The sequence below is a fragment of the Staurois parvus genome, unplaced genomic scaffold (assembly GCF_062004578.1).
Source record: "Staurois parvus isolate SC_StPar_1 unplaced genomic scaffold, SC_StPar_1.0 ptg000051l, whole genome shotgun sequence".
Classification (NCBI taxonomy): domain Eukaryota; kingdom Metazoa; phylum Chordata; class Amphibia; order Anura; family Ranidae; genus Staurois; species Staurois parvus.
This window is the reverse complement of record NW_028317847.1, coordinates 3360772-3602500: the sequence shown is the minus strand read 5'-3', so window position 1 is coordinate 3602500 and position 241729 is coordinate 3360772. Positions and strand designations below refer to the sequence as shown.

Genomic DNA, 241729 nt, shown 5'->3' with positions numbered 1-241729 from the left:
TTTTAATATCCCTGCTATGTACTCTTCTAGTGTACAAGCTCGGAGCGATGACAGGTCCTCACACGATTTATGAACTGAGGTTTCCAGTGTGGGCCAGATCATATTTAAATAAGATGTCCTCGTCCTCGTGCAGGTAATAAAGGGTGGCATGGAGTTATTCTGAGCAGTTGGCCCCTGTCAATACCGGCGATAGTGATATATGGGCAGCAATTTTCGCCTCTCCTCCTGGTCAGGAGATCGGTAATAATTTCCAGAGTTATTACATGTGCAGCCGCCTGATGAGATATTTATTACCGGCAGGTTGAGTTAAGTAGATGGGCCTTGGCATAGGATCTCAGGGAGATAAATGATAGATGCATTTATAGTGGGGGCATTAATCATAGGATATTTACAGTTGGTCTCTAGCTGGAGAGGGCAGCTGTCAATCACCAGGAGGAGGGATGCCACAGCTGGGCTCTCCTTTTGCTGCGGAGATTTATGAAAACCCAGGCTTGTTTTCGGAGCGGCATTGTCAGTCACTGTGATAAATATTTTTTCCAGTACCTACCCATGTACCAGACAGGGCTATGAATGTGTGATCCCTAGTGTGAAAGGTCAAAGATTCCCAACATTGATATTCTACTTATAGGTGGAGTTGTCCTCTAGCACTTTATGGTCGTATGGAAATTTTCACAGGAGGACCAATCGTCCGATAATCTGATCGTTATCACACAGCTTTCAAGAGCCGATCACGAAAATTCATGAGACAATCTCTAAAGGGATAAGTGCAAAAATGTTTCTCGTACGATACCAGCTTGTACGATTTTCGTTTAACCACCTCCCGCCCGCCATATAGTCCAATGACAGGCACAAGGTGGTTCTCTCATTCTGGGAGGACGTCATATGACATCCTACCATTCTCACCGCGCATGCGCAGCTTAGGGAGCGTGCAGCGCGGCGATCGGCGGTATACTGTGTCCCTCGGACACAGTGGATCACCGATCTATGGAAAGAGCCGAAGATGTCGGCTCGGTCATGTGATCAGCTGTGTCCAATCACAGCTGATCACATGTAAACAGGGAAATGCCGGTTATAGGCATTTCTCTCCTCACGAGCTGTCATGCTGACAGCTCGAGAGGAGAGCCGGTAATCGGCATTCCGCGGAGGGGACATGTACACAGATCAACAAGGCACTGATCATCAGTGTGCCCTGATGATCAGTGTGGCCCCAGAAGTGCCACCTGTCAGTGTCCATCAGTGCCAGCTGTCAGTGCTGAACAGTGCCACATGCCAGTGCCCATAAGTGCCACATCAATGCCACATATCAGTGCCCATCTGAGCTGCCTTTCAGTGTCACCCATCAGTGCCAGCTCTCAGTGCTGCCAATCAGGGCCACCTATCAGTGCCAGTCAGTGCGCATCAGTGCCGCCTAACAGTGCCAGTCAGTGCTGCCTAACAGTGCCAGTCAGTGCCACCTAACAGTGCCATATATCAGTGCCATATATGAGTGCTGCTTTTCAGTGCCCATCAGTGATGCCTGTCAATGCCCATCAGTGCCTCCTCATCAGTGCAACCTATCAGTGTTCATCAGTGCAGCCTATCAGTGCCCATCACTGCAGCCTCATTAGCGCACATCAGTGAAGAAGAAAAATCACTTATTTACAAATTTTACAACAAAAACTAAGAAAAAACTTTTTTTTCAATATTTTCAGTGGTTTTTGGTTTGTTTAAGAAAAAATAAAAAACCCAGAGGTGATTAAATACCACCAAAAGAAAGATCTGTCACAAAAAAATGATAAAAATTTCATATGAGTACAGTGTTGCATGACCGCGCAATTGTCATTCAAAGTGTGACAGCGCTGAAAGCTGGAAATTGGCCTGGGCAGGAAGGGGGTAGAAGTGCCCTGTAGGCAAGGGGTTAAACAGTACGGTAGTTGTCCAAAAATACAAAGCAAATACAATACATTACTTCACTTTGGAAATTTTTTTTCTTTTGTATGAAAATTTTCAAAAGTTAAGTACGGTTTCATTTTCAATATGGTGACCAACATAAAAAAAAAGGAATATTTTGGTCAACATTCTTATCGCGTGTATGGGGCATTCGTCTTTTCGGATTGAAATATTGCAGCTTACATTGCCAACTCTGGATCAGTCATCCCTACCGTCACCATTGAGGGGGTCTCTGGCGCACTAAAGACCTGGTGCACAACCTGTGGCCCGAGGGCTGCATGTGGCCCTTTGGTATATAATGTGTGGCCCTTGACCTCCGCAGTCTGTAGTGGGAACATTGATTAGGGTAATAGTATTGATCTTTACTAGCCTCATGTTCCCAGTTTCAAATTGTCTTCTGCAGCTATCCCCAATCACAAATATATCCTGTCCACACTCTCTGACCCGCATTTCCTCAGTTTCTGGCAGTTCTTTCAAGCATTACATATATTGAACATTATGTGCAGGCTGTGGTGATGTCAGGGGTGTATTTGAAGTCCCCTTTAGCTCATTAGCAGACAACCATTGCATTAAAGCGGTAGTAAAACTTCTAAAGAAAAAAAAATAAAAATTCCCCCCTGCAAGGTAATAACATAACGTTCTAGCATGCATCGCATACTAGCACATCATCAAATACTTACCTCAAAATGAAGCCTTCCGGCGGCACGCTCTCACCGCTCACAGGGCTTCCATCTTTATCTTTCTTCCGAGTTCGCAGGCTCTGGCCACCTGACTGGCCAAGCCGCAATGGCATCACTCCTGTTCACGTGCGCAGGAAGTGCCGGGCACAGCACTGAAGGAACGTCACTGGTTGCTTCTAGGTGGAATAGCTCCTAAACCAGGGGTCTCCAAACTGCAGCCCGAGGGCCGGATGTGGCCCTTTACTACCCTTTATCCGGCTTTTGGGGCACTATTCCTCCCACTGAGACCAACAATGGGGCAGTACTTCTTCCATTGAAACCAATGATGGGGCACTATTCTTCCTACTATTACCAATGATGGGGCGCTATTCTTCCCACTATTACCAATGATGGGGCGCTATTCTTCCCACTATTACCAATGATAGGGAACTATTCTTCCCACTATTACCAATGATGGGGCGTTATTCTTCTCACTATCACCAATGATGGGGCGCTATTCTTCTCACTATTACCAATGATGGGGCGCTATTCTTCTATTACCAATGATGGGGCACTATTCTTCTATTACCAATGATGGGGCACTATTCTTCTATTACCAATGATGGGGCACTATTCTTCTATTACCAATGATGGGGCGCTATTCTTCCCACTATTACCAATGATGGGGCGCTATTCTTCCCACTATTACCAATGATGGGGCGCTATTCTTCTCACTATTACCAATGACGGGGCGCTATTCTTCCCACTATTACCAATGATGGGGCGCTATTCTTCTCACTATTACCAATGACGGGGCACTATTCTTCCCACTATTACCAATGATGGGGAGCTATTCTTCCCACTATTACCAACGATGGGGCGCTATTCTTACCACTATTACCAACGATGGGGAACTATACTTCCCATTATTACCAATGATGGGGCACTATTCTTCCCACTATTACCAATGATGGGGCGCTATTCTTCCCATTATTACCAATGATGGGGCGCTATTCTTCCCACTATTACCAATGATGGGGCGCTATTCTTCCCACTATTACCAATGATGGGGCGCTATTCTTCCCACTATTACCAATGATGGGGCACTATTCTTCCCACTATTACCAATGATGGGGCACTATTCTTCTCACTATTACCAATGATGGGGCACTATTCTTCCCACTATTACCAATGATGGGGCACTATTCTTCTCACTATTACCAATGATGGGGCACTATTCTTCCCACTATTACCAATGATGGGGAACTATTCTTCCCACTATTACCAATGATGGGGAACTATTCTTCCCACTATTACCAATGATGGGGTGCTATTCTTCCCACTATTACCAATGATGGGGCACTATTCTTCCCACTATTACCAATGATGGGGTGCTATTCTTCCCACTATTACCAATGATGGGGAACTATTCTTCCCACTATTACCAATGATGGGGTGCTATTCTTCCCACTATTACCAATGATGGGGAACTATTCTTCCCACTATTACCAATGATGCGGTGCTATTCTTCCCACTATTACCAATGATGGGGCACTATTCTTCCCACTATTACCAATGATGGGGCGCTACTCCTCCTACTGACCATCAACCCTGCGGCCATGTTTATTCTCACTGATGCTGGGGCCAGGACATTTTCTATCCTCGCTGGCCCTAATCCAGCCCTTCTGAAATCTAAAGGACAGTATACTGGCCCTTTGTTTGAAAAGTTTGGAGACCCCTGTCCTAAATGGCTATTAGGAGATACTCATTTTAGCTACAGGCAAGCTTTATTGTATTTATCCTAGAGGTGAAAATCAAGGAAGAGGGTTTCCTACCACTTGACAGGCATAGAGGCAGTGACATATCAGGACACCATAAGGACATGGATGTTAGCACTGGGGGTTATTTCAAGTATATGTAATACCAGTTAGGTCTCACTCATCTCATTTGTTAAAGCTAAACTCCAAGCAAATAAAAAAGACACAGATTAATGCAGCTCTATATTTTGTAATACATCACCACATTCATATTTTTAAATGAAGTGTAAGTATCTACATTTGACCTGGTATCAGCCTCTTGCAGACCCTGTACAGCAGAGCTCAGGCTGACAGAAGGAAAAGCAGCACAAGAAGTTAATCAATTGTGCTGCTGTGCAAGTTATAATATGACAGGAGGAGAGAGCAGAGTAGCAAAGAGAAGAACTCATCACTGTGCTGCTCCTCCTTTTGCCGTCCAGTCACAGGTGGGGGGGGGGGCAGAGGCGTTTTTATGAAACCAGTGGACACGTGTGCAAGACCATATGTTGTGCCTCTTTGTTTCCTAAGAAAAAAAAAAAAGAAGTGGTGTGCTTGGTATACCATAGTGAAGAGTGGGCATGGTCTTCACTGTGCCAGGGGTTTTGCTAGGATTGCAAAAGACCTGGGGGTACCCTTGTGCACACTAATTAGAGGGGTACCAATTGCTCACTGTGTTCATCTAGGAAGGGGTTGATAAACATGACATGCTTACCAGCCCTCCCCGTTCTCTATCCTGACACCAATCTCCATCCCCATCCGATCTGTGTTCGGATCAATCTTCGGAGAGCATTTGACAGGCCTCCTCACCGCCTGTTTTGACCCCCTGGACCCCGCACCTTTGCAGCGTAACCACATGCAATACACACAGTTGGATGAATGGTGTATTTAGGTTTCGTGTTGCCGTATGCAACACAAAAATTGCCCCCCCCCCACGGAGAGACCCTGACATCGACCAACACCCCCTCTCCCCCACGAAGAGAGCCGAACATTGACCAACAACACCCCAGGCCCCCCCATCTGAGAGAGGAGGCTTTTACTACCACCGCCCCCCATACACTGGCAAATGCCCTCCCACTCCGGCAAAAGATAAGACACTCACCTGCAAAGCTCCAGAAATCCCCTGGAACAAGAGTCAGGCTTTGCCAACACCATTAACAGCCCGCAGCCTCTCTCAGATCCCTGTGCTGCGTGTGTCCCTTCTTCCTTTCCTTCTTTCAAGGGATGGTACTGCCTGCTGAAAAAAGCAGCTGCCCCCCTGAATAATGCCGCCCTAGGCAAATGCCTTGTGGTAAATACACCCCTGGGGATACCACTCCTGCAGCACTGGGGACACAACTGTTGTAACCCCCTGCCACTGCATCTTCAGCTAAAGGGGGGGGGGGGAGTTGGGAGGGTGGAAAAAAACATGGCTCAACTGCAGAGTATTACCGCCTCAACTGCTACGGTGCACAAGCCCTTTGTGTAATAAATGCAAAAGGTTCCCAAACAGAATTAAGCTAGCCAGCAAAAAAAAAAGCCTAAAATGTCTCAATTACTCACGCTAAACACAGAAGATTTTTTAGTATGCATTTGCAATTGCAGATTGAAGCAATGCAACCATGCCAAGGGCCCCTGATAATTGTGGTCCCTAACACAAACTGAGTCCCTAACAATGAAGCAGGCTCCCCTGGAGTCAGCTCCATCCTAAAAGCTACAGCAACACACCAGAAGCCCAGATATCACCTCTACAAAGGCGGCTGAAGACTTCCAGTGAGTGTCTACACTGCATACAAGAAAGCAACAATGGCAGCTACTCTGGTCAGTTTGAAACTGGAAAAAAGGAGCGAAACATACAAAACAATACAAAGGCACCAGCACACTTGGTGTATTTCTATATATTCTCCATAGTTGGGGACTTCAGCCATATACACGATGGACATTTTTCATGCTGCTCTTAGGGGGGGGCATCTGGTGTTTTTTTCTGCCTCTAAACGCCCCTGTTTTCTAGCCTATGTGTCTATGTATGCACAGACAGGGGAAAAAAAAAAAAAACGTTTGGCGCATGGAGTGGCAGTGTTTGGCAGAAAAAATGCTTGACACGTGTAAATGCACATTACCAATAGGCATGTTTAGCACTTGAGCGTTAATTCATTTAAATGGCCAAAATAAATTATTATTCTGGCCAAATAAATTAACACCCAAGCGTTTGATGCACCTAAATGCATTACACACGTTTACAAGTGTCAAGCGGTTTTTCTTCCAAAATACCGCTGCCACGAGGAAAGGCATCTAGGAGAGACAGCAAAAACATTTTGTGCGCATGAGACCAAAGACTGATTGAGCTAGGAGACAACTCTTTGCTGTGGCTTCAACATGGATTTGCAAATGTATACAAAAAATTATATTTTTAACCAGATTAATTCTGATTTGGGTAGCCTGAAGGTGTGCTGGGGACCACTCTGTATCTTATATTTCCCTGTTAATGTGCACCTTTTATTATCCCCTTGGAAGATGACTTGATCTATAGTAATTAGGCTCCTCTTCTACATCCAGCAATCATTTTAAAATTCAAGATATGTGTTTTAATTCACTTTGGATATTCTTAATGTAGTGATATTCTTTCAACACAAGATGGCGAGGTGGAGACTTTTTGGTATGCAATTAGTGCACCATATAAGGCAAAGGATTGAAGTCCCCTCCCAGTTCTGACGAAGTCTGCGGTGATTGGCGGACGAAACGCGTCAACGTATTGACGTCACTACGCTCGGCGTCTTCACTGGGTGCGGCGGCCACGAGGCGGGAAGGAACGGCGGTGTCACAGCTCCCTGTTAGGTAGGCCCAAGACCCTCTGAGAACTACCAGTGGGCTATTATCACAGCGGTTCGCAAACGGCAATCCCTCAGGGAAACATACCTTCCACCGGTGGCAAGTTATTTAAAGCTTACGGCTGTTGAGATTTACAGAGCCTACATGGTTTTAATAGGGCATGCTTTATGGGCCTAATTTACCCTGTATACTCGGGGAATTTTTTGGAAATCCTCTTTGGAGGAGAATCTACACATATATATATATATATATATATACGCTATCCTATTCAGGTATTTTTTGCTGTGACATAGCCACATCCTTATAAAACCGCAAATAACCTTCTCTAATTGAGCAATTTTTGGAAACCCTTCATTGGGTATATTAAACTCAGGTATCTACGGCCTGCTATATGCTACATACACATTATATGTGTTTGAAATCCAGGCATCGTGTATACCTGGTTCCTCACCTCCATATGCATCTTTGAAAAAGCATCAAGGACCTGATCTTATTTCAAGTCGACAGGAGTCTTCTTGATCCTTATTGATGGTAATATATCCACATTTTGTGTGTGTTTTGTTTTCGGGGTCACCTGATGCCCATGATCTATACATTTATTATCTTTTTCTATATATATCCTCAGAATCATTTGGTACTGTGGACCTTGTTTCATTTGGGGTGGCTATCCAGGAAGTCCCTACACTTGAGAAGCGGGTATGATAGTCTCACTATTGAGAAGGTAACAGCAGTATCCATTGACTATTGTAGAGGGAGGCCTGGTGAATTTTGGATGTGATTTGGTTTCCATATTTCTATACATATACTATGTATTTTTGTGTTCCAGCTTTTACATTCCAGGAGGTCCCTGACATATATTGGGAACACACCTACTGAATACATGGTTCACTCAAATTTAAAGCGGGAAACCTACGGAAACCCAGGATAACTATTTCATCATTACACAACTCTGCCTTATATTGTGCTCTGTTGGCTAAGATGACCCTAAATTGAAGACGCTAAGTGTTTTTTAACATGATTTTATTTTTTTCATATGTACACTGTGCTCATGTTTAACCTCCCTATGATCTATGTGATCAAATAAAGTATTGTTAAAATTCTTTTGAATCCATATTACTCCGCGTGGATCATCTAGAAACCTTCTTTTTCAGATAGGGGTGTTCTTGTCACACTATCATATTGCTTAGTATGTTGTTCTTTGGGTTTATGTATCCACACTTATACAAGTGAGTCGGAGATATGCTAATGACATCAGTAATTCGTGTCATTTTTGGTGGCCTGCTTTTGCTTTTTTCACAGATTCAAGTAACTGCCATTGTTGCTTTTTTTGTTTAAAAAAAAAACTATTTAGTAATCCAAAAAGGACAAACATTAGTCAGGCACTCAATACCCGACTCTTGGAAGTACAAAGACTGATTGTCACAAGGGGGAGCTCTGCTCACACATATAGGAATCCAGCCAAAAAACAGACATAAGTAAAGTTGGCTATACACTTGTAGATTTTCAAACAAATCTTCTTACGGAAATTCTCAGTATGTTTGATAGAATTGACAAATGTCAATTGAAAGTACTTACAATGTTTTGTTTTGCCTTTAACATGTAATTAATTAATCTTTCAGAAGGAATGCCACGTACATTGTGAGAAATTTGCTTGATCAAGAAAAAAAAAAATTTTCATCCTGCCACCTTCAAATTTTCTTGAAAATCCACATCAATCTAACCCCACTAACCATCAGAAAATTGAACGAATGTTCTTCAAATTGAACATTTTGAATGAAAAATTCTACTAGTGTATGGCCAGTTTAACCGCTTTGCCTCTCACACCTATTCACCCCCTATGGACCAGAGCAATTTTTACAATTCTGCTATAGACAGGTCTGTTCAGTGAGAACTTTGTCATTACTTAAGATACCAAAGTAACACATATTGGGGTTTTTTTTGAACAAGGCTTTCAGTGATGCAGATTCAGTCTTGCAGGAATGATTTTTTTTCAATAAAACACAACTAAACACAAGACACTTTTCCTCTTTTTTTGAGCAGCGTTTAAACATAAATAGTGTTACTGCAGATAAAGTTCCGGTTCACATATATGCAGATTGGATGCAGTTTGAACCACATCTAATCTGCATGAAATGTGAAATAACATTGCTTCCTATGGTGCCTATTCACATATGTCCGGTGCACTGGTGGTACAGATTTAGTTTGGATTGAAAGAGTCCTGCCCAGTTTCTGAGCAGTATGGTCCGGTTCAGGTGCGGACTACAGGCTATTGACTTCTATGGGATAAATATCTAAAAAACCAGCACATTGGTTCCCCATCACATGATTTGATAAAGTGCATGGGTTGCAAAAGCAAGTCCCCACTACCCATGGCGTATGACCTTCTGGTCGTATCCTGGTTCACCTTGTTTGGCATCCTTAGAGATGGTAACGGCCCTCTTCCGGCACATCACATTTAGTGTATGCGGCCCCAATCCGCAAACTGTGACACTTCCTACTGTGTCTAGCTGCCACACTACAGATCACCACGAAACAGCTTGGTTGCCAGCCACATTGTCAGCATCATCATTAGGCCATATAAGTGGAGACCTTGATTCTGCTTTTCCAAATAATTACCGATTTGTGCCATTTTATCTTTTCAAGCCGTCAAGGCTTTATTGATCCCTAATAAAACAGCAACTTCATTGGTTTTCTGATGGCGTCCGCTGTCTCCTTAAAGTCCACTGACTTTAATAGGAAGAATATGATAGTTCCAGGAGTCCTAAGTGCTTGTGGATAATTGTTGTTTTTATGTTGTGTTTTTTTTTTTTACTTTTATGGGAACTGTGTTTAAACCACACAGGTCAGCAGTTGGTCAGCAATCCTAACCTGAACCTGATCTAAACCTGACCTGAACAATTACTGTATCAATTATCTGTGAAACATGAGCTTAAATCCACATCGCACATGTGTGAATCAGCACAAAGTGCACATTTAATTCTGTAATTTGTCCTTTTTAAAATTACACTTAAATTTATGATGCTAGTACAAAGCATTGCAAAGGTATTTTTTACAAATGAATAAAAGTGTTTTTTTTTTTCCAATGTTGCACTTTTTTAAATGTGAAACGTATAAATATACATTAAAGGGGTAACAATATTAATGAATAAAAAAAAAAAATTTCAATGTTAATGGTTAATAAAATATAAAAAAAATAAAAAAATCAGCAGGAAAAAAATAAATGAATATAGAAGAATATGTTAATTAGGACTGATTTGAGTAAACTAAGGTTTAATAAGGGGTTAAACAGAGGAACAGTTTATTTGAAAAAAGAAAATAAAAAAAAAAAACACCCAGGATTTTATTGTTGAGGAGACATGCACTGTCTCTTCTGCATTAAATATGCCCCTACCTGCCTTCCCGCTGTCTTCTCTGGGCACTGTACCGGTCCGGTCTCTGAGTGCAGGGATGACTAGCTCTTGTGCATGCGCAGAAGTGAAGTCATCCCCCACCAGCCAATGAAGAGGCCAGGAGACCGGCACTAAAAAGAAGTTAGCATCTTACCTATCTCTGCATTTTGTTTTTCTAAGTAAAATCTGATGGAAAAACAAAGGCGTCACTTATAATATCTGGCTAAATTTGGTCACAAAACTCCCAATCGAAATGTAAACTCTCCTTCATATTTACCAAAACCATTAAGAGCCAACCTACATCCAATCTATTACCCAACAGGCTGGTGATTTTACTGCACAATTGTTGGTAGATCTATAGCAGATTGTACAGTAAGGTGTATGGTCAGCATTAGAGAGCCTCAAAGTCTTGCTTGTAATTTGATGGCATTCCCAGTAGTCTTCTTATTTTTCAGCATGGCCCCTGGCAAAATCTAGGTGGGCTTTTCTGTGCATGGGCTTTAGCAGAGGCTTCTTTTGTGTTGACACCCATGCATACCATTCCTCTGCAGTGTATGCCGTATTGTATCACGGGAAACAATCATCCCAGTTTGGATTTCTACTTCTTTAGCCAACTGCAGTGAAGTTGCATGGCGATTTTCTTCAACCCTTCTCATCAGGAGACACTCCTGTCGAGGTGTTAATTTCCATGGACAGCCTGGACATCTCTGTGAGATGGCTGCGGGTCCATCTTTGTTAAATTTTTGCTACAGTATTCTGACTGATAAGTAAAGCTTTGCTGATCTTCTTGTAGCCTTCACCTTTCTTGTGTAAAGAAATTATTTTCTTTCTCAGGCCTTGTGACATTTCTCTTCCATGTGGTGCCATTGCTGACAGCAAGAAATGGGAAGGAGTTCTCTTTGTTAAGCAACGCCCCTTTATAATCAACTGTCTGCTTTACACCTGTTTAATGAATCATTAGACTCACTTGTAATTGGATTCTTGTTAATTAGGATTTCGTTGTCTAAAATTTAGCTTTGCTCCTAAGACTTTCATTTGCAATCAATGGCCCACATTTGTGGGAATATTTTGTAGTATAGTGCCCCATAGAAAATGTTAATTCTGAAAGGAAAGGAAGGTTTTTGACAAATGTCTTGGGGTGTACTTACTTATGCTGTATAGTGTGTATATATATATATATATATATATATATATATATATATATATATATATATATATATATATATATATATATATATATATACACACACACACACACACATAGATACACATACATGTATACATACACACACACACACACACACACAACACGTACAGGAAAGGAAAACTACTTTTTTTAGTAAAGTTATTGTCAAGCCAAAGCACTTTCACAGTTTAAGGGTTACTGAGTCTCTAATTCTCTGCAATTCTTTAAGAGTCTTGCCACCCACCCACCCTTACCATGCAAGCTTCCATAGCCCCGAAGAAGGGGGTTATTTGTGATACCTGAAATGCATTGTCTGTTAACATCTTTTGTCATCTCAGTTAGTAACTAATACATTCAGACTTTTTGATGGAGGTTGTGGTGCTCACTTTGTGTTTCTTAATCATCTCAATTCTCCCCAGGGTGCTCTATGTGGTCTGCTGATCTATGTGACCAGCCTCAGTCAGCGCATTAGGGCTTGGTCATACCAACTGTGTTGAGCTATGTTCGTCTGCACTGATCAACGCTGGCCAAACGCCAGGGCTCACAGGAAACTATTTTTGTTTATGTACCCTATTCACACCATGTGCAGTGATGTGCGATGCATAAAAAGGAATGAAGTGCATTCCTCCCGCCATTGCTTGACTTGGGGAAAATGTTCTCAGCTCATATTATGAATCAACCATCTGCTTCAAAATGGTTGTTAGATCGACCATGGCAAGAGGAGAGGAGAGCAAATCTGTACTCATAACTAGGGTTATAAAGCACTTGAAACACAGGACAAAGTACTATATATACACACATAATCCCATAGGGGACAGAACTGTAAAATAAAAATCATAATGATAGATCTTCAAGAATCGTGATTCAAGCCCCTTAGATCCAGCTTTTCTTCTCACTTGAATAACTGGTGAGAGTTTCACCTGGACAGTAAGGGGAAACTCCAGCAGGCATTCTAGTGCTCTGTCAATCTATCCAAAAATGTTTTGTTTTTGTCTGAACAGCAGAGATGGGTAGGTTACTTTAGAACTGTTTAGCAAATACACAGTTTATATATGAGTGTTCAGTTGCTTGTTAAGCAGTTGGGGTGGAGCTGCCCTTTCAACAGTGCAATAGGTAGGTCAAAAACATGATACTTTCACTTACCTGCGGCTGCTCCATGCTGAAGTGGTAACTTGCCATCAGTTGCAAGGCTTCGGGGCTGTCTGGACTGTACTCTAGAGCTTTTTCAATGGCTTCTTTACATTTATCACCTGCTCCTTCTTTCATGCTGTCCAGAGAGACCATGAAAAGGTTTAGCTTTTTTGGAGAGATTACTTATAGGTCAGTCCTCACCAGAAACATATATAGGTAAAGGGTGGATTCTGATGGACTGAGGTACTCACTGAGTCAATATAAAAGAGACTGCATAAAAAAAAAAAAATTTAAATATATATACACACATATACATATATATATATACACACATACACACACACACACACACACACACACACATATATATATACACACACACACACACACACACACATATATATATATACACACACACACACACACACACACACATATATACACACACTAGCTCTCAACTATTTTCCTCAGACGTCCCCTCTTTCTGTTGATGTATAGATCTCTAGGAGAAAATGTATTATTTTGAGGGTAAAAACAAAGCCAGTTAAAAAGATAAAATAACAAAACCAGCTTTGCAGTTTTACACTCAAAATCAAACATTTATTATATTGCAGCTCACCAATTTTTAGATGTGATGACTGCATCAGTTTGCTTTTTTAGGCATTCTTCCTTCTATTTGCATCTGGTCATCCAGCCAGTAAGTCTGTTGTTCAAAAGAACAAGCTCTCCAGCAGAATGTATCAGTTTACAGGGATGAGACAAACCATTTACAACTGGCGGGGGGTTACAATGACCAGCTTCTTTAATTTAAGTAAAACCTTTAATTTATGTAAAACGGTTTCTGTAACTGCTTATAAAGTGTGAGCTGGAGTTTGGCATCAATGCCTTAGTGTATTTAAATCTGCTAGTACTTCTAACACTCCGCTCCCCCTAGACTGACAATGCTTCTGTCCAAAAGGTGCCTCCTGTGCTCTTTAATCCAGAGTGGGGGCACTGTAATAAAGGAGGTATGTTACTGTCCAGATCACCCAATAAAAATAAAGGGGTAAAAAAGCCTAAAAAATAAAACCAATGCAGACGCCATATTTAATGATTGGCAAGCTGCATTATATTACATTATTGCTTTTGGGTATAATACTGTTTTTAATGAATAGTTTTTTTGCAGTACTTTATTTCTGCTTCTGCCTTCTCGCCCGCAGAATAGGTAAGTATTCAGATCTTTCCTTTAAAGGGTAGTTAGAATAGTCTTACAATGGGTGTGAGAGTAGATTTAGGTATAATTAGCATTTGACTGAAATGTTACTTTAACGTTACACATGCGCATACAAAAATGACAATTGTACCACATATATTAGGTATTGCCATTAGAGATGAGCGAATTTCTCAAAAATTCGATTCGGCTGATTCGGCGAATTCCAGTGTGAAATTCGATTCGATGCGAATTTCTTCGCTACGAAGATGACATATAAAAAGGGTTTCTAGGCTTCAGAGAGCCTTTAAATTAGTGCAGAACACTGTACCTTTAATTTAAATGCCCTTGGAGATGAGGAAAGAGAAGGAGAAGGAGAAGGAGAAGGATGAGAAGAAGGAGAAGGAGAAGGATGAGAAGAAGGAGAAGGAGAAGGATGAGAAGAAGGAGAAGGAGAAGGATGAGAAGAAGGAGAAGGAGAAGGATGAGAAGAAGGAGAAGGAGAAGGATGAGAAGAAGGAGAAGGATGAGAAGAAGGAGAAGGATGAGAAGAAGGAGAAGGAGAAGGATGAGAAGAAGGAGAAGGATGAGAAGAAGGAGAAGGAGAAGGATGAGAAGATGGAGAAGGAGAAGGATGAGAAGAAGGAGAAGGAGAAGGATGAGAAGAAGGAGAAGGAGAAGGATGAGAAGAAGGAGAAGGATGAGAAGAAGGAGAAGGATGAGAAGAAGGAGAAGGATGAGAAGAAGGAGAAGGAGAAGGATGAGAAGAAGGAGAAGGATGAGAAGAAGGAGAAGGATGAGAAGAAGGAGAAGGAGAAGGAGAAGCAGAAGGAGAAGGATGAGAAGAAGGAAAAGGAGAAGGATGAGAAGATGGAGAAGGAGAAGGATGAGAAGAAGGAGAAGGAGAAGGATGAGAAGAAGGAGAAGGAGAAGGATGAGAAGATGGAGAAGGAGAAGGATGAGAAGAAGGAGAAGGAGAAGGATGAGAAGAAGGAGAAGGAGAAGGATGAGAAGAAGGAGAAGGAGAAGGATGAGAAGAAGGAGAAGGAGAAGGATGAGAAGAAGGAGAAGGAGAAGGATGAGAAGGATGAGAAGAAGGAGAAGGATGAGAAGAAGGAGAAGGAGAAGGATGAGAAGAAGGAGAAGGAGAAGGATGAGAAGAAGGAGAAGGATGAGAAGAAGGAGAAGGATGAGAAGAAGGAGAAGGATGAGAAGAAGGATGAGAAGAAGGAGAAGGATGAGAAGAAGGACAGTTCTGTGACAGTTTCTGTCTATTTCTGACAGTTCTGGGACATTCACTCCATACAGCTGTTTCAACCGCTGTATGGAGGGAATGTCATGGAACTGTCAGAAATAGTCTATTTCTGACAGTTCTGGGACATTCACTCCATACAGCTGTTTCAACCGCTGTATGGAGGGAATGTCATGGAACTGTCAGAAATAGACTATTAATGACAGTTCTGGGACTCTGACAGTTCCATGACATTCCCTTCATACAGCGGTTGAAACAGCTGTATGGAGTGAATGTCCCAGAACTGTCATTAATAGTCTATTTCTGACAGTTCCATGACATTCCCTCCATACAGCGGTTGAAACAGCTGTATGGAGTGATTGTCCCAGAACTGTCAGAAATAGTCTATTTCTGACAGTTCTGGGACATTCACTCCATACAGCTGTTTCAACCGCTGTATGGAGGGAATGTCATGGAACTGTCAGAGTCCCAGAACTGTCATTAATAGTCTATTTCTGACAGTTCCATGACATTCCCTCCATACAGCGGTTGAAACAGCTGTATGGAGTGAATGTCCCAGAACTGTCAGAAATAGACTATTTATGACAGTTCTGGGACATTCACTCCATACAGCGGTTGAAACATTGTATCTATTTTTTTCCATAAATGACATTCTGCAGATACACTTAGAGGAGCGCTGCAGATACACTTTTTGCCGGCTTGGAATTATTCTTATTTTCATCCTACTTCTTCTTTTTCTTCTTATGAGGATGAGGATGAGGATGAAGAAGAAGAAGTAGGATGAAAATAAGATTAATTCCAAGCCGGCAAAAAGTGTATCTGCAGCGCTCCTCTAAGTGTATTTGCAGAATGTCATTTATGGAAAAAAATAGATACAATGTTTCAACCGCTGTATGGAGTGAATGTCCCAGAACTGCCATAAATAGTCTATTTCTGACAGTTCTGGGACATTCACTCCATACAGCTGTTTCAACCGCTGTATGGAGGGAATGTCATAGAACTGTCAGAAATAGACTATTAATGACAGTTCTGGGACTGTCCTTCCATACAGCGGTTGAAACATTGTATCTATTTGTTTCCATAAATGGATCCATTTATGGAAACAAATAGATACAATGTTTCAACCGCTGTATGGAAGGACAGTCCCAGAACTGTCATTAATAGTCTATTTCTGACAGTTCTATGACATTCCCTCCATACAGCGGTTGAAACAGCTGTATGGAGTGAATGTCCCAGAACTGTCAGAAATAGACTATTTATGACAGTTCTGGGACTGTCCTTCCATACAGCGGTTGAAACATTGTATCTATTTTTTTCCATAAATGACATTCTGCAAATACACTTAGAGGAGCGCTGCAGATACACTTTTTGCCGGCTTGGAATTAATCTTATTTTCATCCTACTTCTTCTTCTTCATCCTCATCCTCATAAGAAGAAAAAGAAGAAGTAGGATGAAAATAAGAATAATTCCAAGCCGGCAAAAAGTGTATCTGCAGCGCTCCTCTAAGTGTATCTGCAGAATGTCATTTATGGAAAAAAATAGATACAATGTTTCAACCGCTGTATGGAGTGAATGTCCCAGAACTGTCATAAATAGTCTATTTCTGACAGTTCTGGGACATTCACTCCATACAGCTGTTTCAACCGCTGTATGGAGGGAATGTCATAGAACTGTCAGAAATAGACTATTAATGACAGTTCTGGGACTGTCCTTCCATACAGCGGTTGAAACATTGTATCTATTTGTTTCCATAAATGGATCCATTTATGGAAACAAATACATACAATGTTTCAACCGCTGTATGGAAGGACAGTCCCAGAACTGTCATTAATAGTCTATTTCTGACAGTTCTATGACATTCCCTCCATACAGCGGTTGAAACAGCTGTATGGAGTGAATGTCCCAGAACTGTCAGAAATAGACTATTTATGACAGTTCTGGGACTGTCCTTCCATACAGCGGTTGAAACATTGTATCTATTTTTTTCCATAAATGACATTCTGCAAATACACTTAGAGGAGCGCTGCAGATACACTTTTTGCCGGCTTGGAATTAATCTTATTTTCATCCTACTTCTTCTTCTTCATCCTCATAAGAAGAAAAAGAAGAAGTAGGATGAAAATAAGAATAATTCCAAGCCGGCAAAAAGTGTATCTGCAGCGCTCCTCTAAGTGTATCTGCAGAATGTCATTTATGGAAAAAAATAGATACAATGTTTCAACCGCTGTATGGAGTGAATGTCCCAGAACTGTCATAAATAGTCTATTTCTGACAGTTCTGGGACATTCACTCCATACAGCTGTTTCAACCGCTGTATGGAGGGAATGTCATAGAACTGTCAGAAATAGACTATTAATGACAGTTCTGGGACTGTCCTTCCATACAGCGGTTGAAACATTGTATCTATTTGTTTCCATAAATGGATCCATTTATGGAAACAAATAGATACAATGTTTCAACCGCTGTATGGAAGGACAGTCCCAGAACTGTCATTAATAGTCTATTTCTGACATTTCTATGACATTCCCTCCATACATCGGTTGAAACAGCTGTATGGAGTGAATGTCCCAGAACTGTCAGAAATAGACTATTTATGACAGTTCTGGGACTGTCCTTCCATACAGCGGTTGAAACATTGTATCTATTTTTTTCCATAAATGACATTCTGCAAATACACTTAGAGGAGCGCTGCAGATACACTTTTTGCCGGCTTGGAATTAATCTTATTTTCATCCTACTTCTTCTTCTTCATCCTCATCCTCATAAGAAGAAAAAGAAGAAGTAGGATGAAAATAAGAATAATTCCAAGCCGGCAAAAAGTGTATCTGCAGCGCTCCTCTAAGTGTATCTGCAGAATGTCATTTATGGAAAAAAATAGATACAATGTTTCAACCGCTGTATGGAGTGAATGTCCCAGAACTGTCATAAATAGTCTATTTCTGACAGTTCTGGGACATTCACTCCATACAGCTGTTTCAACCGCTGTATGGAGGGAATGTCATAGAACTGTCAGAAATAGAATGTTTCAACCGCTGTATGGAAGGACAGTCCCAGAACTGTCATTAATAGTCTATTTCTGACAGTTCTATGACATTCCCTCCATACAGCGGTTGAAACAGCTGTATGGAGTGAATGTCCCAGAACTGTCAGAAATAGACTATTTCTGACAGTTCTGGGACATTCCCTCCATACAGCGGTTTCCGGCAAAAAGTGTATGTGCAGAGTTCCTCTATTCTGCAGATACACTTAGAGGAGCTCTGCAGATACACTTAGAGGAGCTCTGCACATACACTTTTTGCCGGCTTGGAATTATTCTTATTTTCATCCTTCTTCTTCTTCTTCTTCTTCTTCATCCTCATCCTCTTCTTCTTCTTCTGAGGATGAGGATGAGGATGAAGAAGAAGAAGAAGAAGAAGTAGGATGAAAATAAGATTAATTCCAAGCCGGCAAAAAGTGTATGTGCAGAGCTCCTCTAAGTGTATCTGCAGAATAGAGGAACTCTGCACATACACTTTTTGCCGGCTTGCAATTATTCTTATTTTCATCCTACTTCTTCTTCTTCTTCTTCTTCTTCTTCTTCTTCTTCTTCATCCTCTTCTTCTTCTTCTGAGGATGAGGATAAAGAAGAAGAAGAAGAAGAAGAAGTAGGATGAAAATAAGATTAATTCCAAACAGGCAAAAAGTGTATGTGCAGAGCTCCTCTAAGTGTATCTGCAGAATAGAGGAACTCTGCACATACACTTTTTGCCGGCTTGGAATTATTCTTATTTTCATCCTACTGCTTCTTCTTCTTCTTCATCCTCATCCTCATCCTCAGAAGAAGAGGATGAGGATGAGGATGAAGAAGAAGAAGAAGAAGAAGAAGAAGTAGGATGAAAAGAAGAATAATTCCAAGCCGGCAAAAAGTGTATGTGCAGAGTTCCTCTATTTCTGACAGTTCTCTCACAGCTTCTTCACATGAACAGTGGTTGAAACATCTGTATCCTAAATGTAAACTAATAGATACAATGTTTCAACTGCTAAACATGTGTTCCTTCTGTCAGAGAACTGTCAGAAATAGCGGAGCTCACTGCAGGGACACTTTTGCCGGCTGATCGGGAAATGTTCGATTCGCGCACCCGAAGTAGGCAAAATTTCGGTTTCGCCGCGAATCGAATATTTCCTGAAATTCGACTCGAATTCCGGTTCGCCTGGTTCGATTCGCTCATCTCTAATTGCCATACATGCCAAAGAGAAAGAAAAAGAAAAAGTTCTAGGACCATTGTTCACAGTTACCTCTATATTGATGAGCTGTAAAGCTTTTAAAAGTATTGCCTATGAATAATTTGCGCACATAATTTTAAGGCTTGACCTAATTGGTATCAATTTACTCTAAACAACCTTACCTTTTATATTACGCCAAAAAATTGAGGATTGGATTTGTGTGCATTATTGTATTGTGTTTGAAAACTTAATCTGAGTGTATTTATCAAAAATATTTATTGGATTAGCAGTCCTTAATTTTAAAATAGCATCTACCAAAATGTTATTCTAAACAGTCTCCTCTTTCAGAAAATAGATAATTTTTGTGGGGTTTAAAATGAATTTTCATTTACAAATGCGTATGTTGGATCTGTGCACAAAATGAAAAATTGGTTTTGGCAGCGAAAGGTGTAAACCCCAAGTCAGCTGAAGGACCCCGCCAAGCAGCAGACTATTTTCCTGATATCATTTCAGCTTTACCGACGGTACCACGGAAAAGGTCATGCTTCCTCTGCCCAGGATCTGCTTTGAGCTTTCGGCTGAGGTCTAATTCAAACACTACTGCTTTACCAAAAGCGAGGATAACAAAGAACTTACAGGTGAAATCTCTGATTTTCACATCTGACACTTAAGCGGTAACAAAAAAAAAAAAAGGGAAAATTCACAGACATGCCATTTACCAGAGATCAGTGAGATAGATCTCTGCGATGGAGCAGAACGCTGTGGAGATGTCCTTTGTAGTGACTTCATTCTCCTCCGGCCAGCTCGCTGCCCCCGACTGCAAAGAAGAGAAAGTACGGTAATTACTTTGTTGGAGAATTAAGACTGTTAGCGGTGCCATTATATAAAACAATGTGTGATATCTACAGAAGTTTTTCCCAACTTTACTGAACTTTTAACCTGCTTTTAAAGGGAAACTTTATCAAGCTGTTTGTGCATCATATTACTTCTGACAAATTCTTTATTTAAAAAAGAACATCTTGTCTATCAAAAGTTCAGCTTCAAGTTCCTACTAAAGGTTAGCCAAAGATGGCTCAAAACTCAGCCAGTTCAGCAGAGACTGGGCAAACTTCGATCCATGTATGACCACTGTGGTTGAACAGAAGATCAACTTCTGTTCAACCGCCCTTTTGGAAAATAGCTGCTTAATCAGCACTGCAGGCTATAGCCAGCAGCACTGATCTGTGTATTCTCACGGTGAGGAAGTCTCCCCGTTGTCAGAATACAATGACACGGCCGGGAGGATTCCCCCTTCCACCTGGAATGGATTGGGTAATCAGGTCAGTCACGTACCTTGTAGGTCACTGGATTTCGAGTGGTTGTACTGAGATGATGCCCGCAGCTGCAGACATCATCCCAGTATTGTTCTTTTAGAGCCAACGGTCAGTTCACTTGTAAAATCAGTGGAAGGCAGGTGCGGACTGACCATTTGGAAACCCGGGCACTGCCCGAGGGCCCGGGGTCAGTAGGGGGCCCCATGAGATGCCCCTGGTACCTATTTCATAGGCTTTTTTGAGTTTGGGCAAGGACACAGGGGCCCCATGAGTTATCAGTCCGCCCCTGGTGGGAGGGGACCCCCCACCACCTTCCATGGCTTTAACAGGATCTCCCGTCCCACCGGGAGTCCTGATTGACCAGTCAGCGCTTCTGCAGGCTGAACACAGAGCCAAACATCCCTCCCAGTTTGCTCAGAAATAAACAGCATCATTTTTTAATAAAAAGAAGCATTTAATCACATAGATCTTGGTGTGATTAATTGCTTTTAAGGGCAGAGGGGGGATTGGGGTCTTAATGACTCCAGATCCCTCCATAAAGAGTGCCTGTCACATGCCTATTGCTGTCACAAGGGAGGTTTACATTCCTTGTGACAGCAATAAAAGTGATTACAAAAAATACACTTAAAGCATGACATGTTTGGTATCTATTATGTAACATCATCTTTTATATTTTACCAAAAATTGGGTTATGTATTTTTTTTTTTTATGCAAAAAAAACACATTAAAAAAGTGTAAAAAAATACATTTGAAAAACGGCTGCACAAATACCTTGATTGTTGCCATTGAGGTTTCAATAATACTATTTATCTTTAATTGTGCTACATATCTCAAATTGATGTCATTCTTTACAGATATCCATATGTGCATCTACTCCTGAGAAACGAACTGAGATTCGTAAAACGCGTCGAGTTCTTAAGATGCAATTTTCAACTTCATTATGTGCTGATATTTTGAACCATTTAATTGTGTATGAAATGTATTATGGAATCATCACGAATCAGCTTGACAATTATTTATCAATTTTCCACATCATGTAATGAGAATTGTATTTACTCAATAATAAAGCTGTAGATTATGTACCTAATGGTTGTGTGTGTTGCAACTCACTCAAGGCGTCCCAGGGCAAACTTATGCTTTTTTGATCTTATACAAAAAAAATTAAAGCAGTATTAAACCCAAAAGCAAACATTTATTATATTGCAGCTTACCAAATCTTAGAGATGATGGCTGCCTTGGTTTCTTTTTTTAGGATTTATTTCTTCTATTGTTAACTGGTGATCCAGCCCGCAAGTCTGTTTTTTACAAGCGCAAGCTCTCCAGCAGAATGTATCAGTTTACATGGATGAGATAAACCATTTAAAGTGGTAGTAAACTGCCAGAAAATAAAAAAAAACAAACAACAACAACGGGCCCCTGCAGATTTAGGTCATAACGTACTAGTATACACAGCATACTAGTACATTATGACATACTTACCTTTACACGAAGCACTGTCATGGCTCCCCGGCGTTGCCATCTTCTCCCAGTCTTCCTTTCATGTTCGCGAACTCCAGCCGTATGTATGGCTTGAGCCACAATGACGTCACTCCCACACATGTACCCGGGAGCCCTCGGCTGCAACACAGGCTCTAAAAATCCGACGCAACTAGGCCGTTCCTTCAAAGCACATGCACCAGTGACGTCACCGGCTTCATGCTCTGTGAATATCTCCCAAACAGTGGAAATTTAGGAGATATTCACTGTACCTACAGATATGCCTTATTATAGGCTTACCTGTAGGTACACCTTAAACAAAAGACTTTACTACCACCTTAACACTGGCAGGGATGATTAAAATGATCAGCTTTTATTTATTCATGGAAAAACTTTATCCCAAAAAGGAAAAAAAAACTGTTTGTTGATACTGATTATAAAGCGTGAACTGGAGTTTGATTTCAGGGTGTTAGTCATTAAATCTGTTAATACATTTAACATTCCCCCCCCAGACTGACAATACTGCTGTCTGCTGTGTCTCCTCTGCTCAATTCTCCAGAGTTGTGACTCACTAATACAGGACTTGTGTTATTGGCCAGATCTATATATAACCTCTGTATGCTCAAACCCTACAAAAAAAAAAAAATCACTAATTGTGAAACAACCGTGAAAACATATATTGTGCCAAAAAATAAAAATATAATAAAATTATACACGATTGCATAATTTTATATTTTTATTTTTTGGGAGATATGTTTTCACGGTTGTTTCACAATTAGTGATTTTTTTTGTAGGGTTTGAGCATATTGAGGTTATATATAGATTATTATACTTTCAAGGGTGAAAGTTAGACTTTTATGCTATAGGGTGTTAGTTGTTCATTTGTACGTTTAGGTGGATACCGTATTTATATAGATTATTGGCCAGATCACCAGGTGAAAACAGAGGGGAAAAGCCAAAGAAAAGAAAACAAATGCAGCCATCACATCCAATGATTGGTAAGCTGCACTAGATTACATTTTTGGCTTTGGGTTTAATAGTGCTTTAAAGAAGTTCTACTACTACTCTAATAAAACCATACACTTTAAAGAACCAAAAAAAAAAAAAAAAATCACAAAAAGTATTACAAAGTATTAAAAAAAAGGGAATTGCTATGTTATACTTATGCTGTCCACACTCCAGCTTTGTCCCCGACTTCCTCCTCCATCCAGCGCCAACAGTCCTCTTCGGGCAGAGCCATAGTCATGTAATTCTGCATATTTACTGTGAACCTCGCTTGTCATTTACACTTCCCATAGGGTACATCACCACTAGGGCTGAGCTCACAGTACAGCTGAGGGGCGCTCACACATCATTACATGAGCACCACTCAGCCCTAGAAGAATAATCACCACAGGAAGAAGAGGAAGCTGTCCTGGTGTCACTGGACCAGCTAGAGGACTCAGAAAAAAAGGTATGCGTAGGTTTTAAAAAGACCGGGTTGGGGGGAGCAAAAGGCTGGAGTTGCACAAAAGGTACCTATACACATGAGATGAGAGTCATCCAATCCAGCCACACCTATGGAGGCCACCTGGCGGGCTTATCGGGTAAGAAGTAGTCAAGCTGGTCATACACTAGACTTTCAAACAAATGTTTGTACGAAAATTCCCAGTACATTTGTCACTCGAAAGTAGCCCAATAGCTTTTAGCATTTCATTTTGAAATGGACCTTACCAAACTAAATCAGCATTCATTGTTTGTTCAAGAAAAAAATTCCACCCTGTTCCATTGAAATTCTCGTCACTGTGGTTAAAAACGAACATTTGATCCCACTAACGATTTTAATATCAAACGAATGTTGGTAAAATGAAATATTTTACTAGTGTATTGGCCTTCTTCCCACTGATAAGCCAGCACCAGAAGTGCCATCACCCCCACATTCACAAATAACTTGAAGGTCATGAAATTCAACCATTTGTATTTATGAATGGTTGGCAAATTACAGAAAACATGACATCATAACTTACCACTTGTGGCTGCCTCTGATAAGAGTGGATCATGATTTCCAGCCCTTTATGGAAATACTGTAAGGCTTCCTCCTTGCAATGAATCTGTCCGAGATACATGTATTTGGCGTGCCCTTTGTCCGGACTAAGCTCAACGGCTCTCAGAAAGACGTGATGAAGAGTTAAGGAAGCAAAATGAGGTGGTCTAAATACATTTATATCAAGTGAACCTATCAATTAAAACTCAAGTCCAGTGTAAAACCATGAGTGGCTAGCATTGGCTATTGGCTGCAATACTTGCCCTATATCTGGTACTGCACCAATCAGACTCAATCTGGTGCTGCTCCTCTTCTAGGTTAAATGACCTTCTGGCCATTCAACCCATTTCCTGCTTGAGGTGATTGTAGCCGTACTAGTGCACTTGCGACAGAAACTATTGAATACTATCTGTGATACCTTTTTAATTTGTAGTAACATACAATTTTTTCAGGACAAGCTTTCGAGGTGTACCCCCTACCTCAAGGTTCAAGCTGTACTAATGCACAAAGTTTTGTATGCAAACAAAAAAACGTAACAAAGAACCTTATGTTGGTGAAACAGGACAGAAGTTACAAACAAGGATGAACATGCACAGGCACACTGTCATGTTTCACATGACTGTCATATGCCTTTAAGTGTTCTTTGTATTTTGTCTCTGCTCCTCCCTTTCCTTTGGTTTAGTTCATGCTGTATAGATAGCCCACCCTTTTTCCCAGTAATACATTTCAGCTTCAAGCCTCATGTCTTATGGAAGCAGATCACATTATGATCTTTTGACGTATCCAATGTTCATTGTTGTAAGATTCTCTCAGTTTATGGAATAAACTTCACAAGATCTACAAGGTGCCGTCTGGATCGAGTCACTGCCTGTGTTATTCAACTAAGATCGGAGTTATCGCTATCTCATCACAACTGTAAGTTACAGAGATCACACTTTCAATGCTTAGATTGGAGAGACAGAACACACACCATCAAGGAACATAAGGAAGATCTCTGCACACCTGTGGCACATCATTTCTCACAACCAGACCACACTATGGAAGATCTTGAGGTCTTAGTTCTTAAAGCGGAGTTCCACCCAAAAGTGAAAGCTCCACTTTTCTGCCTCTTACACATTTGGCACCTTTTGGTGGGGGGTGCGGGTACCTGGTTTGACAGGTACCTGCTCCCACTTCCGGCTCAGTTCACCTCGGCAAACTGAGCCAGATATTACAACACTGCAGCCCTCTGGGACACTTCCAAGGTCCCAGAGGACTTCCACCCATTCACAAAGTGCAGCGCGCTCTGCGCATGTACAGTAGGAAACTGGCGGTAAGGAAGCTGCAAGGCTTCACTGCTGGTTTCCCTTAGTCAAGATGGTCGCATCAGCACCTGACAGCGGATTTAAGAATCAGCTCAGGGTGAAGACACTCCTGGATCCATGGACAGGTAAGTGCCCTAATATTAATTGTAATTGTAGCTGCTGACTTAATTTTTTCACTTTAATTAAAATTGCAAAACTATTCAGGGAAGGAAAAAACTTTTGAACTAAGAATGATAGATTTATTTGACACAAAATGGTTTGTTTCTCTCTGCTGCATTAAGGATTTTCCCATCACCAGAGGATGAAGAGGGTGGAAAGACCCTGTTCCTGAAATCCAAGCCGAAAGCAAATATCTCTGGACTGACTACCATAAGCATCTTAAGGATTTCATGTTATTGGAGCCTCCAGTCTAAAATGTAGAAAGGATATCTGTTTGGCTTTGTCAGCATTGCCCAGCTCCATACAGATGTTCCCCATCATGTCCAGTATCTCCAGGTTGGCTGGCTCTATGTCCAGGGCTCGTTGACAAAACAGCTGGGCCATCTCATAGTTAAAATTGCCCAAATATTCTTCAGCCTTTCAGAAAATAAAAAGGAACAACAATATTAAAATTAAAAGATTTGAATTAAATGTTTGTTCTATGGCATTTAAAGTGACCATCAATATTAAAAAAAAAAAAAAAAACACTAATGCAGAGAACATCCTTAAAGTAGTATTAAGCCCCCTGTGATGATTAGTTTAACACATTAAAGTATCATTAGACCCACATCATTAAAAAAGAAACAAAAAAACTTATCAGTAAATGCTGTATTACATGCTGTTCATGCTCTTCTCACTCAGTCACTATGGGATTTGTTTTCTGCAAAAAACCTGGTTGATCCTGCTGTTCGCTATCTCCCCCTTCTGTCCATGTCCCCCAATGCAGTTGGGAATTTTTAAAATCAGTGTTGGCAACTACTGCACATGCTCAGTTTTTTTTTTCCAGTGAGATTCTAAGCATTTCCCATCTATGCATCCCAAGTGACTATAGTCACACAAGTGGGCGTATACATAGTAAATGACAGCCCACTCCCTCCCTCCTCCTTCATGCCCACTGACCAGCTAAACACAATGGGGTGGGATATTACATCTTGACAACAAAACACTATTATTCTAAGACATGGGTTGGAAGGAAGTGACACAGCCTGTGACTGTCAGAAATCCGCCACACCAAGTTATTGCCATAAAATAATAAATATTTGGTATAAATTATATATTTGGTTTCACTCTGTATCCCAAAGGCTGTTTCCTTTTCTCTCAATATGTAAGCAGCAACCAAGGACTAGAAGCTCCCCATTATGTTTCCATGCAGACAGGCTGGGAAAGAGCTGGGTCATGTCAAAGATGAATATCAATTAGTAAAAAGGCACTTGGATTTTTTTTAATTAAAATAATTGCAGTGCCATCATCCATATACAGAAAGAGAAGGGATAATTTAAATTAAACAGTGTAAGTTTAGTATCCTGTAACTGTTATAAATCTTTCGCACTTGCAATTTAAAAAACTTTTAATTGGCTCCTGCTCTCTCAGTACTGCTTCCCTTAACGTCTGGTCTTCACAAGAAAAAGAGTTAACAGTGGACACTGCAGTCTGGAGCCAGTATGTTAGTTTGGAGAAAGGGGGGGAGCAGGGGCGTGCCTTGCCATTCTAGGCTATGGGGTTGTGTGTTTCTATTGATGTACACAGTGTAGGGAGGCACAATTCTAGTTCCTGTATGAAAGGGTGACTCCATAGGATGCTACAAGAGAAAGGAGCTACCCTGAAACCGGTGCTGAGGTCATTGCACCAGCTTGAACTGGAACACAGTCAAGGATTGAAATATAAAGAAGCTGCATACTCAGTAAGTGATTAGATCAGCTGCTGAAAATTCTTAAATAACTGAGAGTTTAATATTACTTTAATACTTACCTGTCCAGCAGCCATGGACACTGAACTCTGACATGCATCTGACCTTTTTGGGAGTATAGGATGTCTGCATGCCCTGTGCTCTGGGCTTTCATCTGCTTACCCCTATGGCACTACAGGATCGAGTTCAATATTCCCAAGGTACACGTTCCTGAAGCTGGCTGTAAATGTAAATGGGTGCTGCAGCAACCACCCGGCTGGAAATTGAAGACATTCAAGTCAAGAGGTTTGTCACCAGCACACCAAGGATCTACAGGATTACCAAGGATCTACAGGATTGGTCCAAAGCTTTATGTTGCCATAATATCATAATTACAATAGCGACATTTCAGAGCCTCGCAAGACCCCTTCATCAGGTATGTGACATGTGACATGCCACATGCCTGATGATGGGATCCTGCGTGGCTCTGAAACATTGCTATTGTAACCACTATGACACTACAGGATACAGTAATGATATAGGGACCAGTGGATGGGACCAGCAGCAGGAGGACCATGCACTTGACATGCATAGAAATGTATTGGATGCTGAAGGTTCTACAAGAGAAGATTTGTGGCATGAGCGGCAGGACTGGTAAGTGTGAACCCTTTTTTCTGTTTTTATTTAAAATAATGACAGTGTCACTTTAAAGTGCATCTAGTAATATCAGAAATTGCTCTGTCCCTGGAATTCTGAATTAAGGGATTCAGGGACTGAAATTATGATAATTATATAAAATGGTCTGATTTTGGCACAGTTGGGATGTGCCGGAATGCTCTAGTAGTTCACTTGTAGCCTTAACCCGTTGACGCCAACGTAACACAAATATGCGGCCTTACAGAACTGGGTTCTTTTCCGTGGGGCCGTATATTTGTGTACCTGTCTTTCTGCTGGGAGCGCACCGCACGGCACGCTCCCAGCACAGAGACCGCGGTGTCACTGAGAGGCCCATGTCCAGTTCTAATGATCGGGACCTGGGACTCCCGATTCCAGGTCACATGATCGCTGTGATAGCCTCTGATTGGCTATCACAGTAATCAGTCAATGTACAGCCCGGCCTCCTTGTTTTTTTTTTCTCTCTATTAATGAAGGAGAGAGATACATTGTATCTCTATAACTCCTGGCATAGAGGGGGAAAAATGTTTGTTAAAAACTAAAGAAATAAATATTAAAAAATAAAGAAAAAATACCTAGATAAAAGGTTTGATCTAGTTCAGTGTCAGGGCAAGTGTTTGGGTCAAGGTCAGGGTCAAAGTTCAAAGGTCAGGATTAAAAACCAATTGGTGTCAGTGTGTTTTAGGTAAAAAAAAAAAAGACAAAAACTAAATGTGCACGATTGTTTCTGGGCTGTACTACGGGTACAAACAACAAATAACATACACATACAGTTGCAAGAAAAAGTATGTAAACCCCTTGGGATTACGTGGAGTTTTGCATGAATTGGGCATAAAATGTGCTCTGAACGTCATCTAAGTCACAACAATAGAAGAACACAGTCTGCTGAACATAATACTACACAAACATTAGATGTTGCCATGGTTTAATTGCACATAACATGTAAACATTCACAGTGCAGGGAGGAAAAAGTATGTGAGGCCCTAGCTTAATGACTTCTCCCAGAGCTAATTGGAGCCAGGAGTGAGCCAACCTTGACTCCAATCAGTGTGATGATATTGGATGTGTTGCTGACAGCTGTCCTGCCCTTAAAAAACACACACCTGTTTTTGGGTTTACTGGTTTCAAGAAGCACTGTCTGATGTGAACCATGCCTCACAGAAAAGAGCTCTCAGAAGACCTACGATCAAGAATTGTTGACTTGCATGAAGCTGGAAAGGGTTACAAAAGTATCTCCAAAAGCCTTGATGTTCATGTGTCCACAGTAAGACAGACTGTCTACAAATGGAGAAAGTTTAGCACTGTTGCTACTCTCCCTAGGCGCGGTCGTCCTGTAAAAATGACTGCAAGAGCACAGCGCAGAATGCTGCATGAGGTAAAGAAGAATCCCAGAGTGTCAGCTAAAGACCTACAGAAGTCTCTGGCACATGCTAACATTTTTGTTGACACATCTACAATAAGGAAAACATTAAACAAGAATGGAGTACATGGGAAGACACCACGGAGGAAGCCATTGCTGTCCAAAAAGAATATTGCAGCACGTTTGAAGTTTGCAAAAGAGCACCTGGATGTTCCACAGCACTACTGGCAAAATATACTGTGGACAGATGAAACCAAGATTGAGTTGTTTGGGAAGAACACACAACACTATGTGTGGAGAAAAAAAGGCACAGCACACCAACATCAAAACCTCATCCCCACTGTAAAACATGGTGGAGGGAGCATCATGGTTTGGGGCTGCTTTGCTGCCTCAGGGCCTGGACGGATTGTTGTCATTGATGGGAAAATGAATTCCAGAGTTTATCAAGACATTTTGCAGGAAAACGAACGACCATCTGTCCGCCAACTGAAGCTCCGCAGAGGATGGGTGATGCAACAGGACAATGACCCAAAGCATACAAGTAATTCAACAAAACAATGGCTGCAACAGCACAGAATATGCCTTCTGGAGTGGCACAGTCACAGTCCTGACCTCAACCCGATTGAAATGCTGTGGCATGACCTTAAGAGAGCGATTCACACCAGACATCCCAAGAATATTGCTACACTGAAACAGTTTTCTGAAGAGGAGTGGTCCAAAATTACTCCAGATCGTTGTGCAGGTCTGATCTGCAACTACAGGAAACGTTTGGTTGAGGTTATTGCTGCCAAAGGAGGGTCAACCAGTTATTAAGTCCAAAGGTTCACATACTTTTTCCTCCCTACACTGTGAATGTTTACATGTTATGTGCAATTAAACCATGGCAACATCTAATGTTTGTGTAGTATTATGTTCAGCAGACTGTGTTCTTCTATTGTTGTGACTTAGATGACGTTCAGAGCACATTTTATGTCCAATTAATGCAAAACTCCACGTAATCCCAAGGGGTTCACATACTTTTTCTTGCAACTGTATATGGTATTGCTGCAATCATCATGAGCTGGAGAATTTATTTTATGTTGTTCTTTTGTGGCAGGTTATGGTAGTAACAAGAAACACACAGCTAAATAAAACAAAATTATTATTTTTTTTTACTATTTTGGGTCAGTTTTCCTTTGATAATAAAAAAAAAATCAGGAGATATCCATTACCATTCCCCACCAAATGAAAGTCCACTTTGTCCTAAAATAAACAAGGTATAATTCACCTGACTTTACAAAGTAGTTGTGATATGTACGGTTTTACTAACACATGTCAATGTTGCAAAATTGTGCTTAGGCATTTAGATTTGTTTTACCCTTAGGCGTGAAGGGGTTAATTTGGCCATTAAAACATAGTAACAGCATATATAAAAAAGACATTCCTATTGATAACCTACTGAGCTTTATTCTCCATGGTCACGTCCACGCAACAGGGTGTCTTCAGAGGTTGCAGGAGGTTCCCTGAGCAGTGAACAGTGGTGGATCTAGCTTCTGTATGATGGAACCTGCATAGTTACATCGCCAACATTACACTGGGCCAGATGGGGGATCATTGGGCCATCTCCCCTCAAGTCTCTCAGGTAAATCACCCCTCTCTGTAAGGGGAACCTTCTAGTTAATTTTTTAATCGACTGTCTTCTGTAGACAATCTGGACATAGGAGTCACAGTTGCTGCATCAAAACTGTACAATCAATAGCTAACAGTATACACATATTTCCATATCACCTTCTCCAAGAGTTGATGTACGGAGTATTTCTGAGCGGTTTTCTTTTTTGCTTTATTTTGCATCCTGACTTTCATGCGATCTTGTGCTGAAAAGCCAGTTACATCATGTCCTAAAGAGAAAAAAAAACAAGATACAGTTATATGTTACCTAGAAGAAATCCCTAATGAAAAAGTGGGACATTATTTCAAAATGAGTAAAAATGTTGTAAAAATAAAAATAACCATCTTTGTCTTTTACTGGAATTGCAGCTAATTGACAGCTGTAGGAAGGGCCGGGACAAGGGGGGGCAGGAGGGTCAGCTGCCATGGGCACAGTGGAGCAAGGAGGCAGAGAAAGGGCACAGGGCAGTAAATCCATTCTACGACATGCATTAACAGTGTGGGAGGGGGTGCAGTTCCAAATTCTTGTCCTGGTCAACAGATGAACTTGTCCCAGTACTGGCTGTAGGTCCTCAAAAGTTCAGCACCAAGAAAAGAGGGGAGCATGGACATCGCAACACTGGAGGGGTAAATGTGCCATGATGTGAAAATATGTGTATACTTATACATTATGGCAAAAAGCTCCTGGGGGCCTAAAATTGTTTATTTAATCTGGCAGTTTAGTTCTGCTTTATACACATCTTTGGGTCCCCAAGGTAGTATTTTGTGCATTTTTAATACTTCCCATATGGCCATATGTAGTACAGAGACCACTTCTGATCTTCTGTAGCAGGGAGTCATCCTCTGCATTATTGGGGTCTCGCTAGAGGAAGCGCGGGATTGCGCATCACTAGAGGAAGCGCGGGATCGCGCATCGCTAGAGGAAGCGCGGGATCGCGCATCGCTAGAGTAAGTAAGATGTCGTGTCTCGGCAGAGGAAGTAAGGGATCGGGTCTCGGCAGAGGAAGTAAGGGATCGGGTCTCGGCAGAGGAAGTAAGGGATCGGGTCTCGGCAGAGGAAGTAAGGGATCGCGTCTCGGCAGAGGAAGTAAGGGATCGCGTCTCGGCAGAGGAAGTAAGGGATCGCGTCTAGGCAGAGGAAGTAAGGGATCGCGTCTCGGCAGAGGAAGTAAGGGATCGGGACTGGGCAGAGAAGTAAGGGATCGGGTCTCGGCAGAGAAGTAAGGGATCGGGTCTCGGCAGAGAAGTAAGGGATCGGGTCTCGGCAGAGAAGTAAGGGATCGGGTCTCGGCAGAGAAGTAAGGGATCGGGACTGGGCAGAGAAGTAAGGGATCGGGTCCCGGCAGAGATGTAAGGGATCGGGACTGGGTAGAGAAGTAAGGGACTGGGTAGAGAAGTAAGGGATCGGGTCTCGGCAGAGATGTAAGGGATCGGGACTGGGCAGAGAAGTAAGGGATCGGGTCCCGGCAGAGATGTAAGGGATCGGGACTGGGTAGAGAAGTAAGGGATCGGGACTGGGTAGAGAAGTAAGGGATCGGGTCTCGGCAGAGATGTAAGGGATCGGGACTGGGTAGAGAAGTAAGGGATCGGGTCTCGGCAGAGATGTAAGGGATCGGGACTGGGTAGAGAAGTAAGGGATCGGGTCTCGGCAGAGATGTAAGGGATCGGGACTGGGTAGAGAAGTAAGGGATCGGGTCTGGGTAGAGAAGTAAGGGATCGGGTCTCGGCAGAGATGTAAGGGATCGCGTCTCGGCAGAGGAAGTAAGGGATCGCGTCTCGGCAGAGGAAGTAAGGGATCGCGTCTCGGCAGAGGAAGTAAGGGATCGCGTCTCGGCAGAGGAAGTAAGGGATCGCGTCTCGGCAGAGGAAGTAAGGGATCGCGTCTCGGCAGAGGAAGTAAGGGATCGCGTCTCGGCAGAGGAAGTAAGGGATCGAGTCTCGGCAGAGGAAGTAAGGGATCGAGTCTCGGCAGAGGAAGTAAGGGATCGAGTCTCGGCAGAGGAAGTAAGGGATCGCGTCTCGGCAGAGAAGTAAGGGATCGGGTCTCGGCAGAGAAGTAAGGGATCGGGACTGGGCAGAGAAGTAAGGGATCGGGACTGGGTAGAGAAGGGACTGGGTAGAGAAGTAAGGGACTGGGTAGAGAAGTAAGGGACTGGGTAGAGAAGTAAGGGATCGGGTCTCGGCAGAGATGTAAGGGATCGGGACTGGGCAGAGAAGTAAGGGATCGGGTCCCGGCAGAGATGTAAGGGATCGGGACTGGGTAGAGAAGTAAGGGATCGGGTCTCGGCAGAGATGTAAGGGATCGAGACTGGGTAGAGAAGTAAGGGATCGGGTCTCGGCAGAGATGTAAGGGATCGGGTCTCGGCAGAGAAGTCGCGCTAACAAGTATGAGATGTGATGGATGTGCTCACCTCCCCTCCTCTGCCTCCTCTTGTTGCTCTTCTGTCCTCCCATAGCTGACAGCCCCGACCACACACAGCCAGCTCTCAGCTCACTTCCTGCAGCACCATGTGCAGTATACAGCGATGTGTGGATCTCAGCTGGGACGGCGGCCGCCTGCGGACAAACCTCCTCCACATGCGATCCTGACATGTCTGATCTGGTTACCTTGTATCCTTCATTAACAAGGAGGCTGTAATGACACTATATAACTGATCGGTGCAGTCAAGGAACAAGTGTCAGAAAGCTGGAAATAGAGGGGGCACATCACGTGGAGGAGATCTCTGACAACGAACAATGTCTTGTTCTCCCTGAGTAATAAATATGACACATGGGGAGCAAGACAGAGAAGACCCGGATGGAGCAGAGAGAGGAAAGATCAAACTGAATGTTGGGATCTGTTCATTTATTTATATGTTGTCTGCTTAAAACACTTCTCCATGTGTTGTTATTATTATTAGCATTATTACTATTAATATTATTCACCATGTATTATTTTTTATTATTATTATGATTATTATTATTGTTTACTATATATTATTATTCCTTTATTATTATTAATAATAATAATAATATTTACCATGTATTACTATTATTCATATATTGTTATTAATATTTTTTTACACTATATTTGTGTTAATATTATTAACAACCATATATTATTATTATTATAAAATTTTGTTATTATTGTTATTGCAATTATAATTCTTAACATTATTATTTGCCAAGTATTATTATTGTTATTATTTACCATTCATTGTTGTATTTCTGATGTACTATTATGACATTACATGTTTTTGGTTTCTGTGTGACAACATATACCAGTCATTAGGGGGTTGATTTACTAAAACTGGAGAGTGCAAACTCTGGAGCAGCTCTTCATAGAAACTAATCAGCTTTCAGGTTTTTTTTTTTTTTGGTTTTTTTTCTTGTCAAACAAGGTGAAGTTGGAAGCTGATTGTCTATCATGCACACCTGCACCAGATTTTGCACTCTCAAGTTTTAGTAAATCAAACCCACTATGTCAAAGTCGTATGTACTTCCTTACTGCCTTCTTTAGATATACAGGTGAAACTCAAAAAATTAGAATATCGTACAAAAGTTCATTTATTTCTGTAATGCAACTTAAAAGGTGAAACTAATATATGAGATAGACTCATTGCATGCAAAGCAAGATAGCTCAAGCCGTGATTTGTCATAATTGTGATGATTATGGATTACAGCTCATAAAAACCCCAAATCCACAATCTCAGAAAATGAGAATATTGTGAAAAGGTGCAATATTGTCGGCTCAAAGTGTCCCACTCTAATCAGCTAATTAAGCCATAACACCTGCAAAGGGTTCCTGAGCCTTTAAATGGTCTCTCAGTCTGGTTCAGTAGGAATCACAATCATGGGAAAGACTGCTGACCTGACAGTTGTGCAGAAAACCATCATTGACACCCTCCATAAGGAGGGAAAGCCTCAAAAGCTAATTGCAAAAGAAATTGGATGTCCCCAAAGTGCTGTATCAAAGCACATTAATAGAAAGTTATGTGGAAGGGAAAAGTGTGGAAGAAAAAGGTGCACAAGCAGCAGGGATGACTGCAGCCTGGAGAGGATTGTCAGGAAAAGGCCATTCAAAAGTGTTGGGGACTTTCACAAGGAGTGGACTGAGGCTGGAGTCAGTGCATCAAGAGCCACCACACACAGACGGATCCTGGACATGGGCTTCAAATGTCATATTCATCTTGTCAAACAACTCCTGAACAACAAACAACGTCAGAAGCGTCTTACCTGGGCTAAAGAAAAACAGACCTGGTCTGTTGCTCAGTGGTCCAAAGTCCTCAACTTTTGCATCTCATTTGGAAACCAAGGACCCAGAGTATGGAGGAAGAATGGAGAGGCACACACTGCAAGATGCTTGAAGTCCAGTGTGAAGTTTCCACAGTCTGTGTTGATTTGGGGAGCCATGTCATCTGCTGGTGTTGGTCCACTGTGCTTCAAGTCCAGGGTCAACGCAGCCTTCTACCAGGAGATTTTGGAGCACTTCATGCTTCCTTCCGCAGATGAGCTTTATGGGGATGCTGACTTCATTTTCCAGCAGGATTTGGCACCTGCCCACACTGCCAAAAGCACCAAAACATGGTTCAATGACCGTGGAATTACTGTGCTTGATTGGCCAGCAAACTCGCCTGACCTGAACCCCATAGAAAATCTATGGGGCATTGCCAAGAGAAAGATGAGAGACATGAGACCAAACAATGCAGAAGAGCTGAAGGCCGCTATTGAAGCATCCTGGTCTTCCATAACACCTCAGCAGTGCCACAGGCTGATAGCTTCCATGCCACGCCACATTGAGGCAGTAATTGCTGCAAAAGGGGCCCAAACCAAGTACTGAGTACATATGCATGCTTATACTTTTCAGAGGTCCGATATTGTTCTATGTACAATCCTTGTTTTATTGACTGCATGTAATATTCTAATTTTCTGAGATTGTGGATTTGGGGTTTTCATGAGCTGTAAGCCATAATCATCACAATTATGACAAATCACGGCTTGAACTATCTTGCTTTGCATGTAATGAGTCTATCTCATATATTAGTTTCACCTTTTAAGTTGCATTACTGAAATAAATGAACTTTTGCACGATATTCTAATTTTTCGAATTTCACGTGTAGAAAACCTTTTTTAAAAAATGAAGAATTGCTCTGTTATAAAGAAAATTTGAATGTGGGGGGAGGGCTGAGTTAACAGCACTGTTGCTATCCACCAATACAGGGGAGAATGGGCTGGGCTGAAGTGCCAAAATAATTTTTTTTGTTTTTGTTGATTTTTTGTTAAATAAAAAGAGGTTTACTATGTGTTATTATGGTAATGTAACATTGTACTACTCTGATGAAAGTATTTAACAAAAAAAATGTTTAAAAAAAATTATTGAGAAATTTTTTTTGAACTTTTTTTTTTGACTACTTGCTGCCCGCCCGCCCGCCCGCCCACCAACAATGTGCAGGCAAGCGGCGGCTGTGGGCAAAGCGAAATAATCTTATGTCGCTTTCTATTTACAGGTAAGCGTGCGCCCCCCCGCTGCCCCCTATGCCATCCAGGGAGAGAAGAACAAACACGGAACTGAGTAAAAGCTCACGGTTGATTAGCACATTTAACTCTTTGATCGCCCCTATTAACCCCTTGATCACCCCATCACCCTTCCAGTGCCATTAGTATGGTGTCAGTATATTTTTTCACTGATCACCATATTACTGCTGCTAGCGACATCAGATAGCGTCAGGGTCAGTTAGCGCCCCTCCCAGCCAGGGATTGCCCGCAGAGTGATCGCACTCATGCTATAGGTCGTTGATCACCGCCATTACTAGTATAGTGTTTGTATGGATCAAGATATTGATCATGAACAGAATTATACTAGTGCCTCCTTTGTATAGTGTCCCCAAAAACACAGTGTTAGCAGGATCTGATCCGTTTGCTGCCAGCACTAGAGTTTAGCCCAGGGGTGGGCAAACTTTTTGACTTGAGGGCCGCAATGGGTTCATATATTGGACCCGGGGGACGGACTAGCTGCTGGCCGGCCCAGCCACTACCATGCCATCCATAGTAAGTATAGTAATATTCCCCCATAGTAAGCATAGTAATTTATCCCCCATATAGTAATTCATCCCCCATAGTAAGTCATCCCCCATATAGTAATTCATCCCCCATAGTAATTAATCCCCCATATACTAATTCATCCCCCACAGTAATTCATCCCTCATATAGTAATTCATCCCCCATATAGTAATTCATCCCCCATAGTAATTCATCCCCCCTATAGTAATTCATCCCCCCTATAGTAATTCATCCCCCATATAGTAATTCATCCCCCATAGTAATTCATCCCCCATATAGTAATTCATCCCCCATAGTAATTCATCCCCCATAGTAATTCATCCCCCATATAGTAATTCATCCCCCATAGTAATTCATCCCCCATAGTAATAGTAATTCATCCCCTATAGTAATTCATCCCCCATATAGTAATTCATCCCCCATAGTAATTCATCCCCCCTATAGTAATTAATCCCCCATATGGTAATTCATCCCCCATAGTAATTCATCCCCCATATAGTAATTCATCCCCCATAGTAATTAATCCCCCATATAGTAATTCATTCCCCCCTATAGTAATTCATCCCCCCTATAGTAATTCATCCCCCATATAGTAATTCATCCCCCATAGTAATTCATCCCCCCTATAGTAATTCATCCCCCCTATAGTAATTCATTCCCCATATTGTGTCAATTCACTTACCTTTGCTCCGCGCGTTCCTCTCGCCGTGTTCCCGCGCCATTCCGGTCTTCAGGGTGGACTGTGAGAGGAGAGGAGTTCGTCACGCTGCCCCACCTACATCCTGACAGCCAATGTTTGCCACGCTCTGCGGGCCGGATTAAAAGGTCCGCCGGGCCGTAGTTTGCCCATTGCTGGTTTAGCCCCTCCGCTGTTTTTCATGGAAGATTTGTACCAATTGATTGTGGGCCAAAGCAATTTATACGCACAACAATACATTGCCCCCACCTAAATTCAGCTCTTGCCAGACAATTTGCATGGAAACCTATCACAGTTTCTGAATTTAAAACTTTTTTGGGCTTAACCTTCAATATGGGCATTACAAAAAAGAATGAATTGCGGTCATATTGGTCCACAGACCCGATTCTTCATATGCCCGTGTTCTCTGCTGTTACATATAAGCCCAACGTGGACCAGCAATGTACTGGTACTTTGTTGGATTTTGAGTGGTTGTACCAGGATGATGCCTGCAGCTACAGGCATCAGTATAGTTTTTTTCAGCTGGCGGTAAGCTTTCATGTAAAAACAATCCTAGCCACTAATTAGTCACTGGATCGCTTCTACAAGCAGCATTAAGGGATTCCCCAACCCCTCCCGCTACCTTCCAAGATTTTCTTAGGCTCTCCTGTCCCACCAAGGAATCCAAAAATGCAGCTGGCAGTTCCACTGACTGACAATAGAGCTGACTGGAGACTGTAATGCCTCCAGTCATCTCTATGGTCTAAGAGACCAGAGGCTACGAGCATTTCATCATTTAATTTTTTCTGTATATAAACAGCACAATTTTAAAATTGGAAAGCATCTGATCACGCCGATCTTGGTGTGATCAGATGCTTTAATGGCAGAGAAGAAATCTAGACTCTAATAGACCCCAGACTTCTCAGAAAAAAGTACCTGTCACTGCCTATTGGGATTACAGGGGATGTTAAATTAACAATAAAAGTGATCGATAAAGAAAAATGAAAGGGACAGAGTAAAAATAGTTTAAAAAGCAAAATAACTCATTAAAAAAAATTCACCTCCACCCCCATGCTTGTGCACAAAGGCAAACACAAACGACAGTCCCATGGTGGTATGTACACAAAGTTTGTACCATGCATGTGTGGTATCACCACAAATGTCACATCGAAGGCAGTAATTCTAGCACCACTAAACCTCCAGTGTAAATCTAAAGTGGTGACCTGTAAAGGCTTTTAAAGCGTTACCTAAAAATATTACACATTTACATAATTTGACACCGTTCCACGGGCGTGTGCAGTTTTAAAGCATGTTATGTTTGGTATCCATTTACTCGGCGTAACATCATCTTTTATATTGTATCAAACAATTGGGCAATATATTGTGTTTTTATGCATTTAAATTCGAAAAAGTGTATTATTTCCAAAAAAATTTCTTTTGAAAAACCACTGCTCAAATACTGTGTGACATAAAAAATTTCCAAACCCACCATTTTATTCTCTAGGACCTCTGTGTTAAAAAAATATATATAGTGTTTTGGGGTTCAAAATCATTTTCTAGCAAAAAACTGTTTTTTCTTGTAAACAAAAAGTGTCAGAAAAGGCTTGGTAAGAAAAGTGGGTGATGTGTGGCATAGGCTTTTATGTTGGCCCTGAAATTCCAGGATAGTAGAACCCCAACAAATGACCCCTTTTTTTGAAAATAGACACTCCAAGGTATTTGCTAAGAGGCACGGTGAGTATTTTGCAGATCTCATTTGTTGCCACAAATTTTTGGAAAACAAAGAAAGAAAACGAAAATGTCTTTTTTCTTTTCTTTTATTCTTTTTCAAAACCCTGTAACAAAAATTATATCTGCAAAATACTCACCAAGCCTCTTATCAAATTCCTTGGGGTGTTATCTTTCCAAAAAGGGGTCATTTGAGGGGGTGTTTGTACTATCCCTCATTTTAGGGCCTCCAAAACTGTGATAGGTAGTGAGGAAGTGATATGAGGAAATATGCCTTTTGAAAGCCTGGAGGTGATCATTGGATTTTGGGGGCAAGTATGTGGCATGTATGTGGCTAGGGTGCCAAAAAGTCTCTTACATGTGGTATCCCCATATTCGGGAGAAGTAGCAGAATGTGTTTTGGTATGTTATTCCACATATACCCATGGCATTCATGAGCAATACATACATCATTTAACTGAGAACTTTGTATAAAAAGTAAAACTTTTTTTATTTGCCAAAAAATTTGTGACAAAATAATAAAATCTTGCATGGACTCGACATGCCTCTCAGCAAATTCCTTGGGATGTCTACTTTCCAAAATAGGGTCATTGTACTGGCCTGGCAGTTTACCCCCTCAAGACATGTGACAGGCATTCAGAAAGAAAAGGCTGCGAAAATCCCATCTCACAAAAGTGAGTACACCCCTCACATTTTTGTAAACATTTTATTCTATCTTTTCATGTGACAACACTGAAGAAATGACACTTGCTACAATGTGACTTAGTCAGTGTACAGCTTGTATAACAGTGTAAATTTGCTGTCCCCTCAAAATAACTCAACACACAGCCATTAATGTCTAAACCGCTGGCAACAAAAGTGAGGACACAGCTAATTGAAAATGTCCAAATTGGGCCCAAAGGGGTTTATTTACTAAAGCTGGAGAGTCCAAAATCAGACTCCCTTCTGCCTAGAAACCAATCAGCTTCTAACCTCAGCTTGTTCAATGAAGCTTTGGCAATGAAACCTGGAAGCTGATTGGTTTCTATGCAGAAGGGAGTCTGATTTTGGACTCTCCAGCTTTAGTAAATAAACCCCAAAGTGTCAATATTTTATGTGGCCGCCATTATTTTCCAGCAATGCCTTAACCCTCTTGGGCATGGATATAATAGAAGTCTATGGCTAAGCGCAGCAAACTTGCAGGAAAGCTGCAGGTACCCTACACTGCACCCGCCATGTGGGCAAACCACATTTCTGCTTTCTGTGTGAAAGCAGCCCCTTACTATTTTGCCTTACTATTATCTATACCCAGTGAAGTGACTGGCCTGGGGTTATACACAGAGATGAAACAAATCCTCCTACATGGGATGTACCTGTTTAGCCATTTGTCTTGTACATTCATGTCCTTAGTCTGATTGTCTTCTGCAAACGGTTTGCGGGCTTTCTTGTGCATCATCTTTAGAAGAGGCCTCCTTCTGTGATGACAGCCTTGCAGACCAATTTGATGCAGTGTGTGGCGTATGGTCTGAGCACTGACAGGATGACCCCCCACCCCTTCAACCTCTGCAGCAATGTTAACAGCACTCATATGTCTATTTCCCAAAGACAACCTCTGGATATGACGCTGAGCACGTGCACTCAACTTCTTTGGTCGACCATGGCGAGGCCTGTTCTGAGTGGAACCTGTCCTATTAAACTGCTGTATGGTCTTGGCCACCGTGCTGCAGCTCAGTTTTAGGGTCTTGGCAATCTTCTTATAGCCTAGGCCATCTTTATGTAGAACAACAATTCTTTTTTTCAGATCCTCAGAGAGTTATTTGCCATGAGGTGCCATGTTGACCTTCCAGTGACCAGTATGAGAGAATGAGAGTGATAACACCAAATTTGACACACCTGCTCCCCATTCACACCTGAAACCTTGTAACACTAACGAGCCATATGACATCAGGGAGGGAAAATGGCTAATTTGGACATTTTCACTTAGGGGTGGACTCACTTTTGTTGCCAGAGGTTTAGACATTAATGGCTGTGTGTTGAGTTATTTTGAGGGGACAGCAAATTTACATGTTATACAAGCTGTACACTCACTACGTCACATTGTAGCAAAGTGTCATTTCTTCAGTGTTGTCACATGAAAAGATAGAATAAAATATTTACAAAAATGAGAGGGGTGGACTCACTTCTGGGAGATACTGTATATACTGTATGTGTATCTATAAAATCTCTGATGCAAAGTGTAATAAATATATAACTTTACAATACACACAGGAAACAAATACCACCATTGCAACTCACTCACAACAGTGGCCCAAATATTTGGAAATGTAAAAAAATAAAAGAAAAAACCCACAATGTATTTCAAGGTGAGCTCAGTGATGATATAATTCTCATACACCTTCTTCTATACTGTATTAGGTTTTGTAAAGCCACATTCCTAGGCTTCATTCAAGACCTCAGAAAGGTGTTGCACCTTGTGACCGATAACATTTGAAAAAGCTTTCTATATTTCTATTGTGGTCAATCAGTTTCCCCTTTTTGTTGTCTACTCATTCTAAAAGGAGAAGTAGATTGGCTGTTGGCGTTATATACATCCCGTATGATAATAATAACAATATATTATCTGACAATGCGATCTGAAAATGCTAAAACTTAGCAACCAACCTAACTACATGGTGATAGCCAGGGGCGGACTGACAACTCATGGGGCCCCAGGGCAATAGGGGATCATGGGGCCCCTGTGTCCTTGCCCAAACTCAAAAAAGCCTATGAAAATGGTACCAGGGGTATCTCATGGGGCCCCCTACTGACCCCGGGCCCTCGGGCAGTGCCCGAGTTTCCAAATGGTCAGTCCGCCCCTGGTGATAGCAAATCTAACCTGGATTGTACAATTAGGTCCTAATGTTTGGTCAGCTTAAGCTCTGCCAAAGCAACCATTTTAAAGATGGTCAGACCTTCCCCTGAGGAAATTTTATGGCCCATTTACATCTAGCAAGTCCATTGTGGACCCATATGGAAGAAATATATATTTGAAATATATTTTAAAAATATTCTTCACAATTCAATATATTTCAAAATATATTTCAATAAATATATATATATACACACTGCATGTTGAAATGCATTTTTATTACAAAATATATGAAAAATATTTTTTAAAAATACCTTTCAAATATACTGTATGTCTTTAAAAATACAAATCTACATTTGTACACCAGACAGGCCGGCTTCTGTTGAACGGGCATGCTGGAAAACCAGCATTTGACCAGTGCTGGCAGCCAATGGCTGTGAGCGCTGCCCAGTGTGTTCTGGTGATGTAGCATTCCCACTGTTAGAACACAATAGCTCAGTGGGGAGATTGCTGTATCAACATCAGTTAGTTAGTACAGCGAGCTCCTCCCAAACTCTTCAGTTTTTTTTTTTTTTGTTTCGTTTTTTGTGGGTTGAACAAAAAAAAAAAAAACTGATTGTGTATATCCAGCACTAGGGCTACCTAAAACTTGTAGATGGTCCACTTTTAGGACTCACACTACTTTTGTTTATGAATAATATAGATATAATTTTCCTTCAAGTGGAAATGCACCCCACATGGAAGAAAAATATATTTGAAATATATTTTTAAAATATTCTTCCCAAATATATTGACATATATTTGAAATGCTACAATTTTGGCCATATTCAATATATTTCAAAATATATTTCAATAAATATATATGTATATTGCATGTTGAAATGTGTTTTTATTACAAAATATATGAAAAATATTTTTAAAAATACATTTCAAATATACTGTAGGTCTTTAAAAATACAAATCTACATTTTTGGAATGCATTTACAAATATATGTAAAAATATATGTTAAAATTACTTTTTTATATGTTAAAAAAATCTAAAGAATATATTTAAAAATATATATGTTTAAAACTATATATTTTTTAAATATACTCTTCACATTTTTACATATATTTGTAAAGGCATTCCAAAAATGTAGATTTGCATTTTTAAAGACATACAGTATATTTAAAATGTATTTTCAAAAATATTTTTCATATATTTTGTAATAAAAATGCATTTCATCATGCAGTGTGTGCATATATATATATATATATATATATATATATATATATAAATATATTTTGAAATATACTGAATATGGCCAAAATTGTAGCATTTCAAATATATGTCAATATATTTGGGAAGAATATTTTTAAAATATATTTCAAATATATTTTTCTTCAATGTGGGGAGTGTTTAATGCTCTTGTATATACATGCTTTGAGGCAGCCCATTTATTTGGGAATAAACCAAACTGGACAGAAAATTGGATATGCACTATTTTTGGTATCGCAGCACAATAGCACATTGACATGCACTACAAATCAGGTCTGTTGCCACTTTCTGCTATATATTTTGCTCACTTCACGCTGTTTCATCATGTCATAATATGAGTAATTGAATTTATAATCATGTGAGTTACTTTGACAGCCATCTTCCTCAAGACAAAGAGGAAAAAGAGCTGAGTACAATGTAAGCCATGAGAAATTATTTTATACAGTGATAAATAATTAAGAGTAATAAAAAAGGATAATGTGATAAAATAAAAAGTAACGTCAAAACAATACTTTTGGAGCACGCCAATTCTTAAAGACTTTGTAGCACCAAGGTAGATATTTATATAGTCTAGCTAGAAAAGGGCTGTCAATGCTCTGAAAGACTGCACTGAAGTTTTAGGGCAGGCATAACCCTCAGATAAATGTTTTTAGGGTTCAGTTATCGCATGCTAAGTAATGAACAGGTGTGACAGCTTCTTAACAAAACCAGAGTATTCTACCTGACAAGACCAGAGATTATTACTTGGGGATCCCCACTCAAGCTGTTGGTGTCCTGTAAGATGGATGCCATTGAAACAGTGAGAGTGCAGGCTGAGGAAGGGTTTTGTCCAGATCCAGAACATGCAACAAAATGGGAGGAGGTTTCCTGACTGCCACACACCTCACCCGGCCATGTAGTATACAGGTAAAAGCAGCCTCAGCTCAGTCCATTAAGGCCACGTCCCCAAAATTAGATTTTTTATAATTTTTAGTGGATAAGTATTATAACAAAAATTATTCTTTTTTTCCATTTATAGCGCAAAAAATAAAAACCACACAAGTGATTTAATACCACCAAAAGAAAGCTCTACTTGTGGGAAAAAAAATGACATAAATTTCATTTGTGTACAGCGCTGCATTACTGTACAATTGTCTGTTAGGCCCCATTCACACCTTAGCGTTTGTAGCTTGAAGCTCCAAAACGCTTGAGGAGAAAAAAATCAATTATTCTCAGTGAAGATGGTTCACATCTCCACCCCAAGTTGCCCGAAGCCAATACCTGAAGCTCAAAAAAGTTCTGGAGCTTTTTTTGTTGCTCAAATTGGGCAGATTTGGGCGTTTTTATTTCCATAAAAATTAATAGAAATAAACGATTTGTGAGATTTTATGCTCAAATGAAAAAATGTAAAAAAAAAATGAGTAATAATATATGAATAAATTAATGTAAACTAAATACAAAAATAAATTTAAAAAATCATGGTAAATCAATTAAAAAAATATTAACCCCTAACCTTAACCTTCTAACCCATAAAAAACATTTCTTGTGTGTGAGAAGAGGAAGGAGGAGGAGGGGGAGAGTAGACAGCCAAGAGCCAACATCAATCAAACACAAGAGAAGGAAAGGAGGTGGATCCAGACAAGAATATCGGCATAAGAATCAGGAGAAGACTGAAGCCCCTCCCACAGGTATTTAGCTTAATTTTAACAGAAAGGGTGCACTTCTAAGAGGGCTGGGAGGATTTATATGTAATAGCAGCTCACATGGAATAGGATAAACCTTAAATAAAAGAAAAAAAAAAGAAAAACCATGCTTCTTTTTTATATAATGCATATGAATAATATGTAGCCCATTATCTGGTCCGCAGGTGAAGCTCTCAGCTCCATTAGAAGTGCTTTCCAATTTCTCCTTACCATGGTATTGTAAAAAGCCTTTTGTTTATAGAAATCAATAACTCAAGCTGAAATGTATAAGAGAATGAATCATAGAAGTGACTTGACACTTGTTGGACAGCAAGCTGAATGGGGCATACTCTTGCTATGCTGTCTAGTTAGCCAAGCCATAACGCTCTGGGAATCCTTTGTATATGTAAATTTTTAGGAATATATATGCAGTATGTAAAGAAACCCATAGAAAACGCCAGTTTTAAAACATATGAGAAAATTAGGATACAATTTGTATATGTTAATTTTTAGGAAAATATATGCAGTATGTAAAGCAAACCATAGAAAATGCCACTTTTAAAACATATGAGAAAATTAGGATAAAATTGACACAAAACCATCATAAACATATGACCCTTTAAAAAGCATTTCAAAGGAAATCTAAAAGTTCTGTCTTTTACTAATTCATCAAGAAGTCCACTCCACTCCGCTCAGAAAAGATTAGCCTCGGTTAGGCTGCCATCTCCTGCAATAATGCACAGATTAGCGATACCACATTGGACCAGGTTACAAGCTGCCTTCACACGCTCTTCTTTGCAGATGCTTTGCAGCGGGCACTGCCAATGACTGTACCACCCTGTAAGAGAAACAAATGCTAGTTATTATTAAGGAAAAACATTTTAAGACACAGGCACAGGGTGTAGCTGGGGGTTTACAGCGGGCATGGGGTAACACTGCTTATGCTAAGACTGCACAAATCTCAAGAAAACCATCCACCACCATTGGGGCTTGCGTAGATGTGTATTAAATGTAGTGTGGATCAGGGGTGCACTGACAACTCATGGGGCCCCCGGGCAATAGGGGATCATGGGGCCCCTGTGTCCTTTCCCACACTCAAAGCACACCCAAAAAAGCCTATAAAAAAGGTATCAGGGGCAGGGGCGGACTGATAACTCATGGGGCCCCCAGGCAATAGGGGATTATGGGGCCCTGTGTCCTTGCCAAACTCAAAAAAGCCTATGAAAAAGGTACCAGGGGCATCTCATGGGGCCCCCTACTGACCCCGGGCCCTCGGGTAGTGCCCGAATTTCCAAATGGTCATTTCGGCCCTTGACCAGGGGCATTTCATAGGGCCCCCTACTGACCCCGGGCCCTCAGGCAGTGCCCGAGTGTTCGAATGGTCAGTCCGCCCATTGTGTGGATGACAGTTCTGAGGCCGCGTTTGACCTGCTGTGCTTTGTGTTGTATTTCTTTAGATATAGCATGTCCTACTAACATCCATTTGCACTGCAGGCAAAGCAATAATTGATAAAAATACATACATTAAAGCCAAATGCCATGTAAATCTTTCATAGTTTTGGATTGGAATAAGGCTTAGAACTCCTTTTAGATCTTAAATTATATCTTTGTCCCTTTCAGGAAGATTTCACTTCATTTCTTGTTCTGTATAAGAACCATCAAATAGAAAGTGAGGGGAAACTTCCAAACAGGAACAAAGGAAGTGAAAGTAAACAACAAATTGTCTGCAGATTTTAATTTTCCTTAGCACTTAATACTTGCAAGATGCTTCACAAACTCTCCCATGATACCCCAATAACATTGTTTCCACCATCCACCCTACCCTGATAACCCTGAAAGGTGAATAAAACAATATTAGTTATACTAATAGTTATACAGTGCCTTGAAAAAGTATTCATACCCCTTAAAATTTTCCACATTTTGTCATGTTTCAACCAAAAATCATGTGTATATGTATGTGATTTTTTTCAGCCCTGCCGCCCTGTAGCAGTACTTGTGCTATAGAGCAGAGGGAAAGTGGTTAAATTAGCCAGCAGCAATTTGTAAAACATTCACTCAGCGTCCAATCATGCTCCTGCCATTTTCAAACTTTCCCTTTGCACTATCACTGTTGTTTGGATACATTATATAAATTGTTTTGCAATAGATTTAGGTTAATACAGTGTTGCAAAGGCGTTGCCACCTTCAGCATCATGTTTTGTCATTTTCCTCCTTTCCAGTGGATGTATTGTTCAATCTTTTATGCTCAGATTTGAGCCGAGGTTTATGAAGGTCAGGACATAGAATTGCTGATGGTCAGACATTGCTCCTAAGTCATTTATCAGTCCAGACTCCTTGATTTTAAACTGACAACATTGTCACATTTTAAGGGTAATGGATGGAGACATCTTTGTACGGTGAATTTTTCACATTTTGTATATTACTTTATGATTCTTTAATAAAATTTGTTATATCAGTCATACTACTTGGATCACATAAGTTACCTTCTTTCATTAGGGTTCTTTCCCTCAAATTAATTTATGCAATCCCCCCCAATGCCAAGGCCTCTTTAAATACAAAGTTTAGAAAGGCACTGGTCAGTCACATGACCACTGCTCCAAAGTGTCATAGAATTTCAAGGACTCTAGGTCACAGGTACATTTTTCTAAAGGAATAATAACGTCAGGGTGTAGGTCTATTCTCTCCAAAGCAATTGGATAACTTGTTTTTTTATTCACTAAGCCACCACAGTTTTGTATTTCTGCTTTTCCTGTTGTGTATTCCTCACATTGATCTGTATAGGTGCACAGCATAGGGCATACAGAATGCAAACATACCTGTTAGCAGCAACTGTCATCAGTGTGCAAACGTATTTACATGCAGACCACTAATGCAGCCACTGTCTGCTCTAAATGACTTGATGACGAATAGAAAGACTTGGGTGATAAATACAGGAAGACACATGATCAATGGATTAAAAGTAATGCTGTACAGATAATACTGTCTGCAGGGGCCATAGGAGAGACGTGCCTGGTATTCCATAAAGATTACTATATACAATTATATATTAATAAAAATAACCCTGTTTGCAGCTGTGAACAGAATGCCATATCCAGTTATATTTTGGTTTATTTCAATAGCATTTATCACTTCTGACCCATCAGTAGAAAATTGTCTACTTAGCCACCAAAGAATTCCAAAACCTAGGCTTTCAAATATATAAGTACTGTCTTCTAGCTCTTACGGTGGAATTCTTGGCACCCCTTTACTGGTTTGTTAGACTTCTTGTATTGCTTTTAGGAATTGGCATTGGGGTGTTCTAGAGCTCAGACAATGAAGATAGGAGATGCCAATTGAATATTGAATCACCTCCAAGTTCTGGAGACTCTTGAGCACTCATAAAAATAAAAAGAGAGGTCAAGCTTTCCCTGTTGGAGTCACCAGTCACCCCCGAGGAGTCCAGCAAGGGCAGAACAACTACTTAAGTAAGCCTAACAGAATTACCAAAAGAGAACTTACTGTTGACAACCCTGGAAGAAGTATGTTCCAATAATCACCTGCTCAATGGTTTAACCATCTGCTAGGCTAAAATCCATAATAGATGGACTAAACCAAAGGCTCCAGTTGCTTGTCTCAAAAACAGTTAATTTTAACCCCAAATTATAGACGTTGGTACCTTCCATTTTCATATGATCCTTCCAGTTATCATAGGAGTTTTCTTATGTCCAATACGCAATATAGAGTTCAATAAGTGCCCTCAGATTTGTGCATGTGTGTTGATATTTAGGCTACTATATTAAGGATATTAAGGATATTTAGTACAGACAGCACAGTCTTCCAATAAAGGCAACTGTTGGCCTTTATTTAATGGCATAAATTCTTTACTCGTGTTTCACAAAGCCAACTATTCCCAACTATACCTCATATATAAATGATCACTAATACAGATAACGTACCTATCTATATATAAAACTACCTATATATAAAACTTACCTATATATAAATATGTACCTACCAATATATAAAACTTCATTTTTTTAAATATTGTTTATTATAAAAGTAAAAGATGGCAACATAAAACTAGTGCGATATTTGTTTTTGATAAACTAATGCATCACCAAAGAAATGTAGAATACATTTTGATCTAAATTTATGAAGAAAGGTTATTTATTTGCAAAATGTTATAACAGAAATGAAGAAAAACGCATTTTCTTTCAAACGTTTTAAGTTTTTTTTGTTTAGCAAAAAATAAAAAAAACTTGGTGGTGATTAAATGCCACCTAAATAAAGTTCTATCTGTGTGAAAAAAATAATAAAAATTTTTTATGGGTACAGTGTTGCATGATCACGCAATTGTCATTCAAAGTGCAACAATGCTGAAAGTTGGTCAGTGCAGAAAGCGGGTAAAAGTGCTTGGTATTGAAGTGGTTACATAACAGTGGCCATAGTCTTCACTCAGATTCCAGATGACTTGTTTTCGTATAGGATAATAATATCATGCATCAAATTGGTTTCCATAGGCAACAACTATATATGCTGTTCAAAAAATTTAAAGGAACACTTTGAAAACACATCAGATCTCAATGGGGAACAATATGCTGGATATCTGCAGTATACTGATATGGACTGGGTAATGTGGTAGGAACAGAAAGATGCCCCATCATGTGATGGAAATGAAAACTTTTAACCTACAGAGGACCGAATTCAAAGACACCCCAAAAATCAAAGTGAAAAAATGATGCAGCAGTCTAGTCCATTTTGCTGAAATCTCATTACAGCAACTCAAAATGGTACTCAGTAGTTTGTATGGCCCCACATGCTTGTATGCGTGCCTGACAACGTCGGGGCATGCTCCTAATGAGACGACAGATGGTGTCCTGAGGTATTTCCTACCAGATCTGGATCATCTGGGCATCATTGAGCTCCAGGACAGTCTGAGGTGCAACCTGGTGGCATCGGATGGACCAAAACATGATATCCCAGAGGTGTTCTACTGGATATAGGACAGGCGAGTGTGGGGGCCATTCAATAGTATCAATTCCTTCTACAGGAACTGCCTGCATACACCCGCAACATGAGGGTGAGCATTGTCGTGCACCAGGAGGAACCCAGGACCCACTGCACCAATGTAGGGTCTGACAATGGGTTCAAGGATTTCATCCCCATACCTAATGGCAGTCAGGGTGCCATTGTCTAGCCTGTAGAGGTCTGTGCGTCCCTCCATGGATATGCCTCCCCAGACCATCATTGACCCACCACCAAAACAGTCATGCTGAACGATGTTACAGGCAGCATAACCTTTTCCACAGCTTCTCCGGACCCTTTCATGTCTGTCACATGTGCTCAGGGTGAACCTGCTCTCATCTGTGAAAAGCACAGAGGGCCAGTGGCGGACCTGCCAATTTTGGTGTTCAATGGCAAATGCCAAGCGAGCTCTATGATACCGGGCAGTGAGCACAGGGTCCGCTAGAGGATGTCGGGCCCTCAGGCCACCCTCATCAAGTCTGTTTCTCATTGTTTGGTCAGAGACATTCACACCAGTGGCTTGCTGGAAGTCATTTTGTAGGGCTCTGGCAGTGCTCATCTGCTCCTCCTTGCATAAAGGAGCAGATACTGGTGCTGCTGATGGGTTAAGGATCTTCTGCGGCCCTGTCCAGCTCTCCTAGAGTAACTTCCTGTCTCCTGGAATCTCCTCCATGCTCTTGAGATTGTGCTGGGAGACACAGCAAACCTTCTGGCATGTACTGATGTGCCATCCTTGTCAGGGATCCAGGTATGACCAGAGATGTGTGGACTGACACAGGGAAACAGCAGGCTTCAAGTATGGTGAAATAATAATAAGATTTATTATTAGCTGCACAAAATAAACAAACGCAGTGCAAATAAAACCAAACCTTAACTAATACTAATAGGTACAAGGCAGCAGGCAAAGGGTAGTCAGGTCACTCGCTGGGTTCGGTAATGGGGGTTCAGATCAGAATAGGGATGTCCAGAAGAGTAGTCAAACAAGCCAGGGGTCAGAGCAGGAGAAGTCAGCAGAGGTCAGGATCAGGCAGGGTCGGCAACAAATCAGATAGGCAGAAAAATAGGAACAGGAACACAGGATACAAGGTACAGGGGCTCATGGGAAACAACACCAAGGCACTGACTGCAGGCCTGGCCATTGCTTAAATACACCTCCTGCAATCAGCCTCAGGTGATGGCTTGATTGCAGGAGTGAGATTCTGGCTGCTAAGAGCACCCGCTGGCCAGCACTGGTACTGCAGCCCATAAGGCAAGTGAGCCCTAGCACCACCTGTGGTGAGTCCATTCCTGACAATCCTGGAGGAGTTGGACTGCCTGTACAACCTCTGTAGAGTTCAAGTATGGCCTCATGCTACCAGTAGTGACACTGACCCTAGCTAAATGCAAAACTAGTGAAAAACAGTCAGAAAAGATGAGTAGGGAAAAAATGTCAGTGGCCTCCACCTGTAAAACCAATCCTGCCTTGGGGATCATCTCATTGTTGCCCATCTAGTGCACCTGTTGTTAAGTTCATTAACACCAAACTGATTAACAACCCCCTCTGCTACTTAACTGACCAGATCAATACTCCAGGAGTTTAATTGACTTGATGCTATGCTTTGATTAAAAACTGTTTCTTTAAAGTTTTGAGCAGTGTATATAGGCACTTGAGTCTTGGACTAAGTATAGGTACTTTGATGAGGAAACCCATATAGTAAAAAAGTATGTGTATAAAAACCAACTAGGTTACATGAAATATGTAAATAAATGCATATCACACACAAAGTGGCACATAATTGTGAAGTGGAAGGAAAATAATAAATGGATTTCAAAATTTTTTACAAATAAATCTGTGAAAAGTGCATTGTGCATTTGTATTTAGCCCCCCCTGATACTTTGTAGAACCACCTTTTGCTGTATTACAGCTACATGTCTTTTTGGGGATGTCTCTACCAGCTTTGCACATCTAGAGAGGGACATTTTTGCCCATTCTTCTTTGCAAAATAACTCAAGCTCTGTCAGATTGGATGGAGAATGTCTGTGAACAGCAATTTTCAAGTCTTGCCACAGATTCTCAATTGGATTTAGGTCTGGACTTTGTTTAGGTTCGTTTTCCTGCTGGAAGGTGAACCTCCGCCCCAGTCTCAAGTCTTTTGCAGACTCTAACAGACTTCTAAGATTGCCCTGTATTTGTCTCCATCCATCTTCCCATCAACTCTGACCAGCTTCCCTGTTCCTGCTGAGGAAAAGCATCCGCACATGATGCTGCCACCACGTTTCACAGTGGGGATGGTGTGTTCAGGGTGTTGTGCAGTGTTACTTATTGGAAAATAACATGTGTGCAGATGTCCCTGAGATGTAACGCACATGGGAGCTCCACCGTTCAAGATAGATATATCCCAGCGCGGATACTTTGGAGGCTTGTATGACCATTCCTTAACCGGTTGTCATACTATTTGGTAAGGGTGAATCTGCATGCACTGCGGTGGATTGGTTGTGTCTTTCACATTTCTTTTGGTTCATATGGATTTTGAAGGACTTACAGTTGCAAGAAAAAGTATGTGAACCCCTTGGGATTATGTGGAGTTTTGCATAAATTGGGCATAAAATGTGCTCTGAACGTCATCTAAGTCACAACAATAGAAGAACACAGTCTGCTGAACATAATACTACACAAACATTAGATGTTGCCATGGTTTAATTGCACATAACATGTAAACATTCACAGTGTAGGGAGGAAAAAGTATGTGAACCTTTGGACTTAAAAACTGGTTGACCCTCCTTTGGCAGCAATAACCTCAACCAAACGTTTCCTGTAGTTGCAGATCAGACCTGCACAACGATCTGGAGTAATTTTGGACCACTCCTCTTCACAAAACTGTTTCAGTGTAGCAATATTCTTGGGATGTCTGGTGTGAATCGCTCTCTTAAGGTCATGCCACAGCATTTCAATCGTGTTGAGGTCAGGACTCTGACTGGGCCACTCCAGAAGGCGTATTCTGTGCTGTTGCAGCCATTGTTTTGTTGAATTACTTGTATGCTTTGGGTCATTGTCCTGTTGCATCACCCATCCTCTGCGGAGCTTCAGTTGGCGGACAGATGGTCATACGTTTCCCTGCAAAATGTCTTGATAAACTCTGGAATTCATTTTCCCATCAATGACAACAATCCGTCCAGGCCATGAGGCAGCAAAGCAGCCCCAAACCATGATGCTCCCTCCGCCATGTTTTACAGTGGGGATGAGGTTTTGATGTTGGTGTGCTGTGCCTTTTTTTCTCCACACATAGTGTTGTGTGTTCTTCCCAAACAACTCAATCTTGGTTTCATCTGTCCACAGTATATTTTGCCAGTAGTGCTGTGGAACATCCAGGTGCTCTTTTGCAAACTTCAAACGTGCTGCAATATTCTTTTTGGACAGCAATGGCTTCCTCCGTGGTGTCCTCCCATGTACTCCATTCTTGTTTAATGTTTTCCTTATTGTAGATGTGTCAACAAAAATGTTAGCATGTGCCAGAGATTTCTGTAGGTCTTTAGCTGACACTCTGGGATTCTTCTTTACCTCGTGCAGCATTCTGCGCTGTGCTCTTGCAGTCATTTTTACAGGACGACCGCGCCTAGGGAGAGTAGCAACAGTGCTAAACTTTCTCCATTTGTAGACAGTCTGTCTTACCGTGGACACATGAACATCAAGGCTTTTGGAGATACTTTTGTAACCCTTTCCAGCTTCATGCAAGTCAACAATTCTTGATCGTAAGTCTTCTGAGAGCTCTTTTCTGCGAGGCATGGTTCACATCAGACAGTGCTTCTTGAAACCAGTAAACCCAAAAACAGGTGTGTGTTTTTTAAGGGCAGGACAGCTGACAGCAACACATCCAATATCATAACACTGATTGGAGTCAAGGTTGGATCACTCCTGGCTCCAATTAGCTCTGGGAGAAGTCATTAAGCTAGGGCCTCACATACTTTTTCCTCCCTGCACTGTGAATGTTTACATGTTATGTGCAATTAAACCATGGCAACATCTAATGTTTGTGTAGTATTATGTTCAGCAGACTGTGTTCTTCTATTGTTGTGACTTAGATGACGTTCAAAGCACATTTTATGCCCAATTCATGCAAAACTCCACGTAATCCCAAGGGGTTCACATACTTTTTCTTGTACTGTACATTATTATTCCTCTGGGAACGGCACTGCAATTGCACTTTACATGGTGGACTTGTTTTGGGGGACTTTGGTTAATGTATATATAATATTACACAGATTTGCACATTTGATATATTAATTATTTATAAGCGCTACAAATTTCACTAATGCCAGCCATACGTCCATCACTTTTTCATGCAACTGACACTTCAATCCAATAGTTTTAATTGTACAAATGTCTAAAGGTGGCACAAAAAGTATGTTTACTGACATTGATTCAACTGCTTTCATATCAATAGTTTATTGAAAAAAAAAATCAAAAGTGTTTCCAGATCAATTAGTTGTAACATACAGAACAGATCACATTTGTACAACCCTCCTGGGATTGCTTTCATTGATTCATTCAGTAAAATCAGTGGAAGACTATTGAAATCAGATAAAATAAGAAAAGATCACTATTTTCTAGATTAGATCAGAATATTGATGGGATGGATAGATGTATAGCCAGAATAGGACAGTTTTGTGTTCTTCCTAACCCGCACCATAGAGCCAGGAGGGCTGTCACCACCCTGGTCAAACGACAGAGTAGCAATGGTGCCACAGAAGCATCCTGCCAAGTAGGCACAGGTGGAGAGCAGGCACCCGGCCAATCAGCTCTGCATTACTGGGGGAAATTTATCAAAACTGGAGGAGGCAGAACCCAGAGCAGCTTGGCTTGGCAACCAATCAGCTTCTATTTCCAAAGCTGGAACTGAACAAGCTGAAACTAGAAGCTGATTAGTCGCCAAGCAGATCTGCTCCAGATTCTGTCTGCTCCAGTTATAGTAAATTTATCTCACTGTACTTTAAACCTGGCAACACGCTATAGAACCAAAGTGTACAATCTGCTATAGATCTTCCATGGAGGACAGACCTAAATGATGTATCCAATCAGGCATGCCTTTGCACTACAAAACTGGTCAGATCTAAGGCTCCATTCCCATCTACGTGTTGCAATGACACTTTCTTGACACGTTTTTCTGTGTGACAGCATAGGGCAGTCCCTTTATTTGAAAGGGCTGCCCTTTGTGTGACAAATGTACCAAAAGAAGCCCTCACACCTTTTCCGGCAGTGAACTTTCTGTACTTTTTTTTACCATACGTTTGGGGTGCCAGTACCAGTAGCTTAGTTTGGGGTGCTTTTAATTATTGCACCGTAAGTGTGACACATGTTCTGGGAATGAATACAAAAATGGGTGTTTCTGTGCGTGTTCCTGGAACATGCAGGTGTGAATGGGGCCTAAAGAACATTGTACAATCAGATTGTATAGTGTATGACCCCCGTTTATACAGAGGATGGTAGGAATGTGGTATGGAAGAAGTGGGGAATATCCAGGACTGTCCTTGGCATAGGTGGCAGAACACATGGGCAGGATGATGGGCATGAGATGTCATTGCCCCCCTGGAGATGGAGGTCTATAGCAATGCAGAGCACAGGGAGCAGGGGGTGAAAGGTCACAGGTCAGTATTGGGAGTGCAGCAGGAAGACAGTCCAGTATGGGGGGTGCAGGGTCACAGTTCAGTATTTGGGGTGCAAGGAGAGAGGCCAGTATGGGGGGTGCAGGGTCACAGTTCAGTATTGGGGGTGCAAGGAGAGAGGCCAGTATGGGGGGTGCAGGGTCACAGTTCAGTATTGGGGGTGTAAGGAGAGAGGCCAGTATGGGGGTGCAGAGGAGAGAGGCCAGTATGGGGGTGATAGGGGCAGGCAATATGGGGTTGTAGGCGGGCAGGCTAGTATGGGGGGTAAAGGGGCAAGTCAGTATTGGGGGTGCAGGGGGTCAGGCCAGTAAGGGGGTTGCAGGGGGGCAAGCCAGTATTGGGGTGTAGGGGGAAAGCCAGTATGGGGGGTTGCAGGATCAAAGGTCAGTATTGGGGGGTGCAGGGGGACTGGCCAGTATGGCGGTTGCAGGGTAACAGGTAAGTATTGTGGTTGCAGGGGGGAAGGCCAGTGGGTGTGTGTGTGTGTGGGGGGGGGGTTGAAGAGTCATAGGTCAGTATGGGGGTTGCAGTGTCAAAGGTCAGTAATGGGATGCAGGGGGGCAGACCAGTGTGTGTGTGTGTGTGGGGGGGGGGTGTAAGAGTCATAGGTCAGTATTGAGGGGTGCTTGGTGACAGATCAGTATGGGGGTTGCAGGGTCAAAGGTCAGTATTGGGATGCAGGTAAGTATTGGAGGTGCGGGGGAGGGACAAGCCAGTATGGGAGTGCAGGGTCACAGGGCAGTATTGAGGGTGGGGGGACAGACCAGTACGGGAGTTGCAGGCGGACAAGTCAGGTAGTACAGCGACACTCCAACTATGGGGGCGTCATGTAGAACCCAACATCCCATGCATCCTCCCCTGGCAATCGGCTTGCTGCGGTTAGCGCATGCGCAGTTGCCGCAGGGGAATACCGATTTTCATAGGATACCTATTTTGCTGTTACGCCGGAAATCCCGTCCACACCCAGAGATACAATGTATCACATTGACAGCTGGGCACCATAGCAACAGCTCCGCCCCTCCGCTCTGCAGACACTTCCGCTTCCGCTTCCCTCTCCACCTGAGTCAGTGCAGTGTATGGGGGATGAATGATCGCTGGAGCGAGGATCGGGGTATGTGTACGGAGATCGGTACAGAGGAGAGACCTTCCCGATCATCACTGACTGCACATATATATCATCTGTCCTGTATACAGAGATATATAGATATACACACACCCTCCTTCCTGTATATACTAAAATACCATCCCCCCCATTCCTCCATATACATATATGTACATATATCCCCCCCCATTCCTTCTTCCTCTATATACACCTATCCCCTCCATTCCTCCATATACACCTGCCCCCCCCCCCCCATTCCTCTGTCCACACCTACCCCCCCCCCCATTCCTCTGTCCACACCTACCCCCCCATTCCTCCATCCTCTATATACACCTGCCCCCCCCATTCCTCCATCCTCTATATACACCTGCCCCCCCCCCCATTATTCCATCCTCTATATACACCTATCCCCCCCCCATTCCTTCATCCTCCATTTTCCCCATGTCCCCCCACCCATTCCTCCATCCTCTATATACACCTGTCCCCCCCATTCCTCCATCCTCTATATACACCTGTCCCCCCCATTCCTCCATGCTCTATATACACCTGTCCCCCCCATTATTCCATCCTCTATATACACCTGTCCCCCCCATTATTCCATCCTCTATATACACCTGTCCCCCCCATTCTTTCATCCTCTATATACACCTACCCCCCCCCATTCCTCCATCCTCTATATACACCTACCCCCCCATTCCTCCATCTTCTATATACACCTATCTCCCCCATCCTCTATATACACCTATCCCCTCCATTCCCCCATCCTCCTATGTACACCTATCCCCCCCCCCATTCCTCCATCCTCCTATATAAACCTATCCCCTCCATTCCTCCATCCTCTATATACACCTATCCCCCCCCATTGCCCCATCCTCTATATACACATATCCCCTCCATTCTCTATATACACCTATCCCCTCCATTCCTCCATTCTCTATATACACCTATCCCTTCCATTCCTCCATCCTCTATATACACCTATCCCCTCCATTCCTCCATCCTCTATATACACTTATCCCCCCCCATTGCCCCATCCTCTATATACACTTATCCCCCCCCATTGCCCCATCCTCTATATACACCTATCCCCTCCATTCCTCAATCCTCCTATGTACACCTATCCCCCCCATCCCTCCATCCTCTATATAAATCTATCCCCCCCCCATTGCCCCATCCTCTATATACACCTATCCCCTCCATTCTCTATATACACTTATCCCCCCCATTGCCCCATCCTCTATATACACCTATCCCCTCCATTCCTCCATCCTCCTATGCACACCTATCCAACCCCCATTCCTCCATCCTCTGTATAAACCTATCCCCCCCCATTGCCCCATCCTCTATATACACCTATCCCCTCCATTCCTCCATCCTCCTATGTACACTTACCCCCCCCCCCATTCCTCCATCCTCTATATGCACCTATCCCCCCCATTCCTCCATCCTCTTTATACACCTATCCCCTCCATTCCTCCATCCTCTATATACACCTACCCCCCCCCATTCCTCCATCCTCTATATACACCTATCCCCCCCCATTCCTCCATCCTCTATATACACCTACCCCCCCCCCAATTCCTCCATCTTCTGTATACACCTCTTCCCCCCAATTCCTCCATCCTCTGTATGCACCTATTCCCCCCCCATTCCTCCAGCCTCTGTATGCACCTATCCCCCCAATTCCTCCATCCTCTGTATGCACCTATCCCCCCAATTCCTCCATCCTCTGTATGCACCTATCCCCCCAATTCCTCCATCCTCTGTATGCACCTATTCCCTCCCCCCCAATTCCTCCATCCTCTGTATACACCTATCCCCCCCAATTCTTCCATCTTTTGTATACAAGTCTTCCCCCCAATTCCTCCATCTTCTGTATACACGTCTTCCCCCCAATTCCTCCATCCTCTGTATACACCTCTTCCCCCCAGTTCCTCCATCCTCTGTATACACCTCTTCCCCCCCAGTTCCTCCATCCTCTGTATACACCTCTTCCCCCCCCCAATTCCTCCATCCTCTGTATACACCTCTTCCCCCCAATTCCTCCATCCTCTGTATACACCTCTTCCCCCCAATTCCTCCATCCTCTGTATACACCTTTCCCCCCCATTCCTCCATCCTCTGTATGAACCTATCCCATCCATTCCTCTATATACACATATCCCCTCCATTCCTCGATCCTCTGTATACACCTATCCCCTCCATCCTCTGTATACACCTATCCCCTCCATCCTCTGTATACACCTATCCCCTCCATCCTCTGTATACACCTATCCCCTCCATCCTCTGTATACACCTATCCCCTCCATCCTCTGTATACACCTATCCCCTCCATCCTCTAGATGCACCTATCCCCTCCATCCTCTAGATGCACCTATCCCCTCCATCCTCTAGATGCACCTATCCCCTCCATCCTCTAGATCAGTGGTTCTCAACCTTTCTAATGCCGCGACCCCTTAATACAGTTCCTCATGTTGTGGTGACCCCCAACCATAAAATTATTTTCGTTGCTACTTCATAACTGTAATTTTGCAGTGGGAGGAATAGTGCCTCATCATTGGTGTCAGTGGGAGGAATAGTGCCCCATCATTGGTATCAGTGGGAGGAATAGTGCCACGTCATTGGTGTCAGTGGGAGGAATAGTGTCCCATCATTGATATCAGTGGGAGGAATAGTGCCCCATCATTGGTGTCAGTGGGAGGAATAGTGTCCCATCATTGATATCAGTGGGAGGAATAGTGCCCCATCACTGATGTCAATGGGAGGAATAGTGCCCCATCATTGGTATCAGTGGTAGGAATAGTGCCCCATCATTGGTGTCAGTGGTAGGAATAGTGCCCCATCATTGGTGTCAGTGGGAGGAATAGTGCCCCATCGTTGGTGTCAGTGGGAAGAATAGTGCCCCATCGTTGGTGTCAGTGGGGGGAGGAATAGTGCCCCATCGTTGGTGTCAATGGGAGGAATAGTGCCCCATCATAGGTGTCAGTGGGGGGAATAGTGCCCCATCATTGGTGTCAGTGGGGGGAATAGTGCCCCATCATTGGTGTCAGTGGGGGGAATAGTGCCCCATCATTGGTGTCAGTGGGGGGAATAGTGCCCCATCATTGGTGTCAGTGGGGGGAATAGTGCCCCATCATTGGTGTCAGTGGGGGGAATAGTGCCCCATCATTGGTGTCAGTGGGGGGAATAGTGCCCCATCATTGGTGTCAGTGGGGGGAATAGTGCCCCATCATTGGTGTCAGTGGGAGGAATAGTGCCCCATCACTGGTGTCAGTGGGAGGAATAGTGCCCCATCACTGGTGTCAGTGGGAGGAATAGTGTCCCATCACTGGTGTCAGTGGGAGGAATAGTGCCCCATCACTGGTGTCAGTGGGAGGAATAGTGCCCCATCACTGGTGTCAGTGGGAGGAATAGTGCCCCATCACTGGTGTCAGTGGGAGGAATAGTGCCCCATCACTGTTGTCAGTGGGAGGAATAGTGCCCCATCACTGGTGTCAGTGGGAGGAATAGTGCCCCATCACTGGTGTCAGTGGGAGGAATAGTGCCCCATCACTGGTGTCAGTGGGAGGAATAGTGCCCCATCACTGGTGTCAGTGGGAGGAATAGTGCCCCATCACTGGTGTCAGTGGGAGGAATAGTGCCCCATCACTGGTGTCAGTGGGAGGAATAGTGCCCCATCATTGGTGTCAGTGGGGGGAATACGGCCCCATTATTGGTGTCAGTGGGAGGAATAGTGCCCCATCATTGGTGTCAGGGGGAGGAATAGTGCCCCATCATTGGTATCAGTGGGAGGAATAGTGCCCCCATCATTGGTGTCAGTGGGAGGAATAGTGCCCCATCGTTAGCATCAGGGGGAGCAATAGTGCCCCAACATTGGTGTCAGTGGGAGGAATAGTGCCCCATCGTTGGTATCAGAGGGAGGAATAGTGCCCCATCGTTGGTGTCAGTGGGAGGAATAGTGCCCCATCGTTGGTGTCAGTGGGAGGAATAGTGCCCCATCGTTGGTGTCAGTGGGGGGAGGAATAGTGCCCCATCGTTGGTGTCAGTGGGGGGAGGAATAGTGCCCCATCGTTGGTGTCAGTGGGGGGAGGAATAGTGCCCCATCGTTGGTGTCAGTGGGGGGAGGAATAGTGCCCCATCGTTGGTGTCAGTGGGGGGAGGAATAGTGCCCCATCGTTGGTGTCAATGGGAGGAATAGTGCCCCATCGTTGGTGTCAGTGGGGGGAATAGTGCCCCATCATTGGTGTCAGTGGGCGGAATAGTGCCCCATCATTGGTGTCAGTGGGAGGAATAGTGCCCCATCACTGGTGTCAGTGGGAGGAATAGTGTCCCATCACTGGTGTCAGTGGGAGGAAAAGTGCCCCATCATTGGTGTCAGTGGGAGGAATAGTGCCCCATCACTGGTGTCAGTGGGAGGAATAGTGCCCCATCATTGGTGTCAGTGGGGGGAATACGGCCCCATTATTGGTGTCAGTGGGAGGAATAGTGCCCCATCATTGGTGTCAGTGGGAGGAATAGTGCCCCATCGTTGGTGTCAGTGGGAGGAATAGTGCCCCATCGTTGGTGTCAGTGGGAGGAATAGTGCCCCATCGTTGGTGTCAGTGGGGGGAGGAATAGTGCCCCATCATTGGTAATAGTGACACCAATGATTGGGCACTATTCCTCCCACTGACACCAATGATACTTACCTTGCTGACCCCTGCTCCAGCCTGGGCTCGCTCGCTCCCTCACTCTCCCAAGGTACAAACACTTACCGGTCAGATGGCTTCCTTCTCCGGCCGCTTTCCTCCTCTTCACTCTCTCGTGCTTCGCGGTGCCGCTCGGCTCCTCCTTTCCAAGCTCCACCTCCTCGCCGGTGATTGGCCGCCTGTGTGCTTCTCTTGAGCTACAGTTCCGGCGGCCAATCACCGACGAGGAAGGATTGATCCCGGGGGTGTGTCCAGATGACAGGGACGGCATGTCATCCCGCCCACACCTGCAGACGGATCAAGGAGCGGTGTCTCGGTTCCTAAGGCCATCGGAAATATGTGTTTTCCGATGGTCTTAGGCGACCCCTGGGAAAGTGTCGTTCGACCCCCAAAGGGGTCGCGACCCCCAGGTTGAGAACCGCTGCTCTAGATGCACCTATCCCCTCCATCCTCTAGATGCACCTATCCCCTCCATCCTCTAGATGCACCTATCCCCTCCATCCTCTAGATGCACCTATCCCCTCCATCCTCTATATAGACCTATTCCATTCATTCTGTATATTCAAACTTACCCATCATTCATTCTAGCATCTGTTACTTTGCTGCTTTCAACTAATAAAGAACTAATACATCTTTGTATGAAACATTCCATGTGTTTGTCTGCAGGCACTGTATATAGACATGTATACAAAGGAGATCAGGTCACACATATCTATTCAGCTGCCTTCACTGGGTTTTGTGATTTAGTATTTCTGGGTCTTTGTGTTCTATCTGTTTATTGTTATACAGAACTAAACATTTTCATCAAAGCGTTCAGCTATCTGTCAGTAAAGCAGAATCTGGTTACAATGTACGATGTGTACTTTGCACACTATTGTTGCCTGTTCCAGGTATTGAAGAGTCAGCCTCCGATTCTCCATTTGAATCCCATGCTTAGTGACCTCAGTCAGCTCTGCAGTCATGCGACTTTGTAGTTTGTGAAGAATTTGCTGATAAAGTATAATGGGCAATAATAGCTTGGAGTATTCAGTGTTCTGTATATTTTATAAGACGCTGAGCACTCTGGACGCCCTGGCAGTCAGTAAATGCATGTGTCTTTGTGTGATGCCAGATAAATGCTTTTTCACATCATTATTATTTAATACAATATTATTACATGGACCTATACATAAATGTTAACGCTTAACTCCATACTTACCTTTTGTTTTTCATATTTGTACAGTCTCCTGTTAAAGAAATGTTTATGCTGTTCTCACTGCACACTGTGAGCTCTTCACTGTGTGCATTAAGTACCAGTTCACACTGATGCAGTGCGGGTTCCCAGCAAACTCTGTGCATTTCCCACACTGCATCAGAATCATACTCCGTTCATGTGAACCGCTGGGGGTGTGAAAGTGGAGTTCCACCCGATTTTTAAAGTTTGGCCCCATGTTTGCTTCCTGCTGTCCCATCAATGTTTGGCACATTTTTTTTTTCTCCTAAAATTTTCATACCCTTTAGGCTACTTGAAGCACTGCACTTCCGATGTACCTCACCGCAGCGAATATGTCACATCCTCCTGCCTGTTGGTTCCTGGGATGTATGTGTCTTCAATCCCAGAAGTCAATGGGCATCCCCCACTCTGCAATGAGTGCGCCGTGCTTTCCTCTTACTGTGCAGGCACAAGATCAGGATGTGCATGCTGGGTAGCCAGCTGCACCGTATCCCAGAAGAACGTGCGCCTGGGCTTCAGATGCCCACAGTGAAGATGGAAGAACACAGGATCATGAGGGGCCCGTGAGTATCTTTAAAAAACAAGGAAGACAAACAATTACATCTGCAGCGTGTGCCAATTTTTCATGGCATAAGCTGCGGCTGTCACAGAGGAACTTTAGGGCTCGTTCACACATGACTGTTTTTCCAACTCTTGCCAAACGCCCCTATAGCGTTTGACAAGCGTTGGTCTGGCGTTTGCAGAGCGTTTTTAACTCTTTGCAAACACCGCATGCGTGCTTTAGCGGTGGTTGCTAGGCGTTTGCCAAGCGTTAAAAACGCCCAACAAACACCTATAATGAAGTTTGAATGGTGTTACCGCTCCGCAAACGCCGGCCGTGCGTTTGCGGAGCGGCACCATAGACTTGAATAGGAGGCATCAGCTCCTCCTGACTCGACCAGAGGCGTCTGTTTTGCCGCGATGCTAACACTTGAACCGTTTGAACAGCAATGTGCAGAATTTTCCCAGGCATTTGGGAAACGGTAAAAACGCCTGTCTGATGCTTGCTAACAAGGCTAGTGTGAGCGTAGCCTTAAAAAAAAAAAAAAAAGGAAAAAATGTCTGGAACGCCGCTTTAAGTTAACGACACCCAAAAAGTTTGCAGAATGCAGTGCGATTAGGTGAATCAAATCACATGGGTGTGAACACTCATATGATCCGATTCCAGTGTGAAAAAGAAAAATTGCATGCACCTTTCCTGCGGATGTGGTGCAGTTTGAGCAATACAAAATGAATGGCTTAAATCGCACTGCAAAGATTCACATCTGATTTGAACAGGAGTGCAGTTCCTGTCCGAACCACATGCAGTTTCCCACACTGCCATAGTGTGGACCAGCACTAAAAGCTGTAGCAGGTTAGAAAAAGCCTGCTTCATTTCTTGCCTGGAGGACGTCCAGCATCATTTAGGCCCTCCCTCATCAGCCTTGCTGTCCTTGTCCTGCTTCTTTTAGTCATCGGATTCCAGTCTTGGTCATATAGGTTCAGCATCACACGTGGGCATGATCTACGGCTGTCTGCATCAGTCTGTCTAGGATTACCACTTCTTCAGACTAACATCCATCTATATATTTGTTTTTTTTCACATCTCCTTCCTACAGTCAACCCACTGCTAGTATCAGGCCTTAGGGCCCTTGAAAGAAGTACTGTGATGTTGTCAGGAAGCTATGTGCAGCACCCTGCTGGCTCCTCCCACCAACCATGATCTGCCTTTATTGCACAGAGAAACGTAGAGTCCCATTGATGACATTAGGTGCTGGGACTGGGCAAGGCCTGCGATCTACAAGTGTTTTCTGTCTGGGACATCAGGAATTCTGCTACTTGGAAAAGTTAATTGTTAGGATTCATATAGCCTTTAATTCTGCTTTCTGATGCTTCCCCCAGTATTGTACAATGTATCTCCGATTCTTGCACTGCCTTATTGAATTACCTTGTTTCAGCAGCCGTGATGGTGTGGCCAGCTTGCCTTATACTTAACGTCATCTTTTCTTACCTTTTACAGAATTTATTGTTCAATTTCGACTCCTATTTGGGGTAAAGACGAGGTGATTTCATGTTGAGCGGAGAGAGACGTTTGGAACATATTTACTCGAAAAGGGAAGAGACACGGACAGGCTGACCATGTCGGACTCTAATAAAGAACTGGTGGATCTGGTGTGGGGGGAGAAGAATGGTAAAGGCTTGGTGGACTCTATATTCAGCCGCTGGACACAAGGTAAGCATGGCTGTCAGACAGCTCTTGGAGTGTTCAGGACCACTGCCCTTTGGTCCACAACCAGGCTTGGAGAAATTCACATAGAAAGCTCTTGAAGAAAAATGATGTATGAGGGGTGTTCAAGTCAAACCAGAACTTTTGAGTTTATATAATAAAAGAACACATTTTAAGGAGTGGAAACTGTATTTTTTTTTTCTTAACATACTCCCCTGCTACATTTATACACTTACCCCAGCATTTAATTAATGCTTGGAAAGCTTTGGCATAAAAAGATTTGTCAGTACCATCCCAAGACAGCCGGCTTCACTTCGTCATCATTGTGTTCACCGTTCCCACAGAAAGATTCCTCTCTTGTACAGTTTCATGACAGGTTCTGCATTGATTATCCAGGATCAGGTGTTCCACATTCTGAATGTTCACAGGAATGACTGCTGCGGACTGGGAACCACCATGGCCGGGATCATCACTGACGGATGTACGGCCATATTGGAAACGTTTTACACCATCCATATGTCTTGCTGAGCGTCTCATCACCGTACTGTGCTTGAAGTCTTCTGTAGATATCCGCAGGTTTTACGCCTTCGCTCACAAGAAACTTCATCACCACACGCTGTTCCATGCACGCACCAACACTGCTGTCTGCCATCTTGATTAGCGGTCTCTGGACTGGCCCACAAAATGTGCACCACCTTTCTGTAATAGGACACACTGACCACTTACTACTGCGCGTAGTACCGCCGCTCTAGCATCCCTTTTTGTTCTTAAAAGTCCTGGTTTGACCCTCGTGTATTACTAACTATGAATGTGCATCATTAGAGCTTAGTAGCATTTTAGGAGATTGAAAAAATTCTTGATCCATTGCTGACCATTTTTAATAATACTAATTGCCTAGCTTCAGTAAATTTTGAGTCATGTACACAGGACAAGCAGGCTGATAGGAAGTCATTGAGGTAAAAATTCCTGATGAACCCACTTGTTCCCATCAGTGCTGCGCACGCTAAACCACTGCGGTTTAATATGCGGCAGCTGTCCAGGACAGTGTAAATGAGCCCTTAATCCTGGTTTCACATATATGCGGTGCCACACCGCATTCCTGTGCAAATCACATGCGAGTTGTGTGTGGTGCGATTGGAGCCATACATTTTGTATGGCTCTAATCGCACCACACCCGCACCAAAAAGGTGCAGGACCCTTTTTTTGGTCTCCACTAGAATCGGATTGCATGGGTATTCACACCTATGTGATCTGATTCTGGACATCGCTCCGCGTTTTTCGGACTGCTTTTGGGGTGTTGTTTACATACATATCCGCAGCGGTTCGAATGAACGGGGTGCGAATCTGGTGCGGAATTTGCACAGAAAATGCTGTGAATTCCGCACCGCATCAGTGTGAACCAGGGCTAAAGTTTGTGGTTTAAAAAAAAAAAAAGCCACATCATGAGTAAAAAAATTCTTCCACCTGCCAGCATACTGTAAAAAAGACCAATGCTCTGTGTGGAAGCAGTGGTCTCTGTACAGAGGTCTAACACACCATCTATTGCCCCTACAGGACCAGAGCTCTCCAATCAGCAGAATGCATGAGCTTTGCTGATTGCAGTTATAGGTCTGATGTAATATAGCGTGTCGGCCTGTGCAGAGGGACCATTGCTTCCACACAGAGAGCAGGGTTCCTTCTCTGCTGCATGATGGCATGCTAAACACTCCTAAATGCCTGAACAAAAACTCTCTATGCACTTTCTTTCTGCCAAAAGAACTGGCTTTTTTTTTTAAGCCCAGTGTGCATGGACCCTAAGACTATGCACACATTTTGTTTTGGTGCACCTTGGAAGTGTCTTGCTGTGCAGAGAACAAAGTAGAGCTTACACTGTGGGAAGGTTGTTGCTGGACAACTGATCTTCCTCTTGGATCAGTTGTCTCTCTTGTAAAAGCAATCCAAGCAGCTAAGTAGCTGCTGAATAGCTTTTACAAGAAACACCCCCCCCCCCCCCCCCGCCTTCCAATACAGATTTACTCACCTCACTCCCGGAGGTGGGTAGGTGATAAAACCGCACAATGTTGAAAACATTCAAAGTTCCATAAAGCCCCTTTCTTTTTTAAAATCCCCAGACATTACTACAAGCACCTCTGCTTAATAAAAAAAACATCAACCCTTCATAGTTTCCATCCTGGGAAAAAAATGCTGTTTTATAACAGGACAAGTAGATTACCATGAGGGATAAGTAGACTGGGACCCTGATTTAGTCCCTGGACTACTAGTAGTGTTTTTTTTTTTTTTTTTGTTTTTTTTTTTTTATACTCCACACCCCTGCTAAGTCTTAGCATCTGATAGTTAAGATACAAAATGCATACATTTCTGGAAGTTTCTCCTTTATCTTCCATAGAGATAAAAGTTTAGAAATAGGCTTCATTGTGTATGCATGTGTGTATAATATATACAGTGTGTGTATGTATGTATGTGTAATAAATAAATATATATATATATATATATATATATATATATATATATATATATATATAAAATTTCCAGCCTGTAATGAAGACAGACAGTGTTTGAGTAAATACAGCTGGATAACTTATAACATCCAAATGCAAGATATAACACCAACATGTCAGAAAAAATGCAAAAACAGAATCACTGAGTTGGAAAAAGGATCATCCCCTTGTGTCAGTATTTTGTTGAACCCCCTTTTGCTCTAATTATTATTATTATTATACAGTATTTATAAAGCGCCAATAGTTCGCTCAGCGCTGTACATTACAAAGGGGGACAGAACATGTGACAGAACAATACCAATACAATGCAAAACATGAGGGGATCGAGGGCCCTGCTCTTTCGAGCTTACAATCTAGGAGGGAGGGGGTGGTGGCACAGGAGGAGATAGCTGTGGGGGATGGAGTGGTAGGAAGAGTGGAGGAGGTCGGCAAGTTAGCAGGGGGTGGGGTAGGCTTCCCTGAAGAGATGGGTTTTCAGGGTGCGCCTAAAGGAGAGGAGAGTAGGTGATAATCTGATGGGTTGGGGCAGGGAGTTCCAGAGGATGGGTGACACCCTGGAGAAGTCCTGGAGGCGGGCATGGGAGGAGGAGACCAGGGAACTAGAGAGAAGGAGGTCTTGTGAGGAGCGGAGTGTGCGTGTTGGGCGGTACTTGGATATTAGGTCAGAGATGTAGTACGGGGCAGTATGGTGGACGGCTTTGTACGTCAGCGTTAGGATTTTGAATTTGATCCGTTGCGCAATCGGAAGCCAGTGGAGGGATTGGCAGAGGGGGGTGGCGGAGACAGAGCGGTTGGAAAGGTGAATGAGTCTGGCAGCCGTGTTCAGGATGGACTGAAGAGGGGATAGCCAGCGGCGAGGCAGGCCAGTGAGGAGGGAGTTGCAGTAGTCGAGTCGTGATATGATGAGGGAGTGGATGAGCTGTTTAGTGGTTTCTGGGGTTAGGAACGTGCGGATTTTGGCGATGTTGCGGAGGTGGAGTCTGCACGAGTTTGTTAAAGATTGGACTTGGGGCTGGAAGGATAGGTTGGAGTCCAGAATGACACCCAGTACTCTGGCCTGCGGGGCGGGTTTGATGGTAGCGTTGTTGGATGTGATGGAGAAATCAATGGGGGGTGGTGTCCGGGCTGGGGGGAAGACAAGAAACTCGGTTTTGGAGAGGTTCAATTTAAGGAAGTGGAGCGACATCCAGTCTGATATGTCGCTCAGTAGGTGTGTGATTCGGGCTGAGACCAAGGGGGTGAGGTGGGGGGTTGAGAGATAGATTTGTGTGTCGTCGGCATAGAGGTGGTAGTTGAAGCCGTGAGAGTGTATGAGTTGGCCAAGGGAGGAGGTATAGATGGAGAAGAGAAGGGGCCCGAGGACAGAGCCTTGAGGGACCCCAACAGAGAGGGGGAGTGAGGGGGAGGTGGTAGCATTATAGGTAACGCTGAAGGAGCGTTGTGACAGGTAGGATGAGAGCCAGGAGAGAGCAGAATCTCTGAGGCCGAGGGAGTGTAGTTTTTTGAGGAGGAGGGGGTGGTCGACTGTGTCGAAGGCCGCAGAGAGGTCAAGGAGTAGGAGCACTGAATAGTGGCCATTAGCTTTGGCGGTTAGCAGGTCGTTGGAGAGTTTGAGTAAGGCAGTTTCGGTGGAGTGTAGGGGACGGAAGCCGGACTGTAGGGGATCGAGGAGGTTGTTGTCGTTGAGGTGAGAGCATAGGCGGGTGTAGACGAGGCGCTCGAGGAGTTTAGATGTAAATGGGAGCAGGGAGATGGGTCTGAGGTTGTTCGGGTCATTGGGGTCCAGGGAGGGCTTTTTAAGTATGGGGGTGATGTGTGCATGTTTCAGAGGGGAGGGGAAAGTGCCTGAGGAGAGGGAGAGATTGAAGATGTGGGTGAGGGAGCGTAGGATGGAGGAGGAGGAAGGTCGTAGGAGTTGTGAGGGGATAGGGTCGAGGGGGCAGGTGGTGAGGCGGGCATCAGAGAGGATCTTGGAGACTTCCTCGATGGTAGTAAGGTCAAAGGTGCGGAGTGTTGGGGGAGCTTCAGTATGAGGAATGTAGGGTGGGGTGGAAGAGGAGGTCAGAGCAGTGGTGGGGCCGTGGGAGAGGGGTGATGAGGGGGTAGCTGAGTGAGGGTGAAGGGGGTTGGAGAGAGTTTGAGCAGCGACGAAATCCCTGCGTTTAGTCTGTTAGGATATGTCTCTACTAACTTTGCACATCTAGACTTTGCATTATTTGCCCGCTCTTCTTTGCAGAACTGCTCAAGTTCATTTAAATTTGATGGTGACATTTTGTGGACTGAAGTCTTCAAGTCATTCCACAGATTTTCAATGGGGTTTAAGTCTGGGCTCTGACTAGGCCATGGAAGAACATTCACCTTTTTCTCCTTCAAAAACTGTGTGCTCATTTTTGCTGTGTGCTTTGGGTCATGTTGGAAGTTAAATTTTCTTCTCATAGACCACTTTCTGACAGAGGGCAGCAGATTTTCATCCAGAATTTGACAGTATTTGGCCCATCCATTTTTCCTTCTATTCTGACAAGTGCTCAAGTCCTTGCTGCAAAGACCGCCCCCCCCCCCCCCATAACAAGATATTACCACCTCCATGCTTTACTGTAGAAATGGTGTTATTTGGATGATGAGCTGTATTGGATTTCTGATATATTGCTTAGTGTTGAGGCCAAATGATTACATTTTAGTCTCATCTGACCATAACACCTTTTTCCATGTGGCCTCAAAATCTTCAAGGTGCTTTTCAGTTGTGACTTGAGTGGCTCTTCTTTTGTAACCCTTCTATACAAGAATTTTTAATATTATTGTCCTTCAGAGTTGCTGTAGGTCTCTTGGTAGCCTCTCTGACCAGTTTCCTCCAGTTTGGAGCGACGTCCTGATCCAGGGAGGGTCTGTGTTGTACCAAATACCACCCACTTCTTAATAGACTTTTTTTGTATCCATCCCCTGACTTGTGCCTGTCCACAACTTTATCCTGGAGATCTTTTGACAGGGTTGTCCTGCCACCCATAGTCGATTGTTTGCTCCAGGAAAGCTCTTTTCATGCTTGGTTAATCAAAATGATCACAGATGAAAGTCAAATGGATTTGTCTGCCATTGAGAAGGTGCTTAGCTACACCTGATTTGAGTTTACAAGTTATTTTTAGGAGGGGAGAGGGGTGATCCTTCTTCCAACTCAGTTATTCTGTTTTTTGATTTTTTTTTTTTTCTGAAACATGTTGATGTTACATCTTTCACTTGGATGTTATACGTTGCATTGAGTTACAGCTGGATAAAACAAAAACTGTGTCTGTCTTAATTTCAGCCTGCAAAGGAACAAAATGTGAATATTTCAGAGGAGGGGGCTTCTTTTCTATAGCCACCGGTGTGTATGTATGTGTGTGTGTGTGTATGTATATGTATGTGTATGTATGTATATATGTGTATATGTATGTGTGTATATATATACACACACACCTCCTTGCAGTAGGCGAAGTCTGACCTCTGATACAGTTTATACATGAAGTATAATTGATTTATGATTTCCTGTAGGGTATCATGTCTTCAGGTACACGAAGACATGTTCCTTGTGACATGATACCCTATTCCATTGCATGAAGCCGCTTGTTTGATAGTTAAACCACACGCAATCCTGGCGTTTTCATGCCTACAGGAGGCACAGGTTCAGTATCAAGCCCTTCTGCCTGCAGTCTGTCAAACTCAAGCTGAAATACACTGCTGTAACAAGTTGTACTCGTGTTTAGGGCCCTATGCATTCAGGGTCGCATACCTGGAACGTAGAATACCTGTGCCATCGGAATTCACAAAATTACCAGGATGGGACGCACAGGGACTAGATACCCAGTGTGCATGGGGCCTTATTTTGTTAGATTAAAACATGTTCTTCTCTTGTTTAATTCTGCAATATAAAAAAATCTTGCCAGTCTGCTGAGACTTTTTTATTTTCCGGACAGGGTTTGTGTTCAGTGACTCGGAACCTACAGCTCTGGAACAGTTTGAAGGAGGCCCGTGTGCTGTGATTGCACCTGTACAGGTAGAACCCAACTGCTTGAAGATTAAGTAGATGCAATGTTTCCTCCATCATACAAAACCGGGAGCCAAAACTGTTTTCAGTCCTTCTGTTAAAGGAAACCTTTGCAGAGAAAATACAGGGATTCCATTGCATGACACTGCCTTTTAAAATGCTGGTTACCTGGTTCTTATTCAAAGGCTTTCTATATTTCTTCCGTCACAGACCTGGAACATGTATGCAGAGTCTTGGCTTTCCTCTGCTATCTTTGAAATGTTTTGGGAATGGCATTTAGATGGTACATAGGTCATAGTCGGGTTTAGTTTGGCAATGATAGCCTCCTTTATTTCACTCAGTATAGGTGGAAGTTGAAATTTTATAGAATTTTTTTTTTTTTTTTAAACCACAGCACCAGGGACAATACTTATCATGATTGAAGCGTGTCCCTTGTGCTGGTGCTGCTGTGTTTGGTTGAAACACGAAGTCCTCTGCCTCTGAATACTTCTGAAGGTTTGGTGTTCTGGTGCTCTAAGGGTGTAATATGGTAATTTGCCCCGTTTACCATCACTTACTGACTATGCCCCCGTCTCCATTCATAGAATATGTCCTATCAGTTCTTACAATGAAAAAGCATTCCATAATTGGAGGTTGTGGGCCTTTCATTCATACGCCCGTCCTCCATAGAGTGCCTTTCATTGTGGACATTGATAGTATGGCACCTATGAATGGAGCGTGGGGGTGGAAAGGGCGGTACCTGTTACAGGTGCTTCTGCTCATATTAACGTCCGCAGCACTGGAAGACCACCGCTGTGGGGGTATCTGGAGTCGGAGGATTTCTGATTTTAACCAAAGCAGCTATCAGCACACGGGACACAGTTCATTCGTGATGAGTTCTGTCCCTTGTGTTGATTTAAAAAAAAAAATTACAAGCTTCAGTGTTGTTCAGTTTTCAATCCTGCTTCTTTTTTTTTCTATCATTTTAATTTCAGTTGCAGCTGCAGTTAATATAACTACACAAGTAACATAGTAAAACAGTATAACAATGTAAGGGTTCATTAATACGGGTGGCTGAGGAATGGTAGAAGCAGGGGATTGAGCCGCTCTTTTACTGGCCACCTGCACTAAGGCATGCAGTACAGATGCTGCAGCAAAAATGAAACAGCCTGCTTACGGCAGGCAATACTGCCACTGGATTCAAACAATGACAGTGAAAAGGGCCTCGCCACAAGATTTGCAGGCACTTGCGGCATTGTGGATCAGCATTTTGAGAGCTAAAACTGGTGGTGAAGAGGCAAATCGTTTTCTCACCTCCTGTCAAATGCCCTAATTTCTTAGCCTTTTTTGTTAAGATCAAATGTAGTATCTGTTCTTATCAGTTTTCAGGAGGAAGAAAGCTGTTGTCCTTGCATGGGGGAAGTGTGTGTGGGGAGGGGACTGGTCAGTATTTTTCTGACTTTTCCTCCTGTGTTGAATCTGGCCTGGTTTTATCAGGTTTGTGCCTGGTTGAAGGCAGGGCTCTCCCTAATTACTAATGCATTTTGGATTTCAATGGGGCTGCATTTGTCTGGCCTGGGGCTGGGAGGTGCAAGTAGCTCCCGGTGACGTGGTCCCTTGGGATGATGTCCCAGAGGTGCCTGGAAAAACACTCCTGGGTTCTGTGGCCTTTGGGATTTTTGACTCCCCCCCCCCCCCAACCTGAAGGGGTCTTTGTTCGGGAGATCTCCTCACCATACTTTTGGTGGACTAGCTTCGACTGGTCTTTAAAGAGTGGGGTCCACTGGGCTTCAGCTTAGCTATATCATTGGCATACCCACGCTCCTGTCAGGAGCCTTGCACCAGGGAAGGGGGGGGGGTGTCCGGGTTAGAGGGCCTTCCTCTTCCAAGGTTTGTCCATTTCAATACCCTTTGTGCATTTTTTGGTGTGCTGAGATTTCACAGCTGACTTTTTTGTTCGACAAAGCACTGCACCACAGAGCTCCGTAAAAAGATAAACCTGTCAAATAACCATGAAAAGCAATCTGAATTGCTTTCAGAGGAACGGCTATATAATTTAATGTGTAAATTTAGCTCTAAGGGGAACCCAGTGGGTCCTTCAAAAGAATGAGTCTTTGGGGTTCAAAGGCTGAGTCAACAGGGCAGTGACCTTAGGGGTTTTCACAGGTGTGTGAGGGTTATGGGTTAGCTGAAAGGGAGTAGCTGGGGGAAATAAAAGCAAGAGGCGAGGAAAGATTATCAATCCTTTGTTCTCCTGTTACTTAACTGGTCATTGCAGAAAACTAAATTGATTGCTAAATGATAAGGGATCCCTCCTTGTTTCCTCTGCCTCCCATTGTTGAAGCCAAAAACATAGAAATGGTTTGAATAACACCTCTTTTATTGTAGTGATGTGCCTCAGATGTCTTGCATGTTGTCTTTTCTAATTATGCCTCTGCTTTTCAGGCTTTTTTATTAAAGAATCAACTATTTGCTTCTGAGAAGCCTAACTGGAGAAACTGCCAAGGTAAGTCATCTTCGCATTTATTTTTTTGATTGTAGTTCTGAAACCTTTTTTGATCTTTAATTGTGAGGAGCTGTGTTTTGCATCTGGACAGTCCCCTGCCGCTCCCCATGCTTTACTGTTGGCCAGAGAAGCAGACAATCTAATTTGCTGACCAGCTGGAACCTATAGTGGGGGGAGCGGGTTTTTTTACACTGACTGACACTTTGTGGGAACCAATGACACTAATACAGTGATCAGTGCTAAAAGTATACACTGATCACTGTACTAATGAAACTGGTTGGGAAGGGGTTCGCATCTAGGGTAATCAAAGGGTTAACTGTGTACCTAGCTATGTGCTTGGTGTACACTAGGTGGTACTGGTACAAGGGGAAGTGATGATTGTGTTCCCAGCTATGCAGAGACACACGATTGATCACTCCTCCCTGTCAGAACATAGCTCTGCCTATGTAAACATAGGCAGAGCTCTGTTGTTCCTCCCTGCCCAACGATCGGCAGATATCTGCGAACATCTGTTTTCTGGGATTTGCAGGTAGGCTTCTGCTGTGACAGTTGACAGCAGAAGCGATCTGCTGGCAGCATGTGTGCGCCCTTTGAGGTGGAAGAGCATGATCATGTGTATATATATATATATATATATATATATATATATACGTAATTTTGCACAAGAGGGCCGCCCTGTAGCAGTAAAACTGCTATAGGGTGGTCCATAAGTGGCTAGGGCACAACAGTTTGGTCTCTACATTGTTTTTTGGGAATTCTGGGGTGCTATGAAAATAATCCTAAGATGTGAGCAGACACCTGCTCTGTGTACCTGGGGCACTCTACGTTTTCTTTAAATGTAGCCAACTCATGTAAGCTGCTGTTACAGTAGAATCCCAACCTAAACTTAACTATGCTTAGAAATGTCCTCTTCCATCTCTTGACACCTATGCTGACTAGCCTGTGTTAGAAAGATGTATACTTACCAATTTTCAGGTGCTTCAGTCCAATCACATAAAAAATGAATAATTATCAATCTTTGACCAACCTTATCTATGAATGAGCTTGCACACGGTGGCTTCTTCTGCTTCCTCCACCCAAATGAAGTGGCATGCGAATGACGTAACAGTCAGTTTGTGCTGTGGAGGGGAATAAAATGGAACTAAGCCCTCCTATTCTTTACAGCCAAGGAAGCTGCCATCTTAATATCTCTTTGATCTACATTTGCCATAGTGATGTGATCAGTTATGACACCGGCTTTTTGATGGCTTTACAGTTCTGTTGAGAACACAAGCAACTGTGATAGTTCTCATTCATGGCACGCCTTGAATGTAATTGTTTTGGGAAACCATTAAATCACTGGGTTTATTTCTGCTTTAAAGCAAGCCAGTTGCTTTTCTTTGCATGGGTAAGCCCTTTGCCAATAACAGTGCACCACTGCTTAGTTTCTGGAATGGATCCCGTTCTTGTGTTTGTTTGTTTTTTTTTGTAAATGGTGATGGCTACATTAGTGATTTTAATCTTCTTCCTACCCACCTTCTCTTATGTCCATGTGTAGAAGATGAGCAGAAAGGCATCTTATGTCAGACGCTGTGTGACATTCTGGAAATGGCCAGCACAATCAATTCCAACTCCTACTGCCTGGCCTCATGGCAGAAAGGAAAAGTCGCCCCGGAGCCTGAGAGGGAGCTTTCTGCAGAAACGAGCCAACCTGAAGAGACACCAAGTAAGAACTGAATTGTGAATGTGGTTTCCTTTCCATTCATAGACCCAAAAGGACTTTCTTCATTATTGATCATATGTCAGGAACATTCTCCTGCAGATACAAGAGGCAGCCTCATTGTATAACACAAGTCAATCCTTCCCAACTGTGAACTGCTAATGCTACCCAGGGTACCTGTGTTGAAACACACAGTTCATCTTTTTTTTCTTGTAGTCTGCACTTGTTCAAGACATTCATGACAGGTATATGTGGCTTTTTACAATGCAGTTGTGTGGTAGATCACACACTGGTGCCATGTCGTTGAACAAAACCTCTTCTACACTTGCGAATGGCAGAGATGTTTAGGTCCCCATGTATAATCATGTGCCAACATTGTTGGCTGCTGAAGCTAGGAAGGCTTCCAATATTAAAAGGTGTATGCCATGCCAAAGCATTTTCTTTCCTAGTATTGTAAAGAATGAGGAAGGTTTAGAACCTCTGTTAGGTTTCTACTGCAATGCATTGTTGGTGGGCCCTGTGTTGGAGAGTTCCCCTTGCTGTCTGGTAAAACTTTATCAGTAGAACTAGATGTGCTCAGAAATATCTCTAACATCCAAAGCCACTGGTATACGCACCCCTTGTATATGTGATGCTGCTAGCACAATTGGGAGTCAGAGTTCAGGAAGAACTGCACTCACATGGAGCTTCCTTTTCGGCTTGCTGCACACCGGAGCTGTGCCACTTATGGCAAAGAGCAGTTTGTGTGAGTGACTGCTAGGGGGCACTGTGCAAAGTAGGATAGTTGGGCAGCAGAAGAAAAATCAGCTAGATCCCCTGAAGAAGAAAATAAACTGCAGCCGCTGCAGTTCTTTTTTTTTTTTTTTTTTTTTTTTTTTTTCTTTCTTTCTCTCCCTAGTGCCCAACGTGTCAGGCTCTGCTAATGCTTCAGGCAGCCAGCACAGCCAATGATGCTGCATGCCGCACACTTATTGCTGGTGGACGGTGGGCTGGCCACCAGAGTTGAAATGCCTCATTGCAAATGGGCCCTCTTAGAAATAGGAACCTGTTCCGGATTCAACAATTCAGGTTTTTGGTTTTGGAATTTAATTTCCTGTGTTAGCACTCCACCTCCAACCCCTCCCACTGGACAGAATCCTCATCATTGCAAATCCTTTAGAGCAATGGTCTCCAAACTGTGGCCCGAGGGCCAGATGTGGCCCTTTCCTACCCTCTATCTGGTCTTTGGGGCACTATTCCTCCCAATGACATGAGGCACTAGTGCTGTCCTCCCACTGACACCAGTAGTATGGCATAAGTCCTGCCAGTGACACTAATGATGGAGAACTATTCTTCTAACTAGTATCAATGCTGTGGCACTATTCCTCCCACTGACACCATCAGTGGGGCACTATTTCCTTAATTGACACAAGTGGTGGGGTAATATACCTCCCACTGTTACCAACGATGGGGTACTATCCCTTCCACTGATACCAGTAATGGGGAACTACTCCTCTGCCTACTGACCACCAACCCTGAGGCAATGTTTATTCTCACTGGGCCCAGGACATTTTCTATCCCCACTGGCCACAATCTGGCCCCCCTAAAGTCTAAAGTACAAGTAAAGTTTGAAAATATTGGAGACCCCTGCTTTAGAGCCTCATGCACACTGGGCATTTAGCCCCAGTGCATGAAACTTTGGCATTTAGGTGCGAGCAGAAGGTACAGGTGCACCGCCCAGCCCCACTGCCTGCAGCCTGTAAAATGCTATGAGAGGCTTACAGCTACTGGGGCTGGATGGTACACTAAGCAGTACTTACAATTGTAGGGTAGTATATGCCCAGAGGCGAAACCGGTGACCACCAGACAATACTGGCAGCCATATACAAGCAAATTTCTACCCTTCAGCTGCAGCACAGATGCCCTCTACAACCAGGCCTGATTACAGTAAGCTGGTATTTATCTGCCACCTACATGGTCATGCGCTATACTGAAAAACACCAATAGGTGAATCCAACAATTGACACATTATTCTGATCTTTTATAGATTTTAACGATAATCACTAAAACTGTTTTTGACATGGCATACTGATTGTTGATCAAGGTATCCATCTATTGGTTACATTAGCATCTCTCTGTGACCTGTTATCATTAGTGCTCTATTTTCAGTCTGCATTTCATATGCCTAGAAAGCATTTTCGAGCCTTCATCCCTGGGTGCATACTGCCCCAGTGTGTTAGTAGCACTTGGTGCACCTTCCAGCCCCATTCAGCTGCAACCATTTTCTGCCTCTCATAGAGGTTGGTCCAGGGGCGGACTGACCATTTGGAAACTCGGGCACTGCTCGAGGGCTCGGGGTCAGTAGGGGGCCCCATGAGATGTCCCTGGTACCTTTTTCATAGGCTTTTTTGAGTTTGGGCAAGGACACAGGGACCCCATGATCCCCTATTGCCCGGGGGCCCCATGAGTTGTCAGTCCACCCCTGGGTTGGTCCACTAAAAAGCAAATGGACTGTGCACATGCAAGTGCAGTTTCTCTAGAGCTTAGTAAACTAGGTGAAGCTTCACATTGCAAAGAATACCCAATCACATGCAAGGACAAAAAAACAGCATATTTGCCTGTTAATGACTGGATGATAGAAGTCAGTAGAGCTGCCCCTCATTTACTAATCTCTCGAACAACTGCACTTGCAAAGTCTAATTGTCTTAAACCTGGGTTTACATATATGCGATGTGGTACATTGCATGTGATTTGCACAGGAACCGCACTGCATTCCTGTGCAAATCACATAAGATTTGTGTGTGGTGGGATTGGAGCCATACATTTTGTATGGCTCAAATCACACCACACTCACACAAAAAAAGGTGTAGGACCCTTTTTTTGGTCCGCACTAGAATCTGATCGCATGGGTATTCACACCTATGCGATCCGATTCTGTACATCGCACCGCGTTTTGCAGACCGCTTTTGGGGTGTTGTTAACTTAACATACACACAGCAGCGGTTCTCATGAACAGAGTGCGGAATTCGCACAGAAAACGCTGCAAATTCTGCACCGCATCAGTATGAACAAGGGCTTAGGAAATCAATTGCATAGAATTTTATAGGCAGCTAACAGAAGATTTCCCCATCCTGACAGCAGATTGATAAAAGATGATTGGTAACACAAAGCAGCTGACAGTTCTCAAACAGCAGTAAAGGCCGACCTTATAAGAATAATTGCGGCTTTGCTAATTGATCTTCACACAAAAGGAAACACTATGGAGGCTGATTTTAATTGCATGCTTTGTTAACCTGATAGAGAGAAATAAGTCATATGGAAGAATCATTGAGGAGCAGTAATTGCATTAGTAAAAAATGAATTCTCAACTTTCAAAAAGCAGCTTATACAATGTAAAGAGTTTCTAACAATATTTCTTTGGTCTGTTTTTTCACCACATCTATTAATCTCATTCCGCCTGCAGTCTATTAGTTGCAATGCATCCCCATTCTAGTGAATAGGTAATCTTCAGTGGTGTTACTGGGGATCCTTTTTGCTGTGCTGCAAAGTATTGTGGCCATAGCATGTGCATCACTTTGTCTGGCTGCCTTTGCAGCTTAAGTATAGCCAAAGCTCTTTTGGTCCTACTTCTCCTATGGGTCACAGGAGAACACTTTGTTCTGCACTCCTGTGACCTGTTTTCAGCTGACATTAGGCGAAAGCTGACAGTTGGCTGATGTCACAGAATCGGTCCAGGCTCTGCAGGCATCTGGACAATAATGTCACGATCTGCCTAGAAGCCTGACCATCAGCTGGCTCAGCCTCTCTGTGTGCTGCTGAGAAAGCCGCTTCTATCCCCCTGCACAGCCTGGCGCTCCAGTGAATGCTGTAGTGGCAGAGCAAAGAGCCAGAGAGTGACAGTCACCGTCTCTCTGCTCTCTAAAAACCAAGAACTGAGTGATAAGCAGTCTTTGATCACTCAGTTCTTGGTGTAGAGCTGGCAGCGGACAGCTGCAGCTGGGATCAGTGCTGCAATTATCTAGGTGAGTATTATTGTTTTCTGTTTTTAAGGGGGCCTATTGGGGACAGAATAAAAACCTGGCTCATTCACCTATTTTTACCATCCTCCAACCACAAGTGTAAACCATACCTTATAATGATATCCTGCACAGTGGCAATATTTTACACAGGATTATATTGCAGCTCTCTAGGAAATACACAAAGCACACGAAGACTCAAGATTACACTACTCTTGAATTCAGACAATATCTGCTTATCCCGGAGTTCAGCTTTAATGTCCACAATCTGTGCACGTGTGCACTTTTAGATAAATTGAGCAAGCTTCCAACTTCAGCACAGATACCATGTTTGCTGGATGGCATTAGCAGCTAGCTGAGTGTTTTATTTGTTCCCTGGATCTTTATCTAAATTAATGAAACCTGATTGGTTACTTTGGGTGATGACTCCATTATTTATGTAGTTTTTTTTTTTTTTAAAAGAGCTTTATTGAATCCTGGTTCCTCTAACTGTAGGACAATGTGCTGCTTATGTATCTATAAACTGAAACTGAAAAAGTGAACTTGTCACCGATTTGGTAAAAGTATCATCCACACTAAAATATAAGTACTGCAAGGTATAGTTGATACTGTTATATATTCCAATCTTTTCCATGTGTAGTCCCCTATTTCAGTTTATGTCCAATTAGGAGGCACCCCATTGGATAGTGGGAGCAGAGTGGGTGTTCCCTAGGTTCCAGGAACTCTGGGAGGTCTCGGGTCTGCTTGCAAAAGTTGGCTGGGTATGGGAGCTTCTATCCCCAGAAAAATCTAAAAGTAAACACTGAGCCCATGTGGTCACTGCCAATGCTACTTTGATACTTTTAAACCTGTGACAGGTTCACTTGATGGAGGAAGCATGATACATTGTTGTTTACTTGCCCTTTTTGTACCTTACACATGTCATTCACACTTGGATGATTCCTCCAGAGATACGGCTATAATAGTAGACCTCCCTCTTTCTTGACCCCTGTATTGAAGATGTCATAGTATCAGCCCAGTTACAGTTTTGTGCAAATTTTTGCTTTGTGACTTGATGCAAATATTTAATGGCAACATTTCTTGTATTGACTTGTATATTTTTTGAGATTTTTAAAGATGAAAAAGACTGCTGCTTCTGACCTCTTCTGTTAGGAACAAATGACGGGGGCCCTGTTGCTGCAATATAGCAATCCATTTTTACTATTGTTAAAGTTTATATCAAACCTAAAAATTAAAGAGTTACTTCAGTTTCCCCACTATAATTCTTTACCTTCTTAGGCTGGGTATACACGGTTAGTTTTGTTTTCATTCAGTTGGCAGAACGAACGAAAAAAAAAAAGCGGTTTCTCCTGTCCACACAAGCAAGGTGGATGGCAGAATCCTTTCTGTTGCAACAGCAATCTGACAGCAGGGACTCTCCGCTGTCCGGATACACTGATAAATGGCTGCAGCTGCTGATTGATAAAAGTCTTCCAACGTGGCCATTCAAAAAAAAAATTGAACGATCGACTTTAAACGGAAAGGTCTACACACAGATTGAAATTCATCTGGGCCCTGCTGAACAACCCAAATTTGGATCCATGTGTACCTACCTCACTTTTCTTTTTTCTTAAATAAACATGCTTCTTAGTCCAGCAAAGCCAACTGTATTCTGTAGGGATCTGCTGCTCCGGTGCTGCACACCTGGTCCTGCACCACCATCTTTTTCTTTGACATCATTGGGAGCTGGCTGTCTCTTTGTGGTTCTTGCAGTTGGCTGCCTGATGAAGTGCATGTGCTGCAGAACATCATCAAGGGACTGGCTGCAATAACAAGGAAGTGACAGCTGTCCCCCCTGTGACATGCTCCAGCGCATGTGTTGTAGAGTACTCAGAGGTCTGCTGGGATGTGTGACATGGATATCCCAGGAGGCTCTGGGCATCTGAATACGTCATTGTCTGATTGCAATCAGGATGCTTTTGTGTCCATGCATCTACCCCTGCATGCCTGTTAGATTTGAATGCACAGTCACCATATCCTCATTCGGCAATACAAGCTGCCTTCATGCAGCTCCAGACACTTAATAAAAAAAAAAAAAAAATAAAATCTCCACCCTGTTCATCACATAGAGACATCAGCACCTGTATGAATGAGGCCTAAAAATTAAAACTGGAGTTGTCGTATGCAAGCCTGGATTCATCCAAACCCGCCGTCACTCAAGGCAGTGACACCACCGCTGACCAACCTTTTCAACTTGGAAAAGTTGGACACCATCACTCAAAATTTCAAGTCTACACATCAATTCATTGCAAGATGGAGGCGCTTCATGGAATAGTCTTTCTCACCAGCTGAACTCCCCTCCCACATAGAGCCGTTTTGCTACACGGATTGGTATCTCAAAGCTCAACTGAGCAACTCACTATGTATACTCCAAGTGACCAATCCTGTTACCAACCCAGCCCTCCAATCACCCTCCTCCCTGCCTTCGAGGGGCACCCATGATATGTACCAAGTCTCACCCAGGTTACAAATCTATGCCTATGCAGTATGACATTGGACAGACCGGGTTACGATCCTTACTATAGTCTCCAAGCTTTCACTCCTAGGGAATATGTATATTGTTCTTGTCATATTTGCTGCTGTACCATGCCGTACAGTACATCCCTATGCTTTTACATTTTTCTTGTGCACTTTATATGTTGTACAGGCTTATTTGCCTTTTCTTAATTGACAAACCTTCAATAAACATTGAAATAAAAAAAAAAACTGGAGCAGTAATTAACTGGCAAAATGATGACATGAGAAAGAGAAAGGGATGCATTTGTGTTTAGACACAGAGGACAGAAGCAGCTGTCAGATTTTAAATGAGTGAATTATGGGTGCTGTGATTTGTGATCTCACATCTTGAAAATAGGTTACCTGGTTGTCGCACTGTTCTTTGTCAGTGACTTATAAAGTATGATGTAAACCCTAACAATGAACTTCACTTGTGAGCATGGATGGAGCTTGGAGCGTGCTCTAAGCAATCGGAAAATCCAATTCCCCTGATCCTCAAAAATAGGGATGCCGGCATGTAAACTCGCTTATCCAACAGGGACAGAATCCTTGAGCTTGAAGGATGCCACACTCCCAACCCAACTGGAGTGTATGTACGAGAGCAGAATGGCCTCCGTCAACTCACCTCCACAAACCACGCCCCTCTGGCATGTTTCACCCCACCCACCGGAACTTAGCGTCTATGACTAAGCCCTGGTGGGTGGGGTGAAACACGTGGTTTGTGGAGTGAGTTGGCTGAGGCCGTCCAACACTTGTACATACACTCCGGTTGCACCAGGAGTGTGGCATTCATCAAGAACAATGAACTTACAAAAAAATACCTGTTGGTCTCTCCAGTAATCCAGCACTGTTCTTTGTCCTAGAAACCTAGAAAAGTGATAGCCGAAAAAGACCAAGTGGTCTACTAAGTCCTTTTTATTTTATTTTTTTTTAAATATATATGTTTTTGGATTTTTGTTATATTTCTTGTCTGAGTATAGATCTATGTTGCTCCCAGGCTTGAATCTACTTACTGTTGACTGAATGGATTCAGACATGTTTGGGACAAACTTAGATCAATACTCTGCCAAAAAAGTGAACCAAATTGAAAATACAAAAACGTGTATAAATTAATTAAAAAAAAAAAAAAAGAGGCAGACTCAATGGGGTTTATTTACTAAAGCTGGAGAGTCCAAAATCAGACTCCCTTCTGCATAGAAACCAATCAGCTTCCAGGTTTCATTGCCAAAGCTTCATTGAACAAGCTGAGGTTAGAAGCTGATTGGTTTCTAGGCAGAAGGGAGTCTGATTTTGGACTCTCCAGCTTTAGTAAATAAACCCCAATGAATCACTTGTTTTTTTGTCATCACTTTTCTGTGTTTCTAGGACAAATGCTCTTCAGTATTATCTCAAACATGATCAGCCCCACCCAGTTCTGTTTTCTGGACTACAGAATACCTCCATATATTACATTTTTGTTTTTAGGTTTTGATGTACTTTAATGTAAGGGATGGCTAGACAACCAGCATTTTCAGAATGTGGTCAGAAACGGCAGCCTCTCCATGTTTCTAATTGCAGGTTTCCTCTTTATTCAGCCTCCAATGGGACATGTGCTATCTCCTAATTCTATTTCTCGGTTTTGCTTTAGAATTTTCAATACAAGTAATGTCTCTTAAATGTTTCATGTTTTTATTTATAGGACTCTGCTAAATAGCTTTTAGTATGTTCTTGTGTCTATTTTCTCGCTGTGTAGTGCTGAAAAGTGTCTTTTATGTGTAGCTGCGTTGGCTGCAGAGGAGCTTGGCTTTGAAAGATTTCATGCGTTAATTCAGTAAGTAACCTGATACCATTAAAGTGGATTCAACAAAACCATGTTTTCAAACACCTTTTTATGTGAACCTTTTATGTGAGTCATCTGTGGTTGGTGAACTACAAATCCCAGCATGCCTTAAACCTTTGAGATTTGTTGTTTCCCAAACCGCTGTGAATGATCTTTTTAACCCCTTTACCACCTCCCAACGAATGTGTGGAGACAAAAGAGTGAGCTTTGATGCTCACACACTGCACGTATGCAATGCTAGGTGGCCGTTGTTTATGTGCTGAGAGCGTGCTGACTGCAAAGACCAAGCTGTCAAAGACTTCTCCTGGTCAAGACTACAGATCAGGAGCTGGTGAGACTGTATACATGGTTAGTCAGGTTGGAAAGAGACACAAGTTAATGCAACCATTGTTTTCAATTGGTTGAACTAGATCGACTTGTCTTTTTTCAACCTGATTACCTATATTGGTATATATTACTATTATATACACTCACCGGCCACTTTATTAGGTACACCTGTTCAATTGCTTAGTAACACAAATTGCTAATTTGCCAATCACATGGCAGCAACTCAATACATTTAGGCATCTAGACGTGGTGAAGACAACATGCTGAAGTTCAAACTGAGCATCAGAAAGGGGATTTAAATGAATTTGAACGTGGCATGGTTGTTGGTGCCAGTCTGGCAGGTCTGAGTATTTCAAAAACTGCTGATCTACTGGGATTTTGCACACACAACCATCTCTGCGGTTTACAGAGAATGGTCTGAAAAAGAGAAATATTAAGTGAGCGGCAGTTGTGTGGACAAAAATGCCTTGTTGATGTCAGAGGAGAATGGGCAGACTGGTTGCTGCGACATTCAGATGGTAGGGTCAGAATTTGGTGTAAACAACATGGAAGCATGGATCCATCCTGCCTTGTATCAATGGTTCAGGCTGGTGATGGTGGTGTAATGGTGTAGGGGATATTTTCTTGGTACTAGCAAGGTGTACCTAATAAAGTGGCCAGTGTGTGTGTATGTATATATATGTGTGTGTGTGTGTGTGTGTGTATATATATGTATAATATATATATATATATATATATATATATATGTATAATATATATATGTGTGTATGTGTATATATATGTGTGTGTATATGTATTTATATATATATATATATATATGTGTATGTATGTTTGTGTGTGAATGTATATGTATGTATGTATGTATATATATGTATGTGTGTGTATGTATGTGTGTATATATATATATATAATGTATGTGTATATCATTCTTCCTAGGTGCTCTGTAATGCTGTCTGAAGTGTCAGACAGGGTGTCCATCCTTGGTGCATGACTGCCCAACATCCCAAACAGGAAGGAGATGGCTGCTTTAATAACAGCGCCAGTCTTTGACTGAGGCAGGCATCGGCAAAGAGCAAGCACCAGCAAGGAGAATGCAGGGGAAGGTGGACATGTCAGCCTCAGGCAAATGCTGGGAGCTAGAAACAGGCGCTCACTTACAAATCAGCCATGTCCTTGCTAGCCGCAGTGTCGTGCCAGTGTGGGTACCCTATCTGATGTTGCAGCTAGTGTTACTGGGTATCTAGGAAAATGGGACAAAGTACTACATATACTGTATTTTGTCCCATTGAGAACGGAGTGCTGGAAAAAAGTGATACTTATTCTCTAAATGCAGTTGACTGAACCTTTTATATGATGTTGAATTATGTTATGATTACTTTCCCTTTTTGTGCTTTATATATATTTTAATCATCAAAGCACTTCCTTTTGCAACCTAACAAGCTTTATTAATTGATGAATGTTTGTTTACGAACATATAAATATTTGTAACAGTCAGTTATAGTTCAAAGATGACTTCTAATTTGGCTAAATGTTTTATTTATGATTGTTTGAAGGATAACTATATTTTTAAAAAAGAAGTCCTTGACTGACCCCCGCCGACTTCCATATCAAAGCCATTCACCGTACACAGACCTCAGATCAGACAGCCGACTGGTTTGAGAGGCTCTTCTGTACTCCTGAGTGCAGCTGACGTCCTGGGAGCTGGGCCAAACTCTACTTCACATTTTTGTTTTTTGCATTAAAAAAAAAAAAATATGTACATTCTAAATCATTCTAAAAGTGTAACTAAAGGCAAAACTTTTTTTTTTTTAATTTTTGATAGAGTAAGGGAGGGTTATAACCCCTGACAATTTTTTGGGGCCATGTGAGTCCCATTGAGGAGATTTCCCTTCTCTTTCTATCCTATAGTCAAAACAGGAAATGAGGGAAAAACCCTCCAAAGTGATGGAATCCGGTGTGTCACCAGAACTAGTGTCCCTATTGGAAGATTTCCATTCTGTTACTGTTCTGGAGACAACCCAAAATATGGAATTTTCTTCTATTTTCGATAACGGTAAACAAGACAAAAAGAGCGAGTGAATCTTCCTAACGGGGGGTTACAGACAGCAATAAAAACTTGAGCTCTAATCCGTCCATACTCAAATAGAAGAAAAATATATTTTAAAAATATTCTTCCTAAATATTTTGACATACTGTATATTTGAAATTCTACAATTTTGGCCATATTCAATATATTTCAATAAATATATATACTGTATGTTGGAATGCGTATTTTTAAAAATATATATATTTTTTAAATATATTCTTCAGATTTTTTTTAACAAAAGTAATTTTAACATATATTTGTAAATGCATTCCAAAAATGTAGATTTGTATTTTTAAAGACATACAGTATATTTGAAATGTACTTTTAAAAATATTTTTCATATATTTCAACATACAATATATATATATTTATTGAAACATATTTTGAAACATATTGAATATGGCCAAAATTGTAGCATTTCAAATATATGTCAATATATTTGGGAAGAATATTTTTAAAATACATTTCAAATATAGACTCTCGGTCCCTGTTGCACTTACCTCTGTGGATGATTACCTTTCACTGCCCACACAGCTGGTGCAGGGGTCTGAGGATTTGAAAGCTGCACTCATCTTTGGGAAAGGATCAGCGCGATTCTGATCGGTTACATGCTGGCATGTGAATGCTTTCACCAATCAAAATCACTCGGATGTGTCTCAGCATAGCTAAGGAAAGGAGGGATGAAGATTATGACTTTCGAGTCCACCAGACCCCTGCACTGGCTGCATGGGCAGTTAAAGTTAATAATCCATAGAGGGAATCACAGTGGGAACTGGTAGGTGGGTAACGGTGTACAGTGTTCCTTTACTTTGATCTTACACTTTAAAGTGTGTTTCTACCTTTTAATGTCCAAGTCTGATATACCAAACCCAAACTATATGATTTGTATTCTTGTTGGTTTGGAGCAGGTTTATACATAGTACTCTATAGGCAGCTTATAGTTTTCAGAATAACTTGCAGTTAGGGGACAGACTGAGAGACTATTTAAAGGAAGTTGACAACTATGTGGGTGCACAGCCCTGAACTCAACCAGTGTGCGTTTGGGGCCATGGACCCTCACGAATGTCATATTGGGAACATCATCTGTCTGTGCAGCCTCGGTGTCTCAGTTGACATCAGTGGGAAAGTCTACACAGGGATGCACAGAACACCCACATCCCCATGTGGGTAAACACAGCCCTCGCATGGGGCATGCATTGTTACACCCATGTGAACAAGGCCTAAGATACTGACACTGCAGAGACCTGTTCTGGTTTTATATAGATGGGTGAAGCTTGACAACTGAGAGATCTTAAAATTATATTTGAGTTTCGTGCATTTATTGGCAAATGTAACACATGCTGGCCTCTTGGGCAATGTTCACATGGGGCGATTTAACTCCTTTCCCTATACAGGGCCATTTTTTCCCAGCATGGGGATGCACAGGTGTTGTCCCATTGTTTTCTGTTGGGACTTTTGGCTGCATGGAGAGAACCACTGTGTCCCGAAAGGACGTATAGGTGGGTGGGGGTCCCAAACTCAACATGTGTGCTTTTGGGAACCCACATCTACATGTCATGTTGGGACAACACTTGTGCATCCCTTTGCTGAAAAAAGACAGCCCTGCACAGCACACAGAGATAATTACCCCGTGTGAACAAAGCCTTATGCACAACCCATTCCCTTTCCTGTTCTTGACTCCCTTCACCCCCCTTGCTTAAAGGATATCCTAAAAAAAAATCCTAAAAACAAAAATGTAAATTATTGCAACTTTCCAGTACTTGGATATAGTGAATGCGTTTGTTTTCAGGTAAATTTTCTGAAAGTACAGAAAGGTATCTGTTGATCATGCCAGAATTCTGGTGTCTGATATAGTAAACAATCTTATCAGTTCTCCCAGCCAACTCCTGTGAATGAGTAAAGAATGCCTCCCTATGTAGTGGAGACGAGGAGTAAAAGGGGGAGTAGTAGTCCAAACCAGGAGGAAAGCCTAGTGACAGTCATGGCTCTCTTCATACTGTAGATACAGCGGAGTGTATAAGTGTAGCTAGCCAGGCACGTGAAGTGTGTCATTTGCTGGATTACTGTAAGGGACCGCCCGGCGACACCACTAGCACTCCACTGATCAGGCGTCCACAGCGCACGGAGTCTAAGCACCAGAGTACTTGTTCACCAGGGCCCCTGATGGTGGGGATGGACTTGGAGCACCCCGGGACCAGGTCGTGACTACTGAGGATACCCGTCAGTGGTAGGGGTATTCGCCAGGGGCTCCCACGGGAGAGAGCCTGATATGAGGAGGTCTGGAGACCCCGTTGAGAGGGATGGATGGATGGCTGAGCAAGTGCAGAGTCAGGCAGGCTGGGTTGGTAACTATGGGGACGGTGCGGTACAAAGCAGCGGGCAGAGAATAGTCGGGTCACACGCCAGGTCAGCAACAGCAGGTCAGGTCCAATAGGGGGCATCCAGGAGAGAGGACAGGCAAAGCAAGGATCTGGGCAGGAGAATACAGCAGGGTCAGGCACAATCTGGGTCAGCAACTTACAAGAAACAGGTTCGCGATACAGGATAAGACCAGAAGGCACTGAATGACAGCTTAGGGCCATTTAAATATCCCGCCCTGCGCTGTCATTGGTGCCAGGCGCGCGCCCGCGGCCTCTACTGCGCATGCGCGAGCTCGATCGCCGCGGTCAGCCCGGCCCTAGTGCCCGTGTCCCTGCACAGGGCGGTGCACTGCACCTGCGCCAAGACCAGCGCCGCGGCGATCCCCGACAATTACTAAGTAAAAAAGAAATGAAATGTTTGAAAAATAAAATGATCTATGTTGCCTCCACCGCATTTGCAGGAAATGTGGGGATAAAGCTCTTTTGACCCTACTTCTTCTGCGGGTCACAGGAGTGCATTTCATTCCGCACTCCTGTGACCCATTTTCTGCTGATAGCGGGCTAAAGCCGCTGATGTCACATAACTGGTCCAGGCTCTGGAAAGATCCCGACTTCACTGTCAGGATCCACCCAGATGCCTGGACTGGCAGCTGGCTCAGCCTCTGTGTGCCACTGAGAGCCTGAGCCAGCCTTTCCTGCCCCCTCCACACAGTGGTGCTCCAGTGAGCACTAGAAGGACAGAGCAGAGAGCCGGATACTGACAGTCACCAGCTCTCTGCTTACTGAAGACCAAGAACTGAGTGATCCGCAGTGTTTGATTGCTCAGTCTTAAAAGCGTCGGGGGCAAATGCAGCATCCACCTAGGTGAGTATGGATTTTTTTTCCCCTATTCCCAAACTTCTTTTTTTAAGAACTGTCAAGCTGCAACAAATACATTTTAGTTTTTAGGTATACTTTAAATTTGCCACCACTGCTCTGTAAAAGTTCCAGTACTTCAGAGAAGCACATGAACATTCTGCCTCCTCACATTTCAATGCTTAGGGCCTTGAATGGTCAATCACGAGGTCCCAGTGTCATCACATAGGTCTGGGGCACACGCCGATGAGTGTGCAGTTGTCAGCTATACTCTGTTGATGTTGCTGGTGACTTTTTCAGAGCTGTGGCAGTGAAGGAGCAGTAAAGCTAATTATATGACCAGAGGGTCCCTCCATCCTAGACAGGTTCATTTAAAGCATAAATCCAGCAAAAATAATAATTCCAGGATTTTGCTTTCTGGAGTTATGCATTAAACCCTTTGCTAAGCATGTCCCTAAGCTTTATGCCAATGTACTGCGGGTCTAAAAAATGTTTTCTATTATTATAGTCATAGCAGTGCTTTGCATGCTTCATTTGGAGTTTGTTTAATGGTCAGCTGCATGAAATGTAATAATTCACATGTGCACATCATTATGCCCTATAAATTAACTTTGTCAATAATTACTTGTTTTCCCATCTAGGAGATTCAATTGCAATATTTATTTTCTCCTAAATGAGCCATTCATGGCATTCTTGGTTCGGGATGATTAGGAAGGAATGTGTACACATTTTACTTTATAGACCTCCATAGCTGAGACTTTTCACAGCAAGATTGATATTTATAGTGAGAATGAGAAGTCAGAAATGGCAGAAGATGTGTAGATAAATAATAGACAAATTGCCTTGTGGTTCTACTGGGCTTTGAGCTTCGAAATTTCCTTAATTTTTCTTAGAATTTTTAAAATGTTAACCAGTTAAGTGCTCACCCCTTTATATTCCCTATGGGCCAGAGCAATTTTTATCTTTTTTTTTTTTTTTCTTCAACGTTAAAATAACAAAGAAATACATAAATCATTTTTTTAGGACATAAAAGGCTTTCTTTGGGTTATACTGTCTGGCAAAAATGATTTTATTATACAATCCTTAAACAAAAAAAAAATCTAAAAAAAGGATAAATTGTATTCTATTGTCCTGTTCAAAATTACATTAAAATTATGATTTTGGTGCAAAGCATTGCAAAGATATTTACAAATAAAAGGCTTTTTTTTATTTTCCACTATTTTTAATGCAAAAAAGAACAAAAAACATTCAAATAATATTAGTTGGAAAAGAAAAATCAACAGGTATAATTTGCAAAACCTAAAGATAGAAGAAGGAGGTAATTGGGACTGATTAGTAAACCAAAAGTTAAAAAAATGCAAACACACTTTAATTTTTTTTGTTTTCTTTTTTTAATTTTTTTTAATTATCAGGCTGCTATAACTGATGCTATAGCCTTTTATCAGCAGATGACGCAAACTAAATACGAAAGTAACAATGCCACTTTGTATATGTCTTGCCTTTGAACGGTGTTTATACACACTGTGCCAGACTATCTGTTTTGACAGCAGCAGCTGTAACAGTTGCTGCATGTACACGTCAACTCGTCATTTATTACTCATCACTTGTCATGTCATTTGTCTGACAGCTGGGAATTGCTGGTAAGTGCAATGGGGTAGTGAAATCTAGAAATAATCTGTTAAAAAGGCAAGTAGGAACCTATATAAGGCTAGGTTCACATTGATGCAGTTCTGTGTGCTGCGTTTTGCATGGGCATGACACCCTATTCATTTGACTGAGCTGCCATGCTTCCTGAAATGCAGGGAAAAGGTCACTGCAACATTTCTGGAATGACAATCTGCACATGACCTGCAGAAGCAGTGCGGTTCCCAGTGCAGCAGTGATTTCCAGTGCGTGCGGTGTGCCATTAGGCTTAATGGCTATCTATATACTATATCTATAGTCCAAGATCTCCTGCGCATCAGTGTGTAGATACTCAAAACACAACCCGAGGGATCTGGGTGGTCTTGCTGTCCTCCACTTGCTGGGGAATTTCCAGAAGTTGACTGTAGAGAAACACAAGAAAAAAGGGCACACTGGCTTACTGCATTATCCCAAGGGAATTTATTTCAAATGAATAAACACATAAATGTACTCACAAGCCAAGCTTTGGAAACCACTAAATGAAATGGTATATCCACACAATGATGGGTAGGACCTGAATGGATGAACACGCCAGGCGAACGCTGTCCAGGGATCCTACCCATCATTGTGTCTGTTGATATATTTTCCATTTAGCTGTTTTCAAAGCTTGGCTTGTGAGTACATTTATGTGTTTATTCATTTGAAATAAACTCTCTTGGGATAATGCACTAGGCCAGTGTGTCCTCTTTTCTTGTGTTTCTCAAGATTAGGATTAATGGCACCTGTGTGCTTCCAGCGCGTTTTTTCTGTGCTGCTGGTTGCAGCTGCGGGAACAAGTGCAGACCCACAGCGGGAACCACCCGCACAGATTTGACCCTGGCATAGAATATCTGTAGGAGGACAGTAGAAACCTATATACAGGGTTGGTAGGAGGGCAGTAGGAACCTATATATAGGATCAGGTAAAGATGGCCATACAAAAAAGATCTTTAGTTAGACCTCATTTAGAATACTGTGTCCAGTTCTGGAGACCTCACTTACAAAAAGATATTGATAAGATAGAACGAGTCCAGAGATGGGTAACAAAAATGGTGAAAGATCTGGGGGATAAAACATATCAGGAGCGACTTTAGGAACTTCTCATGTACAGTCTGGAGGAAAGAAGGGAAAGGGGAAACCTTTAAATACTTCAAGGGGGTGAAGGTTCAGGAAGGCAGGATTTTCAACATGAAACCAAAATCAAGAACACGAGGACAAGACCTTCAACTAACTGGAGGAAACTTCAAAACTAATCTCAGCAAGTACTATTTTACTGAAAGACTAGTTGATGCTTAAAATAAACTTTCATAGGTAGTGAGCCAGTCAACAGTAAATAGCTTCAAACATGCTCGGGACAAGCATAGATCTATACTCAGACAAAGAAAGTTAACAACCCCCCCCCCCCCCCAAAAAAATCTCTCACTTTCTTTGTTTTGCTTTTAACATTTGATTTTGAAGTGGATGGACTTTTCTGAATGAACACCACATACACTGTTAGAAATTCATTTGTTCGAAAATTTTCTGTCTTGCTCCTTCAAACTTTCTTGTCACCGCGGATGAAAAGGAACCACAATGTGACCTCCAGTGGCATCCCTAAGGGGGTGTGGGCCGCACCGGGTGACACCATCACAGTGGGTGCAGGATGCCAACAGAACTTCTGGGCTCTGTGAAGGTCCTTGCCAGTTGTTGGGGTGATTTCGAATTCCTGGCACAGTGACAGCTGCCCCTGGTGTAGCGGTAAAATGAGTATCCCGTGAAGCTGATCCTGCGGATCACTATGGGTTGCAAGATCAGTTAACCCCATATAGGTTACCTGATCTTGCAACCCATAGTGATCCGCAGGATCAGCTTCAGCGGTTTGTAGCCTGTAAGGGGTTAACTGTGGCAGCTCTGTGCTAAAGTCAGAGATCGGATTCTTCGGCCTGAAACCGGCACATGCGCAGTTGCTTCAGGGGATTCATATCTCCATGGGATACTCATTTTACCGCTACACCACAACCGCTCCTTCCTCTCTGGAGGGGTGACACCACGTGTTACCGCACCAGGTGACACCAACCCTAGGGACACCTCTGGTGACCCCACTAACAATTACAAAATTGGATAAATGTTCTTAAAACAAAACATTTTGGACAAAATTCTACTAGTGTATGGCCAGCTTAAGGTTTAATTTTTAGTTCTGACTAAAGTGTGCCTGTAAAAAGTAAATAGTATCTATATTATGTCAAAAGCAAGCAATGCCTGTTTGAACAACATGTCTTTTTGTTACATTTCTCCAGAAAAAGAACTTTTCGAAATTTTAGTGAGCTGAAGGGAGCTTTATGGGATGAATACTTAACTTGGCAGAACAAGTTTGGTGTGCTGCTGTTCTTGTACTCTGTCATCCTCACCAAGGTATGTTTAGAGGTTTGCTGCTATCCTACGTGTATGCAGGTTTCTCAAAGTAAAGATTCTATGTTGTGTATAATAGTCAATTATTTTCTTCTTTTATTTACTATTTTGCACTTGAAGTATTTAATTGATATAGGTGATAATGCCACTTTTTATGTGTGCACACATACCTGTCCTGGTCGTTAACATAATCATTTACCAGTAACACCTGGTTCACATATATGAGGACGTGCGGGCTGCATTTTGTATGGGCACGAGAGCCCATTCATTTGAATGGACTTCCGTGCCCCGTGACATGCAGGGAAGAAGTCCCTGCACTTCTTCTGAAAACGCAGCCCGCACGGGTTCCCAGTACTGTTGCATTTTCAAGTGTGGGCGGAGTTTCATTAGAACTAATGGCACCCGCCCGCGGGTCTGCATTCCTCTGTGCGGGTGGTGCGGCTGCACGGATTTTTTGCGGATCCGCAGCGGCACCACCCGCACAGATGTGAACCTAGCCTTAGTGGTGTCAAAGACTATAGACCTGTCCTTGTCTTATTAAATGATCTAAGGCCGGCCATACATTGGTCGAAATTCGACCGATTTTTCGTCCAAAAATCAGACCTAAGAATAATCAGCCAATTTTCACTCTGTTAGTGGGTCAATGGAACCGGCCAATTTTTGTGGTTCCTCCTCTTTTCGGTGATCAAGCATGTTGGAAAATTCGTGAGAAACGACTGATTTTCGACTCAATGATGGTCAAATCATACGATCATTTTTCCGAAACGAATATGCGCATGAACCGTGACCTGGCAGGAACAGACGTGTCGCCTGTTATATGGGGTGAACTTTATGACTTGGTCAGCCGATTTTCTAAATCATTGATGAGACCATCGGATTACTGAGTGAACGACTGTTTCGATTTTTTGACGAAAAATCGTTTGGTATTCGAACCATGTATGTCCTGCATAACCCTGTTTCATACTCCAGTCTGGGGTGGGGGTTTCCTTATAACAATAGAGAAAAATATGAGCAGTAAATGGGAAAATGAAGAAATTTTGTTGCCAACTACAATACAGAAGGTAGTTTTAATCCCAAGCACCCATAGATCTCTACTATGTACTAGTGAAACACTAGTTCATTTCTTTGGGATCAGGCTAAGCATATCTGGGGAAAAAAAGGCAGGGTTCAGGATTTATTTCAAGATCTAAAACCTGTATTTAGCCTATTCTGGACAATGTAATAGATTATGTTTAGAGGATGCAGTGGCAGCAGCCTTCCATTCATTCTCTTTCTTTCCTGACCTGCCAATGTAGCCAGACTAAATGCATGGTACTCAGGGAAAATGCAAAGCTTTCCTGCGCTAAAATAATGAAGCGTTTACCTGGCCTGTATGTTATCATGGTGGAGTAGAGGAAGCCTACATATACCATGTAACACAGACTGACACTGCTACTGCATTGGAGACCTAGGATCAGGCTATTCCTTGCAGCAGGGGCAATCTGCACAAACTTACAAATCCTTTTCCTGGTAAAACAGTTCCCATTTATTATTATTATAATACAGGATTTATATAGCGCCAACAGTTTGCTCAGCACTGTACATTATAATGGGAGACAGTACACAAGACAGTACAGTAACAATACGATTCAATACACGAGGGATTCGAGGGCCCTGCTCCTTGGAGCTTACAATCTAGGAGGGAGGGGATAGTGGTACAGGAGGAAATAGCTGTGGGGGATGGAGTGGTAGGAAGAGCGGAGGAGATTGGCAATTAGCTGAGGGTGGGGTAGGCTTCCCTGAAGAGATGGGTTTTCAGAGTGTGCCTAAAGGTGAGCAGAGTAGGTGACAGTCTGATGGATTGGGGTAGGGAGTTCCAGAGGATGGGGGAAGCCCTGGAGACGAGCATGGGAGGAGGCGACCAGGGAGCTAGAGAGTAGGAGGTCTTGTGAGGAGCGGAGAGTGCGTTTTGGGTGGTATTTGGAGACAAGATTGGTGATGTAGTTTGGGGCAGTATTATGAACAGCTTTATACGTCAATGTTAGCGTTTTAAATTTTATCTGTTGGGCAATTGGGAGCCAGTGGAGGGATTGGCAGAGGGGGGTGGCAGACACAGAGCGGTTAGTAAGGTGGATGAGTCTGGCCGCAGCATTCAAGATAGACTGAAGCGGGGATAGCCTGTGGTGAGGTAAGCCGATGAGGAGGGAGTTACAGTAGTCGAGGCGTGATATAATAAGGGAGTGAATGAGTTGCTTAGTGGTTTCCGAGGTTAGGAACGGTCGTATTTTGCAGATGTTGCGGAGGTGGAGTCTACATGAGTTTGTCAGTGATTGGGGCTGGAAGGACAGATTGGAGTCTAGGATGACACCTAGTACTCTGGCTTGAGGGGTGGGACTGATGGTAGTGGTGTTGGTCGTGATGGAGAAGTCAGGGGAGGGGGCGTGGGCTGGGGGGAAAACTAGGAGCTCAGTTTTGGAAAGATTTAGTTTGAGGAAGTGGAGTGACATCCAATCCGATATGTCGCTCAGTAGGCTTGTAATACGGCCAGAGACTGAAGGGGTGAGGTGAGGGGTAGAGATATTTTAAAGCATAAAATCCCTGTTTCAATAAGGCTGCATGCACACTGGGCATTATGATAATGCTGGTAATGTTAGCTGTGTAAAGTCACATTAAAAACGTGAGGTTTTCAGCTTTTTTTTAGTGTTTTTGCATTAGTGTTTAGTGGCATTTTGCCACGATTAGCAGCGTTTTCCTGCGTTTTTCTGTGTTAGTGGTTTTAAAAATTATGGGTAGTCCCGATGCACCCTTTAAAATTATGGACAGTCTTGAGGCTCCCCATTCTAAAATTGGGTGCCTCAAGACTGTCCATAACTTTAAAAAGGCACCCCATTCTACAATATGAGAAACTATTCTAATAGTTTTTATAATGTAGCAACATCCACACTTGTAGGACACAACACATTAGAGGTGATTTATTAACTAATAGCCAGGCCTGTCCACCCGCTGGCTTGTATACACGTTTTGGGCAATTTTTAGACATTTTGCCAAGGCACCCCTGAAGAAACCTCAAGGCACCCCAGGGTGCCTGGGCACCCTGGTTGAGAAAGGCTGATCTACAGGTACTGTGCCTTATTATAGGCTTCTCTGTAGGCAAAACATAACAAAAATCCTTTACTACCACTTTAAAGGATAGGTTCACCTTTCTGAATATGTGGCAGCCCTGTAATTGCTGGCAAACTTCAAAGCAAGCGCAGCTATGTGGGGCTCCACCCACACAAACCTGTCATTGATTCATAGATCCCTGTGAATCAATGAACTAAAAATACCAACAGCCTTTGCAGCTGTCGGCTTGTCATTCTCGGTGAACTACCAAAGCACTGTGGTAGTTCATTTGATTCTTTTGGTCAATGTGAATCTGCCTACTTGTAGGATGTACGGGCAGACAGCTCTCACCGACAGTCTGAAGGAGACCTGCATGGCACCAATGATCTGCTGATCGTTGATGCATTGCTTTCCAGGCACCTAAAAAAAATAGTAAATGCACATTTTTTTTTTTTACCTTTTAAAAAAAAAAATGTGCATTTATTTTTATTTTTTTTTACAGGTGAACGTCTCCTTTAAAATCATTTAATTCTTCTGGTCAGTGTGAATCTGCCTACTTGTAGGATGTATGGGCAGACAGCTCTCACCGACAGTCTGAAGGAGACCTGCATGGCACCAACGATCTGCTGATCACTCATGCATTGCTTTCCAGGCACCTAAAAAAAAAAAAAAAAAAAAATAAATGCATTTTTTTACATTTAAAAAAAATGTGCATTTATTTTTATTTTTTAAAGGCGAATTTATCCCTTAAAATCACTTGATTCTTTTGGTCAATGTGAATCTGCCTACTTGTAGGATGTACGGGCAAACAGCACCCACCGAGAGTCTGAAGATGTGCATGGCACCAGCGAAAAAAATAGTAAATGCACTTTTTTTTTTTTTTTAACCTTTAAAAAAAAATGCATTTTTTTAAAGGTGAATTTATCCTTTAAAATAAGAAAAAACTCATTTAGCCTCCACATCTGTGGCTTGTATGATGACGTCTACAGTATTACATTTTTGTTCTTGGGTTTAGATACACAAACTTAGGTTTCAGAAAGGAGATGTTAAACACAGGTCTTAATAGGAGTGCTGAGTGTCACTTTAAACAAGCTGCTAGTAGTCTTCAGCAGGCTTTCAACGAGCTTCAAGAAGTGCTGAAGTATTCTAAATCCCGCTAAAGCTTGTTGGAAATGACATTCACAGCTCCGATTAACATCAGTGTTTAACATCTCCAGACTGGAGCTTAATGGTGTTTTTAAAAGGCTTCAACAAAGCTGCTTGAAACTGGGTGAAAGCTTTGCAAATGCTTTGTGAAAGCTTTGCAGTCCACATTGATATTATACAAGCTGAAGCTCATGTATATAAGGCCTTATGAAGCTGTCAGGAATATTAATGACTTCTTTACACCCACCAGGGTATTGAAAATGTGAAGAATGAAATAGAAGATGCAGATGAGCCATTGATAGACCCAGTATATGGGCATGGCAGGTAAGACTTTGGCATGATTAAACTCAGTCTTTAGAATCAAATGGTTGAAGAGAGCTCGTCATTACTGCCCTTAGTCAAGAATTTGAATATTTAGTTATTTTATTAGTCCGGATTAATTTATGAAAGATTTAAGTACAACCACCTTGTTTAGCTTTACTGGCTTTGTGTGAGGTTAGCTTGAGTTTTGATATTAAAATAACTCCCACAATATTTATCTCCGGAATAATCAGTTCACTAATAAAAGTGCATTAAATGCTTTGTGCCTTTTTAAATTTTAATTTTTTTGTGCGGTATTTAACACATTTTTTTCACACATTTTACTGCAGACCGGGTCTCCAGCTGTAGTGGTAAAAGAAACATTTAGCAGTGGTATTCCTGCCACTGCTAAATGTGACCGTTCCAGCCCAGAAATTCTGGTTGCCAGGGAGCTGGAAGCTGCCAGTGTCCTAACAACCAGTGACTCATCCTTGCCCTGCTTATTTAGCTATCTGCCAGGGAATGGGTGCTAGCGACTTGACAACCAGCACCCCTGAGATGAAATTGTCATATGTAGCACTTCTCAATACTTCAACTCTTAAAGCGGAGTTCCACTCACTCTGTAAAAAAAATAAGTCAGCAGCTACAAAAACTGTAGCTGCTGACTTTTAAAAAACAGCCACTCACCTGTCCCATGATGCCGCGGTGCCCCCGCCGCAGCTCGTTTCACCAGCCATCCTGTATTCCAGGCGCCGGCATCTTCAGTGTGGGCACCCGGCTGTGACAGCTTGCGGCTTCACAGCCGGGTGCCCATTGAGCATGCGCTAGTAGTGCTGCGCTTCCTGAATGGCCCCATGGGCTTCTGGGACCTGTCACGTGTCCCACAAGACTACAGGGAGGGAGGGTAGAAGGGCAACTTCCGCTTCCGATCGATCGCAGCTGAAGTGGGAGCGGGTACCTGTCAATTTCGAGTACCCGCTCCCCTAAGGTGCCAATCCTTAATGGGGAGCAGGGGACCAATCTTTAAAGCGGAACTTCCCCTTTTGGGTGGAACTCCGCTTTAATTTATACATTTGTTAAATAGCGAGTGGCTAGACCGTGAGATAATTAACAAATTAGGTGATGAATTGGACTTTGTTGGATAACACATCAGTGTGCTTTTAAATTTTTGTGGTATTTTTTTCATAGGAACATAAAATGAATTGAGCTTTTGTTTATCGCGTGTGATATTTAGAACAAAATAGGTCACTTGATATAAATATTGTATGCAATATTGCATTGAGCCCTGTGTCTCGTAACATAATACTTAGTAGTCTTTCACTTAAAGCTGGATTTCGGGCAAATTATTTCTTCCTATATAGTGGGGCTGTGCCTGCACTGTACGGATTAACTACTGGATTTTTTTTCTAGGGGAGAGGAGAGTGGAGATATACTTACCTAATCCTCTGATCCTCCTGGCACCCCCATGCTCCAGTGGTCTTGAATAGTGGACAGTTCCTGACGTCATCACGCACAAAGCAGACTCCATAGACCAGGAACAGTCCACTGCTGGACTGTGGGGGAGCACCGTTTTTCCTGAGGATCGAAGGAGTGGGTCAGTATAAGCTTTCTGCTCACCCTTAGACAAAACGAGCTGTTGATCCGTGCATTGCCCCACTGCATGGGAAAAACAATTTGCCCGGAATTCAGCTTTAAGTCTAGAGATCTGTCAACTGATTTGTTATACATGCTCTGAAGCTGAGAGATTGTTTGTTTGTTGACTGCTCAGCACTTGAAAATAACCGCTTGCCCCAACAGGAAGAGTCAGATACACAAAAGTACACAAGCAAGTATTTATAAGGAAAAAAATAAAATTATATATATATATATATATATATATATATAGAGAGAGAGAGAGAGAGAGAGAGAGAGAGAGAGAGAGAGAGAGAGAGAGAGAGAGAGAGAGAGAGAGAGAGAGAGAGAGAGAGAGAGAGAGAGAGAGAGAGAGAGAGAGAGAGAGAGAGAGATTCCAGAACTCCGGAACCCAGCACGGCCGCGCTGCTGTCACAGGAAAGGGGGGGATTGCGCAGCGGCAGCAGCATTGGCAACATGTTACATATTCCCCCCTAAAAACACATGGAACATATTCCCAAATGTATGTATAAGATGTGCAGCACTAATAATATAATAAGATGAATGGTAAATCAAGTTCATAAAATTCATAAAAATGCATAGGATCCTTCCTTGTGATAAAAATCTGTGTCTGGAAACAGTGGTATAACTGCGCACTCACCAGAAGCGCATAGGCAATGCATATATATATATATATATATATATATCCACTGTGGACCTCTCAGGCAGTCAGGGTTGTGGCAGGTAACTGGTGAGCTTCCTTCTAGGAATAGGTCAGCGCAGCAGCAGGTCTTGGGTTAAAGATGGAGATCTGCCGATCCAGAGGTCCCCTTTAGGTTGGAAGGGTGCTCAGCTGGTTACAGGGCTCCCTTCCTCTGGATGTTAGTAGGTGAGGGTCATCTGTAGGCTTAATAGCCCATAAAAGAGGTCTCTTGATTTACCATTTCATCTTATTCTATTATTAGCGCTGCACTTCCTATACATGCAGTTTTACTAAGGTTTTTTTTTTTTTTGGTTCCCTTTAGTGCTACAGCCGCTTTACCAAGAGCGCTCACTTTACCCTACCTTTTACATATTCCCAAATGTGAAAGGTGAATTCTTTAAGCATTCCTGAAGTTTTTTTTTTTTTTTTGTACCTACTGTATGTACATTGAATATCTCCTAATAGTATCCTGTTTAGGAGATATTCACAGCTGCTGCAGCCAGTGATATCCCCGGCGCATGCACAGTGTGAGGTTAACTGGGGATGGAGTATATGTCAGGTAAGTGTATGCACATAAAAATCCACTGGGTTTTTTTTTTCAGCTGAAACTCCATGCTGATGAATGGCAAATGTTATACTGTGTGGCAAGGCCTGTATACTGTATAACAAATGCATCTGATTATTGTAGGCTTATCTAATTCTCCTTGTTTCTTCTTTCTTAGCCAAAGTTTGATTAATCTTCTGCTGACAGGACACGCCGTTTCCAATGTGTGGGATGGAGATCGAGAGTGTTCAGGGATGAGTAAGTTTCCTTTTTGTATGCATTTCACTGACATGTCTGTAAATCCTGAAGGTGCCCATTAGATGATTGTTCCCCTGTCAATGCTAACCCGGTCAGATGACAATTGCAAGGCTAAGGTGCACCACAGCGCACTTATTTCAGAAAAAGTTTCATCATCCAAGCTGAATGCAGGTTTAGATTCCTCGTGTCCAGGGGCAGACTGACAACTCATGGGGCCCCCGGGCAATAGGGGATCATGGGGCCCCTGTGTCCTTGCCCAAACTGAAAAAAGCCTATAAAAAAGGTACCAGGGGCATCTCATGGGGCCCCCTACTGACCCCGGGCCCTCGGGCAGTGCCCGAATTTCCAAATGGTCAGTCCGCCCCTGCTCGTGTCTTTAAAGAGGAGCTCCAGTCTCCGGTGTAAAAATTAAAGGTCAGCAGCTTCAAAAACTGTAGCTGCTGACTTTTAATAAACAGCGACTCATCCAGCGATGTGCTCACCCCAGCCGTTTTCTTCTGTCCCCAGGGCTGCCATGTTAACTGTGGGCACCAGGCTGAGAGCTGCACTGCGCCTTGTGAATGGTCCCACAGTCCTGTCACTTGTCCCAGAAGATTGCAGGGAGGTAGCGGGGAGGAGAACTTCTTCTGATCACCTAGGCCAGTGGTGGACAAACTGCGGCTCTCCAGCTGTTGCAGGACTACAAGTTCCATCATGCCTCTGCAAGTCATAGCTGTAACTGCAATGCCTCATGGGAAATGTAGTTCCACAACAGCTGGAGAGCCGCAGTTTGCCCACCCCTGACCTAGGCGGACAGAGTGGAAGTTCGATTGGGTTCCTGTCAAAATCAGGTACCTCCTCCCCGATCCCCAAAAGTGCCATTTCTTTACTAGGAGCGGAGGAGGTCTTAAAGCAGAACTTCCCCTTTTGGTTGGAGCTCCGCTTTAGGGAGCCAGTCCAAAAACATTTCTCCATGACTTGGTCATACTGAGCAAAGTTTTCTTTGTACTGGTACCTATACTTAAAGTGGTTGTACACCCTTACTGGCCTCAGATGATACACAGAGATGAAAGAAATACTCCTTTCTAAGTTGTACCTGCTTATCTGCAGTTCTGTTAAGTACAGCCATTTAAAGTGCAGAATTTATAACGCTTGTCTGAGAAAATGGGGAGGGGGGCTGAAGTTGCACACTGCAGAACTCAGTGAGGAGAGCTCTGAGAGCTGGTTGGAGGAAGGAACACACCCTCCTTAACACAGCACGCAGGAACAGAGCTGAGGCTGTCAATCACAGACTGTGTGCTGGAGGTCCCTCCCCTGTCACCTTTTTTCTCTTGGTTCAGGAAAACGTTTCAGAACCGACTCAGAAATGACACTTTGTGCTCTGCATTGAGACAAGTACACACTTTAGAAGGATATGCTTTGCAAAGTTTGCATGGACAGAACTGGGGTGTACGTGATTGTTGAAGTTTGCAGAATTGGAAAAATTCACAGTGGCAGCTGGCTGTGGCTCAGGTGTAGCAAAGATCTCTCCTTTTCTGCACCATATTCAAAACGCGCTGCAGTTGCATTCTGCGGTTGGTGTCAGTTGCAAGTTAGCAACGCCCCAATTGCAGGTCACAATCACAGTGTGTCAAAGTACTATGTGATCCAGTTGCAGTGCGTTTTTTAGTGCATGTACTACTTTTGTGCTGTGCAATGCAATTTCAGCCCGCTCAAAATAAATGATCTCCTATCACACCGCACTGAACGGAATGTGAATTGCAAGAGAGTGCGCAGTTCCTTTGTGATTGCTAGTGTGACCTAGCCCTAAAAGTAACATGTAAACCTCAGGCTTGAAATATGAGCAAAGCATATCCCTCTATATTGTGTACTTGTCTCACTTAAGAGCACTAAGTGTCATTTCTAGCTGCTTCCTCCTTCCTCTGCTATAGGCGTGAATTGCTTCTAACAAGTTTTCCTGACACCAAGAGAAAAATAGTGATGGAGAGGGAATTCCAGCAGATTGACAGCCTCAGCTTTGTGGAGGGGGGTGTTTCTCTTCCCCCCCATTCAGCTCTCAGAACTCTCCTCACTGAGCTCTGCAGTGTGTAATTTCAGCTCTCTGCCCCCTGCTTTCTGAAAGCTCAGGCAAGCTTTATAAATTTATGAAATCTGAACAGATGTAGAGAAGGGAAGATTGCAGATAAACAAGTACAACATATGTTAGAGGATTTGTTTCATCTCTGTGTATCACATGAGGCCAGTCACTTCACTGGGTATATGTAATGATTTACAATCACTTTTACTGAAGTATAGTACAGCAAGACTTGCGAACCCTTTGTTTTTAATTTTATTGTAACAGTACTATCCTACTTTATTTTGTAAAGTGCTGCTCAAACTGTTGGCACTATATAAAGCCAATAATAATAATAAAAATAATACTCAACAAAAAAAAAGAAAAACCTTTCCTATGCCATGTATTAATGTGACCAGTAGGTGTCAGTCACGTCTTGTTCTTCCTCATTCTGTGACTTGTATTGGAGATGAAGAAACTTGTCTGGTTGTGCCAGGGCTGGCTGACCTCTCCGAGCCCTTTTATAGGTCTGCAAAACAAGAAAAAACCTTTTCTTCCTTTAGGCCATTTTTCACCGCTTGTATTTACAATTATTAAAAGGTTTCTTCCTTTTATGTACTAATGAGGTTTGTGTGTAATATTCCAGGGAAGATGAAGGAGATAAGAGATTTGTGTACATTGTATCTCTTTCATCCTTTTAGAAGTCAGTTGGATTATTGTGGGCCCTGTGATTAGTTGACTCAGTACAGAGCTAGGGGGCATTTTCAGGGCTCAGTCCTGAAATCTTCACAGGCTGCATTCTTAATAACAGAAACACGGGGCTTTAAAAGTACCTTTTCCGGTGTGGTGTTCATCTATCAGATTAAAATTAGGAAATATACTTTAATAAAAAGTTTCTTGTCACATCTGGCCTGAGTCTCGGGTGAGAACCAGACCTATTCTGCCAAGTTTTGGACATCTTGCTTACATACCTGTGTTGTAGGTTGGTCTACCTTCACTCCTCCATCTTTCCTTGCAATGTCATCTCTTGCCATTTTGAAGTGCATTGCCAGGTAAATTAGATGCATTTACTGTTCGGCTGACAATTTTTCTGTCCAGCTTCTTCGATTCATTTGAAGGATATTGGGTACAGTGGTGCCGACAATCACTGGTCAAATTTAGGCCGGTTCAATAGGAAATTCAGCTTGAAGTGTATATGAAAATCCTCAGCTTGTAAAACAATTAATACAGTTTAAAATAGAAATGAAAAGTAAAATATTTGTGTACAGATATAAAAAAAATTAACACTTTTTTTCCATCTTTTTTAAAAAGTGATCACATTCCTTCTCAGGGAGCTGAGGGAGGAAAAACAACATAATACTGGTCTTCTCAGTGAATGGCTGTGGGGGGGGGGGAGGAGTTGACGGGACAAGGCTGAGCTTACAGCACAGATAGAGAACTGACCACACTGTGCTCTCATGTTTTGTGTCCAGTCTTTAATAGGGAAGCAGAGGGACTGGTGGGAACACCAGGGATTTCACAGAAGGGAAGCAATATAAAGAGAACAGGATACCTTTTTTCATTATGGTGCAACGAAATGAAAATTGTGGTGCCAAAATCAAAATTCAAAATGAGCAGTTTTTAAAAATGAATATATATTTTTTGAAAAAAAATACTTTGATTAAAAAAAAAAAAAAAAAAAAAAAATACAATATATACCCCAATTTTTCTAAAATGTGAAAGAGGATGTTACAGCAAGTAAATAGATACCCAACATGTCACGCTTTAAAATTGTGCATGCTCGTGGTATGGCGTGAAACTGCGGTACTTAAAAACCTCCATGGGTAATGCTTTAAAAATGTCTGCAGGTTAGTAGTGTAAAGTTACAGAGGAGGTCTAGTGCGAGAATTATTGTTTTTGTTCTGACATTTGTGGTGATACCTCACATGTGTGCGTGGTTTGAACACCATTTACATATGTGGGCATGGCCTATGTATGCGTTCACCACTACCTGCAAGCATGGGGGGGTGGGGGTACTTTAACTTTTTTTTTATTTTTTGCACTGTCCCTTTAAAAAATGTTTTAATCACTTTTATTCTTATCGCAAGAAATGCATGCATCCCTTGTGTTAGAAATAATTAGTGACAGGTCCTCTTTATGGACAATAAGACCCCCACATCTCTCCTTTGCAATGTAAAGCATTGGATCAAATAAAAGCATTGATCTAGTGCTTTTCAAAAAACAAAACAAAAACAAATGGCCAAAACTGCAAGTGACACCACTCTGGTCCTCCAAGGGCATAGAGATGAGTGGAGGCCATCTTTCCTTCACTAATCTCTATGCCCAGCGCCGGGATCATTTGATGGTTTCTCAGGTGAGGCTATGAACTACCGAGCAGCGGCCGGTGGAGGCTGCGCCGAGGGGCGGGTTTTCGGCACCTGTATCGGTGCTTTTTTTCATATCCGCCGAAGGCCGAAACGTTTAGGCCACCAAAAGTTCGGTGTATCCCTACTTTTCATACACGTACATGGTACAGCAGGCACATATCAGGAATAGGACATGTTGGGTTTACATATTCTTTACATTTACTCAGTGTGTGCCTAATGTAAAAGTGCCCTATGAGGCAATTGCATTGCACAACTCTTGTCAATCTAAAATGTTTTCAGGCACTGGGGGCTTAGAGGTGCCTAGGCAGGTCATGCACACTGGACATTTGGCCTTCTCTCCTTGATGCCTTTCCTCCTGGCAGCAGCATTTTGACAAAAAAAAAACTGTTGACACATTTAGGCACGACAAGTGTTTGTGCGTTAATTTATCTCATTGGCCGTAATAGTAATTTATTCTGCCCACTGAAATGAATGAATGCTAAAGTGCTAAATGAGCTTAGTGTTCACGCTTGTTTAGATGCATCTATCATTTTTTCTGCCAAAATACTGCTGCTCCTGGATGCGCTGGTAGTGTTTTTTTTTTTTTTTTTCTGCCCCTAAACACCTAGGTGTGCATGGACATATAGGGTGGGGCAGCACAGTGGCTAAATGGTTAGCACGTCTGCCTGGCAGTACTAGGGTTGTTGGTTCGAATCCCAACTACGGCACCACCTGCCTGGAGTTTGCATGTTCTCCCTGTGCCTGCGTGGGTTTCCTCCGGGTACTCCGGTTTCCTCCAACACTCCAAAGACATGCTGGTAGGTGAATTGGCTCCTGTCTAAATTGGCCCTAGTATGTGTATGTATGAATGTGAGTTAGGGACCTTAGATTGTACTCCCCTTGAGGGTTAGGGACTGATGTGAATGTACAATATATATGTAAAGCGCTGCGTAAATTGATGGCGCTATATAAGTCCCTGAAATAAATAAATAATAAACATGCAGGGATGTTTAGAGGCAGGAAAAAAAAAAAAAGCCAGATGTTAAAATCATACAGTGTGCATGAGGCCTAAGAATGGAGTGTAGATGGGGCCTCACTACTTTGTATTCAGAGTATGAAAATCAGGAAGGTGCTGAGTTAGGAAATGGTGGTATCACTATCACTACCATACGGATCTTCAGTTGTATAGCTGCGGCTACCGCTCATCCTCCCCTCTCTGACATTACTTAAAATTTATGGGAACCAAGTCACTAAAACCTCATTTAACCTTTGACATCATATCATTTCAGAAGTCTTTTTTTTTTTCTATTTTTATTTATTTATTTATTTTTTAAATCTGCAGCTTTCATTAAAATAACATCTGGTCATCCTGCCATGAAGTCGGTTGTTCAGTCAGTTCCCGTTAAAGCTGACAATGCTTTTGTCTTTGTCTCCCAAATATGTTGCTGCACTGCCATCCTCGGATTTGCAAAGGAGACTATGAATGGTCATTTCAACACACATGACGCAGGCATGATCTGCTACTGTCACAATCAGAAACCCCGCTCTGTGACATGCCATGTAGCCACCACTGGAGTACTTGTAGATAGGAAGAGGACACAGGGTTTATAAGGATAACAACTACTCCCTTACCTGCAACAACACTGGCATTTTTTTTTAAAGTTTTTTCTTCCATGGTTTTTCCCTCCTCCAGTATGCGCCCTATTCCTGATGTTCTACTATTGTTCCAGTTTATGGGACCAGGCACCACTGTTTCTTCCCCATGGCAAAATGGCTGCCAGTCGCATAACCTCCTCTGTGTGGTTTGTTAAAGGGTGCAGTGATGTGCTGATGTCGCCACTCTAACAAGAGCTGTTTGGGATAGACAAGTGATATAACTTGAAGCCACGCTGCCACGGCACCACAACACTGCGATCCCTAACACTAAACTAGATGAGCAACCACACTACTGCAAGACTATCTGCTTGTCCTGTGTGCTCATCTCAGTTATACTATTACTACAATAGTGATCACTAATAGCACAGAGGCCTAATGTGAGAAAGGTGGCGTTGCCTATAGCATCCAATCGGAAAGGAGGTGTTGACTGCATCATCTAATTAGAAAGGAGGTGTTGACTGCATCATCTAATTGGAAAGGAGGTGTTGACTGTAGCATCCAATCAGAAGGAAGATGTTGACTGCAGCATCCACTTGGAAAGAAGGTGTTGACTGTAGCATCCAATCAGAGAGGAGGTGTTGACTATAGCATCCAATCGGAGAGGAGGTGTTGACTGTAGCATCCAATCGGAGAGGAGGTGTTGACTATAGCATCCAATCAGAGAGGAGAGGTGTTGACTGTAGCATCCAATCGGAGAGGAGAGGCGCTGACTAGCATCCAATCAGAGAGGAGAGGCGCTGACTAGCATCCAATCAGAGAGGAGGTGTTGACTGTAGCATCCAATCAGAGAGGAGAGGTGTTGACTGTAACATCCAATCGGAGAGGTGGTATTGACTGTAGCATCCAATCGGAGAGGTGGTTTTGACTGTAGCATCCAATCGGAGAGGAGGTGTTGACTATAGCATCCAATCAGAGAGGAGATGTGTTGACTGTAGCATCCAATCGGAGAGGAGAGGCGTTGACTAGCATCCAATCAGAGAGGAGGTGTTGACTCTAGCATCCAATCAGAGAGGAGAGGTGTTGACTGTAACATCCAATCGGAGAGGTGGTATTGACTGTAGCATCCAATCGGAGAGGTGGTATTGACTGTAGCATCCAATCGGAGAGGTGTTGACTGTAGCATCTGTCAGAAAGGAGATGTTGCCTGTAGCATCCAATCGGAGAGGAGGTGTTGACTGTAGCATCCAATCTGAGAGGAGGTGTTGACTCTAGCATCCAGTCGGAAAGAAGGTGTTGACTGTAGCATCTGTCAGAAGGGAGATGTTGCCTGTAGCATCCAATCGGAAAGGAGGTGTTGACTGAAGCATCCAATCACAATGGAGGTGTTGACTGAAGCATCCAATCACAATGGAGGTGTTGACTGAAGCATCCAATCAGAATGGAGGTGTTGACTGAGGCATCCAATCGGAATAGAGGTGTTGACTGAGGCATCCAATCGGAATGGAGGTGTTGACTGTGGCATCCATTCGGAATGGAGGTGTTGACTGTGGCATCCATTCGGAAATGTGGTGTTTCCTGTAGCATCCAATCAGAATGGAGGTGTTGACTGAAGCATCCAATCAGAATGGAGGTGTTGACTGAAGCATCCAATCAGAATGGAGGTGTTGACTGAGGCATCCAATCGGAATGGAGGTGTTGACTGTGGCATCCATTCGGAAAGGTGGTGTTTCCTGTAGCATCCAATTGGAAAGGTGGTGTTGCCTATATTATCTAGTTGGAAAGAAAGCATTGCCTGTAGTGCCTGATTGGAAAGGAGGTGTTGCCTGCAGATCCGATATACCCAGCATGTGATTTTTATTATAAAGAGTCTGACTGACTGCTATGATCAGACACCTCCTGTGAAAAATCCCATAAAACATAAAAAATGTGCTTTGTGTGTTCTTTTCAGTTTTTGTTGTACAAAAGACATCGTTCTAAGGCAGGCCATTCATAATTCATTTTTTTTGTTCAACCAGCAGATTAAGGTGGATGGGGAAATCCATCCCCTGGAGATTTTGTAGCCTCAGCCTATCATAGAAAATGTATTTGTGTATTTTATCTCTCATCCTTACATTGCCGGGGCTACTTACAGACAGGCCATGGTCTGAAAGATCTTAAATTGATTTATATTACAAAAAAAAAATCAGTCTTCTTGCCATTGTAAGGCAGTTGGCAAAGTGACGCCCCTGACCCAAGGTGATATCTTGCTTGTGCTACCCTGCTGCCCCTTACTTCTCAGCAGCTGGCACCCCCAATGTCAGATGATAGGGGAAGCCGTGACATCAGCCCTTCTGTCGTCTGACTGCTAGTCCCGTAATAGTGGTCCTATGCTCCCCCGAACCTGGACGTACCTGACATTGTTGCTGCCTGCAGTGGAGGAAGGCTTGGCACCAGTTTTCTCGTAAGGTAAGTATCCGTTGGTTTTGGGAGGAGGGGAGTAGGCATGGTTGGGATTTTCAAAGACATGGTCACTTTGTCATGAATGATATGAGTCACACTACCTTCTTAAAGCCCAAATCAAACAACAACTTTTTCACTTTTGGATAGCATAGGGAGGAAAATAAATAATAAAAAAAAAATGTATTGCGGTTTCCTTATTGGGGCGATCTCCCCTCCCCCTGTGATGTCTTCATGAAGCTATATACAGCACCCTGCTGACCGACCCCTTCCACCAGCGATGCATAGAGAAGCGCAGAAACCCAGTGATGATGTCACTGGTTCTAAAATGTGGTATGTGTGGCAAACAGGCTTTATTAAAAATGTTATTAACATGTTGATGAAGGGGGAAGGAGAAGCCAGGGAAGGCAGAGTAAAACCAGATTAAACTTTAAGGTTACATTTTCCATTTTCACCAGAGTGTAAATGTAATATGCTGATCCCTTATTGATGGTATTGAGTGGTTTTAGGTGAAATTCTCCATCCCTGAAGCATACTGTTTGGTTTATTCAGACACTTTGTCATGTTTACAGTAATCCTTCTCTTATTTTACTTTTTTTTTTTTTCATCAGAGCTGCTCGGTATCCACAGTCAGGCACATGTTGGTTTTCTCACACTGATGGAGTCTCTCCGATACTGCAAGGTAAGGGCCCTCCTACATCACAATGGACCCTACAAACAAACTGATGTTAAAGATTCCTATAGATGATGAAATTACTAACCTGATGACACAAATATTCATGTAATGGCCTCTATTGGGTGCAGCAATGGTAAAGCTGGCCATACATGGATTGAAATTCAGCCTATTCAGCAACGACTGGATAAATTTCGATCTGCTTGACAAGTCAACGTAATGCTCGACTTCGGTTGAATGGGATTGTTGGAAAGTTTTTCCTGATTGGCTGCAGCCGCTGATCAGTGTATTCTGACAGTAGGGGAGTCCCGCTGTCAGAATATAATGGCACATCTGATAAAAAAAAAAGTGAGGCATCTATGGCCAGCCTTAGAAATGCAGTAATGCGTTGGTCACTGGTAATAGGCTCTTGTTTTCAGCACTAGTTTAAATTGTCACAGGAAATTTTGGCGCGCGGAGACAATTTCAGCAGGCTAGGTAACCAGTTTCCCCCCCCATAACTTTTTGAACTTTTTGAGTATTTAGAGATTGTAGTCACACCCTCTCTTCCCATTCCAGTTTGCTTAGTGTCTTGTCTTAATTTGTAATTAAGTCATCAGCTACAAATACTGTAGCTGCTGACTTTACTAAAGAGAAACCCACCTGCCCAGAGGTCCACTGCTGTCCTCACCTGTCCGGTTTCTTCACCTGTCTTCGGGTCCCCGGCACCACCATGTTAACTGTGGGTAGCCGGCTGTGAGTTCTTGCGACTTCACAGCCAGTGCTCACTATGCATGCATGAGTGGCACTCTGCTCTGTGAATGGTTTCGCAGCCTCCTGGTACCTGTGACATGTCCCAGAAGGTTGCTGGTGACGGGTCTGGGGGGTGGAGAACTTTTACCCGGATCACCTAGTAGGAGCAGGTACCTGTCAAAACTAGGTATCCAGTAAGTAACTATCAAGTAATAAAAGAGTGCTATAACCTGATAACTGGGCAGCACAGTGGCTAAATGGTTAGCACTTTCGCCTGGCAGTACAAGGGTCGTTGGTTCAAAACCCAGCCACGGCACCTCCTGCCTGGAGTTTGCATGTTCCCCCTGTGCCTGCGTGGGTTTCCTCCGGGTACTCCGGTTTCCTCTCACACTCCAAAGACATGATGGTAGGTTAATTGGATCCTGTCTAAATTGGTCCTTGTATGTGTATGTATAAATGTGAGATAGTGACCTTAGATTGTATGTCCCTTGAGGGTTCAGGACTGATGTGATGTACAACATATATGTACAGCACTGTGTAAATTGATGGCGTTATATAAGTACCTGAAATAAATAAATAACTAATGAGGTTAGTACGTCTGGTAGGTTCACTTTACATTTGCAGCTCCTGTGCAAAACCGTTCCAGCATCTGATGGTTTTGCATAACTTGTCCCTTGTCTAACATGCTGGCATCTGAACATCATGCTATTGCTTAGCACAGCTCAGGAATGTTGTCTTGGTCCTTCTTCAGGAGTCATCCAGTGCAAAGGCTATATGTTGGCTTGCAGGTAAAATAAAAGAAAGCTCATTTTAACTGTGAAAACTGTTGTGATTACATCATTTCATGGCAATATAATGCTGGACCAGAGTGCAATCCACAGAGATCAGGTCCACTTGTTAGACTTTTTTGGATTATAGCAGCACATTGTGTTCTCAGGTGGCAAATTCCTGCCTTGGACTTCATTGCACGCAGCTCAATTCTCAGATGTTCTTTAGTGCGGATATTATATTCCATAGACAAAGGCTATGCTGTTCTGTGCTGCACCAGCGTAGGTGTTAATAAGTTTCCTTGTAATGCTATCGGACTTATGTTAGTGTTGTGGTTAAGCCATTTTGCTGCACTTCCTTTCTGCTTCTAAATCCGAATATATGAATCCTTAACTCCAGCTGGAATAAAGACTAAACTCCAGAATGCACAAATAGGATTACACAATTAGTCTGACCTATGTAAAGCACCTTGGTTCTGTACTAGTGCTCTGTAGGGGAATCCCTGTGGAGACTTCATCACGCAGTAAAAATGAATAGCAAATATTCTGTCAGGACCTGCTGCCGTGTACACTTAAAGGTGTAATCCACCTGTACATATTTTTTGTTTAAAGTGTTACTAAACCCAGGACCCTGCATTCACTATATCTGGTCTCCCCGGACCCTGCATTCACTATATCTGGTTTCCCCGGACCCCGCATTCACTATATCTGGCCTCCCCGGACCCCGCATTCACTATATCTGGCCTCCCCGGACCCCGCATTCACTATATCTGGCCTCCCCGGACCCCGCATTCACTATATCTGGTCTCCCCGGACCCTGCATTCACTATATCTGGCCTCCCCGGACCCCGCATTCACTATATCTGGCCTCCCCGGACCCCGCATTCACTATATCTGGCCTCCCCGGACCCCGCATTCACTATATCTGGTCTCCCCGGACCCTGCATTCACTATATCTGGTCTCCCCGGACCCTGCATTCACTATATCTGGTCTCCCCGGACCCTGCATTCACTATATCTGGTCTCCCCGGACCCCGCATTCCCTATATCTGGTCTCCCAGGACCCTGCATTCACTATATCTGGTCTCCCAGGACCCTGCATTCACTATATCTGGTCTCCCAGGACCCTGCATTCACTATATCTGGTCTCCCAGGACCCTGCATTCACTATATCTGGTCTCCCAGGACCCTGCATTCACTATATCTGGTCTCCCAGGACCCTGCATTTACTATATCTGGTCTCCCAGGACCCTGCATTTACTATATCTGGTCTCCCCGGACCCTGCATTCACTATATCTGGTCTCCCAGGACCCTGCATTCACTATATCTGGTCTCCCACAGTACACAGAACATGGAAATGCAATTATTTAAGTAAATATAAACTGCTAAATACCTTTTCTCATCAGCATTTAGAGCAATCTTGTGACTTCTATCATTGTCCAGCCGAGAACTGGTTAAAGCTTGTAGGAGGAATTTTCATGTTGCTCCTGAAGGATGCAGAACCTCTGACCTCTGTCTGCTGATTGGCCCTGTGCTGATCACATGCACCCTCCCAAGAAAAAAAAAACCTCTCTAGCAAAGCACACCAAACTGAGCATGTGCATTGTAACTCCACACGATATGTCTTATCAGAATATAAGAGGGTGCCACTGGAAGAAGGGGAGGATCAGAGCAGACCGGAATAAACAGCGTTTTTACACAGTGCAGTGGATTAACCCCTTAGGTTCCACAGTGAATATAACAAGTATGCTTTTCTGCATATACAGACTGATTTTACTGTTGTGGGTTTAGTAACACTTTAAATTCAGAGCCATTAGATAAAACCTGTCCATTACTTTACATTTCAAACACATAGTAGAGAATTACCAAACAGCGGTCCAAACATAATGTTTGCACCACTACTGAACGTCGTGGAGCAGATGGTGCTCATAATTAAATGGTGCACAGCCTCTTTGTTAATTAGGACTGATCTGCTGTCTGTTCTATGCTATGTCTGTAACAGACACGGCACTGAACAGTACAACTGGAGCTGCATGCTCCGATCCCTCTTTCCTTCTGTCCCCCCCCCCCCCCCCTTCTCAGCTCAAGGCAAGAGGGAGGCTGTGCAGGCTCAGAGTGATGTGAGCTGTCTTCTGACCAGATCTGACCCGGTAGAGATTCGTTCCAGTTTTTGCTATACTGAAAACTGCCTCAATCTCTTTAATTAAAGTGGTTCTAAAGGTTCATTTTTTTTTTTAAATAACAAACATGTCTATATTTACCTGCTGTTTGCAGTGGTTTTGCACAGAGCAGCCCGGATCCTCCTCTTCTCGGGTTCCCCACAGGCTCTCCTGGCCCCTTCTTTCTGTCAGGTGCCCCCACAGCAAGCAGCTTCCTATGGGGGCACCTGCTGCTCCATGTGTCCATTGACACACGGCACTGCAGCTTGGCCTCTCCCCCCTCTGTCTCCTCATTGGCTGACTGGCTGTGATTGACAGCAGTGGGAGCCAATGGCTCCTGCTTGCTTTCTCAGCCAAGGAGGAGACAGAGACCCGTGACAGCCAAAGCTGTCATTCACATCGCTGGATCGCAGTGCGGCTCAGGTAAGTGCATAGAATGCATGAAGGTAAAAAACCTTCAGCCTTTACAACCACTTTAATCGTATGTTTTTCTCTGAAATAGAAACTAGCGTGGGTGGTGCAGAAAGACCTAAAATAGTTCTGTTTAGTTAATGCAGTGCAAGTCACTCCAGAGAGTTTCCTCCACCAGAAGCAAACTAATTCCCTGGATAGACTGAAAAAAGAAGCCCCCTTTAGGTGCCTACATATACCTTCCCTTGCTTCTCTTCTCTCCTCCCAAAAAAAAAGGAAAGCATAAAATAAGGAGTTCAGGTCAGCTTTGAGGTTTATTTACTTTTATAGTGAAAATCTCCTGTAAATGAGTCATAACCACAAGCTAAGTACATCCTCCCTTTAATTGCCCACCCACCCATTCTTATTTTTTTTTATTGTGACAGATTGCTGTATGTAAAGTACAGTAATCTGTCAGACTATACATTCTCTTGAATCCGTACAAAGGACATTCTGGGGCCATTGCAGACACATCCTATTAGAAAACCTGCGCTCTGACTATTGGCTGCCCTGGGAACATACAATTTGGGTAGAAATACAGTCACACATGCACATTGATTATTTTGAGTGCACTATCCAAAACGTGTAGGCTTTATTCACACTGTTGTATGTGAATGGCTAAAATCATTTTCCTTTCACATTAAACTGCATCGCATACAGGGAAGGAAGTATTTGATCCTGTGCTGATTTTGAATGTTTGCCCACTCACAAAGAAATGATCAGTCTAAAAATTGAATGGTAGGTGTATTGTAACACTGAGAGACAGAATTGACTGCGCTATATAAGTACCTGTAATAAATAAATAATAATTGTGTACACAGCTATATCTTTGGCAGTGTTGATCCTTTGTAATATACCTAACGGTACCAATGGCCAATTGGTTGAAGTGTGACTGTTGTTCTATTGCTAGACCATGAATGTTACATTGTACTGTATTTATGTCAATACAGGGTCATGACTGCTTGGCTTAGAAAGGTGGTTTGAATGATCCTGGCTGTCATTCAGCCTGGAAGACTGAGGCCATCTAGTGGCAGAATGGAATTACTGCAGGGGATAACATTGCTTTTATGTTACTATTACCATTTGATGATATTATTTTTTTTTTGTAGCTAAATTCAGCCTTTAATATATGAGTCACATTTTTATTTGCTCATGATAAGTTAAAAATTAAGCAATGGAATAATTTTATAAGTCTTCCTTCCAGGTTATGTAACCTTTGATGTGTAAGGAATATGTGTGTACATACTACTTCATGCAGAAACCGATGTCTGTCAATATTTTCCATGTACATCTATAAAAGGAGAGGAAATTTCTTGTTTTAAATCATATATATATATATATATATATATATATATATATATATATATATATATATATATATATATATATATATATCTATATATATATTCAGGACCTTCCAGGAACTTCCAAACCGTTTAATCTGTTCCCTAACGAAAACCACTCCAGATATTTTTACTCGTTGTTTATGCTTTTATCTCTCAGATGGTGTTTTGAAGTTTAAAGTGTAATAAAAATACTTATCTGATGTTGTTCCTTGAATGGGAAAATGTGAGTGTAAAAAAAAAAAAGCACTGCTGTTGTTAATTTAGATGGAAAAGGTAGAAATCCAAGAGAACCTGTTGGTACCTCTTGAGAGTAGCATGTGGAAGAGTCTTAATCCCGCTGTTAAAATACTGCAGGTTTACTTTTCTGGGATAGGTAGGTTATGTTTTTGACTTGTATTCTCTCCCTGTTAAAGCAGAATGCCATCCCACTGTCGAATTTAAAGTGGTTTTAAACCACAGTCATGAAATATAAACAAAGCATATCCCTCAACAGTGTGTACTTGTCTCAGTTAAGAGCACTAAATGTCATTTCTGTCCAATGCTTCATTTCTCTGCTATCAGCATGAATCGTTCTGACAAGTTTTCCTGACACCAAGAGAAAAAAGGTAACTGGAAAGCTCCAGCAGATTGACAGTCTCAGTTCTGTTACTGTGAGCTGTGTGGAGGGGGTGTGTCTCTGCCCTCCAATCAGCTCTCAGAGCTTTCTTCACTGAACTCTTCAGTGTGTAATTTCAGCTCTCCATCCCCCTACTGAACTATCAGACAAGCTTTATAGATTCCACACTTTGAATGGATGTAGAGAAGAGAAGCTACAGATAGACAGGTACAACTTTTGTAGAAGGATTTGTTTATCGCCTGATGCAAGTCACTTTACTGGGTACATGTAAGGGTTTACAACCACTTTAAGGCCGACACGCAAGGATATTTTTTTCTGTTGGTGGCAGCAGTGTGGCTTTAAAGTGTATGTAAACCCTAGCAGCGACTTTCTTTTTTTTTTTTTCTTCTTTCTTTTTTTGTTTGCTCTGTTAAATGACCATTGAAAGTATATTGAGATATCTTTTTTGATATGTGTAAAATAGTGCCAGTTGATCCTGCCAGAAATCTTGTGAGCTGATAACGTCCTCTCCTCTTCTGACCTCTGTCAGCCGGCATTGATCTCAGCCCTCTCTGTAGGCTCCAGATCCCTCCTCCCCTTGTTATGACGTCGTAGAGAGGGGTTCCTAGGGTGACAATGAAGCTCCTCCGTAGGTTCAGTGTGCAATGGTTGTGATCCTGACTTGGGGATTTGTTGCTGGTAGGATCACACGGTGAAAATAAAGGGGGAGACTGCGGAGAAAAAAAAAAGAATGCAGCCACCATATCTACTGCCTGCTGTATTTAGATATGATGTGTTGTTCTGTTTTACTGGATAGTCATATGCTTTCCCTTGTTGCCTCGAATACCTTTTTAAATGGTCTTTCATTTCCCAGGTAGGCGGTTTCCTGAAGTCTCCAAAGTACCCGATCTGGGTGATTGGTAGCGAAACGCATCTTACAGTGTTCTTCACCAAGGTGAGATATTTTATATCTGTCATTGGGAATATCTGTTTTCATGAACTTGTATAAATGTTTAATGTGACATACCAACATTTAATCATACTACTCAACCATAGCTCCCTACTGTCTGCCATTTGGAGCCAAATCCCTCTGTCCCTCGTTCCTCCCCACTTGTTCCTCCTTTTGGTTTGTTGTTTAGACCTCCATCAATATGTTTAATGAATGTGTTATACTACAATATACCTTTCCTCCAAATATTGCATTTGTCATTTTGATATTCCAGTGTAATGATTGTAAATGAAGAGGAAAAAAGCAATTGTGAATTTAACCAATCATTTGTTTCATGTTAAAGCAGAACAAAATCATTTAGGAATGTAGGTCCCTCCCAGAAGCTTTCCATACTATGATATATGGCACTGCCCAAGGTCATAAGGGGGCCCCATGAGATGCCCCTGGTACCTTTCAAAGGCTTTTTTGGGTGTGGTTTGAGTGTGGGCAAGGACACAGGGGCCCCATGATCCCCTATTGCCAGGGTTTAATGTCTGTATGTATGTGCATGTTTACATATACAGGCGTACCTCGGTTTACGAACGCCTCGGTTAACGTAATTTTCGGTTTACGAATAAAAATCCATTAAAAAAAAATGGCTCGGTTTACAAATTTGTTTTGCAGTACGAACGGATTAATTGGTTTTCAATGCCTTTACATTTTTTTTTTTTTAATCATGTTCCTGTACAGTACTATGCCTTTAAAGTGCACTTTATAAAGCGTTTTGAACAGATAAGACTTTTTTTTTACTTTTTTCTGACCTCCGGATTAATTGCATTAATTTAATTAATTTACAAATTCATTTTTAATCAGGTCCCTGTACAGTATTTAAAAGATAAAATATTCCTGCGCCAATCAAGATTAGATAAATAAATAAATCACTCTTCTAAATTGCTTCTGTGCAAAAATTGTGAATACACAAACAAGTGAAATGTGAAAAATAAACAGCGCAAAATAGATATTATTAAATAACAAAATATCAAAACCCCATATCACTTAGTACATATTTGTGTCAAAAAACTCATTAAAAGTCCCTTGTAGTGCAAAATAAAGACCTCCAAATGAAATTCTTAGCCTTCCACCTTTCACCCGTGCACACCAACATCGAATGCACTCACCAGATTTAGGTGAATGTAGAGCCTTTGGGATTTTAATAGGGGATTCCACGCCCTCTTTCCATCCACTCAAAATTAGCCTCCCAAAGATAAGATCCTCTTTCAGGTCCTCACCGTGATCTCCTCGCTTCCTCCACCGTGTTCTCAGAGAAAAAAAACTTACATAGTGTAATATTGCCCAGATCATTCTGATCCTATATTGAACAAACTCCAGGCCACTCACATTTCAATGAACAATAAAAGCACATTTATTGGGCCCAAGACAGCCAAATGATCACAGCCAGCAAATCCTCCAGGGTTCCCACATCAATGCAGCCAGATGAGGCAGAGACTTAACCAATATCCAACCTGAATCCCACAAAATGGCCGCTGGAACGCACCGCTCGGCGTGCGCTCCACTCACCGGAAGTGACGTCAGACGTACAGCAAATGGACCGGAAATGCGTCAACGCGTTTCGCCCCTCCCATGGGGCGTTCTCAAGACCCTGTACAGTATTTGTCTTTTAAAGTGCACTTTATAAAGCGTTTTGAACAGATAAGAGACTTTTTTTTTTTTTGTTTACTTTTTTCTGACCTCCTGAACAGATTAATTGGTTTTCAATGCATTCCTATGGGAAACCACGTTTCAGTTTACAAATTTTTCTCAATACGAAAAGTCCCACAGAACGCATTAAATCGAGGTATCCTGCACCTGTTTTAGCATATACTGGCGTACAGCAGTGTAAAGCCATTGATTTCTATGGGTGGCGTTTGTGCGCATTTCACTGTCTGGGAGCCACAAGTGATGCTAAATTTTAACATTACACAGCTCTGGGTGGCAATGAACATGAAGCCTAATCCTTTATGGTAACTGTGGGCATGGCAGGTGTGTGTCTTTTGCCTGCATACTTTTTGCTACAAGGTATTATCCCTCTTTTATTTTCTGATCTCAAAAAGTTAGATGTATGCTAAACAATATGTGAGCATTCAAGTATTACTGTGAGTGTATATTTATACATATATGCACACACATTACTTTCTTTGCACTTCGTATTCTTTATTCTTACTTGTGCATGCATCCTGACCAAAAAGTCAAGTCAAGAGGTACCTGGTTTTGTTTTGGTTTTTTTGTTGTTTTTTTTTTTCTATTTTAATTTGAACGTAAATAGGAATTTCAGCCAGGGGACAGTTTACTAGAGGGAGCTTGCTTATTCCTGTGCAAGCATTTACTTTCCAAAAGGATAAGTGCACGTTAAAGGAGAAGTATAGCCAAAGCTCCTTTGGCTCTACTTCTCCTGGGGATCACAAGAGTGCACTTTGTTCTGCAATCCTGTGACCTGTTTTCAGCCGACAGCAGGCTAAAGCCCTCTCTCAGCTGACATCACAGAGCTGATCCAGGCTTTGAAAAGATCCTGACCATATGGCTGGGATCCATCCAGAAGCCTGGATCAACACCTAGCTCAGCTTCTCAGTGGTCTGCTGAGATCTTGCCAGAGCCAGCCCCTCCTGCCCCCTCCACAGCCTAGCACTCCAGGGAGCGCTGGAAGGGCAGGTCAGAGAGCCAGAGACTGACAGTCCCCAGCTCTCTGCTCGCTGAACATTGAGAACTGAGTGATCTACTTCTCTTTCAAAACACACAGAATAACCTTCAAACAGAACAGATACACTATATTGCCAAAAGTATTAGGACGCTCCTCCAAATCATTGGATTCAGGTGTTCCAATCACCTCCATGGCCACAGGTGTATAAAATCAAGCACCTAGGCATGCAGACTGCTTCTACAAACATTTGTGAAAGAATGGGTCACTCTCAGGAGCTCAGTGTATTCAAGCGTGGTACCGTGATAGGTTGTCACCTGTGCAATAAGTCCATCAGTTACATGTCCTTGCCTCTAAATATTCCACGGTCAACTGTTAGTGGTATTATAACAAAGTGGAAGCAACTGGGAACAACAACAACTCAGCCACCAAGTGGTAGGCCACGTAAAATGACAGAGCGGGATCAGCGCATGCTGAAGTGCACAGTGCTCAGTAGTCGTCAACTGTCTGCAGAGTCAATAGCTAAAGACCTCCGAAACTTTGTGTGGCCTTCAGTTTAGCACAACAACAGTGTGTAGAGAGCTTCATGGAATGGGTTTCCATGACCGAGCAGCTGCATCTAAGCCTTACATCACCCAAGTGCAATGCAAAGCGTTGGATGCAGTGGTGTAAAGCACGCTGCCACTGGACTCTAGAGCGGTGGAGACGTGTTCTTTGGAGTGCTGAATCATGCTTTTCTGTCTGGCAATTCGATGGACGTGTTTGGCAGTTGCCAGGAGAATGGTGCTTGCCTGACTGCATTGTGCCAAGTGTAAAGTTTGGTGGAAGGGGGATTATGGTGTGGGGTTGTTTTTCAGGGATTGGGTTTGGCTTGTTAGTTCCAGTGAAGGGGACTCTTAAGGCGTCGGCATACCAAGACATTTTGGACAATTGCATGCTCCACCCTCCTGTCCCAACATGACTGCGCACCAGTGCACAAAGAAGGGACTTGACTGGCCTGCACAGAGTCCTGACCTCAACCTGATAGAACACCTTTGGGATGAATTTGAGTGGAGACTGTGAGCCAGGCCTTCTCATCCGATATCAGTGCCTGACCTCACAAATGCACTTCTGGAAGAATGGTCAAACATTCCCATAGACACCCTCCTAAACCTTGTGGATGGCCTTCCCAGGAGAGCTGAAGCTGTTATAGCTGCAAAGGGCGGGGCCAACTCAATATTGAACCCTACGAACTAAGACTGGGACGCCATTAAAGTTCATGTGCATGTAGAGGCAGGGGTCCCAATACTTTTCGCAATCTAGTGTATAATTACAAATGTGTCTCAAGGAAATGCTAAATTCTTAACTGACATTAGAGGACTCATTTACACTACAATCCCCGTGTTCAGTGTTAATTTCTGCTTGTACATTTACATGCATTTGTAATGTGTCTGAAGAGTGTGCAATGCATTTACATTTATGTACAAACAAATGCAGCATGCTTGCTTTTTTTTTTTTTTTTAATGCACCTGAAAGCACTGTGATAGTGTAAACTAGGCTCATTGAAATACATTCCTTGCATTTGTGCTGCGTTTTTAAAACACCTTCGACTGCAACTGGTTTAAATCAGCCACACACCTCTGGGTTGTACAATCCCAAATTCTGCTATCCATATAACCTTTTTGTACTTAAACTACAATTCTCTGTTACTACCTCGATGAAGTTTGGGTATTTGATCATGAATCTGAGATGTGAAATGGAATGTTTGTGTTGAGCAAAATGTTTGACATCAGGGAGTTGAGGTTGACAGGAATAGAGGATTTATGTTGTGATAATCTGTCTTTCCTCTTTTGTGTTCTTTCTCTGATGTAATACCAACCACAGGGCTATACATACATATGGGAGTGAAAGGTAAAACTCCCGAACTGCATGTACTCAATTAGGACTGCACTGATGGCCAGTACCCCCTGCATGTTGTATAATACATTGTGTGTGTCTGGATGTGTATATAAAGCATATATGCACCCACACACACAGCCAGGTATACATTTACACACATGCACATAACGTGTGAAAACATATTTGTATCGTAAAGCACTCCTATCAGCTTAAAAAAAATCCATATAAATTTGTCTGCAAGAGAAGCGGTAGTATACTCCCATGTGAGGTGTCTCATGTCCCCTACCTTCTGTCCATTCCAGTGCTGCAATCTTCATCATTGTCTTTGGCATTCAACACATCTGGGAGCGTGAGATACCTGTGCCCCCCCCCCACCCCCACCCCCACCCCAATGCCACGTGCCCTGATTCCATCTTCTGACCTCTACAAGACTATGAGATCGGCAGTGACTTTCAGATTAGAGGATAGAAACAGGGCTTTGTGTGTTCCCAGAATTCGTCCCTGGGTGAATACTACCCTAAATGTTTGGTACCGCTGGGTGCCCCCTCCAGATGCTGCCTGTCAAAATTTATGAGAGTCAGGCAGCTGGCAGTGGGGCTGGACAGAGCACCTGTGTCCTTCGCCTACAGCTAAATTCCAGAACCCCATGCATCAGGGCTAAACACCCTAAAGTGAACAGGAATTCAAATAACTTGCATTGGGTGGAATTAAAGTGATTGTAAAGGATCAAATATTATTTTTTTTAAATAACAAACATGTTTTATGTACCTGCTCTGTGCAATGGTATTGCACAGAGCAGCCTGGATCCTCTTATTCTGAAGTCCCCCACCAGTGCTCTTGGCTCCTCCTCCCTGCTAAGTGCCCCCATAGCAAGCCACTTGATATAATGCTTTAAGGTAAAAAACCTTCAGCCTATAGAACCACTTTAACCCATCTATGACCCTATTCTGGTGATATGGCCCCCTTAAAATGGTCTGTGCCTAATTCAGGAAAGCCTTGTGACCTTTTCATTCTGAGCTCCAATACATGTACCAGATTTAGGCAGTTCTAGTTTGTGCCACAGTTGCTATGGCAGGCAACATACTCTTAAAGATTTACCACCATTTTGGGAAACTGGTGGTAATTGACCTCCCTGACGGTATTCCCGAGTGTAGCTCGGGGAAAAGTTTCAGTACCAAAAGCGGTAACTCCGAGCTACACTCAGGCTTACCATGCGGCGCTGCTCCGGCATCTGTTCTTCTTACCTTGTCCTGCGCTCCCGCGATGTCCCTCCTGCAGTGTCCCCGGCAATGTCCTCCCGCGGATGCCGGCATCTGTCATCTGGGTTCCGTCCCCTGCGAGCGTCGGGACATACAGGGGACGGAACGGCGGGAAATTTGAAAATGACAAAAAGTGACATTCACTAAATACACTAAAATCACATAGTAAAACATTCCTGTATCAAACCATTTCACATACATTTTGTCCCGAGTGCTTTGTCCGGCGCCCTGCCTGCATTTTTACTGTTCTTTCTGCCTGGAAACTGAGAAACGTCCATGGCGTCCAAAAAGCGTCCCTTTAGGTCAAAATCGGTTTTAGACCAGCTAGAGAACAGCGATAGTAAGTTAGAACCACTTGCAGAACTGAGTGATAATGATTTGTGGGGAAATTCATCATCAGTCACTGAAAACAATTTTGCGACTTTGCTCAGTGATGTGTGAACTTGGCACTATATTTCAAATTTCAGTGTTTTTAGTTTGATTATATTATTGAATTAAATTTATTATTATTATATTATTTTTTATGATTATTAAATTATAATTTATGATTTCGTGTTTCAAATTTTTTCATACCCGGAATGTTTGCTAGACTCTTGTTTGGACAGATTTCAGTGAGTTATTCCTAAAAATTACAGGCCTACAATAAAAAAAATACATATTTCCATGCAAAAAAAATGTACCGCTTTGAGCATAGAAATATGGACATAATCAGACCGCTAGGGAGGTTAAGACATATATTTGAAATTTTGGCCATATTCAATATATTCAAAATATATTTCAATAAAAAAAAAATATAGAGAGAGAGTTTTTTTATTTTTAAATATATTCAGATTTTTTTTTAACATATAAAAAAAGTCATTTTAGCATATATTTTACATATATTTTGTAAATGCATTCGAAAAAAATGTTTTCATATATTTTGTAATCACGCATTTCAACATACAGTGTCTGTATATATAATTTTTTTTTTTTTTTTTTAAATATGTTGAATATGGCCAAAATTGTAGCATTTCAACTATATGTCACTATATTTGGGAAGAATATTTTTAAAATATATTTCAAATATATTTTTCTTCCATATGGGTAGTATTCAGAATGTCTCATTTTGTTTTGAGAAGCTGTCATAAATATGACTGCTTCCTTTACAGGGCTCTTGGTTACTACTCCACCAGTAGCCGCTAGCTTCATAGCAACCAATGACTTATCTCCATCTCCATCCCCATCCATCTGTCAGTCATTAGATTCCCCGGTCCACAACTGAATGTAAACAAAGGGGCGAGGATGCTAGCTTGACACCACAATACGACTAAGCAATTTCTGTATTTGAGTAGTGATATGAATCTTCTGGCTGGCCACTGAATGGAGCTGCAGATTCATCATTGGTTACTATGACACTGTCAGCTACACAGCCAAGAGCATATAGGCAACCAATGACTCTGTGCTCCCAGAGCTGAATGTGCACTGAGGATAGGAATGTCCACGGTATAAACCTCTGTGCAGCACCCTACCATGCCTCTGATAAATTCATGTACCTATCCTCATCTGGTATAGGGATTTTTCATGGGCATTGGCATTTATTGCGTGAAGATGCAACAGAATACTAAAGAGTGTTCTAGACTCTTTATGAATTCCCCAGCCTGTGTTCCATGTACATAGCATCTGAATAATAGAACTGGTTTCAAAAGGCAAAATACACGGCACAGAAATGTCTGCATAATGAATACACACTGCATACGGCTTCTATTACAGTAAAAGGTTGTAATTACCCAGCAATACCTACACTATTCATTGTATCATTTTTACTGCCCCATCTACAATTATGCGGCATATTGCACATCTGTATAATAATCTCAACGCTTGCTTGACATTGAGTGTATCTGTCAAGTCTACGCTTCCATGCGTAATTATCGCATACCTCCAGGAGGGATCTTGTGTAATATAATGGATACCTATGCGGGGTCCACTTTCGGAATACTTGGATCTGAAGTCTTGTGGTTAAACTCTCAGTGTTATATTACTGACTCTGTGATTTGCAGTAATCTCCGACATTTGATTGACTAAGGGACTGGTTGCCTGCATCATATCAGATAATCTGCCACCTAAACCCTACAGGAGGGGTCTTTCCTCTTCCTGCTCTTTTGTAAGATCTTGAACTGATAGCCCACAAGACCCTTCACCTCCTAACCCTGGCATGAGTGTGCCTTGGCTGACCCATGTCATCTGTCTTGTGTGTTTTGCTTGGGCTGTGGGAACTATAATTAGACACAATACAGATGTGACCTCACAGTGTTCTGCACAAGATAAATGGATAGTGAAGCTCTCCTTGTGATGCTCTGATCCTGGAGTCTGGGGGAGGATCTCCTGGCATATTAAGCACACTTCTGACTTGCTAAAAACAGCTGGCCCACACTACGGCCCAAATCCTGGTGTGTTACTTTAACCTTTTTACAAGTTATGTTTATAGGAGATTCCTTTCAAGGTTTTTTTTCTCGTCCATTTACAGCAGAAACTGTTTATTGTTGGAATTGGGGTGCAAAGAATGCAGTTTTGCTATACTGTGTTTGCGATTTCATGACCCCATGGGAGCAGAGCTCAGGATGGGTAGTGCAACCCTTCTATAGCCTAGTATGGGATCTGAACCCAACTCCAACCAAGCTTTTTTTTTTCTGTTTTTTTTTTTTTTTTTTTTTATTGGTGGATAGAGTGGGGAAAGGCAAAAATATATGTGCCTATTTACAAAATTTCATCCCACTTTCTCTTTGTTTGAGCAGGGGTAACACAGAACAAATAGTAATGGAAAATCTGCCCAGTTTTTATGTGTCAAAAAGATTCAGATGGCAAGGAAAATCCCCCCCCCCCCCTTTTCCTGTCTAATGGGTTGCATACAGAACAAATTATGGAGGAAAATCTCCCCATTTCCTGTCTAATGGGTTGCATACAGAAGAAATAGAGGAAAATATCCCAATTTCTTGTCTAATGGGTGTCATATAGAACATGTAGTAAAGGAACCCACCCCCTGCCCCCTAATTCCTGTATGTTTGGTAGGTGTCATACAAAACACGTGATGAAACAAAGCATCCCCATTTCCTGTCCTGATTGGTGTCATACAGAAGAATTAGTGAAGAAAAATTTCATCCTTTCCTGTCTGTTGGTGGGTGTCATACAGAGCGACGTAATGAAGGAAAGTCCATTTCCCATCTGTCGGGTGTCCTATAGAACAAGTAGTGAAGGGAAATCTCCCTATCTCCCCCTTTCCTTTTTGTTTGGTGGGTATCATACAGAAAGAAATAGGGGATGAAAGTTTCTTCATTTCTTGTCTGTTGGGTGTCATACAGAACAAGTAGCGAATGAAAATCTCCCTATTACCTGTCTGATTGGCGTCATATAGAACCAAGTACTGGAGGAAAATCTCATTTTCTGTCTATTGTTGGTTGTCATACAGAACATGCAGTGAAGGGATATCTCCCCATTTCCTGTCTGTTTTAAGCTTGCCATTCAGAACAATTAAAGAAGGAGAATCTCCCCATTCCCTCTCTGATGGGTGTCATATAGAACAAGTACTGAAAGCGGAACTTCACTCTCTCAATTACGTTGACTATTTTTAATCCTTATTCTTCTAGCACCAGTAAATGGATAGGAAAGTATATCACATTTACTCATTTTAAACTTTTTTCTACATTTCTTCAGTTGCTTCCTGGTTTCCATGCCTAGGCAAATGATGTTCTCAGCTTGGCTAATGCCTGAGCTAAGGGCGGATGGATTACCGGAAGTAATATCTACATGAATCATCTGCCTTTACTCAAGATGGCCATGGCCACAAATGTCAGGGGGTGGTCTTAAAAATTATTTCTTAGTAAAATACAGCATGGAGACATGGATAGATGGGAGAGTTTGCTTTGAATATTAACAGTGAACTAAATAGCATTTTTGGTTTGTGGTGCTCAGATGCAGTCCCATATGGAAGAAAAATATATTTGAAATATATTTTTAAAATATTCTTCCCAAATATATTGACATATAAATGAAGTGCTACAATTTTGGCCATATTCAATATATTTCAAAATATATTTCAATAAATATATATATGTATATTGCATGTTGAAATAGGTTCTTATTGCAAAATATATGAAAAATATTTTTACAAATCTGAAGAATATATTTAAAAAAAAAAATTAAAAATATATATTTTTTTAAATATATTCAGATTTTTTTTAACATATAAAAAAGTAATTTTAATATATATTTTTACATATATTTGTAAATGCATTCCAAAAATGTAGTATTTTTAAAGACCTACAGTATATTTGAAATGTATTTAAATTTCAAATATACTGTAGGTCTTTAAAAATACTAATTTTTGGAATGCATTTACAAATATATGTAAAATATATGTTAAAATTACTTTTTTATATATTAAAAAAAATCTGAAGAATATATTTAAAAAAATATATTTTTTTAATTTTTTTTTTAAATATATTCTTCAGATTTTTAAAAATATTTTTCATTTATTTTGTAATAAAAATGCATTTCAACATGCAGTATAAATATATATTTATTGAAATATATTTTGAAATATATTGAATATGGCCAAAATTGTAGCATTTCAAATATATGTCCATGTATTTGGGAAGAATATTTTTAAAATATATTTCAAATATATTTTTCTTCCATGTGGGGTGCATTTCCACTTGAAGGAAAATTATATTTATATTATTCATAAACAAAAGTAGTGTGAGTCCTAAACGTGGACTATCAACAAGTTTTAGGTAGCCCTAGTGCTGCATATACACAATCAGGTTTTTTTTTTTCTTCAACCCACAAGAAACAAAACAAACGAAAAAAAAAAAACTGAAGAGTTTGGGAGGAGCTCGCTGTACTAACTGATGTTGATACAGCGATCTCCCCACTGAGCTATTGTGTTCTAACAGTGGGAATGCTACATCAGCAGAACACACTGGGCAGCGCTCACAGCCATTGGCTGCCAGCACTGGTCAAATGCTGGTTTTCCAGCATGCCCATCCGACAGAAGCCGGCCTGTCTGGTGTACACATGGGCCAAATGTCGACTGTGTTCTGTTGACCTAGGGCTTAAAGCCTAATGAACGTCGGCTAAAACTTAATTAGCAGCTTGCATTAAGTGACAAACAACTTCAATGTATGATCTATTTTCTGTGATTGGACAGTGAAAGAGGAATCCGAACACTGATGAACGCATCTCTGTCGCTCTGCTCTCTCCTCCTACCAGCATGCTTTTTTTTATTAGTGCATAAGTACTGCAGCACAACTTATTGTCTCCTTGTGCTACGTCTTCCTTCCCTACCGTGACCTCTGCTGATATCAAGTTGAGTTCAGGTACTTAGACTGCTTATTTAAAAAAAATAATTTAATGTCTAAATAAATGCAGAACAGTGTTACTTTGTGTAGCTTTTAAGTCTTTGTTTTGCAAAAAAGAAAAAAAGGACAGAGATAGATAGACAAACAACATGAAAAACATAAAATACAATTAACCCAAGCCCACTGTAGTTTACTGGAATAAAAGTGACATAAATTAGATTATCTGTGTTTTTTGTTTCATGCTAAGTTTATTAAGTTACAAGTTTGCATCAATTTCTACTTAGAATAATGTTATTACCCCTCAGCTTGTTGCCTTTTAAGTGATGACCTGAGCAGGCTCCTTCTAATTCTCTTTATTGGCTGTTGGGGTAGGGGTCATGTAAATAGATGTGATTTGGCAGCAGTTGTCCCGGCCATGGGAATTTAGATTTGTATACTAATTTCAAAAATATGTTGAGCCCTTTCAAATTTATTTTTTAATCTGTTTTGGGGTATTTATATCCATACAAATAAAACACCGTAAAGCGCATTGTACAACGTAAGTGATGACTTTGTTCATTCCTATCTACCTATCTTAAAATGCTTTCAGAAGTTTAGAATGGAAATCCACGTGACTTGGCACTTAACCTCCCAGAGTTTTGACATTTTAGACCCACTTTTGGTCAGCGTTATGGATGAGGTTTGGGTTCAGCCATGAGTTTGAGCTAGCAGACTATTAGCATGCATTAAAAGGGTATTTATTTGCCAGGGTGCTAGGTGTCATCCTAGACTCCCATCTGTCTTTTCAGCCCCAAATCCAATCGCTGTCCAAATCATGTAGACTTCACCTCCGCAACATTTCCAAGATATACCCATTCTTAACCTCTGAACCTACTAAGAAACTTATTCACTCCCTGGTTATCTCTCACCTTGACTATTATAACTCCCTCCTCATTGGCCTACCTAATCGCAGGCTATCCCCTCTTCAGTCTATCATGAATGCTGCCAGACTCATCCACCTTACTAACCTTTCTATATCTGCCATCCCTCTCTGCCAATCCCTCCACTGGCTTCCCATTGCCCAATGGATAAAATTCAAAACAGTAACAATAACATATAAAGCCATTATAACTCTGCCCCAAATTACATTACCAATCTTGTCTCCAAATATCACCCAAACCGTACTCTGCGCTCCTCGCACAACCTCCTGCTCTCTAGCTCCCTTGTCTCCTCCTCCCATGCTAGTCTCCAGGACTTCTCCAGAGCTTCCCCCATCCTCTGGAACTCTCTGCCCCAATTTATCAGACTATCGCCTACTCTGCTCACTTTTAGGCGATCTCTGAAAACATATCTTTTCAGGGAAGCCTATCCTGCCCTCATCTAATAATGGAATCTTCTATTCCTCCTACCAGTCCATCCCCCACAGTTTTTACCTTTTGTACCACTAGCCCCTCCCTCTTAGATTGTAAGCTCTGAGGAGCAGGGCCCTCCTAGCCCTCTTGTATTGAACTGTATTGTGGCGGTATTGTCTCCCATTATATTGCAAAGCGCTGAGCAAACTGTTGGTGCTATATAAAGGCTGTATAATAATAATAATATTTATTCAAAAGCTAAAACTATCATTCTACCTTTTTTATGGTTTAGCCACAATATGCTGTCTAGTTCTGATCACCAATCCTCGGAAAAGATGTGCTTGGAGAGAATCCAGAAAAGGGCAACAAAGCTAATGGACCTCAGTTATTACACAGAATTTATATAGCGACAACGCTTTGTGCAGAGCTTTACAACATGAGAGTAGACAGTACAGTTACAATACAATTCAATACAAGAGGAATCAGAGGGCCCTGCTTGCAATCTAAAAGGGATGGTCAAGTGATACAAAACGTAATGACTGTGGGGAATGAGCTGATGGAGAGAATAAAAAAATGGACAGAGTAGGAGATAAACCGATCAGGATACGGAGTTCCAGAGGATGGGAAGCGCTCTGGTGAAGTTCTGGAGATGGGCATTGAAGGAGGTGACAAGGGATTTGGAGAGCAGGAGGTCGTGGCAACAATGAAAATAATGATTTGGTTGGTATTTTGAGACTAGGTTAGTGATACAGCTGGGAGCCGAGCTGAGTTGTGGATGGCTTTGTAAGTTGTTAGCATTTTGAATTTTATTAGTTGGGAGAGAGAAAAAGCCAATGAAGGGATTGCCGGAGAAGGATAGCAAACATTGAACTGTTGGTAAGTTGGATGAGTCTAGTAGCAGCATTTATGATGGACTGAAGGGGTGATAGACTATGTAAAGATAATCCAATGAGGAGGGAGTTGCAGTAGTCAAGGCGAGAGATAACCGGGGAGTGAATCAGAAGCTTTGTAGTGTCATTGGTTAAGAAGGGGTGTATTTTGGAGATGTTGGGGATTTTCAGGCAGCAAGCTTTGGACAGTGATTGGATTTGGGGTCGAAAGGAGTTCAGAGTCCAGGATTACACCTAGCATCCTGGCATGTGGAGACAGACTGATGGTTGTGCCATTGATCATAACAGAGAAGTCAAGGGAAGGGGCATGTGGGGGAAGAAATATTACAGGCTTGGTTTTGGATAGATCGAGCTTGAGGAAGTGATGTGACATCCTGATTGATGTGTCTGTCAGTATATTCATAATACGTGAGGAGGCTGATTTGGGTGCCATCAGCTGAAGAAGAGATGCCTAGGAAGGGATATGATCACAATATACAAATCTTTAAATGGTGACTCTTGAATTGAAAGGAAACTACTTAACCTAAGGTCTCTGAAGAAGACCACGCAATGAAGTTGGATGAGAAGGGGTTCAGTCTTAACCCCTTGACTCCAACCGTACACAAAATAGCGACCTCACAGAACTAGTCTTTTTTTCCATGGGACCGCTAATTTGTGTACCTGTCTTTGTGCTGGGTGCGCACCACATGGCGTGCTCCCAGCACAAAGACCAGGTTGTCACTGAGAGCCTCAGGTGCCGCATGAGAGTTTGAGTGAACCAGCTTTAGTAATTAAACCCCATTGTTTCTCTCTCTGACCTTTCAGAGAGAAAAAAAAACAAGTATGTGTTTTTTTTTTGTTTTTGGTCAGGATTTTTTTTTTTATTTTTAAATTGGTATCAGTGTCCATTAGCGGCAGCATAAAAATAATTGTTTCTCGGCCGTACTACAGGTACAAACAGCAACTAACATACACACATGTGGTATTGCTTCTATCGTCAGAAGCAGGAGAAATTCTTTTGGGTTATTCTTTGGTGGTAGGTTATGATAGTAGCAAGAAATATACAGCTAAATTTTAAAAAATGGGCCAGATTTCCCTTGGTAATAAAGAAAAAAAAATCAGGAGATATCCATTATCATTTACCACCAAATGAAAGCCCAATTTGTCCTGAAAAAAACATGGTTTAATCCACTCGGATGCACAAAGTAGTTGTGATGATATGTTTGGTTTTGCTAATACATGTCAAAGTTGCAAAATTGTGCTTAGGCGTTATGATTTGTTAGACAGCATAATGGGTTCTTTACTGTAAGAGCTGTAAGGATGTGGAACTCACTTCCACAGTTGGTGTTAGTGGGGAGTGTGGATAAACTTGGGGAACTTTTGTATGTGTTTCTTCGTGAACATATTGTACAGGGATATGGAAAATGGTGGTACGCTTGGGTTGAACTGGATGGACCTTGTCAACTATGCATGCACAGTAACTGTGTAACCCAAGTTTTTCACTAAACAGGCAAACTAAATGGCTGTGTTTGGTTGCTCAAACCTTTGGCTGCTGCTGCTAGAAGTCATTAATTTAGCTATGGTATTGCTTCCACCATTTAATGACCGCTTCCGGCTGCCCAGTGGCTTGCTTCAAGTTTTGAACAAGTCAATTGGCTTTTTGGGTGACGATGTTAACCGAATATGCTCATGTTTGCTCGGTTCCCTAATCACAAGCATTTGACAGGTGTCTCATACATACAGTTTGGTCCATATACTGTATATTTGGACACAGGCACAATTTTCTTACTTTTGGCTCTTTATGACACCAGAATTCATTTAAAATGAAACAATCCAAATGGATTTGAAGCGCAGACTTTCAGCTTTAATTCAAGGGGTTGAACATAAATATCAAGTACAAATTTTAGGAATTGCAACCATTTTTATACACAATCCCTCCATTTTCAAGGGCTCAAATGTAATTGGACAAATAAATATCATAAATAAAATGTTCATTTTTAATATTTTGCTGATAATCCTTTACTGGCAATGACTGCCTGAAGCCTGGAACCCATGGACATTACCAAAGACTGGGTTTCCTCCTTCTTGATGCTTTGCCAGGATCTAACTGCAGCTGTCTTCAGTTGATCTTTGTGGATCTTTCTGCCTTTAGTTTTGCTGTCAGCAACTGAAATGCATCCTCAATTGGGTTGAGATCAGGTGATTGACTTGGCCATTGCACTTCTTCTTCAAAAGCTCCTGGGTTGCTTTTGCAGTGTGTTTTGGATCATTGTCCATCTGTACTGTGAAGCACCATCCAATCAACTTTGCTGCATTTGGCTGAATCTGGGCTGACTGTATATCTCTAAACACTGCAGAATTCATCCGGCTGCTTCTGTCTTCTGTCACATCAATAAACACCAGTGACCCAGTGCCACTGGAAGACATGCATGCCCATGCCATCACACTGCTTCCACCATGTTTTACAGATGGCTTGTGCTTTTGGATCATGAGCTGTTCCTAGCCTTCTCCCCACTTTTTTCTTCCTGTCATTCTGGTACAGATTAGTCTTAGTTTCAGCCATCCAAAGAATGCTTTTCCAGAACTGGTCTGACTTTTTTAGATGTTTTTTGGCAAAGTCTAATCTAGTTTTTCTATTCTTCAAGTTTATGAATGGTTTGCACCTTGTGGTGAACCCTCTGTATTTGCTCTTGTAAAGTCTTCTCTTGATTGTAGACTTTGACAATGATACGCCCACCTCCTGGAGAGTGTCCTTCACTTGTCCGGATGTTGTGAATGGGTTTTTCTTTGCCATAGAGAGGATCCTGCGATCATCCACCACTGTTGTTCTCCGTGGACAACCATGTCTTTTTATGTTGCTGAGCTCACCAGTGCGTTCTTCTTTCCTCAGAATGTACCAAACTGTTGATTTGGCCACTCCTAATGTTGCTGCTATCTTTCTGATGGATTTGTTTCGTTTTTGAAGTCTTACAATGGTCTGTTTCACTTGCATGGACAGCTCCTTTGAACGCATGATGTAGGTTTAGAGCAATAGATTCCAAATGCAAATACCACACTTGCAATAAACTCCAGAATTTTATCTGCTTAACTGATGAAGAAATAACAAAGGAGTAGGCCACACCTGGCCATGAAATAGCTTTTAATTTAATTGTCCAATTACTTTTGGTCCCTTGAAAAAGGAGGGATGGCTACTCTTTAGAGCTGTAATTCATAAACCCTTCCTCCAATTTGGATGTACATACCCTCAAATTAAACCTGAGAGTGTGCACTTTCAGCCCATATCCATTATATAACTACAGCTTGAATATGTTTTGGTAAATACCTGAAAAAAAACTGAAATTGTGCCTGTGTCCAAATATGTATGGACCTAACTGTATATATTAGAGGATAGATTTTCTTTCATAAAACCTCAATGATTCCCCTGACTGTGTGGGGCCATCTACTGTTTCTTTATGCCTCGCTTCATTTTTAGGTTCTCTTAGGCAAGCCATAGATGACTCGATTTTCTTTCCTTCCTCCACGGGTGGAATTTAATTTTTATGTTGAACAACGTTTTTAGTAGATTTAAGCATTTAGCTTTCTTAGACGGCTGATTTTCTAGTAAATAGCAGGCTATGGAGATGCCCTGGAGATACTGAGAGAAGGAGCCTTTCATCCTTTCATTCGGGTTCGGTATAATTCAGTGTCTGCAGGCATCTCCCATGTAAGAGGGAAATTTGATGTGCAGAACAAATGCACATTAAGGAGTCATCTTTCTGAAAAATGATTTTGTTTAATTACGGCAGGGCGGGGGGCTCTTATATTTTTCTCTGGGAGAATGCATCAGGAGATGTAAGACCCCCAGTGGGGAGTGGTAATGTCTGGAACCCTAGCATGAAGATTTTGCTCTTGAAATGTCATTAAATATTGTGTTTTATACCACCCATAACGGAAACCTCAAAGTGGAGTGGACGTATTCCAATAAAGAGCAATTTTAGGGAGCCAGTAAGGCCAGTTCACACCTGTGTGTTTTTTTTTATGCATTTTGCAGGAACGCAGTGCATGCCATTTATCATAATTTTCTATGGATCACGTTCACATCTATGCGTTTTTTGCGGGCACGTTTTTTGGAAAGGGTTAGGGACTTTTCCTGTAGCAGTTTGCATTTTTAGTCCAATAGACTTTAATGGAACTGCATATAAAACGCAAGTGCTGTGTTTTTCATTTGTTTTGCGTTTTTAATGCCCAGCAGCAAGTTGGCCAAAAATAAATAACGCAAAATGCGTCAAAAGCATAAAATGCACCACAAAAAGCACTGCAGAAACGGATAAACTGCATAGGTGTGAACCTAGCCTAAAACCTATCCATGAGCTAGCTACTATCGCTATCCTGGCAAGGTCTGAAATTCCAATAAATGTAGCTTATTCTCTAAAACGGTATATCCTTGAGTGGAAAATGTATACATGCAGTGCTGGTAGATATGTATAGTCCACTCTCTGAACATAAACTGCGCTCCTAATAGTGTAAAAAAATATATAATAAAATAATCATACATGAATAACGTGATATAAAGCTGCTGTTTTCTTCTGTAAATAATTGTGACCAAATAAATATTTTGAAAATCCCAAAATATATGAGCACTGTATATTTTGGGATTTTCAAAATGTATATTTGGTCACAAATGTAGCTTATTATTTATTTATTTATTTATTACAAGCGGTTAGGCGCGTTTACAGGCGTCAAGCGAATGGGCATTAATTCTTTTAATTGGACAGAATAATAATTTATTCTGGCCATTGAAGTGAATTAATGCCCAAGCGCACAACTGCCTAGCATTTATTTATTTATTATTTATTTCAGGTGCTTATATAGCATTGTCAATTTACACAGCACTTTACATATATATTGTACATTCACATCAGTCCCTAACCCTCAAGGGGCATACAATCTAAGGTCCCTAACTCACATTCATACATACACATACCAGGGCCAGTTTTAGAAGGAGCCAATTAACCTACCAGCATGTCTTTGTAGTGTAGGAGGAAACCAGGTGATGTGGTTGGGATGTGGTTGTGGTGAGCAGGTGGTGATGTGGTTGGGATTCAAACCAACGTCCCTAGTACTGCCAGGGGGAAGAGCTAACCAGTGCTGCCCAATTTACAGCACACACTAATTTTGGTAGCATAATTAACGTGGGATGTTTGTTCCTTACTAAAGAACATCATTTTTTTTAATCAAGTTGTTACGGGTAAAGTTCTGCTTTATTTTTATTTTTTATTTATTTCAGGTACTTATATAGCACCATCAATTTACGCATCACTTTACATATATGTTATACATTCACATCAGTCCCTAACCCTCAAGGGGTGTACAATCTAAGGTCCCTAACTCACATTCATACATATACTTACTAGGGCCAATTTAGACTGGAGCCAATTCACCTACCAGCATGTCTTTGGAGTGTGGAAGGAAACTGGAGTACTCGGAGGAAACCCACACAGGCACAGGGAGAACATGCAAACTCCAGGCAGGTGGTGCCATGGTTGGGATTCGAACCAACGACCCTAGAACTGCCAGGCGGAAGTGCTAACCATTTAGCCACTGTGCTGCCCAATGCTTTAAGAACAGAAACCGGTAAGGACTCTGCTATAAAGTCCTGCAACATCTTCCAACAGGGGATTTGTTTTTCTTCTCAACAAATGTGGAGTTCCTCTTTAAGTTCCTCTTTAATGTTTCAGTCTAGCAGTGTCCTGTAATGTCCTTGCTTTTAGTGTGACCGGTCAGCTCTTTGTATTTTGTCTCGTGCTCAAGTCGGCATTCGTTTGATAAATTCAGACGGACATTTGAAAGGCTCATCTGTTAAGCGGGTTTTGCATGCAATGGACTTATTACATCTACTCTTAAAATGTGTAATTTGTGACGTGCCAGCAGAGGAATTCATATGACACAGTCCCATGAATTGCTTCTTAATTCCAAAGCCTATACAGTAGCTTCATAGTTTTCTGATTACTGGCGTGGATGTGTACAAACTGATTTTACTCTGTGTATAATTGTCATTCTGTACATATGACCATGTGGAAAGAGAAATAATTAGGAAATTTCACATCTGTGTTGGTATTACACTACTTTCGTATTTTGTTGTAAAAGGATCTTAAAATGAAATAGATCCTCCAGATTTCTACAGGGCCTATATGGTGGTAAGGGGGCAACTGGGCTTTAAAGCCCAGCTCCAGGTAGCTGTAAAAGACACACATTTATGCAGCTTGTGAGTAGAGTAGGTACTTGAATTTGACTTGGTATCAAACTTGGAAGTTCCAGTACAACAGATCTCAGACTGGGAAAGGAAGGGGCCGCACTTGAAGCCAGTTAGTTGTGCTGTACTGCTCATTTGTTGACCAGGAGCTTGCTGGAAGAAGAAAACAGCAGAGCGACGGAGTTGAGCTCATCGGCCTGTAGATCCCCCCTTTTATTTTCCAGTCACAGGGCGGGGTGAGACAAGACCTGTAAGTATTATTGTACTGCAGCAGGGCCTTGCTTGACAGAGCTGTGCTATGTGGCAGAACTGTGTAAATCACAGGACTGGATGGACAGAGCTACAGATTGTTTGGCAGGTAAAACAGTTCACTTGTATGCATGCCAACTGTGTACTTAGCTGTTTGCCTGGAGTTCAGCTTTAAGGGCTCATCTACACGGGGCGTTTGGAAAACTCTTCTGAACGATGGAAACTGACTGCTGGAAAACGTAGGTTAATAAACGTCAGTTTAGCCGCGTTTGCATACCGCGTTTATGTGTTTGCATTTAAAAGCGTTTTTAAAAGATAACCTCAGGAGACCTTCCAAAATGCCCAGAATGCACTGAAAAACAGTAAAAAATTTACTATTTCAGACATTTTGAGAGGAATAGAGAGAGCAGAAGCAGAGAGAGCAGTATGTGTTGAGATGGCCTGTCTTTTCTGGTTGTATTCACTATGGATCCCATCATGAGCATAATGCGGCACTTTCTACCATTTTTTCCTTTGCGTGAAACCTGGAACTGACTGCGCTGGTGTACCGGGTCCATTTGAGTAACTGGAAAATGCTTTGCATGCATTTCTAATGATGAACAGATATCACCTGGACATGGAACAGTTAAAAAAGTTAACCGCATTTACATGCGTTTTCAAGCGTTTTGCGTTTGAAATGCCGGTAAAATCTACTCCTGAACGCAAGTTTGATGCGTTCAAAAAAATGACTGTAAACTCAACTGCCTGTAAATGAAGATGTGTACATGGACACATAGGAAAACATTAGGGAGAGTTCAGGGGCTGCTGAAAAAAAACGCAAAAAAGCTCCTGAACGTGAATTTATCAGCTGCAGTGTACGAGTCCTCAAGCTGAGTTTTAAGATAAGCAAATATTGTCTAAATACAAGAGCTACGTGTATTCTTCATTGAATCTTGGTGTGGTTTGTGTATTTTTTCCAGTTCTGTGTGGTAATACAGTGTGAGACTTTACCTCTGTGCAGGAGCTTCCTCTAATAAAGACCAGTCTGTGCTGTTCTCTCTCCTTGTGCAGGGTGACTGGTCTTGTCTCCGCCCTTCCTGTAGTTTTCTGCAGGCAGCCTGTACTAGGCGGAGCCTGCTGGGCTCCTCCCACAGCTCTAGTCTATTCAGGCTATGTACAGCACAGTGTTGAAGCCACTGCTACTTTTCCAACAGCAATATCAGGCTCTGCAGTGCAAGTTTACCTATTATTTTCTTCTGAAATGGTGTAATAACCCTTTACAGCAAGACTTCTGATTGCTTACTGTGATATACTAAAGCAGCGTTTTTCAACCACTGTGCCGCGGCACACTAGTGTGCCGTGAGATATTGTCTGGTGTGCCGTGGGAAAAATTGCAATTTCATCCGTAACATAGACCTTTTAATCCGGCCCGCGGAGCGTGATACTGTCAGGATGATCTGTCCCCCTCGACGTATCTGCGCATGTGCCGGAGATCGCCGATCGGCTGCTAATGCCTGAAACTGGCACATGCGCAGATACGTTGAGGGGGACAGATCCTCATAGGAGACAGATTTTCATGCTACACCGGAACGGCGAGAGGAACGCGCGGAGCAAAGGTAAGTGAATTGACACAGCGGGGGCTTGGGGACTTAATATGGGGGATGAATTAATATGGGGGATGAATTACTATGGGGGATGAATTACTATGGGGGATGAATTACTATATGGGGGACGAATTACTATGGGGATGAATTACTATGGGGTGATGAATTACTATGGGGGATGAATTACTATATGGGGGATGAATTACTATGGGGGATGAATTACTATATGGGGGATTAATTACTATAGGGGGGATGAATTACTATGGGGGATGAATTACTATAGGGGGGATGAATTACTATATGGGAGGTGAATTACTATGGGGGATGAATTACTATAGGGGGGATGAATTACTATATGGGGGGTGAATTACTATGGGGGATGAATTACTATATGGGGGATTAATTACTATGGGGGATGAATTACTATGGGGGGATGAATTACTATATGGGGGATTAATTACTATGGGGGATGAATTACTATGGGGGATGAATTACTATATGGGGGATGAATTACTATGGGGGATGAATTACTATATGGGGGATTAATTACTATGGGGGATGAATTACTATAGGGGGGATGAATTACTATATGGGGGATGAATTACTATGGGGGATGAATTACTATATGGGGGATTAATTACTATGGGGGATGAATTACTATAGGGGGGATGAATTACTATATGGGGGATGAATTACTATATGGGGGATGAATTACTATATGGGGGATGAATTACTATGGGGGATGAATTACTATGGGGGATGAATTACTATATGGGGGATGAATTACTATGGGGGATGAATTACTATATGGGGGATTAATTACTATGCTTTCTATGGGGGAATATTACTATACTTACTATGGATGACACATACACATCATTCATCTACTCTTGGTCCGGCCCCCGGGTCCAATTATAAAATACTTTATTATTTCATAATAAAGTAATTATAAAATAATTTCTTTGTGTTTGATTCCTATTTAAGAGAATTACTTTATATATAGTCAATATAGGCACAGAGGTAAATTTTTTTAACATTTTCTAATGGTGGTGTGCCTCGTGATTTTTTTCATGAAAAAAGTGTGCCTTTGTACAAAAAAGGTTGAAAAACACTGTACTAAAGAACTGAGAAGGAGTCTACTAGGCAATCTCTGCTTGTTCCAGAGGTTTTACTGGTACCACATCCTCTAATTCAAGACACTGAAAAATGAAACAATCCCTCACAGAACAGAACTACTAGGACTTTCAAGGTACCTCACCATAAAGCTATAACAAAACTTATTTTTTTTTTGATTACACAAACATTAACCGCTTTCCCACCGCCCTATAGCAGAAATACTGCTACAGGGCGACAAGGGTGCGCAAAATCACGTATACATACCCAATTTGCATTTCCCGGTAGGGGGTGCGCCCTACTGACACCGCCATTTTCGACCTCACCTGTCAATTACTGGGTCCCAGCCGGTGAGTACCCGATGATCGCCGTGTATCACCAATGGGGGAGAGACCTGTATGTAAACAATACAGATCTCTCCCCTGTCAGCTCACTGTGCACTGCTTTGTATTGCTCTGCATAGTAGAGCAATACAAAGCAATGTGCTTACATGGTAAAGCACACAGTAAAACAAAGCAAAGCACACAGTTAACCCTTTGATCATCCCAGATGTTAACCTTTTCCTGCCCAGTGTCATTAGTACAGTGTCAGTGCTCTTTATTAGCACTGATCACTGTATTGGTGTCACTGGGGATGTCAGTGACAATTAGTCAGTCCCCCCCCCCCCCCAGTGTCAGAATGCCCACCGCAGTCCTGCAATCCCGCTATAAGGCGCTAATCGCCACCAGTACTAGTATATAAATAAAAAAAATGCCAGTATTTATACTGCCAGTTGTAGACACTATCACTTTCATGTAATCCAATTAATTTACACGTATTGGGATTTTGTTTTTATTTAGCCATGTAACAGAATACATTTTGGCCTACATTTATGATGACATTTGATTTTTTTCATTTTTTTACTGGACATGTTTAATAGCAAAAAGTCAAAAATTGTTTTTTTTTCCCTCAAAATGGTTGGTCGTCTTTTTTTTTTTTATTGCGCAAAAAATAGAAAACGCACAGGCGATCAAATACCTCCAAAAAAAGCTCTATTTGTGGGTAAAAGGGACATACATTTAATTTAAGTGCAGCGCTGCATGACCGCGCAATTGTCATCTAAAATAATGCAGTGTCATTAGGAAGGGGGTAAATCCTCTAGAGCAGGGGTGTGCAACTCTATTTCATGGTGGGCTGTATCAGCATTATGGTTGCCCTCAAAGGGCCGGTTGTATCTGTAAGACTAGAGCACCCCACCCCCTATACATCCGATGTGAAGAATCCCCACCGTCCCCTACATCACTGTGCACCCCCTTTGGGGGCACAGCTGGGAAGCAGAAAGTGCAGGGTCTGGAGGAGGAGTGGAGTCCGTTACCAGAATCAGCTGAATTCTGAGACCAGGGGAGGCGGAGATGAGGGGTGCTGCAGCTGCACTGAGAGGTGAAGGAGTTCTGTCCTCCTCTCTGCTGCCGACTGCTGAGACAAGGTGGAGGCAGAGACAAGGGGGGTGCCGTAGCTGCAGGAGAGGTGCAAGGGCCAAATTAAATGGCCTGGAGGGCCAGATTCGGCCCGTGGGCCTTATGTTTGACACCTGTGCTCTAGAGGGCAAATGTTTTAAAAATACAAGACCAAACATGTACGTACTTTTTACAACAGTTGCAGTTACATATTATGTCATTAGTTGATAGCCATATCCCAAGCTGGTCATTGGGAATATTTCATAGATATCTCACCATGTTTCACAGGGCAAAGCCCGCTTCCTCAGGGAGAGCTGTGTCATTAGCTCTGCTAAAAGCTCAAATTAAATGTAGCTTGCTTACTACATTGTATACAACCATTGCTCCATGCAATTATTGCATTATTGAACACGTCTGTCAGTGCAGTCATAGAGCAGTTGATGCAGACCATAAAATGTAATAGTATGTGCCTAAGGGTTGGCTGTCAATTCATTTCCTTTCTGGGGAAAAGCGATCTCTCTGTTGCTCATCTGCTTTGCGTTTTCCTTGTTAAACGTGGAAGCAAACTTTGCTTTAGAGGAGTCGTCACCCAGCTTCTATACAGATGTGATTTTACATTTCAGCAGTGGCAGTAAGTGGGAGATGACCTCACCCTCAAGAAGCCCTTTTATCTGCTGTAGTTCTGCTTTGTGCTGTAATATTTTAATATATGCCTGCGGTGGAGCAGAAAGCCGGAACGCATCCTGACAGTCACTAGTAATGGCCTCTGTAAGCAGTACTGACTGAATCTGCTTTTACCAAATAACCATTGTAAACGACCCCCTGCTTTTTCTTGAAAGTAGTGTCTAAACCCAAAAACAAACATTTATGATATCCCTGCTTAACTACTTGCCTACTGGGCCAATTCTGATATTTCTATCCTACATGCAAAAATGATCATTTTTGTGCTAGAAAATTACTTAGAACCCCCAAACATATGTTTTTATGAGAATATGAATATGCTAATACCAATATTCCCAAAAGTATATATCACACAAATATATTAAAAAAAAAAATTTTTTTAAAATTGAACAGTCCAAAAATAGATAAGAAATAAAATTAAATAAATTAAATGTTATAAAAAGTCACCCTGTGCCAACTTCAATCATCAATGTTCATATTCAGCCTGTCAATGGCTCACAAAGAAACCTCAACATAAAAAGAAAAATCACATGCATTATCCATTATACACTTTATTCATTATACACTTTAATGCATTTTAGTGAACACAATAATAATACCAATTTGTTTATAAAATATAAAAGATGATGTTACACCAAGTAAATAGATACCAAACATGTCATGCGTTAAAATTGTGCATGTTCATGGAATGGCAACAAACTACAATATTTTAAATTATCCATAGGCAATGCTTAAAAGCATTTACAGGTTACCAGTTTAGAGTTACACAGGAGGTCTGGTGCTAGAATTATTGCTCTTGCTGTGACGTTCATGGTGACCTCACATGTGTGGTGCAATTACTGTTTACATGTGCATGTCGGACAGATACATGCATTTTTTTTTTCTTATTTTTACACTTTTTTATTTTTGATTACTTACTCCTGTCACAAGGAATGCAAACATTCCTTGAGACAGCAATAGGCAGTGACATGTACTCTTTATGGAGAGATCGGGGGTCTCTTAGACCCCCCAATCTGTCCTTTGGCCTCTAGTGCACCGATCAGACACAGATCGGTCTGATCGGCCACTTCAACTGGCCAGTAAACAAAGAGCCAAAACTGACAAGACCATTGTTGCTTCCAGTTTTTGACTTCACACAGTCAAAGGAACAAATTCAGTTTCTGTGACTGTGTGCTGGTCGCATCCTTACTGGGCTCTCTGATGTGGCTAAACAATGCTACCGGGGTCATAGTTGTAGCCTCAACCAAGATCATGGTATTACCACTTCCTCGTGAGGCTCTATATATATATATATATGTATGTATGTGTGTGTGTGTGTGTGTGTGTGTGTGTGTGTGTGTGTGTGTGTATATATGTATGTATGTATGTATATATATATATATATATATATGTATGTGTATATATCTATATATATATGTGTATATATATGTATGGCTGTAGGGGAGCGGTTAAAGATGAATTCCGGGTTTCGATATTTTATGCATAGTTACATTTTTCCAGCTTGGATCAATATAACTATATATACACCATACCTGGCTGACGCCCCTGGAAGCCGGAAATCACTGACATAGACACTGATACTCCAGTGGTCAATACCTCCTTCCGGGTCCTATGCTGAGCATTGTCCTGCATTCTGAACACAGCAGATCGGCCGCTCAGCACAGGTTAGTCAGAGAATATTTTGCATGCAGCAGGGCAGCCATGGGAGTAGCAGTGTCTTCTTCAGTTTTTTCCATCTTCCAGGGTCATTGACCATTGAGAATAAAAATGCTGCTGTTTTGACCACCTCCTCTGCAAGAATCATGAGTGCCTCAATACTAGTTTTGGATTTATCTCAGATATACATTATGTAGTTCCAACAAACTCCTGCAGATATTTTGCACCTGTCTATAAATTTTATTTTGGCAGAATGATTTAAATTCCTTAAAGTAAAGATTTTTAGGTTTACTGCCCCTTTAACAAATTGCACTGATAATTACTGAAGAAGTCCAATGTATCTCCCATTTCTGTTGGTTGGTTAGCACCATTGTGTTCACATGCTCTTTATTTTAAATGAACCCGTTTCCATCTGATTGACGTCAAACTACTTAGATGTTTTATTTTGGGTGCTATAATTTGGGTGTCATTTCAATGTAGTTTTATTGCCTGGCACATTTTTTCTTAGAACGTCTACAAAGGCTGAATTGTTGAGCTTCTGTGATATTAAATGTCCTTTATGCCGTGATATGTGGATACTTTGTTCTGCTCTAGATACTTTGAAGAACTGCTACAAAAAATTGTTAAGCTCATTTTACTGTACTGTATATCCATTTTTATTTTATTGCTATAATTTTGTGTTACGTAAGCTTTGCGTAAGACCATTATAACCTTCTGCAATGTTGGTGCACCATGACTACTGCCCTAGTACCACAGTACTGCTATTCCTGCACTAGCTGTTGTCATAAGGAAGTCATCAAGAAGCTCCCCCCTTCAGTCATCTCCTTGCTCCTGTTTCTATCAAAAATTCTAGCTTGCCTTGGTTACAACAGTTTGAGCCACCTCATTTAACCTTCTGTATTTGTCACGTACATGATAGAGTAGGACAGGAGAAACACAAGTGCCTGTGGATATTGATTGCAGAACTTGCGGCTGGAGGTGTCAGGAACAGAGGAGATGCGGGAACGGCCAGCTGAGGTTAAGGAAGCACTCCACTGGAACTGCAAGATCTGCATATGTGGCTTGCCAGAACTTCTCATAAGCGTGAGGCCGGAACACGCCATGACAACCGGAGCTGATTATAATAGATAGCCAGGACAAGCACTCGGCAGGATTGTAGAGCCAAACTGGAGCTGAAAGCATAGTCAGAGTAATAGCCAGGGTCAGCAATGAGCAGGCGATGAGGTACCAGAACATCAGACAGGGACGAGGTCAGGAGGAAGCCAGGATCACAAACCGATGAGCAGAAGCATAAACAGAATCCATGAGCAGGTCCATGGCAAGCCAGGTCGGTAACGGATACACACAGGATACAGCAGGACACAGGGAATTATCTGAATACCATTCAGCACTGACAGAAAGTAAGAGCCTCCTTTTAAATAGTCTGTCTGGTGCCAGAAACCTTTGCTCATTTCTATGCGCTATGTTGCACGCATGTGCATTTCTATGTGCCAGTTGCCAGTATTCCTTATTTGGTCTGCAACACTTCTAAAAAGTACCCTCCTAAAACTCACCTATGACTTACTAACTGCTAAAACCAATGGCCACTACTACATACCCATTCTTTTAGGCTGGCCATACACATATAGATTTCCTTTGCTGAACCTGCAGGCTCCGATTCCCTCTTGCCAGGCCATTGATTGGATTAGATGACGGCGCTGTTCAGCTGCTGATTTTGTGACCGGCTTCTTCAAATTCTGTCCAAAAGAGCAATCAGCTTTTGTTGAACAAAGCAATGCTGGCTTTGCCATACACTGGTCGAGATTCAACTGAGCCATCAGGAATTGGTCAAAATTCTTGTGGACAGCTTTAGACCTTTGTTTGCTGCTTTAGATACAGTTGATCGGCACCTCCTCCTCATCCTCCTGGGCATCCAAGATGTTTTCTTTCCTGTTCTCCTCCTACCTACAGTGAGGAACAGAAGTATTTGAACACCCTGCGATTTTGCAAGTTCTCCCACTTAGAAATCATGGAGGGGTCTGAAATTCACATTGTAGGTGCATTCCCACTCTGAGAGACAGAATAAAAAAAAAAATTCAGGAAATCACATTGTATGATTTTTAAAGAATTTATTTGTCTTGCACTGCTGAATATAAGTATTTGAACACCTGAGAAAATCAGTGTTAATATTTGGTACAGAAGCCTTTGTTTGCAATTACAGAGGTCAAACGTTTCCTGTAGTTCTTGACCAGGTTTGCACTGCAACAGGGATTTTGGCCCACTCCTCCACACAGATCTCCTCTAGATCTGTCAGGTTTCGGGGCTGTCGCTGAGCAACACGGAGTTTCAGCTCCCTCCAAAGATGTTCTATTGGATTTAGGTCTGGAGACTGGCTAGGCCACTCCAGAACCTTGATATGCTTCTTACGGAGCCACTCCTTGGTTATCCTGGCTGTGTGCTTCGGGTCGTTGTCATGTTGGAAGACCCAGCCACGACCCATCTTCAATGCTCTGACTGAGGGAAGGAGGTTGTTGCTCAAAATCTCACAATAAATGGCCCCATTCATCCTCTCCTTAATACAGTGCAGTCATCCTGTCCCCTTTGCAGAAAAGCACCCCCAAAGCATGGTGTTGCCACCCCCATGCTTCACAGTAGGGATGGTGTTCTTGGGATGCAACTCATCCTTTTTCCTCCAAACACAACGAGTGAAATTTATCTGACCACATGACTTTCTCTCATGCCTCCTCTGGATCATCCAGATGGTCATTGGCAAACTTCAGACGGGCCTGGACATGTGATGACTTGAGCAGGGGAACCTTCCGTGCAATGCATGATTTGAAACCATGACGGCATAGTGTTCTACCAACAGTGACCTTTGAAACTGTGGTCCCAGCTCTCTTCATGTCATTGACCAGCTCCTCCCTTGTAGTTCTGGGCTGATTCCTCACCTTTCTTTTCAGTGATACCCCACGAGGTGAGATCTTGCATGGAGCCCCAGTCCGAGGGAGACTGACAGTCGTCTTTAGCCTCTTCCATTTTCTAACAATTGCTCCAACAGTTGATCTATTTTCACCAAGGTGCTTGGCAATTGCCCGGTAGCCCTTTCCAGCCTTGTGGAGGTCAACAATTATGTCTCTGGTGTCTTTTGACAGCTCTTTGGTCTTGCCCATGGTAGTCGTTGGCGTCTGACTGACTGTGGGGTGGACACGTGTCTATAAAGAGCTCAGACACGTGCTACTAAGTTAGATTAATGAGTGGAGTAGAGGTGGACTTTTTAAATGCACAGTAACAGGTCTTTGAGAGCCAGAATTCTTGCTGTTTCTTAGGTGTTCAAATACTTATGTTCAGCAGTGGAAGACAAATACATTCTTTAAAAATCATACAATGTGATTTCCTGAATTTTTTTAAAAAAATCTGTCTGAGTGGGAATGCACCTACAATGTGAATTTGAGACCCCTCCATGATTTCTAAGTGGGAGACCTTGCAAAATCGCAGGGGGTTCAAATACTTCTGTTCCTCACTGTATCTCAGTGCACCTTCAGTGTCACCTGCAGCTCAGTCTCCTCTTTCTCTTTCTGTTGGTGTTCTCCAAGGCTTTGTCCTCAGGCCCCTGCTATTCTCTATAACATAAAGACTGCCCATAATCTTAAAAGGGCACCCCATTCTAAAATGTGAAAAACTATTCTAATAGTTTTATATAACGCAGCAACATCCACACATGTAGGACACCCAACATGAGAGGTGATTTATTCCAAAGCAAATACACTTTTTTGCAAACTGGTACTGAGTAGTATTCCAATGTTTCTCTTCTCTCTCAGTTTAGATCCATCACCAAGCTAATGTGAACCCAGCGCTGATGGAGAGGAGCAGAGAAGGGTCAAACTATTATGCTGTGCAGGCAACTGACATCCTCCTTATCAACTGATGATGTGATTGGTTGTCAGGATGCCGGCGGCTAGAAGGTTGTAATGGTGCAAAATGAAAACCTGTGGCTTTGTGTAACTAAAAGGCAGGCTTGTTCCACCCGCTGGCTTGTATAAAAGTTCTGGACAATTTTTAGACATTTTTGCCAAGGCACCCCTAAAGAAACCTCAAGGCACCCTAGGGTGCCTGGGTACCCTGGCTGAGAAAGGCTGCTCTATATACACCTTCCCCCTGAGTCAATTGATAACCTCCCTCCGTTTCCAATACCATCTTTGTTAAAGCGGATCTCCACCCAAAAGGGGAAGTTCCACTTTAAGGACTGCTCCCCATTAAGGATTGGCACAGGGGTTGGGGGGGGGGAGCGGGTACTCGAATTTGACAGGTACCCACTCCCACTTCAGGTCTGATCGCCTAGGCGATCGGAAGCAGAAGGTGTCCTCCCTCCTTGTAGTCTTTTGGGACACGTGACAGGTCCCAGAAGACTACAGGACAATTCATGAAGTGCAGTGCTATTCACGCATGCGCAGTGGGTACTCGGCTGTGAAGCCGCAAGCTGCCACAGCCGGGTGCCCACACTCAAGATGCCGGCCTCCTGGAATACAGGACACCCGGTGAAACGGGCTGCGGGGGACACACCACGGGACCGAGGGACAGGTGAGTGGCTGTTTTTTAAAAGTCAACAGCTACTGCTGACTTTTATTTTTTGATAGGTTGAGTAGAACTCCACTTTAAGGATCTATATCTACTCCTCAGCTCACACCTTCTCTCCTCATGCATCACTAACTTACTCATCAACATGTGGAGCCCACACTGCTTCCTCAAACTTTCCAAATCTAAACTCATAATGTTTGCACCACCCTGTGTTCCCTTCCCCAACTTCTCCATTGAGATCAATAGCACAGCTATCACTCCTTCATCTCAGGCAAGGTGTAATCCTGGACTCTGACTTCTCCTTTTGGGCCCACATCCAATCACTGTCTAAATCTTAACAGCTTAACACCTGTAATATCTCCAAAATGTTCCTAACAAATGACACAACAACACTTCTAGATTACTCCATTATCTGCCGCCTCGACTATTGTAACTTTATTGCAGCAAGCTGGCCTGAGGAACTGGATGAAATTGGTTCAGTATTGGCCATGCTGGCCCAGTTCCATTTGATGAAAATTGGTTGATCATTTTTTTCAAAGCAGCCAGATGGAAATATTTTGGACATGTGGCTGTATTTATTTAAGATGCAGCCACTTTAAGGGTAATTTGACAGCCAGCAGGGTGGCTAAATACATTCTAGTTACATTAAAACAAAAGGTGGGAACATTTTTAGAGTTAATTTTCTTTAGAAGGCAGCTACAACCTGAGCAGAAAAGTCTGTCCCCTGCCAGCATGCTGCAGAGGAGGGGTCTTGCTCAAAGAAGCTGCATAGAAGCTGTGGACTCTTGACATGTCGTTGAGTCAGAGCTAGAGCTCCTACATCAGCAAAGAACTAGAGGTTTGCTGAGCAGCCTTCTGACAACCCTCCCTGCCAAATCAGAGTTAGAACAGGGGGTGTCAGACCTCTGCAGAGAGACAACTGCTTCCACACAGAGAACAAGGATCATATTTTTTCTTAGAAATAAGTTCAAGTGAGCAGAGGATGATAAATGTTTGATTCAAGAATAGTGTCAAAGAAACACTTAAAAATTCTTAGGTTTATAAGCGCAGCCTTCAGGTTACTCCGCGCAAATTCCACAAACTCCTGGTCACTGTAATAACTTCTTACCACTGATTTGATCTTGGACCTGTGACATGTCCCAGAAAACTGGGGGGGGGGGGGGGGGAACGTCCCTGAGCAGAAGTGGGAGAGGATACCTGGCAAAAGTAGGTAACCGCTCCCCTCCAAAAAAAAAAAAATGATATACCAAATATAAAAGAGGAAGAGGTGGGACTTAAAACGGAACTTCCCCTTTTGGGTGACGTTCTGCTTTAAGGTGTGCTTGACAGGCAAATATGTAAGTTACAGTAGACTATTGTCCCACCATTCCAAACTCATGAAAGCCGAAATCTGCTTTCTGTGGCTTCCTCCACTTTGCACGTTATCTTTCTGGCTTGCACTGCCAGTCCTCTAATACCCTCACTTTAAAATGTAAGTCATCTCATATTTTATTTTTGCATTTTTGTTTTTTTTTAGCGAAGTCTTATCACTATATCTTTATCTTTACAAACAGATGTTTTAATTTGTTTAGTAAAATGCCCATGTGAACGTGAGTGTATTTGGACATTATGAAGTGTGGGGCTCTTGGCGTGCAAAAAGAAAAAAAAATCACTGTACTGTTCTTTTTATGATTGTATGCCAAATATGTGGTTTCCCAATCACAAAGTAACTTTCAGTGTACATTCTTCTTTGTTCTGAGACAATGTCACCCATCCTGCTAGCACTTAGTAAATTTGATTTTAATTGTCTTTTCCAATGATAAGCTGTCATGTCACTTTTTACTACCATGAGACTTTAATTTTTTGCCTTGCTGTATTGAGCATAAAATGTGGAACTAATCTCCTGTAGTAGAACCGTGAATTTTGCCTCTTTCAGTATTAGGAGGATCACGTTTTTCTGCCGCATGATATAGCTACTGATCTCGAAAGACATTTTGGTAATTAAATTAAGTTTTAATTTTTGAAAGAATGGCGAAGAATCATCAGTCATGTTGCGTGTTTACTGCCGTCTTTGTCCTTGCTGGGAAAATTATTTTTTTCTATTTGTCCTGGTGACCTGGTGTCAGTGAGAGTAAGGGATATTCCAAAACTCTGAATTGTCACCAACACTGGAACAGGAATAGATGGGGAGGTGGGGTAGGATTGGGGAGGTGGGGATTAAAAGGAATATTGTCAGTGACTTCTTGGCTTTCCATCTTGGCATGACATGACACTCTCTGTTGTGTCCTCTCTCTACACTGAAAAGAGTGCAGCCCATATTTAAATTTTATCATTTTAAAACCTTAAATAGTTCTTTTTTTTTTTTTTTTTTTTTTTTTTAACCTTAAGGCAGCTTTCACCCTGATCTGATTTTTCTTCCGCTTTTGCGTTAATAAATGGAATAAAAATGCATGACCATTAAATCTTATGGAACTACTCACACTGATCCATTGCAGGTCCACTGTGTTTTGTAAAATCCTGCTTGCTGCATTTTTGATGCATGCTTGGTGCATCAAAAAGCACCTCCCCACTGAAATCAATGGAAAACGCATCAAACACAAACCCGCAGTTGTGGTTTTTTGAGTCCCATGTCCTGTGAAAAGCACACTGCAAATGTGGTAAAAACATGGCAAAAATGCATATGTGTTTTTAGTACGGATCAGTGTGAATGTAGCCTAAGCTTGTTCTGCTTTCACGCTGATCCTTTTTCTTCCGCTTTTGCAGTATTAAAAGTGGAGGAAAAGCGCATGACCATGAAATCCTATGCAACTCTTCACACTGATCTGTTGCTGGTCCGTTGTGCTTTATAAAATCCTGCTTGGTGCATTTTTGGTGCGGTAAAAAAAAAAATGCATCAAAAACGCACCTCCCTACTGCAATGAATGGAAAAACGCTGCAAAAATGCATCAAAATCACTACTGTGGTTGCAGTTTTGGTGCTGTTTTTCAGTCCCGTATCCTCTGAAAAGTGCACTACAAATGCAGTAAAAACATGGCAAAAATCCATATGCGTTTTTACCATGTTTTTGCTACAGATCAGTGTGAAAGTAGCCTATGGGTTTGTTCAGCTTTGCTGTTGGTGGTGGTAAAACTTTGCAGTTGACCTGTGGTTTTACCACCTTTTAACTGCAGTGGCAGCAGCCAAGGGTGTATACATGCAGGAATTATACCCCCTGTATCAACCCATTCATGTGAAAGAGGCTGCTCCTGCAAGTGCCCTGAAACTGTGGGATCCAAGGGGTTAAAGCATGCCTCATCACTGCCTGTCAAACACCTCTAAAAAGCTGCTGTGTATTGCTCTTCAGAGGAGCAACAACCACTGCTGCACTTGTAAACAAGCCCTAAAAGATAACAATTTAAAATTAAATTGACCCAGAATCATTACAATTTAAGATTCCTACATGTATATAATTATTAGAGAGGTGAAGGGGGGACACAAATATAACGGCCTGTGTATATAATCACAGACGTGCGAAGCAGAGATGATGCGGTCAGTAGATGTTTCATGGAGTCTGATGTTCTGGAAGACTATAGATACTGCATGCTTCTACAAAGGAAGTCATTGCGTGCAGGAATAGAAGATTTGGCATGCTATGGGGACACTTCCTCCCCCTGTCCTTTCATCATCGGAATTCTACATTTAGAATGTTCTAAAAGGTTCAGTTTTCTGATTTGAATGATTTATGTTCCTCTCCCAAACACGACCCCCCCCCCCCACCACACACACACACACACACACACACGCATTAAAAAAAAAAAAAAAAAAGAGGAGGCTTCGGGCATTCCAAGTCTACAACTCTGTCACAGGTCCATTCAGATGTAGCTGTCTGATGTGTAAGTGTTTCCATGTTCTGTATGTCATGTCAGAGTTATCAGCAAAAGCTCATCGAAATAGATTTCAGAGAAAAAGAGGGAAAACTTTTTTCTTTTTTTAGGGAATACACCTGTACAGTGCCTTAAAGGTATTCATACCCCTTGAAATGTTCCACATTTTGTCATGTTACAACCAAAAACATAAATGTATTTTAGTGGCACATAATTGTGAAGTGGAAGGAAAATGATAAATGATTTTCAACATTTTTTACAAATAAATATCTTAAAAGTGTAGCATGCATTTGTATTCAGCCCCGTTTACTGTGATACCCCTAGCTAAAATCTAGTGGAGCCAATTGCCTTCAGAAGTCACCTAATTGGAAAATAGAGTCCACCTGTGTGTAATTTAATCTCAGTATAAATACAGCTGTTCTGTGAAGCACTCAGAGGTTTGTTAGAGAATATTATGAACAAACAGAATCATGAAGGCCAAGGAACACACGTGTTAGGTTAAGGATAAAGTTGTGGAGAAGTTTAAAGCAGGGTTAAGTTATAACAAAATATCCCAAGCTTTGAACATCTCACGGAGCACTGTTCAATCCATCATCCGAAAATGGAAAGAGTATGGCACAACTGCAAACCTACTAAGACAGGCCGTCCACCTAAACTCACAGGCCGGGCAAGGAGAGCATTAATCAGAGAAGCAGCCAAGAGGTCCATGGTAACTCTGGAGGTAAGCTGCAGAGATCCACAGCTCAGGGGGGAGAATCTGTTCACAGGACAACTATTAGTCATGCACTCCACAAATCTGACATTTATGGAAGAGTGACAAGAAGAAATCCATAAGAAGTCCCGTTTGCAGTTTGAAAGAAGTCATGTGGGGGACACGGCAAACATGGAAGAGGGTGCTCTGGTCAGATGAGACCATAGTTTAACTTTTTGGCCTAAAAGCAAAATGCTATATGTGGCGGAAAACTAACACTGCACATCACCCTGAACACACCATCCCTACTGTGAAACATGGTGGTGACAGCATCATGTTGGGGGAATGCTTTCTTCAGCAGGGACAGGGAAGCTGGTCAGAGTTGATGGGACGATGGATGGAGCCAAATACAGGGCAATCTTAGAAGAAAACCTGTTAGAGTCTGCAAAAGACTTGATACTGCGGCGGAGGTTCACCTTCCAGCAGGACAACGACCCGAAACATCCAGCCAGAGCTACAATGGACTGGTTTAGATCAAAGCATATTCATGTGTTAGAATGGCCCAGTCAAGGTCCAGACCTAAATCCAATTGAGAATCTGTGGCAAGACTTGAAAATTGCTGTTCACAGACGCTCTCCATCCAAGCTGACAGAGCTTGAGCTATTCTGCAAAGAAGAATGGGCAGAAATGTCCCTCTCTAGATGTGCAAAGCTGGTAGAGACATCCCCAAAAAGCCTTGCAGCTGGAATTGCAGCAAAAGGGGTCCTACAAAGTATTGATTCTGGGGGGCTGAATAGAAATGCACGCCACACTTTTCACAGATTTATTTGTAAAAAAAAAGTTGAAAACCATTTATCATTTTCCTTCCACTTCACAGTTATCTGCCACTTTGTGTTGGTCTATCACATCAAATCCCAATAAAATACATTTACGTTTTTGGTTGTAACATGACAAAATGTGGAAAATTTCAAGGGGTATGAATACTTTTTCAAGGTACTGTACATTAAGCCCTGGTTCACAGCTTTGTGATTTGTCCGTTCAGAATCGTATGACAAGTTGTACCCCATTTGTTGCATTGGAACCATTTTAAATATTTGCAATTCAAGTCACAGCAACTTTGGTACCGCTTCCTGCACTATTTATGTGCAGTTTCATTACGACTTGCATTAACTTATGTTTAATGAAGTTGCAAACCGCTATGAAATTGCACATTAAAATTGCACTGTTCATCGGCTTTGAATTCGTGATGAAGTGGCACAGCTTAAAAGCCTCACTGGTGTGAACCAAGGCTAAGGATGAACTCCAGCCTGATATAAAGTCGCAAATAATTGCAGTGCTTTCATTGGTAATACATCATTACAGCAGTGTAATCATCTGAATATGATCAGCTTCTTGCAGTCTCTATACAACTGGAGTGTGAGAGGAAGAAGCAGTAAAAAGACCGGTTCATGTCTTGTAGCCAGGGGCGGACTGACCATTTGGAAACTCGGGCACTGCCCGAGGGCCCGGGGTCAGTAGGGGCCCCATAAGATGCCCCTAGTACCTTTTTCATATGCTTTTTTGAGTTTGGGCAAGGACACAGGGGCCCCATGATCCCCTATTGCCCGGGGGCCCTATGAGTTGTCAGTCCGCTCTTGCTTGTAGCGCACCCCCGAAAGAGCCACTTGTTTGATGGGCGTTCTGAAACTGGTTTATTTCTTGTTCAATCTCGTTCACTCTGACACAATCTACTTCAGTAAGGTGGACAACACCAAATTAGATTGACACTATATGTATTTGGACTGATAATAAAGGCAGGGCAATACAAAACTGTGAGCACAATGTTATAACACGATGTTCCTATACAGAGTATTTCCATACCAAAGTTGCATACGGAAAATAAACTGTGGTAACTGAGCCCATATTTCACCATATACCCCGACCAGCTTAAACCACAACAGGGTCACCAAGAGAGTAACAAGGGCAGCTTGATGAAAAATATTATAAACCCATGGATGCTACACTGTTCCTAGGACCCTGGAACAACCCTACTAGGTCCAAGTGTCTCCTATACATTAAAGCCCAAGAACTTTATTATATATGAGATAATGCAGTCCTAATCTGGGTGGTGGGATCTATACAAAATGGTGCAGTCTCAGTATAGATATTTCTGCCGGCGTTTGTTGGGGCTGTTATGGTGGTGCACAGCTGGTGGTGTTTGATTGCTTCTGTCTGCTTTCATGGACAAACTATTGAGGAGGTGTTTTGGTGAAGTTAGATTTCAGAAGAACTTGAACAGTAGCAAAAAAAAATGAAGTTCAATAGGAACCAAAAATAGTTCTAGATTAACCACTTGAGCTCCAGAATTTATACCCCCTTCATAACCATGCCATTTTTTGCTATTTAGCACTGTTACTTTAACTGGTAATTGCGTGGTCATGCAGCGCTGTACCCAAACAAAATGTATATAATTATTGTTTTACACAAAGCTTTCTTTTGGTGGTATTTGAGCAGCACAGCATTTTTGATGTTTTTATTATATTAAAAATTATTTTGAAGAAAAAACAAACAAACCATTTTACTTTCTGCTCTAAAACATATCCGATAAAAAAACAAAAATCTTATTTCTTCATAAATTTTGACCAAAATGTATCCTGCTACATGTCTTTGGTAAAAAAAAAAAAAAAACCCCAACCACAATCCCAGTAAGTATATATTGAGTGGTTTGTGTGAAAGTTATAGTGTCTACAAGCTATGGTGTATATATACTGGAATTTTTATTTATTTTTACTACTACTGATGGCGGTGATCAGCAACTTATAGTGGGATTGTAATAGAGCAACCGGCAATCTGACAATTACTGACGCCGGTTAGGAACTGACTAACTGACACTGACATCACCAGTGACACTAATACAATGTTACTGTACTAGTGACACTAGATGAGTAGGGGTTAAGCATACGCCTAAAAAGTGTTAAGTTGTGTAATGTGTGCTGCTTTTTTCTAAAAATCCCATTGTTTCTTTTCCCTGCTTTGCTGAGTGAAGAAACCAAGACATCGTTCCCTCTGTACAGAACCTTGTGCTGATTGTCAACACAGGGCCTGGAACTGTGATTGGACACAGCTGATCAGCCGGTCCCAGATATGAATTATTATTGTACAGTCATAGCAGAATTTGACGGGCGGAGGTGAGCACGTGCCCTGTACCCGGAGGAGGCCAAAGACGTGGTGCCAGCAAGGGCGCCTGTTCACAGTACATTGCGGGTGGGCGGTCCGGAGGTGGTTAAAGGGACAGTCCTGGACTGATGATATAGCAGTGCACGATTGCCGATTAAACAGGCAGGGCAATGCCTATGAAACGGGGATAAGGCTGTGTTGGGCCAAAGTTTCAATTCCTTCTGTGCAGTGAGTGGACAACTCTTTCTCACCAATCCTGCACTTCACCTGTGGATGCCGATGGTGGAGGGGCCCCTCATGGATTGATGGCTTGAGCTCCAGCACACCTGCTCTGGAAAACTAGAGATGCAGAAAGATGGCCGTGAACCTGCTCTGCAACATTGTGAATGCCGCTACTTCGGCCACGCTGGTAGGCAAGTGTCTGTAGGGCTCAGCACGCCAGCCTGGATGTCTGCCCCCTTCCCCGTTCTGGTGCCAAGTTCCCCAGTCAGTTCACTAAAAGTATATCCGCTCCTACCCAGGCTGTGCAGCTCCATGGGAACTGAAGTTTCCTCACATCTGTGGAACAATGTAGGCTGTACATAATGAAACTACACCTCCCACAATCCTTTCTAACGGCATCTCCTCCTTCATAATCTGAGTTGTCCAATGAAAGGCATATGGTTCCAGTGAAGGCAGAGTGAATATGCATGCTGGGACTTGTTGTCCCACAATTGTAACCTGAGAAGTTCTTTTTTTTTTTTTTTTTCTTAACAGGGCCTATTTTCCAGCACCTGGCTACATACTGACAAGAATCATTTTGATAGGAGGAGAGAGCAGAGTGAGAGAGATGAGCTCATCACTGTGCTGCTTCTCATTTCACTGTCCAGTCACAGGCTGTGGCCTGGCGTAGAACGACCTGGGGCCTGGGCTCAGAGAAAATAGGGTTCAGTGATGCTGGCCATCAGATTGAGGACATCTAGTGGTGCAAAGAAAGCAGTGGGGAGGTGGGTGTTGCTTTGGATTAAAAGTGAATATTGTAGCAAAAGGTACTTTTTGTATTTCTCAGTTGATTTTTGGCAGAGCTTAAAGGTATATTTTTTTTACTGTTATTATTATACAGGATTTATATAACACCAACAGTTTGCGCAGCGCTTTACAAAATGAAGGCAGACAGTACAGTTACAATACAATTTGGTAGAAGAGGACACAGAGGGCCCTGCACTTATCAAACAGATCCTACAGAACTATTCGGCAGCGTTTAGACGTGTGGCTGTTATTGGATACCTCTGAAAAGCAATTCACAGTGGATTGTTTTTCAGAGGCATTTTACAGACAGTAACCCTCTAAATGCCACACCACCGCACAGGCTTGCAGGGCAGTTGCTGCGTGGTTCATTCTCTTAAATGAGTCGCATTTGGTATTGCCCATTGAAAGCAGTATGGAGTGCCTGTGTACACTCCCATCCAGCTGCACTTTCCGTTTAAAGAAGAGGATGGTAAAAACAAAATCACAGAATTAAACCCTCTGTTCAAGGGCAGCACCACCTGCCAGATAAGACCCATTCAAGTCACATAGTTAGTCTGGCTGAAAAAAGACAAAAGTCCTTCCAGTTCAACCATAGAAAAAAATAAATGATAATCCTATACCCACAGTTGATCCAGAGGAAGGCAAGAAAACCCAGCAAAGCATGATCTAATTTGCTCCTGCAGGGAAAAAAATTCCTTCCTGATCCCCCGAGAGGCAATCGGACATTCCCTGGATCAACTTTACCTATAAATGTTATATCCAGTTATATTCTGTGTATCTAAGAAACAATCCAGGACTTTTTTTAAAGCAATCCACTGAGCTGGCCAGAACCAACTCTTGAGGGAGTCTATTCCACATTTTCACAGCTCTCACTGTGAAGAAACCTTTTTGTGTTTGGAGATTAAATTTCTTTTCCTCCAGACGTAAAGAGTGCTCCCTTGTCCTCTGTGATGACCTCAGGGTGAATAACTCTACACCGAGTTCACTATATGAACCACTGATGTACTTATACATGGAGATCATGTCCCCCCTTATGTATTATACATGTAGATCATATCCCCCCTTATGTATTATACATGGTGATCATATCCCCCCTTATGTATTATACATGGTGATCATATCCCCCTTATGTATTATACATGGTGATCATATCCCCCCTTATGTATTATACATGGAGATCATATCCCCCTTATGTATTATACATGGAGATCATATCCCCCCTTATGTATTATACATGGAGATCATATCCCCCCTTATGTATTATACATGGAGATCATATCCCCCCTTATGTATTATACATGGAGATCATATCCCCCCTTATGTATTATACATGGAGATCTTATCCCCCTTATGTATTATACATGGAGATCATATCCCCCCTTATGTATTATACATGGAGATCATATCCCCCCTTATGTATTATACATGGAGATCATATCCCCCCTTATGTATTATACATGGAGATCATATCCCCCCTTATGTATTATACATGGAGATCATATCCCCCCTTATGTATTATACATGGAGATCATATCCCCCCTTATGTATTATACATGGTGATCATATCCCCCCCTTATGTATTATACATGGAGATCATATCCCCCCTTATGTATTATACATGGTGATCATATCCCCCCTTATGTATTATACATAGAGGTCATATCCCCCCCTTATGTATTATACATGGTGATCATATCCCCCCTTATGTATTATACATAGGGATCTTATCCCCCCTTATGTATTATACATGGAGATCATATCCCCCTTATGTATTATACATGGAGATCATATCCCCCCTTATGTATTATACATGGTGATCATATCCCCCCTTATGTATTATACATGGTGATCATATCCCCCTTATGTATTATACATGGTGATCATATCCCCCCTTATGTATTATACATGGAGATCATATCCCCCCTTATGTATTATACATGGTGATCATATCCCCCCTTATGTATTATACATAGAGGTCATATCCCCCCCTTATGTATTATACATGGTGATCATATCCCCCCTTATGTATTATACATAGGGATCATATCCCCCCTTATGTATTATACACGGAGATCATATCCCCCTTATGTATTATACATGGAGATCATATCCCCCCTTATGTATTATACACGGAGATCATATCCCCCTTATGTATTATACATGGAGATCATATCCCCCCTTATGTATTATACAAGGTGATCATATCCCCCTTATGTATTATACATGGAGATCATATCCCCCTTATGTATTATACATGGAGATCATATCCCCCTTATGTATTATACATGGAGATCATATCCCCCCTTATGTATTATACACGGAGATCATATCCCCCCTTATGTATTATACATGGAGATCATATCCCCCTTATGTATTATACATGGAGATCATATCCCCCCTTATGTATTATACATGATCATATCCCCCCTGAATCTCCTCTTCTCTAGAGAGAATAAATTCAGTTCCTCTAATCTTTCCTCATAGCTGAGCTCCTCCATGCCTCTTATCAGTTTGGTTGCCCTTCTCTGTACTTCCTCCAGTTCCCCAATGTTCTTTTTGTGAATTGATGCCCAAAACTGAACTGCATATTCCAGATGAGGTCTTACTAATGATTTGTATCGGGGGAAATGATATCTCTCTGGAGTCTATACCTCTTTTAATACAAGAGAGGATTTTGCTCGCTTTAGAAACCGCAGCTTGGCATTGCATGCCATTATTAAGCTTGTGATCTACCAGAACTCCCAGATCCTTCTCCACCATTGACCCCCCCCCCAGTTGTACCTCCCCCCCCCCCCAGTATGTATGATGCATGCATAGTCTTAGCCTCCAATTGCAGAACCTTACATTTATCAACATTAAACCTCATTTGCCACATAGTTGCCCAATTAAGTAAACCACGGTGTGGTTGTGCGGGTGGAAATAATGCCTCTTCACTGCCTTTCAAATGACCTCTGAAAAGTGATCCACAGCAAATTGCTGTTCAGAGGGCTAACACTAGTGTAAACTTGTCATACAGGGGTCAAAAGAGGCTTGTATTGCAAGATAGATTGAGCAACATATGGCAATTATAGATCAAAGTACATTTAGTGATTTGTTTTTTCATTTTTTTTTTTATGAATACACATCTGGATTATTTTTTTTTTTCTGTCTGCTTGGTATTTGGCTTTTTTTTTTTTTTTTTAATGCATTCTTTATTGAGCTAGCGTTAGGAAAAGCTATATTGTACATCAAGGAGTAATTGCCCATTACATGAGTAATTGAACAATAGGTCACACGTGAGATGAAAGCAGAATAATACAGAGATGTTCCATTAATCGACTGATAAGTAACGTGTGACATCTATTCGGACCTGACTAATACATACTGTATATAGAACATAGATGTAGGTAGATTAGACTATTAAGCTGTAATTGGGGTCTGGTGGTCAATTTTGATTAGTTTGAGGGTTACAGAGTAGCTAAGCTACTTATGGGAAGTCCTTCAAAATGGCTTGCTTACTGTCATCTTCAAAGCTGTACAATCCATCTTATCCCTAAAAGGAAAGACAGCTGTGAGAATGTCTTCCTCTTCCACTTCTTCCCAGTTCTGAGCACTGGGATCCAGCAACATCCCACCAGCTGTCTGAGTGCCACTTCCACTAGACACAATAAGAGAAGGACATGCTCCTTTCATGTTCTCTGAATGGAAGGCGCTCAATGATGTGAAGGGCAGGGTGACACTGACTGAATGGGAGGAATGTTGATTGGAAACATTAGCTATGGAAAGGCTGGGAGTAGTACAAGCACTGCGGACTGCCTGATTATAGAGATTAGGATCTTCCTCCCCTTATGACGTTTTCCCCCTAATGACTTCTATTCTTGCAGTTCCCATTTTAATAAGCATGATCAATAAAAATTCCCCAATGACTAGCCAAAGGCAGAGTCCCCATTGTGACGTCATAAGTACAAACATAAAATGTCCAAATGTTAATTAACCTTGCAGCAAAGAAATAGGAATGTGCAACTGTGTGTTTGCAGAGAAAACCTTCATATGTTATATGGCAGGGGTGTCAAACTCAATGTCATTGCGGGTCGCATTAGCATTATGGTTTCCCTCTAAGGGTTAGTTGTATCTGTAAGATTAGATGTCCAGAGCACCATGCCCCACTCTATATCAGATGTCAAGAGCCCCCTACCATCAGAAGACAAAAGTCCCCCAGCACTCATTACATCACAGTGAACCCCTATTACTTTGTGCAGCTGCCAGGAAGAAGCTGGGGGCAGAGCTGAGAGGCAGAATGTGCAGGGTCTGGAGGAGAACCAAAGGAGGCCTGGAGTCAGCTGCTGAAGTCTGCTGAATGCTGAGACCAGAGGAGGTGGAGATGAGGGGAGGTGCAGGATCTATAGGAGGAGTTGTGTTCACCTCTCTGCTCCCAACTGCTGAGTTGGAGGGAGGGCAGAGATTAACCTCTTTGTGGCTTCAAGGAGAAGCGCAGGATCTGCTGAGAAAAGATGGGTGTGGAGACGAGGAGGTTGTTGCAGGAGAGGAGAGGTGTGGGCCAGATTTGGCCTGTGGGGCTTGTGTTTGATACATGTGCAATATGGCCAAATGTAAGTGAACACCTGACTATCAGTCCTATTGAGCTTGTTGGACATCGTAAACGAACTCTCAAACCTTTTTATGTAGCTGCAAAGGGTTCGTCAACTTCATACTACCTCCACTCTTCTGGGAAGGCTTTCCAAAAGGTTTTGGAGTGTGTCTGTGGGAATTTGTGCCCAATTAGCCAAAAGAACATTTGTGAGATCAGGAACAGATGCTGGATGAGAAGACCTGCTTTCCCAATCAATGCTCCAGTTCATCTCCAAAGGTGTTCAGTACAGTTAAGCTCAGGGCTCTCTGTAGGCCACTTTAGTTTCCCCAAACCAAGACTCATCAAACCTTGTCTTCCTGGAGCTGTGTGCTCACCCGCTCTGTTTCCAGGTTCAATATATTTAGTCCTATTTAAGAGCTGAAGCCCAAATTACGGCTTGAGTACGGGAACTGACCTGCAGAGAGCCAGGTAAGTATTTTTTCTTGCAGAAGAGGCACAGCATGTCTTTTCTACAATAGAGTCTGCCTGCTCACAATTCCTTACTTTTTCAGATTAGTTTTGCTTTAAACAGTGGGAAAATGCGTGGATGTGTTTTCCTGTAATAACCAATCTATTGTGCTGACATAATTTATTCTTCTCTTTTATTAACATCATTTGTTTCCTGAGTTCGAAAGCTCAGCGGAGATACAGAAATCTGCAAGTAAAACAAGTATCAGAATTCAGTATGAAACAAGTCAATAAGTCAATGTAAGACTTTGGTGTGTAATAGAGGATGAGCCATGCAGCCCCCAGAATCACCAATAATGAGCTTGTAATACTTCAGAATGCTGGACCTTCAGTTGTTGGCAGTATTTAAAGCCCAAGGCATGAATGAAATATACGGTGTTGCTATACTTTTATATGACTGTTGGGACTGCTTACACTAGCATATCCACACTCGATGCATCCAATTCACCTCCTCTGTACATGAACTGTTTTGTAATACTCTACTGGGTGGCATTATACAGGAGAGTTGAAGGAAAGGAAGTGTGTAGTGATTTTGTGTTGATTTGATTTCTTTGTTATGGGTAAAAAAGCCTAAATATAAAAAATGCGTGTATGTACTGTGTGCTTGTGTTTTTATATTCATATCTATCAATATAGAGATCTATAAGACAGAGTGTGATTGATTTTCTTATATATATTTTGTAGTGTTATGCAGCCAGCAGGTGGAGCTTATGACTTATTTGTCCAGTTGTTTACAGAGCTCAGAAGCTCAAGCTGAGATTTAGACTTAAAGCGGAGGTCCAGTCAAACAAACAAAAAAAAAGTCAGCAGCTACAAAACTGTAGTTGCTGACTTTTCAAAAAAAAAAACAACCACTTACACAGCCGGTTCCACTAGCCTTTCTTGCTCCCTGGCGCCGGCATCTTAAGTGTAGGCACCTGGCTGTGACCGCTTACGACTTCAAGAAGACTACAGAGAGGGAGGGGGGAGGACAACTTCTGCTTCTGATTGCCTAGGTGATCAAGGTGCCTAAGTGATTGCCTAGAAGTGGGAGATGGTACCTGTCAAAATCGGGTACCCATTCTCCAAAGTCGCCAATTCGTCACGGAGAGCAGTACTTAAAGCGGAATGTCCCCTTTTGGGTGGAGCTCTGCTTTAAAGTAAAAGTCCAGCCAAATACTAAGTTTAAACCTACTCAGGCTTCAGGGTTGGCCTGTGAGGATTCAGTCTGACATCCACCACCAGGGTGGTACCAGGAGTCGAGGGGATCAGGAGGAGCTGAATTACATTCTGACCTGGGCAGAGAGATATGTTCCAAGTTTGCCAGTGGTGGTCATTCCAGGGGTGGAAAATTGCACCAGTGGTTGATTCCAGGGTAATGGGCTTTGCATCCCGAGGTTTTCAAGGGAATCTTCCAGCAATGGGGTTGCCCGGACATGGATCTATTGGTATCCAGGTTCAACGACAAAGTCGGTCTTTGTGTCCAGGGTAGGGGACCCTCGTGTGGCAAGGGTAGATGCCTTAGTGATTACTTGGAACCAGTTTTCACTGATTTATGCCTTTCCTCCGATTCAGCTGCTGCCACGTCTCTTACGCAGGATCAGGAGGAGTCTGTTATGGTGATACTGATTGCCCTGGCCCGGCCCAGGAGGGCCTGGTATGCGGACATATTAAAGATGGCAGTAGGCAGGCTGTGGTCCCCGCCCTGCCGGCCAGACCTTGCTGTCTCAAGGTCCTATATTGCACCCAGCTTTACAGTCACTTAATTTGATGGCATGGCTTTTGAAACCCAGATCCCAAAGGATAGGGCAGTATCAGGTTCTGTCCCCATTATGTTGGGTGCTAGAAAGGTAGTCTCTAGGAACATTTATTTATTAGAACTTGTAAGGCTTACATTGCCTGGTGTGAGGTCAGGAAATGACACCCATGAAAGTATGTTCTTGGTAGGATTCTGTCATTTCTTCAAAGAGGGTTGGAGAAGAAATTGGCTGTTTGGTACCATTAAGGGACAGGTTTTTTTTTTGCAGAGGCCCATTGCATCTCACTTTTTGGTTTGTGCTTTTTACAGGGAGTAATGCACATTTCTCCTCCTGTCAGGGATACTTTTGTGTCCTTGGGACCTGAACTTGGTTTTGAAGGTTTTGCATAAACCACCATTTGAGCCTATTCGGGAGATTCCACTGGTCCTGTTGACTCGTAAGGATTTGTTTCTAGTGGCAGTCACTTCTGCAAGAAGGGAGTTGGAGCTGGCAGCTATTTCTTGCAGAGAACCATTTCTGGTTTTGCATCATGATAAGGTGGTGTTGCGACCTCAACCAGCTTTTTTTTTTTTTTTTTTCTTTTTTTTATTACCAAAGGTGCTTTCTAGCTTTCATCTCAATTAGGACATTGTTCTGCCTTCATTCTTTCCTAGGCCTAAGTCAGCAAGAGGGTTCTTTTTGAAGGTGACTGTACAGTTCAGTAGGTCAGATGCTCTGTTCGTGCTGCTAGAGGGGCCTAGGAAGGGGCAGGCGGCATCCAAGGCAACAATTTTCTATTGGATCCACAAATTAATTCAAGCCTATGGTTTGAAAGGTAAGGTCCCACCCTTTCGGGTGAAGGCACACCCTACCAGGAGTGTGGGGGCATCTTGGGCAATCGGGCATCAGCGGGTCAGGTTTGCCACTACATGGTCTTTGGTTCACACATTCACAAGGTTGTACCAGGTGGATGTCAGAGCCGCAGAGTATTCTGCCTTTGGCCGCAGTGTTTTACGGACAGCTGAGTAGGTCCTGAGAGATTATTGACTGTGGGTATCATGGTGTCCCCCTCCCCTCAAATTTCTTTATTGCTTTGGGACATCCCACATAGTCATGAATAGCCTGCTCTGTGTCCCGTGATGTACGATAAAGAAAACTGGATTATTCCTACATACTTACCTGTAAAATCCATTTCTTGGAGTACATCATGGGAAACAGGTCCCACCCCTCCTTCTGGAATTTCATTGCTTACTACAAAAACTGAAGTTCTTCCTGTGTAGGAGGGGTTGTATAGGGGAGGACCACCTCTCTGATTGGTTGAACAGTGTCCATTCACCTATAAGTGGCATATAACCCACATAGTCACAAATAGCCTGCTCTGTGTACCGTGATGTACTCCCAAGAAATAGATTTTACAGCTCATAATGTGGAAAAAAAATCAAGTTTTAAAAAAGCAAATGGGAGCAGACAAGTCCATGTCATTGTTAGGCTTGACATACTCTTTTTACCCGGGCAGTACTGAAACAAATTCAAAGCATTATTTTCTCCAGAACATATTTCAACTTTTCTGTCACTTTTAATCTATTAATACCAGCAAAACTGTTACTGTGCCCTTACATTTAACATTCGAGTACAAGTCTGCTTCTACGTCCCAACCACACGTCTCATTTTCTGTATGATCTATCACTTCATGTAATCCGCCTTTTACTTTGCCTCAGTAAATTTACTTTTCTGCGGTGATGATGAGACTAATATTTCTTAATAATATAAAATAAAACCTTGTCTGAATGAAACCCCACATGTCTAACGGAAATGGTTAACGGATGGTTAAGCAATATTTATTATAATGCGATCCTTGAGACCAACCGCTACATTTTTTATTTCAGACATAAGCTAGAGTGTTTTTCTATACTTTTTTTTTTTTTTTATTTTATTCATCTTTTTCACATAGAATTTTATAGATTTTATTTTTATTAGTGTATTGATGTTCTAATATTTATGCTCCCCTGCTGGTAACACTTGGCACTGCAATTTCTGCGGTCAAACATTTCCAAGGGAAGATTAACCACTTGACCCCCAGGCCAATTCTGAAATTTCTCACGTACATGTAACAATTTGCATTTTTTTTTGGTAGAAAATTACTTAGAACCCCCAAACATATTTTTGTAAGCAGAGGCCCTGGAGGATAAAATGGTGGGCATTGCAATTTTCTTTTTTGTCACACAATATTTGTGCAGCTTTTTTCAAACGCGTGTTTTCGAAAAAATAATAAACACAATATAATACCCAGTTTTTTTGGTAAAATATAAAAGATGATGTATCGCTGAATAAAAAATAGATACCAAACATGTCTCACTTTAAAACTGTATGCCCACTGAACAGTGACAAACTACGGTACAGTTTATTACACCCGATATCTCTCCTCTGACCTCCAAACCATCTCCTGTGACCTCCAAAGCATCTGATCAAACAGAGATTGGTTTGATCAGATGCTGTACAAGCTGCTAACAACTTGCAAATAAACCAAAACCGGAAGTGACAAAATCCTTCTGATCTCTGAGGGGGAGGAACAGCATCGGTTACTGATGTCACCATCCTCTATGGGAAACCCAGAAAGAAATCCCCCTTCCACCATCTTTAAGCGATCCAATGGCTGTATAGCTGCTCATATCACTTTTACTACAAAAAGAATCACTGGCTGAAAAAAAACAGTACTGGGATCGTGATTGTTATAGCCTCAGCCATAATCCCAGTATAACTATCTCAATACAAGGTTGTATATATACATAAGGCGGTATTGAGGTGGTTAATAAAAACACTACATACAAAAATAACCCAGTTGAAGTCTCATGGGTTTTTCTCTTTATAGTCCTGTATCCTGTGCATATTATTACTTCTGACAGATCTTTGCTTAAAAAAATGATTTACAATTTAATTTTTGGTGCAGTGAAAGTTCTGCTTCCTATTTTCTCACTTAGTGCTCTATGCTGGTATACAGTTAGGTCCATATATATTTGGGCACAGGCACAATTTTAATTTTTTTCAGGTATTTACCAAAACATATTCAAGCTATAGTTATATTATGGATACGGGCTGAAAGTACACACTCTCAGGTTTAATTTTACATCCAAATTGGAGGAAGGGTTTAGGAATTACAGCTCTAAAGAGTAGCCATCCCTCCTTTTTCAAGGGACCAAAAGTAATTGGACAATGAAATCAAAAGCTGCTTCATGGCCAGGTGTGGGCCACTCCTTCATAATTTCTTCCTCAATTAAGCAGGTTAAAGGTCTGGAGTTGATTCTACGTGTGGTATTTGCATTTGGAATCTATTGCTGTGAACCTACATCTTGCATTCAAAGAAACTGTCTATGCTAGTGAAACAGGCCATTGTAAGGCTTCACAAATGAAATAAATCCATCCGAGAGATAGCAGAAACATTAGGAGTAGCCAAATCAACAGTTTGGTACATTCTGAGGAAACGCATTGGTGAGCTCAGCAAAATAAAAAAGGCATAGACGTCCACGGTAGACAACAGTGGTGGATGATTGCAGGATCCTCTCTATGGCAAAGAAAAACCCATTCACGATATCCAGACAAGTGAAGGACACTCTCCAGGAGGTGGTTGTATCATTGTCAAAGACTACAGTCAAGAGAAGACTTCATGAGAGCAAATACAGAGGGTTTACCACAAGGTGCAAACCATTCATAAGCCTGAAGAATTGAAAAGCCAGATTAGACTTTGCCAAAAAACATCTAAAAAAGCCAGACCAGTTCTGGAAAAGCATTCTTTGGATGGCTGAAACTAAGATTAATCTGTACCAGAATGACGGGAAGAAAAAAAAGTGTGGAGAAGGCTGGGAACAGCTCATGATCCAAAGCACACAACGTCATCTGTAAAACATGGTGGAAGCAGTGCGATGGCATGGGCATGCATGGCTTCCAGTGGCACTGGATCATTGGTGTTTATTGATGATGTGACAGAAGCAGCCGAATGAATTCTGCAGTGTTTAGAGATACAGTCAGGTCCATAAATATTGGGACATCGACACAATTCTAACATTTTTGGCTCTATACACCACCACAATGGATTTGAAATGGAACGAACAAGATGTGCTTTAACTGCAGACTGTCAGCTTTAATTTGAGGGTATTTACATCCAAATCAGGTGAACGGTGTTAGGAATTACAACAGTTTGTATATGTGCCTCCCACTTGTTAAGGGACCAAAAGTAATGGGACAGAATAATAATCATCAAACTTTCACTTTTTAATACTTGGTTGCAAATCGTTCACTTTTTAATACTTGGTTGCAAATATATATGGACCTAACTGTAGCTGACTAACAGACACACCCATTGGCACACAGATTTGTATGGCAGAGCAGGGGGCGTGTCTTACAAGGTCTGCTACTGAGTGCTGATTCCTGAGCATTTAGCCTTGTTCCGATTCCTTTTTGACTGCACAGCTCTATTTAGACAGCTGTGGCATGAAAATGGAATTATTAGTACAGTGTCTGTCAGACTCTATATTTATTCCTGTGACTTTAGTTCGGCTGGTTAATACGAGTTGTTCATATTAGGCTTATTTATGTTCAATCTGAACTCCAGGCAGATATTAAAAATACAGCAAATGCAGTTAGCAGTTTTTCATTAAAATACAGTAAATGTATTTTTAATGTAGCTGGTGTAACTACATGAATCCGTCTTCATATCATCCCGTCACAATCTCTTGTATGACAGCACAGGTTGTGCTGTAGTGCTAGCAAAAAAACTTGAAAGATGTGCTTCTTAGTCAATGTCCAGTTAGGGTGTGTGTGTGTATGTTGGGGGGGGGTTCTCTGCAAGATTTGCTGGTACTGCAAAGTGAAGCTAGCCACACATGCTGAATGGATGGATGAATCCTATCTGCCAGCTATTTAGCCAGACACAGTACTTGTTGTGGCCTTCTGAATACCCGAATGGTGTCTGCATTTGATAGACTGTCCTCACTGTTTGTCCAACAGTACAACAATATTGGCAACCACCCCAACCTCTAACTGGCCTTTGCATTAAGGTGCACATGAAAGGGCAATGCACATCACAAACAAAAGATTTCCCAGCATACTTCCCAACTAGCCTGCAAAACAAAGGAATTGTCCTGTCTAACCGTTTTCGTTAAAAATGGGCTTTTGTTTACACACATTTGCTAATATATGCGTAAGCCGCAGTGCCCACGCCAAGGGACCTCTGTATAAACTGCAGTCCGAAATCTAAACTTCCAGGGTCTCCATAGTAGGAGCACATATATAAATAGATAGGTTAAGGGCAAGTATGCCTGGAGGGAGCCCACCCCTCCTTAAAGGCACAGGGACACACGTGACACCCAGCAAGAGCACAGGAGCAGCGAAAGCATCCAGTGAGTCCCTGCACCCAATTTTTCCAGCCTTACTAAAAAGTGGCAGTCACCCCAACCTATAAGTGACCTTTGCAGCAAGGTGTACATGGAAGGGAAATGCACAACACAAAGAATTCCCCAGCACTCTATTTTAGAGTTAGGAACGCAGTATATAAAGAGGTCCCTTGGGGTGGGTACTCTGGCTTACGCATATATTTGCAAATGTGTGCAAACAAAACCCTCTGGTTTTTAATGTAAACTGTTAGACAGGACCAAGTTCGTTGTTTTGCAGGATGGCAGATAAGTGTCCTGTTTCCACACAGCTCCTATGATTGTTCCTCTTTTGAGGAGACAGGTGTTGCCAACATGGTCACCCACGTCTTGAATTTTCTCCAGTTCAGCAGCAGAATTCAGGCCATGTATAGCTAAAAGGGTTGGTTTACCTTTGCCAACTGTCTATGCAGGTAAAGGTGGCCTGTAGATAAACACAAGTTGTGCAACTTTGACTAAAGTTAAATAATGTCTTTGCTATAGGTGTAGGCCATTTACATACCTCCCGAAGCCTGGCTGAAAAAGCTAAGATGCTCCCAGCCAAGTCACATCCCTTTACATAAAGAGTGCTCTCTCCTCTGTTGCAGTAGCTGTGAGCTCAGCAATGCTGTGACAGAGAAGGTGGACTATACACATACAGGGGTTTGAGATCTTGTGCCTGTGATGGAGGGGGTGAGCATTAATGGCTGGAAGTGTCATAAATTTCTGAACTTTTGCTTGTTATTTTAATTTCTTTTTATTTCTGTATGTATGGATTGCATGGGTTGTTACCGACATGTGGTGAAAATTTCATGTCAATAGCACCTTTAGAAATATATTTACCTAGAAAAATGGTAATGTGTCCAACACTTATTTTACCCACTGTAAGTCTCAGCAGCGTGAACCGAGGCTTAGGGCTCTTTGGGATTTTTTTTTTAATTCTTCCTTATGGCTATGACTGTTAAAGTAGAATATGAAATGAACATAAAATTCCAGCAAATGGCATTAGCAGCCATATCCTATTAAAAAAAGGAAAAAAAAAAAACTTTATGTACCCGCTTTGGTAAAGTAAATCAGATACAGAAGGTCTACTTGGTTATTCTGCTCTTTTATCCTTTTTTGTGTACTGTATTTCTGTTCTCATCTTATCTCCATGAGAAAGGCACAGAAGTCTTCAGTTCAGTTCAGCCTTGGTGGGATTCTCTTCTATTCTGGTCTTGTGAACTGTGAAGGGTTCACCTGATGTAACCGATAGACTCATGTCTACAGCACAGAAGAATGATATTCATTGTAACTGGAGCACAGACTTTCCGAATGACCGTTATGTAAAAAAACAACAATGCTTGACAAGGGCTTGCTTTTTCACAGAACAAACAGAGTTCTATCATTACCAGAAATCAGCTTGTACTCCACATAAAGAAAATCTTCTGCTTTGATAACGTCCCATTATAAGGAAATATTAGTCCCCTGTGCAACTTCCGTGTAGCCAATTGTTGACTTTGAAGTTGCCGCTACTTTCAGATTCATTGGAGCATGTGGTTCATTTGAAAAGCAATCCAGATATTTAGGGAGATTAAAAAGCAACCCAGTGGGGACAAAGGCAGTAGTAAATACCTGGAAGAGGTTCTGTAACCCAGCCTTTTTTCAACCTGGATGCCCAGGCACCCTGGGGTGCCTTCTGGGTTCTTCAGGGGTGCCTTGGAAAATGCTTAACAGTTCCCAAAAATTGTCATCAAGCCTGCCTTTTGTTACTTAAAGCCACATTTTTCATTGTACAACATTACAACCTTGGGCACTGCGTGCCAGCCGCCAGCATCTTAACAACCATTAATGTCATTGGTTCATAACGAGGACTTCGCACCTGCACATCATCCTTGTTTGAGCCCCTTACTCCCCCTTTCCCAAGGCCACGTTAGGTACTTGGGGGAGAGAAAATGAGGGAAAAGTGCTGGAACACTAGTCAGTACCAGTGTGCAAAAGTGTATTTGCTTTGTAAGAATAAATCACCTCTAATGTGTCCTAAGTGTGTGGAACATGCTCTATGTAAAACTGTTGTTTTTTTATGTTTTAAAATGGCGTGCCTCAAGATTGTGAATACGTTTAAAGAATGCCTTGGCAGTAAAGCAGTCAGCCAAAAGTGCATTTATGAGGTCAGGTACTGATGTGGGATGAGAAGTCCTGGCTCTTAGTTGATGTTAATATTTATTCCAAAGGTTTTCAATGGGGTTGAGGTCAGGGCTCTATTCTGGCTACTCAAGTTCAACCACATCAGACCATGTCTTTAAACTAGTGGTCTCAACATTGCGGACCATGGGCTGGATGTGGTCCTTTGCTTGGTAATATCTGGCCCTTAAGGCACAATTCCTCCCACTGACACCAATGATAGGGTATCATTCCTTCCACTGACACCAATGATAGGGCACTCTTCTTTCCCTAAATACCAAAAATAGAGCACCATTTCTCTTGCTGATACCAACAATGGGGGCATTATTCCTCCCACTAAAACCAATGGGTAGGCACTGTTTATTTCCACTGATGCCAGGGCATTCTCTAATCCTGCTGGCCACAATTTGGCCACCCTAAAACCTAAAGGTCAGCTAACTGGCGCTTTGTTTAGAAAGTTTGGAGACCCCTGCTTTAAACCACGTCAAAGTTGGCTTATGGAGTTGGCTTTTCACGCAGGGGCAAAGTCATGCCGGACCGGAAAATTACCTTAACCAAATTTACCAAAATATTGGAAGGGCACATTTGTTTCAAGTGTTTGTATGCTGTAGCTTTAATGCTACCCTTCTCTGGAACACCATAACGCCATAATTTAGAATTTTGGCCATATATTGTACATACAGAGCACATAGACTGCTCTTTTTTTCACCTAGGCACTGCTGTAGTGTACTAGTCCACCTGCTTCCATTTTCAGTCATGTGGTTAACTGAGAATCCCTACTTGGGCTACAGGAGACAAATACCTATACACACCCTATTCTGGGCAGTGCCTATATTCCCTACTCTCCTGATGTGCAACATATTTGTACAAAATGACATGCGCCTTTAAATTCATTTTTGACCATTTTTTCTGCCTGCGAGCCGTACAGTCACAGTACTGGAACCTCTGCTGAAAATACAGGTGTCGCCGTCTGAATTTCTGGTGTAACACTTGTTTGTTGATGTTTCCTGTGCCGGCCTTGAATCTATAAGTCATGCCTGTAGGACAAGAGTTGCAAGGATGCCAGAAAAGCTTACAAGTACTCTGGCTCCCATCCTCTGTTTATGATCCGACGGATCAAACTTTCGGAATGTTTTCATTGGAAGCCACAAAGCCTGTGATATTTTTGCCTCTAGGGATAAACTTTAAAATCCTAAAATAAGTGGTACGACTGAGGATCGGCACTCGAATGAAAAGCGCTGTGCTGTGGCGTGTTTATTATTTGTGCAGCCGAGCCAGAGAAGCTATTGTGTGTTTTTTTTTTTTTTTTCTATTATTTCATGCTTGGTGCTGGTAAGATTTAGAAAGTGTCTTCTGGGACTTTGTGTGCTAACAAAAGTGCTACACCTCAGTCTTGGTGTTATTTCCATGTATGGACATTTATTGTGTTTCTCAAAATCTAGGAAATAGCCATGGCTTCAAATTTAGCTTTTTATGTTTTGGCTGAAGCGATGGAATTTAATTTGGGCAGATATAAACGTTTGCTGTCTATCAGATTCATACATTTTGGCTTTACTTGATAAAATGTCATTTCTACAATTCTTCTGGGCTTTTTTAAAACAGACTGTAAAACATGCTTAGGAGATTGTCCTGGGTTAAGTCAGTTAGATGTAGCCAGATAGTACTGCCAGATCACTGATTACTCATACACTATATTGCCAAAAGTATTGGGACACCCCTCCAAATTATTGAATTCAAGTGTTCCAATCACCTCCATGGCCACAGGTGTATAAAATCAAGCACCTAAGCTTCCAGACTGCTTCTACAAACATTCGTGAAAGAATGGATCGCTCAGTGAATTCAAGCATGGTACCGTGATAGGTTGCCACCTGTGCAGTAAGTTCATCCATGAAATTTCCTTGCTACTAAATATTCCACAGTCATCTGTTAGTGGTATAACAAAGTGGAAGAACAGGGAGCAACAGCAACTCAAGTGATAGGCTATGTAAAATGACATAGCGGTGTCAGCGCATGCTGAAGCGCACAATGCGCAGAAGTCACCAACTGTCTGCAGAGTCAATAGCTAAAGACCTCCAAACTTCATGTGGCCTTCAGATTAGCACAACAACAGTGCATAGAGAGCTTCATGGAATGGGTATCCAGCTGCATCCAAGCCTTGCATCACAAAATGCAATGCAAAGCGTCAGATGCAGTGGTGTAAAGCACACCACCAATGGACTCTAGGGCAGTGGAAATGTTTTCTCTGGAGAGATGAATTGCATTTCTCCTATGGATGTGTCTGAGTTTGGCGGTTGCCAGGAGAATGGTACTTTCCTGACTGCATTGTGCCTAGTGTAAAGTTTGGTGGAGGGGGGATTATGGTGTGGGGTTGTTTTTCAGGGGTTGGGCTTGGCCCCTTAGTTCCAGTGAAGGGAACTCTTAAGGCATCAGCATACCAAAACATTTTGGACAATTTCATGCTCCCAACTTTGAGGGAAGAGTTTGGGGATGGCCCCTTCCTGTCCCAACATGACTGCACACCAGTGCACAAAGCAAGGTCAATAAAGACATGGATGAGTTTGGGGAGGAGAAACTTGACTGGCCTGCACAGAGTCCTGACATCAACCCAATAGAACACCTTTGGGATGAATTAGAGAGGAGACTGCAAGCCAGGCCTTCTCATCCACATTAGTGCCTGACCTCACAAATGTGCTTCTGGAAGATTGGTCAAACCTTCCCATAGACACACTCCTAAACCTTGTAGACAGCCTTCCTACAAGAGTTGAAGCTGTTATAGCTGCAAAGGGCGGGCCAATTCAGTATTGAACCCTACAGGCTAAGACTGGGATGCCATAAAGTTCATGTACTTGTAAAGGCAGGCATTCTAATACATTTGGCAATATAGTGTATATAGCAATGGTCACTAAATTCTGCATATTGCACTAAATTTTATTAGACCAAGGTCATATATCTTTGTTTTAGGGTATTTTTACTGTAATAAAGAAACTTTGACACCCCACCTAGGGTAATAAAAAAAATGCCCACTCTCTCTCATCTGTCCTCTCTGTCAAAGATCCCTTCTTACTTTCCAATATAGCCAAATGTTTAATTCCTGACCATCATATCTACTATACTGCCAGGAGTATGTGAACACCCATCCAAATGATTGTGTTTAGAGGTTTCCAGTGAAGGGTACTGGTAAAGTAGTATTGAACCTTCAGCCGTTTTTCGTTTTAACATATTAAGTGCAATAAAACAAATATCCCCCAGTAAATTATTTGTTAAAATTCATACTCCAGCATTTGCAGTTTGCAACATGCAATGCCTGCTTTCTAAGGGCTAGTTCACACCAGAATGTGGTGCAGGAAAACCGCGCTCCACGCGCGTTTCCCGCACTGTGTTTAAAACGCACTGAAGTTGCAGTCTTCAGCAGTTGTCCGTGTTAAGTCTATTACACCCCAACTGCAGGTCACAAACGCAATGCGTTTGCCTCCAGAGGTTCACTTGGTGCAGAAGTACCATGCAATTCAGTTGATGCGTGTTTTGTAAATTAGGCATGCACTGCTTATGCTGGGGTCTGGTGCAATTCAGCCCATTCAAAATTAGTGTGCTGAAATTGCATCGCATGTGAATTGCACAGGAATGCAGTGTGGGTTCCTGTGCAATTCCTAGTATGAACTGTCCCTCAGTGCTGCTTCCCCGAATTTCTGATCTTTACAGAAAACTATTAACATTAGACAGTGCAGTCTTCAGTCCATCCGCTAGATTGAAGAAAGGAGGGAGGAGGATCAGGGGAGTGCCTTCCCATCCTAGGCTATGAGGCTGCGTGCTTCTGTTGATGCACAAAGATGCAATTCTAGTCCTTGCATACAGGGGGGCTCCATAGGACATTACAGGAGAAAGAGGCAACCCTGAAACAGGAAACCTGGGGTAGCTGTCATGGTACCAGTTAAACTGGAAAATAGGTGTAACACCCTGCAACAAGTGGATGCAGGATGTTAAAACAAACACAAGATGGCAGTGTCAGAACAGTGGCATTCACACTCTGTAAAGCAGCCCCATGGGACTTGTATGGTGAACCTCAGGAGATGTGTATATATATGAAAGCCCAGGAGAAGAGACGGGTTGTGATCTGGAAAAAAGGAGTACGCTGACTGCAGGAGGACCAGCCCAGGCCGTGGAAAGAGAGGACGCAAGCAGAGTCTGCTGATCGCTGACTTGCCATGTCATGGAGAAAGCTAATCTGCTGCAGTTGGGACCGTAGAGTGTGTGGAGGCTTTATGAAAGGAGAGAGAAAAACCGCCAGAATTCACCAGACACATTCCTCGGGTGAGAGAGTCCCAAGCATTACCAAGGACAAGGAACACTGACACCTGCTCCACCTTTACTGTTTTCCTGCACACAGTCACGGACATTGCACATAGTTATTAGAAGTTGTGGCCTAGTTCCTTTAGCCGCTATTGTCTGACTACAGTTAGCACAACCTTATAAGAGCTGATAGCAGGACAGTCAGTCCACAAGCTGAACCACCACTGTGTCACCATCAATTACTAAGAAGGCCTTTTTCTATTGTGCCAATAGTCTTGCAGTCCAGAGAAGAATTGCCCTGTGCCAATAATCACTTTTACCAGCCTAGCCTTCGTGGTTTCCAGATCCTTAGGAAATGCTGAAAACGGGGTAGCACTACATAGGCAAGGATTGAAAGATAAAGAAATTGCATACTCAGTAAGTGAATACATCAGCTATTTCAAGTTCTTAAAAAACTGAGGCTTTAATATCATTTTAATGCTACAGCATATAAAGCTTTTTAAGACATTGGTGAATTTCAACCTTGAGTGAGCTTGGTGTGGAGAAGCTCAAGTGGCATGCACAGAGTCCTGACCTCAACCCTACTCAACACTTTGGGATAAATGGAGACTCTGAATGAGAGTCAAGTAATCTTGTCCGACTTTGGCACCTGACTTCAGAAATGGGCACAAGTTACAAAAAACCGTATGTAAAGCATCCTGAGAAGAATGGAGGTTGTTAAAGCTGCAATGAGCTACTCCGACTCCATGTTCATGGATTTGTATAGGATGTCGAACTTGCTGATATACTGTAGGTCTGATGGTCAGCTGTTCACCCACATCTGGCCATATAGCACATTGAGGTTTGTCTGCCAATAAGGTTGCTCTCTTGAGTTACATTTTTCTTTTTTTAAAGGTGTATGTATTCCATAGGTGATCAACTCTTCATGCCCATGGTTGTGCATCAAGTTAATACAGGTGTGATTACCAGGTGCCAACAAACATTTGGCCAAATAGTACATGTTTATCTTTAGAGAATCGTAATTGCATGGGAAATCACCCTTTTGTAAATCAAGTTCTAGTATCTAAATGGAAGATTTTGACAAACTTCTCTCCTGCTACTAATTGCTGAGTAGAAGATGGGGAAATCTGGCCTATACCCAGAATTTGGTGTTTATTGTTGGAATGTGACAGCCACAGATGCCAGTAGTAAAATGTTGCATGAGCATGTGCCTTCTAAGTAGTTGGGAGTTTGGGGTGGCTGTTTTGTTTGTATGACCGGGTGACAGGTTCGTTTTTAAGAATTAGCTTTCTACTTTTTCAATGAATAAAGCCTAACCATTCTTAGCATGCTGCTTGTACATATTACACAAGAGTTATTGCTAAAAATACCTTTAAACTTTGCCAAGTATGTTTTCAAAAGTCATGAATGTTGAGCAATTTGCTGAACATTATGTTCTTACAATCTAATGAATTGCTTTTTTGGATCATCAAATTCAATTTTTTTTTTTTTGTTGTCAAAACAATGTCTTCAAACTGTGGCACGTCTTTAACATATCTGTATCTGAATTGAAAAGGATTTTAAAAAACCTTTAAAGCAGACCTTTTGTGAGAGATGCATATGAGCTGCCATTATCAATCCCTTTCTAAGGATTTTAGATGTCTGGGTGGTCCACCTAACAATTTGGGTTTCATGTAGTTTAAGTCATTCACATAAAACAAGTGTGCATACAGGTAGTGATATTTAGGATGTATTCATGAATACCCCCAGGATGTACCAATAAAAATATTCCTATAGACTACAATCCAGGCATTTTTATTGGTGGGACAAACCTTTTGTGAGAGACACACATGAGCTACCATTGCCAATCCCCTTCTGAAGATTCTAGTTGTGTAGTACACTTATCAGTTTATTGAGTCACTGACATGGAACAGGTATGCATATTAGTAAATGAGATTTAGGAAGTATTCATGAATACTCCTATTTAGGAATCTGCCAACATCCCAATATACCTATAGACTACTGGTGGAACTTTTAAGGGACATCAGACAGTTCCAGACACAAAATAATATAAAACATACACATTTTATTTTTATATAAACATATGCAAGAATTGTTATACAGTATAAAAGGTCACATTCATGAGGCTGGCATCAGAACACTCTTACATTGTATTGGTCGCATTTCACCGCCTTCTACATGGGTCTAGGCATGCTTAGGGTGTTCATAATGCCACCAAACACTAGAGAGGACATGGAACAGGATATTCTCGAGGATAAATTGATATTTGAGCCCTTCTGTTAATTTTTATTTATCCATCTGAAGAAGACGGCTGACAATAAAACCACCAGGCATCAGTGTTTTTACCATCCTATCACAGAAGGTGATGGGATGGTGTGGGATGGTACTGTAAATTATGCAAATGTGTTTTATATGATATAACAAAGTGGCAAAAATATATAAAAACTGTTCCGCGCTACACTCAAACAACCACTTGGACAAACAGATCCACTGGTTTTGGCTCAACTCGATGCATTTTGAGAACTTTACTTTCATTTAAATAGTCAGTTTTTTTAAACTGAAATGCACCAATGGCTTTCACCAAAGATATTTTTGCTTTTTCATACACTTCATTATATATGTGTGTATGTACAGTGGTGTCAAAAAGCCCCCTCCCCTTCTTCTTTTTTTTTTTTGCACATTTGTCACACTTAAATGATTCTGATCATCAAACAATTTTTAATATTACACAAAGACAACCCAAGTAAATACAAAAGACAGTGTTAACAGAATTGTTTTAATTCAGCCACATTGGAGGGTTTTCAAGCATAAAAGGCTTTGTTTAAGGTCATGCCACGGCATCTCAATTGGATTTAAGTCCAGACTTTGACTAGGCCACTCCAAAACTTTATTTTGTGTATTTTTTTTTTTAACGATTCAGAAGTGGATTTTCTGGTATGTTTCAGATCATTGTCCTGCTGCATAACCCATAACTTAAGTGTGCTTGAGGTCACAAACTGATGGCCAGACATTCTCCTTAAGGATTTTTTAGCAGAACACAGAATTCATGGTTACATCAATTTTGGCAAGTCTTCAAGGTCTTGAAGCTGCAATGCAGCCTCAGACCATCATACTATCATCACCATGTTTGACTGTTGATATGATGTTCTTTTTATGAAATGCTGTGTTTGTTTTACACCAAATGTAATGGGACGCACACCTTCCAAAAAGTTCACCTTTTATCTCATCAATCCACAGAATATTTGCCCAAATTTCTTTGGGATAATCAGGACGTTTATTGACAAATGTGAGATGAGCATTAGCTTTCTTTTTGATCAGCAGTTGCTTTCGCCTTGGAACTCTCCCATGGATGCCATTTTTGCCCAGTCTCTTTCCTATTGTTGAATCATGAACACTGATCTTAACCACTTCCTGACCGCCCTATAGCTGAGTGACGGCTACAGCTCGGTCATCCAGTTCTGGGTGGGTGTCATATGACGTCCTCCTAGAACGGTGCCCACAGTGGCTGCACCTGGCACCCTGTGATCACTTTGGGCACAGCTGACCACATGACATGGTAAAGGGCCAATCACAGCAGCCTTTTACTACATGATCAGCTGTGTCCAATCACAGCTGATCACCACGCAAACATACTTGCCGGTTACTGGCAGTACTTTCCGCACGCTGTCACAGGATGAGGAAAATACTGCCAATAACTGGCAAGTGTGAAAGGAGACATCTACGCTGATAATCAGTAGCCCCAGCAGTGCTGCCATTCTGTGCCCATCAGTGCCGACTCACCAGTGCTGCCCATCAGTGCCGACTCACCAGCGCACATCAGTAAAGGAGAAAAATTAGCTGCTTGCACAATGTTATAATAGAAACTAAGAACAATTTTTTTTCTTTCATAATTTTTGGTCTTTTTTTCATTTGTTTAGCAAAAAATAAAACACCCAGTGGTGATTAAATACCACTAAAAGAATGCTCTATTTGTATGAAAAAAAATTATAAAAATTTCATACGCAGTTGTCATTCAAAGTGCGACAGCACTGAAAACTGAAAATTGGTCTATGCAGGAAGGGTGCAAAAGTGCCTAGTAGGCAAGTGGTTACTGAGGCAAGTGAGGCCTGCAGTTCTTTAGATGTTTTGGGTTCTTTTATGACCTCCTGGATGAGTCGCCGTCATGCTCTTGAAAGGCCAGCCACTACTGGGAAGGTTCACCACTGTTCCAAGTTTTCTCCATTTGTGGCTAATGGTTCTCACCATGGTTCAGTGGAGTCTCAAAGCCTTAGAAATGTCTTTGTAACCCTTTCCAGACTGATACATGTCAATTACTTTGGTTCTCATCTGTTCTTGAATCCCATCAGATTGCGTCATGATGCATTGATTTTTTTTTTATCTTTTAGCGTGCTTCATTTTGTCAGACAGCTTCTATTTAAGTGATTTCTTGATTCAACAGGTCTGTTAGTAATCAGGCCTGGGTGTGGCAAGTGAAATTCATTTATGATTTTGCAAAGGGGAGCAATTACCTTTTCACATAGGGCCAAGCAGGTTTGGTTTCTCTTAATAAATGAAATCATAATTTAAAAACTGCATTTTGTATGTACTTGGGTTATCTTTGTGTAATAAAATTCATTTGATCTGAATCATTTGAGTGTGAAAAATGTGCAAATCAAGCAATATGCAAACATACAAATCAGAAATATATATGTGTGTGTTTTTGCACATTTCAATAATTTTAAAATGAATAGATACACTTTAATGCTTAATATTTACAGGGAGGTAGAACGGTATGACTGTTGAAGTGTTATATGGTTTGTTGTTTCTCAGTATATCTGTAACCTCAGAAGCAGTAATAGTAACGTAGTTTAGAAAAATGCCATCTCTGATCCTGCTTCCAGCTAGTGTAGAATTCTTTTGAAGGACAGGAAATAAGTCACTGAATGAACACATGGATAGGATCTCATTCCTTAAATAGCTCAAGCATAAATCAAGCTGAACGGTTTTGTTTTATTTTGTGAAAATACAATTTCATTTTTTATTTTTTATTTGCAGTTCAGTGATTATGAAGGGTTGTAGTTGCAGCCTTTCCTTCAGAAATCTCTGAGATCAGCTTACCCGGAGTGGATTGAGGAGATATTGCCTGTAGCAACCAGTTAGGCTCTAGTGTTTTAATTTTGTAGTAAGTTTAGATTTACACGGTACTGTTTTCATATTGACCTTTGGTTTCTGGTTTGGATTGAGTTTCCTCCTGTAGGGGTAACTAGTAGTACTTAGCAAAATTTAACTTAACTTGTTCTATATTGTTGAAGATCTTTGGTAGCTTATCCAAGCCACTTCTTCTGTTCTAATGAGTGTCAGGAATATAATCCAGAATTTATATCCAAACATTTAGCACCAACTCCTTGATCCAAACAGCATGGAAAGACAGATGTCCAAGAACAGGATAGTGGATGTGAAATTTGTGGAACCACCCTGTTCTAGTTACTTAATCCCATCCTTTGGAAGGCTTCATAGGTGTTATTCTTTCAATGTGCCTGGTGGAAGGGTGAGTTAATGTCAAAATGCCAACACAGAGTTGTTACCAGTGTTATATTTGGATGATAGATGGTGTTGAAGGCCTCCACCCTTCTTCAGTGATTTGATGATTGGATCAATGGTGTTTGTGCTTCCTGTGGGGCATCTTCCTGACACTCATCAGACCTGAGGCACTAGCTTGGATAAGCCTAAATTGTAGGGATCTCCCCTTCCTCAGCTCACTCATGTGTGAGAGCATGATGCTCTCTCCTGCTGTTGTATACAGATCGCTGTAGATTAAACCCTGACCGTTCAGATAATAAGTCAATGGCATGTCATATTTTGTTCACTTTCATGTTTCACCAGAAGGTGGTGTTGACGTTGATATCCTTATCTCCCCAATATGGGCACAGATAGCAACAGAAATCTGGCCAAGGCACTTACCCATCCCTGGTACATCCAAAATGAAATTGTGTTTTGCCTGTTGTTGGGCTTTGATATTTCTGATCCCAGAAGCTGCAGTAGAGGTACAAGTCTGGGTACAAGTCTAGACTTGTATGAAGGTAGGTGCAGTGTACATTCTTCACGCAGGTGGCGCTCGACCACAGCAGCAATACGGATGGGGGAGGACATTGAGAGGAACTTAGTTCCTCTATGGTTTCCTTGGTCACCAGGAGGCAGTGATCTGGTTGGATGCTGGTGCCATTGTGACTTTAGAGGCCATCTTGGGTAAGACAGTCTATTTAAGACCCTGGCTCCCAGGCTTGGTGCGCATTTTTGCAAGTAGCTAGAGTAGAAACAGGTCACCTGTCTGTCAGGGACAGTACATAGTGACAGGGAAAGGCTTCAGAGGAATAGGGAAAGTGCAGAGACATACCATCCATTCTGGAAGCCTCCCCATTTTGGGTGCAGACCGACCAGGCTGCATGCCACTCCTCAAGACAGACACTGTCGGCACTTTTGGTCCACCACTCCAATGCCGTATTGCTATTGCAACTTGTGAGTGCTCCCGGTCAGGTTGCTTTCCCACCTGGCCTGTTTGTTTATATTGGACTTTGCTATAATATATGCTTATAATTGCATCTGGACTCTATAGCTATACTATATATGTAAAATACACAATCATCTCACTAGTCACTCACCTGGATGAGTACTAAGCCATCTTTCCATTTATCTTTCTAGACTGCAGGTTATCACACCTGATGATTCTAACAGGCATAATCATAGCAGATCTGGAAAGTTCACCTAACCTTTTGGATGCTGGATTCGATTGTAACCATTGCGACGGTTGTGCCTTTATATACAATCACTCTCGATTGCACTCTGGCCTGTGATCATACGCTTTGTCTAGGCAGCAGTTGTGCGTATACATTAATTGCATACTATCCATCATATATGCATACCTCCAAACTTTCTGAGATGGAAATGAGGGGCACCTATTAGCAAAAGTATAAAGGCATAGGGCACACCTGCCACGGCCCCCTCAAAGGAGAATTATACAAAAAAAAAGATTGGTTAAACCCACAAGTGCTTTTTTTCCACTACTTTTCCTTTATATTGGCTTTTGACATTTACAAGTGCAGCAATTTAGAAGCTGGATGGAAGGTTTAACACTGTAAAACACTTTTTGATAGATAAATAGTGCATTTTACATACAACTATATAGATCAGACCAAAATGAGGAGGAAGGATGGACAGAGGGACGGTCCCTCAAAATCAAGGACATGTGGGAGCTATGTATTACAGAGGTTATGCACCTGTTTTGGGGTGATATTACATTATAATATTTAACTTTTAATATGGATTATGTACATTAGCACATTTTTAAGTTCATATCGTATATGCAATAATATTGTGTTGTGCAGTATGACAGTTTGACTTGTTTTGGGACATCCAAACATTGTGCTTTGGAATGGTCACATATTTGGTTATGGCCTTCATAGGTATTAAAACGTGTTAGCCTGAGTCCCCAGGGGATGTAGTTTTGTATGATTTTAGGTGTATTTCATATGCTATAATAAAGATATTTATAATTTCCCTGCTATATTGGGTAATTTAGGTAATTTGGGTTATTTGCAACATACTTTAATTTTTCTTATTTTATGTATATTTTTAGGTTAACACACACATATTTGGTTTATTGATGCTGTTGGTTTCAAAGTTAGTTGACCTTATGTACATATAGGGCAACCAGGAATTTTTACCCTACAAAAAGAAAATTACAAGTCAGAAGCTACAAATACTGTAGCTGCTGACTTTTAATAAAAGGGCTCTTATCTGTCCAGTGATCCATTGCCGTACTCACCCGGGCCAGTCTTCGGGTCCTCTGTGCTGGCTTTCTTAGTGTGGGAATCCAGCTGTGACTCCTTGTAGCTTCACAGCCAGCTTCCCACTGTGCAAGCACAAGCCTCACTGCATTGTGTGGTCCTGCAGCCTTGTGGTATGTCCCAGAAGGCTGCGGGAAAAGAGGGGGGGAGCTGAACATCCACTTGACTTGCCTAGGCCTAGTCGGAGTGGATACCTATCAAAACCAGGTATCCATGCCCCCCCCCAAAAACAATGCCAAAAAAGTGCCAAATGTGTTGGGGGGGGGGGAGGCCTGTGATGACATAGAGCGGAATTCCCCCTTTTGTGTGACGTTCTGCTTTAATATCACTCTCATTTGTTTTTATTGAAATTTCAAAAGCTCATTGTGGTTTGTTTACTCTGCAATTAGTCATCAATTTGTAATTGGGGGTAATAAATCCTCTGATCCTGTTACCAATACCCCCCTCCCCCTTTCCCATAGGGTATTCTGTTGCTTTAATACATTGTCAATATTGTACAGGTTGTTTAGTTTTGCGCTTAAACTATGGCTAGAAAATTAGAACAAGTCCTCTTTAGAGAAGAAATAAGAGTAAACATGCAGAAAACAAAGCTAGGATGGCATATGATGGAACTGTCCCAGAAACGTTTCTTTGCTCCGCAGTAAATAAATAGCTGTCCACATTAATGGCATAAACATGAAAACACATGTGTTTATCTTTTTGCGGTCGAGGCAGATCTGACTCAACTAGAGAAGAGAACCCAAAATTCCTCCATGTTTTGGCTAGAAGATGGAAGGGTGTTGGGCTCTCAGGTTCTCGGGTTTCTGTGTCTTCTCTTAGTCATTCCGTATACTGTCCTTAGAACACTTTATACTTTTTTCAGCCCTCAATTCATTCCACAGCTGTGTTTGTGTTCTGATTGTCACTAGTAAAGGTTTCTTCATGAATGTTGGCCATGATGACCTTTCCATATGTTCGGTAGACACAGAAAACCATGTTTGCACCTGGGGCCACATGTTGATGACATTCCCACTCAACTCCCAATTAGTGGTTCATAAACAACATGTTATAGCCACATAAGTCTCTCAAACCTACAGAATAATCATACCTTCCATATAAAAATTAAGAGGGTTCACCTTTTTAGAACCCCTTCACACCTGTGTGGTTCAATGCGGTACGTTGACCCACTTTATTTTAAGGAAGTATATTCATTTGGGTTTCCAACGCAACACCCTGGACTTTTCATTTGACCTGCACTATGTTTCCAATGCAACCTGCTGTGTTACCATATGTTGTGTTTGGCAACCCAGCTATCTTTGTTTAGTGCGTTAGCGCACCAGTGTTTGGCACTGTACTGTGGTACATGGTTGATGTGCAGTGTGATAGTTCACATTACCACAACACATAAATGTGATGGCCACCTCCAAATTAAACATTTGATTTGATTTTGATAGTCGGCCATGGGCAAGCCTGTATCCACCATATTTTCCACAATGCATTGCTTGGCACTTTGGCAAACTGTTTAATAACCCCAGCACTGCCATATAGGATGGATGAGAAATGTGCCTACATTCTGACAGCAGTTGCTTTACCTTCCAATATATGTGCTGCCATCCCTGCATCATCTTCTGTGTGCTCAGTGGGAGCCCCCTATCCTGGGTGTGCAGAATGTCATTAGGCCATTTTAATCTCCCAAATAGCTAGCCAACATTTTCAGGAGGAGGTCAGCAATGCAGCCTATAGCTTTGTCATGTCAAAATGCTGGTTTTTGGATGTCATAATGAGCCTCTGGCTCAGATACGTGAAATCACAGTCCTAGAATGAGTATTAAGATAAGAACTTCCTACTTGCCTGTTTCACTTACTTGTTCCTGGTCAGTGACTCCAAAAGTATTAGCTAGCTAGCTAGCCTACCTGACCAGCATTTTCAGTGGAATGTAATATAAAATGGTTCATGTGTCTTTTTCACTGTTCAATGTGTGGATGTAAATTTGGGACAAATAGGGAATGGTTGGGTGCGAGTATAAATGCAGGTAAACTTCGTCACAGTGAGCTTCAGCACACTGTAATGTTCTGCATAAGTGTAAATGCATTACCCAATGTAGGTATAGCCAGATTTTAATGTTTTTATTATATATTTATTTTATGCAACTTCAGCAAGCTCCCTGTTGGGGGTTGGACTGGCCAGGCCATATTCCACCTTCTTTGGCAGGTGCTGTCTTCAGTTTGGACCTACTACCACTGACTCTTCAATACATAAGATCCCAATTGGGTGATCTCCCCCCGTCGGTTACTGCATTTAAGGCCTCTTTGTGTACTGCCACCTCACCACACTGTACAAAACAAGCATGGGCTGAAAGAGAGGTATCCAACAGATTATTTTATCCATGTTAAGTCATGAATGAAGGAACCTCTCCCGCCATTTAATGCATTCAGTAGCCGCGGTGTCTGTAGGTTTCTGAATACTTAAACTGAGATTGCATGTGATTTGGTGCAAACGTTGCTGTTTGGCTAACAATTTCCCACCTGGCTACTTCAATTTTTCATTTTGAATTTTTTGTTTGGGTGGTGCGGAGAGGGACACTCACAGCTCAAACTTTGACTAATTGGGAAGGAATTGGCTGAAATTTTAGAAGTACGTGATCATCTTTACTCTGAAATAACAAACTTCTAGCGTGTGACATTATAATTGACCCAATAAAACACAACGTGCCTTCACATGATGAAAAAATAGCAAGTTTTGAACTTGGCAAGAGTGACCATTATAGACGTGACTGCAAAATAAAGTGTGCCTCCCCTGAGAGCCAAGTCTTTTCTCAGACATCAGTAAGAACACATGCCGATTCAAAGGCTGCTCACACAACACGGCTATTCTCTGCCCAGATGACAAAGTGCCAGTGACTCTTTAATGTTTATTATATACAGTTCTATTGTGGACAGAGTCCAACTCTCGCATCACTCATTGATCCCGGAGGGCGGTCTTGCAAAAAATACAACCGCTTAAAAACGCATCAACTTCATGACATTTGATACGATTGGTAACAGTTCTTAAGCCGTGTTTCCCTGTTTGTGTGGAAAGCGTATTATTTATTTTAGATGAAGATGGGTGCTGGCCAATATCTGCTTTATATGTTAGATACTGCAATGTTACAACATTCAGTTCTTAAAGGGCAACCCCTTCCCCAACACAGGAAGGAAAGACATCTATGGAACCTTCTTTACCTGCCAAAATATTATTTATTTTAATTTTTTACGAAAAGCACCTATGTAATCAGCCACATCTACTCTGCTGCACTGTATGACCAAGTTTGTGGATCAATGACCACCACACACCTACCTTCAAAAGTATGTGGACACCCCTCAAAATCATTGAGTTTAGATGTTTATGGTAAAGGGTACTGTCAATGCTACAGCATACAGTTGGTCTTTTCCAAACTTGGGGTAACAGGTTAGAAAAGGCTTTTTTTTTTTTTCTGTCCCTGCATCTCTCTGTCCTCATGTACAAAGTCAGCTCCATAAAGACCTGGTTTGATAAGATGTTGTGGAAGAATGTGAGCGATCTTCAGGACACTAATGTTGGATACACTAATGTTAACCTGGTCATAGATGGGTAGTTTTTTTTGTTTTGTTTTGTTTTTTTAGTTCAGCCAGGAGGCTCCATCTATGGCCAGCTTAAAGTGGTAGCTAACTGCAAAAAATAAATCTAAAAAATTTTCCCCCTACAAGTTAAGAGCATAATGTCATAGTATGCATTGCTTACTAGCACAGTATGGAAGACTTACCTGAAAACAAAGGTTTCATGGCTCTCTCAATGGACAGCACACCATCCATTGAGAGTGCAGTGCGCATGTGCCTGTGACCTCACCGGCGCTGCTAAAATAAATATCTCCTAAACCAGTTTTTCTCAACCTTTTCTCAGTAAAGGTACCCTTTAAAATTTGGATAATCTCAAGGAATCCTTTAAAATTATGGATAATCTCAAGGAATCCTTTAAAATTATGGATAATCTCAAGACACCCAAATCTAAAATGTAAAAACCAATTCTTCACACATGTTAGAGGTGATTTATTCTTCACAGCAAATACACCTTTGCACACTGGTACTGACTAGTATTCCAGTGTGTCTCTCTCCCTTACTCTCCTAATGTGATCCCAGTGCTGATGGAGAGGGGCAGGGGAGGGCCAAACAAGGATGATGTGCATGCACCCGACGTCCTCCTTATCAAGTGATGATGTCATTGGTTGTTAGAATGCTGGCAGCTGGAAGGTTATAAAAGTGCACAATGAAAACTTGTGGCTTTGTGTACTAAAAGGCAGGATTGGTCCACCTGCTGGCTTGAATACAATTTTTGGGCATTTTGCCAAGTCACCCCTGAAGAAGTCTGAAGGCACCCAGGTTGAGAAAGGCTGTTCTAAACTGTGCACATTTAGGAAATATTTACATTTCCTACAGGTAAGTCTTATTAAAGGCTTACCTGTAGATAAAACCTAAAAAAAGACTTTACTACCACTTTAACCCTCTGCTAATGTTTGCGGCAAAAATCTTTTCTGTTTCAGCACGACTCCTGTGCGCAAAGCCATCTCCATAAAGGCATGAACTAATTAGTATCATTTGGAGGAATTTGTGTGGCCTTCACAGAGCTCTTACATCAATCCTACAATCCTACTGACCACCCAAAGATGGCATGAATTGGAACATCAAATATCAGAACCTGACCTCACAAATGGTCAGCTTGAATGGGTGCACATTCCCACAGATACAACTCAAAATCCGCTTTGGGAACATGTTACATGTTCCACCTGCTTTTAGGGTGGAACATGTAACATGTTCCCGATCCTGCAGCCACCACCTGCTGCCCCATGGCTCCCCCTGTGACAGACGTACGGGAAGAAGATCCCCTTACTAGCTGTTAGATTTCAAAAACAGCACGGCTGTGCGGGCTTCACCCACACGGCCATGTCTTTCATTCACAGTGTCCTTAGCGGCTGTCAGCTTGTAGTTCCCATTGGTGCATTGCGGTACTTCATTGATTATTCCTGTCATCAAGTATCGGCTTGCCTGTACCGGATGTATGAGCAAGCAGATACACTGACAGTGTGCAGGAGACCTGCATGGCACCAGCAGTCGCTGGTGCAATGCTTTACAGGCTCTTAACACAAAAAATAATAATAAATGCATTTTTTTTACCTGCAAAAAAGTGCATTTATAATTTTTTTGTGGAAAGGTGAACTTATCCTTTTAAGGGTGTGATCTCCAATGTGCTCATATAGATGTGTTACAAATGTTACTGTATAGTATACACTCACTGGCCACTTTTATTAGGTACACCAATTGCTTGGTAACACAAATTATTAATCAGCCAATCACATGGCAACAAGTCATTGCATTTAGGCATGTAGATGTGGTGAAGACGACTTGCTTAAGTTAAGACCGAGCATCAGAATGGGAAAAATGGGGGGATTTAAGTGACATTGAACATGGCATGGTTGTTGGTGCCAGACAGGTTGGTCTAAGTATTTCAAAAACTGCTGATCTACTGGGGTTTTCACACACAACCCTCTCTAGGGTTTACTGAGAATGGTCCGAAAAAGAGAAAATATCCAGTGAGCTGCAGTCATGTGGACAAAAATGCCTTGTTGATGTCAGAGGAGAATGGGCAGATTAGTTGCTGCGACATTCAGATAGTAGGGTCAGAACTGTAAGCAGCATGAAAGCACGGATCCATCCCGCCTTGTATCAGCGGTTCAGGCTGGCGATGTAATGGTGTGGGGGATATTTTCTTGGCACTATTAAGGTGTACCTAATTAAATGGTTGGTGAGTGTATAAACACTTAACGAAGTCAAGAGGGGTCCAAAGACTCATTATATAGTGCAGTCGTAACACCCCCCCCCCCCTTGTGCATTTTGGATTACCAGTAATGTCACCACATTTAATGATGCCCACTCTGAGTCACTGTTGTCTCTGTAAGATCCCCCACCATCACCACCTGTCACCGCTAATGTGAAGGAGCTGTAAAAAGTGGTACATTAATTGCCAACCTCATTAGACCTCCACTGTTAAGAGATGTCAAAAGGGCTGTAGAATAGACTACTTCCACCAGTAGGGGCCCCATCAGAGTTCTACCATAGGGCTGTGTGGTTTCTAGCTATGTCTCTGTTTGTGAATGTACAATATCCTCTTTAAAGGAAGCCATCGGTTTTTCTGAAAAGACCATTAGATTGGCCTTTTATAAAGTGATTGTAGACCCTTACATATACCCAGTGAAGTGATTAGCACCAGGTGATACACAGGAAGAAAAAAATTCCCTTACTTAAGTTGTACTTGTTTATCTACAGTCTTCTCTTCTCTACAGCCTCCTAAAGTACACATTTAAGGCCCCATTCACACTTGTGCAACTTGTCATGCGAATTTGGAGATTCGAGAATGTGAATGGAGCCTTGAGCAGCATCTCTGAGCTCCAAAGGGCAAGAGGTAGTGATCTTATTTCACACGCTGCACAGCAGGGAGCTGAGTGTAATCTGAGACCAGGGGTGTATTTAGGTTTTGTGCTGCCCTAGGAAACACAAAAATTGGAGGCCCCCTCCCCGGCAGAGAGATCCTGACACCGACCAACACCAGCCCGCCCGCGGAGAGAGCTTGACAGTGACCAACAACACCCCTGCCCCATCCCCCTCCACCCATGAGAGCCTTCCACTAACCCCCTGCCAACACCCCCCTAGCTACAGAGTGAAAGACACTCACCTTCACAGCTCTGGACACCCAGAGCGACAATTGGGCTCTGCATACACCATCAAGCAGCCCGCAGCCTGTCTTGGATCCCACTTGGTCCCCATGCTGCATATGTCCCTTCTTCCAGGGGGCAGTGCTGCCCCCCTAAAAAATGCCACACTAGGCAAATGCCTAGTCTGCCTTGTGGTAAATATGCCCCTGTCTGAGACCCGAGTGGAGGGATTGCACACATCCCCTCCACACAATATCATTGGGAAACCAGCATTGCCTGTCAGAAGTGACTTGTGCTGAAAGAGAGGAGACAGAAGTCACACTAAGTACTTTGGACTGAGGCAAGATCACATTTATAGAGGGATATGATCTGTTCATTTTTCATTTCAGAGGTTTACAACCTCTTTAACTTTACCAGTCTGGATGAATACATTTCTGACATGCCACATGCTACATCATTAGTATTGTTTTTCAGAAAAACTACTTTTATCATTAAAAAGTCCTCCTTCAGCTTCACTCTCTTTGCCTAGGCTTACATGATGTCATCAGTCTGTTGCAGGTCGGCGAAAACTCAGTCTACTCTGTCTGCTCTCCATTGATCAGCTGGGGGAACTTTAAGAATAAAAGAATTAGCCACAAGTCTTGTGATCAGTGCTGTTTGTGTGAGCAGCCATGATCTGCTGTAATCACAACAGTATGGATGTGTGGACTCCATGATGTTGCTGGAGAGCAGCCCTAAAGCTTAGTTTAAGGCGGTGTTGCCATTACATTTTAATAATACTTTTCTTAAGGGTTATAAATAAATTCAGTTTTTTTACCAACTACACAATAGGAAGATATGATGTGCATTCAGGGATATGGCGTAGGTGGAAGACTGTGGGAATCATTCTTTGTTTGGCAAGATGGTCACCTATGGGAAATAGAAGTATGTGTCTAAGAATTTTATAATGAAGCCTCCTAAGATTCTGCCAGAGCATTTCAACTGTTTTTACTGTGATGTGTTACTAAATAGACCTTATTTCAGTATTCAGATGTTTACATTTTTGAAATCCATGTACTGTATATATAGGTACTCTCCAGACAGCATTGAAACGTGTGCCCTATAGTGGACTTTAACTCAAAAAGCAAAAATTTGCTGTCTTAAATGGAACATACCACATGTGTATAAGGCAAGCCATGGATGATGCAAGTTTCTTTCCTGCAACCAAGTTCCATGATCAACACAGTCAGTGTTGATGGGGGAATCCCTCCTGCAGTGCTAATGTGTACTGCCAGCAGGGAGCCTTCCTGACCAGCAGAACACTGGGATCCCACCCTATTAGATTGTAAGCTCTTATGAGTAGGGTCCTCTTAATTCTCTTGTTTTTTAATTGCATTGTAACTGTACTGTCTACCTTTATATTGTATAATGCTGTGCAAACTGTTGTTGCTATATAAAACCTGTATAAAAATGATAATAATACCTGCTACTAGCTGCAGCCACCAACATTGACCGCATGTAAAAAATCTGACAGGCTGGTTGTACTCAAGTTGATTGATGGATCTACTTCAGTACAGTCAGCGTGCCCATAGATGTATCGAATCTCAGCTGGTCCCTACTGAACCTGCTGTCTTTAATTCCTCCTAAAAATAGCAATGTAAGTCCTGCCTAGGCCCTCCTGTTATCTTTGTATGTCTGATGTGCGAGATCATCAAAGGATCTGCTGTCTTTGATTGCTAGCCTCAGATTTTGAGTGAGATTGGGTTGTGTGGTGTTCACTGTTTTCCCTGCTGGAGAGGAAGCTGTACCTGGGAACCTGCAATTGTCATTAGATCATAGGCCATCAGATGGGAGGCAGCTCTGACATTAGCAGTCAAAGCCCTGCTTCTACCAAGTTGTGTTTATTGGGGTCCATTCACGACTTTGTAGTGCATTAGCATGTTATTACATGCAGTAACATGCGTTGCACACCAAAAAAATGTGTGTGTAGCATTCTAGCAGCATGCACCATACAGTACCTCACCTTTTACAAATATTTGTCTAGTCTTGCTCTTGCAAAGTATTCCTTCTTGTTGGACATTTAATACTTAAAGCAGCCTTTCAGTAACTGTACAAGTATGAATGGCATAATATATGGCAACAGTATAATTTTTCAGAAAAGCTCTACCTTCTAATTATTTAAAAGCCATTCTTGGGCTCCATTCAGTGACTCTTCCTTGGCTGAGAAGGTGTCATCAGTCAGCTGCAGACAAGAGGAAGCAATTCCTCAGTTACCTTCCCCACAGGATCAGTCACAAGGTGAGAAGTGGCAGCAGGGGGTTGATATGTGTCAGACATTTTTGAACACAGCCAAAAACTGCACAGGCACCCAGAGTCACATGAGTGTGTTACCTTTTACCCGGCCTTTTAGTCTTGAAAGTAGACGGTGGCCCTGGAAGATACTTTAACAAAGATGGTTCTATCCATCTGATTACTAAAGCAGATGAAGGCATTGTCAGAGGGAAAACTGTGATCTTTGTGAGAGATAAGAAATACCTGGAAACAATGTATGCACTTGGTATGAATATATATACATATAATACTAGGTCCACTTTAGTCTTCCCACAACAATCTTCTAACAATAGGCTTACCCCAAATAGTTAAATGTAACCCCCAGATGCTTAAGCCCAAATTAATCTCCAATAACCTTTTCTGCACTTTGCTGCCCTGAAATATATTTGTCCAAGCTGGCAGTTACAGATCCATCTTCCAGTAAAGTACACTTTCACTTTTACGACCACTTAGCTCCGCAGTCCTGTCCACCCTGCAGTCCCAGCAGTTACTTGGAGGAAATCCAGAGAGAGTACAGCACTAAGGTCTTCTTTGATGAGTTGGCTTTCCCTAACCTCACTGGGTGTCTGTTCTTTATATTCTCTCCATCCTTTCACCTCCCCCCCCCCCCCCCCCCCCCCCCCCGGCCTATAAATTATTGTACTCCTGTATAGACCAGCTCACTTAGGAGGAACTCTCTATATCCAACTGCCTTATTATATGGTTGTGTGCTGCACATTCCCATACAGATTTGTTTAGTTTTTATGGGAATCAATTAGTTAGCTTATTTTCCTGCATGTTTATTATTGTTTTATCTTTGAACTTCTCTAGGATCTTATCTTTTCCCTAGTATCTAAAGTGTGTTTGAATTGGTGTCTATAGAGAACGTATTTACTCAAATCCCAATGTATTTGTACGTCCTGTTTGCTGGGTTCAGGTCTGCCCAGGGGCGGTCTGACAACTCATGGGGCCCCCCGGGCAATAGGGGATCATGGGGCCCCTGTGTCCTCACCCACACTCAAGTCACACCCAAAAAAGCCTATGAAAGGTACCAGGGACATCTCATGGGGCCCCCTACTGACCCCGGACCCCGAGTTCCCCAATGGTCAGTCCGCCCCCGGGGTCTGCCGATCCTAAATTTTTATCTTATACCACACTGGGTAAAGCTTTGCTTGGAACACCCCTAATGCACCCTCAAATAACCCCACCAACTATGTTTGCAGCCCTTGCCATGCCATTCTTTTTTCAATTTATATATATATATATATATATATATATATATATATATATATATATATATATATATATATACGCACTTTATGCCCAGACATAAGTGGACACCTCTCCAAAAAAACTTGGGTGTACAACCTTTTGACTTTCCTGGTCCACATTGGAAGAAGAGGAATTGTTTTGGGCCACACATAAAATTCTCTAATAATGATAGCTGATGAGCAGAAAATGTCAGGCAGATCACAAATTAACAATCACTGATATAGATAAGGCACCTATCTGAGCAATAAAACCTTATTTTTTTTAATAAAGAAAAAATAAAAGTAAAAGAGGGCAGCATAAAACAAGTGCCAATATTTGACACTGTTTTTGATGAACTAACGCATCAATATCTGGTTGGATGGATGTAGTAGCAATTATCAATGAATTCTCCAGGTGCTCGTCAGTTATTTTGGTTCTAGTTTTGCCATTCATGTGCTTCATCCTTAAAAATAGTTGCTCACAAATATAGGTACTGCCGTAAACTGATAACTTGAATAAGGCATGATTGTGAATAGTGGGAGATTTTCCTTTGGGAAGATAAAACTTATAAAAATCCAGTAAAGAGACGCCGTCAAAATTTTCTTCAGCAACATGTGTTTGCTAAGTGTAGACGTGTTTTTTGCAAAAAAATTCCCCTAAAAAAAAAATCAACATTTTTAAGTAAGTTTAAAATTTTGTGTTAGGCCACATACATAGCCATCTTGGACTGCAGATTGGACAAGCTTGAATTAGACAATATACACTATATTGCCAAAAGTATTGGGACACCCCTCCAAATCATTGGATTCAGGTGTTCCAATCACTTTCATGGCCACAGGTCTATAAAATCAAGCACCTAGGCATGCAGACTGCTTCTACAAACATTTGTGAAAGAATGGGTCGCTCTCAGAAGCTCAGTGAATTCAAGCGTGGTACCGTGATAGGTTGCCACCTGTGCAATAAATCCATCTGTGAAATTTTCTTGCTACTAAATATTCCACGGTCAACTGTTAGTAGTATTATAACAAAGTAGAAGTGACTGGGAACAACAGCAACTCATTCACAAAGTGGTAAGCCATGTAAAATGACAGAGCGGGGTCTGCGCATAGGTCACCAACTGTCTGCAGAGTCAATAGCTAAGGACCTCCACACTTCATGTGGCCTTCAGATTAGCACAATAACAGTGCATGGAGAGCTTTATGGAATGGGTTTCCATGACCTGAGAAGCTGCATCCAATCCTTACATCACCAAGTGCAATACAAATTGTTGGTTGCAGTGGTGTAAAGCACGCTGCCACTGGACTCTAGAACAGTGGAGACCTTTTTCTCTGGAGTTACAAATCACACTTCTCTGTCTGGCAATCTGATGGCCGTCTCTGGGTTTGGCAGTTGCCAGGAGATCGGTACTTGCCTGACTGCAGTGTGCCAAGTGTAAAGTTTGGTGGAGGTGAGATTATGGTGTGGGGTTGATTTTCAGAGGTTTGGCTTGACCCTTTTTTACAGTGAAGGTAACTCTTAAGGTGTCAGCATACCAAGACATTTTGGACAATTTCATGCTCCCAACTTTGTGGGAACCGTTTGGGGATGGCCCCTTCCTGTTCCAACATGATTGTGCACCAGTGCATAAAGCAAGGTCCATAAATACATGGATGAGTGAGTTTGGGGTGGAGGAACTTGACTGTCCTGCACAGTCAACCCAATAGAACACCTTTGGGATGAATAAGAGCGGAGACTGCGAGCCAGGCCTTCTCGTTCAACATCATTTCTTGACCTCACAAATGTGCTTCTGGAAGAATGGTCAAACATTCCCATAGACACCCTCCTTCTCCTTCTTCTCCTTCTTCTCCTTCTTCTCCTTCTCCTTCTTCTTCTCCTTCTCCTTCTCCTTATTCTCCTTCTTCTCCTCCTCCTTCTTCTCCTCCTTCTTCTCCTTCTCCTTCTTCTCCTTCTCCTTCTTCTCCTTCTCCTTCTTCTCCTTCTAGGTCTTCTCATCCAACATCACTACTTGACCTCACAAATGCCCCTTTGCTGAATGGGCACAGATTCCCACAGACACATTCCGAAATGTTTATTGAAAGCCTTCCTAGCCACTACAGGTAGGGGTTTAACACATTCTTTTGACCACTGAGGTTGAAGCAAAGTCAAGACCTTCTAGCTGAGTCTGGCCAGGCTCCAGATATCAGGCTGCACTAAGGATGGTTTGGTTACTTTTGAAGGTACTTACTAGCATCAGAGGTGCTGCTCTTAGGCATTGGTATTGTCATATTTATTATTCTTAGAATTTATACATTTTTAGTATGTTGGAATGTAAGTAATACTTTTTTTTAATTCCAGGAAATTACTTTGGTTGCCCCTGAATCTCCTACGGAACAAGCCAGGCGGATCTTCCAAACATATGATCCAGAAGGTATGTTTTTTGTTTGTTTTTTGAGGCGTGATTGCATAAACACACATGCTTACTAAATTCTGGTGGGCTTAAGTATCGTTGTTGCTGTCAGTTAGGATGTATAATGGGTCCATTAGAAACCAATATATCTGATATGACTGCATGACAGCTTATTAAAATAGATAGAAAAAGTCTGCATTTAATTGTTGTATTAGAATTAGATTCTAAAACTATCACATTCTGCTGTATTCCCCGATGAAGCTGCATTTAAACTAGGGAAGGAAAGCATGGCATTGTAAACCAATTGGACTCCACTGCACAGTTCTGACAATCCAAGACAGAGCATGCTGATAGGTGGATGACCTCATCACATTCTACTGTTCCTTCCATGCTTCACTTCTTGGCTAGGTCAGGTTACCCTGTTTTGTGTGAACTATATTAAAATCAGGTCAGAGACCTGGCTATGCTGTTTGGCAGGAGTAATGGTATCTTAAAAGAAGCTTAATAGATATGCAAATCATTTGTCATGTAATATATATATTTTAAATGTGCTAGGCTTTAAACACATGACATCATTGTATACATCTGCAGAGCTCCATCTCCAGTTTTGACAGCTTGAATTTCATGCTTCTTTATAGCAGTTTTATAGGTGAGTCTCCTTCCACACTGTATAATTGAAGGGTGCCACCACTGTTTGCAGTCTCTGCAGTTCTGCAGCATCCTTTGCCCCCTCTGCTTATTAGAATCTAAATGAGCACCACCCCATTGGTAGAATATATCTTACACTCTGCCCTTCAGTGCACTTTCCCCACAGCTCCAGCTCCAAGTGCCTAAAACATACTCAGATGAGATCACTGGACAATGCAATAGACCGCTATTCACATTCAAAGCTTGATTTGTAGTACACAAGGATTATAGAAATGAATGTAAAGACATTATAGCTAATAATGCTAATTGTATTCCACAGACATTAATGATTTCTCAATGAATGAATACATAGTTGAACCAAAGGTTAGGTATTTATATTTCTGCTTTAAATTATATCTAAAGCGAACATATTTTTCTATTTTGAGAAAGGGGGAGGAATGGTGAAAACCCTTGTAAGGTGCCCCACTGGGGAGACTTTCCTTCATGTCCTGTCCTGTAGACACCATGAAGTGAGAGGAACTCTCTGCACAGTAAGGGAAATGCCTCAACTGGTCCTAGTGACAATTCAATTGTGGGATTTTAAGAACCTAATCACACATTTTAATGGTAGCCTGGTGCCTAACTGCCACCAGGTGTAAACAAACCTCTCAACCAACAATTAAAGCAGTTGTAAAGACATTATCCTAAAATAAAAGTGATTTATACTTACCTGCTTCTGGGGTCCCCCTCCAGCGAGGTCCACTCTTTTCCGTGTGCCCTCATTGCAAACCGCTTGCTATGGGGCAGATGTGCGGGCACACTCCCAAGCTGGGCTGTGTGTGTCCATAGACACACACAGTGTGGCTTAGCCCTGCTTCCTCCTCGGTGGATTTGATTGACAGCAGCAGATGTCAGTGGCTCCCACTGTTTTTATTCTGTTCTGTGATAAGAGGGAGAGAGATCATCATTACTGCAGATAGGCACAGCGCTGGACCGACAAAGGTCTCAAGTAAGTGTTGGATGGGAGGTGGAAAGGACAGGCAGGAGGATTTTTTTTTTTACTTTGATGCAGGGAATGCATTAGGATATAAATGATTTTAAGCAGGAGTAAATCCTTTTCAGCCAAGGAAGCTGCCATCTCAGCCTCTTTTTGATCTGCAACTGCCATGGCGCTGCTCATACGATTAGTTCTGACTCCATCCATTTGATGGTTTGACAGTTTTGGTTGAGAGCACAAGGAAATGTGACAATTTGCATTCTTAGCATGGTGGAAATGTAACTGGTTTTTTTTGAACTGTTAAAATCGATGGGTTTAGTACCACTTTACCTACCCAGTAGCATTCAAAATGTCCTTCTTATGGAGAACCTTACAGCTAGAGTCCCCCGATACAAAAAAAAAAAAGTCTGGGATCTTTGACATACTGATATCTAGTCTGCCAAACACACCTAAACGGTGCTAGTTGACCTGCCCCTCCACCTCCTTGTTTCTAAACTCCACTCTTGCTCCAGCCTGTACTTCCCTTTTTTCCTTTGCTCTCTTGCCCTTTCTTAAAGAGGAACGTCACCCCCTCCCCCCCCCTTCTACTTTGACAGGTGAGTTTTCCTTACAAAAAAAAACACATATGAAGCAGCCCAGCAAATGCAATGTTGTCAAATGTCACCGCCACTTCTTTTCTGGGTTCTTTAACCACTTCCAGATCGGACACTTTTACCCCCTTCCTGTCCAGGGCAATTTTCAGCTTTCAGCGCTATCACACTTTAAATGGCAATTGCGCGGTCATGCAACACTGTACCCAAATGAATTTTTTACCATTTTTTTGAGACAGATAAAGCTTTATTTTGGTGGTATTTATTCACCGCTGGGATTTTTATTTTTTTTGCTATGTAAATGGAAGTCCCAAAATTTTGAAAAAAGTGTTTTTTATATAATTTTGCAAATAAATAATATTCCATCATAAATCTTGGCCAAAATTTATTCCGTTATCTTTTTAGTAAAAAAAAATCCAAATTAGTTTATAACCAAAAATTATAATTTTTTTAAACATTTTTTTTTACATTTTTATTTTATTTTTTTATATCATTATTTTTTATTTTTATTATTTTACATACTGTCACCCTAGCAGTACAGTGTCACCATGGTGACACTGTACTACTTGTGGGGGGTGATGAAGATTTTTTTTTTTTACACTGATTGCTTTTACACCCATATAGGATGTAAAAGCAATAATTTCTCTTTCTCTCTGTCTGCATTCTTGCACTCATTGAGAAGTACTGAGTGAGCTGTGATTGGTCACAGCTTGTCACATGGTACAAGGCTGTTGTGAATAGCCTTGTACCATGTGACCTCTGTGATCATTCACAGATTTCACACGTAGTAAGCAATGATGTCACAAGTGACATCTTGCTTACTACTTTGCATGTGATCACTGATTGGCCAATCAGTGATCACATGATTGGGACCTCGTACAGAGGTCCCGTCCGACGATCGGTGTTTCACTGTGTCCGGAGGACACAGCGGGCACTGGATGGCGGTGCTGCACGCTCCCAGGGAGCGCGCACAAGCAGGGTGCGGGGAGGCCGTTTATAAATGGCCACCCGACCCTGCAGTGCCACCGTCCCGCCTTTTATATGCAACGGCCGGTCGGGAAGTGGTTAAGGCCAGCCCCCTGATGATGCATGACAGTTGTGTAGTTTGGCGGAAATTGCCCGGTGTTTGTAAAGTGCAGCTGAGATTGACCCAAAGCCTCTTGTGATGCATGGTGCATGGGATCCCAGGAGACCTTTGGGGCTGGTGAGAATTTTAATCAGAGTATTGTAGCCAGACTCTGGCATTATTTTTCTTCTTGGACTGAATTATGGTGTAGAAAGGAACCCAACCGTTGAGTCAGCACTCCAAGGGTTGCATAGGGGGAAAAGTAGAGTTTCTTTGTGTTTTTAGAAAGTGAATGTTCCTAACATGGACATAGGCAGCAGTAAAATATTGACGTGCTTTAGATACCCTTTGTCTTTGTCAAAAACAGGGACTTTTTGTTGGGCACAAATTTCAGGGTACAGTGCTTAAGTACAGAAACTTCCGAAATCTTGAAGGCAGCTGCAGGTGATAAAATAACACTCATAGATTTATTTATTAATTTCAGGTACTTTTATAGCGCTGACAATTTGCGCAGCGCTTTACATATATATTGTACATTCACATCAGTCCCTAACCCTCAAGGGGTGTACAATCTAAGGTCCCTAACTCACATTCATACATACACATACTAGGGACAATTTAGAAAGGATCCAATTAACCTACCAGCATGTCTTTGGAGTGTGGGAGGAAACCGGAGTACCCAGAGGAAACCCACGCAGGCACAGGTAGAACATGCAAACTCCAGGCAGGTGGTGTCATGGCTGGGATTCGAACCAACGACCTTAGTACTGCCAGGCGGAAGTGCTAACCATTTAGCCAGTGTGCTGCCCCGCCATCAACTCCAGTGGGAATAATAGATCATAATAGTGACGCTGCTTAGGAAGTTATCAGATCCAAGTCATTTATTTCTCTCCATAAACTGTAACTGGAGTCATATCCAATTATTATTCTAAGCTCAGCTGACACTCAATAGAATATTATTCTTTGTGACACCAACCAGGAATAAAAATATTCTTTCAATAACATATTGAAATGGAATTAGGGACAAAGGCTGAGCAGATACAACACATAGATCACTAACAATGAGCTGAAAGGATGTAAGACGCCTGATTTTTATCTGACTTGCTACGAGAGAAGCTGAATGTGCGGATGGGAAACCCAGCTGCTGACTGAATTAACTTTTATGTTAATTGACAGAAGAAACTTGATCAAGCCGTACAGAGAAGCCTTATGTGGCCTTAGCCTTATTAGGAGCCCAGTAAATAATCTAGCAGATATTTTCACAGTGTTGAGCTGGAGGATCATGTGTAGGACTCTGGCACTGCGCTGACTTTATATTCTACAAATAAGCATTGTGCTGAATAGATCGTATACATAAATGATACATCCAGTTCCATCCGGCCTGCCTGTGTCCATTCTGGTAATTGGTCTGCAGTGTCTGAGAACTACCACAAACTTCTGCAGGTTAATAGGAATTTTAAATGGAATTTCTATTAAATAAACCATTTTATTATCTGCTTTGTAAGTCATGTTTCCCTTGTGACTCTGCCAGTAAATTTTCAGCCCCGTGGTTTTAGGTTTCTTATTGGTTTCTTAAAGCTGAACTTCAAGATGATGGCTAAACACAGAGTTGAGATATATCTAGCGTTAGTTGATGTTGAAGAAATTTCATAGGTTATCTAAACCAGTTCTAATGAGTGTCAGGAATACACCCCAACATTTATATCCACTGACAACTTGATCCAATTACCATGGATATGGTAGATGTTTGTATCCAAGAACAGGATTGGAGGTGTGAAAATAGTGGAGCCACCCTGTTTTAGTTACTTAATCCCATCCTTGGTGTCATCAAGGTTTCATAGATGGTAATCCATCAGAAGCCTTTACACCAAGGAATGGACTACTTAGCTAGAACAGGGTGGTCCCACAATAAGGTATGCAAAATATGGTTAGGGCAATGGAGGTCTTATGTAGTCTTAGTTCCCTAAATCTATGAAAATTGCAGAGGTATGGGAACAACAAGGTTAGCTATTGATTATGAGTTATAAGGTTGGGCGAGAGTCCAGAAGTAACACTTTGTAGATGAGAAAATAGCAAAAAAAGTGTGAAAAACTGGAAAGCAAAGGTAGGGATATGGGGAAGGGCTAAAACAGAACAGAGGGTGGATTCTAGTCTAAATTTCAAGTAATACAAAAGAAGCCCTATTATCAGAGAGCCAACAGTGTATGGTTTAGGTGCATTGGAAGATGGGTGTTAATCCATGGAGTTTAAACCTGTTCAAATCTAAGCGTCTTTAAGATTAGCAGCCATTTTTTTGTTGATTTAGAACCAATTAATTTTTTTCTTAATTTCTGCAATTGTACGGTTTCAGGACCACTATGCTTTAGTGGGAACTTGTTTGTACTCCATAAACAAGATTGACAGTAGTGGAAACTGGGTGTTTGTGCAAGCATCTGGTTTCAGGCTGGGCAAGGGCATCTTTTGGAGTGTGTATGCCACTTGTTAATATGCTAATCCAATTATGTCAAATTTTAGCATATTCCCACCAGGTAAAGAGATGGGTGCCAGGGATTTTACAGACCTATAGACGTGAGCTGAAGACATCCAGTGAAAATTTGCCAAGCATTGTGGAACCATATACCAGAACAAAAGCAGTGTTCCATTCCCTCTCTCAAGATCTCTGTCCCAGTAATCTAGGTATGGAAGGAGGCTTTGGGCCTGTCCTTCTAAGAAGGCATTATATGTTGTTGCAATAATACCTAGAGCGGTAGGGTCATAATGATAGTTGTGTTAAAATGTCACCAGACACCAAATAAAATTGGTACCACTCAAATGCCCCAATTTGTTATCCCCGCCGACTGGCCACAAGTTTTGCATGTGTTGGTTGGGTTGAATACTGGCTTATCAGACACATCGAGGACTACAACAAAACGGCGCCTGTTAGCACAGTCTTGGCATATAGTGAGCTTCTTTTAGTAAAAACTGCTTCAGCTTGATCTCCTTCCCATGGGAGAACCCCCTGTAACATGTTTGGCCTAACAGGACTTCTATTATTAAGCAGCTATTGGGCGAAACATGTTAGAAGGGGGTTCTCCCATGGGTAGAAGACCAAGCTGAAGTCTTTTTTTACTAAGAGGAGCTTGCTATATGTCAAGGGGTGCCATTTTGTTTTACTCTTCCACATGTCACCACGGCATACAGTGAGCTCCTGTTAGTGAAAATGGCTTCAGCTTGGTCTCTTTTCCATGGGATAACCCCCCTAACAGGGACCAAATAGGAACACTATGATTATTCCCCTTTTGGGTGAAACATGTTGGGGGGGGGTTCTCCCATTGATAGACCAAGCTGAGGAGCTTGCTTTATGCCAAGGCAGTGTTTGGATGGGCGTCGTTTTGTTGTAGTCCTCCAAATGTCACCAGGGTTGTGGATCAAGGAAATTTAAGAAGTGCACTAAACAGCTTCATGGCAGTCATTATATCACTGAAACCTGGAGAATTAGAAAGTATTTACAAACCTCAATGCAAGACAAAATTACCTGCATTTTGGCGGGACAGCAAACCAAATTGCATAGCTCCTTCACACCTGTGCACTGAAGGACAGAACACACTATTTTTAACTGTATGTACATTGGCGTGGCATTCAGAATGAATGGCAATGCACATATACCACATGTTAAGACACATCATAACACGTGTGCATGCACGTCTAGGGCCAACTAGAGTTTTACAGTTACTGGGTGGTTTGAGTTCTGTCTACTGGTTCCAGAAGCTGGTTATCTTGAGTTGCAGGTAGGGACCAGTCTGCAGAAACAGACCCCGCAGGTCTTCAGCAAAGAGCACAGGACTCTCTTCCATATCTGATAGCTTAAAAAACGTTTTTATCTTCCCCTCTTCTATAATGGCCCCTTATTAGTTGCTTGGCCAGGTTTTTTATATTATTTCTTAATGACAAAAGCTTCCCCTGCCAGTGATGATGTGTTATGTCTGATGTATCAGACACCTCATTTGGGTGTAGGAATTTGACTTTGCAGTTAATTCTCAGCCTTGTCTTTCTAAACATCCTCATAAGAAACATGTGTAGAGGGAACACTCGACTGGCACAGCCGGTAAAGCTGGCATAGAAGTAAAATGCTTGTGTTTATAAGACATGTGCAGATACCTCGAGGGGCTTCAGCCCTAAAATGGTCTATAGCTATTTTTTCCAACTGTACGTTGTTTTTGTACTACCATCCCTGCCTGTGCCATGTGTTGGTGCCCCCGGTAATCATGGCATTCACAGCTCGGAATGAATGTGTGCTAAAAAAAGCAACTGTCTGTGACAGGCTTTTGTCTCAGATACACTGCCATGTGAATCTTGTATTTATGTCCTCCTGGGTATCTTGTTGTGATCTCTATGCTCAGGTTCACGCTGGCCTTGAGGCCAATTGAGACAGTCATTTCAGGTGGCCCTCATTGAGGCACATTGAGGGTGCCACCCACACCAGAAACTCTTGAGTTCATTGCATGCTCAACCCTGTTTGTGTGTTTTGCCCCCGGACCACACAGGTTAATTGGTTGGTATGGTGCAGGTTACCGCCAGCGATCTCACAACCAATGACACTATGCAACCTGGGCCAAGAATGGACACCTCCAACCATGCACCTTCACTTCTGAAAACTCCAGATGGTGTGGTATTTTAAAAATAATCACAACCCCATCTATTTCCCTGGTGAAAATTAAACTTGGGACCCCTGTAGGTCAAGAGTGCTGGTCACATAGATGTCCCCTGCAGTACACACATTTTATTCAAAGGCTAAATACACATGTGAGATCTATGTTCTGTTTGTCAATGACTTAGCCTGACAAAGAATCGCAAAGACCCAATGATGATATCACTAGGTCCAAAATAAAATACATAATTAAAGTTGAAAGTTTTATTTCAAAATGTCATTATTGTGTTGATGAGGGGGGAGGAGAGAACCAGGGAAGGCAAAATATAGGCAGGATAAACTTCAGCTTTATTAAAGCCAATATCAGAGAAGGGAGAGAGTAAGAGTGTAGTCCCTTGATTTACATTCTGAGTATTGATGAAAACCTCTTTGTGGTTTATTAAAAAAAAAGAAAGCCAACATTCTAACTGGAAATTAATATTTTTGTAGATGAAGAGAGACACAATGGGACATCTTACAGAGACTGTAGAAAAAAAACAAAAATAACAGTTGCTTGGGTTAATCTTTATATCTAAGGCTAAAACCTTTTATTTAGCATGGGGAATGATTGAAACCCTTTCTTTTTTGTGTTTCTTTTTCCCTTTTCCTGTCTGTGGAGATTTCCCTTCACTTCCTTTTTCCAGAGGGACAACAGGAAGTGAGAGAATATTTCTAAAAGGTGTCGGAAACTCCTCAGACAGTTGTCAGCAGAACAGATGTCCCCACTGGATAATTTCATCTCGCCTCATCAGGACAAATGGAGAGGATGATCCTGGCCAGTGGGGACACAGACGGCAATAAAAACCCAACAGATAGTCTAACCCAGTGGTGTCCAAACTGCGTCCCTTTGCTTGCTTTTATTTGGCCCTTGGGGCATTATTTTATCCACTGATGCCAACAATGCTTCCCAATGATACCGAACAATGGGGCATTGTTTTTTCCCACTGACATCTGGACTTTTCCTACTCCCAGTGGCCACAGTCCAGCCCCCCCCCCCCCCCCCCTAAAGTCTAAAGGACAGTAAACTGGCCCTTTGTTTAGGAAGTTTGGAGACCCTGGTCTAACCCTTACCACTCTATTCATAACTGAAAAAGGTTTTGGCTTTAGGTCCACTTTAATTATTCAGTATGGCTATTTTTACTCTTCAAATGGTATGTCTATGCATTGATCATTTCAGTAAACTTTTTTTTTTTTTAATATGGTTATGTAAGTGAAATGAAGCTTGTTTAACAAAGCCTTTTCAATATTAGGCCTCTTTTACACAGGTACCCTCTGTGCTGTCTCATCAGGGAATCCATAGATGCTGAGAAAAAATAAAAATATGTCACATATAGGACATCCTTGTCCATTCCAGTTTCTCCTCTATATTGTGATGGAGAAAAAATGTAACCATGTAAACCCTATGGGCGGCTGGATGTAAATGGATGTTCCTCATAGGAATAGATTGCAGTCTGTTTTTGATTCATCAGATCACATTAAAAATGGACTGACAGCATCCATGTGAAAGGGGCCTCAAGCTATTTCATGGCTAATATTCTAAGAGACTACCAGCTCATACAGCTCTCATTGGTTCTCCAGTTTTGTATGCTGTACAGCAGTGCACAGCTTGGATATGTTATTGTTGTGTACATTAAAATTCGTTCTAATTATATCAATTCTTTGTCAGCTGAGCTGAAAGCATTGTTTACAATGTTGGCTGTAATTAAAACGCTGTGAAGATTGGCTTTTTTCAATATAAAAGCAGTGAGAGTTTACTTAAAGTGGAGCTGTTTTCATCTAAATGCACCGCACAACATAACTCAGTCATTTCAGAAACTCGTCCACCCTTTCTCGGAAAAATACATTCAACTCCTACTGTTCATGAGATCCTCATGGCTCTGCCATAGACATTTGGAAGAATTTAGAAAATTAACCAATTCATATTTCTTACTTTGTTCCATATGTCATTCACGATGTCAGTGTTGGGGGCGAACATGGCTCATAATGACTTCCAGTGATGTCATAGCAAGGTGGGCACACACAACATATTTATTTTGGGTTTTTGGTTTAGCAGATGAAGTAATTGTTCAGCTGTCAATAAGACTCCATTAGGGATCCAACCCAAGGTGTTCACAAGGGCTCCACTACAAATTGAGATTTTTATCTAAATTCCAGGTATGGATATTTTATACATAGATACATTGATTCAGCTTGAACCAGTGTAAATATGTATATTGCACATCTGGCCAATCCACCTGGAAGCTGGAAAGCACTGATGTCCACTAGAACACTTTACATTGAAATGAATGCAAAGCTTTCTTTGATTGGACAAGGTGGAGATCAAGACATGCACCATCCACCTCTCCACCTCATCCAATCAGAGAATGCTTTGCATTCATTGAGCAAGTGCAGAGCTTTCTCTAAAGGGCACCCGTGTTAAGTTGGTGACTCCTTGTTTGCATAATGCAGGAGAGCAGCCGTTTGGCATGGGACTTGGAAGCAAATGGAGATCACTGTAGTAGCGGTGTTTACTTCAGTGATTTCCAGCTTCCAAGGGCATCGGCTAGGCATCCAAGCTGAACCAGCATAACAAACGCATTGACTCCTGCTGTTCTTCTCTGGGTAACTGCATTTACCTGCTACCTCCACTCTTAACCAGACAAACGCATTGACTCCTGTTAAATTCTCAACAAATGTTGTAATTATATCTGTGTATCTGTTGACTTGTCCTCACCTCTAGGCGCACTCAGGTTTATGACTGTGGCCTGGTTCCTAAGAAACATCCCCCCCTATTCATGTGAGCCTTATCAGCTTCTAATTGGGGCGGAGTTGAATGCTCATTTGAGCATCTCCCTATAAATTTAGTTCAGCTCATGGGGGAGATCTCTGATGGGGGGCACAGTCTCTGATGGGGGTGCTGCTTATGATGGAGTGCGGCTTTGAATGAGTGCAGAGCAGTTAAACACAGCAGTTGAACTAAAGCAGGAGAACTTAAGCAGCAGGAAGACACAGCAACAGCAAGAAACTCTACTGCATGCTGGACAGACTGCAAGGAAACACCCTGGGAAACATCTCTTACATACCTGAGTCCCACTCCGTGTACCTTTTATATAATACACCCCTCTTCTCCTCTTCATATTACTATCCTCTGTTCCCAAATCTCATTTCTTTACCCCTCTGCTCCACCCCAAAACTTGTACATCTACCCCTCATTGCTATCATCTCCCTACTACTGCTCTCATCACCTTCCCAAAATGCCTCTTCCACTCCTCCTTCTCATTTTCCTCTCCTCTGTTCCCAAAATCCATTCACTATATCCCTCTGCTCCTCCCAAACATTTGTATATTGTGCCCTCACTGCTTCCCTCACCCCTCTATGGCACCCACCACCTCCTCTTATTACTCCACTCTCCCACTGACCCGAACACCTCCACTAGTAGTTTCTCACGCTCCTGCACATCCCGCTCCCATGCCACCTTTCTCACCCTTCTCCTCCTCATAACCGCGGGGGACATCTCCCCGAATCCTGGCCCTCCACCACCTCCCTCACCCGCACAAAACCCTCCCGCCTCCACGTCCTGCCGCAACCCCCGCAACTTAGTATCTGTCCCCCTGATCCCTAAAATCTCCCCCCCCCCCCCGTTTTCATGTGCACTCCTGAACGCCCGATCGGTGTGCAACAAGCTTACCGCCATCCACGACCTCTTTGTTTCCCGCTCCCTCAACCTCCTGGCGATTACGGAAACCTGGATCCAGCCCACTGACTCTACCTCCCCTGCTGCACTCTCCTACGGCGGTCTCCACTGGACCCACTCACCCAGGCCCAACGGTCGTAAAGGTGGTGGGGTTGGCCTGCTCCTGTCACCGCTGAGCACCTTCCGAGTCCTCCCAAACCCCCCCTCCCTATCCTTCTCCTCCTTCGAGGCCCACTGCGTCCGATTATTCTCCCCAACCCCCCTGAAGATTGCTGTGATATACCGGCCTCCTGGATCCATACCCCGCTTCCTGGAAGACTTCTCCTCCTGGCTACCCTTCTTCCTCTCCTCTGAGCTACCCACTATCATCCTTGGGGATTTCAACATCCCTGTCAACCTCGACAACCCGGACACAGCCCGTCTCCTCCACTTAACCTCCTCCTTTGCACTTGTACAGTGCATACAATCCACCACCCACTCCAACGGTAATATCCTTGATCTTGTCTTCTCCAACCGCTGCGCTCCCCACAACCTCACTAACACCCCCTTCCCTCTCTCTGACCACAACCTGATTACCTTCTCTATCTCCTCATCCTCCAACGCCTACCCCTCCAAATGTCACACTACTACCAGCCGTGACCTCCGCAACCTTAACCCTGCCTCCCTCCACTCCGCAGTTGATCAACTCCATGACCGCATCCTCCCCCTGTCCTGCCCCGACTTGGCTATGACCGCCTACAACAATGCGCTGTCAACAGCCCTTGACTCACTAGCGCCTTTAACCACACGCAACATCAGACCCCGACCGCTCCAGCCCTGGCAGACTGATCACACCAAAACCCTCAAACGGCACAGTCGTGCCCTGGAGCAACTATGGCGCAAAACCAAATCCCAACAAGCCTTCACCCGATACAAATCTGCCTTCCACACCTACACCTCCTCCCTCCATACTGCCAAACAAGCCTACTTCCTGACCCTCATCAAAACCCTCTCCTCCAATCCTCGCCGACTCTTCTCCACCTTCAACTCTCTACTCTCGCCACCCCCACCTCCACCCAGCACCTCACTCACTGCCCTTGAGATTGCCAATCACTTCAAAAACAAGATTGACACAATTCGCAAGGACATTGCCGCAACTCACACGCCTTCTCAACCCGTCCCCTCTCACACAGCTACCCCCTCATCCCCCCTCCCCCTCGACATAACCCACAGGGACTTCGTCGCTGCTCAAACTCCCTCCAACCCCCTTCCCCCTCACTCAGCTACCCCCTCTACACCCCTCTCCCACGGCCCCACCACTGCTCTGACCTCCTCTCCCACCCCACCCTACATTCCTCATACTGAAGCTCCCCCAACACTCCGCACCTTTGACCTTACTACCATCGAAGAAGTCTCCAAGATCCTCTCTGATGCCCGCCTCACCACCTGCCCCCTTGACCCTATCCCCTCACAACTCCTACAACCTCCCTCCCCCTCCATCCTACGCTCCCTCACCCACATCTTCAATCTCTCCCTCTCCTCCGGCACCTTCCCTTCCCCTCTGAAACATGCACACATCACCCCCATACTTAAAAAGCCCTCCCTGGACCCCAATGACCCGAACAACCTCAGACCCATCTCCCTGCTCCCATTTACATCTAAACTCCTCGAGCGCCTAGTCTACGCCCGCCTATGCTCTCACCTCATCGACAACAACCTCCTCGATCCCCTACAGTCCGGCTTCCGTCCCCTACACTCCACCGAAACTGCCTTACTCAAACTCTCCAACGACCTGCTAACCGCCAAAGCTAATGGCCACTACTCAGTGCTCCTACTCCTTGACCTCTCTGCGGCCTTTGACACAGTCGACCACCCAAGGCTCTGTCCTCGGGCCCCTTCTCTTCTCCATCTACACCTCCTCCCTTGGCCAACTCATACACTCTCACGGCTTCAACTACCACCTCTATGCCGACGACACATAAACTCGTGCAGACTCCACCTCCGCAACATTGCCAAAATCCGCACGTTCCTAACTCCAGAAACCACTAAACAGCTCATCCACTCCCTCATCATATCACGACTCGACTACTGCAACTCCCTCCTCACTGGCCTGCCTCGCCGCTGGCTATCCCCGCTTCAGTCCATCCTGAATACGGCTGCCAGACTCATTCACCTTTCCAACCGCTCCGTTTCCGCCACCCCCCTCTGCCAATCCCTCCACTGGCTTCCGATTGCGCAACGGATCAAATTCAAAATCCTAACGCTGACGTACAAAGCTGTCCACCATACTGCCCCGTACTACATCACTGACCTAATATCCAAGTACCGCCCAGCACGCACACTCCGCTCCTCACAAGACCTCCTTCTCTCTAGTTCCCTGGTCTCCTCCTCCCATGCCCGCCTCCAGGACTTCTCCAGGGTGTCACCCATCCTCTGGAACTCCCTGCCCCAACCCATCAGATTATCACCTACTCTCCTCTCCTTTAGGCGCACCCTGAAAACCCATCTCTTCAGGGAAGCCTACCCCGCCCCCTGCTAACTTGCCGACCTCCTCCACTCTTCCTACCACTCCATCCCCCACAGCTATCTCCTCCTGTGCCACCATCCCCTCCCTCCTAGATTGTAAGCTTGAAAGAGCAGGGCCCTCGATCCCCTCATGTTTTGCATTGTATTGGTATTGTTCTGTCACATGTTCTGTCCCCCTTTGTAATGTACAGCGCTGAGCGAACTATTGGCGCGTTATAAATACTGTATAATAATAATAATAATAATAACTATGTAAAAAGATCCATACTTGGAATTCGGCTTTATACAAACATTCAAGAATTTACATCTTCTCAATAAACAGTAAACAAGACGCTCTTACTGGCCTCTGTACCAATAGTTGGTAGGGTTATTTACTAAACAAGCATTGCTGAACCAGATGGTTTTCAATCCATTTATGGGCAGCTTAAGGTTTATTATAAGCAAAGTTAAAAAGCAGAGTTCAGCCTCTTGGCTCATCAGCAGAAGTTGGCTTCCTATCTGTTTTTATCGGCCACTAGAACAATTGCTCAGGCCTGGAAGAGTCCGGTTGTCCCTCTTCAGGGGGTGCGGGATTGTATGACCACTATGATGCTCAACGAACAGATGTCGAGTATCCGCAATGACTCCCAACATAAATTTTTGAAAATACGGGAGCCGTGGTTGCAATATGCCTTTCCCACACTCTCCCCGGCTAGTCTGGGGATGTAATGGCGTTCGGTATTGGCGCTCTTGGACCCCTGCCCCTCCCTTTTCTTTTTTTTTTCTCTTTCTTTTTCTTCCCCTCTTTCTTCTTTTTTCATTCTCTCTTTGTTTTGGTGTGACTGGACAGCTGCATTTAGTTGTTATAGTCCGTTACAGTAATGTTTTGTAACTTATGTGCCATTGATAGCCTCTGCGTGGGCATACATTTTGCCCTGTTGGCATTAGAGCACTGGTTTTCCTTTTTTTTTTATTTTGCATTTTTTTTATCTGTGCAATTGATAGCCCCTGCGTGGGCGTGTTTTATTGCCTCTCTTTTATACTGTTTAAAAATTAATAAAAACCATTGAAATAGAAAAAGCAGAGTTCAATCCCGCTTTAATAAACTGGCCTTTATGTTCTAAATTAAAGAGCAGTGTACAGAGTGCAGTAACCCATAGCAAACATTCCTTAATCCTCCATCTGCGTTCTGATGGGACATGGGATCTGGATGTGTGGTTTGATTGCTTTTTCCCCTTGTTATCGTTAAAACTGAATTTATTATATTACCTTGTGTTGCCTTCTGTTCTTCCAACAGCAATGTGCTATCTCCATAAACCTCCCAAATGTCCGTTTAATTGTCCAGTTAATTCTGCAAGCAGAATGTGTTTGCACCCTATTGGCAGTCAATAGTCCGGAACAAATGTCTCTATAAAACAGGTTGAGGAGGGGAAGGAATTTATTAGCTCATGCTTGTGTCTGTCAAATCCCTTTATCCAGTTCTCCTGTCTGTCAGTACGGTGCAGTAGTTATTGAAGACAATGTTGCCCAGCGTTTATAATCGCTATAAATTAAATAATCTGTTAACCGTTGGTTTACTTCAATAATTTTTTTTTGTCTAATGACCATTCAGAACAACAATGAAATGATAACAGGTGAATTGTATTTGTTTTTCCACCAGAACTGATTGTTTCTCTTTAATAAGATGATCATTATGGCCTCTTTCATATGAGCAGTCCAATGAGGCCCATCTGTCAGTTTTTCAGGCCAACCTGATCGGAAGCACCATGTAATGGTGACCACACATGCTCCGATTTTGTCAATTATTGACTTCACAAATAATCAAATAGCCATAGCTTCCCTTTTGATCAGTTTAGATAGGATTTAATCATGTTGGTCAGCCAGGGAAGAATCAGCAGCATTGAGATAGTTTGTTCATGAATACATTTGTATTTTGATCAATAAGATTTTGAAATTACATGGTGGAAACAGAGATGAGATTGATAACTTACAATCAAAATCCACTACTCGTGACATATTGAATGAACGGGTTGCCATTCCCTATCAGTTGATCTATTGGAAAGAATCAGCCATTTATTAAAAAGTGTATGGCCACCATAAGTTTACGGGCAGGTAGATTATTATTATTATTATACAGTATTTATATAGCGCCAAAGGGTTTGCTCAGCGCTGTACAAAGGCAGGGGGACAAGACATGAGACAAGACAGAGACCGTGCGATACACGAGGGGTTCGAGGGCCCTGCTCTTTCGAGCTTACAATCTAGGAGGGAGGGGAAAGTGGTATAGGAGGAAGTGGCTGTGGGGGATGAGGTGGTGGGAGGAGTGGAGGTCAGATGTTAGGTGAGGGAGGGGTAGGCCTCCCTGCAGAGGTGGGTCTTTAGGGTGCGCCTGAAGGTGGTGAGGGTGGGTGACAGTCTGATGGATTGGGGTAGGGAATTCCAGAGGATGGGGGAGGTCCTGGAGAAGTCTTGCAGTCGGGCGTGGGAGGAGGAGATCAGGGAGCTAGAGAGTAGGAGGTCTTGAGAGGAGCGAAGGGCACGGGTAGGGTAGTACTTGGGTATCAGGTCGGTTAAGTAGGTTGGGGCAGCATTGTGGATGGCTTTGTAGGTAAGGGTTAGTAGTTTGAATTTGATGCGTTGGGCAATCGGGAGCCAGTGAAGTTATTGGCAGAGGGGGGTTGCGGATGTGGATCGGTTAGTGAGGTGGATGAGTCTCGCCGCCGAGTTCATGATCGACTGGAGTGGGGTAGATGTAAACAGATGTTCTTCCATTTACATCTGCTTTAATCAGAGTCCATCCAGATCCGGAAGCAAATAAATGGAAAAGACCTGCTTCCTTTTTCATTTTTTTCTGACCTAAATGTGATGGATAGGAGGTAGTCTGAGATCAATGGAGGCAAGTCTGTTTACATCCAGACACCCTTAAAGCTATCATGTATTCAGAAAGCTTTGCTTGAGTGGAGCTAGACACTGACTGGACATAAATATCACAAACGTGACATCCGTCCCGTTCTGCTCTAATTCAGCAGAAGATCTTTTCATGGATCCCATGTTAACTGTACCAGACAGCACCCATGTGAAAGGGACCTAAACTGTATCTAAAGCCATTTTTTTGTTTTTGATCATTGGAATTGGTAGGGAAGTGTTTGGGAACTTCTTCTAGGTTTGTACTGCTGTTTTTGTCCTTGTTGGCAAGATTTGTCCCCTCTGGTCATCCTAGTGACACTAAAAATGAAGAAAAAAATCCCAAGTTTTCACCAGAAAAGTAATAGAGAAACAACTGGTAGACCGTGATGGCATGTTATCAACCTATATTAGAGATTACCTCCATAGATTGGAAGCTCTAACGAGCCGGGCCCTCTGAATCAATACTCCTGTATTATTTGTATTGTAATGGTACTGTCTGCCCTTATGTTGTAAAGTGCTGCGTAAACTGTTGGCGCTATATAAATCCTGTATTATAATAAGAAAAAGAATAACCTTCATAGCAGGAGCACCTGGAATTTTTTAAAGTAGAATTCTGGGATGCAACTAACATTTAAACTGGTCTCACCCCCTTCTAACACTTATACCAACTACCCTGTGAAGTTGAGAAATATCTGCATACTTACCTATTTTCAAGCCGTTACAGTCTGGTCATGTCATCAACTCCACGTGGCTTCATGGAAGAGGATAAACCACTGATAATGGATGGCCCATAGTAAGTCAGGACACCCAGGCTTTCCAGATGTTGTCGAGTGTGCTCTCTCCTACCGGTGACGCTGGCCAACATAGGGAGATCACATGACTGGATCCACCTGAGAAATAGGTAAGTATACAGGTCTTTCTTCCACAGGTTAGTTAGTTGAGGTGTTAGAAGGGGGATGGGTGCAGTTTTAAGATAAGTTTATTATATGCCTGAATTTCACTTTAAATAAAATGATAAAATAATTGTTTCCTTGCCCACTGTTACAGGGAGGGGGGATCAGGGGATATGGCTGGAGGTGCTGGAGCATGCTACATGTGACAACCGAAATACAGGTTTTAATGTGCTTCTGAAGGTGAACTTATTATTATTATTATTATTATAATACAGAATTTATATCGCTAATAAAAGAAATCTTCTATTCCTCCGACCAGTCCATCCCCCACAGTTATTACCTTTTGTACCACCAGACCCTCCAGATTGTAAGCTTCAAGGAGCAGGGCCCTCCTAACCCTCTTGTATTGAACTGTATTGTTGCTGTATTGTCTCCCTTTATATTGTAAAGCGCTGAGCAAACTGTTGGCGATATACAAATCCTGTATAATAATAATAGTAACTTAGCCTTTAAAGATCTAGAAGTTGGACTTCAACATTCTAGGAGGGGGAAACCCAATGTGTCCCTCTTTGTCAATGGGGACAGATAGTTTTCTCTTATTTCAGATTGCTCACAGTACCCTTCAGTCCGCCCAAGGCCAACTCCAAACCAACAACTAGAAAAGTAAAAAAAAAAAAAGTTTAGATTTTTTTTTTTTTTTTTTTTTTTTTTTTAGGTATACTGTGTGATGGGGAACAAACATAAAGTGGGGTTTTCTCAAATTTAAATGAAAAAAGTAAAAAATACATTTTAACTATCACAAAGGCTTAGAATAAAAAAAAATATATAGTAGATGACTTTTTGTATACCGTGAGTTCATTGTTAATAAATATCAGTAGAGTGTAGGCGGTTAATAAATGTAGTGCTTGATCAGCTCACAAATGATTAGTAATTCTATAGGCTTTATTCTGGGTGTCTGCATCGTGTTCGGCCTCTCAATGTAAATGAGAGCTAACACTGATGCATTGGGAACATCTGGGAACACTCACACTATAACCATTCCTGCCATTAACCATGCAGGTTCCCTCCTGACACCCTCCACCATTTGTCACCGATGGTCAGGGACTGCACTGTACTGTGTCTGTCAAAGCTAGGGAACCAAGCATATGTTCCAATAGAATAGCACTTTGCCTTTAGGACTTTAGCAAATCACCAACATATATCACCATTCATTATGTCAGCTTGTAAATATGATCTGAGTGTCCGAATCTGACACCCAAACTTTCTACCCCGGACACAGGAGAGCAATCTTCTTAGGAAAACAGTTATGAATAATGACTGGTGATAGGCCATTCCTGTCTAGTAGTCTTTATCTCACACATAGGCTGAAGTTGGCGAATGGAGGTTTGTGTTCAAAGCATCACGCCAAGTCTCATATTAAAAGTCAGAGCAGAAAAGAAAAAGAAAAAAATCAACTAGACAGTTATTTTATTAACCACCTTGTATCGTTATGGCTGTACATAATTCTGCTAAATTTCCCAGGATAGACCTCATAAATGGTGCTCCAAAATCATAAATTAAAGAGTATTAAACTCAAAACCAAAAATTTAATATATTGCAGCTTACCAATCATTAGATGTGGTGGCTGCATTAGTTTTCTGTTTTAGGCTTTTTTTTTCTCCTCTGTTTTCAGTTGGTGATTTGGCCTGTAACATGTCTCCTGTATTAGAGTGCCTCCACTGTGGATGAAGGAGCGCAGGGACACCTTAGGACAGCAGCATTGTCAGTCAGGGGGGAAGGGGAGTGTTAGATGTACTATCAGATTTAAACACACTAACAAATTGAAGCTGAACTCCAGCTTACACTTTATATGTAGTTACAGCAAACAGTTTTTTTTTTCCTTTTGGGATAAAGGTTTTACATAAAAGCTGATCATTGTAAGCACCCCTGCCAGTGTTAAATGGGTTGTTTACTCCCTGTAAATGCTTTTCTGTTGAAAAACAGACTTATTGGCAGGATCACCAGAAAGCCTTAAAAAAAAAAATGAATACAGCCATCACATCTAAGAATTGGTAAGCTGCAATATAATAAATGTTTGCTTTTGGGTTTATTACTGCTTTAATCCCTTTAACATTCATTATCTGTTTGCAATTCAAAATCTCCCCTCCTCTTCCCCCTCTCATTTTTTTTATATAATAGGAGAAACAAAGTACACCAAAAATATTACAATGTATGAAAACTCGTAATCTATTTTTCAGTATATTTGGCATTTTGTCTCACTTTATGCAAGTCTAAGTTTACTTTTTTTTATTTAAATCAGCACAAGGGATGGTACTTACATCAAATGAGACGTGTCCCTTGTGCTGTGGCTGCTGTCTTAGTTGAAATCTTCTGCCCCACTCAGTCCTCCCGCAGTGGTAATCTTTCGATGCCGCAGGGGTTTCTATGAGCCACTGGACATATCACAGGCATTTGTCAAGCGTGCCAAGTATGTCCACCCTTTTTGTCCCCCCTCCTCTATTTGTATAGGCTGTGCTATAGCTTCCAGCAATGAAAGCACTCTATGAATGGAGGATGGGCAGATGAATGAGAGATCCAACCCCTCCATTCATAGCGTGCTTTTCGTTCATGAAAGCCATAGTACATTTTCTATGAATGTAGGTGGGGAGCAAAAAGGGGGGGGTGTAGTCATCACTTTTAATGAGTGCATATGACAGGCCCAGTGGCTTTTATTAACCCCCTGAGCACCTGAAGATTCCTGCTACTGGTATTGGGATAGAAGGCAGTGGACAGAAAATTTCAACTAAGGGTGCATTCATACCTACAAATGCATCCTGCTTATGACTAGATGCGAGAACCCCAGCAGGGATTTCCATGTTAGCTGTGGGAGACAGCCCTATTGAAAGCAATAGGAGGCTGCTGGCTCTCGTGGCTAACCGTGGCCACTTGCATGTGATATCTCATGCAGTGGTCATATGCAAGTGATCGGTCCTGGACACAGGCAGGGCTGGGGTTCTTGCATTTAATCGGAGGCAAGGTTTATTCACATGCACCTTTAAAGAGTAGCCACCAGCACAAGGGACATTTCTGACTCAATTCAAGTACCATACATTGGGCTAATTAAAAAAAAAAAAAAAAAGGCTTAAAAATAGTGGTCCCCAACCTTCCTGGCACCAGGGACAGGCCTCGCGGAAGACAACCCTTCCACCAACCTGGAGGGGATGGGGGCCGTGGAATAGGGGTGCAACTGAGAACCCCCCAAGGGCAGTCCAGTATGCAGTGGTCTGTAAACCTAATGAGCCCTCCAGCAAAAGAATCTCTCTGTATAACACCTCCCAGCTATTTTCTTGTCTTATTGGCTCACCGCCTTCTGAGCCCATCTGCCAATCATTATGTAGAGAGGTGAAGTCCACTAATTTACGTCTAATGGCCATGACATCACGAGGCGCCCGGCTGTGCCTGTGAAGAGGTAGTACACGTTCTCCATATAATTAGCTGAGTTGAGAGTTTTTCTTCTCCAGTAGTTGCTCCTGTGAGGCCTTGGGGCAGGAGATATAATAGATACAGCTGGAGCATCCCAACTCAAGTGGCTGAAAATACAAATCAAGCCTTGCTCACCCACTGCCCACCCCTCACCACGTGACCTGGCTCCCAACAGGCCACAGACCAGCATGGGTCCATGGCCCAGGGGTTGGGGACCTCTGCTTTAAGTTTTTGGTGAAGTGCACTTGGTATCACTCCACCTGGGACAGGGGCCGGCAGTACACATCGGCTTATGTGGCTCCTTCTTCCTCTGCGGCTGCCTGCTTCCTCCTGTTACTGGCTTGATGTGCTCTAATGCTCTGGGATGGCGGGTTGGCAAGCCCAGATAGCGATTAACAGGTTGCCAACACCAGACATGCACTTCCCTGGTTTTGAGGTCTAGGGTAACATCAGAGGGCTCTGTGAGCCAAAGGTTGAGAACCCCTGCTCTAAAATCTTAGGAAAAAAGTCACAATTTCTTGTTAGGCCATCAGCGTTTGCTAAAATTGTCCTTTTTTTTTTTCTTTCTTCAAAGAATGAGTTATTTTTAACAATGTTTTGTGTTAATGATTTTACAGTTAATCCTCTTTTGTTCATCTGGAATTTTTCCCAGCAAGTTTTTTTGTGAACTGAGTGCTGCCTCTGGAATCTGTGGAACATATGTATCCTGCTGAAGTAGAACCGTCGCCAGGCCATGGCCATTCCAGTATTTACATATTCTTAACAAGCAGTAAATGAGCATTCAGGCTGTGTTCTCACGTTTGCGGTGCGTTAACACAAAGCACGTTGATACTTTGTGCGTGATGAGCATTGTGTTAGGGCAGCCCATTCATTTAAATGGACTGCCTGTCGCGCCAAAAAAGGTGCATGTGTGCTTTTTTGAAACGCAACACGTGGTCAGCTGCTACTGTGTTTTGTTAGGAAATGCAGGTGCAAAGGGTTCCATTAGGAATGAATGGCATCATAGCGCTTCAACCCTCAACAAGTGGTTTTTAATATTTTTTAGGTAACTCATGCGGTCTCACAACTCAAAAGCTGGAACCACGCCTAAGAGCTTGTTCAGACTAGGTGTGGTGGCTGGCATTTCTCTAATACTGATCAATGTCCGTCAATGCAAGGACACATGGAACACAACTGTTTTCTATGTGCCTTGTCCAAACTTCAACAGAGCCCTTTAGTGCTGAGCAGTGCAGAAAAATGTGACCAGAACTCACCTGAATGGTTCATGTTCTGTCCATTTCTTCACACTGCTGCTGATGGTCCATTGCACACGTCACGGTGGTACATAGAAATTAATTCAATGTCATTGGAAGAAAAGGTACAGAGTACGATGCACCCTGTTTTTCACTGGGTAGGCCAGCGTGAGTGGGCTCTAAAACAAGCCCTCACTAACCTCCCCAGCTGTAGAAACTGTGTAATAACTCAGTGAAGCCTCCCCTTTTCCTGTGCACCTAATCTTGTTTACATTAGAGATGAGAAGGCAGGTAAGCTGCCAAGTCGATGCTTTTTTTTTGGGGGGGATGTCGAAACCATTTAGAGTTGAAAGAAAAAAAAATGAAATTGTCTTTTCTGTGAAATTTGAAGATGAGTCACTCCAATGTGCCTGAGCATACTGAGGTCAATGAGGGCTTGTTTTACATTCTTACTGCTTGTTTATGGTATTTGCACAGTTGAATGCCCACATCTTGGCTACAGTTCAACTTTTTATGTTTTAACAAAATGTACAATTTAACAATGTGTATACAAAAATGCAAAAGGAAAAACAATATACAAATATAAGGTGGCTGCCTCTGCTGTGTCTTAGTCATTTCCTCTTTTTCTTGCAGACAATGGCTTCATTCCTGATGCTTTGCTAGACGAAGTCATGAAGGCTCTGGATCTCGTTTCAGAACCAGAATAGTAAGTATCTCCAAATAAATATTATTCAAACCATAATGATTCTAACTAGGGCAGGAAATGACAAAAAAATCTCAACATGAGATCACAGAAAGCAGCAAACACCTGACGGAGATTCTAACCCACTTTACAAAAATGAGTCAGAGCTCTGTAGCTCTACAATCAGCAAAACTCATGCTCCCTGCTGATTGAAGCTGTCTTAGCTCTGATTCAGCAGGGGGCATGATGGACCTCTGCAGAGAGATTACTGCTTCCAGTAAAGCAGGGGTCGTTCTCTGCATCATGCCGGCAAGAGACAGCCCTTATTTTTTTTTTCTTTTACTCAGGCTGTGGCTGCTTTCTGAAGAGAACAGACATTGCACATCTTTTGTTTTGATGCACCTGGAATTAGTGATTTAAAATGAAAGCTCAATTGATTTTTAAAAATAAGGTATGGGATCGCGGGCAGAATTGCGGTGATTCCGCCCACGATTCTAACACTACCCCTGAAGGAGCCACTTGATAATCTTGGGTTCACTGTTCTGCACCCCGACTCCAAGAACAACCTCAGTCCCTCTGACACACCGGGTTAAATAAGATCACTGCAAACACAAGTGTTAAAGACACCAAAAGGAATAGGGAAAGGTGGACTTGTGATCCCAGGAGCAAGAGGGGGTGGTAAAGACTTTAATCAGTCAGCTCCCTCTAAGCTCTGATTCCACAGGAAAAAAGAGGACAAAGCACAATATATGAAACCTGGGTAAGAGTTCCCCTTTAAAGTAACAATTGCTACATTAAGAGGAAAAAGGGTTAACCAGTGACAGATTCTGCAGGCAGAATCCTTTGAGTGGAGGAGCACTTGAGGTAAGGGTGTCTGTGGTCTTCTGTGAGCTATAAAGGGGCCCAAAGGTATTAATGTGCAATGGCAACCAGTAAAGTGAATAGAATAGACTTTTTTCCCTGCAAAGGTCCTTTACGTGGATAAGGGGGTAACGGTGTCTGCTTGTAGTGTCTCTGAGTGGAGCATTAAAGAGTAAAGTGGGCCTCAACCCGCTTACCAATCCTGAAGATATCAATGCTCTCGGAGGATGTGTATCTTTGAACAGGCTCTTGATGGTCTGCAGCCAGATGACAGATGCCCGATTGGCAACCGATGTCTGTGTTGGATGTATCTGGAAGTAGCCCCAAGTGACCACACTGCTGATGAGGTGCCTGTGGCTGTAGATCTGCACCCAGTGAAGCATGCACACAAACAGGCAAAGGGGGGGATAGCCTCTTGCTCCTGCAGCTGTGGTTCCTACGTCCCCTCCACATAGCCCTCTCTCTCTCTTAGACTCCTCTCCTTGATGGCCTGGGCAGCATGGTTCTCCCTCCTTTCTCTTCTCTTCCCCCTGGCTATAGCCTCCTTCCTCCCTCTTGTTCAGCTGGGGGCTGTAGTTTTGCTTTCTATGAATAATGGAGCTGTCCGTCTTCCGGGACTACATGCACAATGGTTCACTTGTCCTGGCTGCTCATTGGTCCTCACTGCAGCCAATGGGGAGGAGAAGGACAGAGCGTGTAGCGATCTGGGCGGTGAGCCTGAGAGCCGCTCTCTCTTGTCCCGTGCTGCTGTCAGAAGGAAGGGGGGGGTGAGCGGAGGATATTCTGACAGCCCGCAGCTCGCCTCTCCCCTGTCACAGCGCTGCTGTCTACCTCTGCCTGGAGGGGGGAGTTGGGCTCAATAGTACCTGGTACACATAGGTACCTCTCATCCAGGGCAGTGACAGCACAGAATTGCAGCAAACTGCATTGTGCGATGCTTGTCACCCAAAACTGAGCAGGAGCTTCTTTTGGGTGACAAGCTTTGCGCAATACTGTTTGCCGCAATTGCTGCACGATAAATCGCAGCAAAACCGCACCACGTTTGGGAAGTGATCCCAATGTGGCAGATGTGCATGGGGCCTAACATAGGTACTTCCATCCAGGGCAGTGACAGCACTATTGCTAATGAATATGACTTGAACGGACTTTACTAGTTGTACCTGATTAATTGCACATGAAAAATGTGTGCGGGTCTCTATAATATACACAGCACAATATGTTAATAACCACATGTGACCTGGATTCCCATCCATTGAGGAACATCATGGGGTCATGTGAACAGTTCAGGATTCTCACGCTTTCTTCATGCGATATTGTATTGCTGGACAGATGACTTTCCATTGTTTATCACACACAGATAACCACATGACCCACCTAGAACATGGCTTCCGTGCCTGATCTCAGCTTGCAATCATTTTCTTCTATTTTCTGAGATCTGTGGGAGAAGAGGGATGGATTCCTTATTATTATTGGATACCACTGTATTGATAAAAATCAAAATGCTTTTCTTGTTAGGAATGCTGGGTGATGCTTCTCCAATGCAGTCCTACTAACGGTTAGCCGACAGCTAGCTAACAAAACGGACAGAATCAGCTTCTCCAACTCAAATTCTCACTGTCTGCCTCCCAATATATTTCAGAATGCTCTTTTCTGCTGCTGCTTCTCTTTTTATCGGGAGCAGGAACCTTGTTTTCTCTTGCAGCGCCACCTGTATGTGAAGCCTGATATAAGAGCATATTCATTTACACAGCATATATGGCGGACTTTTGTGAAAATTGTGTTGACTCTTCATACATCTTGAAAACTGTACGTCTAAAGACCCAGCAACATGCTGGCAGTGCCAAGAACTACTGATCCAGCATATGGGGGGCCCTCATATCTGAAGCAGTGAATCGAAATGCGACCTTGCTGGTTTTGGAGATAGGTGGGGGTGTTTGTATTCCTTTGAAGATAGTTTTGTGATTCAAATATTTTGGAAACTAAAAGCCTAACTCCAGGCAAAAAATATGTTTTGCCATGGAGTGGAGCTATGCCCGTTTAATTGCTCATTTTTGTCTAGGGGGCAGGAGAAAGGAGATATACATACCTTATCTTCCCAGCACAAGACCAATCCGTGTGGCTCCGGCCCCCCTGCAGTCTAGCGTGCTTGAGCAGTGAACTGTTCATGGCGTCATAAACCTAAAGCCCATAAACCTGCTCTTGATGTGAGGACGTCAGGAACAGTCCACCACTGAATTATGGGGGAGCTCTGTTTGCCACTTGATTGGAGAATCGGGTTAGTATAAGCATACTCGTGGCCCCTGGACAAAATGAGCACTTAACCTTTGCAATGCGGGCACAGCCCCAATGGATTGGAAAGCTTTTTTTTTTTTTTTTTGCCCAGAGTTGGGTTTAAAATATATGTATTGTGACTGAATATTAAATGGTATGGCTAGAGTCCCGCTATAAATACCAGCCCTGTAAAAGTAGGTTACCTTACTTACTTTCCGGTGTCCCATACCCTCAAATTTTGCTGCTTCCTGGCTGCTGTAGGTTTTCTGCTTTGCCAGATGTCTGAAAAACTGCTTCTTCCGTTTAATGCAATGGTTGATCCCAGTGGCTCATACCTACTACTGCACATACAAGCCAGCAGGAGGGACCACTGTGTGTTGTGCTGGGGAGGCGGGGGTAGGTGGCAGGTATTCAACCTACCTGGCTGGGGAGCAGTGAACGGGTGGCGTTTCCAGATGCAGATCATGGGAAAGGTGAGTGTACATTGGGTTCTTTAACAATGCTGAATTTAACAGGGTCACTTTAATCAATGAGATCTTGCTGCCTTTGTAACTGGTGTTCTGTTCTTTGCTTACAAGATCAGATCCCGCTGTGCTCCAAGCACAGGTTACTACATAGTCTGTTTTCAGAAATGTTTTCCTAATAAGGCTCCATCGCCCAAAATTATCATGACTGTTTTGGTTTTAATCATGAGATTATGCAGCCTTAAAATAACTAAACTTGGCCAATGAGATGCCATTGTGATGAATGCGCCCTGCATGCTGAAAATAGAACAGTATTCATTGGCAGAGGCAGACGAGGCATATCTCAGGAACGCACAAGTATTCTTCACTTATTGTTTGGTTTTTCAATGTTTTTCAGTGTAAACCTCATGAAGACCAAATTAGACCCAGAAGGTCTGGGGATCATATTACTGGGTCCATTCCTGCAGGAGTTTTTTCCCGACCAGGTACATTATGTTGTGTACAGAAGCCTATGGGCAACTGCGCTGCTGATCTGTGTCAGGATTGATGGGGGATGCAAAGGGGGGGGGGGCACAGGCTTTTGTTTACATGGAGAATGCACTTGCTTTACAATTATCCAGCTTAAAAGTAACCTAAAACCCAACATGGTAAGTCTAGTTAAAGCAAGATGGATAAATCCTTGTGTTTACATTTAGAGCAGTAATATTTCACCTTCTTAACTGCCAAATCCAGGCTTAGTTTGTCCACCATGTTTAAAACAAAATTTCATATATATATATATATATATATATATATATATATATATGTGTATGTATATATATATATATATATATTTAGATGTATATATGTGTATGTATATATATATTTATATGTATGTATGTATATATTTTTATATATATATATATATATATATATATATATATATATATATATGTGTGTGTGTGTGTTAAAATACACATTTGAAGCCTGAAGATTAGTTAAAAAAAAAATTAAATATATATTTTCTGAAAGCAAAGACCCTCCAGCATAAAATGGTGGTAGTTGCAATTTTTTGGGGTCGTATGTTGTTAGGGCATATGTTTATCAAACCCATATTTTCCGTACAAAATACAGTACAGTTAAGTTTAGTACACACAACGATAAATGACTCAATTTTTGGTGAAACATAAAAAACGAGGTGGTGTCAAGTAAATAGGTACCAAATACAGTATGTGTGCATTGTGAAATGGTGACAAACTTCAGTACCTAATATTGTCCATAGGCAACACTTAAAAAGCTTTTACAGGTTTTCAATATAGAATTAAAAGCATAAGTTCACCTTTTTAAAAAAAAAATTATAAATGCACATTTTTTTGCTGGTAAAAAAAAATGTGCTTTTACTATTACTTCTTTTTCTAGGAGCCTGTAAAGCATTGCACCTGTGATCAGCAGATCAAGTGTGCAATGTCAGGCTCCTGCAGACTATCAGTGTAGCTGTCTGCCCATACCAATATGGGTAGGCAGTTACTCCAGTCCAGGAAGATTCAATGAACTATGAGGATGCTCACCAGCGCCCTTATAGTTCATTAAGAACTACAGGCTGTCAGCACTTATTGTCTATTCATTCACAGAACTCTGTGATTGAAAGACACGGCTATGGGGGCGGAGCCTCATGCAGCTACACTCTTTGCAAATTGAGACCGCAGCTGCAAGGAGAAGATCACTGTCACAGGGACGGAGGGGGAATCAGGCAGAGATCTGCAGGAGGGGAAACATGTTACATGTTCCACTGTAAAAACAGGTGGAACATGTTCCCGAAGGTGAACTTATCCTTTAACTGTGAATGATAACTCTAGAATTAATGCACGCACTTCAGCGTCTGTAGCAATACCAAATATGTGTGGTGAAATAGTTATTTTCATAAATAGCTGCATACATTTGTATGTGTGTGTGTACATAGGGGCAGGGGACTTTAACATTTGTGATTTGTGTGTACTGCACTGCAGCTAATCAAGCACAGATTATGCTTGATTAGCTGCATCCCTGGCCACAGCAGCCAGGGAATGACATCTGTGAACCCAGAAGTGATGTAATACACAGCTTCTGGTTCATTCATTGGAGGGGGGATCAACAAACTGATCTCCTTGGACTCTATCCAGCAATGCCCAGCCCAGGCCTGCAGGTGGGACAGTGGAGACTAGGATACATAGTGGGGGGTTGGCATATTTCAGTGGTTTACAGCCACCCACATTACACTCATCAGACTACTGACAATCAGCTTGACAATACTAATGCACTCCTGGTTTCTGTAGCAGCCAGGAGTGTGTAAACCAGAAAAAAAACCTGCTGCTGCTTACATAAGCCTTACATCAGTGGCAGTAAAAGGGTAATTGGGACTCTGTTATGTAAGACTCACGGAGGCTGCTGTTGCTAAACTTATATTTTGAGAATGCTAGTTGCCTGGCTTTCATGCTAAAGATTGCCTTTGACGTCAATGCGGTCACTGACCGTGAACTAGTATAGAGATGAGGAATATTAACACACATATATAGCAACATTCTTCTGGATCTTTGATTCAAAAGTATTCAAGCCAGCTACAGCCAGGCAGCTAGCATTTTCTTCAAGAGGCCAGCAATGGCAGCTGTCATATTTTCCATGTGACAGTATGCCTTTTAAGATGGGCGATCCAATGTATTCCTATGTATGCACACCTATGAGAGTGTTTTACACATTTTACTGAAAGGATTACATACAGTTGTGTTCAAAATAATAGCAGTGTGTTTGAAAAAAGTGAATGAAGCTCAAAATCCTTCTAATAGCTTTTATTTCCATACACACAAATGCATTGGGAACACTACACATTCTATTCCAAATCAAAATATGAAGAAAAACGATCAAATTTGTGTTGTTCCTTAAAAAAAACTGAAGAAAAGTGAATATTAGACTGTTCAAAAAAATCGCAGTGTTTGTATTCTTCTTTACAAACTCAAACATTCACTATATAAACTGAAAAATGTTTGAAGATTTTGCTTTCCTTTGAATCACTTAATGAATATTTGGTTGTAGTCGCACTGTCTCTGAGAACTGCTGTACATCTGTGTTGCATGGAGTCAACCAACTTCTGGCACCTGTGAACAGGTATTCCAGCCCAGGATGATTGGACTACATTCCACAGTTCTTCTCTATTTCTTGGTTTTGCCTCAGAAACTGCATTTTTGATGTCACCCCACAAGTTTTCTATTGGATTAAGATCCGGGGATTGGGCTGGCCACTCCATAACGTCAATCTTGCTGGTCTGGAACCAAGATGTTGCACGTTTACTGGTGTGTTTGGGGTCGTTGTCTTGTTGGAACACCCATTTCAAGGGCATTTCCTCTTCAGCATAAGGCAGCATGACCTCTTCAAGTATTCTGATGTATTCAAACTGATCCATGATCCCTGGTATGCGATAAATAGGCCCAACACCGTAGTATGAGAAACATCCCCATATCATGATGCTTGCACCACCATGCTTCACTGTCTTCACAGTGTACTGTGGCTTGAATTCAGTGTTTGGGGGTCGTCTGACAAACTGTCTCCAGCCACTAGACCCAAAAAGAACAATCTTACTTTCATCAGTCCACAAAATGTTTCGCCATTTCTCTTTAGGCCAGTCAATGTGCTCTTTGGCAAATTGTAACCTCTTCAGCACATGTCTTTTTTCCAACAGTGGGACTTTGCGGGTGCTTCTTGCAGATAGCTTGGCTTCACATTGGCGTCATCTAATTGTAACAGTCCTCACAGGAAACTTTACACCTTCTTTGATCTTCCTGGAGCTGATTGTTGGCTGAGTCCTTGCCATTTTGGCTATTCTTCTATCCATTCGAATGGTAGTTTTTCGCTTTCTTCCACGTCTTTCAGGTTTTCGTTGCCATTTTAAAGCATTTGCGATCATTTTAGCTGGGCAGCCTATCATTTTCTGCACTTCTTTATATGTTTTCCCTTCTCCAATCAACTTTTTAATCAAAGTACGCTGTTCTTCTGAACAATGTCTGAAACGACCCATTTTCTTCAGAATTTCAGAGAGAAATGCACTGTAACCAGCATGTACAACATTTGCTGCCTTCCTTCCTTAAATAAGGGCAATAATTGCCACCTGTTTTTCAAAGAATGAATGACCTCACTAATAGAACTCCACACTGCTATTATTTTGAACATGCCCCTTTCAATGAGTGATTCAATGACACAGAATCAGCAGCATGCATGACTGTTGGGTCTGTTGGATTTCTATTACTCTACTACACCTGCTAGTGAAGTATTTGCCATGTAGAAATATCATTTCTACCAAAAATAGTGATTGATCCGGTTAGTGATGTCTCAGAAAGCTTAATTTGCTGTATATGTGATCCGTTTTGCTGTATCTTTTTATACAGCTTTAAATGTCTATGTATAACATTGTATTTTATGTTTTTATACAGCTTTAATTTTCTTTGTATAAAATTATATTCTATTTTACTTTCTTTTACCTCTTCTAAGGGTTCGAAGGTTCCAGAATCATTCAGTGTGTATCATTATAATGGATTAAGACAATCCAATAATAATGAGAAGGTATGTTTCATGTAAAGTGTCTGTGGTGCTGACAGCTGCATGAGAATACAATGTTGTCTTTTTGTTTCTTGGAAGGGTTACACGACCTCTTATATTAACTGCTAGTGTTGTCATCACATGCCTATATCTCTCTCTTATACTATTTCTTTATGTATTATTCTGCTTTTTCATTTTTGTATGGAAGACTTAAAGGACACTTGCTTTTATTTGATGTGAACCTCCATATGGAACCTATTAAAGCTATGCTGACTAGCTTTCTGAGATGCATAAATAAAGAATAATAAGGGGGTTGAAATTCTTAGTTCTCCTGGAGAAAACAGACACCTGAGAAAAAGCTGATTAGGTGGAACAGGTCATTGGACAATCTGTTTTGACAGTCTTCAAAAATCATTTGAAGGGCATAGGACCTTCAGTGGTGGCCGTGTGTGTAGTCCACCCTTTGCAGCTATAACAGAATCAACTGTAGAAAGGCTGTCCACAAGGTTTAGGAGGGTATCTATGGGAAGGTTTGACTGTTCTTCCAGAAGCACATTTGTGAGGTCAGGCACTGATGTCGGATGAGAAGACCTGGCTCGCAGTCTCCACTCTAATTCATCCCAAAGGTGTTCTATTGGGTTGAGGTTAGGACTATTGCTTTGCTTTGCTTTGTGCACTGGTGCGCAGTCATGTTGGAACAGGAAGGGGCCATCCCCAAACTCTTCCCACAAAGTTGGGAGCATGAAATTGTCCAAAATGTCTTGGTATGCTGACGCCTTAGGAGTTCCCTTCACTGGAACTAAGGAGCCAAGTTGAACCCCTGAAAAACAACCCCACACTATAATCCCCCTTTCACCAAACTTTACACTTGGCACATTGCAGTCAGGCAAGTACCGTTCTCCTGGCAAGCACCAAATCCAGACACTTCTGTCGGATTGCCAGACAGAGAAGCGTGATTTGTCACTTCAGAGAACACGCTGACCCCGCTCTGTCATTTTACATGGCCCACCACTTGGTGGCTGAGTTGCTGTTGTTCCCAGTTGCTTCCACTTTGTTATAATACCACTAACAGTTGACCGTGGAATATTTAGTAACCAGGAAATGTCACGGATGGACTTACTGCACAGGTGGCAACCTATCACGGGACCACGCTTGAATTCACTGAGCTCCTGAGAGCGACCCATTCTTTCACAAATGTTTGTAGAAGCAGTCTGCATGCCTAGGTGCTTGATTGTATACACCTGTGGTCATGGAGGTGATTGGAACACCTGAATCCAATGAATTTGAAGGGGTCCCAACCATATTTCTTCAGGACTGTCCATTCATGGGAAGGCCAAGATCTTATGGGATAACTTGTATTTAGACTGACAGACAGGAATGGGACAAAATCTACCTTTGTAGTGAACTCCAAACCCCAAGGGGTTAGATTGCCTATTTAGTCCAGGGGTGCAGGGACTAGCTGTCCCTACTTATTAACTTCTGTACAAACCAACCTGTTGGATTTTCCCTTCTCAATCAGCGCTGCAGGCTATATCCTGATAGCGGGAAGTCTCCCCACTGTCAGAATACAATACCTCAGCAGGAAGGATTCATTTTTTTTTTCGTTCAACCAACGTGTTGACCAAAAAAAATGACTTTATTCCCCTTCATTCAATGTGGATGGGGAAAAAAGTTTTTTTTTTTTGGTCAACCTGTTGGTTGAATGGAAAAAAATGAATCATCTATTGGCTGCTTTAAGCTGCCCATAAGCTGATAGATTTTTTTTGTTCAACCTGCAAGCTAAGCAAAAAAAAACATACATACATTCTTTCATCCATTCTAACAGTGCAGATGGACGAATCTCTCGCTGTGACTTTCAGATGACCCTACTAGTGGCTGCATCTCATGCTAACAATTTTCCCCCAGGTACTTTGATTTTTCATTAGAAGGGTGTTGGACAGGATTGGGCCATCAGGACCTCCCACCATGTGCATTTTGGCCAGTGAAGCAGGAGCCAGCCGAAATTCTCTGTGTATGGTCAGCAATAAAAGCCCTGACCGTTACATTTCTGCTGTGACCTACTGGGCAGGTTTCCTTCGCAAACTGTGCCAAAGATGCAACATTTACCCTCTATTCCTGTTCTGGTGACATCTGTAAGATTTTTGATTTTCATTCATCTTTTGGACCAGAGACTAGAGAGTGGTCACCAGGACAAGTAAAGGGTGGAGGGCAGGGACAGGAGTTGAGTTGGAGTATGTGCTGTTTTTTCCAACGGTCCCCGGCTTCTACACTTGGCTCAGATATTCCTGTTGGAACCCCCCCTTTTTGGTCTGGACACCCTTTTGGGCAAATCGTAGTGGCTCAGCTCATCACCACAGGATCACCGGATCAGCACATAAGGATCCTTATTTTATGAGCATCAATGTATGTCAAGATACTTTTTTTTATTTTTTTTTTAAATCCGAACAACTTTTATTGTCAAGATAATAAAGAAAATGGAACAGTACATACAGAATCCACAATGACATTACTGCATCGACCGGATTGCACATACATAGAACAATGCGGATACACAGATCCCGTAATGGACAGAATAACAAAAATAGCAATAAAACTAAACAGAGACCACAAGGATCCAAAGCCTTCTGGACAAGACCTTGCTTTTTTTAACTGTGACTCACTAATTAAAGTGAACACTTTTTTTTCTCAATTTATATGTGTAAAACTGTTGCACTGCTAAAAAAAACAGAAATAAAAAACACAAAGTCCAAATAACACCTGTGTGCATATAAACGGGAAAGTCCAACATAGGAAGTCCAAATGAATACAGAAAAAACAACTCTTCAGGAATTCTTGGTGGGAAGGACCATGTATCTACGGGAAAGTGAACCCACAATCCAGGTGCTGTAAATCTTTCAACAAATACACCGTCATGGTGAGTATGTGATAGGAATGGACCCTCACTTTCATATGTGGACCCGTATGAGAAACCGGTCAATAGGGCATCTCCCCTCTTAATGGGGGTAATGAAGTGATCTTTTCCCTTTGTATATGGTCACTGTGTCCTCCAACAAGCCCGCTAAGTGGTCAGGCCGATTCTGCAAATGGAACTCTATGATCACTCTTATCTCCTCTGCAGCTCAGCACACAGCCGGAACCAAAACTCCACTACCTAGGGGTGCCTCTGCCTTTTTTTCTTTTTTTGCTGCATTATGAGGCTCCATGCACATTAGTGGGTTTTTTTTTTTTTAAGCTCAACAAATGCTGGATAAAAAATGCTGGTAATAGTGTTTTTTAGGAGCATTTTAGTAGTGTTTAGAAGCGTTTTATTTTGCATTTTTACAGTACACGTAGAGGAAAGAAAGATAGAAAAAAAAAAAAGCTGTTAGGAGCATTTTAGTAGCATTCAGGAGCATTAGCATTTTATTCGCATTTTACAGTACATGTAGAGGAAAGAAAGCTAGCAAAAACAGATGTTAGGAGCATTTTAGTAGCATTTGGAAGCGTTAGCATTTTATTTTGCATTTTTACAGTACATGTAGAGGAAAGAAAGATAGAAAAAAAAAAAAGCTGTTAGGAGCATTTTAGTAGCATTCAGAAGCATTTAGGAGCATTAGCATTTTATTCGCATTTTACAGTACATGTAGAGGAAAGAAAGCAAGCAAAAAAAGCTGTTAGGAGCATTTTAGTAGCATTCAGAAGCATTTAGGAGCGTTAGCATTTTATTTTGCATTTTTACAGTACACGTAGAGGAAAGATAGAAAAAAAAAGCTGTTAGGAGCATTTTAGTAGCATTCAGAAGCATTTGGGAGCGTTAGCTTTTTTTTTTCTATCTTTCCTCTACGTGTACTGTAAAAATGCAAAATAAAACGCTGTTAGGAGCATTTTAGTAGTGTTCAGAAGAATTTAGGAGCGTTAGCATTTTATTCGTATTTTACAGTACAAGTAGAGGAAAGAAAGCTAGAAGCATTTATTTATTTTTTTTGTGCTAGAAAAACGCTCCAAAAAACTACAATAACAGTTTTTTATTTCTGCTCCTAGATGCTGAAGCTTAAAAAATGCTAGTGGTCTAAAATAGTGTGCATGGATACATAGGAGAACACTGTTTAGCTTCTAGGAGCGGGGAAAAAAAATGCTAAAAACAGCTTTTAGGAGCGTAAAAAAATGCTAATGTGCATGGAGCCTGTGACTCTGTGACTGTTTCCATTGGGAGATTCCTATTGTGGATGTACCAGCCTGAAGAACACATGGTGATTGCCTTATTATATTTAACAATACAGCTTTGTTCTTTGGGGACATTATTTCCACCAGATACACCTTGCGGATGATAACCCTGTTTTTTGGTGTTGATATTATATCTCCAGACTGCTTTTTTGGGACCCCTACAGAGCAGAAGCACCGACAGCAAAACTATCAGAGGATCTAATCCTTCCCTACTCTACTCAGAACAAGCAAAACATCGGCTTACTGCTCTACCTCGCAATTAAAGTCCAAATGTAGAATTTGATGATCTGTACTGAAACTTCAGCAGCACATTCAAGACATCGTGTACTCGTATCAGGGGCGGACTGACCATTTGGAAACTTGGGCACTGCCCGAGGGCCCGGGGTTAGTAGGGGGCCCCATAAGATTCCCCTGGTACCTTTTTCATAGGCTTTTTTGACTTTGGGCAAGGACACAGGGGCCCCATGATCCCCTATTGCCCGGGGGCCCCATGAGTTGTCAGTCTGCCCCTGACTCGTACCTTTTTGGGGAAATTTCCATGCACATTCTTGTTGCTTAACCTTGTTTGCTGAATTACTGGCTCTGGTTACTGTGAAATCTCTTCAAAGACAACTCGCGGCTCAGAATTCCAGCTTGTAAATAATGATGTGATGCGGTCTCCATGGTGACGAAAACAATAAATAAGGACCTGCAAGGGTGCGACGGTGATGGGACATCTAATGTCATGCGATTGGATGAACGCCATCTTCTAGTTTAGGCTTCATTAAAAAAAAAAAGAAATCCGTATTGTGTTCCATGAAGCAGAGAAGAATAATATAATATTGGAGGAATTAATACATTGTGGGGTCTCTGCACTTATGACATCAGAATGAAGCTATCATTTTACTGTGTTCTCACAGTCTTCAAGTAGAAATAAATTAAAGTGTATGTCTGGGCAAAACAAAAAACAGTATATCTGTGCAATACACGTCTCCCTATTTGTGTCTTTAATGCCTCATGCACACGGCATTTTTGCAGCCACTTTTAGGGGCGTCAGGATTTTTTTTTCCCAGCTTCCAAATGCCCCTCCGTGTTATCTTTTGTGTCTATGCACACATAGGCTTTTAGAAGCTGTAAGAAAAAACCCCATTGCCAGTGCATCCAGGAGCAGCAGCATTTTAACAGAAAAAAATGCTTGGTGTGTGTAAACACGCCTAAATGGGCAGCACAGTGGCTGAATGGTTAGCACTTCTGCCTGGCAATACTAGGGTCATTGGTTCCAATCCCAACCACAGCACCTCCTGCCTGGAGTTTGCATGTTCTCCCTGTGCCTGTGTGTGTTTCCTCCGGGTGCTCCGGTTTCCTCCCACCCTCCAAAGACATGCTGGTAGGTTAATTGGATTCTGTTTAAATTGGCCCTTGTATATGAATGTGAGTTAGGGACCTTAGATTGTACGCCCCTTGAGGGTTAGGGACTGATGTGAATGTACAATATATATGTAAAGTGCTACGTAAATTCACAGCGCTGTATAAGTACCTGAAATAAATAAATGCTAGACCGTTGTGCGTTTGGGCATTAATTCACTTCAATGGCCAGAATAAATTATTATTCTGTCCAATGAAATGAATTAATGCCCAATCGCTTGACGCCTGTAAACGCGCCTAAACGCTTGTAAAAGTCTATGGTGAAGCTCCTCAAACGCCTGGCAGGCGTTTGCGGAACTTTAATACCATTGAGGATCGTTCACACTTGACTTTATTTCTAACTCTTGCCAAACGTCCCTATAGTGTTTGACAGGCGTTTGGGAAGCGTTTTTAACACTCCTCACAAGCTCCCAAAACGCCCTATACGTGGTTTTGAGGTGGTTGATAGGTGTTTGCCAAGTGTTAAAACCGCACCACAATCTCCTATAATGAAGTTAAATGGTATTAACGCTCCGGAACTAACGCCTGCCAGGCGTTTGCGGAGCGGTACCATAGACTTGAATGGGAGGCTTCAACTCCTCCTGACTCGACACGAGGCGTCAGTTTTGCCGTGACGCTAACACTTCCGTGTGAACAGCACTGTGTGCTGCAATGTGTAGAATTTTCATAGACATTTGAGAAGCATTAACAACGCTTCTCAAACGCCTGTCTGACGCCTGCTGACAAAGCTAGTGTGAACGTAGCCTTAGACTTCATTGTAGGCATTTGTGGTGCGGTTTTAACGCATGGCAAATGCCTCAAAAATGCTCATAGGGCATTTGGGGAGCATTTGAGGAGCATTATACAGGCATTTGGTAAGTGTTTTTAACACCTGTCAAACGCTATAGGGGCATTTGGCAAGCGTTAGATATTCGTCAAGTGTGAACGAGCCCTTAGACACTTTTACAAGCGTCAGGCTTTTTTTCTGTCAAAATGCTGCTGCAAAGAGGAGCAGCATTTTTAAACCGTCCTGTGTGCATGAGGCCTAAAACACTGCAAGAAACACCCAGTGATCCTGTCCGAAATCAAGAGAAGAGCTTCTAGTGTCCTGTATGAGCTGACATCTCTGAAATCCAAAGCTGTATCGTCAGCAGTGCCCAATTCCCCATTGCTGGAGTACAGAAGTCCCGTCCCCCCTTCCCCATAACATAAGGAGGTGTTCTGTAGCCCATTGGGGGGGTACTTGAGTACGGCTAATAGATAATACATTTCAATGCAGCAAAAATAACTTTGCTAGCAATCACGTGGTTTCAGGGCCTTGCACAGTGGCCTGGTACACCAATCTGTGTCCATCAGACACAGCAGGGACAGATCGCACCGTGTCATATGACATCCACCCAGAACAAGAGAATACCCGCCCGGCTCTATTCTTATAATAGTAACATAATATAATAGCAGCAGATAAACGATATATCAAAATATTACACATAAATATGTGACAAAGTGAATGTACAATATATATGTAAAGTGCTGCGTAAATTGACGGCGCTATATAAGTACCTGAAATAAATAAATAAATAAAAAAAATAAAAAAATAAATAAGTAAAATATTATGAATTAATACATAAAAAGTGCTTACTAAAGAGCCAAGTGTAATAATATAACACAATTTTTCTAATCGCAACACATCAATATTATCACATAAACTGTGCTCTGTAAAGGGCTGAGTGCAATAATATAACAAAAATCATTCCAGGTGACAGTCTTTTCAAATCTCTCCAGTGAAAACAATTCCCAACAGTGTTGAAACCCATAAACATGCTCTGCTCCTATGCAAGGTTCTGCACCACTGTGCACTCACCAGAAGGCTACTTGCTACTTGGTTGAATTACAGGCTATTTAGCCTGTAATTCAACCAATAGGGAACCTCCCTTTCTCACTCCTCAAAGCCGATATTGATACAGCCAGGAGCCTAAAAGGAAACACTCACCACATGGAGCCAGGAGGATAGTATACAGAGTAGAATTTCATTATAAAAATAATCATCATATTAAAAACATCATGAACAGTCTTCCAAATGGAAAAACAAACAATCTCTTAGATTGTAAGCTCCAAGGAGCAGGGGAGCAGGGCCCTCCTAACCCTCTTGTATTGAACTGCCCCCCCCCCCTGCCGAGGGGAAGAAAAACAGTGATTTAACTACTCCCCACCAGGCCTATTATAAGAATACGGGCGTATCCCTGAGGATGTGTGTGCGCACGAAACACGCAGGGTGGAGCCTACGTGCTGACGTCACCGAAGCCCGGACTGGTGGCCATCTTGGTATATCGGACAGTGATTATTATTATTATACAGGATTTATATAGCGCCAACAGTTTGCTCAGCACTTTACAATATAACGGGAGACAATACAATGTATAAGGTAAGTAAATGTGAGCGCACAGAATGGATCAAAGCAGCTATGCACAAGGTAACCAGATAAAACCTTAAACAGTATAAAATTGGTGTGCAGCGCTAAAACAATTAAATCAATATGGTATAAAAAGATGGCGAATAATCATAAAATATTATTAAGAATAAGAATCATAAATTAGAAATATCATATGACATATAAAAGTTCATGAGGTGACTTAAAGTGCTCAAATGATCCTATAACTTCCTGAAGACGGAGATTGTGCATACAGGTGTGTAAGGAATGCGCACTCACCAGAACGCGCAAAGTAATGAGCGTTTATGTAATATATCCTGATGTCATCTAATGGTCATCACAGGGCAAGATAGGATTCCAAAAAGCTTCATCTTGTGGTGAATGGGTCCTGGGACTTAAGGATGGTACATCAGGATTTTCCAGAGTTCCCCCTCAGCACACGTGTTTCAACCCCGCCCCCGGAAGTCATCACACGCAGGTGAAAGTTCACCCTGCGCTCCCCGGCAACACCTCATGAACTTTTATATGTAATATGATATTTCTAATTTATTATCCTTATTCTTAATATTTTATGATTATTCGCCATCTTTTTATACCATAATGATTTAATTGTTTTAGCGCTGCACACCAATTGTATACTGTTTTTTAAGGTTTTATCTGGTTACATTGTGCATAGCTGCTTTGATCCAGTCTGTGCGCTCACCTTTACTTACCTTATACATTGTATTGTCTCCTGTTATATTGTAAAGCACTGAGCAAACTGTTGGCGCTATATAAATCCTGAAGAATAATAATAATCACTGTCCGATATACCAAGATGGCCACTGGTCCGGGCTTCGGTGACGTCAGCACGTAGGCTCCACCCAGCGCGTTTCGTGCGCACACACATCCTCAGGGATACGCCCGTATTCTTATAATGGGCCTGGTGGGGAGTAGTTAAATCACTGCTTTTCTTCCCCTCAGCCGCTGCAGCCAGAGTTAGTTTTTTTTTTTTTTTTTTTTAATTAACGTTTGGCCATTGTTTGGAGTAATAATGTATTGTGTTAAGTAATATTTGTATGTGTTAAGCTGGGCTTTACATATTGGCCATGAAATGTGAGCAGCTGTTCTGTAGGATGATCAGGACATAAACATACAAGCTTGTTTTAACCAAGCATACCTGTTTATACACTAAGCAGACCCACTTAGAGAGGAACTTCAGCCTTATCATAAAAATTACAGAGACATGTTTAGCAAAGGCAATCAACAAACAGATAACTGCAGACTTTTTATTCTTTGCATACCTAATTCTTTTGTTCCTCTCATGGAGGCCATTTTCACGAAGGGCTGGTGATCTCCCTTTACTTTCTGGAACTCCGCCTAGATCTTTGCCCCTTCCTTTTGGAACATTTGACACTGCACATCGTCTGAGGGGGAAGGCACTGGTGATATAGCCTTCCCACAATGCATCTAGGATGCCAGAGTTACATCACCAGTGCCTCACTCAACCGGCAAGTCTGCTTAAAGTGGTTCTAAAGGCTTAGGGCCAGTTCACACCACAAAAACGCACTCCAGATGCATTCCAGATTAGTTTTTTGCTTACAATTCACATCACATGCACATGCATAACATGCAGTTCCGGTGCAGTTTTAATGCAGTTTGCCATTTTCCAGTACAGTTCTGTGCAGAAAAAATGCTGCATGTTCTGATTTTTTTTTTTTGCACCGGAAACTGACTAGAGCTGACTGCACTGGTGTGAACTAGGGCCTTTGGAATACATGGAAAACACTGCATGTATTTGTGATGCAGAAAAAAAATGCAATGGACTGCATCTACTGTGAACTAGCCCTTAACATTTTTTACCTTCATGTATTCTATGCATGAAGGTAGAAAAACTTCTGTGCGCAATGCACCCCCCAGCCCCTTCAATCCTTACCCAAGTCCCCTCCGATCCAGCAACATTCTCAACAGCCTCTGCTGTCCTCTTCCTCCTCATTGGCTGAGACTGCAGCAAGAGCCCATTGGCTCCTACTGCTGTCAATCACAGCCAGTTGGCCAATGAGGAGCTGGGGGCAGGGCAGAGTCACAGCTCTGTGTCTTACTTACGTGAACGGCTTTCACTGGGGGCACTGCTCGAGGGGGAGGAGCCAGGAGCACCAGCAGGGACCCGAAAAGAAGAGGATCAGGGCTGCTCTGTGCCAAACCACTGCACAGAGCAGGTAAGTATAGACATGTTTGTTATTTATTAAAAAGAAAAAAATACCAACCTTTAGTATCACTTTAATGAATGTTAGTTTAAAAAGTGCTGAAACTTTTTGAAGAACCTACATAATTCAGGAGATCTAAAAGTGAGCTGTAAAGCCTATCTGAAGAAAAGGGGACATCATAGTACTGGAGCCAATTAAGTCAAAACAGTGTCCCCGCATAGGCCATATTTTCTTAAAATGTAAGTTGATTTGGTAGTGATATGTTTTAATATGTCTCTTGACCATACTGTAACATCTGTCTTTATGTGTCAGGTAACCTACATTGAAGGGACAGCCGTCATGGGATTTGAAGACCCAAGGCTTCAAACAGATGACACTCCCATCAAGCGTTGTCTACAAACCAAGTGGCCATATGTAGAGCTTCTCTGGAATACAGATCGGCCTCCATCATTAAACTGAGTTTCTTGGGACAGTCCACCCAAAACTGATCTTTTTTGTGGATGGACGTTTTATACCACACACTGGCCTTTTTTATTTTTATTTTTTTTTGGTGTAGGACTCTAGAAGGAATATTGACATCTGAGCCTTCTACCTCTGTATCCCCCCACCTTGGGCATAATTTATCTTGATCAGCATTCTGATGGTCAGTGGTCCCGTGATTTTTGTGTTTGCTGCTGCATAGGAATAAATGGACAGTAGCAGGGTAAATATAGATCAAAACAATGAAGGGGGAGGGGGGATGGGGATGATCTTGACTGATTTGGTAGGTGTCTTCAGTGTACACCCAAAACTGAAATATCAATTCTGGGAAGGCTTACCCTTTAAACAGTGCGACTTTGAGGGACAGATTCTGTTAACTGGAAACCCCCAATGTTCATACTCGGTGAAAGCATTGATGCTAAAAAATATATTCTAACTGTATATACATTGCAATTTATTGTTCTTGCTCTCAAGATCAAGTCATCGGTATCAGAAACATTAATTATATTCACAAAACATATATACAGAAATATGTATAAGCTCTTTCAGGGAAAGAAAGGTACGGTGCCACTGTAATTCTTACATATGTATGAAATGAGTTTGTCATATGTTTCGTCAGGAAGGGTAGTTGACTACATAACTTCAATTTAAGTATGCCTTGTTTAATAATCTGGCCCTTTAGGAAGACCTGGGGTGTAATTTAGTCATCTACAAAAGTTGTATGCATAAGGTCCCCTTCACACATGTGGTTCATTCGGGTCCGCCGTTTGTTGAACCCGATCAGACCCTCCATTCTTCTCTATTGAGCGGCGGATGTAAATGGACTTGTGTCCATGTACACCTACCTACCTCCTATTTGATCCGATAAAAACAAACAGAAGGAGATCCATTCCCCTCTGTCTGGGTAGATTGGAAGGCAGTCAAGTGTAAACAGACAGCTGGTCCATTTACATTTGAACGCCAATAGAGTAGACCAGGCTGTATCTGTGTCCACTGTGCAAAAGTGGAGCAGACACGGGCCAGTGATCTGCTCAGCGGGGGATCAGGGGAAAGATCCTCCACTGAGAAAAGCAGAGTCCATCCCATATGAAAGGGGCCTAAGCCTTGCAATTCAAGCTCTTTCATTTCAAAATTAGCCATTCATAGGACAGTATTAGCATACTAGCCACATCTTAATTGTAGGCTTTTTCATTGCTCTTAAATTAAGGTGAGCCTTGTACGCTACTACTATCTTGTGAATGGTTTTTGGGAATAATTGAATGAAATTGCAAGCCTTTTGTCCAGATATTTTATGGATTTACTTTATCTACAAGTTTGCCATTTTTGGACAGTTTTGCCATGTCTTGCATTCATTGTTTGATTTTAGCCGGGAATCAGATTGCTCCCCATTCTAATCTGAAATTCTATTAGATGAACCTAAATCTGCTAGTTTGGCCAAATCCAGGAGTCTTGCTCTTTATACATTATATGGCCCAAAATTTGTGGACATGTAAACAATCTCAACTATATGAGCTTGTTGGACATTCCATTCCAAACCCATGGGTATTATTATGGTGTTGACTATACAGTATAACAGCCTTTCCTCTTCTGGGAAGGATTTCCACAAGATTTCATGCCCATTCCGCCAAAAGGATATTTGTGAGGCCTGGTACTAAAGTGGGATAAGAAGACTTGGCTTGCCATCAGTGTTCCAATTCATTCCACAAGTGTTGAATAAGGTTAAGGTCAGAGCTCTGTGAAGGCCACTCAAGTTCTTCACACCAAACTTCTCAAAAGAACCTTTCCCAAACTGTTGCCATATTGGAAGCCCATGATTGTCTAAAATTCAATAATTTGAAGGGGGTTCCACATTGGCCATATTGTGTACAATGTGTTCTTGGATTGTTCATTGTTTTTTTTTTTTTGTTCCACCATTCTATGAGGTCTGTAGGCAGCTTTAGGACTTGCAAGGCTAGTTTTTTTGTCTAAAGCACAAGGGACATACCTTTCTTCAGCTAGCTTGAGTTCCTAAAGCAGATGGGACATGCCTTTCTGCAGCTGGTTTGAGTTCTATGGACATTTGCCATGAACAGTTCCAAGCAGAGGCTGAAGAAAGTCGATAGAAAATGTTCATATCTGTCAGGCAACATTTAGCAAGTACTGTCCATTGCTGGTGACAAGGTTCAAACAATACTCCTGGAAAACCTGTTGTATTTGCTTCAAATGAAGCTTAAAGCATGCAAAGACTGGCTGTATAGGTCCGGCTGTAAATAATCAACATCAACCAATAGGTTGGTCATTGACTTAGAGTGGAAGAGCAATGGTCATTGAGACATCTGCCAATTATTGCTCAAATTACCAAACCTCTGAGATCCTCTGAATCTTTTATGAATGGATGCAATGCACATAATGTATTGTAAAAAGGACCAAACCACCTTCTCCATGGAAAAGGAATTTCCATTATGTCAGAAAATGCATGCATGCAATAAAGAGAACTTCTGATGCTCAAAAGCAATGATCTTTTTGTGGTTAACCTCTAGAAGAACCAATTTTCCCAGAAATGCTAGAACTTTTGATGTTGTTAGGCTGTATGTGGCCATCCTATAAATTGACTTTGTAAATAAATTGGTATGTTCTATTAATTTAAAGCACCATTTATGTACCCTAAAAACTGTCATCAAAGAGGCAGAAAAGGTCAGATATTGCCTATATCAACCATTTTGCTTGAAAGTGAGAAGCTGGTTGCTGTGAGCATTAGTCCTCCTTCCGGACATATTTGTACATGAGGTTGGAAGGAGTGGTCTCAGTGACTTTAATTACAATGTGGTTTGCGGAGAAGAGCTATTGATGATGATCATTAATATATATGGAAAAGTTTCAGCTTATCAGTAGCAAATAGTGATGTAACCACCCAGGGGAAATGATTTCCTGCACACCACTGACCTTCTGTCAGTAGCCCATGGGAAAATGCAGCAACTGTCTTCAGCCTAAAATTTTGGCATGCAGAAAAAAAAAAAGATTGATGTTTCTTGCTGTAAACAAGAACGTTGAAAAAAAAACTTTTACATACATATTTATAATTATGTCTTTTATATATGGTAACGTGTTGGGGGTGTTTTTTTTTCTTTTTTCTTGCCCTTAAAGTGAGTGTATTGTCTTTCCGGGTATTACAGAGCATTTTTCCAAATATTGTACAAATTATTATTTTTTTTTTTTATAATATTCCTTGTCATTGCCAAATAAGCTGTTACCCGGCTTTTCCCAAAAGGAGGCATTACCCGGTTC

General features: G+C 42.3%; 2 protein-coding genes and 1 long non-coding RNA gene across 3 annotated transcripts in view; 2 read left to right on the top strand and 1 right to left on the bottom strand.

The window, feature by feature from the left end:
• Positions 1-33796, bottom strand: part of LOC149470197 (uncharacterized) — a 693606-nt gene extending 659810 nt beyond the window's left edge. The window contains 7 exon segments of the mRNA XM_089666341.1: positions 12908-13031; positions 20260-20357; positions 24336-24485; positions 26086-26232; positions 31323-31432; positions 33614-33719; positions 33722-33796. Of these exon segments, the coding sequence (XP_089522467.1) occupies positions 12908-13031; positions 20260-20357; positions 24336-24485; positions 26086-26232; positions 31323-31432; positions 33614-33719; positions 33722-33781 (795 nt within the window). The 5' untranslated portion in view covers positions 33782-33796.
• LOC149470198 (uncharacterized) lies at positions 7662-8289 on the top strand. The gene is made up of 2 exons (XR_016310162.1): positions 7662-7910; positions 8016-8289. It is a non-coding gene; the product is annotated as an uncharacterized LOC149470198 (long non-coding RNA).
• A 23240-nt stretch (positions 33797-57036) lies between the features above and the next one.
• On the top strand, positions 57037-241086 carry MINDY3 (MINDY lysine 48 deubiquitinase 3). Its single transcript, XM_089666335.1, has 16 exons — positions 57037-57146; positions 65077-65289; positions 71726-71805; positions 74221-74281; positions 75819-75986; positions 84269-84320; positions 93895-94009; positions 98484-98557; positions 101570-101649; positions 110670-110740; positions 117656-117736; positions 196317-196389; positions 219599-219671; positions 223641-223728; positions 227738-227809; positions 238298-241086. The coding sequence occupies exons 2-16, from the start codon at positions 65196-65198 to the stop codon at positions 238442-238444; spliced, it is 1329 nt and encodes a 442-aa protein (XP_089522461.1). The 5' UTR covers positions 57037-57146; positions 65077-65195; the 3' UTR covers positions 238445-241086.
• The last annotated feature ends 643 nt before the right edge of the window (positions 241087-241729 follow it).

Bases quoted from the DNA above. Each gene is read 5' to 3' on its own strand.
- MINDY3 (XM_089666335.1), top strand. From the start codon at position 65,196: ATGTCGGACTCTAATAAAGAACTGGTGGATCTGGTGTGGGGGGAGAAG. The intron at 71,806-74,220 runs GTAGAACCCAAC...TCTGCTTTTCAG, and splicing joins CTGTGATTGCACCTGTACAG to GCTTTTTTATTAAAGAATCA. The intron at 98,558-101,569 runs GTAAGACTTTGG...CTTCTTTCTTAG, and splicing joins CCAGTATATGGGCATGGCAG to CCAAAGTTTGATTAATCTTC.